Source organism: Balaenoptera physalus, assembly GCF_965194825.1.
Source record: "Balaenoptera physalus genome assembly, chromosome: 12".
NCBI lineage: Eukaryota > Metazoa > Chordata > Mammalia > Artiodactyla > Balaenopteridae > Balaenoptera > Balaenoptera physalus.
In genome coordinates this window covers 82,924,249-83,212,606 of record NC_138897.1, presented here as the reverse complement: position 1 = coordinate 83,212,606, position 288,358 = coordinate 82,924,249, and the positions used below count along the sequence as shown (strand labels likewise).

Genomic DNA, 288,358 nt, shown 5'->3' with positions numbered 1-288,358 from the left:
TGAACACTTGGAAAGTTCATCACCCTGACCCTTCTTGGCTGTCAAATCTTAACACTTGTGGCTGGAAAGTACTTTGGCTTTGGAAAAAACAAAAAAATCTGGTATTGTTTTTGTTTTTGTTTCCAAACATCCTCATCACTGAGCTCCCACTTTGGGACTTTGTGCTGGGTTTTCTCTGATAGCTTATAGATTCGCAAACACATAGCCAGAGTTTTCCTTTTCCCATGGACTCTGTGGAATTCACCTGCAAACTTGGTGATTATTTATGTTCTAACATACTTTCGGTCAAGCCACCCAGGACTTCATATCCACAGGAAAACTGACAAATCCAATCAACTCTCCAAATACCGTTCTGTAAAGTCTTATTCATTTGGATGCCATCAGTTCAGAATTTTTGGATAATTCAGACAGTCTGGATGGAAGTTGCTTTTTGCACAGCTCTACCAAAAAAAAATTTTCTTAAGAAATTGATAATGCAAAGCAGACCGTTGCAGCTGAGAATAAACTGTCTTCAAGTTCTTCAGAGTGGCATTCACTGACAGGCAATCAACGATTAATTACAAATTATTTTTATCAAATAATTAAAATGAATTCCAGGCAACTCACCACACCTTGGGAATAGTATAGGATAGAGGCAAAGAAAATAAAAAGAAAAAAAGAGTTTCAATCCATCATGCATGGGCTCAAATTCCAGCTTTGCCACTCATGTGTTTCCGTTACCGTGCATAAACTACTTCACTTCTCTGAGCCTTAATTCTGACATATGGAAAAGTGTGCAGGAGGGACATAAGAACTGGAAATCACATAGGTAAAGGCAGAGTTTCCAAAACTATGCTCAGAAGGATTGTAAGTTCACAAGATGTTAACACATATTGAATGAAAAAGAGATCCATGGTTGAATAAGTTGGGGATAAACCAGGCTAAACAAAATTAAGTATGTTTGCTTGCTTTTTGCATTTGTTTATTTGTAGACCTTCTCAATGCCTTTAGTACTGCGCTTTATGTTGTGAATTTCCAAAAGGAGGATAGACTAAGCATTTTTTCCCAAATTTCTTTCACCAGGAAACTCTTTCTGTTGAAACACTTTTTGACCTCTTACAGAACTCCCACTGAACATAGCTTGGAAAACAAAGCCCTACAATCTGTGGTCTGAACTTTGTCTCCAGTAGGGGTATTGAGCCCTTATGGAGACATTCATACTCTATCCCCAAATCCTCTTGGGACCAAGGCCAAACCTAGAAGATAGAGTTCATGACCAGGAAACCATATTTTGGCATATGAAGCCATAGTCTTACAGACTCCCCACAAACCATCCTAGAAAAGGTAACTTACAGGATTTTTGTTAGATGTACCTGGAAGCCATTATATCTGGATGCTAGGATCTTCAAGGTCATTGACTCAAGGCCCTAAAGGTTTCAGAAGATTAAGGAAATGGACTGGAGAGAGAAAGCATGGGAGGGAGGCAAGGAATCTAATTCTGGCACTTGATAAGTATGTTAAGTAAAGGAGAGTTTGGGAAATCACTAACGTAATGAAAAAGAGAAACCATATAGAATAAAATTCGAGTCTTGTTATCAGTTTTCCTTCTGGGAACTATGGTAAATGCAGCTGTCCTTATCCTCAAGGGACAAAGAGAAGGACATGCAAGGAACTTGGGATGGTATTAAAAGGCGGGTCCAAAAAAATGTCAAGATTAGCCCTTACCCTCATAAGATTGAAAATGGTATTAGCAAGACGGAGTTCTCACCCTCACAATGATCGTTACAACACAGCTCATAGCTAAGAACTAAATGAAAGCTCCAGACTGTAAGATGTTGTTCATTCACGTCTTCATTTATTTGTGCCTTCAAGACTTCCGTGTGTTTGGCACGTGATAGGTGCTAGGGAGAGAGTGGTGACGAGGCTAAATCAAGTCCCTTCCTTCCGGGAGCTTACATTCTAATAGGGGAGTATGGCAGAGGCAATGATGTTCACCAGCTCTCCGTGTGTGCCTCCGTATTTCCCAGCTGCCCTTGAAATTAGGTTGGGGTCACGTGACTGGGTTCTGTTTGATGGGAACGTGGGCAGAGATGGCCCCACCTTTAAAAACACCCTCCCATGTGACTCTCCAGCCTTTTCTTCCTCCACTGTGATGACCTTAGGGGGTCACGTGCTCTTTTGGAAGAGTAAAAAAGATGGAGAAGGGCTGTCCAAGTACATAGGACTATGACGTGAGAGAGAAAAATAAACTTTTATTGAGTTAGGCACTGAGATTTAGGGGGTCTTCTCTGTAGTACGCATGAACAAGAGTGGCCATGTCTGGCCCATGTGCAAGTGAACAGGGAAAAACAGACCAAAAAGAGAGGAGTTGATATAAAAAGACAGAAAACCAAGGTGAGAAGCCACGTGAACCAAGACAGATGAACAAAGTCATCTTGGATCCTGAGTTGGGGGCTCCTGCTTCTAGGTCCTTGTGAGGTCTACCATGTACCCTTGCCCTTGCTTTCTTCAACATACCCCAATGTCCTCCAATACTTCCATGTTTGGGGTACAATTTACAGTAAACTTTTGCTCCCGATGACTAAAAAGTCCTTGACTAACTCAACACATTATGGCTAGAGCAGTGAATGGGTAGAAGAATGGAACAGTCTTCCCTCTTAAACCAAAACAGAAAAAGCACATATAGGGCACTATATAAGCATGCCATAGCCTGGCCTTCAAGTAGCACACAGTAGGCTCATAAAAGTTTGAGCAAATTGTAACGGGAGGGACAGAGAAGAACACTGAGAAGATGAATATTTTTTAAATAAAAGTCTTTTTTCTAAATGTTGTTCGAAAGGTCATTTTACAATTTAATAAAACAAAAATAATAACATAGTGAAAAACTGCCAAGATCACGGAGTTAGGACTCATTATGTGCTGAAAGAGCTTGAAATAAAAGACAACTCTTAAGTACCGTGCATTATAATTATTTGCTACTTTAAAGAACCACAGTCAGTCCTCCGGCTGACTAATCTCGACTCTCCGTCAAGAACTGGAGATAATGTTGGGAGGACTGTCTCATTCTGGGGCCTGGCTTCCTCTGCCAGGTTCCCCCAGGAGCCTGTCTGTGTGACAAGGAGGACTTCATCACCAATCTCTTCTTTGGCTCTCCCTAACCTTGCCTGGGAGGGAAAGGGGCAAAAAATAAAAGGGAAAAATAGTCTCAGTGAGAGAAATAACTGAAAGATCATGGGGAAAGAAATCCAGCAGATGAGTTTCTTAATGAAAGGGTCTACATGTTTCTTATCATTTCTTTGTTCCCCCTCTAGGGTAGGGACTGAGTCTGGGCGCTTCACCATTGTACTCACAGCCTCCTAGAGCAGTGCTGGGCACAGAATAGAGGATCAATGACCATCTGCTGATTGAATGAACAAATGAATGAGAGTATCCTTTACTTTCTTGTTTCTAGATTGTTGTCAATTCTGAGATCTAAGACTATCTCAATATAAGAAAATATTTCAGGTCATAAACTATGGAATCTCTGACCAAATGTGGAATAGCCAGGGAAGCCTCTCACATGAGTTGGAAGATTTCAGCAACTGTGGTGAAGCCCAGAAAGGGAAAAATATTTCATTACGGTTACGCAGAGATGCTTCTTTGTTCTTCTAATGGTCATTAAAATCAGGACCTGGTGTGCGCTAGGTTCATGCTAAGACCAGAGGTGATTAAGAAACAGTACTTCTTCTTCCATACAGATAGCCAATGAACACATGAAAAGATGCTCAACATCACTAATCATTAGAGAAATGCAAATCAAAACCACAATGAGGTATCACCTCACACCGGTCACAATGGCCATCATCAAAAAATCTAGAAAAATTAAATGCTGGAGAGGGTGTGGAGAAAAGGGAACCCTCTTGCACTGTTGGTGGGAATGTAAACTGATACAGCCACTATGGAGAACAGTATGGAGGTTCCTTAAAAAACTAAAAACAGAACTACCGTATGACCCAGCAATCCCACTACTGAGCATATACCCTGAGAAAACCATAATTCAAGAATAGACATGTACCACAATGTTCATTGCAGCTCTATTTACAATAGCCAGGACATGGAAGCAACCTAAGTGTCCATCGACAGATGAATGGATAAAGATGTGGCACATATAAGCAATGGAATATTACTCAGCCATAAAACGGAACGAAACTGAGTTATTTGTAGTGAGGTGGACGGACCTAGAGCCTGTCATACAGAGTGAAGTAAGTCAGAAAGAGAAAAACAAATACTGTATGCTAACACATATATATGGAATCTAAAAAAACAGTACAGATGAACCTGGTGGCAGAGCAGGAATACAGTTGCAGACGTAGAGAACGGACTTGAGGACACGGGGTTTTGGGGGTGGGGAGGGGGAAGCTGGGACGAAGTGAGAGAGTAGCATTGACATATATACACTACCAAATGTAAAATGGATGGCTAGTGGGAAGCTGCTGATTCACTTTGTTGTACAGCAGAAACTAACACAACACTGTAAAGCAATTATACTCCAATAAAGATGCGAAAAAAAAAAAAAAAAAGAAAAGAAATGTTACTTCTTCTTCAGCAGAAAGGACAGACCTGTAAAATGGTCTACACTCTAGCCCAGCACTATCCAGCAGAAATCTAAGGGAAGCCACATTTGTCATTTTAAATTTTCGAGTAGTCACATTTTTAAAAAGTGAAAAGTAACTTGTGAAATAAATTTAATATTATTAAATGTGTTAACGTATTAAATATACTACTAAAATGTATAGTTTTAACCTAATACAGCCAAAATATGATCATTTCATCATGTGATCAAGATAAAAATTATCAATGAGATATTTTACATTCTTTTTGCATCCTAAGGCTCCAAAAAGAGGTATATTTTATACTAACAGCCCTTCTTATTTGGACACCAAATTTTCATCGAAAATTCCTGATCTATATTTAGGAGTCATAATATTTACAGTTGAAAAGTTCAGATTCACATACTAAAGTTGTTTCAGACATACTTAAAAGCCTTCCAGTAGCTGAATCACGTCAGTTTTAAAATCTGAATTTAAATTAATCAACATTAAATAAAATGAAAAATTCAGTTCTTAAGTTGCATAAGCCACTCTTCAAGTGCTGAAAAGTCCCAGTACCTACTGGCTACCACATTGGACAAGTATAGATCTAGAATAGTTCCATCACTGCAGAAAGTTCTGTGGGACAGCATTACTCTTGGTGGTCTAAGAAACCTACAAACATTGAGGATAACCACGTGTTTTGCCCTTTTTTATATCCCCGAGAGCAATGATTAATTCATAAGATTCCGTAAATGATTGCTGAAAGAATGAATGAATGAATGACCGTGCTGTCACATTACAGAGGCTGGAGGGTTTAAAGAAAACTTGACAGAAGAAGGGACATTTATGATAGGTCTTCATGGTTGAATAGAAGTCCACTAGGCAAACAATAAGGCAAAGACAGAGGAAGAGCCTGGTACATAGGTGCTGGATTACAAAATGATCTACTGTGTTGTTAAGAGCATGGTTTTTCATTTGTTTTGCAAAATCAAGGTGAAATTGAACTTCTTCTGCACTACTTTCCAGCTGGGTGTCTTTGGAAAAATCACCTAACCTCTCTTAGCCTTGGTTTCCTCATCTGTAAAATGGGAGTACTAATTTCATTAGTTTTGAGGACTCATGAGGTTATAGATGCAGGGTGTTCACCACAGTGCCTGGTACATAACAAACAGTCAAAAAACATTAAATGTCAGTCATTATCGTGTCCAGTGTTTAGTGAGAAGTGGATTGTGGCGGCACAGCAGGGTGCCAGATAGCCCCCGACCCTGACATCTCTTCTCCTCCTCTGTCTTAGTGCCCTGATTTTTAACAGTGTAGTTATGTCCCAGTTAAAAGCCCACTTCTCTCAGCCTTCTTAGAACCAAGAGAAGCCATGGGCCCTAGTGTAAGTCAATAAAGTTTAAATGAATGACCTGTGTGTTATTTCTAGGAAGTTTCTTGGTGGGGGGGGGGGTTTCTCTTCCGCCTTCCTCCCCTCCTGTCCCAAAAGCAAGTGATGCACTAAGTTTGGCAGAGCAGGAAATCAGAAGGCACCTGAGTCCCTGATGAGCGAGTAGTTCTAAGTGAGAGAAGCCATAGGTAATGTCTCCAGTCTTCCTTGTCCTCGGAACCAGCTCATCAAGGACCATCTCTTAGGATGAGAACAAAGTTTGGACAACATAGTTTAGGTGATGAGGATGGAATCGTTAATAGCTGAGATGCCGGTGGACCAGGAAGACCGTCTATAAAGAGTGTGTGCACTTTCTCACGCTCTGGGAGGCTGGAGGGATGGTGAGGTGCCATCAGGGCCGATGGTCACCTTACAGCTACATGGCTGGGCCTGGTCATCAGTTTGTGAGGTCAAGAGGACCAAAGGTGACTTGTTGGCCAACAGCAGTGGTGGCTTCACCATCTGGTGTGGGTTTGTCATTTTTCTGCTACGCCTGCAGCTGCGTGTTTATTGTGGTTCTCCTGCTGACTGTCAATTGACATTAGACGCTAAGGAATGTTGTCGTGTCTCTCAAATCTATTGTGTTTCTCGTAAACTGTTGTTTGTTGTGGCCGAAAAATTGAATGATGGGATTTTTTTCAGGCTGTATTTTTCGAGCAGTCGTTTGATGTTTGGAAGAGAACATTTGCTTATGTGTTTTTAAACCATCAAAAATGGGAAGAAAGTCAATAAGTTACTCCTTGCTGTCCTTCAAAGAAACCCAAGCATGGCTTTGGACATCCTTTGTCTTAAATACTCTACCAAAACTTGGTACATTGAGCCAAGTAGACTGGAATTATTCACAGAGAGGAAAGTATCTTATAAGCCCCCAACTAGGTTGTGGTATCCTTCATAAAAGAAATAAAGGCATCATTCCAGAGACTCACTGTGAAGTTTTGTTATTATAGTCCAACAGAGAACTTAAGTGATTCTATATTCCTGGAGTTACTTCATCAGGAATTGGGTTCCTTGACTTGCTGCCTATGTAGGTATGGCTTTCAGATGAAATGAAATAGATCCATCAGGCCCCTTGCACTTGCTGGGTGAAGTGAGCCTTGAGTTATCAATAAATTGGAATTATTATTGTTAACTATAGTTATTACAATGATTTTTCAAAAATTTTTTTTGATGTGGACCATTTTTAAAGTCTTTATTGAATTTGTTACAATATTGCTCCTGTTTTATGTTTTGGTTTTTTTGGCCACGGGGCATGTGGGATCTTAGCTCCCTGAACAGGGATTGAACCCGCACCCCCTGCATTGGAAGGCAAAGTCTTAACCACTGGACCGCCAGGGAAGCCCCTACAATGATTTTTGAATAACCCTGACAGCTATATTTTCTTCATGCTAAGAATAGATAGATTCCATCGGCAACTTCCTATAAGTGCGGTGCTAAGCACTTTATATAAGTCATCTCAAATCTCCCAACAATCTTAGAGGCAGGAGTTGTTATTAACGGCATTTCACAGGAGGAAACTGAGGATCAGAGAAGTTAAGCAATTGTGCAACGTCACACAGCTGAGACCGGTGTCAAAAACAAGCCTGCTAGACTCTGAGAGTCCTGAACTTAATGCGTTAAGCTATGTTGTGATTAATGCTTCATATTTAGCTACTATAAAACCAGGTAATGAGCCTCTTACACCATTAGCCAACTATATTGTTTAATATTACTCCATGGGCAAAGCATTTGGGAAGATATTTTTTCTGCAATGCTTTAAAGCCACGTATTCTTGGACCTTGCTTTTCCCATCCTCAAAATGGGGTGTTGACTTCAACAGTTTGTTCTGAGGATTAACGAGGCAATGGATGAGAAGGATTCAGAGAGATGGGAATAGGAGCCTGAGTCTCCGCTAAAGGGATATGAAATGGTAGGGTTTTTTCATCTGAGCTGGTTCCCTCCATTTGCATTTGAACTCAAAGGGGGAAGGGATACATTTTCAAAATGGAACCCAAGGCTGTTTAACTCAATCCTGTCATATCATTACAGGCCTCCCCAGATGAGGTTAGTGGCTCCCAGTTATTCATAATTAATTCTGTTAACCACGCACATGTCAAAAAAATACAACTGCCAAATTTAGTGAGTGGAGATGTTCCCAGTTCCCACCCACAGTCAAACATCTGTGGAAATTCCAAAGAGGGTCTTCAGGCACAGCTGAAACCTCTCATGTGGGGCTACTCTTGCGGACAGGAATGATGCTGGGCCAGTCCACCCTGGTTTTCCAGAAAGTATCTGGGCTTTCCAAGTCTTGGGCAATATTAGCCAAGGATTGTTTATCTGTTTTGATTGTTGCGCTCTTTCCAAGTTGAAGACATCTGTGAAGTGTTTTCTTGATTGCAAATATGGACCCTGTTTAGTTTGCTTGTGTGTGTTTTGCTCCATGTAGAAAAATCACCAAAGAGAATAAAGGTCATCTAGAGGGAAAAGAAGTTCCCCCAACGGGAAATAAAATGAGAAGAAAAAAAAAAAAAAAAAAAAAAAGCAGGAGTGCTGTTGCATCTACCGTGATGTGCTCTGCACACAAGGGCCATGTGTGCATTATTGGCTGATAGGAGCTGGTAGAACCTTGAGAAAGAACACATACTAAAGTCAGTCAGAGCTGTGCTAAAATCTCAGCTCTGCTCTTGTAAGCTGTGTGACCTTGAGCTAGTGACCTCACCTTTCTGAGCCTCCGTGACCTTTTCTGAAAATTGGGAAGAGGGGTGGTAAATAATAATTACTGGTGATATTTGTTGAACCTTTACTATGTGTCATTAGTCCTCTTAATTCTCACGACACATCTTTGAGCTCTGAGATATCACGCCCATTTCACAGAAGATGAAGACTCGGAACACCTTCCCCATAGTCACAGGATAAATGGTAGAACCAGGAAAGGATCAGTATGCTATCTGGCTCCGGAGAGTAAGCTCCTAACGTGGTTTTAACACAAAGCGTTGATGTGAGAATTTAGTGAGAAGATTCAAGTAAAGTGCCACCTCCTAACAGAATTATTCATCAAGAGTATTGGCAATAAAAGCAAAAATAAACAAGTGGAACTATATCAAACTCAAAAGTTTCTGCACAGAAAAGGAAATCATCAACAGAGTGAAGAAACAAGCTATGGAGAGGGAGAAAATATTTGCAAACTGTATATCTGATAAAAGGTTACTATCCAAAATATACAAGGAACTCCTACAACTCAACAGCAAAGAAACAACCCAATTTAAAAATAAGCAAAGGAACCAAATGGACATTTCTCCCCAAAAAGACATACAAATGGCCAAAAGGTCCCGGAAAAAGTGCTCAACATCACTAATCATCAGGGAAATCAAAACCACAAGGAGATATCACCTCACGCCTGTTAGAATGGCTAATTATAAAAAAACAAGAACAAAAAATAGCAAATGTTATCAAGAATGTGAAAGGGAATCTTGCACACTGCTGGTGGGAATGGAAATTGGTGCGGCCACCATGGAAAACAGGATGGAGGCTCCTCAAATAATTAAAAACAGAACTACCACATGACCCAGCAATTCCACTCTGGATATTTATCCAAAGGAACTGAAATCAGGACCTCTAAGCCATATCTGCATTCCCATGTTCATTACAGCATTATTCACAATAGCAAAGACATGGAAGCAGCCTAAATGTCCATCAGCTGGTGAATGGATAAAGAAAATGTGGTATTTACATACATATGAATATTATTCAGCCTTAAAAAAGAAGGAAATCCCATCATTTGTGACAACATGGATGAGTCTGGAGGACACTATGCAAAGTGAAACAAGCCAAACACAGAAAGACAAATACAATATATCGCTTATATGAGGAATCTCATAGGAACAGACAGTAGAATGGTGGTTGCCAGGCGCTCGAGGGAAACAGACAGGTGTCAGTCTAAGGGTGCAAATTTTCAGTTATGCAAGATGAATAAATCCTAGAGCTCTACAGACAGCACAGCGCCTGTAGTAGCAATGCTGTATTGTGCACTCAAAGATTAGTTAGGAGAGTAGATCTTATGTTATTATTATCTTATGAATAGTCAAGGGAAGGAAGGAAGGAAGAAAGGAAGGAAGGAAGGAAGGAGGAAGGAGAGAGAGAGAAAGAAAGAAAGAAAGAGAGAGAGGGAGGGAGGGAGGAAGGAAGGAACTTTTGTAATGATGGATAGGTTTACGGTATAGATGTAGAGAAGGTTTCATGGGTATATACTTATCTGCAATATCATCAAGTGGTATGTATTATATACGTACAGCTTTTTGTATATCAATCATACCTCAATAAAATTGTTTTTTTTAAAGATTCTAACTATTTACACCCCCCCCAAAAAAAACAAGTACTACCTCCTAGGCATGACATACTCAATTAAAATAGGATATAGAGGATATAGAGGATAGATGGATATAGAGGTAGATTCATTAAAACACACACACACACACAAACACACACACACACACAAAGAAACTTCCACCTCCAGAGCTAAGGGAAAAAAAGAAAGGTGAGCAGAAAGGAACTCTCAGATAATAAGAGCTTCCCACCACAATGAAGCCATTGATATCCAACAATGAAAGGTCCGAGGGGGGAAGAGATTTGATGGAAACGTGATAGATGTGGGAAAAGACTAATAAAGCCTCTATTCTTCCAATGACCCTGGCCACTGAGGCACCAGGATGTGACAGGGGTTGAACATCAGCTCCCAGGGGGCCAACAGGTCACGACTGTCAGGAAATTCCTGTGGGTCAAACTAACAGATACATGGAGAACCTTCCATGTTAGAGACTGTGTCAGTGAACAAATGCACAGCATCAATTAGAGCCTTGGAGCGAGCTTCGGAATCGATCCCTTCTTATTGCAGATTCCCAGAAGGCATGTGCACGTTCAGCCGTGTAGGTGCAACATCATTTACTGAACCATTGCTATGTCCGAATTCCAATTTGGGGGCTGTGGGAAACAGGACTCTGGTCATCACCGCCATGGTACTTAGAACACAAATGGCGACAATTTCGAATCCATGTGGCAGAATTAGAAATCACAATGAAATGAAGGTTGTCAATGAAATCGTCAAGTATACGAAAGACACAACATCATCTACACATAAACACTATAAGAAATGAAAAAGCATGGAACCAAAGTTCTGATTTGTTGGAACCTACAGTTAACCAGAATTCTTTCCTCCTATTTCACTTTTAGGAAAAGACATGGATTAGAACAGCGGTCCCCAACATTTTTGGCACCAGGGACCGGTTTCACGGAAGACAATTTTTCCACAGACTGGGATGGGGGAGTGGGGCTGGAGGGGGGATGGTTCAGGCAGTAACGCGAGCGATGGGGAGCCATGGGTTCTCCCACCACTCACCTCCTGCTGTGTGGCCCGGTTCCTAACAGGCTGCGGACCGGTCCATGGGCCGGGGGTTAGAGACCCTGGATTAGAAAGATAAATGAAGGTGGATTCAGAAATTTAGCCAAAAGAGGAGTCAGAACATATTCAGCTTAATTTCCAATACCTTCTGCATCTTTTTCATCTATATTCACTAGATTGTGAGTACCATGAAGATAGAGGCCACATTTTTCTATTCACTGCTGCATCCTTAATACCTAGCAGAGAGCACAGCACTTAGTAGGGGTGTAGCAAATGTTTATTGAATAAATGCTGACCCCTGCCCCACCCGTGTCCCCTAGATATTTAAGCATCAAAGGAAGATTTCAACTGTGATCATCATTGGCCAAGGCAAGAAAGGAGATGCACCTATTTTAGAAAATTTGTCAAAAATGAGGTGTGGTAGATTCAAGATGGCCATAAATTATTTGCTACTTCTCCTACTGAGAGGTGAAAACTAATTCCTTTCCTTGGAAATCTGTACTGATTCTAGTGAACTTTCTGACCAATAGAATCCGGCACAAAGGATGTTCTCAAATTTCTGAGACTAGGTCATAAGAGGCCTTTTGAGTTACACTTTGGCCCCTTGGAACATTCTTTCTATGAGCCCTTAGCTGCCATGGAAGCAGCTCAAGTCTCTCTGCTGGAGACAGGTCACTCGTAGGCAGTCCATTTAGCAGTCCTAACTGAGCCATCCTTCCAGCCGGACCCTCCAGAGAAATGAATGAAACCTTTCTGCACACCCCCATCCCAGGTGTCAGAACACCTTCTCTATAAAATGCCAGATACTGAAGGCTCTACAGGCCACCCAGTGTCTGCTGTAACTAATCAACTCTGCTGTTACAGCAGGAAGGCCATCATAGACAGTATATAAGAGAATGGGCATGGCTGTGTTCCAATAAAACTTTATTTACAAAAACAGCTGCCGGCCTGGATTTGGCCTGCAGGCAATAGTTTTCGGACCTCTGCTCTCGACCATCCCCAGTGACCTCTGTTAGTGCTGCACGGAACAGAAGAATCGCCCAGCTGAGTCCTGCCCAAATTCCTAACCTGCAAGGTAGTTTAAAAATAAAGCAGATTTTGTTTTAAGCCGCTAAGGTTTGGGCCGTTTGTTATGCAGCCATAGATAACTGGAACAAAAGAATTACAACCAAAAAAAGTGTGTAGGGGGTGGGAGGGAGGCAGGGATAACTCAGTCCATCCCCACAAGCACAACAGTTGCTCTACGTGAGGATGGAGGAGTAGAAAATAAAGGCGTTATCACCCAGGACTGGATTATTCTAGCCAGAAGTAAGGACACTTGAGCTCAGAATGAAAGAAGGTGTTGACGATGAGCGAAGGACGCAGAGAAGGGGAGCAGAGCATTGTGCACGGTTGCAGGACATCCTTACTGCAGGAGCCCAGGGGGCGAGGGAGGGCACGGTTCGGGCTATTTTCTACATAGATGATGCCCCCAGGAGATGTTCATCACAGTAACCCCGGTTAAGAAAGAGCAAGAGGTCGTCCCTTAAATAGGCTTTGGAGTCAGATCAACCTGGGTTCACATCCAGCCCAATCTCTTACCTAGGGCACGAGCCTGAACAAGCTTTTTAAACTCTCTGAAGCTCACTTTCCTCAACAGTCCTTAGCTCCTAGGGTGCTTGTGAGAATAAATGAGGCTCTCTAAGTTAAATCTAGAAAAAGGATAGGTCTTCAATAAACAGAGTTTAATATATATGTATTTGTATAAGTGTGTGTGCATGTGTGCACCCACACATACACATATGTTTATAAAGAAAAAACCTACGGGTGCAATAAGACACCACTCAATGGAGCCGAGGGTAGTTGAAAACAAGGGTTTTCCAGAGCACGAGTTCATAAAAGTCATCAAGCATGCCTGGAGCCCTCACTCAAAAATTGTGAGGCACTTTAACACATTATCTGATGTCAGTGTGGTTAAGAATCACCTTGGGGTCCTTGCTGAAATGCATATCCCTTTCCTTCCCCCCACCTCACACCCCCAAGAGATTCTGGTTCAGCAGATCTGGGCTGGGATCCAGGGATCTGAGTTGTTAACAAGCGCCCCAGGGTTTGCTCATCCAAAAAGTCCTCTGGTCGCACTTTGAGAAACTTCTTTCTGTAAGCCTCATGCCATGAAGAAACAGCTCAGAGAGGTGAAGTGGCTTGCCCAAGGTCATCCATCTGGATAGTGGCAGAGGCAGGTCTTTTAATCCATGTCCCGTACTCCAGGCACTCTACAGCATCTGCCTGCAAACTAGGTATGATGACTGGCACTGTTCTTTACTGTATCCCCAGGTTTCTAGCAAAAAAAGAAGCCTGGCTTTGGGAATCTTCCCACCCAATCATCCTATTGTACAGATGGACAAACTGAGATTCCCACGGTGGCAGGCAGTTACCTCCGTTTGCACAGAGAGCAAAAGCCTGGATTCTCAGCCCGGCACACTTTCCTGCCCCCACTTTCAGACTTTGCACCAAGATGATACACTAAATAAACCTGGCATGGGCTCTGGTCATGGTAAACTGAAGCCAAGAGTGATCAAATCCCACTAGTTCCCATTACACTATAAATCTCGGCATTAACGTCAAACGTGGTGAGGAAGCAGAGTCACCAAAACCATCGTGAAATCAGTCCTTTCTTGGTCTGGCAAAATCGATCTCAACCCATCACTCTATTATTCCATGTTATGGCCCCGAGATGAGTCTAAACAATCCCTTTCTATAATTTAAAAAAGCATACTCCTTGCTAATGTCCCAGGCTCCTTTTAGTGAAGGGGAAGTTGCCAGATGGGATGACAGAAAGCCAGACGTGTGAGATGGCTCAGGCCAGCAATACAATGAGCCATTATAAGTTCCGTTTATTTTATTTGGACAACATTTCTCTCAAAACGGGAATTAAAGACTGGAGTCTGCACCCTCTAAACTTTTCTGGACAATGCATGGTCCATCCTTTTTAACACAAAGGGTTGTTTTGTAATCCAGCTACACACACACACACACACACACACACACAAACACACACATACATACATCCCTCTAGAAGTTTATGTTATGGGTGGAATTTCTTCATCAAGTGTATATGTTTAAGACCAGCTACTGTGTAACTCTGGATAAAATATAGAAAAGCACTTTTAGGCTCAATTTCTTAATCCCAAAAATGAGAAAAAAAAAACCAATATCTACAAGGTTTTCATAAAGAGTCAATAAGTATCAAGATTTTGCAGGATGTCAGGCACATAGTAGATGCTAAATAAATCATAGCTGGTCATGACAGCAGCAGGGACAGGAGGGCATGGTTCTGAGATGCTCGGCATCAGAAACTAGACTATTTGGGTTTGTAATTATAGCTGCCGCACTTATTAGCTCGGGAATTTGGGAGAAATGACTTAGCTTCCAGGTACATCAATCCCCTCAAATATAATATGGGGATGGTAATAATAGCATCTACCTTCTAGGATGGGGAGTTTGAAAGGAATAATCCACATGAAGTGTGTGGTGCAGAAAAAGTGCTCGGTAAATGTTAACATCTGGTGCTGCGTATAGCTAATCTGGAAACGGGGTTTCTCCTTTAGTTCCTCTTTGAACTATAAACCCAAAGTCTATAGGTTCTCCAGCGTATTTTCCATGTGGCTCTGGTTGTTTCACTAAGGGCCCCCAAAGAACCACTGTCTCTCTTTCAATAGAGATCAGAAAACCCAGACATCCGTCCCCAAACCATTCTAGGAGAATGCCAAAGCTGGTAGGACCACGGGCTGAGCTAATTGGGTGATTTCCAGACCCAGCTTTGACTAAGAATCACCTGAGGAACCCTGCTAAAAACATAGGTTCACAGGCCTTGGGATAGAGACTCTGACTCCATAAGGCTGGTGCCTGGGGGTCTGCATTTTAATGTCTTTTGTCCCTGGTGATTTTAGCATGGAGGTTCTAGGAAGGCCTTTTGGAGGTCCTGATCCATCTCAGTTGCAATAGATGGAGAAACTGAGGCTCAGAGAAAGAAAAGGACTTGTCCAAGGCCAACCAGTGGCATAGATGGGACTTTAACCCATGCTTCTGAATCTTCTAGACCCTCCCTGTATTTTTTCTTTGGTTGCCTTTGTCCTTAGAACAAACAGGGGGAATCCCAGCCCCTTTATTCAATCTCTAGGTCACAGAAGACCGTGCAGCTTCCTGCAAGAGACCAGCTGGGCCTCAGCCCATCACCGCTTCCCCATTTTTCCCAGAGGTACCCTCTCCCACACTCCATCTTTCTCCTTGCTCAAGCAGAGTTCAGAAAACAGCTAAAACCAAACTGAGGAATAGAAGCAGGGTGGGCTTTTTGTTTTTGTTTTGTTTTGTTTTTTAATTTGTATTTTATATTGGAGTATAGTTGATTAACAATGTTGTGTTCGTTTCAGGTGTACAGCAAAGTGATTCAGTTACACATATACATGTATATATTCTTTTTCAAATTCTTTTCCCATTTAGGTTATTACAGAGTATTGAGCAGAGTTCCCTATGCTAAGCAGCCCTTAAATCTATTAGCAGACCATTAACAATGGATTGACTGGGAATTTTTTCTTTTTCTTTCTTTTTTTTTTTTTGGAATACCGAAATGGCTTTAATATCTCTGATTTCAGTGACAGATTGAGGATGTACCCTGGTATTTAACTGCATCTACTGATGCAGCAGCTTAGTCAAATGGCTATTAGATCTTCAATGGCTGGACACCACTCAGTGCTATCGATATCTTCCATCTCCAAAAGCCACAAGACAGGGCTCTTTCCCTGCTTTTTGCATGAGGTTACGCAGGATTTAGGAGCAAACGGGATTAATGAATCAAAGCTTTAGGAGACATTTGGATAAGTACACCTGATAGTCTAGATTCTGGGGGCTCAGGAGACAGAGTTTATGTGTATATACTTTATGGGGCAGACTTTGTTATGGCCCTCCTAATGGAGGTTCCAATCACGGCAGGAAATAAGATTGTATACAGAAACCCGGAGATGAGGAGAGTATCTGGTGACAGGCCATTCTCCAAGCCAAGCTGGCACGCTAGCAGATTGGCTGGGAGGGAAGAAGAGCTAAAAGCTCAGAGTGAGAGCATGACCTTTCTCTTGTCTGTTTGTTGACCTCCGCTAACACCTTGGTAATGAAGTGACACTACAGATGCTCAGTGAGTGTTTAGCAAAGTTCAACTCATATCTCAGTCTATTCAGTAGGGAACTTCCAATTCCTAAGGCAGGAGCAGTGGAAAGCTGACAACGCAGAGTCAGGAGACAGACAGACCTGAGTTTGCTTGCTAGTCGCTCGCCATCTGTGTGGCTTTGGGCAAGTTGCTTAACCTCTCTGAGCCTCGATTTCTGCATCTATAAAATGGGTTTAATAAGTGCCTCAGGATGTAGTTAGTGATGTGCTGTATGGAAGCATTCAATAAATTGTTGCTGAAGTTTTTGTAGCTATTATTATTTGGATGGTTCAAGATCCCAACATCTCAGATGCCTAGAAAGAGAGATCCTGGGCTATAGCAAGGGCTATGCCACAAAGACATTATTAATGCTTTAGTTAAGGCTCTTATGTTTGCAAGGGAGAGAAACCCAACTCAAATGGGTTTTAGGAAATAAAAATAATATATTGATTCACATAATTAAGAAGCCTAGGAGTAGAGCTGTCTGCCGTCGGGCATGATTGTATCCAGGTACTCAAATGATGTCATCAAGATTTAGCCTCTCTCTTCACAGCATGTAGGTTCCTTCAAAAACTAAAAATAGGGGCTTCCCTGGTGGCGCAGTGGTTAAGAATCCGCCTGCCAATGCAGGGGACACGGGTTCGAGCCCTGGTCCGGGAAGATCCCACATGCCGCGGAGTAACTAGGCCCGTGGGCCACAACTACTGAGCCTGCGCTCTAGAGCCTACGAGTCACTGCTGAGGCCTGTGCGCCCAGAGCCCGTGCTCCGCAACGGGAGGGGCCACCGCGATGAGAGGCCCGTGCACCGCAGGGAAGGGTAGCCCCCACTCGCCTCAACTAGAGAAAGCCCGCGCGCAGCAACGAAGACCCAACGCAGCCAAAAAGAAAAAAGAAAAAACAAATAAATTAAAAAAAAAAAACACTAAACTAAAAATAGAGTTACCATATGATTCAGTGCCCACTCCTGTGCTTATATCCAGAGATAACTATAATTCGAAAAGATACATGCACCCCAATGTTCATTGCAGCACTATTTACAGCAGCGAAGATGTGGAAACAACCGAAATGTCCACCAACAGATGAATGGATAAAGAAAATGTGGTATATTTATACAATGGAATACTACTCAGACGTAGAAAAGAATGAAATAATGCCATTTGCAGCAACATGGATGGACCTAGAGATTATCATACTAAGTGAAATAAGCCAGACAGAGAAAGACAAATATCATATGATATCACTCATATGTGGAATCTAAAAAAATGATACAAATGAACTTATTTACAAAAACGAAATAGACTCACAGACAGAAAACAAACTTATGGTTACCAAAGGGGAAAGGGCAGGGAAGGATAAATTAGGAGTTTGGAATTAACAGATGCACACTGCTATATATAAAACAGATAACCAATAAGGACCTACTGTATAGCACACGGAACTATACTCAGTATCTTGTAATAACCTATAAGGGAAAAGAATCTGAAAAAGAATATATATATATATATATATATGTATCTATATATTTACAATGTTGTGTTAGTTTCAGGTACAGCAAAGTGACTCAATTACATATAACTTATACAACACTGTAAATCAACTATACTTCAATTTAAAAAAAAAAAGGTGCTCTCGATAAAAATTTAAAATAAACTTCTTTCATTGATTACTCCAAAAAAAAAAGAAAAGAAAAAAAAGAAAAAGAACCCAACTGAAGCTTCAGCGACAGTCCCTATAGCCAGCTTCCTACCTGAACCACCTTAGCCCTCCGTCTGAGGGCGCTCTCTGGCTCAGAGTATGCTCAGCCCAGGAGGGACATAACAGGAAGGGCCAGGGAAGTGGGTGCCCCAGGAGCGTTCCTGATCCAGCGATGGGAGGAGCTGGGGGATAAATGCCCAGCTTCCTCACCCACAATGGAGAAAGCCTGAGATATCCACAATGTCTCTCAGAGGCCTAGAGACATGGACCCTCACTTGCCCTGTAGGGACCCTTCATTGGCTTTCTCCCCAACCCTGACTCACTTCCCCACCCCCTCCCAGTGTTTCCTGGGATCACATCCCAAATAAATTACTTCCAACCCAAATCCTTGTCTCAGGCTCTGGCATTTTGGAGAACCCAAACTAGGTCACTACCAAATCTAGTCATCGAGAAACATGATTTGGGCCATTGTGTCCCCCCACGTAAAGCCCATCATTGCCCTCGGAAGAGGCAGGTCCCTCATTAGGGAGCACAGGGTTTTCCAAGCTCTGGCCCCTTTGACTGCTTTGGCTTTATCTCCTGCTCTCATATATCATTCCATAGGCTTCTTGGAGTACCTTGAAGATGCCATAATAGGTCCTGCCTCTAAGACTTTAAACGTGCGGTACCACCTGTCAAGAGCCCTCTTCCTGACCCCATCACTACCATCAACCCCATCTTGATCTAGTGAACTCTTATCATTGACGATGAATTCAAGGATTTCCTTGTCTTAAAACCTCTTCTGAACACCATCCCTCACACTCAGCCTTGCAAGCAGGGTTAAGTATTTACCCTTCCACTTTCCCCTCACATACCTTGATTAGACTACCCACTGCCACTCCAGTATATTAAATGTTTCCACGTACGTCTTTCCCATTCGACAAAGAGCCTCCCGTGAGTAATGATAATGCCTTATTTTATCTTCAAATCGTAGTACAGGGACGAGCACGTTACAAGCAATTACACAATGTTTGTTGAATGAATGAAGAAGAAAATACTCTGAGCAGCCCAGGAAATCTTAACCTCCATTCGCACCCCTCTGCCCAAACTTGCTTCCTAAGAAAGAAAAAGATTTTATTTTTTAAAGGGGCTCCGAATTTGATAGAATGTTGATGTGTTAAATGTGTATTTACAAACTTCGACCCATTGGCTGGGAACAGAATAATGACTATACACATGATTCGTAAACTACTAAGTACCAGGGATACACGGAGTTGTTTGTATCACAGATGATGTCGACAACTGAGAAACAACAAAAGTAAGATGCTGAGTGCCTTGACCAAGGTCATTCGAAAAAGTAAACAAGAAAGGCAGGATTAGAATGAAGTTTCTGACTTTTGTCTCCATATTATCTACATATCAATAAACATCTTCTTCGGGCAAAAAAGCCCTGAAATCATGGCCACAGCAGTGGGAATAGTAGACCATTCAATCCTTTCCTAGAGTGGAAACAGAAGAATTAGAATTAAGTAAACCCTAAGAACAGCTACCATTTGAGTGCCTGGACTAGGTCCTTCATATACATTACCTGTAAGCTTTGTGATATAATTTTTTTTATTTGTTTTAATTGAAGTATAGTTGCTGTACAATATTATGTAAGTTACAGGTGCACGATATAGTGATTCACAATGTTTAAAGGTTATACTCCATTTATAGTTATTATAAAATATTGGCTATATTCCCCATGTTGTACAGTATATCCTGACAATAATTTTTGATGACTATTTCAGTTCCAATTTACAGATGAGGAAATGAAAACTCATAGGGGTTAGTTAAGTCACTCATCTGGAAAGAGGTGGAGCTCAGATTCAAATCCAGAAATGGCTATTCCCAGAGCCTACCATCTCCTACCTTCAACACCTCTCAGAAAATAAGAAAAGCTGACATTATTAAGCAACTACTGTGTACCACGCACTTACTCTAAATCTCATTATAACCCTGCAAGTTTGCTTCCATTATAATTTCCCCAATTTTGCGACAAGGAAACTGTGTTTCCTACAAGTTAAGTCACTCTCCCAAAGTCAAAGGTAGAATGAGGTCTTGGTCCTTTTGAACATCAGAGGTCATTTCTTTCCATGCCTTCTCATGGTTCTTGGTTCTGATCGTCCATCAAAAGACACAAAGAGCTTTTTAATTATTATTTATTTATTTATTTATTTTTGGTTGTGTTGGGTCTTCGTTTCTGTGCAAGGGCTTTCTCCAGTTGCGGCAAGCGGGGGCCACTCTTCAACGCGGTGCGCGGGCCTCTCACTATCGCGGCCTCTCTTGCTGCGGAGCACAGGCTCCAGACGCGCAGGCTCAGTAGTTGTGGCTCACGGGCCTAGTTGCTCCGCGGCATGTGGGATCTTCCCAGACCAGGGCTCGAACCCGTGTCCCCTGCATTGGCAGGCAGATTCTCAACCACTGTGCCACCAGGGAAGCCCCAAGTCTGATGTAGTAATTGCCACCACAAAGAAACAAATGTGGAAACATATCAGGTGGATGAAGGCGAAGGAAAAAGGGCTGTTTTGTCCAAGCTAAAGCATAACAGAGAAATCCAAGTGGATTTCTGCCAATGTGCATGCACCATCTTAGTGCTGACAAGGTTGCACTCGAGGAAGCAGAAAACTAAGACCTCCACTCCGTAAAGGCAGCAGAGGGGAAGTGTCATAAGAGTAAAAATAAAGTATGAGCCTACTTTTAGACTGGGATTTCAAAACCAGCTCTCTTGAACTGGTTAAGTAAGTGATAACACAGCTACACAAATGGCTAGTTGGCTGCTGTGAAATGCGATGAATTTGTTCTAAATTCATAGACATGGAAAAGACATCCCGGACATGGTGAAAAAAAATCGGATTGTGAAAGCGTTTGATCCTGTTTGCATGTATAGTATGAACTATGCTTTTTTTTTTTTTTTTTAAATTTATTTATTTATTTATTTATGGCTGTGTTGGGTCTTCGTTTCTGTGCGAGGGCTTTCTCTAGTTGTGGCAAGCGGGGGCCGCTCTTCATCGCGGTGCGCGGGCCTCTCACTATCGCGGCCTCTCTTGTTGCGGAGCACACGCTCCAGACGCGCAGGCTCAGTAATTGTGGCTCACGGGCCCAGTTGCTCCGCGGCATGTGGGATCTTCCCAGACCAGGGCTCGAACCCGTGTCCCCTGCATTGGCAGGCAGATTCTCAACCACTGCGCCACCAGGGAAGCCCTGAACTATGCTTTTTAAAGCATAGTACTATATACTATAGTATAGTACCGTGTAGTGTATATATATATATATATATATATATATATATATATATATATATATATATATATATAAAATGTATAATGCATGCTATATATAATGTATGTGTATATGTATGCACACATACATGTATATGTGGTATATATGTACACTGTGACTATACTATGTATGTTCATAGCAGCATATAGAATAGTATTCATTATGTGTATATAGAAAGTATGAACATATAATATTATTACGAATATAGTATGATTTTGCTTGTGTATGTAGTTTGAATATACAGAAATACATAGATGGATGTTCACCAGAATATTACTAGTGATGGAGTATGGGGGATTTTTGTTTTCCTTCCTTCCGCAAATACTTCTTGAGTTCCTACTTTGTACCAGACACCATCTTTCTTCCTCATACCTATGTTTAATTGCTTGAAAATTCTAAAAACATGTATTAGTTTGTATCTAAATTAATCTGAAAATAAAATGATCCCTTGTCAGTATTCCCTGATAATCACCGATGGGGACATGGGTGACATTTAGAGGAGACTCAGGAGAAGAGGACAGACGGAAGACGTGAAGGCAGAGAGAGGAAAGCCTAAGATAGAATCCCCTGACCCCTCCCCGCCTCTGCACACTAGCTTGTTTTGGTTTGCTTTGGGTTTGGTTTTGTTTTTTTCGTCGGGGGTCACCATCTGTAGATGTGTTCTGCACAAAAATAAAGCCATCCATCTCCCTTACCGTGGTGTCATGTAAGCTCAGGAAAAACCACAGCACTCAAGGGGGATGGGGGAGGGGGGGGAGAGTCACTTATCTGCCTCAGCCGGGTTCAGAGCTCCCCCGAAGGCATCCTTCCCTAGACTCGGGGGGTGGGTTTTGTTTATCCCCCTGGCACACAATGAAATGTCGGAACACATGCTCACGGTGAGGTGGGGCCCGATGAAGGTTAAAAATGGAATGGCGGCTTTGATCCCCAGCCAACACCAATGACGCTTGGGGTTAGGGCCAGAGTGAAACATCATGTTCCCTTGCTGTCTCCGTAGAAGGTGCAAACAGTGCCCTCCTGACTCCCAAAGCAGGCCGAGCCCCAGAATGAAAAATGGAGGGAAGGCTGCAGACAAGGAGAGTTAGGAGAAGCAGGCCTCCTCTGGGTTGGGGCGGGGGGGGACTTTCTCCACTTCCAAGGGGAAGCCTCAGTCAGGCCCTTCATTATCTGACGGCGCCAGGATCTGAAATGGAACCTTCGCTGGAGGGCCCACCAGAGAGAGGACAGATGTTAGCAGGCCGAGGAAGCTCAGTCCCCCTTCTGACCAATCTGTGGCCGCCGTTTCGTCATCACTTCCCTAGACTCTCCCTGTGGTGACCGGAACTTCTATTTATCTGCACCCCCTTCACTCAACCAGCAAATGTGTGTTGAGAGTCTGGTCTGTTCCAAAACTGGGCTGGGTGCTGGGGATCCAACAATGAGGAACACCTAGGGTCTGTCTTTCCAGATCTTGAGGTTTGGTGGGAAAGAGGGGCATGATAGTTAAAGGGCGAGGTGGGTGAGTAGAGCGTGCTGGAGAACACAATGAGGGTGGTAATCCAGGCTCGGAGGGGGAGGGCAGGAGAGGAAGCCTGGAGAAAGATAGAGGTACCTAGACTGAGAATAAAAGTAGGAACATACCAGGACTTCCCTGGCGGTCCAGTGGTTAAGACTCCACACTTCCACTGTAGGGGGTGCAGGTTCGATCCCTGGTCAGGGAACTAAGATCCCGCATGCCACACGGCGATAAAATAAAATTAAAAAATAAAGTAAAAAGAAGGAGCATACCATGTAAAAGAAGTGAAGGAAGAGTGTATCAGGTGGAGGGAGCAGCAAGTACGTAAGCTCTAAAGAAAGTAGAGATTGGAGGAAATGAACAGGCAAAACATTGGTGTGAGGCGAGAGAAAAATGCAGACTGTTTGCAACAGAAACACTGGCTGCCCCCGTTCTTGGTTACTTTTACTATTAAACGGACCAACTGGTTCTCAGGGGGTTGGGTGAAAAAATCATTGTTTAAATCAGAGTCATCACTTCTACTGAGCAAATACTATGAGCCAAAAACTCATAAACGTTGGACCTCACTGCATCCTCACACACACACACAAAATATTTTACCAGTTGAATAATCTGAAGGTCAAAGAGGTTACTTAAACCCATCAAGACCATATAGCAAGTAAGTATATATGGCAGAGGGGACAGGATTTGAACCTAGACCTTTGAATACCACTTATAGCGCTCATTCCATTTTAGTAGAGATGGATTTCCTTATTGAGGTCCACTTTGGTGATTGAATCACGCCCTCGGTCAGAGACGAAGGCTTCCTCATTCATCCATCCACTCATCCGTGCAATCAGTCAAGTATTTGCACATTCATTGGTGCCTGCTGTGGCAGTTTCTCATCTCTCCTCCTCTACATTGCCTTGCATATCTCTCAAACTGGCTCCTGGAATATTCTCACACTCCAGATTATCAGAGACTACCTTAGTCTTCCAAAACAAGATGGTACCTCGGAGCTGAAACCGTTTAAGGGTTTTCTCTGCAGCTCTGTTCAGGGTCATATTTCAAAGTTCACCCAGTTGCTTTAGCTGGTGTTATACATCAAAGACCATTTTGGAAGTCCCTATGAGCTAGGACTTAGAAAATCTGAATATCATGAGATGGTTTAAGGTCTAAGACATCAACTTGAAATTTTAGGAGCAGAAATGAACTTTGAGATTATCTAGTTCACCTTCTGGTTTCACAAATTACAGAATTAAGGTATAAAAAGAAGAGACACTTTCCTAAAAGCATATGGATATTTGATGCAAAAGTTTGCTCAAATGATACTGGGGATACACTTTGCCATAATCAACTAATTCTTGGTTTAAAAAAATGTTCCCTATTTATGGGTATTCAAACTCTTAAGTGTTTTAGAGAATGAAGAGCTAAGGTAAGTCTTTTTATTTTTCCTTTTTGATAACAATGATGATAAAAGTCTCCATCCTTCCTCCTCCTAAGTCTTTAAAAATGTGGGAAGATTGAATCGTTTCTAATAGCTCTTAAACCGTACAAGACAGAGTAGTTAATAGGCTACATTACAGCTATCATTTAGTAATGAAGATCTGAGATACAGAGAAAAAAAGAGGACACATGCCTCCCTCCATCACTGAATACTCACGTATAAAATAGAAGGTTCCATATGACCCAGCAATCCCACTAGTGGACATATACCCAGAGAAAACCATAATTCAAAAAGACATATGCACCCCATTGTTCACTGCAGCACTCTTTACAATAGCCAGGTCATGGAAGCAATCTAAATGCCCATCGACAGACGAATGGATAAAGAAGATGTGGTACATATATACAATGGAATATTACTCAGCCATAAAAAGGAACGAAATTGGGTCATTTGTAGAGACATGGATGGACCTAGAGACTGTCATACAGAGTGACGTAAGTGAGAAAGAGAAAAACAAATATCGTATATTAACGCATATATGTGGAATCTAGAAAAATGGTACCAATGAACCAGTTTGCAAGGCAGAAATAGAGACACAGATGTAGAGAACAAACATATGGACACCAAGGGGGGAAAGTGGGGGGGGGTGGTGGTGGTGGGATGAATTGGGAGACTGGGATTGACATGTGTACACTGATGTGTATGAAATGGATGACTAATAAGAACCTGCTGTATAAAAAAACAAATAAAATACGTATATGCAAAAAAATAAATAAATAAAATAGAAGGTTAGATCTAGACTCAACTGTCATGTCAGGATGGAAAGCAAACTTCAAAGAAGATTTGTTATCAAAGATTTGATATCACCTCTGGGTGTCAAGATATGATGGATGGTCCAGAGCTAACGGGGTTTATCATTCCCGTCACAGTCATGGAATCTTCTGGGTTAGAGAATTAAGCTTTCAGATGACACCATTTAAGCTTGGGTCTAGCAGAATGGAGAAAGAGGACATGGTGTGGAGGTCACTTCATACAAGGCATTTTCCCTGATCCCCAAAGTTAAGATTCCCTCTTATAAGCTCCCTTCTTACTATACACCCTTCTTCATTGGACACTATTTATTAAATACTGTCTGGGTGGCTTATCAACTCCCTAAGAAACAATATCTGTCTGGTTTGTGCTTGTACATCTATGACACTGCCTAATATGTAGTAGGTAATCAATAAATACTTGTAGTATACAATAACAAATACTTATTAGAATTACGCATAATTGAAGGGCATCACCAAGGAGGATTCTAGAATTTTCTCCTCCACAATTTTAATATTGGTCTTTTGTTAAGCATTAGTTTTTTTAAAAAAAACTTTATCACATTCTTCATAATTAACATTGTTTGCTTGGTTTACATAAAACTAGCTCTCATTTATCTAAGGGTACACAGAAGATAGGCAGATAAACAATAAAGCTGGCCATGGTTTCCTCAGTCCCAAATTTCTGGTCCAGGTGAAAAGGGAAAAGATGTCTCCTCATACATTCTGCTACCTCTTTCTATGAAAGCTGCTGGGCAGAGTCAGAAATCGCCCTACTGTGCGAAGCCCATTTTCTCAGGAGCAACAGGCAGAAAGATGAAATCATGCAAGCCACTGGAAATAGGTATCTTATATCCCCAAATCGCAGAGTGTGGCGTTCACAAAAGAAATCTGGAAAAGAGCCTCAAAAAATAGCCCGCAACCTGCTAGACAAGAGGCAGGATCTGAACAAACAAGGTCAGTGACTCCTAAAGAGCTGTCATTCAAAGAGAGACGAACACAACTTTCTTTGTCTCCCAGTGACAGGTGACACCACCCCACAGGCGCCTCCCCAGCAAGGAACAAATAACGTCATATTCATTCTTCTGCAGCTAAGCCACCATCAGCCTTTTTAAAACAATACAACTTTAACACCCAAGGAATTTGGCTTTAGGGGAAAATCTTATATCGCTTCTATTGTAGTATCTGGGTGGCATGGAAGCATGCCAAGGGCTACATGTGAGAAAAAGAAAAGAAGTGAAAAAAAATTGGGGTGATTATCCAAGAAAAATACTCCCAGCCAAATTGGGAGACAGGAAATTATTGGTCTTGGGATGTTCCTTGGCTGGGTACATATTGAGCTTTATCTCTTTATCTCAGAGCTGGGTGCTCTATTGGTCTGTAAAAGAAGGCAAGGAAAGCAAAGCAAGCCACCCTGGGGGGCTAGTGCATTCCCTTTACCAGGATGCTCATGGAGCCACAGCCTGCAACTCCATCCTGGAAATTTCCTGTGCCGCCATCTTTACTGGATTGGCTTGAGCCATCTCTTTTGCTTGTTATTTTTCTTCATGTTCCCTCCTGGGAAGATTGAACCCTTGGGTTGGCACTGGCAGCAATGGCATCCACTCTCTGACACTTTCTCTACGTTAGGCAAGAAACTTTGTCACTTCTTAAAGTCCCAGTGTTCATGTCTGTAACATGGAGGTGATAAATCCCAACATCACTGGATTATTTCAAAGATGCAATGAAATAAATTAAGTAAAAGGTCTGATACAAGGAAGCAAATATTAATTTCCTTCTTTTTTCCTCTGTTCCTTCCCTAAATCCAAATTCTCCTTATTTAACTGACAGGAACAACTTGGTGAAAATTATTTTCATAGGCCAAGTCTGAAAGATGAATAAAAGAAGAATTTCTCTCCTTGCAGTGAGAGAAGATCATAGGTCTAGGCAGCTCCAGCATCAACCAGCTAGAAGGTTCACACCCTTTGCTGGGGCTCAGTTCTGTGATCTGTACAATGGGAGACCTGCATCCTGTTTTTCCTCTCCTTACTTCCCAGGGTTCCTCTCCAGAACTCTGGACCTTCACTGAAAATAGTCTGAAAATCCTGAAACAATCAAATCCCCAAATCCCTTCCAATTCTGCAGTGTTATGATTTTATGTAAAATGATTAATAATGATAATAACAATACTGAATATGGAAAATCTGAGGCAAAAAGAAACAGTCATAGCACATAATCCAAAACCAAAGATAAATGACACCTTGGGTATTCATTTTTGTATTATCTGTGCTAAAATGCCTCTCAGGGGACATGGGTGATTAGGAGTTTCATGATGTGGTTTTGGTCAGCCTTCAGTAATTTGTACTTTTGCATCCACAAACTCAACCATGGAAATATCCCAGAGCCCAGTCATTTGACCTCACGTCAGACTTACGGTCAGGAATTAATGGCTGGAGCGCTAAGAGACAGTCTCTATTACAAAATGCCATTATATTTTCTATATAAAATATTGTTTATCAGAACACAGTTGCTGGTGCCCTCCAGAGTTTGCTCATCAATAACTAACAATGCATTGGCGGGGGCGGGGGTCACACTTGAATTAGTCTCCTCCTGATTTCATTATACACCAGTTCATTTTCCAAATTCAACTAGTTGCTTCGGCATCTGGCTTGAGAAAGTAAAACAGCTCTGTGGACCCTTGTATAAATAAACAAATTTGCATTGGGCCAGACTTTGGGAAGCCAGTGGCACCCAAAAGGATGAACCAAGTCAGGGAAGCAGAGAACATATTTCTGGCTTGAGCCTTCAGGATTGGGAGCATGCTACCTTCTTCTCTGGTTTGGCCAAAACCGAGGAGAAGCAGTGTTACACTAGAGTTGTTATGAAACGCTCGGTTAGTTACAAGTGAAATTATGCCTGCAGACAAGGCAAGAAAACTCTGACTCAAAAGCAAAATGGTGGTGCTCAAAGTAATCAATCAGAAGAACTGCAAGACATATGCTGAATGTAGCACCTCAAAGTGAAAACAGATGGACTAATGTGTATTGATCTCCAATGGCTTGTTGACACCCTTCTGAAACCGAGGCAATAAAGGGCATTGAGGGAGTACTTTAAGTGGAGAGAGGTAGACCATGGGGGATTAGAAAATCTGGGGCAAGGGCTCCTTGGTGAACTCTGAGCTTCAATTTAGAATGTCACCCTGAAGTCTTTTTTAGCCAACAGCTGGAAGGAAGGAAGGGAAGATGCCTGGGGGAGGAGGGGTGGGTGTCTCCATCACCACCTTACCAATTTCTCTACTCTCACATGTTGATTTTTATTCTTTCATTATCTCAGCTTCCCTAGTTCCTCAGCCTCTGGATAGCTCAACAGCAGTAATGCAATAACCCAGTTCCCAGAGGCTATTTGGGCAGGACCTCAGCCCTCCTCCCAAGAAAATGCACTTTACCTTTTCTTATAGGGTCTCTATTTTGTGTCTCGAATGTGATTAGGGACCACACAATTCAGGAGCCACAACCTCCCTCCAGGCATTCCCTATGCACCTTGATCATATCCAAGGGGCACTGCCACCTCCCTCTTCCCTGATGTTCTGGAGTCCTTGAAATGCCATTATTAAGAGAAGGGCTAGAGAAATATGCACTCGTTTTTTACCTATAAAAACGACTAATTCACACGGTTCAAGCTAATGGATATGAAGATATTCTCAAGCAAACGTTTTGGTTTTGTTTTAAAGTCCATGTTGGAGACCCAGGGAGAACTCTGGTCTTTACTCCTAGAGTTTGTGACTTATGAATTTGGTGTCATCTGGGGAAGTGACAATCCCTGAGGTGTCCAGTCTGCCTCTGGCCCAGATGTGAGATGAAGCTGGGGAGAAAGAAAAGTTCCAGAATTTCATAGGTTGAGGGAGGCGGCTGTAGCTTCTGTACATGTTTCTTTCTTTTTATTGCTTTCCTTTCTATTTCCAACTCATTTGGGTTTGGGTTCCAGATTTGTTTTTCTCTTTGTAAACTAGATTTTGAAATTATTATCTGACCTATATGTTTGCTTCTCTTAAACGAAATGTAAATTGGCTTATTTTTAATTTCAGGTACTTCAGTTTTCATTCTACTTTTCATCTCTGTTTGGACATGTTTTTTGCTGCCAAGGACAGAGAAGCCTTGATGTTTAGAATCTTCTTCTTTAAATAAATGTGCATTTTAGTATTAAAAATAAATAAGTAAACAAATAAATAAATACCACTCACCTTATGCCTATGTAAGAATAGACCATCCACTTCAAAAAAAGAGAGAGAGAGAGAAGGGCTAGAGAGAAGTGAGAAGGAACATTCCTTGGGCGCTTTTTTTTTTTTAATGTTACATCAACAAACTGTGCCTTTGGTCTAGGCTGGCTGACGTATAGATGGCATGGGATACTAAGCCATCCAGGAGAGAGGGAGTGTTGTTGGATTAGCACTTCCCAACTAGTAGAAAAGGCACCTACAACAGAAGGAACTATAGGTAGTGAATGGAGTTAGCCTTATGGAAATATTTAGGAGAATTAATCTCAAATAGTATAACTATCATGGCCAAAGTCAGGCTGGAAAGAGACTTTGATCATGCTTTCTGTTTCCATTCCTTCTTCCTATTCTTTTTCCTTACCCTTTCCTTGACAGGTGATACAGGAAGACAGTTTCTTTGGTCTTTCGTCCACGGCTGTTTCAAAGTATGGTCAAGGGGTTACTGATGGAACCAACAGGTATTGCCATATGGGTTAGGGGGTCTTGAAAGAAGGTAGATGATCTGGGGGAGCAAGGGTAGGTACATCTGAGAGTTAAATTGCTGACAAAAACAGATCAGGCTATATGTATGGGTTGGGCAGAGGATGGAGAGGAAATCTTGGAACTTTGCACAATGATAATACCCCCTAACTGAACTCAAACCATCCAGTCACCTCCCCCCATTCCAGACCCCCAGAGCTTATTTTATCATTTGCTAAATGTACAGAATCACCACTCAGTATTCAGGGACAAAGGTCTCTCTGGGCTTTCCTCCCTCCTCATCCCTCACTCAAGGAATTTTGCAGATAAATCACCATGTTAATCCCCTAGCCAGAGAGTTATGGGCTGTAGGAAAGCAGGAGGGGAATGCTGAAATGGGACTTGGGGACAGAAGGAAACTCTGGACGAGAAATGAAGGATGAACTCACAGAAGAGCAGCCCACCGTCAGGATGGATCTTCCAGAGACAGAAGAGGGGTGAGCTTGGAGAGGTGGGGACAGGGATGGTCTTTTCAAAACAATGAAAGGTGAACAGGCAAAGAGACAGGTTTCAGGGAAGTGGGAAAGGGAAAGAAGGAGTTAAACGCTAAAGGAGAAAAACAGAAAGGGAAAAGAAAGCTCTGTTCCAACTATGGGTGATGGTGAGAGGCAGCCTTATGAGGTCCGATCGGGCCCCTTCAGACTTACAAAGTGTTTGCTCCCAGGATAAAAGGCCGAATGGCAATCACTCTAGAGGCCTTCACCAGGCCTGGTCATCTCCCTCCACGCTGCCCTCTTATTGACAACGAGGCTTGTAGACACAGCGCCCCTGATGGGGAGGTGGTGAGGGCAGTGGTGGATCCACCACCTGTGGTCCATGGCTGTGGGCGCTTCTCCACTGATTTGCTAGCTTGGGGCTCGGAGGAAGAGGCGCCACAGAGGAAAGGCAGGAATTCTTTACTTTCCATCTTTACTGGAATTCTCTTCCATTGTTGGTGTGTGTGTGCGCGTGTGTGTTTGTGTCTAGGTAACATGATGTAGTGCAGAAACATCATGTGTCTACCTGGCACTAATTCAACTGCTGAGTGAGAGGATGAGAAAGATAGGGGAAGGTAGAGAGACAAGAAGAGACAGAGAGACAGAGACAGAGAGGGATAAAGTAAATAATATAAATGGAACTCTGCACACCGTTCTATTCAATGAACTGCTTATGCCCCAGGGAGGGCTAAAGATGTTAAGATGTGCCTCCGTTGTTCCCATAACTAGTCTGGTTCCCCATGTGTCTCTCATAATGTGGTAATTTAATAGATTTTTCAAAGATAATTTCAGATAAATTAGGAGTTTGGGATTAACATATGCACACTACTGTGTATAAAATAGATAACCAACAAGGACCTACTGTATAGCACAGGGAACTGCACTCAATATCTTGTAATAACCTATAAGCAAAAAGAATCTGAAACAGAATATATATACATATATACATATGTATTGACATATATGTATATATGTATAACTATATATATGTATAACTGAATCACTTTGCTGTACACCTGAAACTAACACAACACTGTAAATCAACTAGACTTCAATTTTTTAAAAAAGATAATTTCATCTTTAAGAGATTTTCTCACTGACTTTAGACCAGCCCCACCATCTGTATGTTGGGTGTATGTAGCTGTGTATTGTGTTTGAATGGGCTTATATGTGTCATGAACACCTGCATACACGTGTGGATATTGTGTGCACTTGTTAGTGTATGTGTGTGAATAGACTCTGTCTGTAGGTAAGTGTGCGTTCCGTATGTGTTGTTGCATTATGTACCATGTACACAGATATTCTGTTTAGTGACTGGGTATATCTGTGCTGAGGGCAGCGTGGATGGATTTAACATCGATAACGGGCAGTTCAGAGGAAAGAAATTCCTGTGAAGCTCTCAAATGTATTTTGTCCCTTCTGAATACTCAAGTGAGTCCTCATGGTTGAATTTATTCTTTACTGCTGCCTAGAACTGCCCATCATGAATGCAGGTGTGTATGTGTATGCACCCGTATGTGCATCTGTGAATATGTGTCTGTGAATAGGTGTGACTTTCTTAATTGTATTAGAAACTGACACCGAATGCTGTGATGTGCCTCCCAGATCCCCCTTCATAAATGTCACCATTGCTTGGGAGTGCTGCTGAAAGATGGTCCTCAAGAGTCAGCCCTTTTTGGGAATTTCCAAGATGGAAGAGGGTCAAGATGGATGGAGTCCACACTCAGTAACTGATCAACATCAGGCTGTAAGAGACCAGACTCCTCACCCCAACTTGGAACATCTAGGAAGGACCATCAAGCTCCAAATGCCCCATGAGGCTGGCTGAGGCCCTCCCTGGGATCGCATTGAAGCTCAGTTTCTTCCTCCACCTAATCCTGGTTTCGTTCCCTCCCTTCTACAGTTAATCGGCCCCAAGAGGTCTCCCTAATAAACTTCCTGTGTGCTAATCTCCATCTCAGAGTCAGCTTCTGAAAATGCTAACCCGCCACGACATGGCAGGAATCAAAGTCTGGAATCACTCACTGAGTCACAGTGTGGAACAGATGTGAGGGGTCCTCCACTCTAACCTCCCCCCCCCTCATTCACACTGGTTCATCATCGTGGTTCTAAGCTCAGACTCCAAAGTCACACACTGGCTTTCACATCTGAACTCTCAACAGCCATGTGACAGTGGACAAGCTCCAACTTTTCTGAATCTCATTTTCTATAAACTAAGGTAATAATAGTGCCTACAGTCTGGGGTTATTATGAGAATTAAATGAGATAAGGCAGGCAAAGCCTTCAATCAAGGGTCCAGCACCCACTAAACACCCAATAAATATTAGCATCTTTCACTACCTTGTTCTGGGCTTATATACGATTGCTGGTGGGAAAATGTGTGTAAGCTAGAGTTTCTCGGGAGGTTTAACTATATCTGATAAATTAATCACACAATGAATGCCATACTGATGCTCCTCTTTGTCAGACTTGAAATTCCCCAAAACGAGGATTTGGGCACCAAAATCCTGGAAGCTGAACAGCAAAGGATGTCCGTGCTTGCCAACACTGTCTATTCCTGCTACTTCTCCAGCTACAAGTTTTAAAAGCTCCTGGCTAACCAGACTCCTGTTTAGTATAGTAGAGGCAGGGAGAGAGTGGACAAAGAGATTCAGCCTTCAAATAACATCAAGATGCATCAGGAAGTGTGGAGAGGAAACAGCCAGGGGAGGAGTAAATCATTATATTGCAGAAGAAGGTAGGAAACAAGGTCCCTCTGTGGCAGCCAGCCTCTGAGATGGGCCCCCAAGACCCTTGGCTTTTGGCATTCACATACTTGTGTGCTCCCTGCCTATGTTGAATAGGGCTGACTTTCATAACCAACAGGATACTGTGGAAACATCAGAGTGTGACTTCCAAGACTAGAAAAGGCAATGCAACTTCCTCCTCTCTCTCTCTCTCTCTCTCAGATCATTCATTTGGAGGGAAACCAGCTGCCATGTTATGAAGACACTCAAGCAGCCCGTGGAGAGGTCCACTTGGCAAGAACTGAACAGCCATGTGAGTGCACCATCTTGGAAGTGGATCCCCCGACCCCAGTCAAGCCTTCAGATGAAACCGTAGCCCCAGCCACCATCTTGACAACACCCTCAAGAGAGACCTTGAGCCAGACCCACCCAGCTAAGCAGCCCAAAGTCCTGACTGACAGAAACTGTCAGATGATAAATGTTTGCCCTTTTAAGCCTCTAAGTTTGGGGGTAATAGACAACTGCTATACCATCACTTCTTTTTAGAGAAGATACAATTTATCCAAATTCCCTTATTAGCTTAAACTATATGAAATTGCCAATGTTCGACCATTTTAACCCACAAAAAATGGCAGGTACGTGTGGTACAACCTCTACAATGACCTAGGGAGGGACTCAAGGGTCTGGATAAATGCAGGCCTGTTTCTGGAGCTATGGACACTTTGTTCCCATAAAGGCCCCAGAGAGGCTGTGTTTCTGGAAGCCAGCGCCCTGGGAGAGTAAAATCCTTCCAGCTCACCTGCCTGCACACACTCCCGTCTTTCCAGCTAGGCCTGTGGGCAAGCGGGGGGACTTCAGAGCTCCTCCCAATAACTCTCTGTCTCTTTCTTGGTCTCAAACTGCTGCTTTTTACAAGCCCCCAAGTTCAACAAAGCTCCAAGTCCTAGAAAGAAGTGGAAAGGCATCTTGCAACACAATTAGAGAGATTGGTTCATGGGCCCTGGACACAGCACTCCATCCAGCAAAGCCTCAAAGAGTCCCCGGTGAACCATTTGCTGGCTTTAATCTCTCAGGGGCTGCTTCAGCAGGTGGCCACTAGCAGGTAGTCAATAGGGCCCTTCTGGCCGAGGACTGGCGGTTCTTTGGAAAGGTCAAATCCAGAGGCCGGAGGGCATGGCTCAAGAGGTCATGGGGTCAGGACCCGTCACTGTGACAGATGAATCTAAGCATGTCTCTCTCTCTCTCTCTCTGGAAGCAGGGCCAAGCCTCTTGAGACAGGGGAGGTGGGGGTGGTGTTGGAGCCTCACAAAGAAAGCCGAGTCTGGTGTCTGGCCGGCACCTCTCAACTGGTCTTCATTAGGCGGCCCGACAACCCTCTCTTCTGCCGCCCTCTGTCCCTCACTGATGGGGCGCTGTCACCAGACCTCTCAACTGTTCCTCATTAGGTGAAACAGTGCGCTTTTGTCCTGCATGAAGCCTTCTTTGTTCCGCCAGCCCAGCCAAGCTAGAAAGCCAGAAACTGATACAAAACAATGCCACTCTATCCTGAGGGGACCCCCTCCCTCCTCCCTCTTCCTCCCCCTGGCCGGACAAGGAAGGGCGACTTTCCACACACACACACACACACACCCACACCCACCCCCCCGCTGCCGGTCACATCTCTGGATGTCTAGCTGAGAACGTGTTTGCTGGAGCAGAAGAAACATGTCGAGAATAGACCAGTGGTTCCCAAACGTGGCAGCACACTGGAATCATCTAGAGATCTTCCAAAAACGACTGGTCCCCATCCCCGCCATTCTGATTTGACTGGTCTGAGCAGCGACATCACGATTTGTAAAACCTCTGCACGTAACTCAAATGTGCAGAAAAGTCTGGGAACTACTGGTGAGGTGGAGAACTTGTTCTCAACTATCCATGCCCACCTGCCACCTTTTGCACACTTTAAAATCAGGAGTGGTACATAACATATGTCACATCTTGCAGGGCGTGGCGACATCCATCAACACGTCTGCCTGCTGGAAACAAGCAGGAAGGCCATACCTGTATATGCCTGGTGAAGGAAGACCAGCTCTACTGGAGAAAGTGACATAGACACAGCCAATTCAACTGCGGTGGAGTGTTTTAATCCTGGCTTTCAGCGTCTTAAATCATGCACAGAGATCAGAGCCCTTAAGGCTCTACCTCTCTTTCTCCTCCCTGATCCTTCCCACTGTGCCCTCAAGCAAAAACTCCACATCCTCAAAGATACGCTGGTGCCAAGGAGACTTGATTGGCTAGATTCAGGTTGTCTTGCCAGCTCACACCCCCAAAGCAATGCTGAAGGGTCTATTTATCCAAAAGCGGTTTTGTAAGCCTGATGTGTCTCAGTACCCACTACTTGTCTTATAGGCTGAGTAGGAAGACGGAGTATAATTTCAAGACAAAAAGAAAGGCTCTCATTTCCCACCACAGCTGATGGCAGATTATCAATATTTCCCCGCCCAAGATCTACTAAAGTCTCACCTCTTCTCGGTTCAGCCCTGAAATGACAACCTTATGGATTTATACCAACTCCGCTTCTAAAAGTGGATGTTAGGTAGTGGAGCCAGATTTCACAAATAAAAATACAGGATTCCCAGTAAAATCTGAATTTCAGATGCACAACGAGTAATTTTTTTTTAGTGTAAGGTGTCCCATGCAATACTTGGGGGCACACTTATACTAAAAATTCTTATTTATCTGAAATTCCAATTTCACTGAGTGTCCTGTATTTTATCTGGCAACTCTAAAGAAAGGAAAAGGTTAAGAGCTGTTGGCACGTTAGTGTGAATTAATTCAGCTGGTTTGCTGCCTGCTTAGCTGACAATAGTTTCTGAAGGAATGGGATCCCCCAGGAGGGATAAGAAGGTAACATTTTTGACTTTGGAATGCTGCTCTGAGAAGGATCCTAAAGCCACAGCAACAAATGGGAGAAAGAATGTCATGATTGATTAGCAATGTCTGCCATGGGTTTGGGATGAGAATAAAAGCATGCAAGCCACATATTTATAGCCATAGGTCAGATTCGTAATGATGTGTAATTAATGGGATCATTGGGGTGTTGAACTCGGGGTCATTTTTTTTCTAATGAGGCAGGAGAAGCAGGGATTATCAATGAACGTGTAAAAGAAATGGAAGTTTGGCTGATTATTTTTTTTTAAAAAGGGACCGGTGACTACATAGAGAATATGCTTTCTCCTTCTCGATCTTCTGTTTCTTGCTCTTCCTTTAAATCAGCTCTCCCGATGCCAGGCACCCAGTAGGTGCTTGACACATGAGGAAAAACCCAACACCTCACAATTTCTCCCACCAGGCAGATCGTGAGTAACTTAAGTTCATGTGATGGCAAAACCGATCAGCCTATAGGAGAACTTTTCTGAGGCCTTCACGTCACTGAGTTTTCCTGCTCGCCCCGATATCTGAAGTCAACGTCCTCACCCATGCACTGCCATTCTCTGAGAACCGTGGCTCCTTCCGGGCTGCAGATATTGACCAGGGAGGAAGCCAAGAGCCAACCTTGAATGGGAATGCCCACCTTTGTGCACATTCCAGATGGCAGAAGGAACCCATTCATCAAACTTTGAAAACTGCCCCCGCTCCCCAGGAAGAAGGACCATGAAGTGCTTGTAAATAGATGTCTTTAGGTTTAAACAAATTGCATCATTATTTTTATTTTTTGAGGGGTGTCCATGTGAAGGGAACTAGAGGCGGGCTTTGGTATTTGTCCTGCACACAATACATGCCTGGGTCTCCTGCTGTTTCCGTATCTTCTGCCCAAGCCAACTGGCCAGCCCCATTGCCTCCCAACAGGAGAGGGGTGCCAATTCCTAGCATTCTATTTTCATATTGTTTGATGATAAAAATCGCTCCAGCAGGACTAATGGCAGTGAACAAAAACAGGAAGCAGCCCCCTGATTAGATAGGGACAGGGTAGCCTATGGAGTAAAAAACAAAATGACTAAAATGATAAATGAGTGTAGACCATGGACACTGCCATCTCCTTCCTGAACAGGCCAAGAAAAAGTAGGAAGAAGAAATCGGGGAAGAAGTCATGACCTGGGCTCTAAGTGGGGGCGAAGGAGCCTTGCCCTGCAGCATCACTCAGTGGGTACCTTCTCTGAGTTGCCTCTCGGGTTAAGGCCACTGGGACAATCATCTGGTTTTTAGGTACTTCCTTTGAAAATCTCGCGTAGGTGATTTAGCATTTTGCTTTGAAGTGTGGCGGTCCTTTGAAATCTATGGTCTTGGGCCTTAGCCGAAACCGAGTCAGCACCTATTTTGTCACATTATTACTCTAGGACAAGGGTGCTCAAGTGGGGGAGACAATTTTGCTCTCCAGGGGATATTTGACAATGTCTAGAGACATTTTTGGTTGTCACAACCTCTTTATTTTATTAAAAACGTGGGTCACACTAACCCCGTGTCTTACTCTAATTGTCCGGAGTAAGAAAGAGGTTGTAGACGAATCCCTGCCCACGGCCCCCAGTAAGCAAGCTGCAAGTCCTGTGCTCCCAGCCCCAGGCTGGTCCAGGGGAGGAAACCTGACCCACAGGAGACCATCCATATGCTGGCCAGTCACCCGTGTGTCATATACGGCTCTGTCCACCAAGGCACGATTCAGCCATAAATCCTTCTCTAAGAATTTAGAATCAGTAAACTAACCTGCCAGTTGACGGGGGTCACCGGGAGTAGAGAGGTCATGATGGGGAGGGATGAGGCCACAGGCCCAGCCACCCAGAGTGGCAGATCAGGTGCAAGAAGGAGAATGGGTTATCTATTTTAAATATAGCAGTGTGTATTTGAAATAGATAACCAACAAGGGCCTACTGTATAGCGAGGGAACTCTGCTCAGTATTCTGTAATAACCTAAATGGGAAAAGAATGTGAAAAAGAATAGAAAAATTTAATTAATGTTAATTTAATTTTTAATTAATTAATTACTTATTTAAAAGGAGAATGGGGAAGATTCCAGAAGGGAGCAAAGATGAGAGAGGCCACAGTCCTCCCCGCCCCTGGAGGGAGAAACGGTGGCTTTTGCTTCCCAGTTCTCTCAAAGTACCCTTCTCCTTCTTGTGTTGGGGGCCTGAAAATATTTATCCTATTATTAATAATAATAGTAATAATAATAATATTCCCTATTATTGAGAACAATCTTACAATAAAAATCCTTTTAACTTGAACTTGTTTGAGTGAGCATATATTCCTCAAACCCTAAAGAGCCCTGATTAAAGTAGCTGCCCATGTAAGCACCACCCCAGAAGAAAATCATTCACTCTTCAGAGAAGGGGATTGTGGGAATAAGTAGCTGAGAGATCCATATTTGGCATCCTCAAGGCTGTAAACTCTTGAACTAACCTGAAGAGCATTTCCACAAAGGAAAAAAAAAAAAAAAGATCTACCCCATTTGATAGGCTCTGAGAGGCCTGGTAGAATGAGTTCCCATGTTATGATGATGTCTTTAGGCTGTGACACATTTATGTTCTCCCTTCTCCAAACGGGGCTCAATTCTATGAGATGGCTAAGCTTTGGATGCGAGGAATATTGATTCATTTCATGCCCCAAAAGAAATGCTATGGGACTCGCTAACTTAGCATGGCCCAGCTAGGGACCAAGTGATTATTTTGGCCATCTGTAAATGGCATAATGTAAATTCCTGAATAGCTGCTACACAAAAGTCAAAAGTTACACGATGGTAGTAGAAGAAGGTATAATGGAATCTTATCTGCCTACCATTCCATGCCTAGCTGTCTTCTAGAAACATTCCCTCTTTCCTTGAGAAACCCATTCTACTACGAGGTTTTGATCAGCTGAAAATCACAAATTATCCCAGCCTCCTGTCCACTGATGTAGGTATGCCACACAAACGGGGTATTAGAGAGTCTCATCCCAATGGCCCGAATGAGTGGCATAAAAAGGAAGAGGGGTTAACACAAACGAACCAATCATATTCCTTGCCTGGAATTTTTACAAAGACACTAGAGAAAAAGCCACTTTTTTACTCTGGAGTGACTAAGTTGGGATAATATCAGCTTGAAATTGCCTCTGACCATACCTCTCCTTCCCCACTCCCTCACCAAAGAAGGAAACTCATTTGCTGTAGAAGAAAATGATACCAATATAGAAAGAGAAATAGAGCTAAAAAAGGAAAGAAAGAAAAAGAGAAAGCAACTCTTAGAGAGTTTATAGTCCTAAAACCAGGTCCATCTCTGAACTTCACGGTTAGATGAGCCAACAAATTAATTTTGGTTCTTTTTTTGCTTCTTTAATTGGGTTTCTGCCACTTGCTACCCAAAACGGTCATGTATAATAGAGAATGAGTCTAAGAAGACTTGAATGAAAGAATCTAGGGATGAATTGTCAACTACATTCTTACAATATTGTACTATTGTAAGATAATATTACAATGAAGGTCTCCGAAAGAGACCAATCCCCCCTCATCAGCCCTGCTACACCCCTCCACCATCAAACAGGAAGGAGTGTGAGATAAGACTTCTAATGGGACTTGTTAAAGGGGGAAGGGAGGTCATGAAAATAAATGGACCCTGGGTCAAAATAATTAGTAAAATATTGAGTTGAAGAAAATGATTCTAGTTTCTTTATTATGATAGGACTTCTCAGAGGACTTCTCAGAGCCTTCTGTGTGTTAATTATACAATTGGACCCTTCAAAAGAAAAATATAATAAAATATAATATTCAGGGTCCTAGAGAAAGGAAGGAAGGGAGGGAGGGAGGGAGGGGGGAACAAAGAAGGAAGGAAGGGAGGGAGGGAAGGAGGAAGGAAGGAAGGAAGGAGGAAGGGAGGGAAGGGGGAACAAAGAAGGAAGGAAGGAAGGAAGGAAAGGAGGGAGGAAAAAAAGGCTTTGGACACTGATCAAGAGTTTGTGGGGGGAAGGGATAAATTAGGAGTTTGCGATGAACAGATACACACTACTATATATAAAATAGGTAACCAACAAGGACCTACTGTACAGCACAGGGAACTATATTCAATACCTTGTAATAACCTATAATGGAAAAGAATCTGAAAAAGAATAGATATATATGTATGTATAACTGAACCACTCTGCTGTACACCTTAAACTAACACAACATTGTATATTAACTATACTTCAATTTTAAAAAAGAGTTTATTTCTAGGCCATTTCAGGTTACCTTTCACATCCTGTCTCAATTCCAGAACGCCAAATACATAATTTACAACAAACTATGTTGTACCCTCCACTGACATTAGTGAGAAGGAAGAGACAGGCTAAAGGGGAGGGAGCCCATGAACTATTAGGGTGGAAGGAGATATTCTTCTCCTTTTTTTTCCCGTTACTTCCAGCGCAACGATTTAGCAATCCCTCTGTGTCTGCCACGTGCCAAGCACTGAATGACATGCCAGTGATACAGAAATAAACAAGACATGATCCTGATGTCCAGGAAACTCTAGGCAGAGAGATGGACAAATAGAGATATCTCAATACAGGATGGATACTGTTAGGAGGGGAAGGGAAAGCTTCCTGGAGAAGAAGATGCCCAGGATGCCAGGAAAAGGGAAGAGGGCATTTAGAGTTTATGGGAAAAATAGCCAAGCCCACCCCAAAGCCACTCGCATTTTAGAACTGACGAGTCATGCCATCCTGAGGACCCTCTTCTGAATGTATCTGCTGCTTCCCCTTCTGTTGGCCTTCCAAAAGCCACATGGTTCAATTTTGCTACAGAACAGCGATCAGTGGAAATAATTGACATAGATTAAGCTATGGGCAGGCTGTATAGATCATGGGCCCAGATCTAATTCCTGCCTGGTACACTCAATTACGCAGGAGCTCCTTACTGGGGAAGCAGGTGTAGTTACTGTAAATAAGTTCAACTTTGGGCATGGATGTCATTGGGTAACTGCATTTGCCATGCTTGGGTGATACATAAGGAAACCATCAACAGTATGACTGTTGAGTTAGCAGAGACATGGCGGGCCTTTCCTGACAGCCTGGTGTCTAAGTGAAGTAAGAGTGTACTTACTGAGAAAACCAACTGAGCGGTCACTTTATTCACATTGCTAGCTTTTCAACTGATAGGGAAATATGCATGAATAAATAAGTAATTGTCTCTATCAACAAGACTATAAGACAGGCATCGGCAGGCTTACAATGACTGTGGGAGGCTGAGACCAGGCTAGGTAGGTAGAAGTCTGGGGTCAGGAGTAATATTAGTGCTGTGAGGAAGAAGGTTTACTAGCTGTGTGACCTTAAGCCAGTCACTCAACCTCTCTGAGCTTCACGTTCTATATCTGAGAATGGGGGTTAATCATTCATTTCTATATCACAGAGCCACCGTGGGTCTGACATAAGAGAATAAAGGTGAAATAGTTTCTATTTTGCAAAGTGCAGTACATATCTGAGTTATTGTGGGCAAAACTTGGGAAAGGTGGTGAAGATGGGGAGATTTGGATAGATTTGGTTATAAGACTGTAAGAAGAAAAACATCAAAATTATTCTGACCAATAGTACAAACTTCTAGTTATAATATGAATAAGTTCTAGGGATCTAATGTACAGCATGGTGACTATAGTTAATAATACTGTACTATATACTTGAAAGTTGCTAAGAGTGTAGATCTTAAATGTTCTCAACACAAAACAGTAATGGTAATTATATGACGTAGGTTAAGTCACTTTCCCAAGGTTAGTAGCAAGCTATGATGTGAATCCTGCTTGAGCTGGATCTCAAATTCATACCACCATGTCTCCCAATTACTTCTGATCAATTTGCAGGAATCAAAATGGAATTTAGCGTAAAGAAAATGTGGTATATACATACAATGGAGTATTATTCAGCCTTAAAAAAGAAAAAAGAAGATCCTGCCAAAAGTGACAGCATAGATGAACCTGAAGGACATTATGCTAAGTGAAATAAACTAGTCACGGAAGGATGAATACTGTATGATTCCACTTATATGAGGTATCTAACACAGCCACTCAGAAGTAGAGAGTAGGGGCTTCCCTAGTGGCGCAGTGGTTGAGAATCTGCCTGCCAATGCAAGGGACACGGGTTCGAGCCCTGGTCTGGGAAGATCCCACATGCCACGGAGCAGCTGGGCCCGTGAGCCACAACTACTGAGCCTGCACGTCTGGAGCCTGTGCTCCGCAACGAGAGGCCGCGATAGCGAGAGGCCCGCGCACCGCGATGAAGAGTGGCCCCCGCTCGCCGCAGCTAGAGAAAGCCCTCGCACAGAAACGAAGACCCAACACAGCCAAAAATAAAATAAATAAATAAATAAATTTATTAAAGAAGTAGAGAGTAGAATGGTGGGTGCCATGGGCTATAGGGAAGGAGAAATGGGGAGATGTTTAATGGGTATAAATGTTCAGTTGGGACTTCCCTGGTGGTCCAGCGGTTAACACTCCACGCTACCAATGCAGAGGGCCCGGGTTGGATCCCTGGTCAGGGAACTAGATCCTGCATGCCACAACTGAAAGATCCCGCATGCTGCAACGAAGATCCTGTGTGCTGCAACTAAGACCCAGCACAGCCAAATAAATAAATAAATAAATAAATAAATGTTTTGAAAAATTAAAAAATAAATGTTCCGTTATCCAAGATGAGTAAGTTACAGGGACCTGCTGTACACCATTCTGCTTTCAGTTAACAATACTATATTGTACATGTAAACATTCGTTCAATGTCATGTTCAATGTTCTTACTACAATTTAAAAAGGAGAGAACTTAGTCTCCCAAAGGACTAAATGTTGAACTTCAGTGGCAAAACATTGAACTTTGCGAAACCCTTATCACTTCAACTGTTAAATGGGGACAAAACAGTAGTTACCTTACAGGGTTATCTGAGGATGGAATGACATAACCCACGCAAAGTATTTGGCATCGTGCCTAGAACATAATAAAGGCCCAATTAATGTTTGTTATTATTGTTTTTGTGATCATCGTCAGAAATATCCTTCTTACTCCAGTGCCCAGACAGGCTGCTGAGAACTGGCGTTCCCCCATCACATACTCCCCTGCGTCCCTTACAGCCATCTCTAAAGCTATATGACAGACAGGCAAGTCAAGATCTCCATCCCCACCTTGGAAGGAGGAATAGTCAATAACGCCACAATCTAATAAAACGTGCAAGGGACCCTAGGGGGTTGAAAACTCTTCAAACTGAAAATCATCAAAACAAGTTATTTTATCATCTCTAACAACAGTCCAGCTATAATGTCAACTGTGTTCTGATGCTTAGAATGAACAAAGCTTGAATCAAGTTTTGGAACGTTTTCTGAGACTATCTGTATAGATATATAGGTAGATAGATAATATGACACTTTCCCTTCACATATGACTTTTTGCAGCAGAAGCCTAAAGAGGGCAAATTTTCAGAAACACTGGAGGGCTCCATCAATTTTCCGAAGGGCCTCTCTTAATCCTCTGATACACAAATCACTCTCGTTTGAAGCACCTGTCATGTCAGCTGGACTGATGCTACCACATTCTCATCCACCAAATGCTTTGCTTGTAATTAGAGCTGCTCTCCAGCAAAATTTTCATCCACATTATGAAACCCTGCATCTTTTCCAAGATTTGCTATTCCGCTTTGCAAGCGTTTGCATCACATTTGCATCATGCTGTTGGCTACCTATAGCGTCTGGGAACTTTGAGGGGTGCCCAATAACGATGTTGGTGCACTGGGGGACAATTAGGCTTGTGTAAAGTGGGGGGGGGGAATACGTGTGTAAGTGATGAGCTTATTGGTTATTTTTCATATCATAATTTTTCTTCCCTACACAACTCTGTACAACATGAGCTCAGACAATGAATTCCCAGTTAATGGGATCTTCTAAACTTTGTTTCAGACTCTTGAGTACACAGGATATCATCTGGTGTATGCTACACTTAATCCTCTTGGCTTGAGCTAGACTAAGTTTCTGTCCACAAAAACAAATATTCTTAACTAAATCCTCCAGACGCTTGAGCTCTGACACTTAATTTTTTTATTGCTTCATATGAATTATTTAGTTCAGACTTGCTGGAATTGTGTAAATGTCCAAAAATTGAGTTTGGTAATATTCTCAGTAATAATTCCTAATGGTTGAATAGCACGGAGCACAAAACAAAAGGGTGTTTAATAGGCATAGGGTCTTCATTACATAAGAATTTATTATCCAACTCTAACACAGTAATGAGGTTATATCTGGAAGCAAAAAGCCATTTATGATATAAAGAAGAATTCATAAGTGGATGGCCACTTATAAAATTAATTCCCATTAAAACCTGATTCCCCACATAATTGACACAGTTGGTGACCTGGAGCAAATCATTTCACCTCTCTTGTCCTCAGTTGCCCCACATGTAAATTGCAGACAAAATTAGCCCAAATTGAAGACTTGTATGTTAGCTGAGATGAAACATCATCAAGCTTTTCAATCAGGAAATTAAAGTAAAAAGAAAGGTATCTGAAAGCGAAACCACAGTTGTCTTTCAATATCAGTTTTTCTTTTTTACTATATTGATAGAACAATCGGATTTTAGGTGGGTTGCCCATTTCCAGGCTCCCTTGCAGCTAGGTGGGAATACGTAACAGTGGGATGGTGAAAAATGTGTGCAATTTCCCAGCCATGACCTTAGAGGGAAGGGGCATTTCTTTCCCACCTTCATTATCCTCTTTCCACAGGCTGGACTACACACTTGGTGCTGAAATACCTAGAAGGGTGTTGACAATGAAAACACCTTGAAGATGATAAAGAAAAAAGATAGAAGAAAACTGAGGCCATGAAAACTCCAAGGTTCAGAGCTACCATACCAGCCATCACAGTTTCTTACGTGCAAGATGAGTATGTACCTCATTTAAGCTACAGGTATTTGGAATTGCTCCTCAAGCAGCTGAACTATATCCTACCTAAGATAGTGTCATTTTCCTTTCATCTGCCACACAATTAAGTACACTTTCATTATGCATCTCCCATGTACAAGACATTGGAGGCAGTGTTGAGACGTGGCTCAGAATATGGGTTCTGAAGTCAGGTTAACTTTCTCCAAATCCAGCTCTACCACTTCCTGACAATGTGATAAGTGAAAGTGATTGAACCTATCTAAGCTGTGGATTGCTAATCTATAGGTTGGATATAGTAAGTGTAGCTACCTCATAGGATTGATGTAAGGTTTAATAATATAAGATATAATGAGATAATGCATGGAAAACATTTAACACCATGACACACTGAGCATTCAAAACACGTTAGTTCTTATTACTACAGGGAAAGGGTGTTTTCAGGGCTGGAAGAAGCCCTGATGCTAAGTTCAGTTTGAGGATCTAAAGCTAAGGTGATGTCATGGTGGACTCGTTCACTCATGTTTCTGCTCATCTGCTAAGTGGACTTCCTTCTGAAATGTAAACTTGCTTTCTCCTTGGCAAATTCCCAAATTTTCAGATGAAAAAAAAAAATCTCTTACCCTTTAGATTCAGTTTGATTTGGGAGATGGGTGTTGAGGGTATGGGTAGGGCCAGGCAATAGTCGGCACCCACATCCTTCCAAGAGAGCAAGGACTATGCAGGTCCCATTTACCACCTGTGCCAGCCATGCATTGGCTCCAAATCACAGGAAACTACATTTCCCAAGCTGCTTTGCCTTCTGGTTTCCTGGTAGGCTCAGCCAATGGGAGGCACTGGTGGAAGACTGGAGGGAGGGAGGAAGAAGAAGCCAGGGTATTTCTCATTCCACCCACCCATCCTGTTTGGCAGTAGCTAAATTACCTTGGCTCCACATGTAGGTCCTGGCACCTGGGCTCTGGTAACACAAGCTTCTCTTTTTGTCCCTTTTCCCTAGGGATAGTAGTGACTTCCTGCTACTGGTAATCTCTGAGTTGCCTCATTTTTCCCTGTTTGCCTCTTCGGCTCTTCCATCACCTAGGGATTCAATTCCCTGCATTAAATTCTCTCTGCTTGAAGGACCTTTAATGATGTCTGCTTTCAGTCCAGACCCTGACAAATACAACACGGTAAATCCAGTGCTGAACACGCTGCCTTGTATGTGCAGGGGATTCAATGCACATTTGTTGAATGAATCAATACTTGGAGCAGGAAGATGCTAATATCATCACTGAATTCAGTCCTCTGACCACTCTAAGGAGTTGTTTGGCTGAAAACACCTCTTATGGGGTACTCACCTCTATTCACAAATGGTCTCAGCTGGCTAAATCATTGAATTTACCAAAACATTCATCTTTCAAAACCCCATTGATAGGGCTTCCCTGGTGGCGCAGTGGTTAAGAATCCGCCTGCCAGTGCAGGGGACATGGGTTCAAGCCCTAGTCTGGGAAGATCCCACATGTCACAGAGCAACTAAGCCCACGCGCCACAACTACTGAGCCTGCACTCTAGAGCCAGCGAGCCACAACTACTGAGCCCGCGTGCCACAACTACTGAAGCTCTCATGCCTAGAGCCTGTGCTCCGCAACAAGAGAAGCCACCACAATGAGAAGCCCATGCACCGCAACGAAGAGTAGGCCCTGCTCACCGCAACTAGAGAGAAAGACCGTGCACAGCAACAAAGACCCAACTCAGCCAACAATAAATAAATAATAAATTTATTAAAAACAAAACAAAACAAAACAAAAACCCCATTGATAGTCTCATCTCCAAAGTAGTAAATTCCACACCCTCAGGTCCTGAATTTCCAAAGGCAGTGAAGAATTTCTCCTGGAGACCTTCTCATTATAGGATGATCCAGCTGAGAGCAGAATAGATGAGGGGGATGGAGGAGAAGAGCGTGCAGAAAGAAAGCACAACTTCTCTGAGAAGCTATTTATCTCCAGACAACCGTGACACTACTGGGGATCAGCACAATATTTCAATATTTGTAAATATCTATTTGGCCCCAAGAGTTCTCTCCCATGGTAACAGCTAATAAACCAAGCTGCCTGAGTTTATTCCTTCTGCCAAGGCACATTCCAGAGTCTGATTACATTGCTGTTTTATTCTAGTAAAGAAGAGAGAGGGAGAGAGAAAGAGAGAGAGAGAGCAAGGGATCACAGAGGTGACGGGAAACCCAGGTTGATGAGGGTTTTTCATAGAGAGCCAGAACTACAGATGTACATTAGAATCAGTACCAGCCCTCTCCCTAAAACAGGAACTGGCCTCTTGACCTGGAGTTCCAAATTCTTTCGACACATCTGGCCAAGCAAGTGGCCACTTTACCTAGTCTCCAAACAAAGCCTGTAAGTGGTAAGTAGGTGGAACTCTCTCCAAGAAGGAGAAGAACTCCCAGGCAATGTCAGTGCTGCTGGTCTCTGTGGACCACACTACAAGTGGCAAGGTGATATTTTCATCTCTTGTTTATGTTTGACAGTTAGGAAGCCCAGGACCCAAGCAGTGAAGTGGTTTCCATATGGTCATTGCTAATACAGGTCCAAGTAGGACATGGGTCCAACACATGTTCCACCAAAATATGCCATCTTTCCGAGACAATGCCTTTACTCCAAATGCTGAAATGGGTACCCTGGAGTTTTCCTTGGGGATTATTTGACTTGCCTTATTAATTATTATTTCTTTTTTTTTTTTTTTTTCATTTCTCCCAAGCCAACAAGCCCACATCACTTTTTTGTGATAACACTATAACTAGAATCATGGATTTTAGACTTGGAGGTGACTTTGAAGTTCAACCCCCTCTATAATAATAATAACAATATTTGCTATTTACCAAGCATACTATGTGCTGTATGCACTTTTCTAAGTCTTTTGCCTATTTTATTTCACGTGGTGGCCTTGACCAAAGTGCTCCCCCAGAATGCTGGTCTCACAATATACTCCATAAATTGAAGATTCTGTGGTCCAAAAGAGTTCGCAGAAATGTAACCTACTGGATCCTTCTCAGGGGGAAAAGCTATCACAAGATGCACATGAGCATCTGATAGACTCTGGAAAGTTCTGCAGTTAAGAAAACCATTGCATTTTTTTTTTTAACAATTTGTTTTCCAAACATCTCTGTCCACAGGACTCCTTATTTCCTGAAATCCAATTACCAGCCTGCTCCCATTCTAAATCAGCGGGAAAGCTCCATCTTGTATTGTATGTTCCCTGGCAAATTTAATTAAGATGGAGAAGGCCTCCAGCATCTTAGAATTTTCAGCAATCAGTTCTTAACGAGGAGCTGCTTAACCCTTTCTTAACCCGAAAAACGACGGCTGAGAATCCCTCGCTTGGTTAAGAGATCTAAGATTCTCTAAATGAAGTTTCCGAGTGGATATACGGAAGATCTGCAGACACATCTCTTAATCCTCACCCTTGTCCAAATCAGCCTCAGATGCATTATAATCGATATTTAAACAACTACAAAAGTGAAGGTCGACCCCGAGTGTCCTTCCCATCCTTCCCCGCAGCTCATTCGAGATATTATCTGTGAGGAGTAAACAGGTCCGTCCTGAAGTCTTGGCCACCCCGGTGTGATATCAAACAGCTGCTCACAGGCCGTGGCAGCAGCGCCCATATTTCTCCTGCTGTACTTACTTATAACAAGTTGAGTTTCCTGGGGGGGGGGGGGCTCTCTTTGAAGTTCAAGGGAGCGCTCTGTATGGTGTGCGTGGGAAGGAAAATACATTCATCTCTCATGGAGAGCATCTTTTCCACGAGAACCGAATCTTTCAGAAAGAAGAGGTACCACCTAGCACTTCGAATAATAAAAACAGTAACAATAGTAACCCACATGATATTTATAAAGTGTTTACTGGTGTCAAGCCTGCTGCCAGATACTGTCTGGTTTAAGTGCTTACTAGAAGGTAAGAACTGCAATGGTTCCCTTTTTACAAATGGGAAAACTGAGGCCCGGGGAGGCTAAGTGACATGTCCGAGGTCCCAAGGCAGGTGAATGGTGGACTTGGGTTTTCCTTTGGCCCAGGACTGATTTCTTAGTTCCAAAACTGGGGCGAGAGCAGATTTCTTCGCCGAGTGAGGGGCGAAAAATGGGTTCTCCAAAAGTTCTCGTTACCCTGGAGAACACAGACTTGGTAGTTATGAGTGGAAGGAACATGAGCTCCAATGCCGCTCTCACCTTTCCAAGGGGGGGGCATGTGCCAATGGTGGGGAGGAAGAGTCAGTGTCCTGGCAGCTGCACATCCCCATGGAGTTCAAGTTCACTTCACCTGCTCAGGAGAAGGAAAGCTGGGGACTGCAGGTGTGGCAGTGAAGACACACAACACAAGGACAAGACCTGCCAAATAGGACGGAACCTCCAAAAATAGTGCAGAGAGAGCCAGACACTTTTGCTAGGCATTGTCTATGAAACGACACATCTTTGTTGAGTGCTATGTGCTACCTGAAGGGACCCAAGAGAGAAGAAGTTGGAAGTTGCAACGTCGCTTACCTTGCAAACCTTAGTTATTTTCACAATACCCTACTGGATACACAGGTCAGCCCTATTCAGCAAGGGAGGGACTTACCCAAGCGCATGAACACCAGAAGGCAAGGATCATGGGAGCCATCTTGGAAGATTCCAACAGCTCACATCCACTCTGTGCCACCAACAGTTGTAGGAGTCTGAACAATACAGAATTCCCAGTCTAGTGGAGGTGACAGGCATTACCTATACAATCACACAAAGAAATATGCGATTATGCATGGGACTAGGAGCTTGAACAAATTACATGATTTTCTTAGAGTGTGGACTAGAAAAAAGGCCCAGCCCTGCTGGGCAGGTGTGACCAGGGTTTTAGTTTCTATCACTAATTTTCTATGTGCCTTTGAGCAAGAATTCAACCTCTTTTAGTGCCACTAGCCTCAGTTGGAAAATGGAGACAATGCCAGTGGCTGCAAGGATGTAAAAGTACCCCCAAGTTACAAGATGGCTATTTCTGGAATGCATGGATACAAAATTAAGAAGCTCTGAACATTTCAAGAGAGGATTTGGGGGCAGGCAGGTTCTTTCTTAAGGCTTCCTTTGCTAATATTTGTCATCAGCTTTGTCAAAGGTTTTGTGTATTCATTCAACAAACATTTATTGAGCATCTATTATGTGCTCTGGCCCCTAATACCCTGAGCCAGGCACTGGTAATACATCAGTGAATAAGACAAACAGACATCCCTGCCCTCGTGGAGTTTATGATCTATGGTATGGCCAGCATATGGGGGGAAGGGGAGACTCAGCCAACCTGGCCTAAGTTTTCACTGAGGGTGTCCTGACATCACAGTGGATCCCCTGTATTGCTCAGCATAGTAGCCAAAACCAATCAGACACTCCAGAAATGGAAAAACTCTGAATAAATCACCTTGCCACCATGGCAGCCAGAGGACAGGGGAGTGCATGGGCAGGGGCATCTCAGGGCAGTGGGTTGCTCCCCTGATATTTTAACAACCTGTAAGGCGGCATCACCGCATCCCAACTTAATGTCAGCCCTGGCTGCAGTTAATACTGGTCCCTGCTCTTGTTTCTTCAATTTCTCCCCCACTAAGGCCAAGCTATGAACATCTCTTAGCTCAAAATTCAAAAATGAACCTCCCTGGGGACTTCCCTGGTGGTCCAGTGGTTAAGACTCTGTGCTTCCGCTAAAGGGGGCACGGGTTCGATCCCTGGTTGGGGAACTAAGATCCCACAGGCCGTGTAGCGCAGCAAAAAAAAAAAAAAGAACCTCCCTAAATCTATTCACTAAGAAAGCACTCAGTGATACCTGTTATGAGTTGAATTGTGTCCTCCTAAAAATACATGTTGAAGTCCTAACCCCTGGTACCTGTAAAATAGGGTCTTGGCAGATGTAATCAGGTTAAGATGAGGTCATACTCAAGTGGGATGGGCTCTAATGCAATACGACAGGTGTCCTTGTAAGAAGAGGGAAATCTGAACACAGAGATGCACAGGAAAGAAGGCCACACGAAGATGGAAGCAGAGATTGAGAGATGCAGCTGCAAACCAAGGAGTGACAAGGAGTGCCAGCCAACACCAGAAGCTGGAAGAGGGAAGGAAGGATCGTCCCCTGGAGCCCTGGGAGGGAGCACGGCCCTGCCAATACCTCGATTCCAGACTGCAGCCTCCAATCTGGGAGAGAATACATTTCAGCTGTTTTCAGCTACCCAGTGGGTGGTTCTTTGTCATGGCAGCCCCAGGAAATGAATGCAACACCCAAATTTTGGAAAAGAGCTTCAGACTGATTTCTCACCCAATATTTCCATTTTACTGATGAAAAAACAGAGGAGACCCAGAGAGAGGAGGTCACATACCCAAGGTCACGAAGGAAATGTGTGCCCAAGCCAGGCCTAATCTCCCAGTCCAGAGCTTGGAAGATACTGGGTTTGTCTGGTTTTTTTTTTTTTCCTTCCTTGTCATCACCTGGCCCCAGTTGGTCTCAATGCTGTTATCATTTATTATTTCTGCAAGAAAGAAGGGGCCTGGGAGGCTGAGTGTTTTCTAACCCCACCAGGCGGTCTGTTTTTCCTGGCTTTGCATGAAAACGGCCAGGCCGTTGGCTCTGCAGGGTAACGGGCTGACTCGGGATGTGATGTGTGTTGTAAGTACGATGACAAACTACTCCAGGAAGGGCGCTGGGCACCATCTAGCGAAGTGGACCAGAAAACCACAGCGCATCGAGAACATCTACAAGTGCCATGCTGGGCACCGTCTAGCGAAATGCACCAGAAAACCACAGCATATCGAGAATGTCTACAAGCGCCACGCGGTTTCCTAGTGCAGCTTGCTGCCAGGGTGCTTGTGAGCCCAGTGGGACTTTCAAAGCCTCTGTATCATTCCTCCAAGGGGGAGGGGGAGGAGGTAGAGTTTCTGCTAAAAGGCCTCAAAGATTCCATTTTAGGACACATAATTACAGACTTTCATGCCAGCTCTGATTCAAAGGTGCAAAATTTTCGACATGCCCCAAAAGCATGAAGGAGGATGACCTGGGTGACATAGGGAGATGGAATGAAGACAGAGCTGAGTCCGGCAGGATCTAGGGATTGGAACCAGACTCGATGGGCCTAGAGCTATGAGTCAGCCCCTTGGAGAGAGCCTGCGGGTGGACACATGGGACTCCCCTCCCCTCCAGCCATGATGCGGACCTTAAGGAAATGAGACAGCGTGAACCTTCTGCCCATCCTTGTAGCCTGAGCACTGCTCTGATTCAGGACAACTCAGGGGTCCCCTTGGCAGGCAAAAGGAATGCAGTGCGCGGAGGGTGCCCCTGACTTTGAAGTCAATGGGGGCCAAGTTGCAATCCTAGAACAATTGCTAATTTGTTGTGGGACAAAGTCAATTCACCCCTTTCAACTTCAGATGCTGCATTTGTAAATGGGATAGTGATACCTTCCCAGAAGGGTTATGGCACGTAGCCCAGAAACATTCATTGTGGACCCTGAAATCAGACCACCAGGGGAGGGACTTCCTTGGCGGTCCAGTGGTTAGGCCTCTGTGCTTCCTTCCACTGCCGAGGGCACAGGTTCAATCCCTGGTCGGGGAACTAAGATCCCACATGCCGCGTGGTACAGCCAAAAAAATAAAAAATTAAATTAAATTTAAAAAAAAAAAACAAAGACCACCAAGGGATACAGATGGAGGCTCTCCCTCCTGCCGGCTGGGGAAGCTTTGGCAAGACCCCCAACTCTCTGTGGCTCAGTCTTCTCACCCCTGGCTCGGACCTGCGGTGGATACACCCACACTCTCTCCACACCATTCCCACACAGGCCAACCCAATGGCTTCCAACTGCAAGCACCTGTAATTCTTTGCCTGAGGGATTTCCTTGGCCCCTGGGACCCACTTGGCCTGCACATGGGGCGGGCGACAAGTGCCAGGAGTTAAGACTCCAAGAGGACCCCTCCATCCACCAGGATGGGCTGGAGTTGACACCTAACTACCCCAACCTCCTCCCTCTCGAGTGAGACAACTCTGGGTGCATCTGACGCAATCTTCCTAAAGATCCCCATGGAAACTTCACCCCAGTTGCCCATTGTAAGGATGTTGGTGTTATCCGGCAAGGGCAGTGGCTTGACCAGCTTCTTCCCTTTCCAGGCTTTCTTACTTCCTTAGGAAGCATCCTGAGATCTCCCAAATTAGCCACTTACAGTCAAATACTGTCTCAAGGTCTTCTGTAGGATCCTGATCTTAGCACTACGTCATAGACTTGTTGTGAGGATGAAATACATGAATACGTTGCAGAGTTCTTAGAACAGCATCTGCCACGTGGCCAAGTCGTGATAAAGTTAGTCTGATCATTATGAGGATTGGAATAAGCTGGCTCATGGCACGTGTAAAGCATCTAAGCATAGTAAGGAAGCACTTAAACCATGGCTGTGTCATTGTACAGATGTGGAAACCGAGGCTCAGAGGCCCTAAGGAAATTTCCCAAGCTTGCATTCAGTAATGGGTAGAGTTCAGATGGAACCCCTCATTGGTCCTGCTCCTCAGAACATCTCTCTAGGGGGTACAAAGAGGCAAGACTGTGGCCATTAGGACAAAGGGTTAGGCCCACTCCAAGCCTCCCTTTCCTTGGTCCATGGAGAATCCGGGAGCTTGAACAAAGATGGCTTTGGAGCCGCAAGCCCTGCAGATAAGGGACATGTAGAAACAAAGCCGTGACTCTAAGTCCTGGCCATTGACCCTTCCCCCAGCTATCCATCATCGTGAACGGGAATTTTATGCACCCTCTACGCCAATCACCTCTTCAATTACCTCTCAGGAGGAGGGAGAGGCCCAGTGGCATCTGATGTCACATGTGATTTAGGGTAAGTCACACTTAAGAGGGCATCTGAGGTTAAAGAACAAGGGATTCTGGGCCTGTTTATAAATCAACAGGCTTGAGGTTTTCATTATTCACCTTCTAGAGCATGAAGCAATATGACTCATTGGATCATAAAAAAGATCAAATAGCTTTGTTGCTAATAATTCTTTCCCTGACCCATTCTCTGGCACATTTGGTTTGTAAACAGAGTTTTAATGGCATCCCTTGGACATAATAACATCATTTCTTTATAGCACCTTGGCCGCCTCGCCACTCTTGGCTGTAATCGGGTTTAGGTTTAAACGTCCCTCATTTGTGGGAGCTAATGTTGTCTGGCGTTTTAAGAACTACTTAAGGCCAGGGAGATTGCCCTTTGAAAGGCCTGAAGCAGCCCCTTTCAGAACACAGCACTCTGGTGAGTCCGGCCTGGAAGCCACGGCCTTTATCCCAAGACCAGCCTCAGGACCCCGAACTCGGAGATTCATGATTCCTCCCCTGACGCCACATTTCCAGGGAAATACCTTCCTGTGAGGGTCCTCGGCGACCTCGAAGTTGGTCTCTAGAAGTGCTGGGAATGTCAGATGAGCTCCTGGTGCCCCAGATTGTTTTATGGGTAAGACAGGATTGTTCATTAACTCACCATCACGCTGAGATGGTCTGAGTTTGGAGGCAATAAGGGGGCGGCTTGGTGATCATGGAGTGGAATAAGGAGAGAATGGGACAAAAGAGCTGATGGGGCATTAAAGGGATGGAAAATCCCCCTTAGGACAGCTCTTCCTAAACTTTCGTCATTTCTGTACCACTCTACAATTTAAGCCAGATCTGAGCGCTCCTCTTATTATTATTTACTTGGTGTTTTTTGTTTGTTTAAATTAACTCACTTTATACACTTTTAAATGCTTGCCAGAAATAAGAGGTAACCATAAAAAGAAATACGGGTCCACAATCCCTAATCCCGAACCCCAGCGTCAGATGTGCTTCAGAATTCAGAAATTTCCAGGGAGGTTACGCAGCTTGTCCAAGGGCACACAGTTGTGGATCTAAACCATCTTCCCAACCCCAAAGCCTGGGACCTTTGTCCTCTATCAGAAAAGCATAAACTGAAAGATATATACATCCCATGCCTTCAACCTGGGATGCCACCTATGGAAAGGACGGAGGCTGCAAAAGACGTGGATGTAAAGGAATCCCAGGTCTTTTGGGACACCAGATGCTACACACCTGGTCTCTAGTCCTAAGCCCAAGTCTTGCCAACAGGTGGGACACTCAAAACTAGGATCTGGAGGGATTCCCCTCTTTTATCATTCCAGGAAGAGGAAAAAGAGAGTTTGGTTTCAGGCTGCCGTGTACTGCAGGGCCTGGCTGGCATCTGGGAAAATCAATCCTTCCGGAAGGAAATGAGGCAGGGCAGCCAAGTTTCTAGGATTACATCCCTCTCACCTGGGAGTCTTCTGCCAAATGACCCCAGGGAAGAGTCAGTCCCATGAGAGGCAGGCCCCCTCTCCAAGGAAAACTCACTTCTGGGGTACCATGAGAGAAGCCATTCTCGAGGGAGGCAGAAGCAGGGAGAGGAAACCCAGGGGAACGTGGATAATAACAACCCACCTCTGAGGCACTTTTCATCTGGAGATCTCGAAGCCGTTTACCGCCACCCAATTAATTTTCTCAACACCCACTACAGCACCAGCCCCCAAAGAAGGTGTCATTATTGTTCTTTTATGAGCAAGGCAACTAGGAGGTTAGTTGGCTGGCTCAAAGCCACAAAACAGTTGCAAGGCAGAAGCCACATTTGGGATGATTGCCTTCCTCTGATCACAAGGAACTGGAAAGAAAAGATTCATTCGTTGGAGGGGCCCTGATTACCACTTTGAGTCATTCATTTATTCATCATTCTTTCATCTATCCATCCATCCATTCATTCATCCATCTGTCCATCATTCCTTCCTTTCATCCATTTATTTGTTCATCCAGCCATCCTCCCATTTATTCATCCATTCATCCATCCATCTCCGTTCATCCATTCATTTAGCAAGCATTGACTGACATCCTGCCACGTGCCAGGCACTGTGCAAAGTGCTGAGGACTTAAGCCAGGACCAAGGCAAAGTCCCTGCTACCATCTAGTGATTCTCCAAATAATATTTTTTCCATTACTATAAAATTTTGCAGCTTACAAATATATTCTTTTACAGATGCTGTGAAATAGAATCTGTAAAAGTGTTATTTCACTTGGTGGTGTTTATTTCAATTTCCCAGATGAAGAAACAAAGGCTTAGGCAGGCCAGGCCACTTGGCAGAGTCTGGACCCACTGTTCCTGGAGCCCTTGTACTGATACATTCTGCAGCACCCTTGTTGAGCTGGTCTTCCTAGTTCCTGGGAAAATCCCCATGGGGCCTTGATGAGGTGAAGGGCTTTGCTTATCCAGAAGAAGGGCGTCTTACCAATAACCTCTGAGTTGGTTAATGAAACAGCTAGATTGATGAAGATACTGGAGTGGGCTTCATGGGAGCATAAAAATAGAACTTTAGTTATACCAGAAAAACTGCAAGTCTGATGAAAATGACCAGGGCATCCAGATGTATGAGTTAAACCATCAAAGTAAGGCTGGAGGACAGCCTTACTGTCATCAGCTGATTTGGCAATTAGTTTTGTTTCTAGTTTTGTTTCTGCTCTGATATGGGTCAGTGATGATGGTCCCTTCTTCCACAGGTGCCGACCACCTTTCATAGGTGGACCTATTTTCCTCTGTTGCAGGTTGAGAACATCAAGATGGCAAATGAGACACGAGCTTCCTGGACACTCCAGCCTCGTGTGTCACTTAAAAGCAGGGAGAGCATCCCTTGGTGATATAACCGTCCAGCAAACCATGCATCCAAAGATGGTCATGTCAGATTTCTCTGCTAGATTGTGAGCTCCTTGGGGATGGAGCCATGTGTGTCTAGTTTAGCAAACTTAGGATCTAATACAGTGCCTTTCATATAAGAGGTGCTCCACCAGTATTTGTTGAATGAATTAATCAATGGAAATAGAGTTATGCAGACAAAGTTCAAATTCTCTGGCTACAGAGGAATGTATCTATATGTCAACGTCTTCATTGATTTAAGAAGTAGAGTATCTAAGAGAATTAGTATGCTTATGCTAAACAATCAACCCATTCCCTTCCCTTAAAAGATATTAACCAGGAATGGACTTGGTGCATAAAAGCGAGGGCATGCAGCCTGGGTAATCTTCAGTGACTCTTGTCAACTCCCTCCACTATGGGGAGAAATATTCTACAGGGACCAGAATGCCCCAGCCAGTCGGTTTGTCCTTCTTCTGGACATTCTGGAAGACACCATTCATTCATTCATTCACTTATCCATCCAACACTGACACATTCTTGTTCTGATACCACTTTTTCTAAGTTCAGTGTAGACAATCTATCTTCTTTCAAGTATTTTTTTAAACCAGGGCTCATTTCCTGCTTTCATTTAGGTACTTAGTGAACACAGAGCTATGGGCTAGAGAGAATCATCCTGAATAATCCTAGGGAAGCTTAAAACATATATCGAAGGAGTCATTAAATTATATTATTTTCTATAGGTTTGAAATGTTTCATGATATAAAAATAAATTTTAAAAATGATCAGCTCCTGGGCTTCCCTGGTGGCGCAGTGGTTAAGAATCTGCCTGCCAATGCAGGGGAGACAGGTTCGAGCCCTGGTCCGGGAAGATCCCACATGCTGCAGAGCAACTAAGCCCACGTGCCACAGCTACTGAAGCCCGGGTGCCTAGAGCCCGTGCTCCGCAATGAAAAGCCACGATGGTGAGAGGCCTGCGCACCGCAGCGAAGAGTAACCCCTGCTCACTGCAACTAGAGAAAGCCCGCGCACAGCAACGAGACCCAACACAGCCAAAAATAAATAAATAAATTTATTTTTTTTAATTTTTTTTTTGGCTGCATTGGGCCTTCGCTGTTGCACGCGGGCTTTCTCTAGTTGCAGCGAGCAGGGGCTACTCTTCATTGCGGTGCATGGGCTTCTCATTGTGGTGGCTTCTCTTGTTGTGGAGCATGGGCTCTAGGTGCACGGGCTTCAGTAGTTGTGGCACGTGGGCTCAGTAGTTGTGGCTCGCGGACTCTAAAGCGCAGGCTCAGTAGTTGTGGCGCACAGGTTTAGTTGCTCCGCAGCATGTGGGATCTCCCCGGATCAGGGCTCAAACCCGTGTCCCCTGCATTGGCAGGTGGATTCTTAACCACTGTGCCACCAGGGAAGCCCAATAAATAAACTTATTTAAAAAAAATAAAATGATCAGCTCCTTACAAACACTACCTAAGTCACATACATGATAAAAGTTCACATCAACAGTGATAAACATGCAGCCTTGATAGGTTGTGATGAGAATGGCAATTCATGTCTTGTGTGGCCTTCATCCCCAAAACCCATAACCCTAGTCCAATCATAAGAAAAACATCAAAGAGACCCATGTTGAAGGACATCCTACAAAATGCCAAGCAGTACTCCTCAGAACTGTCAAGATCATCAAAAACAAGGAAAGTCTGGAAAACTGTCAAAACCAAGAAGAGTCCAAGGAAAGTCTGGAAAACTATCAAAGCCAAGAAGAGTCCAAGGACATGTGATAACTAAATGTTATCACCACTAATGTGGTGTCCTGGATGGGATCCTGGGACAGAAAGTGAACACTAGGGGAAAACTTAGTGAATCTGAATAAAGTATGGACCTTAGTAATAATAATATACCAATACTAGTTCATTAATTGCAACAAAGGTATCATATTCACATAAGATGTTAATTACGGGGGAAACTGGGTGTGGGGTCTATGGAAACCCTCTGTACTATCCGCACAATTTTTCTGCTATTAATCTGAAACGATTCTAAAATTAAATGTTGATTTAAAAAACAATCATCTGCATATATACACTACCTTATATAAAATGGATAACTAATGAGAACCTACTGTATAGCACAGGGAACTCTACTCAGTGCTCTGTGGTGACCTAAATGGGAAGGGAATCTAAAAAAGAGTGGGTATATGTATATGTATAACTGATTCACTTTGCTGTACAGCAGAAACTAACACGACATTGTAAAGCAACTATACTCCAATAAAAATTAATAAAAAATAAAAAACAATCATCTGTGTTGTTGAACAGTGTAGTGGAAAGAGAGGCAGAACCACAAAGGGGGAATTGCTTTTCGGCTCTTTTAGTTACAATCCCATACAGATTGTGTCTTTCTGAGATTGGGTGGGCATGCTTGTGCAAAATCTATCCATCACCCATCCATTCCATTTATAGGTAGCTACTGAATTTTTCCTATTTCACACTTGCTTACTTTCCAGGATCTTGGGATACCTAAGCTGTTGACCGTCATCATCTTTCCAACAGAGGCAAGAGTTTTATTGGGACGAAGCCATTCTGGGGACCCTCAGCCCATGCTGTTAGGGGCGCCTCCTCTTACATCCTTAAGCCCCAGCCAAGGGCTGTGCATCAGTGGAATCCTAGCTCTCAACATGGAAGGACAGACCAGCAACAAGGAATGAGGCCACATGCCCCACATGGGAATCATGACCCATTCCCTCTGCAGTCACTAGTCATACATGATATTGGGCTATCGCCTGCCCTGGTAAATATTTCCTGAGTCAGCGATCACCATGGAGCCTGCCAAGTGAGAAATATGAGGAATCCTAAATTAGGCACGGCATATGCCTCTGTGTTAATAGCCCTTGGCACTTCCCTCGCACCTTTCATCCAGGGAATCTCAAAGAACATGTCCAAACGTTAATTCATCTGGCCCACAACACCCCTGCTATTATTAAGCCCATTTTACAGATGAAGAAAAAAAACACCAAGCCAAGTCAGTTGAGCAATGAGTTGGTGGCTCCATCCCCAACAGAACGGCAGGCTCTGGGAGGAAGGAACCGAAGTCCATGAGGGGGACAGCTGGGCGCTCTGTTACCAATAGTCCTGCTTCTAGTTTCCAGGCAATCTGGAGAGCCTTGTAGAAGACACAAGGGAACAAAGAGGTTTTGGATTCAGATGGATTTGGGTTTGGGGACCGTGACTTGGCTGGTCACGTGTTGTGTGACTATGGGGAAGATGCATAACCTCCGGGTGCCCCGGTTTCCCTAAATGTGAAATGGAGAGTAGAAATTACCTTGCAGAGGACTGGGGGAGGATTCAGAGGATAGCATAGGTACAGCCAACTGGGGACAATCGGGAAATGAGATTCCTGCTGGAATCTGATGCCTGGGAGCCTCGCCTGAGCCTCAAGGGTGCAGTGGAGGGGCAGGGAAACCCGGTGCTCCTGGCACAGGGTCTGTAGTGTGGGGCGCAAGTGGTAACTCTGAGGAACAGAGTTTTGGGAATAGTTCCAGGAGATCAGTTAAGGTTTGATCAAGCCTTCAGCCATCAGCAAAGAGGCGGACTCTGGGAATGATGGTGCCATGAGATTTTAAAGGGCAGCTGTTGGGAAGAGACGGCTCCTGGGGAAGAGGGGCTTTTCATTTTGTACCAGTTCACACACACACACACACACACACACACACACACACACACTCCTAGTGCAAGGACCCATGTGTGCTCCAGTTAGTTCTAAGCAGTCAAAAATAGGAGCAAGAAAAAAAAAAAAAAAAATAGGATCAAGTTGGAAGCTTTTCTTCAAAATGGACAAATGCTCATGCCCTGGGGCTGGTTCCAGATATTTTTCATCCAACGGTCAGTGAGGTGCATGGGGGGCTGGGGCAACCTCCTCTTGACCACTTTACAGAGCGAACTTTCCACTCAGGCACACACCCTGAAAAACAGGCTCCTGTTCTCTCCCATCTCGCTGTGCAGTGAGCGGCCTTCCTCTGGGTGGTCACAAGAGCCGCCTCCCTTACCCCTGTTTCTGCAGAACCGTGTGCGTCATTGGTTCCCGGACTCTGCAGAGTGTGGAGGGAGGGCGGGAGGGGAGAAAGAAAATGCTGTACAAGTTTCAGAAGAGCCCAGGATCACCGGCACCTTCACAGAGTAGACTTCAATAAATGATCATTGAACTATATTGAATTTCTAAAAAGATCCCTCATTCCTATACCTTCAAGAAATGGTCCAGGAAATCCCTCCAGCCAGATCTGCAGAGCCAGCCAAGTCCTGAAGGAACTGAAAGCAGAAAAGCTAAGTCAAAGCCGAAGGGAGCAGCTAAGGGGGAGAAGGCAAACGGTAGGGCCAGCTGGGACCGTGAATGCGGGAGCAGGTGCATGAGAAACAGGAAAGTACAAAGAGGGGAAAGTTTCCTGATCCGTAATACAGGGTTGTTGTGAGAATGAAACAAGACAGTGCCTGCAATGTCTTTAACACAAGGCCCACTCGCTACTAGTTGGTGCTACGTAAATGCTAATAACTGTTCATATCAGAGTGGCAGCTTCGTGTCCTGTTGCCACCCCAGCCCAAGTAAATGCTTAAGGTACATTAAAAGGGGGTTGAGGATGAATAGGCAGAGCACACAGGACTTTTAGGGCAGTGAAATGATACTACAATGATAGATACATGTCATGATGCATTAGTCAAAACCCATAGAATGTACAACACAAGAGTGAGCCCGAATGGAAACTCTGGACTCGGGGTGATAGTGATGTGTCGATGTAGGGTCACTGATTATAACATATGTCCCACTCTGGTGGGGATGTGGATGGTAGGGAGGCTGTGCATGTGTGTGTGTGTGTGTGTGTGTGTGTGTGTGTGATGGGGAAGGCAGGGGAGCAAGGGATCTAGGGGAACTCTTTGTACTTTCCACTTTTTTGCTGTAAACCTAAAACTGCTCTAAAAAAATAAAGCTTATTATTTTTTTTTTAAAAGGAGGGAGGTTGGAATGGAACAGACAGGATCTGAGTAAGTGAGCTACACTCTCATTCATTCATGGAGCATTCATTAACTGAAAGCCTACCTGAGCCAGGTATGGTGTCAGGTGTGGATGTACAGAAGGAAACAAATGTGGGGGCCGGGGGCAGACAGACACTCACACGTGCACAAATAAATAAGCAGAGTAATTTCAGAGAGTGGCAAGTGCTTTGGAGAAAATAATAGGGCAACGGAGGCAGAGAATGGTGACCAGGTGGCGTGGCAGGGTGGCTGGGAAGGGCCTCTGAAGAGGTGGTATTGGAGCAGGAACCTAAGTGATGAGAAAGAGTTGGCTGTGCAAGAGCTAGGAAGACGGCTGGATGCGGTGGGAATAGCAGACGCAAAAGTCCTGAGACCAGGGCTTCCTTGGTGGCGCAGTGGTTAAGAATCCGCCTGCCAACGCAGGGGACACGGGTTCGAGCCCTGGTCTGGGAAGATCCCACATGCCGCGGAGCAACTAAGCCCGTGTGCCACAACTACTGAGCCTGCGCTCTAGAGCCCGCGAGCCACAACTACTGAGCCTGCGAGCCACAACTACTGAAGCCCGCGCGCCTAGAGCCCGTGCTCCGCAACAAGAGAAGCCACTGCAATGAGAAGCCCACGCACCCCAACCAAGAGTAGGCCCCGCTCGCCACAACTAGAGAAAGCCTGCGCACAGCAACAAAGACACAATGCAGCCAAAAATAAAAATAAATAAAATAAATAAATCTATTAAAAAAAAAAAAAAAGTCCTGAGACCAGAACAAGCTTGACATGTCCAAGGGACATGTAGGATGAGGGGAAGGGAGCCCTGAGTAACTCCTGAATCAGATGCCGATAGCAGAGACCTTGTTCCCATGGCAACCTCCGGGCAGGCTGGTTACCCTACTGGGTCTGAGGTGTGAGAGCCAGGTCTGGGAGGGTGGATGATGCAACGCTGTAAGACCTGAAGGCCAGTGAATAACTCCGTTTCCAATCTTGGGCACAATGGCTTCCCACACGGGCAAAGGATCTGAATTAACAGTGTCTGTCGCAGAAGCACAACATGACGCTCGCTCTGTTTTAAAACCTTGGATGACAAAAATGTAAAGCCATATCCCATGAGCTGGGTACCATTTGAGACAGAACACTGTCACAAGGAGGATGCAGCAACTCTCACGTTCCAAGAAAGATAACGATGCTGGCATTTTACATTTGTTTGTTTTTTCACTTGGGAAAGTGAGGAGGAAAGGATGATAAGATGTCTAATTAAGGATGAAAAAAAAATCATTTAAAAGTAAATTCCACAATCAACGCTGCAATCCTAAGTCTGCCTACAGACCAAGACTAACGAGTAACGTGTAGAAATGAAAACATTTTTGTCTTTGGGTGTAAGGATTAGGAGTGACTATTTTTTGTGTGTGTGTAAAATATTTTTTTTAATACTGTCACACCGTCATTCTAATTTAAAGGGAAAAAAAAAAGTTTAAACACACTCTGGCAAATCCAAATCTCTCCCAGAGATGAAGTTGCAGCCATGAGGCCATTTCACAGCTTGCCTTAATTTTGTTTCATTCTTCTATACCCGAAGGAGGTTGTTCATCACTACCTGGATACAGAATTGAATAGGTGTGAAATCCCAGCTGATAGCAATTCATCACTCCCTACTGAACTTCAAAGCTCAGGCTAAACTGCCTATAAAAATAGTTTTCATACCGGGCCTTAATCTCTTTCATACATTTTCCTCTTTTTCTTTTTTTTTAAAGTTTTACCATCCCTGGGGTGAGGTTAAACATAGTGATAGTTAAGCATTGCATGGCCCCCAAAAGCCAGAGTTCTCAACGTGTTATTTTGGGTTCATCATGAGTCCATGACTGAACCTGATCAGAAAATTTTATCAGAGCTATTGCTAACAAGCTTCTAATGAATAAAAATACACGCTCGGGAAAACCACAGAAGGGGCTCACCATAAATGTGTGAACAGGATCTATCAACTACCTACTAAGAGCACATAATTGCACTGTATTAGAATGCATTGCTTCAATTTCCACTGTCTTCAGTCCTTAAAGACGTGCAAGAAAGAATCTAGAAAGAGCCTGGTGTGACAGGGCCCGGATTGCAAAACTTCCTTTTTGTAAATAGCGGTCTTTACTGAGGATAGAAGGGTCCGTTCATTACTGAGTTCTTGATATTATTCGTTTTTATTATGAATGAGAATAAATTACAGAATATGAGCTTCTGAAACTGGCGAGACATTTTTATTAAAAGAGGAAGTCAAGGGACTTCCCTGATGACACAGTGGTTAAGACTCCGTGCTCCCAATGCAGGGGACCCAGGTTCAATCCCTGGCCAGGGAACTAGATCCCATATGCATTCCACAACTGAGAGTTCGCATGCCACAGCTAAGGAGCTGACAACTAAGACCTGACACAACCAAATAAATAAATTAAATTAATAAATATTTTTAAAAATAATAAAAAATAAAAATAAATAAAAAAGGAAGTCAAGATTTCCACATACAAATGTAGAAGCAAGTTGTAAAGAATAATAATAACAATAATAATAATAACAACAACACACAATTATACCCTGCTTATGATGTGCCAGGAGCTACCCTAAGTACTTCTGTATTAATTTCTTCTTATGACAACATTTTGAGGAAGTTACGATCATCTTTTATCAGTTGAGGAAACGGAAGCACAGAGAGGCTAAACAACTTGCCCAAGGCCACACAGCTACCAAATAGAGAAGATGCAATTTCAAACCCATGCAATCTCATCGAGCAATTCTTAGAGAGAATCATTATCCAACTACCTTCATGATCACTGATTTTGCTTCTGCTGATATCACGACTCTTGATACTTTCTATTTGTAGCTTGCCTTACGGTGTGTGAGATGTCTTTGCATATCTGTCTTATCTACCTCACTGAATATGACAGAAATAAACTGAGCGGAAATCATGTCTTCATTTCACCGAGGAGAAGAATAAAACCCAAAGAAGTTAAATGAAGTTGTAGTCATACTTAGAAGCTTATATTCAGCACCCCTCATCCATCTCAACATCACAAGACTTGGGCATGAGATCAATGTTATAATTAAGTTATAAGGAAATAAATCTCCATTTTCCTGGTTGGATGTGTAGAAAAGAAGTAGGGAGGCCCAAAATAAATTACACTGACTTCAAGCTAAGAAAAGGAAGAAGCAGAAAAGGACCCTTTCCCCCAGGGTCATCCATTTCCAGATTGGATCCAAAATGGTGGCCGTTGTGAACACGTAGAGAGAGAGCGTGCTCAGCCTTTAACTGGTCAGTTGCAAAGGGTCAGGTGAAAAGGGCTGAGAAGGGGGGTTTGGAGACAGCCTTTATGGAGTGAGTAATGACCGTGTGGAGTGGGCAACTCCCCCAGGAAGCAGAGAAAGTTGTAACCCTGAGCATATTTGAGGAAGAGGAGACAGGCACTTATAGGAAATAAATGATGTGTTCTCGGGGCGTGAGACAGGCTCATATGAATTGCAGACATTTCTGCTTTCTGCAGATGCTGCTTTTAAACAGTGGGTAGGGGCTAGAACTAAAATGCTTGGAAAAGAGACAGGCTCGGGTTGATGTCCCCTTATTTTTGAGTCAGGGCCCACCCCCTTGAAAGCATCATCATTGGCAGAGATGAGCCCAAAACACTTGGAATAAAACTCTCTTCTCGGGACTTCCCTGGTGGTCCAGTGGCTGAGACTCTGGCTCCCAATGCAGGGGACCAAAGTTCGATCCCTGGTCAGGGAACTAGATCCCGCATGCTGCAACTAAGAGTTCACATGCTGCAACTAAATGATCCCACATGCCGCAACTAAAAAGATCCCGCATGCTGCAACTAAAGATCCTGCATGCTGCAACTAAGATCCAGCGCAGCCAGATAGACAGATAGATAGATAGATAGATAAATAATAAATATTAAAACAAAACCAAAAAACTCCCTTCTCCGTCGGCCCTGCCTTTTTCTCCAGCATCTTTGCCCAGTGATTTCCACAGTAATGCAAATCTGCTGCTATTTTCCCTTATGTATCATTTCTTTCTAGTTTCTTCACCTTTTTACTTGCTGTACCCTCTCCCCACCTCACCTCCACCTCCACCTGGAATGATGTCTTTTTCCCTGTCTCATTACTCAAGGAATGTCTGAGTTGTCACCACCTCTAAAAAAAAAATCCTTCCCCTGTTTCCCTAGGCAAATTAGAATGCTTTCTCCTCCATCCCCTCCCAGCCCAGCATATTATAACATCCCTAATTTAGAGTATTTGTGTCATCATTTTGCATTCATTCATTAGTCTGCCTCCCCCACTAGACTGAAAAATCAGAGGGTAACACCCCAGCACAATGCAGTTAAGAGCACAGACTCTGCGGTCAGACCACCCATGTGATTGAATTGGGCCTCAAGCAAGTTCCTCAATTTCTCTAAGCCTTGATTTCCTCATCTATAAAATGGGGAGAATAATAGTGCTTACTTTACATAATCGCTGTGAAAATCAAATGAGATCATGTATTTTAGCAAAGCATTTAGCACAATGCCTAGCTGTAATTATTATCAATTTATCTTCAGGTCTCATGTCTAGTGCTGCAAAAGCTGTAGAAAATACTTAATACTTAATAAATATCAGAACTTAAATAAATACATAATAATACTTAATCAATATTAAATAAATTTTAATACTTAAAAGTGTTAAGTACAATTATCAGGGGCATTTATTTTAGCAGAAAATCTTTTGATCCCAATTAAAACTTATGGAAAAACAGTATGGAGAATGGTTTTAAGAGTATCAATTCTCTTGACAAAGCCAGAGACCCCGTGAGCCCTTGTAGCCCGTGAAGAGCTTTCATCCCAGCTCTGCTAATACTAGAAAATATCTATTTTTGAGGTTAATCCCTCTGGGAAGTTCTACAACAGCTCCTTCAGAATCACCTCGTCCAGTTTTGTGCAAACAGTCACTAGAGTATCCAAAGAAATGTACTAGAGCAGCAGAAATGGTCAATGAGGTGATAGTCCTGAGAAGAATTGAAAGGGAGCATGAAATCTGAGGAAGAGAAAAGCTTGGTACACACAGTTTAAGACTGTATCGCCCACAATAGTTGGAATTGTAATAAACAAAAATAGGGGAGAGTTTATAATTGGACTTAAGGAAGTATTAAGTATCCCCAGTGATAGCACCGAGCCATCCATATAGTAAATTATACATCTATTGTTGAGGATGTTGATTACAAAGAAGTTAAAGAATATATTCCTTGGCTTTGGGGGATTTGTAATCCCACACAAAAGACAGTACACATACTAAAAGGGCTATGAAAGGTAGGGTATTGCTGGGGAAGAGTAATGGACCTTGGAGAACTGACTTAGCCTCTCTAAGCTGCAGTTTCTCCATTAAAGGCTTCAGTGAAAATCAAATCAAATCATGTAAGGCAACATGCCTACTTAGCACAATACCTTATTTAAAGGAGACATCAAGCACTGGAGGCTACAGGTTCTTTGGGGGGCTATGGCGGACTCCAGGAGGGTTCATGCCAAGGAGTACTTCCCAGAACTTCTGCTGCCAGTGTCCTTTTCCCTGCGGTGAGCCACAGCCGCCCCCCACCTCTGCAGGAGACCCTCCAACACTAGCAGATAAATTTTCCAAATGTCCACTTCCTATTTCCTCGATCAAGGCCAGAGTTGAAGGAAGCTGGCCTTCAATCTCCAACCAGGCTGAGAGCACCATTTGGGCTCAAGAGCAAATTGTATTGGAAAAGCATCAGAGGCACTGAAATGAACTGTCATGAAATGAGGCTTCAAATGAAAGCACAAGGCCGAGTCTGGTCCTAATTGGCAGTGGAGTTACTCAGCCGTGTGGCTGACAGGGTCTTGGTGCTCCAGCCAGGTGTCAGGCCTGAGCCTCTGAGGTGGGAGAGCCGAGTTCAGGACATTGGTCCACCAGAGACCTCCCTGCCCCACATAATATCAAACGGCGAAAGCTCTCCCAGAGATCTCCATCTCAACGCTAAGACCCAGCTCCACTCAACGACCAGCAAGCTCCAGTGCTGGGCACCCCATGCCAAACAACTAGCAAGACAGGAACACAACCCCACCCATTAGCAGAGAGGCGGCCTAAAATCATAATAAGGCCACAGACACCCCAAAACACACCACCAGACGTGGCCCTGCCCACCAGAAAGACAAGATCCAGCCTCATCCACCAGAGCTCAGGCACTAGTTCCCTCCACCAGGAAGCCTACACAATCCACTGAACCAACCTTACCCACTGGGGGCAGACCAAAAACAACAGAAGCTACAAACTTGCAGCCTGCAAAAAGGAGATCCCAAACACAGTAAGTTAAGCAAAATGAGAAGACAGAGAAACACACAGCAGATGAAGGAGCAAGGTAAAAACCCACCAGATCAAACAAATGAAGAGGAAACAGGCAGTCTACCTGAAAAAGAATTCAGAATAATAATAGTAAAGATGATCCAAAATATTGGAAACAGAATGGAGAAAATACAAGAAACGTTTAACAAGGACCTATAAGAACTAAAGAGCAAACAAACTATGATGAACAACACAATAAATGAAATTAAAACTTCTCTAGAAGGAATCAATATCAGAATAACTGAGGCAGAAGAACGGATAAGTGATCTGGAAGATAAAATAGTGGAAATAACTACTGCAGAGCAGAATAAAGAAAAAAGCATGAAAAGACTTGAGGACAATCTCAGAGACCTCTGGGAGAACATTAAACGTACCAACATTTGAATTATAGGGGTCTCAGAAGAAGAAGAGAAAAAAAAAGGGACTGAGAAAATATTTGAAGAGATTATAGTTGAAAACTTCCCTAATATGGGTAAGGAAATAGTCAATCAAGTCCAGGAAGTGCAGAGAGTCCCATATAGGATAAATCCAAGGAGAAACACACCAAGACGCATATTAATCAAACTATCAAAAATTAAATACAGGTCTTCCCTGGTGGTGCAGTGGTTAAGAATCCACCTGCCAATGCAGGGGACACGGGTTCAATCCCTGGTCCGGGAAGATCCCACATGCCGCAGAGCAACTAAGCCCGTGAGCCACAACTACTGAGCCTGCGCTCTAGAGCCCTCTAGCCACAACTACTGAGCCCATGAGCCACAATCACTAAGCCTGTGTGCCACAACTACTGCAGCTCGCGCGCCTAGACCCTGTGCTCCGCAACAAGAGAAGCCACCACGATGAGAAGCCCATGCACCACAACAAAGAGTAGCCCCCACTCGCCGCAACTAGAGAAAGCCCACGCGCAGCAACGAAAACCCAACACAGCCAAAAATAAATAAATAAATTTTTTAAAAAAATTAAATACAAAGAAAAAATATTAAACGCAGCAAGGGAAAAGCAACAATTAACATATAAGGGAATCCCCATAAGGTAGACAGCTGATCTTTCAGCAGAAACTCTGCAAGCCAGAAGGGAGTGGCAGGACATATTTAAAGTGATGAAAAGGAAAAACCTACAACCAAGATTACTCTATCCAACAAGGATCTCATTCAGATTCGACAGAGAAATTAAAATCTTTACAGACAAGTGAAAGCTGAGAGAATTCAGCATCACCAAACCAGCTCTACAACAAATGCTAAAGGAACTTCTCTAGGCAGGAAACACAAGGGAAGGAAAAGACTTACAATAACAAACCCAAAACAATTAAGAAAATGGTAATAGGAACATACATATCGATAACTACCTTAAATGTTAATGTATTAAATGGTCCAACCAAAAGGCACAGACTGGCTGAATGGATACAAAAACAAGACCCGTAGATATGCTGTCTACAAGAGACCCACTTCAGACCTAGGGACACATACAGACTGAAAGTAAGGGGATGGAAGAAAATATTCCATAAAAATGGAAATCAAGAGAAAGCTGGAGTAGCAATTCTCATATCAGACAAAACAGACTTTAACATAAAGACTATTACAAGAGACAGAGAAGGACACTACATAATGATCAAGGGATCAATCCAAGAAGAAGATATAACAATTGTAAATATTTATGCACCCAACATAGGAGCACCTCAATACATAAGGCAAATGCTAACAGGCATAAAAGGGGAAATCGATAGTAACACAATAATAGTAGGGGACTTTAACACCTCACTTTCACCAATGGATAGATCATCCAAAATGAAAATAAATAAGGAAACACAAGCTTTAAATGATACATTAAACAAGCTGGACTTAATTGATATTTATAGGACATTCTATCCAAAAACAGCAGATTACACTTTCTTCTCAAGTGCTCATGGAACATTCTCCAGGATAGATCATATCTTGGGTCACAAATCAAGCCTTGGTAAATTTAAGAAAATTGAAATCATATCAAGTATCTTTTCTGACCACAACGCTATGAGACTAGATATCAATTACAGGGAAAAAAATCTGTAAAAAATACAAACACATGGAGGCTAAACAATACACTACTAAATAACCACGAGATCACTGAAGAAATCAAAGAGGAAACCAAAAAATACCTAGAAACAAATGACAATGAAAACAGGATGACCCAAAACTTATGGGATGCAGCAAAAGCAGTTCTAAGAGGGAAGTTTATAGCAATATACTCCTACATCAAGAAACAAGAAACATCTAAAATAAACAACCTAACCTTACACCTAAAGCAGTTAGAGAAAGAAGAACAAGAAAACCCCAAAGTTAGCAGAAGGAAAGAAATCATAAAGATCAGATCAGAAATAAATGAAAAAGAAATGAAGGAAATGATAGCAAAGATCAATAAAACTAAAAGCTGGTTCTTTGAGAAGATAAACAAAATTGATAAACCATTAGCCAGACTCATCAAGAAAAAAAGGGAGAAGACTCAAATCAATAGAATTAGAAATGAAAAAGGAGAAGTAACAACTGACATGGCAGAAATACAAAGGATCGTGAGAGAGAGATTACTACAAGCAACTATGCCAATAAAATGGACAACCTGGAAGAAATGGACAAATGCTTAGAAAAGCACAACCTTCCGAGACTGAACCAGGAAAAAATAGAAAATATAAACAGACCAATCACAAGCACTGAAATTGAAACTGTGATTAAAAATCTTCCAACAAACAAAAGCCCAGGACCAGATGGCTTCACAAGTAAATTCTATCAAACATTTAGAGAAGAGTTAACACCTATCCTTCTCAAACTCTTCCAAAATATAGCAGAGGGAGGGACACTCCCAAACTCATTCTACGAGGCTACCATCACCCTGATACCCAAACCAGACAAAGATGCCAGAAAAAAAGAAAACTACAAGTCAACATCACTGATGAACATGGATGCAAAAGTCCTCAACAAAATACTAGCAAAAAGAATCTGACAGCACATTAAAAGGATCATACACCATGATCAAGTGGGGTTTATCCCACTTGATAATCTTGCATCCTAGGAATGCAAGGATTCTTCAGTATACACAAATCAATCAATGTGATAAACCATATTAACAAACTGAGGGAGAAAAACCATATGATCATCTCAATAGATGCAGAAAAAGCTTTCAACAAAATTCAACACCTATTTATGATAAAAACCCTCCAGAAAGTAGGCATAGAGGGAACTTACCTCAATATAATAAAGGCCATATATGACAAACTCACAGCCAACATTGTTCTCAATGGTGAGAAACTGAAACCATTTCCACTAAGATCAGGAACAAGACAAGGTTGCCCACTCTCACCACTATTATTCAACATAGTTTTGGAAGTTTTAGCCACAGCAGTCAGAGTAGAAAAAGAAATAAAAGGAATCCAAATCGGAAAAGAAGAAGTAAAGCTGTCGCTGTTTGCAGATGACATGATACTATACATAGAGAATCCTAAAGATGCCACCAGAAAACTACTAGAGCTAATCAATGAATTTGGTAAAGTAGCAGGATACAAAATTAATGCACAGAAATCTCTTGCATTCCTATACACTAATGATGAAAAATCTGAAAGAGAAATTAAAGAAACACTCCCATTTACCATTGCAACAAAATGAATAAAATATGTAGGAATAAACCTACCTAAGGATAAAAAAGACCTGTATGCAGAAAACTATAAGACACTGATGAAAGAAATTAAAGATGATACAAACAGATGGAGAGATATACCATGTTCTTGGATTGGAAGAATTAACCTTATGAAAATGACTATACTACCCAAAGCAATCTACAGATTCAATGCAATCCCTATCAAACTACCAATGGCATTTTTCACAGAACTAGAACAAAAAATTTCATAGTTTGTATGGAAACACAAAAGACCCCGAATAGCCAAAGCAATCTTGAGAAAGAAAAATGGAGCTGGAGGAATCAGGCTCCCTGACTTCAGACTATACTACAAAGCTACAGTCATCAAGACAGTATGGTACTGGCACAAAAACAGAAATATAGATCAATGAAACAGGATAGAAAGCCCAGAGATAAACCCACGCACATATGATCACCTTATCTTTGATAAAGGAGGCAAGAATATACAATGGAGAAAAGACAGTCTCTTCAATAAGTGGTGCTGGGAAAACTGGACAGCTACATGTAAAAGAATGAAATTAGAACACTCCCTAACACCATACAAAAAAATAAACTCAAAATGGATTAAGGACCTAAATGTAAGGCCAAACACTATCAAATGTAAGGACCTAAATGCAAGGCCAAACATTTCCACTATGTTAGAGGAAAACATAGGCAGGACACTCCATGACATAAATCACAGCAAGATCCTTTTTGACCCACCTCCTAGAGAAAGGGAAATAAAAACACAAATAAACAAATGGGACCTAATGAAACTTAAAAGCTTTTGCACAGCAAAGGAAACCATAAACAAGACAAAATGACAACCCTCAGAATGGGAGAAAATATTTGCGAACGAAGCAACTGACAAAGGATTAATCTCCAAAATATACAAGCAGCTCATGCAGCTCAATATCAATAAAACAAACGACCCAATCCAAAAATGGGCAGAAGACCTAAACAGACATTTCTCCAAAGAAAACATACAGATTGCCAACAAACACATGAAAGGATGCTCAACATCACTAATCATTAGAGAAATGCAAATCAAAACTACAATGAGGTATCACCTGACACCAGTCAGAATGGCCATCATCAAAAAAATCTATAAACAATAAATGCTGGAGAGGGTGTGGAGAAAAGGGGACTTTCTTGCACTATTGGTAGGAATGTAAATTGATATAGCCACTATGGAGAACAGTATGGAGGTTCCTCAAAAATTAAAAATAGAACTACCATATGACCCAGCAATCCCACTACTGGGCATATATCCTGAGAAAACCATAATTCAAAAAGAGTCATGTACCACAATGTGCATTGCAGCTCTATTTACAATAGCCAGGACATGGAAGCAACCTAAATGTCCATCGACAGATGAATGGATAAAGAAGATGTGGCACATATATACAATGGAATATTATTCAGCCATAAAAAGAAACAAAAATTGAGTTATTTGTAGTGAGGTGGATGGACCTAGAGACTGTCATACAGAGTGAAGTAAGTCAGAAAGAGAAAAACAAATACCGTATGCTAACACATATATATGGAACCCCTCAAAAAAAAATGGTTCTGAAAACCTAGGGGCAGGACAGGAATAAAGATGCAGGCATACAGAATGGAGTTGAGGACACGGGGAGGGGGGAAGGGTAAGCTGGGATGAAGTGAGAGAGTGGCATGGACATATATACAGCACCAAATGTAAAACAGATAGCTAGTGGGAAGCAGCCGCATAGCACAGGGAGATCAGCTCGGTGCTTTGTGTCCACCTAGAGGGGTGGGATAGGGAGTGTGGGAGGGAGACACAAGAGGGAGGAGATATGGGGATATATGTATATGTATAGCTGATTCACTTTGTTATAAAGCAGAAACTAACACAAAAACAAAAAAACAAAACAAAACAAAAAAAAAACGACATCAAAAAAAAAGAAGCTAGATGCAAAAGACAGTCCATTTATGTCAAGTTCATATGCAGGCAAAATTAATCAATGATGATAGAAATCAGAATAATGGTAGGCCAGGAGGGACGTTAGAGAGATGTTTGGGATGCTGATTAATGTTCTAAGTCTTGATCTAGGCAGTGGTAACATGTGTGCTCACTTTATAAAAATTAATCAATCTGTACAATTAAGATTTACCTTTATTGTGTGTGTTATACTTTAATTAAAAGTTTATTTGGGGGTGGTGGTGCTGTGATGAATTGGGAGATTGGGATTGACATATATACACTAATATGTATAAAATGGATAACTAATAAGAACCTGCTGTATAAAAATAAAATAAAATAAAATTCCAAAAAAAACAAAAAAATAAAATAAATAAAAGTTTATATAAATAAAATAAGAATGAACATATTAGAGAGAGAGGGTTACACTGCATGATTTTTAATGTTCCGTACAGTTCTAACATGCTATGATTTTGTGTGAAAATGCTTTGAAAATAATAAAATCCTCTACAAGTTAAAAAATAAAAATAAATAAAGTAGACACCAAGGGACTTCCCTGGTGGTGCAGTGGTTAAGACTCTGCGCTCCCAATGCAGGGGACCCAGGTTCAATCCCTGGTCAGGGAACTAGATCCTACATGCAGGCTGCAACTAAGAGTTCGCATGCTGCAACTAAGGAGCCTGCGAGCCACAACTGAAAATAAAATGAGCCCGCCTGCGGCAACTAAGACCAGGCACAACCAAATAAATAAATATGTGTTTAAAATAAATTTTAAAAAAAGTAGACATCAAATAAATGTTTCCACTATTGTGAATTGTGGGTATAATTAATAAAGCACCAAAATGATGCTTGCCACCTAGCCAGGAGGGTTAATAATACACCAAAATGGGCTTTGGTAAAATGGTGTGCTCTTTCCATGCTCGGCAAATTCCAGGAAAAGATGGGAAACAGCTATTCTGGATAGCTTAGAGAATGGTAGATGCATTGGAATTCATGGAACTCCTGAAAACTAAACGTCCTTAGACCCCAGGTTACAAATCCCATCCCATGGAAGATAAAGAATGGACCACTGAACCTACCCCGTGCCCCAGACTAGATTAGGCACCCCATTTTATACCATATGGCTTCCCCTTTCCTTGTAGCTCCTACCATTCATGAAATTTTTTATCTCACGTATCACACACTAGACTCCAGCTCCCCGTGAAGGCAAAGGCCACGCTGGTCTCATTCCCCATCGCGTCCCCAACATTTAGCCCGAACTGCCACATAGCACGCTCCCCATAACGTACTCGCTGAATTAATTAAGTGGTCACTGGATGGAGCTTCCAGCTGCGGGTTTCTAGGCTCCCACTCCAACCATCTGACCAGAATTAAGAACATGAGCTTGATCCCAAGCAGAGGTTTCCAGACAGCAAAGCACGTAGGCCTAAAACCCACCAAGCCAGTGCTTTTGCTCCCTGGTGTAGCTCCCCGATCCCACGGATCCCACGTGTTTTGCACATGGAACCCCATTGACGTAACTGGGAATTTCACGGATGGAACAAATGAAGGGGCAAGGCAGCAGTAGATGTCTGCAGCACGAAGCTGTCAAGAAGAGATGTTTTGCGACCGGGGAGGGGGGCCAGAGAGTGTGCCCCAACCGCGAAGGGCAGACCGCATGCTGCCGGGTGGTGGTCACTGACCGGCCTTCTAGAACGCACGGAGGGGTGACAGCTTGCTCTGCCTGCTTGGCCCCAGAGCATCGGAAGCTTGGGTGGGTTCCATAACAGCAGCCTGGCCTCCCTTTCCATCCCACAGCTCCCTCCTCAGCCCTGGCCCCTCCACTTCCGTCCCACCGGTCCCCAGACAAAAACAAAAGACCCATTACTGAGTTATTAGCTTCGTCTCGCATATCCCGTGGAGGGAGACAACTGCCAAGCCCACTTCGACTTAAAATGTTTAACAGATTTGCCCACATCTAATTTCTGTCACTGTGTTTACAGTACAAGGAACCCAGAGCAGAAAGCCATGGAGAAAAGTCCTGGGGTTAGGATGGCGGGGGCGACAGAGGAGGGGGCAAAAAATAAATGCCAAACGCCTTCAAAGGCGACATTCCTCCCTGTGGTTTGCAAACACTTCCTCTCTCCCCAGTCATCCTGTAATCATGCTCCAGCGTTCACCAGAGGACTGTTTACATCCAACACCATTACCGGCAGGGGAGACGGGCGAAATTAAGGCCTCTGGTCTCTGTTCTCTGAGGCCCCATTATCTCTTTCCTCCCTTTACGTCCTTTCATCAGACGCCTCCAATATATGAAGGGGTAAAAGCCTTTAATGGGATTTTGAAGATCTTAAAAGCCAGGCGGTTTGTTTAAAAAGGAAAAAGACCAAGAGGGGAACATAGCCTGGGATCCCTGGGTCCACTTCTTGAAAAAGGGAGCGAACTTTGTTCTCTTTTTTTTCCCCCCGTCTGCCAAATCAAGTGTTGGGTTTGAGGTTTGTCTTGGACGGGCAAGTAGACCACACAGAGCTGCCAGTGGACAGCTGCCTTTCCAGCGAGGCTGAGAATTGCCATCCACAGCACTTCCCGGGCCTGGCACGTCCTCTCCACTTCTCTCTCTCTCTCTCTTTCTCTCTCTTGGAGCTGTGTCAAGGCCCAAATTGGCACCAACATCCCGATCGTGGTTAGCCAAGCCTAATGGTGGCCGAGGGAACAAGATAAAGGGGAGACGACGGTCAAAGTCAGAGGAAATATCGCACGTTGGCAAATTCGAAAGAGTAGATTGGGGTTTCTTCACTTCCCCAAGGCTGGGAAAACCCCTGTCATACATGGCCGCAAACTTTGGTTAGGAGAGAGACTGGGTTTTCCAAAGAAATAGCTCTACTTGGTGTTCTCTTTCCATTTCGCTGGGCCAATTATGCTTCGCTGAATCAGCACTGGACTGCTCGGGGTTTGTTGAGCCATAGTTGTCTTGGGGAGCCATGATGGCGTGAAGAGTGATTTATGAGTTACACTGCATTTGAATGAGACTCTGTGTTGGGCTGGGCTGGGTTGAAGACATTGTTGGTTCGTGTTGTAACATCAGAGCGGAATATCGGCGTGGAATCTTGTGATGCCGTATATTGCTTTGATCCCTGGCGCCACGTTGGCTGTGGTACGGTTTCAGAAGACACACTGGTAGACAACGCTGTGTTTGTTTCAGGGGGTTGTTGAGTTGGACTCTGACGCAGCCGTGGACTGGGGTGTCGTGTTGGGAAGGCCGTGTAGTGAGACCGTCCAGCCCTGGTTTTGTTCACCAACGCCAACTGACCGTTCCAGTACTAAAACCCAACCTCTCCTCCCAAGGTTGCCACGTGGCCCCTCTGCACAGAAGCTAAGGGCTTTCAGGAGACACGAGACAGAACTATGTCTCCTGAAATCCCGATGAAGACCTCAAGGTCATCACAGCCCAATCACCCAAACTGACCATTGGCTGAACAGCACGTCCAAATCCCCAGGACTCTTCTGCAAAGTGCAATAGGGTCTTTCATTACCACACTCCCCGGTTTCCCTCGCTGCAATAGTCTCCCCTCAAACCACATGGAGCTTCCAGCCAAAGCTCAAGTCCTGCCTCTTCCCTCGTGCACTTCAAAAATATTTCTTAAACTCACTAGAACCTTCGTCGGAGGTTGTCCAGCCACAAGAGCTGGAGGCAAAAGGACGTGACGTCTCCCTTGTTTCACGGAACACTGCTCTCTGCACATCAGCCGACGCAGTTTCCTCCCTTGTCCCAAGCGAAGCCTCCTGTTCGGGGGAAATGGACATTTCCTCCCTGGGTTTTATAAAGGAACCAAGTTGTTCCACCTCCAAAGACGACAGCAACCATCACAACAATCGCAGCTCCCATGAATGGCAGCTCACCGTGGGCCACATGCTGAGCTAAGCACTGCACATGCCTCTTCTCATTACATCCTAACAACATCTCTGGGAGGGAAGTATTATTAGCTTTGTTTGACACATTCATTCAACAAATATTTTCAGAACAACTACTACGTTGCAGGCACTGTTCTCGGACCTGGGGATGCAGCAGTGAACAAAACAGTTGAAAATCTCTGCTAGCCTGTAGATTCTGATCTAGTGGATGGGGAAACTGAGTCTCAGAGACGTTAAGATGGTTGCACAAAGCCACACAGCTGTGAATAGCAAAGCTCAGACTCGGCCCCAGGACCGCCTGACTCCAAAGCCACGATTCAAAAGACAAACAAACCAAAAAAACAAACAAAACACACACATACACACAAAGCCATGATTGTACCAACTACATATCCTTCCTTTATAAAAGCCACTAATGTGTCCTGTCAGGGTGCACTGGCTTACTTTGGTTTTCTGTTTTTTTGTTTTTATTTTCAGTATCAGCTACTCTGTCATGGCTGCCTGCTGCTTGGTCATCACCCATCAGATGTAAACACAAATAGCACTGCAGGCTCAAGTACTTTATGGAGGGATGGAAGTTCTGAGGCCAGAAAGAAAGGGCTGATGGAGAGCAAGAGATAGAGGCTTAATCCCTCTAGGTTAGAGCTGGCATCTCTACGATCCAAGGGTCATTGACAGCATGGGAAAAGGAACAAGGGTGAAATCTTGGCTGGTACAGTCCATTCCCAAGCCAGAGAGACCCGTCATAATGGAAAATATAGTATTCTACTTTTTAAACTGGGAAGAGTTTGCCTAGGGCTTCCCTTCCTCCTAGGACTGAAGAAGAGAAGGATGGATTGTCTAGACAGCAAGCCAAGCTTAAGAGACCAAGCTCTAAGTCCCCGTTGCACATTTTCTGGAGCCTAGGCTGGTCATTTTGCCTCTCTGAGACTCAGTTTCTTCACCAGTTAAATGTGAATGTTCTTAACACCTAAGTGACAGAGCTACGATAAAGAGCGTTAAATAAGAATATATAGAGAAAGTGCTTTGCCCATTATAAAGAGCTACGTGAGTATCAGATAATCCACCAGGCTGGCAGGAGCCAACCCTCATATTACGAACTACAAAATTACAAGGCCAGGAACATTGAGAGGAGAGACAAGGTCTTCATAGGGGAGAAGAAGATCAAGTCAAGATTGTAGGAGAAAGAAAATGGGGTTCATGTTGCTATACCTGCTATATTGTAAGCCCTGTGGTTGGCATATATATATGATTTCGTTTGGGGTGACTATATTATCCTCATTTTATGAATAAATAATGTTCAAGGAGGCAAACCAGCATTCCCATTGTCACCAGACCAATAAAATGGAAACACTGGCATTTAAATTTAGAATGGCCACTCGCCAAAACCCAGATTTTTTCCCCCACTTTGTCACCTCATTTGCCCGAAGTATTCCCTAAAAGAAAACCTACTCAACTGGATTTACATTTAAAGGCCTAACCTGTCTTTAGTATCCATGTCCTCAAAATAAACAGACCCCCAAGCCTCAGTCACACCATTTACAGAAGCCCCTACATGGAGTGAGTTGCCTCTGTCTGAGTGGCTTCCCAGAGTCGGGCAATGAATGAAGTGACCCCCACCCCCGCCCCGACCCTCCATCTCCTCCAGTCTCCTGGTCCTTCCTCACACAAAGAGGGTTTCCAGGCGTTCTGCAGGGGATTGTGAATACGAGGTGCCTCTTGCTGTATCCAGGTTCTAGAGTCCAGTCTCTCTAGATAAGGAATGGCGTACTTGACATGACAGAGCTCCCGTGTGTGTTGTTTGAACTCCATCCTCAAATTCTAGTTCTGTTTTCCTCTCCTCCATTGATTGAAAGGGCTCTCATTCAGCACAGCTTGCTTCTCGCAGACTGTCTCCAGATCCACAGATTCCTGGCTTCGGTCTCAAAATCCTACTTCTTCCACTTAGTAGCTGGGTAACCCTGGGCAGGTCATCCGGCTGCCCCCTCCATCTCAACACACGGCCCCACCCGCCACCCAGCTGCCCAAATCTGCAAAGCAATCTTGAAGCACTGTCCCTCTATCTTCAGATCTAAGTCCTATCAACCCAACCTCCCAAACATTCCTCAAATCCATTCACTTCCCTCCATTCTCACTGCACTAGCTTCCACCGTCTCCATCCCTCTCTTGGATTTGGTCTGACTGCTTCCACTCTTGCCTCCTCCATTCTTTCTCCTCACTGCCACCGAGCAAATCTTTTAAATATGCAAATGCATTCATCATGCCTCCACCTCCCTTCCAAAATCCTTCAGTGGCTCCCTATTGCTATAAAGTAATGGGCCAAAGCGGGGAACCATGTCAGCTCTACCGTCTGGGTTCCTACCAGCCTCATGGCCTTGGTCAGATGGCTTACCTTCTCTGTGCTTTGGTTTTGCAATCTGCACCTATGGCTCAGGGTCGTTGGCAAGATTAAATGAGTTAATGGGAGCTCCCTGGCAGTCCAGTGGTTAGGTCTCAGCGTTTGCACTGCCATGACCCAGGTTCAATCTCTGGTCGGAGAATTAAGATCCTGCAAGCTGCATGGTGTGGCAAAAAAAAAAGATTAAATGAGTTAATAAATAAAAGTTACTTGGAAACGTGTCTAGTGAACAGTAAAGACTCAACAAATCCTACCTATTTTATCATCTTCACCGTCATTATTACTATGCTTATTATTTGAATAATAAGCCCTTAGCATAGGATACAGAGGTTGGCAAGATCTATTTCTTGCCTACCTATACAACTTTACCTCTGGTCTCACCCCTGACATTCTACACACCAGCCATTCTTAACTTCTTTGTTTTTTTAATTCAATATAGGGGCAACGATTTATGTATAAAGATGGTCACCATAGTGATGTTTATAATAAAAAAAATTTTAAGGTAAATATCCATCAATTTAAAATGCTTAAGTAAAATCGTAGTATAATCAAGTATTTCAAAAACATTTTAAATTATGACTCTAATGAATATTTAATGACAGGAGAAAATGCTTATGATATGACAGCACGTGAAAAATGACTTAAAATTTTATCTACAGCATTATTGCAACCTGAAGGAAATAAATCAAAATGTTTACCAGTGGTGATTTCTGTACTGTTATACAGTGATTATAGGTGATATTTTTTTTCTTCATACTTTGCCTATTTTCCAAACTTTATAGAGTCAGCATGTATGCCTTTCATATTAGGGAGAGGGAGGGAGAGAGAGAGAGAAACTTGCCTCCTTTCTTTTTTTGTTTCAAATATAAATGTTCTGGTATTAAAAACTCACTCCCCAGCCCACACACGTACAATTGCCACCGTTTCCCACCCTCCCTCCCTGTCCATGAAAACAATATTTCAATTCTGGTCTTAAACGATTGTACTGAAAACTTAAAGAAAACCCAGTTCCCCTCCACAGGCTAACGTAATTTGCTAGGCTCCTGTCTTGGGATAAAAGAAATCTTGAAATTAAAAAAAAACAAACAACAACAACAAAAAACTACAGTCGGCTCCATTTTAGAATGAAATCCAAAACAGATTCAGTCGCAGAGGACAAATACATAATAAATTTTTTAAATGGAGGCAAACAAATCACTTTAATCCCAAGATTTTGGACTGCTGTCCCTATTCATAGAAATTATCACCTGGTCAGCACACTGCATCTCCCAGGAACCCAGAGATCCCTTAATGTGTTTTTTGGCAATAGTGGGGGGATGTGGTGTATGTGTGTATATCTTTTTCTCCCGGGTCCACCAGATGTTCTGAGAAGCTTAGTCTGTGTCCCTGAGATGCAGAGTTGACCAGATGTCTGACATCGTGTTTTTTTTGGTTTTTTGGGTATGTGTGTGTGTAACAGGCAGAGAAAGAGAGAAAAATAAAAGGGCAAAGTTCACTAACAATTTTTTTTTCCTTTTCAAAGCAACTTTGATAACTCTCCATTCCAATAAGTTATGGCTTCCTCCCAACCTGCTTCCTTGGTGGGAACAGTAGGTTCCCATGCCAACTGGAATGGGGAGAGGGGGAGGCCGTGAGAGCCATTTGATGGTTTGTCAAGATATGCACTCCAGCACCTCATTCTTCTAAGAATGTTTTTAAATGAAAAAGCTTTGCTGCTTAGACAAAAAGAGGAACAAATATTCTTGCAGAGAAGCAAAGAACCTCATTCTAAAGGATGCAGGATAACATTACTAATATATCATTATGAACCCTTAATGAATGAAAATATTATTCACATTGTCCTTTGATTTTATGCTTGGTTATGAAGCATTTCAAGAGGAGGGAATGAAAGAGACAAACACTGTGGCTGGCATTGTTACTTTGACGTTACAAATAACTGTATTTATGACGGTATTATACAGTTCATATATTTCCCTCTAATAGTGCCAATAAAAAGATGGTATTTTCCCAGCGTCTGCTCTCTGTTCATGTTTTATGTCTTACCTCCCTCAAGGGTCTGTGTGCTCTTAAGCAAAAGAGCTAATTTTTCACAGTGTTAGAGGGGAAGGGAAGTTGGCTTTCTGTCTTTCTACCACTCAACTGTTGTTTTCCTAGTAGCCCTCACAGGGCAAAATGTTCTTCTTTTCCTTTAAAAAGAAATGCTACACACATGTACACATTATAATAGCGCACATATTTTCAGAGTTCTTCCTACCTACCCAGGACCTGGGTTTTACACATTTCACTTCAACTGACCTTCAGGACAAGCTTCTGACCCAGGTACTCTGACTGTGCCCATTTTAGGGATGAAGAGACTGCAATTCTTGGCAAGTTCCCCGTAGACACTCAGTATGATCCAGGACTCAGATCCCTCAAAGTCAATGCTCCAGACAACACTCTTGTGCTTTTCTGTCCTTTTGTTTTTTCTCACTGTTGAGTTGTTCATTGCTTATGATGGATAAATATTCTTTTTTAAAAAATAAATTTATTTATTATTATTTTTTTTTTTTTGGCTGCATTGGGTCTTCGTTGCTGCACACGGGGCTTTCTCTAGTTGCGGCGACTGGGGGCTACTCTTCATTGAGATGTGCAGGCTTCCCACTGCAGTGGCTTCTCTTATCGCGGAGCACGGGCTCTAGGCATAAAGGCTTCAGTTGTTGTGGCTCGCGGGCTCTAGAGCGCAAGCTCAGTAGTTGGTGGCGCACAGGCTTAGTGGCTCCTCGGCACGTGGGATCTTCCCGGACCAGGGCTCGAACCCGTGTCCCCTGCATTGGCAGGCAGATTCGTAACCACTGCGCCACCAGGGACGTCCCATGATGGATAAATATTCTAACTGATAGCAGAGAACTCAGTCTCACAGAGCACATATTCTTTTTAGATGAGATGAAAAGGCCAGCTAACTTTCATCAATAATACTTCTTGGTGCCTTCTCCCACAGGTCTAGCTGTGTGAGCTTGAATAAATAATTTAACCCACCTGAACATCAGTTTTCTTATAAGAGAGAAATATCATAGCTTAGTATCAACACAGAATATGAGCTTAAGAACTATGATACATTCACTTACATAATATTCACTAAGCCCTTCTTAGATGGCTGACAAGATAGTAGATGCTGAGGGAACAGCAATGAAAAGAATATAGCCCCTGCTCTCTGGATGCATACAGTCTAGTGCGAGAGATAACTATGCAAACAGACCAATACCATTGCTTGTGATTAGTTAGTTCTTTGATGTAGTTACCGAATTGTTGTCTTTAAGTTTCTGACCAGCATCTGAAGCACTAACAAGCAAAATAATTTCAGAGTTATCCAGAAATATTTCATCACAAATACTCCCTTCTAAAACAAACAAAACAAAACAAACACTTGTAGAAATCCATAGGGCTTCTACCAGGCAATTTAACATATAAACTGTGGATATGTGAGTCAAACATAGTTTTAAACTATCATGGCAATGAACAAAGATTATCATCTCAACAAGTGACTACCTCTGGCGATTAATATCTTTTTTTAATAAATACATACCTGCACAAATCAGCAAAACTGAAATGTGAGAGAGCTCACTACACCACGCCAGCCAGTAAGAAAAAAAAAAAAAGTATTTCTAAGTACTCAGCAAGACTGTACTCTTCAAGATATCCTCAGACCCTCTCTATCTTCAAGTCTCCATGATTCTATCAGGTACTTAAAACAGTTTCTCAGCCTGGGCACTATTAACATTCTGGCTAGATAATTCTTCATTCTGGGAGATTCCCTGTGCACTGTAGAATATTTAGAAGCATCCATGACCTATATCCACCAGATCCCAGCAGTAGAGACGATCACCTCCCCCCCGCCACACCGCATGATGACAACTAATAACGTCTCCAGACATTGCCAAATGTCCCCAGGGGAGAGGGTGCCCCAAATCACCCCCCAGTTGACAACCATTGGTCTAAGACTAAAAGCACCTCTATATTTTGGAGGAGTTAAGATCAACTTAGGATCTAGCCTAGTCTGGCCTGGTCCCTTCTAAGATACCTTTTCTTTCTTCAAGTCAGGGGTTAGGAAGGAAGCCATTAAATGTTTCATTCATTCATTCATTCACTTGCCTACTCACTCCCTCGTTCAGCATACATTGGCGGAGTGTAATGGCAATTTGCAGGCATGGCCCGGTACAAAACCACTAAGCACATTAAAGATGTCCAAACAAATACCATCCAGGACATGATCTGAACTATCAAAGCTCACCAGAACACTTGAGGTCTTACCTTGACCCTGGCACTATCTCTTGAGCCAGTGGTTTCCCTCTAGGACTCAATTTCATCACCTGTAAAATGGACTTGATGTGTGTGTCCCAAACATCAATCCTTTGGATGCTACCTTCAAAAGTTCTGCCATCCTCACCATGTGTATAATCATTTGCTTACTATATTTTTTCTTAAATCAATTCTTTTTATTTATTTACTCTCCCAAGGAAATTGCATATCACTATTACGTACATAAATCTAGTATCACATCCATAAATAAAAGGTAACCTTAAAAAAGAAATACAGGGAAAGCAAAACAAAGCTATTATATTCCAGCTACACACTGCTGTCAATGGGAGGTTCTCAGCATGATGCCTATTCTCTCCATATTACAAAGCGGAGGACAGGAGAATGGTGAGGAGATGTTAAAGGCACGCCAGGACCAAACTGGAAATTTCTCTGTGCCAATGAGAATCAAAGGAGGCTTGCAAAGGGAGAAAGCTCTCACTATGTGATTCAGAATCACTTATTTTCATGTTCTTGGACCATTTTGAATCATTCATATCTGTCGGTGGCATGCATGCCACCTTTTGGGAAACACAAGATCAGCTGTGCCAGTCTAGTTCTTAATGCCTTGTTTCACTGGCTTTACTGTGTGGCCTCATGTAAATGACGTAACTACTCTGAAGCTCAGTTTTCTCATCTATAGAATGGAAACACCATCGCTGCCCCTCAAAGCTGTTGTGAGCAGTTAATAACATGTTTAACCTCGCTTTGATTTCCAGCGTTCTTCTTTAGATCTAACATCCTAGAAAAAAGCAATTCCCCCAATAATCTTTGTAGATGGCCTTTTGAGTCATGTTTAGGAGCTGGCATAGCAAAACGAAACAAAATAAAAAGTCTTTAGAGTTGTTCCCCTCCCCCATTCATGTTGAAACTTAACCCCCAATGTGATGGTATTAGGAGGTGGGGCTTTGGGGAGGTGATTAGGTCATGAGGGTGGAGCCCTCATGAATGGGATTAGTGCCCTTATAAAAGAAACCCCACAGAGCTGCCTGACCCTCCCACTACTTGATGACTCAGCGAGAAGATGACCATCTATGAACTAAGGAAGCAGGCCCTCACCAGACACCAAATCTGCCAGCACCTTGATCTCGGAATTCCCAGCCTCCAGAACTATGAGAAACAAATTTCTGTTGTTTAGGCGTCACCTAGTCTATGATATTCTGTGATAGCAACCTGAATGAACTAAGACAAAAATTCACCACCTTTGGGCTAGATGTTCTTAGCCAATCCCTTAGGTTCTCTGAGCCTCAGTTTCCTTGACTATAAAATGGAAATCAGAAAGGCTTTCCTGCCTGCCTGCCCCTTGATAAAAATCACATGGAATAATGACAGTTCTTTGTAAATGGCCAGGTGAGTGATACACATATCGGTATTGATTTCCGAGCTCCTGGAGTTAAGTGCATCTTTTCATGTGTTCTTAGTTGCACCCAGGCAGGTAGGGAAGAAACGCCTCGGGGCTGCCCCTGCTAAGGTGAGCAGCTACAAAAGAAGTATGTTGCAAGGAGGTGCAAATGTTTGGGGTAAAAAGTCCTGCAAGTAAACCAGAGGGGCCAAGATTAGTGCAGGGTGCGGGGGTGGAGAGGAGAGAAGAAATGGAAGAAAGTGTCAGGAGTGAGAAAGGGGTGACTTCGCAAATTTGCCCTCTGGCATCAGGATCCTTGGCGAGCTCAGCACTTTTGAGGTTCAAGTTTGTTTATTCTTGGCAAAACGCAACCGCCTGTTTCTAAGAGAAAAGTCTTTAAAAGGTTTATAAAATCTACTCAAAAGGCTTTCTGGACATCAAATAGCTCATAAAAAGGAACATTTTGATGAGTTAAGTGTAAATGAATCAGAAACATACGGATTCCATTTTGCCTAATCTGCCCGTGGATTTAGGAATGAAGGGGAAAACTGCTCCAAGCCAAATTCTTCAGGGGCTTTTAGACCCCCGAAACCTTTGAAAGCCATTGGCAACGTTAAGCACATCCCGTACAGAACTCTGCTTTGTCCTCCTGAATTTTGGTCTCCAAGAAAGGCCCCCGCTGGAAGATTAATTCTGAGGGAGAAAGGGAAGGAAAGGAGTAAACACAGCCCATTTACTAAGTGCTCGGAACTCTGCACTTCACAGCTACCATGTGCTGATCCCCTCCAGGAAGGGAACATACTTTATGTCACCCGAGAGACAGGAGAGCACAGAGGATGGTGACACCAAGGAGACAGGGTGCTCTTCCCAGCTCCACCAAGGGCCAGCTTTGTCTATCTGGCCAAGTTAAAGTAATGTGCCTAGGCCTCAGTTTCCCCATCTGTAAAATGGAGCTAAAAGGGGCATCTAGGTAGAATTGTGGCAAGGGTTAAATTTTTACTTTTTTTTTTGGCCGCATTGCGCGGCTTGTGGGATCTTAGTTCCCTGACCAGGAATTGAACCCGGGCCACGGCAGTGAAAGCACAATGCCCTAACCACTGGACCACCAGGGAATTCCTAAATTTTAAAATTATAAAACATCTCATCCAGTGCTTAGCACATAAATATTCGGTCAAGACTGGCCATCATTATGATATACAAACCTTGTAGAGTGGGCACTAATGTTATCCCCATTTTAAAGTCCAAGAAACTGAGTCCAAGAATGATTCACTCACCCCAGGCCCCAAACCCATTACAGTAGTAGACTCACGATTTAAACTTAGAGCCTTATGATTCCAAAACCAGAGGTCTTGTCACTCCACTCCACGACTTTCCCAAAAGAATCAAAAGTCTAGCAGAACCGGGATTTCCCTGTTGGCCCAGTGGTTAAGACTCCGCGCTTCCACTACAGGGGGTACGGGTTCGATCCTTGGTCGGGGAGCTAAGATCCTGCATGCCGCTGGTGCGGCCAAAAAAATAAAACACAAAACAAAACAAAACAAAGAGTCTAGTAGAACCAATCAAACTCCAGAGACCTGGAATTAATTTTCCAATAAGGTCTGTGCTGGGACCCTCACTCCAGCCTCATGCCGGTATCTAGAGGTGAGCTAAGATGGGCCTTCCTCCCAGACTTCTAAGGACTTTCCGGTGCCAAGACGCTAGCCCTACACCCTCCATCAGAGGTGTTGAGAGATATCCCTGGCTCCAAAGTTTTGTTTTCTTGGTGTGACGGGTTAATGGAATTACAGGGAAGAAGCGGAAGATGAAAGGAGAGAGAGAAATTTGGAATCACGCTACATTTTCCATTCACTGTCTCTCAGACTGATGCTGTGTAATACGGCTGTAAAAATACATGAAGCAAAATCTAAAGTAGAAAAAAAAAAAGTCTATGTAAATGGGCCAGGTGGATAATACTCGGCGTGTTGTACATGTTTCTGCACATGGTTTTATCAAAGGGGATAATTACAGCACACCGAAAATAGGATATATTGTTTCCATATGAGAGATAAAGAGGGAGTGTTATAAGTGATTAAAGGGACTTAAGGGTATAGAATGTTCTTGTAATGAGAAGAACTGCTCACGTCCTAGAATTAGAGTGTTTCTTAGCATGAATTGCAGAAGTCTTTCTAGTATTCTATAAAGGGAAGGCTTCTAAATTCTTTGTAAGTTTGGCCAAACTCAAAAAAGTTTTGTCCAGGGATTATCTAGGCAGATCTTTGCATCTGGCTGCTTCACCAATGGGACCCACAGCAAAACAGCTGATGAGGTCAAGAAAGCCCAGAGCCTGATGACAAAAAGACGAACAACACAAAAATTGGGCAAGGACTTGAATAGACATTTTTCCAGAGAAGATATACAAATGGCCAATAAGCACATGAAAAGATGCTCAACATTATTAGCCATTAGGGAAATGCAAACCAAAACCATAATAAGATACCACTTCACACCCACTAGGATGGTTGTAATTAAGAAAACAAAAAATAACAAGAGTTGGCGAAGATGTGGAGAAATTGGAATACTTGCACATTCCTGGTGGGAATGTAAAGTGGAGCGGTTACTCTGGAAAGCAGTGTGGCAGTTCCTCAAAAAGAGTCACCATATGACCCAACAATTCCACTCCTGGGTATATACCCAAAGGAACTGAAAACAGGTATTCAAACAAATACTTGCACACCAGTGTTCATCAAAGCAAAATTCACAGTAGCCAAAAGGTGGAAATAACTCAAGTGTCCATCAACAGATAAGTGGGTAAACAGAAAGCAGTCTATCCATACACTGGACTCTTACCCAGCTATAAAAAGGAATGAAGTACTGACACATGCTACAACATGGGAGAACCTCAAAAACATTATACTAAGTGAAAGAAGCCGGACACAAAAGGTTACATATTGTATGACTCCATTTATATGAAATGTCCAGAATAGGCAAATCCATAGAGACAACAAACAAATTAGTTTTGTTTTTTAATTACCAAGGTAACACCTCTGATGGAGGGTGTAGGGCTAGTGTCTTGGCACCAGAAAGTCCTTAGAAGTCTGGGAGGAAGGCCTATCTTAGCTCACCTCCAGACACTGGCATGAGGTAAATTAATTACCAAGGGCTGGAAGTGGGAGGAAGGGAGGGGGTCAGGGAGGAAAAACTGCTTAATGGGAATGGGATTTCTCTTTGGGGTGACAAAAATGTTTTGGAACTAGATAGGGGTGGTGTCTGCACAACATTGTGAATATGTACACTTTAAAATGGTTAACTTTAGGGGACTTCCTTGGCGGTCCAGTGGTTAAGACCCGGGCTTCCACGGCAGGGCGCGTGGGTTCCATCCCTGGTAGGGGAACTAAGATCCCACATGCCACGTGGTGCAGCCAAAAAATTAAAAAATAAAATAAAATGGTTAAGTCAAATCAATATGCTCTACACCTTAGACTTACATAGTGCTGTATGTCAATTATATCTCAGTAAAACTAGGAAAAAATTTTAATGGTTAATTTTTTTATAGTAAACAATTTTTATTACTCTTTAATTTCTTTATACATGTAGCTCTAGATGTATCATGTTTGAAGTGTGATATCAAGTTTTTTTTTTGGTTTTTTTTTTTTTGGCTGCGTGGGGTCTTCTTTGCTGCGCACGGGCTTTCTCTAGTTGCGGCGAGCGGGGGCTACTCTTCGTCGCTGCGAGGGCTTCTTATCGTGGTGGCTTCTCTTGTTGCAGAGCGCCGGCTCTAGGTGCGCGGGCTTCAGTAGTTGTGGCACACGGGCTTAGTTGCTCCGTGGCATGTGGGATCTTCCCGGACCAGGGCTCCAACCCATGTCCCCTGCACTGACAAGCGGATTCTTAACCACTGCACCACCAGGGAAGTCCCTTAATGGTTAATTTTATGTTATGTGAATTTCACCCCAATATAAATGAGTAAACAAATAAAAATAAAGGCTGGAGCCCAAGTTCCTTCCCTCCACCTGCCAAGACCTTGCATTAAAAGATCTTGGCCTCCAGCTCAATGCCAGTAACTCTAGTCTCCCTAGAGTTGGCCTCCCTCGAACTATAATTCCTCTCTTGGAACTAAGCTGGATGGGCCCCGATGGTAAGTAACCAAACTGGCTTGCTTCTCAGAAGGGTTTTAATATGATACGGCTGGCCAAGACATGGATTTTTGCAAACTTTTTTCCTGAAATCTTTTCCTTTGTTATCCTCTAGAAAAATAATTCTAGCAGATATAGAGGGAGCTGGCCATTCAGAGCTTTGTCAGTCTCTGTTGCTGAGCAGCCTGTCTTGATTGACAAGGAAATTAGCATCCATTAAGAATCGTGTGTCCTTATAACTTGGAGGTGACCTGACTCGATGTTATTATAGTAATAGATATAGATTCAAATCTTTCTTTGCCCCTTACTCACTCTGAGCATCTGGGTAAGACATTACCTCAGTTTCCTCATCTGTAAAATGGGCATAACTATACCTCAGGATGTTGTCATGCAGTTAACATAGCATTCATATTGGAGTTGCTCAAATAATAATATTCCTTTCCCTTTCCACTATCCTAGCCTGGTCTGAGAGGTTTAAAATGGAGATAATGAAGGAATTTCCTGGAGGTCTAGTGGTTAGGATTCCACACTTTCACTGCTGAGGGCCTGGGTTCGACCCCTGGTCAGGGAACCGAGATCCCAAAAGCCACACAGCGCGGCCAAAAAAATTAATTAATTAAACAAAATAAAATAAAATGGGGATAATGATGCCCAAAAGGGAATAAAACAGATGTGAAAGGGCACTGAAGGTGTGGCATTAGCTTACTGATGGTGTACCATCCCAGTAGATCTGGAAATGGATAGGATCTCCCCGTCACTACACACATGAGAAAACTGCAGCACAGAGAGGTTGAGAAACTTGACAGATATCACACAGCAAATCACCCACAGAGCAAGAATTACAACTCGGGTGTCTGAAGCTGCTAAGCTGCTCACTAGGCAGTGGTGTATGATCCATGGATGAGGATTCAGGTGCCTCCCTCCAACTGGGTATCTACCAACTCCTGCATGACCTTGGGCACTGCATGCTCAGTGGTATAGGCCCACACTGGGTCACTTGCAAGGTCAGAAAGACTATGCTGGCAGAATAGAGAAAATCTTGCAGCTGAAAGTCACCAGTTTCCTACATGTCTCTGGTAAGCAAGAAAAGGAGAATTCTTTAAAAATAATTCTTTCTTGAATATATATTTCCCAGAATTTGTTCATTCAACAAATATTTATTGATTTCTTATTATGGGCCAAGTTCTGTTCCAGAAGCCAAGAACACAAGGTCCCTGTGCACAGAAAGCTTACATTCAAGTGGAAAAGACAGAAACTAACAAGTTAGAGAAAAACCAAGAGAATTTCAGATTTATAAGCACTATGAAGTCACTAACATGGAGAAATGCAATAAAATGTGCAGGGCATGCTAATTTTAATTAAGTGAGCAGGGATGTTCTCTCTGAGGAAGGGATATTTGAGTTGAGACTGGAATAAATTGAAGGAGCTGGCAATGATCTGAGGAAAGAGTATTCCAGAGTGAACAGCACGTGCAAAGAGCCTGAGAGGTAGGAACAAATCTGACATGTTTAAGAAACGGAGATGCTCTGTGGCGAGGGTGAGGCAGGCTGGGGGTGAGGGCGACAAAGACGGGAGATGAAAGCAGCGAGGGGGAGGTCTGACGCCAAACCGTGCAGAGCCTCACTGAACTAGAATTACATAAGAAACAATCTCACCATAAGCAACTTAACAATGCCGATAACATACAAGATTTAAAGAGATCATGGCCACCCGTTATCGCAACGTCTAGAGAAAATTGACCAGTGATATTCTGGTGCATGTCTTTTCAAACATTTTATTTCATATCCTATCATATAAATATATAAATATATAGGGGACTTCCCTGGAGGTCCAGTGGTTAAGACTCCGTGCTTCCACTGCAGGGGGCAAGGGTTCGATCCCTGGTTGGGGAACTAAGATCCCACATGCCACTCGGCACGGCCAAAAAAAAATTTTTATTTTTATATATATATATATTTACAAGAGTAGGATCATATAATACATCCATGAAACTAGCTTTCCAATTTATTTTTATTGTGTGTTTATTACTTAATACATCATAAACATCTTTCCATGCCAGTTCACTTAGATATCACACCGAGTTCACTTGGACGCAGTGTCTGGGACATAGTAGGCACTCAACAAATATTTGTAGAAGGAAAGAATGAAAGAAAGAAGGAAGGAAAGAAGGAGGAAGGGAACGAGAGAAAGGGGAGGAAATAATTTTTAACAGCTGCTTCCTCTTCCAGCGCATGATTATAGGTTAATTTCATAACCCATCTCCTACTGTTGACGTTTAGGATGTTTCCACGTTTTCACTGCCATCGACAATGCTGCTGTGACATCGTCACCTCTGTCCTCACACCTCAGGATAACCTCCCAGAAGTGGAATTTCTGGGACAAACGGTGTATGTGTTTTTAAAGAATGTGCCCTCCAGAAAGATTTGTCCGTGTGCCCTTCCATTGGCAGTGTCTGAGGATGTGGGGTTTCCCTCACTGTATAAAATGTCGCTTACGAAAGAAAAAAACAAAGCAGAGGCATCCAGGATGAGTTTACTGAGTGCCGCTGGATCTCTGAAAGGTCATCTTGTTTCACTCCGCCATGTAGGCATCTTTTCCCACCTAGAAGATGGGGAATTTGCTCTTCTGATTCCCCCTCCTCCCTGGGACATTTCCAACGTGAACCATCTCAGACTTTGAGAAATGAGGCCAGTTGACTGGGGAAACTCTTTTCCATTTCTGGGTTTGGTGTTACTAAAAGACCTGCCCCAGATCAGATGCTTCCTTCCCTCTGCAAAATTAAGAGGTGCAAAAAGATTCCCAGTGCTGACTGCCAGGCCCTTTCATAAGTCACTGGTTTTAATATTGGCTTGGCAGCTTCAATAATGATTTCTTCTTTTAAAGCATGGGACTTGGAGGCAAACTGAAGAATGTGGCCATGAACTTAGCCATGAACCTCATGAACTTAGCTTAGCTATGAACCCATCTATGAACCTGGCCATGAACCTGGCCATGAACCCAGCTGTGAACCTGGCCATGAACCTCATCTGAGCTATGATTGTTCACAACACTTCACACATCCCTACCATCTTTTAACCAAGACCCCTTTCCATGGCCATTACTTTGGTCTCTCCATCCTCCTGCAAGGAAAACTTCAAAGTTCCCAAATTGTAGAGGAAAGAAAACTGAAGGCGAGGCTTGCCCCATCTACAAATACTCTGGGGTTTGATATGACTAATCAAGATGGAGTCTTGATTATCTTTCCAAGAAAGATTTCCTTTAAAATCTTTCCATATAGGAGAAATACTATCTTTTCCAGTTTAGAGATGAGGAAACAGAGGCCCAGAATGGAATGATGTCTCTGACCCTGGTCACACCACGGTCAGCGGCAGACTCTGAACCAGAGTCCATACCTCTGGTTGTCTGGTCCGTGTCCTATGAAAGCATCTGCTCTCCTGTGTGCTTCAAATGCTCTCTTCAACACGACCCTTCCTCTTTATTCCTTTTTTTCTTTTTTTTTTTTTTCTTTTTTTCGGTCGCGCTGTACAGCTTGTGGGATCTTAGCTCCCCGACCAGGGATCAAACCCAGGCCCCCGGCAGTGAAAGTGCAGAGTCCTAACCACTGGACCACCAGGGAAGTCCCGACCCTTCCTCTTTAGCATCAAGGAGTTGGGAAAGCAGAGAGCCAACACATGAATTTGCTGTGGACGAGCTGGAAAAGCTAGACCTAGATGGAGAAAATGGAAGCAAAACCCAAGAACTGTCTAGAAGTAGCACTAGTCTAGACGTAGCACTCTTCCTTTGCTTTTTGAATTTTTTTTCAAGGTCGCTTCCCCACATCTGCCACAGACCCAGCAGGAAGGTGTGATGGGTGGGGTGTGGTCCATCCCAGCTCAGGGAGGCTTCTCCACGCTCCCCATCCCCTGCCCTGCTCTGAGATGCCAGCTGCATCGTGAGTCTAGCGGACCTGGGAGATCTGGCACGGGAAGGAAGCAAAGCTCTGTTTGGGGAAAGAAAACCCTGTTTTCTCTGGGGAAAGGATGGGGACTTCTAAATCGTAAGCCTTATCTACAGGCTGGAGGGGTGTGGGGTTGGAAGGGACACAGTGCCATGGCGAAATGCTTCCAACGAGGACCCGTAGACATGCCTAAACACTCAGAATAAATAAATAAGAGCAAACTTCTCCCTCCTGCATTAGGGGGAAAAAAAGGAAAGAAAAGTAAGGGAGGGTTTATAAAGGCAGCCCTTCAGACCCTACAGCCCACTAGTCTCAGCTATTTTCCTGCCGTGGGTTGCCCTTGTCCCCCACTCATTGGCTCCTCTGCCCTTGTATTTACCTGCTGTTTATTATCTATACCTGAAAGGCCAGGAGCGGACCAGAACTTGGCCTTTGTTATCCGATGCACATGAAACAGACTGTTAGTGCTGGAGAGGCTGGGCTGCCTTTTCACCCAGCTCTTCCTTCCCAGCCCCCCATTCCTTGCCTCACCCTCTGTGCAGCCAGCCAGCCAACAGGAAACTGCACACTCCAAGAATCAAGCAAAACCCACTTGTGGTCCACATAACAGAGAACCAACCTCATCCGGCTGAGCCCCTCTTTACCTTGACCCAAGGAAGGGGTGAGTGTTCAGTGAAATTGTCAGAAAATGCCTGAGGAGTCTTTGGAAGTATTCACTATCTTCCTTAAGAGATCTGTTGTATCCTGTGTCTCCAGATTCAGGGACCTTGATGGCTACAGGAAGTATGATCTGGCCAGGTGCCGTGACTTCGATGTTAGTCTCGCTTTACAGATGAAGAAACTGAGGTTTAGGGAAATGAAGTAACTTACCCAAATTTCACAGCAAACAAGTAGCAGAGCCAGAATTGCAAACCAGGTACTTCTGGGCTAGAGCCTGTGTTCTAGAGCCACGTGACCCAATATGGTAGCCATCAGCCATGTGTGGTTACTGAACTTGCCCAGGCACACGGTTCCTAAGTGGTGAGAGCAGGATTGGAACCCAGGAAGTCTAGCTCCTGGCCACCCCCTCTTAACCTTTGTGCTACCTGCCTCCAGTGAGCCCTACCAGAGTTACTGCTGAAGCTCTTCTAAACTCTCGTGCTCTTAGACAAGATGCAGTGGAAAGAGTCGGGTTCTAGCCCCAGCCCCACCTCTTCCCTGCCAGACAAGGCACTGCCCCTCCTGGACCACAGACTCTCCACCCATTAAATGAGAATATCGATAACATCAGGGTTTTACAACCAGCTCTGCAACATCCTAGAATCCAGAGAGGGAGAGGGAGGCTTCCGACCCCTACTTCATCCAGGGCCTCTCCTGGTGGGTCTGTTTTAGAAACTGTGCTACTGATCTTGTTTGCCGGGGAAAAAACAATGTTTGAAAACCACTAAGTCTTCGAGTTTCTAGTGCCTGCACAGTGAATGGAGAAGAGAGGGAGAAGGTGGGTGTTTGGAGATGGAGCCAAAAGAGAGGAGGCTCCAATCTGTTTCTGGGTCGTCCATCCAAGTGAAACACCAAGTGAGGCCATGGGAAGATGGGAGCCTGGCTCAACTGGGGTAGCGGTGGGGAAGATGATGGCATCAGGACAGAGGGGCCAGAAGGTCCTGCGGGCAGAGCCAACAGAGCAGAAACCAGAACTGTGTAGTGTGCTGTGAGTCAACTCACTGCATCCTCAGCCCTCAACTAGCCAGCCCTTCTTCCGTGCCTGCCATCCCATTTTACAGATGATAAAACTGAGCCCCAGAGAAGACACATGACCTCCCAAGGTCACTCCTTCTTCCACAGATGCACTCAACATATATTCACAGGGCACCATCCAGGTTCTCAGTGGTCACAGCAGACCTGGGTCCCTTCTGTACTTAGAAGCTCTAGGGAACATTCACAGATGAAGAAAAGTCAGAACAGGATCGCACACAAACCAGGGTGTGATTTAACGTTTACATGTAACAAATTAACATATTGAACACCATCCCAGGAGCAACAAAGCAATGTCATTGTGCTATTTACGAAGTAATTAAAAGATTTATAAAAAAATAAAAGGATTTTGGGAATTCCCCGGTGGTCCATTGGTTGGGACTCAGCACTTTCACTGCCGAGAGCCCGTGTTCGATTCCTAGTTGGGGAACTAAAATTCCACTAGCCGTGCAGCGTGGCCAAAAAAATAAAATAAAAATAAAAGGATGTCCGTGTATCGACAAGTTTACAGTCGTGTGACAAATGTCACCTCCTTTCAATGCTGTTGGGACATTTCTGTGTGCGAATATACAACCATTTGGGGATAAACTCAAACATCTAAATTCACAACCTTTTATGAACGTGAGGCTGAGATGAAATCACCCCTCGGGCATCTACTTTAAACCAAGCCTCACTGGACAAAGAGAAAGCGGGGAACAGGATGGGCTTCTGGGCTCCCTGAGCACCTAGTCTACTGGGGAGACTCATGGGTACCACGAGGCAGGGACAATCCAGGATGCTGTGATGGGGGAATTCTATGCTGGACAAGCAACGGCAAACCAGAGGAAGAGACAACTCCCAGCCCAGAAAGCCATCCCCCAAAAGCGCAGCGGACTTGGGGAAGCTGATTCCGCACCCCTGATGGGCTGCAGGCTCCCAGACCCTGTGACCTCATGCTCCCACCATCCGAAGCCACGGCAAGTTGCAGGACACGGGGGACAGATGTTTGGGGCGGCCAATCCGGACAGTTTTGCAGCCCCATGACTCAGCGACCATCTTGCCAAGACACAGGCTTCCTCCCTAAGAGACCCCCGTGTACCCCCGACACACCCCACGTCCACAGAGTCAGAACATATTAGAGCAAAGTTTTGCTCCCCGGAGCCTCTCGTCTCGGCAAAGCCAACTAATTCAGATTTAACCTCCCTCTTAATAGGCCGAGTTGCTGAGCCTTCTAATTAATGCCACATGTTTCCCTCAGCTGTCATCCTGAATAAATGTTTACAAAGCTATTAACGTACTGTATTTGTAAACCGGGACGGCTCGGCTTTGGGGAGTCATGTGGTATGCATTTTCTCCTCAAAGATGGAAAAGGCTTAGCAATAATAAATACATTGTTTTGCAGGGATGGGAGCAAGGCGTTGCCTGAAAAAAAAAAATTTATTGCGAGCTTCCTGAGACAGCGTGGCTGTGTGTACGTGAGGAATCGAAGCTTTGGCCGAGTTCAGAAGAGCTACAAGGGGCCGGATTTGGCCCAGGTGGGGGCCTGGAGGGGAAGAACTCCAGGGGCAGAAAAAAAAAAAACACTGGTTTGAGATCCGGAGACCTGGACTCTGGTTCCAGCCGCTTTGCTCACCAGCTTTGTGACATCGGGCCAGTCACCCTTCCTCTCGGGAACTCAGTTTGTCCATCTGGAAAATGGGAGGTTGGGCTCTCCAAGAATTTTGCATCTTGGATCCAGGATTCTAGTCTTGATTTCTCCTCTGCTCTGACCTCCAGAGGACACCTGGAAGGGTCTTGTGGAAGCTCTTCAAAGGGACACCATGGCCCTAAAGTCCTAATATCTTCACATAAGACCCTAGACTCGGCATCATCTTCCCCACTTACTTCTCCAGCCCCGTTTCCCACCCCACCTGCTTCATACTCTAGCAGCCACGCTAAACGCACTGTCACTCTCCTGAAAGGATCCCGCTGAGTCTCACTTGTAAGCCTTTCCCTGTGCTGGGTTCTCCACCAGGAGCTCCCTCTTCACCTCAATTCCCTTTTGACTTGGGCTATTTCTACACATTGCCCACATCTCCACTTACCTCCCACTTTCCCTTGGCAGCATTTCTGGAACTCTCAGGTCCCTCACAAATGTACCAACAGGACCCAGAAGGTCTCCTGCCTCAGGGGAGTGTTATCTATGGGTCCACCCATAAAGCATAAGAGTAAGCTCCAAAAGAGCAGGGATGTTGCCCATTTTATTTGACGCTGTGTCCCCAGTGCCTTACAAACAAAGAGGACATTTTTTTTTTTTCCTTTGGCCAAGCCATGAGCCTTGCAGGATCTTAGTTGCCTGATCAGGGATCAAACCTGTGCCCCCTGCAGTGGAAGCATGGAGTCCTAACCACTGGACCGCCAGGGAAGTCCCACGGAGAGGACTTTCAGTGTTGCTGATGAATATGAAGTGAAAGGTGATGGGGGCAAGTTTCCAGCACAAAGGATAATGGAGGGATCTTTTAGACATTTCCAGCTCCAGGAATTTTGGCCCAGGTACATACCATCTTACAGTACTCTTTCCATTTCTCACCGGATTCATAGTAATGGGCTCAGAGAGGTTAAGTAACTTGCCCAATGTTATACAGCTAGTCTGGGACAGAAGCTGGGATTTGAACCCAAGACCTTCAGTCTCTAAAAGCCCAGACTTTTACCTACTGTGATATTCAATCCCCCTAGCAGTGCCACCACCCCTGCCCACTCCTGGCACCCATACAAATCCACCCACCCACCCACCTGAGTCTGGCCTGATACCCTACACTTACTGATATAAATGGCTTTAGCACTGTATTCCAGTTCTTTTCCATATATTTGTCATGACGGTTACTTAGGATGTGCTCATCGGGACTCTGGGTATAAGTGACAGAAAGTCAACTCCAACTGACATTAATCAAAGAGGGGAAGTGGAAGGATAGTAATTCTCCTATTGAACCACAGAAAGGACAGGCAGGAAACTGGCTTTAGGCACGCCCAGAATCAAGGACTCAGACCTGGCAATCCTCTGTCTCCACTTTCTTTCAAAGCCAGCTCCCACAAGAAAGCTGGAATTGTAGCTGCACTTGAATAAACAACAACAAATTCTTCCCTATCAGGTCCACTGTAAAAATGCTAGGGAAGCAATTTGATTGGCCGAGCCTGAGTCACATGCTCCTTCTTGGACCAATCACTGTGGCCAAGGTAGAATACAATGATGCTCAGTCCAGAGCCCCATGCTTGTTTGGAGTTGGGGAGAAGCCATTTCCAAAAGGCTGGGGTACAGCCCTTCATTCTCTTGGGGTTCTTCATTTGATGAAGAGAGGCAACTAAATCAACACACAACTAAAGCTCCGTGCACAACAGCTACCCCAGAGCAAAGCAAAAAGAGGCTTTGTTTCCAAGTGAACTTTGTAGAGCACTGTCCATGGGAAGGGTAGGAAGAAAAGTGAGGGGGTCTACGGAGAAATGAAAGACCCAACTGCTTTTGGGTTTGCTCACCTTTGCATCTAGGACGCCTAAGATAGTGTCTGGCACATAGTAGGTGCTCAATAAATATAAGCTGTAGGAATAAGTTCGTGAATGAGAGCAATATGTGTTGGCTGAGAATATGAAAATGTCCCTGCTTCATCACAGGGTTCAAGAGTCGGACCGGCACGGATTCAAATCTCATTTCCAGCACCTCCAAGTTGTTCAACTGGGGGACGTCACGTCATCCATCAGAACCTCAGTTTCAGCCTCCGTAAATGGGAAACAACATGCCTACCTCCCACTGTTGAGAATGGAATTAAATAACCTCTCTAAAACACCTGGGATGGTGTTGGGACACCATAACTGTCCCATCTGTGGCAGTTATAAAAATTATAAAAATGTCCCACTTATAATTATAATTATATAAATGTCCCATTTATAAAAATGTCCCACTCCCTCCCCATTGGGCAGTAGAGTTTGACTCTTCGTTCAACAGCAGTTTTACATATCTACTTGTTTCAGTTCAACACTTGGAGCACAAGAAAAAAAAAAATGAAGACAAAGGTTTTTCTAAGAGCTAGTGTCCGTTACAACAAAACGTGATTTTCCTACAGGCTCTCCATGGTGAATTGAAAACGGCTTGAACTGGTTTCATTCCAAGCAGCAGACACAATTGCTGCCGACCTCAAGGCTTTTCGGAGGGAGAGCTGGCCCTGCAAGGGGTAGTCTGGTGCTCTGGGCTTGGCTGACTCTATTTTAAAAGGAGTGTGAAATACCAACCCGATTGAAATAGCAACACTTCTGAAATTGTTGCCGAGGTCCTATAACACAAAACCCAAAGAACGTATGGGGTCCCCCGACATTTGCTCTTTGCACTACATACGCCCAGTATTTTGATCCCTGAAGCCAAGAGCACGAGTTTTTCACAGATATTGGCAACCACCTGAAGGTAACACAGCAGGAGCCAAGCCAGAAAGGATGCTGAAAATATTTTGAGGGTTCTATAAGTCCACGTTACAATTTTTTGCTTTTTCTTTATTTTTTTGGATCCATCCTGTCTCCCCTGCCTCCCCTACCCCCTTCTGTTCCTCTAGTTCTCTGTATCCCTCCCTCTTCCATGACGATGGAAGGAAAATATTTATCCCCACACGTGAGTATTAACCACACAGAGCTCATCACCAAACAAACAGAGAAACGATTACTCTCGATCCCACTTTAGAGAACATTCCTCTCTTATATTCCTCCTGGTCCCTCTTAGAAAACCGTCTCTGGAACATGTCTTCTGGCTCGCCTGGGTTCAGGATTCCTGGGCTACAGGCTCAGCAAGGCCCCGTGTTCTCTTGGCTACATGAAGACCCCAGACTTCACATCCAGCCTTTTGAGTCCTGGACGCCCCTTGAATGTTGGTGGGGAGAAGATCACCAATGTCCTTCGCTCCAGGAACCTGAGCTGAGCTGGCTGATTGGTCCCACTTAAAATAGTGTATCCCAAAGTCTGGACAGAGGCCAGCTTCATGGGCAGGTGACTACCCCGCACTCAGAAGGGCCCTGAGCTTGGTTTAATGCTCTGCTGTCACTGTCTTGAATAATAATTAATAATTATTAATAATAAATAATGATTAATAATTAATAATTTAATAATTAACAATAATATTATTAATAATAATAATTTTTGAAGGAGAGGTGCCGCGTTTTCCTCTTGCACTGAGACCACAAATTATGTAGCCAGTCCTACCTGAGACACATACCACTCGCTGTACAAGAGACAATTTTAGGTGCTACACAGTCAAACCTTTTCTTAATTTAAGTAGTTATGTACACAATTCTATATGTGTTAGAACAAACGTGGAACTAGGTCAACACACCCCTACTTTTGTGGCTATTATTACTTACGAGGGGGTTAAATTTATCTATGGAAAAAAGTGAGTCTATTTAAAGAAAAATAGGAGGTGAGTTAACCACACTTGCTACTCAATTGTGGCAAAAGAATCAAAGGGAGGGAAGCAAGTGAATAAATCAAATTTTAAAACTGCCAACTTAAAGAACCCCCAAAGCTTTCTCCCCAGTACCACCAAAGCTCTGATCCAAAAATATTACTTTTACCAACTAGCCACAGTGCCTGGAGTTCTTGCGCTGCTGCTTTTCAGAAGGTAGTCTAATTCACTGTGTGCCTTTGCTCAAGTCCCTTCATCGCCTGAGCCTCAGTTTGTCCATCCATAAAATGGGCCTGCTCTTTCCTACTAGGAATATTGGATTCTCCTGAGTTAAACCAATGACTTGAAAATGTTAGTTAGTTCTCACACTGGCTACATCTGAACCACCAGAAGAGGTCATTAAAAAACGCTTGTCCCCAAACTACAGTCCTGGAGATTCTGATTAAGTAGGTCAAGTGTAGAGTTGGGGGACAATTTTAACCAACCTCCTCAGTGATTTTGATCAGCGGCCAGTTTTGAGAAACACTAAGTTGAACGATTGAAAATCGTGCATTAATCATTCAACAAACACTTGCCAAATATCCCCTCCGGGTCTTGCACAGTTCAGGATAACAGAGAACTATAAGATCTCAGCCCTCCGGGATCCTACAATTTCAGATTGCAGAAAGAGTTTGAACTTGAGATAACATCAACTTCCTGTGTGCCAGTTCCTATTAAAGAGTTGTATGTATATTAACTGTGGCACATGGGATTTCCCGAAAAATACCGCAGCGTATTGCCAGTCCCATATGCCTTTCCAGAACTTTGCCATTCCCCCATCAACCAGTTGGAGTTTTTCTGCTCCCCTTGACACTGGGCAGAATTTCTTTACTTCCCTGATGAGCAGAAAACAGCAGCAGTGACCCTCTGTGGCAGCCAAGTAAGGTCATAAAAGGCGATAAGTATTTCTTCCACATGGCCTTCTCTCTCTTGTGATGTTCATCCTTGGAACCTAGCCACCATCTTGCAAGGAAGCCAAGTAGCTACACAGAGATGCCATGTGTAGGTGTTCTGGCTGTCTGGCCCAAGAGAGGCCTCACCAATCACCAGACACAAGAAGAGGCTACCATCCAGATGATTAGAGCACCCAGCCTTCCAGCTGGGCGACTGTCCAGATGTGACCAAGTGGAACACAGAGGTTGTCCCCATTGAGCCCTACCCAAGTTGCAGATTTATGAGAAGATGGATATAACTCCCTCTTTTAACCCATTAAGATTCAGGGTGGTTTGTTACGCAGCAGTAGATAACCATAACATGAGCCCATGGAGGCTCCACAACCCTACAAGAAATGTATAAAGGGAAACCCCTTTTGACAGATGAGAAAACTCAGGCTTAACGAGGCAAAGCCACTTGTCCCACTACATACAGACAACAAGCAACACAGCCAGAATTTGAACCAAAGACTATCCATCCTCAGAATCCACATTCTTTGTTGATGTGACCACCAGCAGATCAATCTAGAGGGTGTAAAGTGTTTTGAGTTGGGAAAAAATGGGGTAGGGGGGTGGATGGTGGAAGAGACAGGCCAAGAAATAAGCTTAGAGAAAGAGCAGGGCAAGCCAGAAAAAATAAGCAGACTTGCCATTGGAATTAAAATCACTCAAGTTCAACCCCTACCTGGGTCAGCTAGCGATGCTCCCTGCTGTGCAAATGCCAGAGGGGAATCCATTGCTCGGCACTCGACACCCAGGTCAGAAGCCTGGGAGGGCTCTTGTCATCTTCCCACCTTTTCCTTCAACAGGGATGGGGGTCTTGTCTTTGAAATCCTGCTTCCTCCTGCCTTCCCCACTCCCAGGCTTTCTCCCTCAAACACACAGCGCCTGATTCACAAGGATGAGATGCTGAGAAAGCAGATACTAGAGCAAAACATCTTTCTTCTGGTTACCCTTCATTTCTCTCTCCCTCTTGCTTGAAAGATGGGGCCCTTCAACAGGTTAGAGACAGGAAAATGAGAGTCTTTCATATTCTGGGCAATACTTCTTTCTGGTTTTCACCTTTCCTAGTGTCCCCTGCATCACTAGGGAGATGTTTTGTGAAGATACTCATGATTTATTAAATGCCAGGCACTGAGTTAAGTGCTTGACATCTATGATTATATCTGCTCCACTTCCAAATGGGCCATGGTAGAGATTAAATGACCGATGACATGTAAAATAGTCCCATGCCAGACACTGAGAAGCTAACTTCATTGACCACCTGTGGCTCTGCCAATAATAATAATAATTCATTATGATGATTACTTATTACAACCACCCTATAAGATAATGCCTCCTCCTTTTAGGTCCTATGACTTCCCTATTTCGTGATGACAAAACTGAGGCAGGGACAGCATTGGTCCAAGGTCACACAACTTACAAACGGCAGAGCCAGGACTCACACCCAGGACTCTACAACTCTGAAATCCATGCTTGTAAGCAAGATGGCTCCTTGCCCATTCATTCCCAGGTGCCCCTCGGTGCCCCCACCCCTATCTTGCCATCCCTCTCATCTCCTCGCTTCCACGCCGACGTTCTTTGCCCTGCAACATGCAAGAGCCCGAGCACGGTTCCTAGCCCTTTGCACTTCTTCATCCAACAGACTCGTAATACTATTACTGCTGATGGCTTTTCATTCCCAATGCCAAACCTGATTTGGAGTTCACAAGGCTGAGGGTTTCAATCCAGGCCCTGTGGACAGGCTCTGGGAGCCCTAAGTGACTGGAGCTTACAGACAATCTAATTGTTATTGACATTTGTGTCTGATTATTCATCAAGGAAGAGCCGTCTTATAGGCCGAGTCATTCTATTCCCCAGCCCCCTTTCAGCCTCCCCACTCACGACCAAACACGGATGCACCATCAGGGGCGGGCCAATCAATCGTAATATCACTCTACATCTATCAGAGCCACTTTTGTGGGCTTGGGTGCAGGGGCAGATGCGAAAGAAGGAAATGGGAAGATGAAGAAGTGGATGAAAATTATTGTGCACTGAATCTGAAATGGAAGCATTTACGCAAACAGAAAAGAGTAGACTGCATTACCAAAGATATCCATCTATCTATCTATTTATAGATAAATATATCTACTTTTATCTACCTACTTACAGAGAGATGATAGATAGATAGATAGATAGATAGAAAGAATTGTATCTATATCCGTACTTATATACCCCACCACTTGGGAGGGTAATTATTAAGAAGCATGTCACTTGTCAATTCATTCTGCTTGGTTGAAGCCCAGTGTCCCAAGAAAATGTCCAATTTTATCTTGAACGACATTTGTGTCAGGTTAATCAACCTGGATCATAATCAATCCAATAGGTTGATGAGTTCCCTTGCCCTGTCCCCCCAAAAAGCAGCTCATTCACGTCATAAATCTTTCCCTCGTTTTATTTAATTCTATTTTTCTAAAATGTCCCATTGGCCACATCTCCCTTTGTAGGGTTATCTTGAGAAAGTTGAAACCATCAGCACTTGCCAAGTGCTGGCTGCATCTGACCTCAAGTGTTTTCACAATTCCTCTTGACTTCCAAAATGTGTGAAGACCTCACGATGTCCGTCAAAGGTCATTTTGCGAGGAGCGGTCAGAGTTTTGCACGGAGCCATCCATACTTTCTTGGACTCTAAACAATGGCACAGTCCTTTGGAAGGGCTGGCACATTGGCTGGTCACCACGATGACCCTGACCTACTCAGTAACAGGACTGGGCTAACTCACAGACACCAGGGCTCTTCTTTGCTCAAAAAGAAAAGAAAATTGGCACATGAAAACAACAATGCATTCTACAGACTACCAGGATGACAAAAATTTAAAAGACTGATGATCCCAAGTGTTGGTGAGGCTGTGTGATGACTGGAGCCCTCATACCTTCTTTTTTTTTCTTTCTTCTAAATTTATTTATTTATTATTTATTTATTTCTGGCTGCTTTGGGTCTTCGTCGCCATCCGTGGGCTTCTCATTGCAGCCGCTTCTCTTGTTGCAGAGCACAGGCTCTACGCGCGCAGGCTTCAGTCGTTGTGGCACGCGGGCTCAGTAGTTGTGGCACGCGGGCTCAGTAGTTGTGGCGCACGGGCTTAGCTGCTCCGCGGCGTGTGGGATCTTCCCGGACCAGGGCTCGAACCCGTGTCCCCTGCACTGGCAGGTGGATTCTCAACCACTGCGCCACCAGGGGAGTCCCCCTCATACCTTCTTGATGGGTGTTATGGGCTGAGTTGTGTCCCCTCAAATTCATACATTCAAGTTCTAACTTTCAGCAGCTCAGAACGTGAGTGTATCTGGAGACAGGTTCTTTGAAGAGGTGACTGAGGTGAAATGCGGTCATTAGGATGGGTGTTCGTCCAACATGACTGGTGTCCTTATAAGAAGAGATCGGGACACCAACGCGCACGGACGGAAGATCACGTAAGGTCACAGGGAGAAGACAGCCACCTACAAGCCTCAGCAGAAACCAACGCTGCCAACACCTTGATCTTGGACCTCTAGCCTCCAGAATTGTGAAACAATAAATTTCTGTTCTTTAAGCCACCCAGTCTGTGGTACTTTACTACGGCAGCCCTGACGAACTAATACAATGAGGATGCAAAATGGTATAGCCACTTTAAAAAACAGTTTGCCTCTTATTATAAATTTAACCGCATACTAATAACATAACCCAGAAATGCCATTCCTATGTATTTACCCAAGAGAAATTAAAACATGTTTACACCTAAAAACATGACCTAAAAATGAATATTTATAACAGGATTATTTACAATAGCCCAAACTATTGAAACAGCCCAGATGTCCATCAACCGATGAATGACTAAACAAATTGTGGTATATCCATACAATGGAATACTACATAGCAATAAAAAGGAACAAATCACTGACACATTCCAAAACGTGGATGAATCTCAAAAGCATTCATTCTATTAAGTACAAGAAGCCAGACACCAAAAATTATGTAAATAATTGTCATTTATATGACTTGCTGGAAAAATCAAATCTAAACAGACAGAAAACAGATCAGTGGTTACCAGGGGCTGGAGGTGGGAGAAGGGAATTGATTACAAAAGGAAACAGGGGAACATTTTGGGGACAATGGAAATGTTCTATTTCTTGATTCCAGTGATGGATTCATGTCAAATTCATCAAAATGTATTCAAAAGGGTACATTTTATTGCACATTAATTATATTTCAATAAACTGAACTTTAAAAAAAATAATGAGCTATCCCTCTTTGCCTAAGGGGTAAAATTTTTTTTAATTAATAACATCCATTATTGGTGAAGATACAGGAAAGCAATTACTTCCATGCACCCCTGTTGGGTGTTTAAATTAGGAATGTCTTGCTGGAAAGCAAACTGGCAGTTCTCTATCAAAATGTGAAATATACATTTCTTTGACCCAGCATTTTCACCCTTAGGAATCTATCCTGCAAAACTACTTGTATATTTACAGATACGTCCATAGCGGTGTTGTTTATCATGGCCCCAAATAAGAAGCAACCCACAGAGAAAAAATCCATCAGAGAAACAGGAGCTTAAAGATATACACCCACCAGGTTGACGTCATTATCTTAAGGGAGGTATAGGGGTGGGGTTAAAGAAGTGGCGTATTTTACTCAATATTTTTCTGTTCATTTTCATTTTTATACAAAGAATGAATTCATATATTGTGTAATTTTTTTTAACCCTGGGATCAGAACTCCCATTTTAATAAATAATACAATGAAAATGCATCTCACTCAATCATCCTCTTAAAGTTTCCCCTTCCCTGCTCTCTCCCTTCTTTGACATACACACTGATTGTTCAAGAAAATTAATTAGTTGAGATGGGTACCGACCATTCCTTTATTCTAGCAGATTTGAGGCAACAAAATTCTTCAAAGAAAAAAAAATGCTAGGGGCTAGATGCTACTAGTGTACATGCTACCAAAATAATGACAACAATTAAAAGTGAAAGAAATTGGCTGATTTCACTTAGGTGCATATCCGATGATCAACAGTTTCATATGCTTAGTGAAGGTTTTCTCTGAGTTAGCCCAATGACAGGAACAAAATTGGGAAGAGAAAAGGACGAAGAAATCGTGAACCATTTACACCGTGGAGGAGGGATTAGAAATGCTTAGGGAAAGAGCAGATGGGTTGATGTTGGATCCAGGTTTCTCTGACCTTAGAGGGTAAATATAAAACGAATCAACTTCAGTTACAGTGAAAAAACACCGAGTTCCTTTGGAACAAGGCTCTGATCGGGGACTTTGACTTTGCAAATAGCCGGTGTGCTTGCAACACTTAGCCTCCGAGGCCGCCCTAGGAGCGTGTGCACTTGGGCTGACTAGGGGCTGGCTTTCCTCTGTGTCCCACTCCTAGAATCGAGCAATTACATATTCCCTTTGTTGTTGAACTCATCAACCTTGGTGAAACCAAAGATTTGCTTGAGCTACCCGAGTAATGGGAAAGGAGGATGGAAAGCAGGTATGTCCTTGAGTTACAAGCTTTCCCTGCGGCCATTTCTCCTCCCCAGAGGAGAGAATTATATCTCGCCTTAAGGGTCCCTTGAATTTTTCCAGGTGAAGGTTCTAGGAATGATGGTCTCATTGAATTGCTTCTTAGGAAGTTTTAAGCTGGAAGTGGAAAAATCAAAGGATGAGGGAAAAACTTAGTAACTATGAAAGTCCCAACAATGGACATCTTAGTATGTATGGCATCTTAGTATCTTAGTATGGCATCTTAGTATCTTGGCCAAACCCTGTGATTATTTTCTCACTTAATTTGGCGGAAAGAGATTCCATTAAATTAGGGGCCAGCAAAATTTTCCTGTAAAGGCTCAGAGAGTAAATATTTTAGGCTTTGTGGGCCCTGTGGTCTCTGTCACAACTACTCAACTCTGCCCTTGCAGTGCAAAAGCAGCCGTGGACAATACGTAAATGAATGGGTGTGACTGTATTCCAATAAAACTTTATTAATGACACTGAAATTTGAATTTCATATAAATTTCATGTGTCGCAAAATATTAATCTCCTTTTGCTTTTTTAAAAAACTTTCAACCGTTGAAAAAGGTAAAAAGCATTCTTAGTTCTCGAGCCTTACAAAACCGGGTGGTGGGGGACTTCCCTGGTGACGCAGTGGTTAAGAATCTGCCTGCCAGTGCAGGGGCCATGGATTCGATCCCTGGTCCAGGAAGATCCCACGTGCCACTGAGCAAGTAAGTCCGTGCGCCACAACTACTGAGCCCACGCACCGCAACTACTGAGCCCAAGTGCTGCAACTACTGAAGCCCGCACACCTAGAGCCCGTGCTCCGCAACGAGAAGCCACCACAATAAGAAGCCCACGCACCACAACGAAGAGCAGCCTCCGCTCGCCACAACTAGAGAAAGCCCGCGTGCAGCAACAAAGACCCAACGCAGCCAAAAAAAAAAAAAAAACAGGTGGTGAGTTGAAGTTGCCTCATGCGACCTGGTTTGCCAACCTCTGCCTAAATTATCATGTCATTTATGGTTTTTGGTTACAAATATATTTCTATTTTGAAATCTCCCTTTTACTACATACAGTGTCTTAGCAGACAGATGGATAGATAGGTAGAAAACTGATAACTGCTAAATGATATGTCAACAATTAGAATTTTTTTAAGCAAAAGAAATGGTTGTTGCCCATTTAGGATATTAGAATATAAGCCCCTTGAGGGCCGTGCTTGGCACGAGGCCTGGCACGTAGTAGAAGCTAATCATTTCTCTCAGATAAATGAACAAAAGCGGTCAAAGGAAAGGGAAATTTCGTTCCCATCCTAGAAACATCATCGACACTCATTTGTCTGAACTCTAAGCGTTCCAGAAGAACGGTAGAGGGCAGGTGTCAAAACTGAAGACTTAAATTAGATTAAGGAAATGAAAATAAATCACTGGCAGTTTCTTGGACAGAGGTGCATTGCAGCATCAGAGCTCAGACGCAGCGTCAGATCAAGATGAAAGTCTGGAAAAATTATCACAAAAGGAAGGATATGTTTAGATTGGTCTTACCAAAAGGAGAGGTCCAATTTGGGGGAGACAAAGAGAGAGAAATCAAGGACAATAAGATGTCAAATTATATTAGCTAGGTGTTTATGCCCGACTATGGCAGCTTAAACATTTAAGATATCACTTTTTCTCTCATCAAATAATCCCTGAAGTGGGCAATCAGGGAAATATGGCAATTCCATCAAATTTTCAGGGAGGCAGAGGCAGGTTTCTTCTATCTTCGTCCTCCATCTCCAAGTTACCTCATAGTTTTAAGGAGCTGCTGGAACTCTAGCCATTACATAAACATTCCAGATTGCGGGTGCAGAAATGAAGAGGAGAGGACAAAAGGGTACACTCATCAGCTGAGTTAACTTTCTTAGTCTTCCCGAGCCATCACAAACATTTCCACTTGCCTATCAAGGGTCCAAAGTTAGGCATATGAACATATTTAGCTGCAAGGGAAGCACTGAAACACAGCTTTTGATTGGTGCATTGCTATTTACATAAAATTGGTGGTCTATTTCTAAGGAAATAGAAGAGAAAGGATATTGTAAAAGCAACCAGGCATGGGAGTTCCCTGGTGGTCCAGTGGATAAGACTCGGTGCTTTCAGTGCTGTGGCCCGTTCAATCCCTGGTCAGGGAACTAAGATCCAGCAAGCTGCAGAGCATGGCCAAGAAAAAAAAAAAAGCAACTAGCCATATCTTCCTTAGCAATTACAATAGTTTATGAATTCATTGATCCATAAACATTATGATTACCAGGCTTGGCTTGCCAGACAAGGTTATAGCAGAGAACAATGGAAGTCTCTGTTCTTGTGGAGCTTAAAGAGAGAAGAGAGACATTAAACAGAATCATGGATAATGAAGGTTTCTAAAATACAGGTTGCTATTGGAGCATATGAACTGGGTCATCTAATCCAGGGGTTGACAAACTTTGTCTTCAAAGGCTCAGAGTGGGACTTCCCTGGCGGTCCAGTGGTTAGGACTCCCTGCTTCCACTGCAGGGGGCCCGGGTTTGATCCCTGGGTGGGAGCTAAGATCCTGCCTGCCACACAGCATGGGCAAAAAAGAAAAAAGGAAAAAAGAAAATTCAAAGCGCCAGAGAGTAAATTTTTTCAGCTTTGAGTGCCCTATGGTCTCTGTCTCAACTACTGAACTCTGCCGTTATAGCATGAAAACAGCCATAGGAAACATGTAAATGGATGGACATAGTTGTGTTCCAATAAAACTTTATTTACAAAAGCAGATAGGGGGCCGAAATTGCCCCACGGGTCATAGTTTGGTGACCCCTGATCTAAGCTAATGTGAGCTGTCAGTTAAGATCCTGCTGAAGGGATGCTTTATTAAGAGGAGACATAAAAGATGATCAGAAGTTCATGATGAAGAAGGGAACAGGGTTGACATAGAGTGTTCCAGGTGAAGAGTCCATCATTTCAAAGATGGAGCTACAAGAGAGAGCAAAGCATAGTCATGGTATTTAAAGGAATCCAAATAGGATGGAGGAAAACAAGCAAGAAAGAGCGTTATAAAAGATGAGTTGGTAGGAGGTTGAAATCAGGGATTCCACAGGGGGTCTGTACTTTATTACAAGGGCAATATAGAGTGACTGGGGGCTTTCAGTAAGAAGTGACAGGATTAGACCTGCATATTTTAAGTCAATTCTGGCTGTTGGACAGAGTGACGAGATCAGAGGGGCCAAGGATAGAGGTGAGACATCCACCAGAGTAGATAAAACGAGAAATAAAATCCAAGAACATCAAGGGTTGGTGAACTGTTTTTACTCACAACACTTCTGGCACCAAATGTGTGCGTTTTTTCCACACACCAACCAATTCTCCAAATCTCCAGACACCAGCCTGGTGTCCTACAGTTCATTTCAATTCTGACACTAACCACCCAGAGTTAGTGTCATATTCCACAGGTTTAAGAGCTCAGTCCCCAAGACGGCCTTCACTTCAGTCACGAGTATTGGGGTCCCCAAGGTACCCACACGTCTGTCCGACTTGGCTGGAAATCAGGAGCTCCTACAACCTCCCTCCCGCAGGTTTAACAGTTTGTTAGCATGGCTCAGAGAACTCAGGGAAACAGTTTACTTATGTTTACTTGTTTGTTATAAAGACACAACTCAGGAGCAGCCAAATGGCAGCGTTGCATGGACAGGGTTTGGGGTGGCAGTGGGGGTTCAAGAAGCTTCCATGCCCTCTCTGGGGGCGCCACCCTCCCAGCACTCCACGTGCTCACCAACCCAGAAGTTCTCCAAACCCTGTTCACTGGGGACTTGACGGAGATGTGCTACAAAAGCATGCGATCATTGGCCGCTGGTGACTAGCTCAACCTCCAGCCCCTCTTCCCTCCCCAGAGGTTGAGGGGGTGGAGAGCTGAAAGTTCCAATCCTCTTACTATGCCTTGGTCTTTCTGTCGACCAGCCCCCATTCTGAAGCTTCCTAGTTATCTCATTGGATACAAGCTAGACCATCACCACTCCAGAGATTCCAAGGGTTTTAGGAGTTGCGTGCTAGGAATCGGGGACAAAGACCAAATATTTATTTATTATATCACAGTTAGCAAATAAATGGACAACCTATGATAGCTCTTAAACTTATGGTGGGAGGAAAAATTGGTACAACCATTTCGGGAAATTGTTTGGGAGTTTCTATTAAAGCTGATACTCTTCTACCTTGAGAGGCTAACATTTCTACTCCTAAGTAGATGCCCAAGAGAAATGCTAAAATACATATACGGGAACATCCACAGTCACCCTTTGAAATAGCCAAAAATTGGAAATAATCCAAATGCCCAGCCATAGTAGGATGGGTAAATAAACTGTGTTATCCTTATACAATGTTGTAAAATGCAACGTTAAGAATGACCAGCCCACAACTACGTGCATTAACATAGATGGTGTCCACAAACACAAGACGCGCTGAAAGAAAGAAAACAGACACAAAAGGGTATAGTCAGTTCTGCCCTGATGTGACATTTGTGTACCTAAAAATCACTACCCTATGCAAAGTCGCTCAATAGAAACCACAGGGCTTATGGGGAAATGGGGTTAGGGGGACAACACGAAAAACTTAACTGGTGACACATGAATAATAATAGGAAACTAACAAAAATGGTAGCCCAGTTTTACAAACTTTAAGTGTGTTTTTTTAATGCATAAATACTACGATTAATATGGCACTTTGGAAAAGTCCTGAACTTTGCTTGCTTGCGGAAGCGGCATCAGAGGATTTGTAGCTCGTGGCTTCTTGTGGAGTGATGGAAAGGGGGTGTCTGAAACAGGAAAGTCCTAACACCAGGAGTGGATGAGTGTGACTCATGACAGACGCAGTGAAACGGGGAAGGAGCAATGCTTGGGGTGTGTGCATTTTGTGTGTTCCTCCGCCAGGGGCGGTTTTCCACATTTATTTAGAGTTTTTCAAAACAAAATCACAACAGTCAGTCCAAAATTTGCCTTATGCATACGCTGCTCTCTAATATGGTCAACATGCTGGAACGAAGGTGCGCGTCCAGAGCAAGCGTTACAGCAGAACTGACTCTACCTACTGAATGATTCCACTTTGTATAAACTTCAAAACCAGGTAAAGCCCTATCTATGTGTAAGTCAGGAGAGTGGTTACCCTTGGATGGAGTAAGGTGATGACCCCGAGAAGGGCAATGACGGGGCTCCTGGGGAGCTGGGAATGATCTGTTTCCGGGTGCTGGTTTCATTTTATGAAAACATTATGGGTTCTGATCTTTACCATACTTGTCTTTGCTATGTATATATCAAACTACAATAAGACACAATGAATGAATGAATGAATGAATGAATAAAAAAAGAGAATCTAAACAAAGCAACAAGAAAAGAAGACTAGTTAGGAAATTGTCCTTGTCTTCTGGATAAGAGACAATGGTGCAGACATAGAAAACAAACCTATGGTTACCAAAAGGGAAAGGGGCGGGAGGATAAACTGGGAATTTGGGTTTAACAGATACAAACTACTATGTATAAAATAGATAAACAGGGACCTACCTATGGCACAGGGAACTATATTCAGTATCTTGTAATAATCTATAATGGAAGAGAATCTGAAAAGGGATATATATACATATAAATGTGTGTGTGTGTAACTGAATCACTTTGCTGTACACCTAAAACATTGTACATCAACTATACTTCAATAAAAATAAAATAAAAGCCCTTTAACAGCCCCTACCACCACCACCAAAAAAAGACCATGGTGGCCTGGACCAGGGTGTAAGCAGAGTAGATTAGAGAGCTGCCTGGAATGCAGAGTACCATGATGTGACTGACGGAGGAAAACCAAGAGATCAAGAGTCCAGGGTAACGCCCAAGTTTCTCTCTGGGATAAGGGATCAGACCAATGTCAAAATGGGAAGTTCCCATTTCAGACAAACCTCTTCATGCTTCATACCCGTCCAATTTCCCTGCAACTTTGGACAGAACTGACCAACGTGAGAACAAGTTCACTACATCGCTACCAAACACCCAGATACTTCTCTCATTAGGTCCATGGGAATCTGCCTCCTTTTCTGAAACAGAATAGTGATGAACTCATGTTATTTTATGGACGTAACTTCATGATTTCACTGAGCAAGGACCACAGTGAGAGAACCAGGGTTTAATGGGATCTTGGCATATTTTGCTAGAACAGAGAGAATGTTCATAAATGTGCCAAACTTCCAGGCAAAATGGCATCCGTTTGTATTTCTTTCTACACCTTTAAAAAGCCATCGTCCTTCCTTACCCACCCCCATATGGTAAATAGTCTAGATGGTAAAGTTTTAAAGTTGGAGACTTATAAAGGCGGACAGGAAATCAAAACCACCTCTGTTTCATGGTTTGTGATGACTTACTCTTCCATGGTTTTGAGTTTAGAAAGAGTTGGGTTTTTTTAAATTAATTTTTAATAGCATCTGCTGTTATTGTTTTTTCTATATAGAAAAACCCTGCAAAGATCCAAGCTCACCCTCTCACTTAATCATCTTCTTTATGGGAGGAATAAATGACTTTAGAGTTGAGGTGCCGAGGGCATCCAAACTCTTTCTCAGCTGGTGCACTTTGAGTGTAACTTAAATTGCAAACCCCCTCGGGGCCCAGGACTTATCTTCTTTATCTCTTGTAAAGAGCTGAACAGACTGTGAGTATTCAACAAGTAATAAATAACGCTATATTCTACATCAATAGTGAGTGCAGTCTAGTTGGAAAAAGCCGATTCTGATAAAAATCAAGGCCCAAGATATACATGTGCGTATGGCTGATCCGCTTTGTTGTACAGCAGAAACACAGCATTGTAAAGCAATTATACTCCAATGAAGATGTTTAAAAAAAAAAATCAAGGCCCAAGCATCACCCAAGCCTTGGATTTCATCCAAATGTGACCTCGTGGGAAGACTTTTTTGTTTTTTTATACATGTATCCACTTATTTATTTATTTATTTAATTTTTTTTTTTGCCTGTGTTGGGTCTTTGTTTCTGTGCGAGGGCTTTCTCCAGTTGCGGCGAGCGGGGGCCACTCTTCATCGCGGTGCGCGGGCCTCTCACCATCGTGGCCTCTCTTGTTGCGGAGCACAGGCTCCAGACGCGCAGGCTCAGTAATTGCGGCTCACGGGCCTAGTTGCTCCGCGGCATGTGGGATCTTCCCAGACCAGGGCTCGAACCCGTGTCCCCTGCATTGGCAGGCAGATTCTCAACCACTGTGCCACCAGGGAAGCCCAGACTTTTTGAAAATTAAGAGGAGGGATGTGTGTGCTGCCTTGAATTTCCTGTCCATATTGATGCCCCTTAGAGTAGGAAGATAAGGGTTTTCAGAAGAATCTTTTTTCTTTCTACATATTGCTGATGATTCCCTAGGTTTGACAGCTAACTGGTCTTCAATTAATAGCTATTGAATAAATAATAATAATAGCTAATATGTATGAAGTGCTTACCCTGTATCAAGCACTATGAAAAGGCTTTACAGGGAGTAAGTATCTCATTCAACCAGCATGTCAACACTATGGGGTAGGTTCTATTACTGGCCCCATTTTACAGATGGGAAAACAGAGATTCAGAGAGGTTTAGTCACTTGCTCAAGGTCACTTAGCTAGTGAATGGTACAGCAGGATTTTAACTCCAGCTCAGAACCACTCCATTTTACTGTCTCTGCAAATCAAATGCCTCATCGATTGAATATGCTGACTTTTGTGCCTGAGTTAAGACCAAAAATGAGATTACTGAAATTCAAGGGTTAAAAAAAAATCTTGCCAAATGATTCTTGAGTGGTTAAGCCTCAGAAGAAGTGGTAGATACTCACATATCTCAGTTGCTTTGCCTTGAATATAACCAACTCCTTAATGTCCCAGAAACTTGGAATTTGGCATTAAAAAGAACTTCAAAGATTATTTAGTTCAATGTCTTACCCAACAGAAGACACCCTTCCATGGAACAGTGCAGCCTCTGCTTGCCTGCCTCCAGGGACAGGAGGCTCACTATCTCAAGTACCTTCAAGCACTGCCTAAGGGGTAGGTTGCCCTTTCCTCACCTTTCAGACCTAAGCAAGAAATTGGTGCCTAATTCCTGGTGCTTCACAAGAAATACAAATCTGTCTGCCTAAGTGAACACTCTGGTTTGTTCCCTGGAGAGACAGACAAAATGATATCAGAGTTTATTGAAGCTTCCTGCCAGCCTAAGTCTCCACATGCTACTCCCAGCTCCATAATCCTCAAATCTACAAAAATACAACAGGATGGCATGTGCCGAGACTTCCCTGGTGGTCCAGTGGTTAAGACTCCGTGCTTCCACTGCAGGGGGCATGGGTTTGATCCCTGGTCGGGGCCACGCGGCACAGCCAAAAGAAAAAAAAAAAAGATGGTGTGTGCCATGATGTATTCTGGGAGGCAAAGAGAAAAATCTCCGATGTTCTAAGGAAATACCCAGGCAGCCTCCATACCCCTTCCTCTTGGTCTTCTTTCACTGGCACTTGAGTATCTTTCTGTCACTCTGAACACTCAGGAGTTCTAATAGGACCTCTCCCAAGGACAGAGTCCTTATTTTCAGCCAACCCTACCTCACCTACCTACCTCTCCTACCCATAGCCAGCCCCCTCCACATCTCCTTAGTACCTGTGTGCCTACCACAGAGAAACTGTAGTGGTGACAAGCATTGTCCTTGAAGCCAGAGGGATCTGTGTTTGTATCCCATGTTTATGGCTTACTAGCTGTGTGACCTTGGACAAACATCTTAGCCATTCGGGGCCTCCGTTTCTTCATTCACAAAATGACCTTATTCCTCAGAGGGACACAGCTCATGTAAAGCAATGAGTGGATCTATCCTGAGGATCTAACGTACAGCATGGTGACTACAGTTAACAATACTGTATTATATACTTGAAAGTTGTTTAAGAAAGTAGATCTTAAGTGTTATCACCATACACTGAAAAAAAAGGTAATTATGTGAGGGGATGGAGGTGCTAACTAACCTTAGTGTGGTAATCATTTCACAATATAGCCGTGCATCAAATCATCACATCATACACCTTAAACTAACATGGGTTACATGTCAATAATATCTCAGTAAAGCTGGAAAACAATAATAAAATTAAAATTAAATAAAATAATAAAATAAAATAAATTGACACACAACACATAAATTGACACAAATAATCAGACAGACATAAAAAGACAGACATCCAGACAGTCACACAGACATTTGTACAGACACACACACACACACACACACACACACTCACTCACTCACAAAGACACACACGAAGTAATAGCAATCTATCACAACTACGGCTCTGTTCCCTCGCCTGCGGCCAACCTCCGTCCTCGCACCTCCCACCTCCTGCACCCCTGCGCCTTCCCCTTACCCGCCACCCCCCAGCCCCTAAATTCAGAAAGCTGGGCCAGCAAGGACGTTTGATTGGCCAAGCCCCCTTCAGTGGTTTTATTTTTCCGAGTGCGGTTTTGAAGCAACATGGGAAGTAATGAGAGGAAATAATTTTGTTCATTGTTGAACAAGCAGAGGACACTGTGGCAATGTGTATAACAGATGTGTGTGCAGGGAGAGGGTTTCTATACACGATTGTGTGCTCCCAACTCTCTCCAAAGATGGGGAATTCAAATCGGCATTTTTTATTTTTATTTTTTTAAGGGAAGGAAGCAGGAGGAGAGCTTGAACCCACTCCAGAGGTGTATTAAGTTGGACAGCCTGGTTTCTCCTAAGAAGAATCACGGGATGCCTGCTAATGTTAATTCCTCGATTTATATAATGTCAGGGAGTCAGGTTTTATCTCTCCTTGCCCCCAAAAATAACATTAAACAAAAAAAAACCGAACAGAATGAAAATCACTTCATGGAGTCATCCAGATGAAACCAGGAGTCTGGCTACCTTGGGCTCATGAATGTGGTATCAGAACTGTACAGGCTTCCGGTAAAATCCAGCCCATGTGTCCCTTTAATGAGAAAGCCCACCCTGCCCTCACTGCCCGCTAAATGTCGTCCCCTTCCTATGCATCTTTCCAGTTCTTATGTTTTAGGTCAAGCATGCTTTAATCTTATCTCTGGTCTTTCAGCTCAGACCTCGCTAAAGAGGTTTCTGCCAGGAGCCAAGGTCATGCTCTTTCTCCCTGGAAAAGCCAACGGCCTCCTCTGGTCCACAGGCATAAGCTTAACCAAAGATCACAACTGGCTACATGTGAGCTGGATCCAGACCCCAGACCTGTTTTATTTGGCTCACGGAGTGTTGGCTCAGACGATATATTTTCAAAATTTTGAATCATCTGCCAACATTGAAAAATCAGAAGCTTTCACATAAAAATTGCAGTTTTTCAGCTTTTCTTGAAAACTTGAAAGTTCTGGCAACACTCAGCCTATATTCCTACAAGGTTATCTTGGCTAGAGCTGAGTGGCGGGTGGTCCCTTGAGACAGGACGTTGCATTTTGCCACAGTCCACACCACTCCCTAGTGTCTCCTCACATTGTAGCTCAAAGTCTGTTGCTCTTTACAACCGACCTCTCAGTGTTGTTTTACTTATAGAAGAATTAACGGGACAGGAAGATAGGTCTTACACCCACTTCTCTTTCAAAAGTAGAAAAACAAAGGATCATGATGGGGTAATAACAAAACAAAAACTTAACACTTACTTGGAATATTCTAAGCTCATTATATGAATTAATTCATTTAATCCTCACAGCAACTCTCTAAGGGTTGGTCAGTGGATGTTATCTTGTTATTGTTTTTTGGGTTTTGGTTTGGTTTTTTTTTTGGCCGCACCACATGACTTCTGGGATCTTAGTTCCCCCACCAGGGATCGAACCCAGGCCATCGGACTGCCAAGGAATTCCCTGTTATCTTGCTATTGTTGACATTGTTGTTGTTATTACCATTTTAAGGAATGGGAGAAATTACGGTAAACAAAGAAGACCATGTTTTACAGGGAACGGGGTATCTATTTCTTTGTGGAAATGAAACTATCCTATATACCATCTTATGTACCATCTTAAAGATCTTCCATTTGTCCCTCTAGAGCCACTCACCACCCTTCCCCACCCTACTCTCTCTGCCCCTGGAGATGTATCCTTACGGATCTATATGGGTCCCTTCTTTGGCTTCAAGTTGGACTTGGCCAACAAGCAAAATGGAGAGGAAATATGGGTGTGAGTGAACCTGGGGTATATATTCCCCAGCTCCCTCCCTGCGGGGTCAAAGAGTCATAGCAGGTGGGCTGAGTCCCTCAACCCAAGGTCAGGGCCTCGCCACAGAATCGCCCTCCTCAGTAACTTCTCTTTCAACCTAAGGGAGGTAAGTGCTCCCACGTGTTACTAGTCTCAGGGTACTTCAGTATTCCTCTTGGTTTTCTTCTACCTCCTTAGTTCCCTTCATCCCTCACAAACATCTGTAAACAGTCCCTTGAGGAACCTTCCATCACATGGCCCGGTGGGAGGGTATCATCTGTTTCCTGCCAGGATCCCATCTAATGCATCTTTTTTTTTTGCCCAGCCCTAGAAGATATTTGAGTTTGCTACCCCTGCACTAGACTTACATTTTATACAGCACACAAGAGGAGTGCAGTAAGCTTATCTGTGGCTCTCAGAAAACTAATTCTTTTTTTCCACCACCATCTTTGATGCAAAAAAAGAGAAATATCTTTTTTGCTCTTGGGTTGAGAGCATGCCCTTGGGTTTTTGCTCATGCCCTTGGGTTGACAGACCATATGGGGTAAAGAAAAGAGCACTGGAATAGGGTTTAGGAGGCCTGGATTCTAGGCAGAATGCCCCCTTTCAGAAACATAGTCGCTCTGCAGAAGAGCCAGCTGGGACCTCACCAGATGCAATCGTGCAAAACAGCGTGGCCACAGACAGGATCTTTCCAAGCCCTGCCCAGGGAGGAAGGCAGCCTGCCCAGATTTTTCTCTTTCTATTCTGTTTCCCTGTTCGATACCCATCCCCACCTCCCCTTAAGCCTTGGATCAATCCCCCTTACCGCCCCCCACCCTAAAATTTCCAGTTGTGCATCTATGGCATAAATGTTTGTTTTTCGACAAAACTTCATTTAAACTTCAACTCTCTATGTGGGAAAGGAATGCCTCTTTTAACAGAAAATCAATGTTGTTAATAAACAAAGTACATGTTATTTAGCATCGTTGGACCCTGCAAGTCCCACCAGGTCACTTGGCACTTCTATAGAAATATGTTTCTGGATAATCCCAGAGCCCCTGGCCAGGCCTCACCCAGCAGTCTCTGAAAGTTAAAATAATCACATCGTCAAGCAGTGGATGAGATCAGAATTGTGCAAAAGGGCCCTTGGAAACAAAATCCTTCCTCGGCCAGAAGCAGAGAGAGTGAGAACATGATTTCTCTTTCTTTAGCGTATGTTTGCTAAAGACCTTCTCAAGGCCAAGCGGGGACCTGGGTCCTGGAGGTGCAGAGGGCAAGTGAGAGACAGTCCCCTGGTTCCCTGGGGGCCCACGTTCCAGATGGTGCCCACACACCCAAGGCCCTGTTTTGATGGAATTTTCAAAGTTCAAGGGGATCACAGACGCAGGGACCTACCACAGTGATTTATACCCCAGCCTTGGTGTCGGGGTTAAGTAGACACAGGAGAATGGGTGCTAGAAGCCATGGGAACAGCACGTACAGATGCACAGAGATGCGAACACCAGGTGTGCCTGGGCCACAACAAGAAGTTCCATGCTGCTGATGGGCAGGTGTTCTAGAGACCATTCATCCCCCCACATTAGAACATAAGCTCTCCATGAACTTATGTTTACCAGGGGGGAAGCGTTGTGGGGAGGGATAGATTGGGAGTTTGGGATTGACATGTACACACTGCTGTATTTAAAATAGATAACCAACAAGGACCTACTGTAAAAAATAAATAGATAAATAAAGGAATAATTTTTTAAAAGAAAGGAAAAAAAAGAACATAAGCTCTCTGAGGGTAAGGATTCTTGTTTTGTTCATGACTATAATGCCTGACACATAGTAGCTGCTCAAAAAATATGTGTTATATGAATGTATCCACATATCTACTGAGAACCTTCTAGATAATATACTCTACTGGGGAATTAACACTGGACAGAACACAGGTCCAGCTCTCCAGGTGCTCACAGGCTGAGGGAGGGGAATAAAGGTAAGGAAATGGACAATTGCGATACAATGTGATAAATACTAAGATACGGGAGCTGCTAGGGTGGACTTTTTGGTGAAGTAAGAACCCTGGAGAAAGTAACATCTCAGCAGAGTTAACCAGGGATGAGGGGACAGGACTGGACACTCAAGGCAGTGGGAACAACACATGCAAAGGCTTGGGGGTGAGAAAAAGCAGGAAAGGATGGGATCAGTGGAGACAGACAGCCGTTGGGGTGCATGTGTCACAGAGAAAGGTCATCCAGCCAGAACACAGAAGGTAGATTGATAGATCACTAGATAGATAGATACATACATACATAGATAGAGAGATACATAGATACATAGATAGATACATAGATACATAGATAAAGACTGACAATAAAATTCAATCACTACTGAGAGGTCAGCTCCAATAACCAAATCTCCAATAACCAAGTCAACCAGGTCCCTAGGTGTCTTGCTTAATAAGGACACGTGGCCTTTATTAATCACTTACTATGTGCCAGCCACTGGGCTTTGAAGCTATTTACTTTTCCGGTCTAAGAAGTGGGTCCCACTTTTATCCCCGTTGTACAGGTGAGCCAACTGAGGTTGTACGGTGCAAAGTGACTCCCATGCAGGGTTCATAGGACCCACTCACAAAGATAACAGAGATGGGAACCCAGGCCCACGAGAGCAATGGAGGCATCTTGTAGCCCGAGAGGGCAGGCAAAAAAAGGAACGGAGGACAGCAGGGAGGAAAGTGAGTCACTTTATCCACACGCGTGTCTTCCTAGCTCATCAAATGCAAATGAAGCCTGGGATGGAACAAGCACCGGTAATTAAAGTGGAATGAAGGTGGGGATGGTGGAACAATGGGGCACATTCTCCACCACCAGAGGCAGGGTGGTTGCCATGGAGACAGACCAAGTTGATGGGACCAGAGATCAAAGGCCTCCCCACGATCTTCTCCTCTGTTGGACTTGAAGGATCAACTGTTGAAGCTCCTGGAGGGCCAGAGAACACAGCTAGCTGTCCCAGCTAGAGGACAGTTTCTTAGCATCTGCTTCTGAAGCTGGGACATAGCATATGGTTGAAAGGGGAGTATTTGTGTCCTTCAATGATTATGTGTGTTTGTTTGGGTTTTTTCTTTTCTTTTTTTTTTTTTTGGCTGCGCAACATGTCTTGGGCTTGCGGGATCTTAGTTCACCGACCATGGATTGAACCAGTCCCCTCGGCAGGATGATTATTATTTTATTAACTTTAATTTTCTTTATACCAAGCTTGTTGTCAAAAACTCCAACAATGGATACAAAACAGATATGCATTAAAAGGAAAATTCTCTTCCTCTTATTTGAAGTCTCTGATAATTAACTCTTTCTAAAAAGACACACAAGAAATTGAGAGCTTTTCTTGCTCCTTGGGTGACCTGGGTATCTCTGGACAAAGAGAAGGAAGCTGTCTTCACTGTATATCCTTTTATACGTTCTGATTTATTTTTTAATTTAAAACTATAAATTAAATTTTAAAAATAAGTATAATTTTTAAGCTAAAATTATACACATAAAATTTAACCATCTCTTAAATAGGCGGTTATGTTTCTTACAGAATTTTTTTCTCTTTGCATATAGAAACTTAGATACGTAACGTATACAATTGTTCCACAATGAAAATCTGTCTCATTCTTTTTAAAGGTTTTGTGGAATTCCTTAAGACCATGATCTATGTAATCTATTCCCTTTCTATAAAAGAGAGGGGATTGAAACATTGCTGTTCCCCTTTCATGCTTCCACCTGGATCACTCCAGACTGAAAGGGAGCAGAGTAGCTACCTGGGGACTTCAACATGAGGCCAAGTCAAAGCTCTAATGTTTGGATGGCTGAGTCAGGTGACCTATGACCTGGCACACAGACACAAGAGGTTTTTTTTTTGGCCATGCTGCGCAGCATGTAGAATCTTAATTCCCTGACCAGGGATCGAACCGACGCCCTCTGCACTGGAAGCTCAGAATCTTAACCACTGGACCACCAGGGAAGTCCCCAAGAGCTCTTTAATCAGATCCCCTGGGCTCAAATCCAGGCTCAGTCCTTTAACGGGATCTCAGGCTAAATCTCAATGTTCTTATCTCTTAAGAGGGCATCATAGTATCTCCCTCATAGAATATTCCTGAGGAGTAAATGAAAAATCCGTGCACGGCACCCAGGCTGTTGCCTGGCAGAGAACACCCAAGCGCCCCGAAAATGACCCTATTAGTGTCCTTAGTCTTATCATACTATTACATCCTCTAGGATGACTATTGGCTAAGCCCCCTCTCCTCCAGCCATTCACTCAACACATGTTAATTGAGTGCCTAGTACGTGTCCAGCTGGGGTCCACCCAGCTCAAGGAGAAAGGCACACATCAAAGGGAAAACTTCAGCCAGCTCTGGCTCCACAGCCCAGAATTTCAGTTTACACCTCTGATATGGCGATGCCCTAAATCAGCAGGGCCCTTCCAAAGAGACAAGAAAAATAAATAAATAAACTTACCTAGAGTTCAAAGTCACTAATGTGGCTCCAGAATATTAGGACACAGTATTTGTTTCCAGGGCTCTGAACAGGGACGTTTCAAGAGAAATTTTCAGGGAGCACTTCCAGAATGCGTTTGGTTCACACTCACTTCTAAACCAATGAACCCCCATAGGGAAATCAGTGTGGGTCCAGGTTTAAGTTAAATTATAATAATAGTAGTAGTAATAATATTAGCTCTTATTTATTAGGGGTTTGCTATGTACCAGACTCTGTGCTAAGAGCTTTCCATGCATCATCTCATTTCACCTTCAAAATAAGCCAAGAGGCAATTCCCTGGTGGTCCAGTGGTTAGGACTCAGCGTTCTCACTGCTGGCGCCCAGGTTCAATTCCTGGTCGGGGAACTAAGATCCCACAAGCTCCACGGCGTGGCCAAAAAAAAAAAAAAAAAAAAATAAGCCAAGAGATATGAAGTGTTAAGATCTACAGGATACAGATGGACCACTGGAGGCTCAGAGAGGTCAAGGGGCTTGCCCGAGGTCACACAGCTAGTAAATGGCCAGACCAGGATTGTGACTCTAAAGAGCATGCTCCAGAGCTCTCTGCCACCTGCAAGTCAAAGAGCAAAGACTCCTCAAACTTGGGGAGGATTTGGACTTTTCTCTTCTCTTCTCTAAACCCCTGCAAAGGCCACCACAAAGAGCATTTGCAGCCACGGTAGAAGACCAGAAAGCTAACCGAAAGCTCAGTGGTTAACTCCCCTTTGGGTGTGCTCTGGAGCTGTGCGCACAGGCTACGGAAGAGGGGCTACAGAAACCTGAATCATTTAGCACAAGGCCTGGAAGACAATGCCTGACATTGTAGGCTGAGGCAGCTGAACCTGAGAACCCTGGGGACCTGGCCGCATCTCTCTAATCGGATCTGAAAACCACATTCCTATGGTTCCCCCAGGTTGCAGCGAATTCCTCTGGCCTATTAAGCAGGTACGACCCGTCTTTTCGATATAAAAACAATAGGCTGTGTGCTGGGCTGGGCTGAGACCTAACAGAAAATAAAAAGTCAGCAGCACAAAGCCTATCACCTCAAACACACATCTGGAAAGCATTTTCTATTGATATAAAAATGGATGTGTGGATAACGCATATGTGTATTTATGAATCTGGTGTATTAATCACAAAGGTCACAGTGAGAAAGGGCCATTCTGACTCCAAAGCCAGCCCCCATGCTGAGCTTTCGGATGACTTTGGGGTTGACTTATCCCAACCGAGGCCAAAGCTTCATATACACACCTTCTTCTCTACTAATCAGGTCTCCAAAACCCAACCAGGCTAAACACGGACGCTTTTTCTCTGGTGTCTTGGAGTGGATACATTCAAAAACGGAACATGCTTATGAGGTCTGCTGATTCTGGCCCCTTCTAATGAGAGCTCTTACTTGACTGAAAGCCAGGTTTCTTAGAAAACTGCATTTTGCAAGAAAGCTGGTTGATTTTATGTATATATATGTGTGTGTGTGTGTGTGTGTGTGTGTGTGTGTATTTATATATATATATATATATATATATATATTTCATTTATTCATTCAAGAAATACATTTTGAGCACCTACTGTGTGCCAGTAATGGTTCCAGGTGCTGGGGATACAGTCACAAACAAGACACATTAAGTCCTGTAGTCTTGGAGGTTCCAATATAGTGAAGGAGACATAAAATGAACCAGTAAATGAATAAATATAGACTATAATTGTGATGGACAGACTCTAAGTTACCCCTTCCATGATTCCTGCCTCCCAGTATTCACAGTTTTGTGTAATTCCCTCCCCTTTAGTATGAATGGGACTTGTGACTTGTTTCCAACCAATAAAATATGGCAGTAGTGGTGGAATGTTATTTCTATGGTCTTACGGTCTTGCTAGCTGACTCGCTCTGAAGACCCTCCTGGATGGCGTGATGAAGTAAGCAGCTGTGTCAGTCAACTGCAGGCAGCCCCTAGGAGCTGAGTGGCCTCCAGCTGACACTGACCAAGAAGCCAGGGCTCTCATTCCTATGACTACAAGGAAATTAATGATTCCAATAACCTTAGTGAGCTTGGAAGTGGATCCTTACCCAGTCAAGCCCCCAGATGAGAAAGCAGCCCAACTAACACTTTGATAGCAGCCCTTTGAGACCCTAAGCAGAAGACTCAGACTCCTGACATAAAGAAACTGTGAGATAATAAATGTGTGCTGCTTTAAGCCACTGTTAGTGGTGATTTGTTTTACACAACCATAAAAAATTAATGGAATAATTATAGATAGGAATAAGTGCTATGAAAAAAATAAAAAAGGTAAAGGAATAGAGTGAGGGTGGAGGGTTCTTTTGTGGAATTGTCCAGAGGTGGACTCTCTGATTAGGTGACATTTGAGCACAGACCATCAAGAAGCTGTGTGGAAAATCTGAGGGAACAGTGTTAGGAGGAAAAAGAAGGGCAAACACATGGTTTCATGAAGGAAGAGAGGAGTCCGTATATTTGAGAAACAGCAAGGAGGCAAAAGTGGCTGCAGCCAGTGGTCAAGGAAAGGGTGATGGGAGCCAATGAGTCAGTGGTCAGATTATCCAGTGCTTTGTGGTTCACGCAGTAAGGACTCTGGATTTTATGCTAAGAATACTGGGAGGCGATTAGAAGGATATAATAAGATTCATGCTTTTAAAGAGACTTCTCTGGCCGCTATGCTGAGAAAAACTGAAAAGGAGGAAAGATGGAATCGTGAAGACCAGATAGGAGGCTGTGGTCATTGTCTTTGTAAAACGCTGGTGGCTTGGACTAGAGTAGGAGTGAAACGAAGAGAAGCCGTCAGATTTGGGTTCACGTCTCTGAGGTTCCCTCCTTTCTACAATATGCCTCTTAACTTCTAACCACTTTGGAAGCCCCAAAGTCCAACCTCTGAATCCTCAGCCCAGTAAGACGGCGAGTTTCTGCTCACCTTCTATTCCTCTGCACCACGAATTAACCAAAGTCTTCAGAGAAAAGGCTGGGATCAATTTAAAGATCTCCTTCCCCTCTCCCTAGCATCGTATTCCCACAAGGTCTATATGTGCTGGTGCATTCCGATTCTTATAAACAGTTGTTGCATGTATTTATGTCCAGCTTTTCTCAATGTTTTTGGAGGAGGGTTATTTTCATACAAGCTCCACTGGAACTGACTTTTTCACTGAAGTCTTCTCCCATGCCTGGTTCAAATCAATCCCTTTACCGTAGTGGTTATGAACCCAGACTCTGGAGCCAGGCTGCCTGGATTCAAATCCCACTTCCGATACCTTCCAGCTCTGAGCCTGAGATTTATCACTTAACCTCTCTCTGCCTCAGTTTCTTCATCTTCAAAATTGGAAGAGGACCTCCCTGGTGGCACAGTGGTTAAGAATCTGTCTGCCAATTCAGGGGACATGGGTTCGAGCCCTGGTCCGGGAAGATCCCACATGCCGCAGAGCAACTAAGCCTGTGGGCCACAACTACTGAGCCTACGCTCTAGAGCCCGCGAGTCACAACTACTGAGCCCGAGTGTCACAACTACTGAAGCCCACGCACCTAGAGCCCGTGCTCCGCAACAAGAGAAGCCACCGCAATGGGAAGCCTGCGCACCGCAACGAAGAGTGGCCCCCGCTCGCCACAACTAGAGAAAGCCCGTGTGCAGCAGTGAAGACCCAACGCAGCCATAAATAAATAAATAAATAAATTTTTAAAAAATAAAATAAAATTGGAAGAAAAATAGTTCCTATCTCATGGAATTGTGAGGGGTAAATAGAACAATACACTTACAGCATGTAGAGCATTGTCTAATACATAGTAAGTATTTATATAGGTCTTTATTATTATTTATACAATAGATGGGAAAGAAAGACCCACCTTGATACACGGCAAGTTAATAGCAGAACCTAAAACTCAGGTCTCCCAACTTTCAGCCCAAACATATAGAAAAATGTTGCCATGGAGATAATACCTGTAAGAATGTGAATTCCCTGGAACACCCATCAATATTATTACTATAGAATAGTTAACCGTTTTTTTGTTTGTTTTTTGGCCGTGCCACATGGCATGTGGGATCTTAGTTCCCCGACCAGGGATCAAACCTGCGCCCCCTGAAGTGGAAGTGCGGAGTCTTAACCACCGGACCGCCAGGGAAGTCCCCTAGAGTAAGTAGTTCACCTCTTTGATAACCTTTCTCCCAGAGGGTAGAGTGTTGATGGTATGGAAAATCAGATGGGTAAATTTTGCTGGAGAAGAGAGAAGGGAAAAGTCTGGAGCATAGGAGTTACGACTACAGAGGGACTGTAATTAACCAGGCACAGCAAAAGCCAGTTCTTCATCTATTTCCCATTTTGTCATGCTCTGCACTGGGAGAGTTCATGTCCCCTGGCTTTGTCAAGTTTACACTTAAGCCTCGACTTAGACCTGGAACACTGGAAGAAAAATGGGTGCAGGTGGGTTCCCATTTCTGTGCCACCTCCCAAGCACCCAGCTCCCAAAGTCCCCTGAAAATGGGAGAGAGCCATCCTCTAAGACTCTCTGTACTACTTCCCATTGATTCCACTCCTCTGCCCACCAACAGGGAAACAGGAGGCCTCCCGGCCAGAAACTCAGAGGATGCCAACGCCATTCTGGCACCACTCCCGGCTTGCTCCGTGGTCCTGGGAAAATGACGGAACTCCCCAGCACACTCATTTCCCTATTGCCAGAAGAGAGACAATAAAATCCGCTTCCCAGAGAGCCAAGGGAATTAATTACTTGAGCATTTATTAAGTGCTTTGAAGATGCAATGTGTGAAGTGTTCACTTTTTCCCTTCCTTGCCCTCAGGTTTTCCTAAGCAGAACAAGAAGTCACTAAGAGGCAAGTCCACAGCTTCCATGGAAAGTTCAGGACACTTCCTAAGGGCACAAGTAGCGTATTAACTCTCACTTGAGCTTCAGCCTGTGCAGCACGAGGGATGAAATAAGTTTGCAGAGACTCTCGCAGCTTGGCTGAATTCCCCTCCAGTAGCATGTTGGAAACTTTCACAGAGCTGCTTCCATATCTTCATCATTTATTCAACAATTTTTGTAATTTTGTATTTTATATTGGAGTAGAGTTGCTTTAAAATGTTGTGTTAGTTTCAGGTATACAGCAAAGTGATTTAGTTATACATATTCATATATCTATTCTTTTTCAGATTCTTTTCCCACATAGGTTATTACAGAGTATTGGGTAGAGTTCCCTGTGCTATACAGTAGGTCCTTGTTGATTATCTATTATATATATATATTCAACAAATATTTATCAAACACCTTCTGTGTGGTAGGGATTCTTTGGGGCACAGGGAATAGAGCAATAAACAAAACATCAAAAATCCTTTCATTTTAGAATTTATATTCCACTGGGAGATTGTGGGGTGGGAGTGGGGGCCACACAATAAATAAGAAGAACAAGTAATATATAGTCTGTGAGATGGTGAAAAGTGTTAAAAGGGAAAGTAAGGGACAGTAGTAGTTGCCATTTGATGCAAGGTGGACAGGGAAGATGACATTTGAGTAAAAACCTGGAAGGAGGGGGGAGGAAGGGGGGCCATGTAAGGGTAGGGTGCTTCAGGAAGACGGAACATCATGCATAAAGGTGCTGAGGCGGGAGCTTATCTAGAGCGGAGCGTGGACAGCAGTGTGGCTAGAGTAGAGGAAACTAGGAGAAGAGCAGGGGGAGACAGACAGATGGGCAATGGGGGAGGGGAGTTGTGCCAGTCATGGGAAGCCTGATAGGTCATTAATACTTTGGCTTTTATCTGAGTGTAGTATAAACCTACTGGTGGTAGATGGATGGATGGATGGATGGATGGATGGATGGATGGATGGATGGATGGACAGATGGATGGACGGATGTTTGGATGGATGTTTGGATGGATGGATGGATGGATGGATGGATGGATGGATGGATGGATGGATGGGTGTTTGGATGGATGGATGGATGGATGGATGGATGGATGGATGGATGGATGTTTGGATGGATGTTTGGATGGATGGATGGATGGATGGATGGATGGATGGATGGATGGATGGGTGTTTGGATGGATGGATGATTGGATAGATGGATGGATGGATGGATGGATGGATGGATGTTTGGATGGATGTTTGGATGGATGGATGGATGGATGGATGGATGGATGGATGGATGATGGATGGGTGTTTGGATGGATGGATGGATGGATAGATGGATGGATGGATGGATGGATGGATGGGTGTTTAGATGGATGGATGGATGGATGGATGGATGGATGGATGGGTGTTTGGATGGATGGATGGATGGATGGATGGATGGGTGTTTAGATGGATGAATGGATGGATGGATGGGTGTTTGGATGGATGGATGGATGGATGGATGGATGGATGGATGGGTGTTTGGATGGATGTTTGGATGGATAGATGCATGCATGCATGTTTAGATGGATGGATGGATGTTAGATATATTGGATGGATCGGATGGATTGGATGGATGGATGGATGGATGTTTGGATGGATGGATGGTTGGATGGATATGCTTGCCAGTTTCTTGACTGCAAACAACTGACCCTAATTGAGGCAGAAAATCAATGTTTGGGATACAGGGCAACTAAGAATCTACAAGAAAAATTTGAGAGGAAAAGTGACATTGTTGTGCTCAGTGTCTTCTGTTCGACCTTCCAGATCCACTCTCTACCTTTCTCCATTCTGCTCTATGCCCAGGAGGCTGACCTGTATGGGCCAACTCTATGTTTTCTCTGGCTCTGGCATGAGATCAGAGGGAGGGAGGAGTGTGTGGACAAGATATTTATCCTCTGGTCCCTTCCCTGCCAAGTCATCACAGGTTGACTGTGTCCCTCACCCAAGGCCACAGCTGCTGCCAGGAGGCCTCTCCCCACACTGTCTCTGGATTCTGAAAACTGCTTCCCTCCCCTCACCCCTTCATGCCTGAGGGTAGTAGTATGTCCAGAACCATTCCTTTTCCTAATCACAGCCTACACTTTTGTTCATTGTTCCTTTGTGACACTCTCTCCAAATTCCATCATTTGAATAGGACATCTGTTTGTTGCTATTTCCTGCTCCCGTTGATTTATTCACCTTTGCATATGCCTAGTGCCTAGCTCAGTATCTGTTATGTTAGAGGAATGGATGGGTAACTGATGGATGGATGGGTGGATGGATGGATGGATGGATGGAGAGATGGATGCAAGGATGCATGAATACATGGGTCTGACGAGGGGTCAGGATTTTTGGTTCCACACAACTAATTCCAATTGAGGCAGAAAATAAATATCCAGGAGAGTGGATCACCCACAGAATCTGCAAGAATAATGGGCAAGAAACCAGGGAGGCTAGGAGGCTGAAATTCCAATGCTTTAGCACAGCGAGAACCCCACTCTCATCATCTCACCACCACCGCCCACTGGCCCTGGGATAAATGCTAAATACTTTCAATGTCACTCCAAGATTTCTGTCCTGGGCAGAATATCTAATTGGCCCAGCACTAATCTCTTGACACATTCTAGTTTCTAGGGAATGGGGGAAAGGAAATCTGCTCCCCTTGGCTTGTGTAATGGGAAGCAGTCCCTGCTCCCACCTATTTTGGAATTTCTCCCAAAAAATAAAGATATTTAGATATTAAGTAGCAAAAAAAACCAATATACAACGTAGTGAATAACTATTCCTGAACTTGGCTTACCAAAGATACACTTAGTAAGTGGTTTTGTGAACAAATAGCCCTACAAAGAAGACACAACAGGATTATAAGGCTCTCTGACCCTCAGCAAGCTTTCGTACTGGTGGAGAAGAAAGAGTAAAGACAGAAGAAAGAGGCGTTAGAGATTTAAAGAAACTTGGGAAGGCAGAATTTCCAAAAATGGACATCTTTGAACCTAGCGCCTCGTGATACTCTATGAGGGGGAAAAATGCTCCATGATCAATACTGCATTCTTGACACCCCCTTAGAGATTCATATTAGGCATCAGCATATGAAAGGCTCCAAAAAGTCTTGTAGAATTTTAAAAATCTGTTGGATTTTCTTTCATTCCAAACTGATTCACCATGGAATCATTTTTCATATAACAGCCTGGGGGCCTTAGGGGTTTGTGAAAGGAAAGCTCTTATCAGATGGTGGGAGAGTACGGGAATAATATGGATGGGGTGCCAGGGTGGAGCTCTATTGGAGAAAACTTCATTTTGGAACATGATCTGTCACTGTCACAGAGGGACGGGGGAGGCAGAACCATATCCTGAGAAGATGTGGGTTGATAAGGACACTCATATTCGAGATGTGAAGAGGGAGACCAGGAGATTCTGGAATAGAGCTATGCGAGGTAACCTCCCCTTCCTTCTTAGATGATCATTGCAGTTGGTGGTGAGTTTGGGGGCCTTGGGGAAAGACTGAGATCCCCAAGGCCAGTCCATTCCCTGTGGAAAACGCAGGCGAAAGACTCAACCAACAGGAGTTCAGTGCAACTGCTCCTGGAATCTCAGCTTGTTCAAACTGAAAGAACATTCTAGGGAAATCCAGAGCATCTCAAAACCAGAGTCCTGTAGGATTTCAGGATACTGTCATCACTGATTCTATCTACCCCATCACTGGAGAAACAGTGACTTAAAATTAAACATGGTTCCTTGACTATAGCATCTCTCAGAGCGTCTAATACACAAACGATCTTCGTCAATCTCCAGCAAGGGAACAGAGGATGCACTATTTCCCCCAATATATGAGACCAACAACCTCCGCCCTTTTTTAATGAAGTCTCTACCAGAATAAGCATTCCATAGAATATACTTTAGAAAACCAATGATGACTAAATTCCCTTATTTTACAGATGGAGAAACTGAGACCCAGAGAGGAAACATAAACCTGCCTAAAGTCAAACATCAAGCAGAGATAAGGCCAGAATTCAGGAATCCCATCTCTTTCCACCATGCTGCATGGTAAAGAGGCCTTTGTTCAATGGCCTCGGAGCTCGGCTCCAAGAAATGAAAGGTAAAGAAAGTATTTTTATTTTTCATTAAATGCTTACGGATTAAGTGCCTAAAAAGTGCACAAAAACATATATTTTTGAAAGACAATGGAATCTGGAAAAGTTGCCAACCACTGTTTAAAATCCAGCACAGAAGGGAGAGAAGAAATGGTGTGAGCAAGTGTGGGTCTCCACTTGGGTAGAATGATGAAAGTTTTATGAAGGTTGGAGACAACCAGCTAGTTGTTTTTTTTTTTTTAATTAATTTGATTGTTTATTTATTTTAATTTTTTTTGGCTGTGTTGGGTCTTCATTGCTGTGCACGGTCTTTCTCTAGTTGCGGCGAGAGGGGGCTAGTCTTCATTGCGGTGCGTGGGCTTCTCATTGTGGTGGCTTCTCTTGTTGCAGAGCACGGGCTCTAGGCACGGAGCCTTCAGTAGTTGTGGCTCGCGGGCTCTAGAGTGCAGGCTCGGTAGTTGTGGCGCACGGGCTCAGCTGCTCTGCAGCATGTGGGATCTTCCCGGACCAGGGCTCGAACCCATGTCCCCGGCATTGGCAGGTGGATTCTTAACCACTGCGCCACCAGGGAAGTCCCAACCAGCTAGTTTTTTTAATAGGTCCATCTTTACCCCCTGCCCACCGACTCCATTCCCAAGGCCACTGCCTTTAGCACAGAGCCTCAGCATCTTTCCCCTGGGCCACTGCCATGGGCCCCAAGCCATCAACACCATCCCCGACCAAGGGGTCTCGCTAAAGGTCAAATCTGATGTTGTCATTCCATGTGACCTCCAAAACAAATGCCAAGTTCCTCACTGAAGAACACGAGCCTCACAGAGATTTCAAGCCACATCTTCCATCACTCATCCCGTCCTGCCCGAAGCTAGGACCTTCTCACCATCTCCTAAATTCCACCCACTTTCAGAGCTCCTTCCACACCTTTAGATCTGCTTTACGATCTGCCCAGAAGGCGTGCCTCTGTCTTCAACTGGAGAACTCCTCATCCTTCACAGCCCATCTCCAATGCTTTCTCCTCCTTGAAGCCTCTCCACTGTCAGTGGGTTGGTCCAGACCAAGGTCTATATTACATTTATTTGTTCATGAATCCGGGGACTCATTAAAGACCTGTTGTGTGCTGGTCACTGTTCCAGGTGTGGAGGCTACTGAGGTGAACAAGAGAAATGAGGTCCCTGATCTCAGGGGATTTTAAATGTACTGGAGGGACAAAGATCAATCAACAGGTAAGCAATTAAATAAACTATTGCAATCTTTAAAAAACAAAAAACAAAAACCCTCAGCACTCATGTCATATGTAGCTGATGTATGTACCAAAAAAAGCACAACTGGCTGCCTGTCTAGGCCACTCCTCCCAGGAAGGCACCTACGAGACAGACTAGCTGGCTGGGCATCAGAAGGAGCTGATTTGGGGGCTAGACTCTGTGGCAGAGCCTGGGGAAAAGTCCCTTGCCCCTCTGGTGCCACAGTTCCTTCCCTGGGGCAGAAAATACCAAGGTTAACAACGTGGTCCCTAAAGCACAGGCTGGGGCAGAGTTGGGACCAGAGATCATGATTATTAAGCTCTGCCTGATGCTGGGATGAAAGGTAGCCTATAAAAAATTGGTACTATTAGGGCAGAGGTGGGTCAGCTCCTGGCTTTCGCCAGTGGCTGGAGAAGGCCTGGGGACTCTTCTACATGAAAGTGTCGCTGCAGAAGCAAGCTGTGATTAATCAGTACTGTCATTAGTCCTCCGATTACCAGCTTGCTGGGCCTTCACCAGGAGGATGGCTCTTAAAAGCACCCTCCACTGCACCCTGAAGAAAATCTCATGGTCATAACCCCAAACGGCCCCAACTCCTGCCCACCATCCCGATTCCTCTGGACTAGCAAGAGTTGTATACCTACTATGTGCCAAGAACTTCTCCCATTTGGTATGTAATATACGGGGGTATTTTTCCTTCCAGTTTTCTTGAGATATAATTGACATAGCACTGTATAAGTAAGTTTAAGGTGTACAGCACAATGTTTTGACTTACATACACCATGAAATGATGATCACAATGTTTGGTGAAGAGCCATCACCTCATATGGATACAAAATTAAAGAAACAGAAAAACGTTTTTTCCTTGTGATGAGAACTCTTAGGATTTTCTCTCTTAACAATGTTCATATGTCATACACAGCAGTGTTAATTATATTTATCATGTTGTACATGTAATATACTGTTATAGTAACCACCCTGAAGGTTCAGTGCTATTGCCCCGTTCTTGACCTGTATGTCAAGAATCTGAAGCCCAGGGGCTTCCCTGGTGGTGCAGTGGTTACGAATCCGCCTGCCAATGCAGGGGACCCGGGTTCGAGCCCTGGTCTGGGAAGGTCCCACATGCCGTGGAGCAACTAAGCCCATATGCCACAACTACTGAGCCTGCGCTCTAGAGCCCACGAGGCACAACTACCGAGCCCGCACGCCACAACTACCAAAGCCCACGTGCCTAGAGCCCGTGCTCTGCAACACGAGAAGCCACCGCAATGAGAAGCCCACGCACCGCAACGAAGACCCAACACAGCCAAAAATAAATTAATTAATTAAATTTAAAAAAAAAAGAAAAAGAAACTGAAGCCCAGCTGGCGGGTGACTAAGCCAGAATTCCGATGTCAAGTCTGAAGTTCCTACTACCATGTTCCACACCTTCTGGGCCTTTCCTCACACACCATCCTGACCAGTGAAGATTCCTGAGCGGCAGCCGAGGTCAAGAAAGACCAGAAAAACCACCACTCAGGAATCTTGTCCTCCTATGCCCTTCCCTCTTGCTCTCTCTAATGGGTTCACCTCCTTTGCTTCTCCAAGGACCTTCCGATTCCTATTGTCTGCAGAGACATCACACATCTTTCTCAAAAACACAGTGTAATAGAATTTTACCAACCCTCAGAGAAAAAGCATTTTAGAAGATGCAAGGGCTGAAAAGAAGGTGTCTTGGTATAGGTTCAGGAGATATTGGCGATTTTCTTCCAGCTTTGATTGTTCTCAACTACAAACGCATCTATCACTTGTCCCAAGACTGCCACGTCTACTGGGAACATTCTACATTAAGAGTCGTGCTGCCTGGAGTTGTTACGAAGACCTCCCACTTCCTGAGAACTATAACTCAGTTTTCCCATCCGCAGAATGGGAACAGCTAACTTCCTTAAGATTAAGAGCACGGGAAAATGCTTCTTTCTCTCTTTTTTTTTAAAATTTATTTATTGTATTTATTTTATTTTTGCCTGCGTTGGGTCTTCGTTGCTGCGTGTGGGCTTTCTCTAGTTGCAGCAAGCGGGGGCTACTCTTTGTTGCAGTTCGCGAGCTTCTCATTGCGGCGGCTTCTCCTTGTTTCGGAGCATGGGCTCTAAGCGCATGGGCTTCAGTAGCTGTGGCACGCGGGCTTCAGTAGTTGTGGCTCGCGAGCTCTAGAGCGCAAGCTCAGCAGTTGTGGCGCACGGGCTTAGTTGCTCTGCGGCATGTGGGATCTTCCCGGACCAGGGCTCGAACCAGTGTTCCCTGCATCGGCAGGCAGATTCTCAACCACTGCGCCACCAGGGAAGCCGCTCTCTCTTTTAATTTTTTAATTGCCCCAAGCTAGAGGGATTCAGGCATGGCTTATCAATTCACTCATTCGTTCGATAAATATTTGATTTGGAGCACCCACCATGTGCTCAGTGCTGCTTTAGGTCCTAGAGATGAAGTCGAGAGTAAGACATGTCTACGTATCTGTGTCCAGAGGATCCCTAGCTTCCTCCAGATTCTACAAGATTTCTGTGAACCAAAAAGCTGCAATAAACCCCTTCTGACCCACAGGCGCTATGGGTTCCTGGGTCACCCTCCTCCTGCCTCTATTTCCCCATCTATGAAATGGGATTAATGATAACCCCCAAGGATAGCATCAGATTAATAAATTGAAGAGACCAAGGAGCTTTGAGCTTCCGGAAAGAGGAGGAGCCAGGTGCTGTGGGGTCTGAGGCGTGTCTGCTGCCTGCAAGAATGTGGCTTTCCCTCTGGCTCCCGGGAACCCAAGACATCTGACAGGACACTCCGGTCCCCTGGGGAGAAGCCTGAACAGGCCTTGGAAAGGGGCGAGGTCCCAGAGTTATAGACCAAAGGGGGAGAGTGGGTGATGCACACGCATTTACCCCCGGGTCACTGGTTCCAACGCAGGCTGGCAGATCTCAACCGAAAGTTACTGCCATCTGCTCCGTGACCTCAATCCATTTGCTACCGTGCACATTGCAACTGGCAGCCCCAGCGGGCAGGCTGGCACTGACCGAGGCTGAAAATGGGTCACTCCCAAGAGTCCCAAGGGCTGGCCTAGGCCCTGGATTGGGGCACGGGGTGGGCAGGGAGGGGCCTGGAACTTTCCATCTAAAATAATAGCCGGAAGAGTAGCATGGACAAAGGTCTCATCCTCTAGGAACCTTTCTAGACTCTACCTTCCCTCAGCTCTGGATTGCAGCAAGCCACACCATGTCACCCCCTGTTCACAGGAACCGGCTGTCAGATAAATCACAGCAAAGCATACGGGGCATCTGGTCAGTTTCACAGGACAATAAAAGCTGTTTGTTAAGAACCTACAGCGTGCCAAGCAAGGAGCTGGATTCATTACCTGCATCACCTCATGAGATCATCAGCCCAAATCTGGGAGCTATGTACTCTTGCTTTCGATTTAACAGATGAGAAAACAGAGGCTCAGAGAAGCAAAGAACTTGCCCAGAGTCATTCAGCCAAAGGTGGTGGGCCAGGATTTGAACTCAAGAAGTTATTGTTTAATAGGTAGAGTTTCAGGGTGGGGTGATAAAAAAAGTTCTGGAGATGGATGGTTACACAACCATGTGAATGTACTCATTGCCACTGAACTGTACACTTAAAAGTAATTTAAATGGTAAATTTTGCTATGTGCATTTGACTACAATATCATTAATTACATGACCATCCTTAGGGGAAGAACTAAATGGGATGTATTCATTCCATGGAACTCTATCCAGCAGCAAAAACATGACAAGTCTGTATTACTAATATGGAAAATCTCTTACATATTGTTAAGCAAAAAAAAAAAAAAAAAAAACAGTTGCATACTTATAATAGGAATCAATTTATGCAAACACACACACTCAAAAAGCACCATTTATTTTCTGTGTGTGTATGTAGTCAATTGTGCTTGTTTTGAAAACATAAATTTGTTCCATTGTGACTGGTATATCTGGGAACAATTTGAGCATAACCAAATTTTGTGTTTGCTCATGCACGATTTCATCCACAAGAAACACTGGGTCAATGCAGAAAATTGCACCCAGCTGAACTGACCACTCAGGAACACACAAAACAGACACCCTGCAACCTCTTCCAGCTTCCTCCGTGCGCTGTGCGTACTGTGAGCCACAGCCATTCATGCCTGGGTTACAATTTTCTGATTTCAGACAAACTCTTTCTACCCATTCACAAGAATTCACAAGCTGCAGCCCTTCTGGCACCACTTCCACAAGAAAAGTTCAGGACTTTGCCGAAGTCAAGTTCCATGGTTATTATAGCATTTAGGTATTAATATTTCTTAACCATTTAACATGTGTCAAATTGTGCTATAGTTTTTATTAGTTTCCTGTTTTTTTATGTGTTACTGATAAAGTTTTTGACTGTTGTCCCCTTAGCCTTATTTTTCTCACAAGCCCTGTGGTTTTTATTGTACGATTTTGCACAGTGCAATGATTTTAGGAATGTATACGTCACGCTCTAGCAGAATTGACTGTGCATACGTTTTTTTTCTAAACATATATAGATATGTATGCACACATATATGCATGTGTGTGTGTGTGCATAAATAAAGTCAAAACTGATAAATCGATAACAGTGAAGTTATCATTGGGGTGGGGAGGCTGGAGGAAGTAGCTAGAAGGACTTTAGTCATATGTATAGGTTTAATTTTTTACAAGTAGTGTTATTAATTTTATTAACTGTGCAGCTTAACTTTTAAGAAAAAGGGTTCACTATTTCCAGACCCATGTTCATAGCAACACTATTCATAATAGCCAAGAGGTGGAAGCAACCCAAACGTCCATGGATAGACAAACAAATGTCCATGGATGAATAAACAAAATGTGGTCCATCCATACAATGGAATATGACTCAGCCTTAAAAAGAAGGAAATCCTGTCGCAGGTCATAACATGGATGAACCTGGAGGACATTATGCTGAGTGAAATAAGCCAGACACAAAAAGACAAATACTGTGTGATTCCATTTATATGAGGTTCCTAGTGTAGTCACATTCATAGAGACAGAAAGTAGAAGGGTGTTTGCCAAAGGTTGGGGGGAGGGAGAAATGGAGAGTTGGTGTTTAATGAGAACAGAGTTTCCGTTTTGCAAGATGAAAACAGTTTTGGAGATCCGTGACACAACAAGATGAATGTACTTTACTGAAAATGGTTAAGATGGTAAATCTTAACACACTTAAAAATGGTTAAGGAGATATGGGGATATATATTTATGTATAGCTGATTCACTTTGTCATAAAGCAGAAACTAACACACCATTGTAAAGCAATTATACTCCAATAAAGATGTTAAAAAAAAATGGTTAAGATCGTAAATTTTATGATACAGTTTTTTTACCACCATTACATTTTTTTTTAATTTTTAAAGACCCATAATAACAGGTATAACTGAATCACTTTGCTGTACACCTGTAACTAACACATCATTGTGAATCAACTATACTCCAATATAAAGTAAAAATTTTAAAAATAAAAGATCCATAATAACAAACCAATATACCACATGAAAAGGTACATTAATAAAGCAACACACACTCAGGCTACAGCTCATTTCCTGAAGCTTCCAGAACAATGCATGAGCCCTGCGTAAAACTAGCTGGTTAACTCTGGTTCATCAGCTTCTCGGGCTGGTTGGTTGACTGACTGGCAGAGGCATCACGCCCCACCCAGAGGCTTAATATGAGAGGGGAGGCAGGAGGGAGCCATAAATAACACGTTAACCACCAACTCTTCACAGGGCCAGGCATCCAGCAAAGCACTACGTGGCTTTGTCCCTCCAAATCTGCTGTGAAACCGGATCCTGCCTGTCCTGCACCAAGAAGGCGCCCAGAAAATCTACGACCGGGCACACCAGCAGAAGGAGAAGCATCGGGCCCCAGGGCTGCGGGTCAGCCAAGGCCTCCAGACTCCATCCCACGGGCCACCCGCAGATGCCCCCACTGGCCCTGCCAGCTGCTCCCAGAGAGAGGCCCCGGGGATGAAAGAGCACGCCTGCGTGCGTGTGTGCTGCATAGCGGGAGGACGATCTTGGCAGGCCTGTGTGGGAAACTTGCAGAACACCTGCCTCTAGGATGGGGGGCAGACCCTCTGCGGGGGCCCGCTGCTTTCCCGGGGCCCTGAGTGATCCTCAGACGTGCCCTGGGCCACCGCCACCGCCTTCAGCGGCAATCAGAGTAATGGCCCGCATCTGCCCACACTGATGAGCTGGTGGGTCAAGGAGACAAGATTTCCAAGCATCTCTGCTTCCAGCCATCTCTGAGCCGCCGGGGGAAGGAAAGGGCACTCCAGCCAGCTCCGTCCCTGCCAAGGGCACTGGGAAGTATTGTCTCCTCACTCAGAAGCGCCCTTCCCACCTCTTGGCCCTCCTGATTCTCAGGCAACCTTCAAGATTCAGCTAGTGCCTCCTCTTCCAGGAAGCCTCCCTGACCCCAGCTCTCCCACCTCTGCATGCCGCCCCCCCCCGGAGGATAGAAACTCTTTCAACTGGATCCCCCATGCCCAGCCCACTGCCTGGCACAGAGAAGGCTGGTTAAAGGAAGCTAAACAAGATGGGAAGGAAGATGAGGTCTTCTCAGAGCTGGGAGTCAAGAGTAGAAAGATCTTAAAGCCGGAAGAGATCTTGGAGGGACTGGGGGTATGGGGGGGGTGGTCATCATTTTCTATGCTGCTTACCCTTTCTTGAGAATCTGATCAAAAGCCATCTCCTTAAAGGCACATGCTCAAACACATACACAAAATGTTCAGGGGCTATTCTCACAAAGTTAAACAGAGTTACCATATGATCCAGCAATTCCACTCCTAAGTATATACCCAAGAGAAATGAAGACAAATGTCCACACAAAAACTTGTGCATGAATGTATGTAGCTGCATTATTCATAATAGCCAAAAGGTGGAAACAACCCAAACGTCCATCAAGTGATGAATGGATGAACAAACTGCACTATATCCATACAATGGAATATTATTCAGCCATAAAAAGAAGTAAAGTCCTGACATGTACTATATCATGAATGAAGCTCGAAAACATGGTGCTAAGTGAAAGGAACCAACCACAGAAGGCCACATATTGTATGATTCCATTTATATGAAATGACCAGAATCAGCAAATCCATAGAGACAGAAAGCAGATTGGTGTTTGCCAGGGGCTGGGGGGAGGGGGGAAAGGGATGACTCCTTGAAAATATTCACTATGAAAATATTCGGAACAAGAGAGAGATGATGGTTACACAACCCTGTGAATGGACTAAATGCCACCGAATAGTTTGCTTTAAAATGGTTAATTTTACGTTATGTGACTCTTACCTCAATTAAAAAAAAAATTCCAGGGATTCCAAGTTCATCCCGTGCCGCCCCCCCCCCTTTCTTGCTAGACCCCCAGATGAAGAACCCAAAGTAACATCATTCTTTTTCTTTCATAGTTGGGGATATTAAAGCCCAGAGAGGAAACAGAAGTTGCTTCGGCTCTTAGATCTTGAGCCAGGAGCCCTGGACTCCCCATCCGGTGCTCTTTTTACATCTTTCCAGGATGCTTCTCGGCCTTACGTGGTCTCAGACAGCTGTGTCCCTTGCAGATGTTTTCTTTCTCTGAACCTCAGTTTCTCCATATATAAAACTGGAGATTTGGGCAAAACATGATACCTATTATCATACGATTTATGGTAGTATCTGGATGAGCAGTAATTCATTTTTATGCTAATCGTTGTCATTTTAACATGCACTAGGAAAAAAAAATACAAGGAGCAAATCCAACCGTAAGTGATACAGACTAAAGGATGTGTGTATCAATATTTTCCTTTTTTTCAACTTTTCACTAATGCCTGTTTTCCTAAAAAAAAAAAAAAAAAAAATGCTTGCATTCGCCACACAAAAGCCAGAGGGCTTGAATTTGTCTGTATCCTTTCTTGGTGAGGAAACTTAGGCTTGCTGGCCTTAAAATAGATGTTTGTTTGTTTTTTTCAAGTGAGTCAGTTTAGAGGAAAATATTAAGAAAATAATCCTACAGGTGGTGTAATCATGGAAAAAAGGGGCTAAGAAAGAACGTGACTAATTGGAGTTCAAGACTGGCTGAATGGCAGCTGTGACATTCGGCGACCCCATGACGAGCTCTGGGCTTCCCCTGCTCCTGGCATGGCTATTTAGGGTTCCAGCCTGAAACACATCAGTCGGGATTGGCAAGGAGACAGGTGGGGCCTTGAGAGGCCCTCTCTCTGGGGCAAACATGCGAGGCTTTGTCTCCAAACAGTCCCAGACTCCATACAATGGTTGATCAGCAACCGTGGGACCCATCCCTGACCTGACGGCCGCCCTGCTTGCCTCCCAGGATACCTGGACCATGAAGCCACCCTCCAATGCCAAGCAGTGGGCCGGATGCCCTGCTAAGAGGGGACTCTTAGGGAAGGGCGTAGGTGTATCGTTTCTGGGGGAAGTGTCTACACTGAAAGCCTGCCCCCAAAAAGTCTTTCATTAAAGCCCGGGGACATACCTCTCTGATGGTGGAATTCTGAGGCCACGTGACGGGGGAGACAATTTTGAGCCGTGGAGGCCTTGCCAACATCTTCCAAGCACACCCCCGAGGCAGCTGCCAGCTTGTCCCACATTTGGACAAGCACGCAGTCCCTTTCCTGGACAAATTCATCTCGGGGGTAGACAAGTCTAGCCCGGCTGAGTTGGCCGACCGCTCCCGAGTCCTCCAAAAGTTACCCTGCCACCCACCCTCTCCCCTCCACAAGTTCAACAAAGCACTTGATGAAGCTGGAAGAACACAGACCTTGGGGCCAGCCAGACCCGAGTTGAAGTTCGGGCTCACTCACCAGCCGTGGGGCTGTGTGGCTCTGGCTGAGCCCCTTCACCTCTCTGAGCCTCGGGACCCCTCACCTCCAGCCTGGGGTGAATCATTCCAACCTCACAAGGTTACGCTCAGCACATAGTAAGTGCTTGATAAGCAGTAGGTATTAGGTTAAGGAAAATATGTATTCTTTTTTAGACAGAGACCATCAAACTCTATGGCCTGGGAACTAAAAATAGACACAGACCAACAAAATATAATCTGTGTGTGTGTGTGTGTGTGTGTGTGCGCACGTGTGTGCATGTTTGGGGGGCTGAGAGATGGGGGGAAAATGGATGGATTAAGAGAAGAGACCATTTCTCCAAATACTTTTTTTTGTACTTTGGGTTAGTGAACCAGGCCACAGTATTACTTACTCCAAAGATTAAATTCAAAGCTATGCATCACGTGGCCTAATAGCCAGGTCACCTCTCCCCCAAACACATCCCTCCCAGCCCTGACCACAAACAAGGGAATCTCTTTGTCCCTCCTCTGAATTCAGTGTGCAAAAGAGCCCAAGTAAGAAGCAAAAAGGAGGGCAACTTTCGAACAGGCTGTTAGATTTAGCCAAGCAACTGGTCTCCCCATCGCTAATTAAGTTAATCCGGTGGGTTTGTCTTTTCTTTTTCTTGCCTGATTTCCTCCCGTGGAATCAGCAGGGACATCAGAGAGGAATGTGCCTGGTAACCCACCAAGCAGGCCCTACTCTTCAGCTGACAAAATGCATTAACGCCAGAGAGAAGGAAGTCGTTCTCCCCTCCACACACACACACAACACAAGTCATAAAAAACCTATTTTGTTTTCAGCTGACCCTCCAGTGTGTGTGCCAGGGTAAACAGATCTACTTTCTGCGGCTTTACCCCGGCCCCCCTTCTCCTTCTTCACCATCTCCACCGCCAACCCCCGTCCCATGTTTGGGCTGCTCTGATCTGTCATAACATTGTGTCTGTTTATCCGAAATATTTCCACTCAAAACGCTTGTTTCTTCAACCGACTGACATGTTGATACAGCTCCTGACAGCTGAGTGACTCTGAGTGAAATAAAATGTAAAGTAAACACATTTGCATACAGTTTATAGACAGCCTGGGTCTGAGGAAGTAAGGAGATTGAAATCGGAATTTCTTATCTTCCATCACCCCGGCCTTCAGGGGTCCCTCCCTTTTCTTTTTTCTAGCTCTCTGCTCCTGGAATGCTGCAGGAGTTCAAGCACAGCCCGCCATTGGGGTTGGAAAAACTTCCTTTATAGTTTCTGCCCAATCTTCTCCCTTCCTCGGCTGAGGCATTCGAAAGCCCGAGTAATTTTTTTTGGAAATGTCTTCTCTGATGTGTTTCAAGATCTGAGAGTTAGAGCCCAAGTGAATCCAAACAAATGGGCTCTGTGCGTTTTGGGTGGAAACCATCCCTTCTTTGAAACCGTTTCTCTAAAATGAGGGAGTTGTACTAACCTTGATCTTCTATGTACACCTTCTCAGATAGTCAGGAATACTGCTCTCAATTGTTGAGATGGCCTGTAACACACTGAGCTTCACTTTTTTTTTTTTTTTTTTTGGCTGCACTGGGTCTTCGTTGCTGCGCGTGGGGTTTCTCTAGTTGCAGCGAGCAGGGGCTACTCTTTGCTGCGGAGCACGGGCTTCTCATTGTGGTGGCTTCTCTTGTTTCGGAGCACGGGCTCTAGGCGCACGGGCTTCAGCGGTTGTGGCTCGCAGGCTCAGTAGTTGCAGCACACAGGCTCTAGGGCCCACAGGCTTCAGTAGTTGTGGCTCACGGGCTCTAGGCGCACAGGCTCAGTAGCTGTGGCACACGGGCTTAGTTGCCCTGCGGCATGTGGGATCTGCCCGGACCAGATTTCGAACCCGTGTCCCCTGCATTGGCAGGCGGATTCTTAACTACTGTGCCACCAGGGGAGTCCCGGAAGCACGGAGTCTTAACCACTGGACCACCAGGGATGTCCCTGAGCTTCACTTCTTATTTCCCCAATGTCCTAGGAAATGCGGCTCCATCTAATTCCTCGTTCCTTTCTATTTTCTTAAAGGCATCAGAAAGCAGCACTCAGAAAATCCAGGGACAGTCACTGCCTCCATCAGATGCCTGCGGTAGACACCGTTAACTGAGTAGAGCACTTTTTCTCACTCAGCCTCACACAGCCTCAGAATCCTACTCAACACAGCCCTCCCAGTACCTACTTCAAACTGACCCGATTTCTCTCTCAAGGTGCCACCTGTTTCCAACCTCTCATCTAACATAGTGGTTCTCCAAGTGGGGCCCCTGGAACAACAGTAACATGGGCTACCGCTGAACAGGGAACTTGTTAGAAATGCAAATTCTCAGGTCCCACCCTAGACCTACTGAGTCAGAAACCTGGGGTCGGGGTGGGGGGCCGGGGGTTGGCCAGTGGAGCCAGTTTGCACTGCATCACAAGAGCCACAATGGAATATTTACACCACAGAAGCTGGCTGCAATCAGGGCTTCTCCTCCACCCCATGCCCACCCCAGAGGGACTGCTGTTAAACATTTACCAGCCCACCACTGGGGTGGGGGGGGGCACCCAGAAGTCTGTATGTGAAGTCGTTCTCCAAGTTTTTCTGAAGCATGCAAATGTTTTAAGAAACACGGCTCCAAGTCAAAATCAGCGATCTTCAATTAGAATTATCTGGAGGGCTTTTTAAAACATATTCATATTAGGGCCCCATCTCAGACCAATGAGGTCAGAATCTCTGGGGCAGGACCTGAGCATTGGTATTTTTTTAAAGCTCCTTGGGGATTTCTAACGGGCAGTAAGGTTTGAGATCCACCAGTCCAAACCGTGCTTCTCGAACTTTCACACGTGCCCCCAGCTCCCGGGGATCCTGTTAAAAGGCAGATTCTGATTCTCTGGGCGGCTAGTGCTCTTGAGCTGAGGACCACACTTTGAGGAGCCCCCTTGACGCTGCCCCTTCTCCAAACGCAGTCATCCTCTCCGATGCCCGTCTACAGATCCACCTTGACCCTTCGCCCTCATCAGAAGGGCCCAGGACAACAAACTGGTCCTGACTCACCCGCCCACCACGTGGGTGCCTCTCAAAATGGGTATTTACACAGCCTGTGAAGAATATGAGTATCAAGCCCGCATTTGCCTAGAGAAACCCAAAGGCTGTAAAAGGGCTGAGAGACAGATTCAGGCAAATCTGTTTGCATACAGTTGACAGGCCTTCACCGGGACGCAAACTGCCCTCCGGGTGAGCAGAGCCACAGTTATAACTCACCTGGAGGCCGGCAGAGGTTGGCATGGGGCAGGTGGCCACCCGGAAGGCAGAGCCTAGCCAACTGATGCCTCTCCCTGCTTCCCTTCCAAAGCTCTCCGCTCACAGGTGGGTTGCAGAGAATTTTTCCCACACTCTTGCCCATCCTCTGGGGCCCAGTGCTGTGCAGCTCTCACCATCATCCATCTCCCGAATTTTTCACCTTCCTAAACTGAAACTCTGTCCCCATTAAACACTAACTCCCCATTCCCCCTCCCCACCCCACCGCCACCTCCCGGCCCCTGGCATCTACCAGTATACTTTCTGACTCTTTGAATTCGGCTATTCTAGGTACCTCGTAAAAGTGGAATCAAACAGTATTTATCTGCACCTGGTGTATTATATATTGGAATGCATTTTTAAGGTTAATTTAATATATGTCCTGCAAACAGACCGTACCTTCTTTTCCCCCCTCAAGCTGTGCTATACAGTAGGCCCTCACCAGCCATCTACTTCATACACAGTAGTGTACATACGTCAATCCCAATCTCCCAATCCATCCCACCCCTGTCTCTTGGTGTCCATACGTTTGTTGGCTCTTTCTAACAGATCAGAAAGCAGAGATGCCGAGAGGGAAAGTGGCTTGCCCAAAGCTACATCACAAGGGGCAGAGCCGGGATATGAATCCAGGTCAGTTGGATTCGAGAGCCAGTGTTCTTATTACAGCCCTGGAGGGCTCGGTGCAAGCATTCTCTCTTGTAAGAGTTCTTCCACAGTTACCCACTCGCAAACAGATGGGCCCTCCTGTGTGTTCCCATGGCCCCATGTATGTTACCTCTATCACAGCGCTGCTGCATTCTCTTACTTTGCACCTCAGGGCCTTTGCACCTGCCGTTCTTTCCACCTGGAATGGAATGCTCTTCCCCAGTGAGTCTTAGGGTTTCAACTCATTCAAGTCTGTATTAGTTTCCTATGGTTGCTGTAAAAAATTACCACAAACTTAGTGGCTTAAAACCACACACATGTATTACCTTTCTGCTCTGGAGGTCAGAGGTCTAACATGAGTTGGCCAGGCTGTGTTTCTTCTAGAGGATGTTAGAGTGGATTTGTTTCCTTGCCTCTTCTGGCTTCTAGAGGCCACCCCACATTCCTTGGCTCATGGCTCTGCATCACTTGGACCTCTGCTTCCACTGTCACATCTCCTCTGATTCTGACCCTCCTGCTCTCTTCTTATGAGGGTCTTATGATTACCTTGGGCCCTCTCGGATAATCCAGGATAATCCCCCCCTCTTAAAATCCTTAACTTAATCACATTTGCAAAGTTCCTTTTGCCACGTAAGGTGACATAGTCACAGGTTCCAGGGATTAGGATGTGCACGTTTTTGAAGAGCCATCATTCTGCCTACCAGAAGGTTCCTACATGTGATCCAAACCAGCATCCTCCTTCACTCTCCCATGTCCTTCACTCCTTTTATCCCCCAGAGCACATGCCACCATCAGATAACATCCTGTAGCTCTTTGTTTGCTGTTAATCTCCCTCCCAAGAAGAGAATTCAGAAGGCATGGACCTTATTTGTTCACTGATGACTCCCCAGTACTCAGAACTATGCAAACATACAATAGGTGCTCAATAAGGGGCTTGCCAACAAGTAATGGTTGATGTCACCAAGCACAGTCCAACCCGTTTTCCTCATTGGACTGGGGAGTCCACAAGGGCAGAGGTCCTGACTGATGGCTCTGTCTTGATGGGGATCAACGCTCAAATGTTAAATAGAAAAACCTACCCTTTCAGCACCACCCTCCTGCACCCGCCTGCCCCAGGAGAAATAGAAGGAACCCAGGCCTCCGTGTGCCACCTCTCCAGTGCACACAAATCCACACACTAAAATCCACACAGCTGAGGTGTGTCCCAACACCCCAGGGGGCTCCTGAGAGGGAAACTATAAACAGTCCGAGGAAAATGGGGTGTTGGTGACATCACTCCACCCCGAGTGAGCCCACCCAGACCAGGCTGCTCTGTCCAAGCCCCAGTTCTTTCCCAGGCTTGTCAAATGGCCCAGTGATTTAGCAAGAAAGCTGTTCTCATCAAGTTCATCCGCGTGCCTCCCACGTGTCCATGTCCAAGCACATAAGGGGAAATGAAACTCTTCCAAGGACAGTGACATGATTTTTTTTCTGCCCTCCAATTCCTACCAACCTAATTCTACCATCCCCCACCCCAGAGTTGTTGCTTGAAAATGCTACAGGAAAAAGTGAGGGTGAGAAGGAAGAAATTAAATCTGACTATTTTGTTTCTCTGCTCAAAACTCTTCGGTGGGTCCCATTTTCATGGCTTTGCCTCTTACTAGCTGAGTGTTCTCAGAAAAGTTGTTTAACCTCTCTGTGTTGCAGTTTCTTTAACTAGAATATCAGGATAATAACAGTAACCAACCTCATGGATCGTGAGGACAGAGAGACTTGATACACGTAAAGCACTCAGCATGGTGCCTGGCACAGAGTAAGCGCTCAAAATCTGTGGGCAATAATTTGATGGTTCCTCCAAAACTTAAACACAGAATTATATAACCCAGCAATTCCACTCTTAGGTAAGTACCCAAGAATAATGAAAAGATATGTCCACGCATTTATATCACGGTTCATACAGCATTAGTCACAATAGCCAAAAGGTGGGAACAACTCAAATGTCCATGAATGGATGAATGGATAAACAAAATGCAGTATATATCCAAACGATGGAATATTATTCACCCATAAAAAGGAATGAAATACTGATACATGCTCCAACATGGATGAACCTCAAAAACACGATGCTAAGTGAAAGAAGCCAGGCACAAAAGGTCACATATTATATGATTCTACTTATATGAAATGGCCAGAACTGGCAAATCCATAGCGACAGAAAGCAGATAAGTGGTCGCCTAGGGCTGGAGGGAGGGGGGCCTGGGGAGTGATTACTTATGGGTATGAGGTGTTCTGGGATAATGAAAAACTAGAGAGAGGTGGTGGGTAAATGCCACTGAACGGTATACTTTCAAGTGGTTGATTGTGTGTTATGTGAATTTCGCATCAATTTCAAAAAAAGTTAGCTCACATACATAGTGTTCAAGAACTGTCTCCATCTTTGGCCTAAGTTCTGGCCTTTGCCAACCTCACCAGTCGCACCTACCACAAATTCTCCTCTTATTCTTCATGCTTCAGCCACTGTAAATGACATATGTAAGTGATCATCACATAGCTGCCATCGCTGAGATGTTCTAAATGCCAGGCTATGTGCTAAGTGGGTTCTACTATTACTCTCCATCACTGCGTCTCCGAGATGTTGTGCAACTCACCAGAGGTCATATAACTAGCAAGTAGGGAAGGCTGGATTAGAACCCAGGATTGCCAGATTCCAGGGTCCACATTTGTAACTACTGTGCTATATTACTTCCTCCAACTCACTGTGTTCTTTCATGATTGTCCCTTTGTTCAGTGTGTTCCTTTGACCCAAGGTCTCTCAATCTCAGCACTGTTGACATTTTGGGTCAGTTAAGTCTGTGCTGTGGGAGCTGTCTTGCTTATTTATTTATTTATTTATTTATTTATTTACTTTTGGCTGCATTGGGTCTTCGTTGCTGCGTGTGGGCTTTCTCTAGTTGTGGCGAGCGGGGGTTACTCTTCGTTGCGGGGCGCGGGTTTCTCATTGCAGTGGCTTCTCTTGTCGCGGAGCACAGGCTCTAGGCGCGCAGGCTTCAGTAGTTGTGGCACGAGGGCTCAGTAGTTGTGGCTCGTGGGCTCTAGAGCGTAGGCTCAGTAGTTGTGGCGCACGGGCTTAGCTGCTCCGCGGTATGTGGGATCTTCCCGGACCTGGGATCGAACCCGTGTCCCCTGCACTGGCAGGCAGATTCTTAACCACTGTGCCACCAGGGAAGTCTGTCCTGCTTATTATAGGATGTTTAACAGCATCCCTGGCCTCTACCCATTAGATGTCAATAGCATCCCCAGTTGTGACAACCAAAAATGTCTCTGGGCATTACCAAATGTTATTTAGGAAGGCAAAATCTCCCCTGGTTGAGAACCACTGCCTTGACTGAAAATGATCTCACTGATCACCTACTTTGGCAGACACAGTCATGCTCCCCAAATATTCCATCTGCTCCCCTACATTTCCCAGTTCCTTGCAGTTGATTGAGGCCATGGGCCAAGTTCTAGCTAACGACCTGAGGGTAGAAGCCATGTGTTTCAGCTCCAGGCTGAGGCAATGAAGAGCCCATGCAAGATTCCCCAGTCTCTCTCTTCTTCTGTCACTGTGACCAAGGAGGCCAAGTGGCCCATCCATATGGCAAGTTGACAGAATGGCAGCACTTCCATCAGGCTGAGTCCCTGAGTGACTGTATGGAACAGAGACTTCACCAGCCTGTGCTAGACACGCAGGGCCCGCAAGGAGCTAACCTATGTTGTGTCAAGCTGCTGAGATTTTGAGGTCTGGTTTGTTATCCATCAGAACCCAGTCTGTCCTGAGGAATACACATGCCTTAGAAAACTCTTCTTCATCCTTCAAAACCTAACGCAGAAGTTGTCTCCTCAGCAAAATGTTTTTTTTAGTCCTCCAGAAAAAGTGACTCTCCCCTCCTTCTATATTCTATATCTATAGACACTTCGATTGCTACTTTCATCACAAGTATGTACATCTTTTAGGAGTCCCAACCCATCCATACCCCCATCACTTACAACTTGTAGAAGAGATGTGTCTATGTTAGTTACTTAGTTAGCTAGCCAGTTAGTTAGTTAGTTAGTATCATGTAACCCCACTTCTTCAGCCCACCACTATTCAGAATGGGAATAAACCTTTGACCCCAGCTGGGTCAATCCATTCTTTCTCCCAGAAACCAGAAACAAAGAGACTCTGGTCAATCTGTGTCAGATGCTGGAACTGACAGCAGTCTTGTATAGTTAGGGCTGAAGTGGCCATTGCCATCCATTTGGTGCTGAACTGAGAAAACTATTCTTCAAAGAAAGAGAAAGAATAAAACAGATTACAGAGAGAAACACAGATGAGATGTCATATGGTCGTCAGGAGACAGAGAAAGTAACATCTAATCCTGATCTTTAGCTCCCCATTCTGGTCCCTTCCGATGATATTCTCATCTTGCTACAAACTCATCAGTTTGTAGGGGGGTTTGTTTCTTATAAATAAGAAACTTTGATTAAGACATGAATGATTATTTCTGGAGTAGGCTGTGATAGCTCTCCTTTATGTCTTCCCAGGAATATTTTCCATCCCATTTCTTCTGGCCCCTTGACAATATATTGCACACATTCTCCTCTAGGCCTGGTCTATCATAAAACTAACTCCACACTGTTATAGTGACTGGCAAGGAAGGGCACATGACCAAAATGGGGCCAATCAGAGCCCTTCCCTGGGATTCATACACTGATGCTGGGAAGAAGATTCTTCCTCCTCCCATGGGGATCAAGGAGCTGTTTGAAGATGCTGAAGGCCATCTCTCCCACCACATGGGTGATATCTATGGTGGAGCCTGAGACAATAATCCAGGCAGAGGCAAATGGAAGTGAGAGAGGAAGAGGGTGAGAGAGAAAAAGAAAAGGGGGAAATGAATCTTGATTTCAATCCTAGGCCCTGATTCCTACCTTTCTTTTTTCCATTACATAAGGTACCCTACTCTCCTTTCAAGGGATGTAAACAGTTTAATCCCTTTTCAGGACTTAAGCTAGTGGGATCTGTGTTTCTATCGACTGCTTGCAACTGAAATAATGTGATTTTGTACATCTTTGTCTTCCCAGTAGACTTTAAGTGCCTTGAACAAAAGGACAAAGTCCCATTCATCACTATATCCCAAGGGTCTAGCACAGAGGAGTCGCCAATTTATGTCACTGAATGAGATTTCTAGAGTCATGGTGTAGCTCAACATTCAATATATCAGGTCACCTAATAGATGTCATGAAAGCATCTTTGACATCATAATGGAAGCTGCAAAAGTCAGTGTTTCAGAGAGGGTCCCCTTGAATCAAACAGATGTTGGTTTGAATCCACCTTCTAGGCCTTGGATAAGTTATGTTGCCTCAAAGAGCCTCAGTTTCCTCATCTGTAAAATGGAGATATTAACAGCATCTACCTCATAAGACTGTTGTAAAGATAAAATTATATGATAAACGCAAAGTACTTTGGACAGTGCCTTACACAGTGTGCTCAATGCATATTAGTTTTATTACTATTATTATTATTATAATTACTGTATGATTATTTCTTAAGTCATTTAAAAAATATTCTGGTTCTTTCGCAAGATCTTAACCTGAGCCTCAGGGAGACTTTGGGCCACCAATATTGCACTAAACTTGGAGAGCATGTGCATATGGAGTTATTGAAGGAGGAGAGGATCTCACAGAGCTATTGTCCAATTCTCAAACGGCATCCAAGATCTGCAAGAACTTCAAGGCTGCTAGTGACTCTCAAAACATACATCTGTATCTGATCTAGCAATTCCACCTCTGGTTACGTGCCCAAAAGGACTGAAAGTAGGGACTCAAACAGGTAGTCGTACACAGATGTTCACAGAAGCTTTACTCACAATAGCTAAAAGGCGAAAACAACCCAAATGTTCATGGACAGACGAGTGGATAAACAAAATGTGGTTTTTGTATACAACAGAACACATACAATGGCATATTCATACCAAGGAAGGAAATTCTGACACCTGCTCAACATGGACGAACCTTGAAGACATTATGCTAAGTGAAATTAGCTGGTCACAAAAGGACAAATATTGTATAGTTCCACTCCTAGGAGGAACCTAGAGCTGTCAAATTCATAGAAACAAAGTAGAAGAATGATGGTTGTCAGGGGCTGGGGGAAGGGGGGATGGGGAATTAGTGTTTAATGGGTACAGATGATGACAAAGTTCCGGAGATGGATGGTGGTGATGGTCGCATAACAATGTGAATGTACTGGGAATTCCCTGGCGGTCCAGTGGTTAGGACTCCGTGCTTCCACTGCAGGGGGCCCGGGTTCCATCCTTGGTTGGGGAACTAAGATCCCACAAGCTGCACGGTGCAGCCAAAAAAAAAAAAAAAAAAAATTGTGAATGTACTAAATGCCACTAAAATGTACACTTACAAATAATTAAAATGGGAGGTTTATGTTATGTATATTTCACCACAATTTTTAAAAATTGTGAATGTACTAAATGCCACTAAAATGTACACTTACAAATAATTAAAATGGTAAATTTATGTTACGTATATTTCACCACAATTTTTTAAAGTGGAAAAAAAGAACACATACGTCCATGGTCCTCTGACCTTCTGATACCAAATGCCTTCATGCCAGCCCCACGCCTACAGATCACCAAATGGACAGAGTGGAGAAAAAGAGGCAAAGAAGGTTCCCTCCTCAGTTGGCCCAAAAGATCCATGTCTTCCAAGAGCACTCTGGGTTCAGCCAAGCCCCAAACACGTTTTGCCTGCAGCACTTCATTCCGGCTGTAATGAAATTACGTGTGTGTGCTTACAGGGAAAGGGAGCGGTATGGTTTTAATTTATTTATGCTCAGCGTCTCAGAACGCAGTAGGGTAGCTGCTGTTTGATGCTGGAGGCATTCTGCAAGGCCTTTGCCTAAGCCTTCGTTCTTTTCGGTAACAAGAAACCAAGGTTAGCTCAGACTAAATTGTCTTGAAAGTCTGAGCGGAGAAGGGGCTCCAAACGTGGAGCTTGCCAAGGAAACACATTCCCTCATCCAAAGTAGGCATGAAATAAGGATCTGGTTCCTGGGACCCAGGGGTTTCCCACAGAATTCAGAAACTCAGACTTATCCCAAAATCTCAGGAGCATTGTGGTACAGAGTCATTTGGGAAGAGAGACTAGAGAGGAAAAAAAAAAAAAAAAAAAAACCTTTATCAAGAACCTACTGTGATGCCAGGGACTTGACAGATGTTCTTTCCATCAAACGCCATTTTTCTGATAGAGAAACTAGGCTCCGAGAAGTAAATCGAATGGATTAAAATGTTAAGTGGAGCTTGAACTTGGATAGGGCTGATGCCAGCATCTATGTGTTTCAGTTTAACCACCTGTTACCGTTACTATGGCTGTGTAACAAATCACCCCAAACCTGTGATGTCAAACAACCACCATTTTATTATGTTCACAGACTCTATGAGTCCAAAATTTAGAAAAAGTAGAGCAGGTATTATGAGTCAAACTGCGTCCCCCACAAAAAAATATGTTGAGGTCTTAACCCCCAGTATCTCAGAATGTGACCTGATTTGGAAATAGGGTCTTTACAGAGGTGATCAGGTTAACGTAAGGTCCTTAGGGACACCGAATCCAAGATGACTGCTGTCCTTATAAAAACAGGATATTTGGTGCACTGTTGGTGGGATTGTAAATTGGTGCAACCATTGTGGAAAACAGTATGGAGGGTCCTCAAAGGTTAAAAATCGAACTACCATATGACCCAGCAATTTTACTTCTGCATATTTACACAAAGAAAACAAAAACACTAATTTGAAAAGATATATGCACCCCAGTGTTCATTCCAGCATTATTTACAATAGCCAAGATATGGAAGCAACCTAAGTGTCCACTGATGGATGAATGGTTAAAGAAGATGTGGTGCATATATATATCCATATATACAGTGGAATATTACTCAGCCATAAGAAAAATTCAGTCTTGCCATTTGCAGCAACATGGATAAATCTAAAGGGTATTACGCTAAGTGAAATAAGTCAGAGAAAGAAAAATACTGTATGATCTCACTTATGTGTGGAGTCTAAAATACAAAACAGATAAACAAACAAAACAGACTCATAGATACAGAGAACAAATGGGTGGTTGGCAGAGGGGAGGGCATGGAGGAGGGTGCAAAATAGGTGCAGAGGATGAAGAGGTACAAACCTCCAGTTATAAAATAAGCCATGGGATGTAATATACAGCATAAGGAATATGGTCAGTAGTACTGTAGTAACTTTGTATGGGGACAGATTACTAGACTTATCACGGTGATCGTTTCATAATGTATGCAAAGGTCAAATGACTTCCTGTACACCTGAAACTAACATAATATTATACATCAACTATATCTCAATGTTTCTGGGTTTTTTTTGGGCCGCGGGGCCCGCAGGATCTTAGTTCCCCGACCGGGGATCAAATCCGCGTCCCCTGCAGTGGAAGCACGGAGTCTTAACTGCTGGACGGCCAGGGAAGTCCCTAAATTTTTAAAGAAGGGAAATTTGGAAACCGAGACACACGCACAGAAGAAAGACAACGTGAAGAGACACAGCAAGAAGGCCACGTGAAAATGGACGATTGGAATGCTGCTGCCAGAAGCCAAGGAATGCCAAAGATGCCCAACAAACGACCAGAAGCTGGAAGAGGTGAGGAAGGATTCTTCCCCTGCAGGCCTCAGAGGGACCATGGCCCTGCCAACACCTTGATCTTGGACTTCTGGCCTCCAGAACTGTGAGATGATAAAGTTCTGTTGTTTTAAGCCCCCGAGTTTGTGGTGCTTTGTCACGGTAGCCCTAGGAATCTAACACGCTAACGAGAGCAGAGGTCAACACAAAGCTGAGTGTTGGGGTACCAGCTCGTCATGTCCCCTGCATCCAGCCCCAGTCTCCTGTAATCTGCTTTACATATGGGATTTCTGCATGTGATTGTATCTTAAAATTATTCCATAGTTATAAAAGCACTTTCATTTTACGAGATGGGAGATGGAAACTGAGGTCCAGAGACAAGTAGGACTTGCTCGAGGTCACCCAGTGGCTCAAGCAGCGTCTTAAGACAGGAAGGCAAGTGTTCCGGCTGCCGTTCCTGTTTTCTCTGCTGTCACCACTCATTTGGGGTAAAGGCCCAGGCAGCTTGGGGACAGTCTGTGTTCAGGGTGTCATTTCGCGTGGCTCCACTTCAGAAGCTTATTTTCCCCTCTTTTCATCGTTGCTCTGAGACTAAAAGATGGTGCCCTGATTGCATCAAGCACCCAGGCTTCAAGGCCAGCAGGGCACGAGGGCTGGGCCGCCCCTCCTAACCGTGACCTTACGAGCTGCCCTCTTGGCAAAGGTGAGCGGCGGGTGGGAGCTGGCAGAGCAGGCCTGGGGCACAGGGTTAGGCCCTGATAACCCGAGATCAAAGCAGCCTGTCAGCAGTGTCAGCTGAGAGGCCGCCAAGACAAGCGACGCGGGCAGCTTTATCTCCCCGCTGGCCCGAGAGCCGGGGCGGGGAAAGCACCACGGTTCCCGGAAACTATTTCTGGACGGCCAGGAGGGAGCTGATGGGGCCCTTGCTCATGGCACGCTGGCTCCGGGTCTCCTGCAATCTCACGCACCCCGCCTGGTTTCCTCTGTCTCGCGTTTGGGTTCTTTCCTGCTCTTTCATCCACAATTTTCCATTTTCATCTCTCCATGTGCTCACACACAACAAAGATGGTTTTCTCAGCCCTGCAATTCCCGCTTTCCATTTCTCTCTTTCACACACAGAAGATGGCCGCTGCCCTCACCTCCCTGCCAACACACACACAGCTGCCTCTCTCCCTCCTGGCCCTTTCCATCCTCACATTCGCAGACAACCAGCTTTCTTCCACCTTCCTTTACACACGTGTGCATTCTCGCACGCACACATACACACACACACACTCACACCTGCCTGGGTTCCAATCTCCAAACCCTCTTAAACCAGAATCCAAAGACAGCTGCCAATTAAAACAATAAAAACTTCTAGCCTTCCTCTCAGTTATTATGAACTCTGGGACCATTTCCACCAGCCGATGCCTGGACTTTTTTTTTTTCCTCCCTTCAAGGTGTTGACCCTTTAATTTGCAGCTGGAAGAAACCCAGCCACTGTTCCCGCTCCAGCTGTGGCCTCTGTCAGCTGGGCAGCCCACAGCTGGCCAGTTTCAAACACATCCACTGGAGCCCAGTTACCTGGGCACTTTTAAAAAGGAAGAAGGGGGGGAGGGGAGGGAATCTACATTCCCAATACATTATCTGAGAGAGTCCAGAAACTTCCACACACCAAAAGTTTGAATTTTCCTCTCTACCCTTAAACTCACACCTGATCTCTTGACCGGGTGTCCAGCCTGGACAAAAGGAAGAGAGAGGGAGAGGGACGTTGATGTACTTTCTACTTTCTGCCATCAGCACCTGCAAGGCTTCAGAATTTCCTCAGACTAGCTGGGCTGGGACTTCCCTGGCGGTCCAGTGGTTAGGACTCTGTACTTCCACTGCAGAGGATACGGGTTCCATCCCGGTCGGGGAACTAAGAGCTCACATGCCGTGAGGTGCAGCCAAAAAAAAAGAAGAAAAGAGAAAAGAATAGCTGGGCTGGTGGATGGGAGGCGGGATGGGTTCAGGGAGTCACGCCCTTGCCCAGAGGCAAAGGGAAGGAAAGGAGCATTTATGGAGCCCCTGCTGTGTGCTGGGTACCTTTCCCATCTGTTCTGGGAAATGTCCAAGAGGCTGTGGGTCCTGCACTCAGCACAGTGCCTGGCGCATAATAAACACTCAATACTTTGCAAATATGTTGCTCTTTTTCTTAGCACCTTCACAACACTCTTCCATGGATATCCCCATTTTGTCAATGAGGAAAATGAAGCTCAGAGGGGTTTGGTGACAACCACCTAACCACAGCCCATACATGCCAGAGCCCGGCTCTCCCCCCGCACCACCTTTCTGCCAGCCACGTAGCAACATGGTTGATCGGGGGAAGTTGTATTGCATCCTTTTGCTTCTCTCACAGAATCATGCAAGATTCTAGTTTTGGAAATGTGCTTTTCCTAGCTTCTTGCGGGTCTGGTTAAATCTGAGTATGACATCTGAAAGGGCTCCTATAGACCCCCTACAACCCAATCACTGATGCTGAGATTAAAAGCAAACTGAAACAAGGGGAAGAATAGAGGGGCTGTGTAGTTTTCACCTACCCTTATCAGGGTAACAGCTTCTCAACGTTGCTTTGGGAAAACAAATGTTCTTTTACTGGGTATAATCATAGTGGAGCTGTCAATCACGAGCTCACCACCAAAGGGAGGGCCTAGGACCCAAGCTCAGCCAATCAGAGGCTCCCTCCCAGGAATTCGCATCCAAGCTGGGGCTGAAGCTTCGCAGCTCATTCATCTCTTCGCCTGAGTCCTTGAAGCCCTGTTACCCAGTTCCCTTAGCGCCTGTTTTTTTCGGTGGCTTTGTTCCTCTATTCTACAAGCTCCCTCCTATCCTTCCAGTAAATTCCTCCTTGGCATACGTTAATGAAAGTCACTTTTGTTGCTTGCAGTCAGAGAATTCTAAGTGATACAGGAAGGCATGCAACCAAAATCACCCAGCAAGGCAGTGGCAGTGAGGAGACTGGAACCCATTTCTGAATCCCAGTTCATCACCTCCTCTCGGGCCTGGAAAGACATAAGCGGCTTAATTCTTTCTTTCACCCTCTATATCGCTTAACAGCTCTGAGCCTCAATTTCCATAACGGAAAAAAAAATGGGAATATTAGGTCAAATACTATGAAATTGCAAGTTTTACAGTTCCAAAAAAAGGGCAAATATGGGACTTGCCTGGCGGTCCAGTGGTTAAGACTCCGTGCTTCCACTGCAGGGGACACAGGTTCAATCCCTGGTCGGGGAACTAAGATCCCACATGCCGCGCGGTGCGGCCAAAAGATTAAATAATAAAAAATATAAAAGGGCAAAGAGATTGGCAATATCATATGAAATGTGTCCAGATCCCAATTCCAGTTCATCAGGAGGGAGGTTTTTCCACATCAACAAGGAATTCTCTGGACACCTAGCTGGTGTTCAGTTTCAATTCTGACACTACCTGGAGATAGGGGCAGATTCCACAGGTTAAGGGCTCAGTCCCACGAGACTGTCCCTCCTGCCCCACCCCACCCCATCAGACACCAGTCAAAAGCCCAAGTTGTTACTTCTGCTTCTGACCTACCAGTCACAAATTGGGGGTTCCAAAGACCCCCTCCAACTCAGGATCCCCGTTGGAAGTCCAGATTGTTACCTATACTTCTGACCAACTAGCTATAAATCAGAGGTTCCCATCACCCCCTCCTTGGGTTCAATTAATCTGCTAGAGCAGCTTACAGAACTCAGGAAACCCATTTACTCACTAGATTACCAGTTCATTATAAAAGCATGTAACTCAAGAATAACCAGATGGGAGAGATGCATGGAGCAAGGCACGTGGGAAGGGGCACAAGGCTTCTATGCCCTCTCTGAGGGCACCATTCTCCCCAAATATCCATGGGTTCGCCGACCTAGAAGCTCTCGGAACCTTCTCCTTTTGTGGTTTTTATGGAGGCTTCATTGCACAACCATGATTGATTACATCATTGACCATTGGCAATTGGTATCACTCTCTAGCCCCTCCCCACCTCCCCGGAGGTTGGGAGTGGGGCTGAAAGTTCCAACCCTCTAATCCCTTGATTGGATATCCGGGCAATCAGCCCCCATCCTTAGGTGCTTCCAAAAGTCACCTCATTCACATAACAAAAGACACATTTATCAGCTCTCATCACTCAGGAAATTCCAAGGGTTTTAGGAGCTCTGTGCCAGAAACAGGAACGAAGACCAGATACATATTTCTTATCATAAATCACAGTATCACAATCACCAACGCCCCACCTGGCCTCACCGGGCCCTCGTCTCACTGGTGGTGTGTAGCCCTCCTCTCCAAGATCTCAGAATGGGAACGTAATGACTTCTGTGACTCAAAAGTCCAGGAGTGGATTCTAGTCTCAGGCAGAGATGGATCCAAACATTCAAACTAAGCCTTTGTGACTTTCCCCTCCCATCTCTCAGCTTCAAGTCTCATTTAGTTGACTTTCTTCCAAACAGGCTCTCACCTCATGATAGCAAAGAAGACCCTCAGAAACTCCAAGCTAACATCCTACTAATGTAGCAACCCCAGCCAAGAAGGTGTTCCAATTTCTTCACCATCCTATTAAGAGTCCCAGGAATGAATCCCATTGTCCTTCCTGGTTTAGGTCGGTCACATGGTCACCCGTGAGCCAATCACTCTGGCCAGGAGTCAGAATGCTCAGATTGGTCAGGCCTCGGTCACGCGCCCACCCCTGGACCTTGGGGATGTGGGTCAGCTTCACCTAATTGTCTGGACACAGAACAGAGGAGGAGCAGTTTCCAAAGGAAAAATCAGGGTGATTTACACAAAAGGAAAAGCAGGAAAAACTGTCGATGCCCACCCTATATATCCTGCTGGTTCACGGTGGCATAGCTGTACATAGTTCAATGCACAGATCCGGGTCACACATACCTGCATCTGAAAGCTGCCTCCATCACTTTCCAGAACTTGGGCAAAGGTAATCTCACTGAGCATCAGTTTCCTCATCTGTAAAGTGGACAGAAAACAAGTTTCAGCTCACAGATTTCTAAAGATTAGAAAAAATGCAAAAATAATAGGAAGTCTGTCACAAAAACAGTAATAATAATAATACAGTAAATATTGTTACTTTGGAAAAAATCTCAGTTCTCAATGCCCATAAATATCCTAGTTCCTGGCTTCTGGATGGGATTCTCTTGTCTTTCTCTGTCCTCTTTCCTCCTCAGTTATTTGATGCTTTGGCTTTTTTTTTTTTCCTTGCAAAGATTAAATACACACACACCTACCCCCCCCACACACACACACACATACACACTCACAAACACGAGTCGAACCCAAATAACACACTCATACAAAATAGAGGAGGAAGTGAAGATCTGTGGGATTCATTTATATTCAACTGTGAGCAGCCCGAGACTCGTGTGGTGGAAAATATGCAAAAGGCTTAGAGGAGGAAAGAAGATATTAAAATTGTAATTTTCCCAATCATATTGAGACATTTCGTTCAGCCCTAATGACAGGATGCGTAGCACATCTGTCAAACGCTGTGCTACATCTCCGAGCAGAAACTAAATAAACTGAGTTTCTGCTCAGACACAGCATAGGCTGAGATTGCTGTCGGTTTCGTTCCACTTTTTTTTTTTTTTGCCTTTTTTTCTCTCCAAGCCATTTTGTTTTTGTTACCGTCTTTGTGAGATTTGCTCCTGTTTCCTCGCTTGTTCTTCTTCCTTCCACGCGAGTTGGAAAGGACCTAAGTCTGCATGGACCAGGAAAGTCCAGCGCACAGCTTCCAGAAGCTCCACATAGGTCGCAGGATACAGTATAAGGTCTAATGATCAGGCCCTGAGGGTCCCACCTGGACGCTGACTTCCGCAAAGACCCCATATCTACTCCTTTTTCTAGTGGCCGATGCAGGAGGCCAAGATCAGTTAGGCAGAGAAAGGCTGTGATTTGGTGTCCCACGTGGTCTGTGGTTGAACTGATGTTAGCCAGTGGTGGGCAAAAAACTGAGGAAATCTACGGTCAATGGGTGAGAGAAAGGCACAATTTCAAGGATAAATCTGGGCACTTCCTTGGGTCTGAAGAATCTAATTTAGTTGTGAGCTGGTTCCTAGAATTTCCACTGACATCAGTGGAGCCCCACTAATGGAAGATCAGCAGCATCGGGGGGTTCTTGGCTGGATATCTTTTTTGTTGTTGTTTTGTTTATTTTTTTTTTTTTGAAGCTTAATCAATTGTAGAGCTATCTGGTGGGATCTATAACCCCATGAGCCATATTTTATATATGGGTTTTGTTTTCTGTTTTTTGGCCATGCGGGATCTTAGTTCCCTGACCAGGGATCGAACCTGCTCCCACTGCGTTGGGAGCATGGAGTCTTAACCACTGGACCACCAGGGAAGTCCCACTGGCTGGATATCTTGATGGCACTCCACCATGCTGGTGCTCAGGTCATCTCACCCACATACCTTAAGGTGTGGCACTCCTTTCTGCCTTCCAGGGTGACACTAGGGCACCAGCCTCAGAGGGACAAGGGACGGCAAAGTCCAGAAATGTAATCAACATACTGAGATCGCACATCCTTGAGTGGATGGGGCATTCAAGAGCTGAAAACCTGAAATTGAGTCAGAGGAACTTGGATCAATTAGATGCAAGGAAGAGATAGCCGAGGAACTCTTGAAAATATTTTCCAAGCCAGTGGCAAGAGAACGAGCTTGGAGAGGGAGACGTGGGCCAGATCTGGAAGGATTCGAGCATCACCCTAGGCACACATGGGAGCCATGGAAGGGCGGAGAGCAGGACCGTGATGATGAGAGTTGCATTTCAGAAGATCACGCAGGCTGCGGGGTAAAGAATGGATGGAGGGAGTTGCATTTCACAAGATCACGCAGGCTGCGGGGGTAAAGAATGGATGGAGGGAGGGAAGAGTGGAAACAGTCGACAGAAGGCTCCTGTGGAAATCTAGAAAAGAGAGGGAGATGGCCAGATTGAAGACATTGGGAAGAGAATGGAGACAAGTCAACAGCTCCAAGAACTATTCAAGAAATAGGATTAGAAAGAAAGACAGTTTTAGGCACAAGAGACAAGGGGTGAACACCTAAAAACTTCCACCCTAAGAAGAGTTAGTCTAAGCTATTCCCCTACCTTTAGTTTATCTAACACAAGTTAGAAATCTTTTTTTTTTTTTCCCTTTAAATTGTGCTAACGGACCTATGGTATCCCTACATGTCTCCTGTCACCGTGCTTGTGCAGAATGCTTGATCTAGCAGGCTCTGAAATCAGACTGCCAGGGTACGGTTGTATTATTTAGAGTCTTCATTAGAAGCATGTAGAGATTGGATGCATTTCATAGTTCTCTTTGATGATCTACTTTGTAGGTGAGAAGAATTAAAGGGATGAGATTTTGAAGGCTCCAGAACATTTAGCAAGCCAATGTCCTTATCCAAATTCAAAAGGATGTGATCTTAATGCAGTCCTTGGCAGTGGAGTCAGGAAAGCAAAGCTGTGATGGAGAGACACTGTTCTATGTAAAGAAGAGAAAAAATACTTTCAGGAACTCAAAGCTTAGAGCTAATATTGAAGAAACACTGAATGGTCCCCAGTCCTCTAGCGAAAAGCACACGTATCTGCCAGCCTGTCATCAAATACCAGCTAATCAACAATCCAAGTTGCTAAGACTGTCCATCCAGTGGATCTTATCCAAACAGGCTGTCCTCAGGCTGAGCAGGGCAGAACTAAAGGAGTAACCAGGGTGGGTAAACTCACCACCCTAGAGTAAATTAAGAGCTCACTACTCAATCCAGATCACAGATGGAATTGTTCGACATGGACATTGACCATCCTTCCTGAGTAAGATAACTGATCATCCCAGCGTGTCTGGGACTTTCAGGGCTAAAATAGGGAAAGCCCCAGGCAAAGTCGGACCCCTGAGCCCCACTTGGAGCTCACGTCACCACTTTGAATGGTATCCTTTTCAATGGTGAGTTCAGAAAACATATCGACCAACGTGGGGTCCATTTTACTAGGAAAGAAAATCAGTTTGCTCCCTTGCATCTACTCCATCCATCTTTTCCAGTGGAAAGGAAATTGGTACAGCTACAGTGGTGAGTGCACGCTCTGAAGTCAGATGCAATGGGCTTAAATACTTGCTTTCCTCTATAAAGTGGGAACATGCCTAACTCATGCCTCTGATGTTAGAAAATGTATGGCAACGCAGTGCTGAACGCGGTGCCTGGCTTGTAGTAAGTGTTCAAAGCCACGAGCTGTTTTTTATTATTAGAACTTTCCATCGAACCCCACCCACCCCAACCCCAATCCTCTTGATGGAACGCTACTTAGAGCTTCTAATCTCTCTCTTGGCATTTCCCATTTGACCTAGGCTTTGAGGAGCTTCTGTAATTCATCCTCCCTTCCCCGGGGCTTAACTGATAAGAGTCCAGGTACCGGGTTCCTCTTTGCAAATTTGTAACTGAGAAGATTTAGAAAACCTTTGACTAAAGTGACTAACATGACTGAATATGAAAGGAAAGCAGAACAATCGTGTCTTTCCTTACGAAGGAATGGCTTATCTCTAGGGGGAAGGGAGTTTTCTAAGCCCCGAAGATGTTTGTTAACGGACATAATGTGTATAAAAAGCTTAACGCGGAGATCCAAACAATGCCACAGTCAAATTATTATCTCTTACCTGAACAATGGCTGTGGCCTCCTAACTGAACTACTGCTTCTGCCTTTTGGCCCAAGAGTCTGTTCTCCACCCTGCAGCCAGAGGGATCTTTTTATTTATTATTTTTTGGGGGGTTGCGGGGGTGCCGTGCCTCATGGCTTGCAGGATCTCTGATTCCCCGACCAGGGACTGAACCTGGGCCACGGCAGGGCAGTGAAAGCGCCAAATCCTGAGCACTGGACTTAGGGAACTCCCCAGAGGGATCTTTTGAAAATGTAAGGCAGCTGCCCTGGTGTCCGTCATCAACAGGAGAAAGGATAAACTGGTATATCCATACAAAGAAATACTACCTCACAATAAACAAAAAAAAAGTACTGGTCCAAATTAGAGCATGGGTGAACTTCAAATACATTATGCTGAGGGAAAGAAGCCTTACACAAGACTACATACTGCATGATTCCATTTCTATAAAGTTCTGGAATAGGCAAAACTCACATATAGTGAGAAAAATAAGAACAGTGGTTGCCTGGGGGCAGGGCAGGAGGGAGAGGTACAGTGATAATACTTTCTAGCTTGATAGGGGTTAGGGCTGCACAGGTATGCCAAAAATTGTCGAAATTCAAAGAATGACAGGCTTAAGACTTGTGCATTTCACTGTATGTAAATTTTCTCTTTAAAAACAAATATTGAACTCTGCTTAGTGATATGCATGCCTAAATGTTTGGGGATGAGGTCACAGGATGTCTGCAAGTTATTTTTGAAATGCAACAAAACTAAAAGATGAATTGATAGATGGATAGAGGGGTGAATACAGGAGTAGACGTGTGATGAAGCAAACAGAGGAAAATGTGAAGTGTAGAATCCACTCGGTGGGTATATGGGTACTCTTTAAATAATTTTTCAACTTCTCTATATGCTTGAAATTTTTCATAATAAAAAATGGGGGAAATTCCCTGGTGGTCCAGTGGTTAGAACTCCGAGCTTTCGCTGCCGAGGGCCCGGGTTCGATCCCTGGTAGGGGAGCTAAGATCCCACAAACTGCAGCAGTGCGGCCAAAAAAAATTTTTTAATAAAAAATAAATTTTAAAAACGGGGTTGGGTGGGGAAGGGGAGTAGAAAGGGAGATATGTCACTCCTTTTTAAAATAGCTTCCCTGTTTTAGTCAGATGCAAAGCCAGAGCACTTGCCCTAGCAGGGTCTACAGGATCTGGGCTCCTTCTGACTCCTAACTCTCTGGCCTCATTTCCTGCCACCATCTAAACAATCTTCAATGATGACTGAAGCCTCTCGACCACTTTACTTCCAGCAATGGCAGCCTCCTTGCGCATCCTCCAACATACCAACCTTGTTCTGGTGTCAGAGCCTTTGCTCTTCTGTTCCTTCTGCCTGGAACACGGTTCCCCCACTTCACAAGCTCGATTCCCTGACTTCTACAGTCTCTGCCCCCGTGTCACCTCCTGACTACTCTATATGAAACGGCACTTCCTCCCATCACTCTCCATCCCTTTACTTATTTTAGGTTTTTATCACCTGCTGGTACAATATTCATCTGTTTATTACCTATCCCCGCTCCCCCCTCCCAGCAATATAGCCACTTTGCTTTGTTCCTTGTGGTATGTTGGCACCTAGAATGGCACCTGGAAGACGTTCCTTCAATCCTCACTTAATAAACACGTGAATGGGGGCTTCCCTGGTGGCGCAGTGGTTGGGAGTCTGCCTGCCAATGCAGGGGACACGGGTTCGAGCCCTGGTCTGGGAGGATCCCACATGCCGCGGAGCGGCTGGGCCCGTGGGCCACGGCTGCTGGGCCTGCGCGTCTGGAGCTTGTGCTCCGCAACGGGAGAGGCCGCGGCGATGAGAGGCCTGCGCACCGCGATGAAGAGTGGCCCCCGCTTGCCGCAACTGGAGAAAGCCCTCACACAGAAACGAAGACCCCACACAACCAAAAATAAATAAATAATTTAAAAAAAAATAAAATAAAATAAACACGTGAATGAATGCATGTGCTGCTGACACTACGAACAGTCATCCTAACTGAGTACCTGGTAAGCGCTGGCCCGGAGCTTTCGCTCCACTGACTCCCCTGCTGTCAGATAGCCTATGGCTATTTTGACAACTGAGAAAAATCGGAGTTTGAAAGATTGATTTACCCAAAGACAAGGGTCAGGGCTGGAAAAGTCCAACCTAGTTCTTCAGTTCCAAAGCCCAGAATCTTTCCACCTTGCCACAGGGCAGGGAGGGTCTAGAAGAGGGAGTCACATGGGAGAGAAGGTGTGAGCAGATCGCCAGGACTACCCTAACTGCAGACAGAAAGACCCAGGTGCTGGGCTTCCCTGGTGGTGCAGTGATTAAGAATCCGCCTGCCAGTGCAGGGGACACAGGTTTGACCCCTGGTCCGGGAAGATCCCACATACTGTGGAGCAACTAAGCCCGTGCGCCACAACTACTGAGCCTGCACTCTAGAGCCCGCCAGCCACAACTACTGAGCCCGCGTGCCACAACTACTGAAGCCCGCACGCCTAGAGCTCGTGCTCCGCAACAAGCGAAGCCACCACAACAAGTAGCCCCCGCTTGCCGCAACTAGAGAAAGCCTTCGTGCAGCAACAAAGACCCAACACAGCCAAAAATAAATAAATGAATAAATTAATTAAAAAAAAAAAGACCCAGGTGCCCACACATCCAAGGACATCAGACTCTCCATCGTCAAACTTCCAATGACACCTCGTGCCTCCGGCCCCCAGTCTACCAGAATCAAATGGGCTGACCAGCATTACTACTGGGCTTCCAACTTGAGCGGCTCTGGTACATCATGGTGTGCGTTGTTTGGGGTTTTTGGTTTGTTTTTTGGTTGTTTTTTTTTTTTGGCTGTGCCACGTGGCTTCCAGGATCTTAGTTCCCGCACCAGGGATTGAACCCAGGCCCCAGCAGTGAAAGAGCAGAGTCCTAACCACTGGACGGCCAGGAAAGTCCCTGGTCTGTGTTAATAAACTGCCTTTCAGTTGCAAAGATGACCTTAACCCCCACGTCAAACATCTTTCTTCTGTTTCCTCTTATACACAGGCTATATCTATTGACCTTAACACAGCATTTTTTTTTTTAATAAGTGTTGAAAAATGTTAGTTTTCTCCATGGTTAACTAGTCCATATCAGATGATCAAGTTCAACATATGGGGAAAAAAATGTCAAGAACATTTGCAATTATTCATAAATAATCAGTCAGTGAATGGGCATTCAAGAAGGGAGGGGCACATCAGTTGTTGCTACATGTGTGTATTGAGCACCTACTATGTGCCAGGCATTGTATCAGACACTAGGGGATGAGGAAGTGGGGAATGGAGTGTGTGCCCTGCAGAGCTCAGTCACTTCCTGTGTGACCTTGGCCAAGTTACTCAAGCACTCTGAAACTCGGTTGCCTCATCTGAAAAGTGGAGATAATTACGTCTCCTTAAAAATGCTTTTATTGTGAGGAACACAGGAGACAATGTACATTACAGGGTCTAACACAGTGGCCAGAAGACAATAGCCCAGGAAAAACATGGTAGTTCCGTGCCCACGTCTCCCTCCCTTGCTCCCTCCCACTTCAAGGAGACCTTGAGACATACATGGGGAATTCTGAGGTCTGGGCAGACCAGGTTAAGTGCTCCAAGTGAGGAAGTGACCCACAGACTATTTAATTCCTTAATTCTATGTCTAGGAATACTCACAAAGGAGGTATTTTTGTCCCCATGTTACAGATGGGAAAACTAAAGTTCAGAGAGGATAAGTAACTTGGCCAAGATAATACGGTTTTTAAGCTTTAGAAGCCTCCAGTTCTTGTCTTGTTCATCTCATGGCAGAGAGAGATGGATTCCAACCAGCTGCAGAAATCCAGAACGGCTGCTTGGAGGAGGCAGCCATTTCAAGAGTCTATCTTCACAGCATAAAGATCTGTTTTCCTCTAATACCAAACTCAGCATTCCTGAGGAGTCCACATCCTGGATTCCATAACCCAGAGCTTTGCCACTTTCTTTCCAGCTTTGGCTTTAGCCCAAGTGGACATCAGCACAAATTTCCTCCTCTGAACACAAGTAAAACATTCAGATTCACAGAGACCTCCACCCGACACCACCCATCTCCTTCCCTTGTTATCCCCATATCTAAAGAGATTTGAGAAAGATGCTGCTCAAAATCTCTTTTCGAACTCCCTCCCACTGGTTGGTTATGTCAGACCTACTTTTTTGTCTCTTGGTGACAGGGTTTGTTAAAAAGGAGAGGGGAAATCCAGCAGATACTAAGACATCCTCCTCAGACTGGAGGACTGACCACCCTACCATTAAAAACATGCATGTTCTGGTTATTTACAATTACCTGTTTGTTTGGGAAGGAGTTTTTCTCTTTCTTCCATGTCCCCTAGCTGTGTATACAGTGAAGAGGACGGTGCTGAGCCTGTAAGATTTTTTTTTTCCCTCCCTGTGTTTATCCACCAAAGAAAGTATTTTAAGTACTTTGTTTCCATTATGCTATTCTGAGCCCATTACTTGGTGGGGTGATTAAAGATGGCTTTTGGCAAGAGAAGAGAAAGCAAAGTGTTTGTTACTTAAATGACTGCTAGCCTTTCCCAGGCAGTCTTCAAAGGGGAAAACATAAACACATGGCATTCAAAATACATATTGGCTTGGTACTGGGAGCCCTGGAGGACATCTGGCCCTTCACCTTTGCCTGGAATCTGAGGAGCTGGGACTGGAGGCATGAAAAGGGCTCTTTCTAGGGCATCTTGAGGGCAACTGACCTCTCTGGGTTCTTCTATCTTCCTCCTCACCTGTGTGGTCCTTGATTCTTTCCCTTGGCTGGGGTCTTCTTGGGTTACATCCCAACCCTTCCAATTGTGTTTGGATCCAACCATGGACAAGACATATAGGCTCTCTACGTACAGTTCACGGGGCTTAAAGTCTTCTGGCATGGTCTACAGGCCTTAATCAAAAGAATCCCACAAGCATGTTTCCAAGAGGTGATGAATTTCACAACGGAGAAGGACAAGGCGTGTAATGGGCCTGGGAGTAGGAATCAGAATTTCTCTTGGGGTCAGGGAGGACTTCCTTGCATGTGCAAATCTGAAAGATAAGCCCAAACTGGGTAGGCAGGGATCTCCTAAGCAAAGGCTGGGAGGAGAGAACAGGACTTTTTTTCAAAAAAGGGAAAGAAGGCGGGGTAGCTGGAATCCAGAGGACAAGGGCAAGGTGATGTAAACAGGTCAGAGAGGTCTTGGGTGCCCCTCCCCCCAGTATAACCACATAGCAGGTGCTAAATACAAGGTAGTGAAAATAGGAGTGGGAGGAGGAAGTGTCAGCTAGAATAGAAGGGGCCAATCCTTGCTTTCTTAACAGCCGGGTGGCCTTTGGGCAAGATATTTCACTGCCGTAAGCCTCAATTTCCTCATCTGTCAAATGGGTATCATTCGCCCTACCTCAAAGGGCGTGTGGTACATAGTTGGAACTTAACTTCAATGCTGCACTTTCCTTGTTTCACTGAGCATCTTGTGAGACTTGCATGAAGCCAAAAAACCCCATCTCTGATCGATGGCTCATTTGGAGCCTGTCAGTCCCACTGGCCAGGGGACCTCACTGCAAGCTTGTTGTAATCACTTACCCTCCATCCCTACAGTCAGAAGGCGCCCTTTTGAAGTCAACATCTGACCTCTCCCCGGGATCTTGGGGACATTAGTATCTCCCTGGCCTATCTCCCAAACTACTGGGACAAGCCGATGAGATAAAGGGTGGGCGAGGTCTTTAGAGGATTCCTGTTCCCCTCCCTGGGCTGGGAAGGAAATCTGCATTGGTCTAGATAGGGTTACAAGTTGCACAAAAGCGTTTTCCCTGAACTCACACCCTTAAGTCAAGGGCCTCTAGAATTCAAAATGGCACCTGCAAGTTCGGGCATGTCCAGAGCGCTGAAAACATCTGGGAATCTCTCTCTTCTGGAGCCAAGCGGGCAGCTTCAGAACTCCAACTGCTCAGGCAAAGTGAAAGCACAGGCTGGGGCAGCCCCCGTGCTTCCTCTGCTCTGACGTCTCGGGTGCCAGCTCCATGCTGGGTGCTTTTCTCCACCCCTCTTCATTTCCTGGTCTCCACCATTCTGTGGGACAGGGATAAGCCTTCCCACTTTTGACAGATTTGATCAAGTGAGAAATTCAGCTACTTGCCCAGAGTCTCAGTTATGAAATGGAAACGGGAACTCCTGATCCTGAACAAACACACAGGTCTGTAGTCTTCAATGCTGTCTTGATAGCTATTTAGCTGCCCCCCCTCCATCCAAAAATTAGATTACCTGGGACCCAAGGAGGCCCTGGAAGAATGCTCAGGTGGATGGAAGCCTCCAGGTGGGGGGGTCTTTGCTTTGAATGTTGAAATTGGATTTCTAGAGACTCCCAGGCTACCAACAGATCACTGACATCTTACATCCTTTTAGTCCTCTTCCAATCCCGTCTCCTCTGCTAACCTCACTCGAGTTCTAGAAGGTACAACCACAATCATCATAATCGTAATTGGCCCCATTTATTAAGTACTCTCTAAGTGTTAGATACTGACCCAAGCAACATGTATTTCCTCACGGTATGAATTTCAGCACCTGATAAACTGCTGTACCATCATCCCCATTTCACAGATGAGCAAAGTAAGGCTCAGAGGGGGGAAAGTCTTCACCCAAGGTCACAGCTGGTAAGTGGCAGAGTCAAATCTGAAATTCCATCTGGCTGATCCCAAGCTCTCAACCACCTCAACACTGCCTGCTTTTCTGCCTTCACACTCTGACAACGGTCAAAAAGACAACACCAAAATCTAGTGAAATTCTGCCCAATGAACCCTGAGGCCCGACCCAGGTTTGCCCGTCCCTCTCCACCTCCACCTCCAGGCATCAGGGTCCCCACCTGCGGAATAAAGGTCTTGCTCAAATCCTGACAACAGCAATTCAACGCAGAAGCAGCATCCCCCATATCCTCAACCCCATCCCAGCCCTGAATCCTCCTTAGGACCCTTCTCTCTTCATACGGAAAATGGGTGAGGGCTTCAACAACTCACCCTGTTTCTCTTGCTGACTTCCAAGGAGGAAGGAAGATGTCTGAAGTCAAAGCTGGGCTCCTTTGGGCCCCACGGCAACACACCCTGGGCTTTCCCTCAGGCTATTCCCATTCTGGGAGCTTCACCTGGCCTTTTTCATGCTTGAAATTCTCCTTCATTGACTACAGTCTAGATCCTGAGGTTGGAATCTGAGCCTTGCCCTCCAGGATTTAGCCCCATCTTGACTGTGAGCTTTGAGAAGGGGTAGACCTAAGCCTTTAGGGCCAGACAGTGCTGGATTCACGTCTCAGTACTGCCAGGAACCAGCTGCATTGTCCTCGTCCCTGTGAAAGACACTTAGGGGGTTCAACACTGATAAAGGTCCTACTGTGTGTTAGGAACTTTGTTACAGGGCACAGTGTTGAATAGAGAAACAAGATCCCTGCCATCTCAGAGCTTTCTTTCTAGTTGGAAAAGTGGGGAGAGGGGAGCAAGTACATAGGAGATTTTCAGAGGTAAATAAAAGAAGGCAGAAGGATAGGAAATGGCAGGGGGATATTTAATGCACAGCAAATGTCTTCCTAAGGAGAGGACATTTGATCAGGATGACTACCATATGAAGGGCCAGGGAAAGAGCATGCAGGCAGAGGGAACAGCAAAGGAGCTTGCTGTGCTTCGAGGCCAAAATAAAGGTCAATGTGGCAGAAAGGGAGTGAACTTGAAGGAGAGGAATGCAAGACAGGATTGGAGGATGTCAAGAGCCAGATGACAGAAGGCTTTGTAGATCACAAAACAGAGTTTGGATTTTATTTTACAGCCATGGAGAGCCATTGGAGGGTTTTAAGAACATTTTTCACTCTTTTAAGAAAGAAACTGTCTTAAGGATGTGTCAGACTCTTCCAAAGTGGCTGTACCATTTTGCGTTCCCACTGGGCATTCCAGTTGCTCCACATCTTTGTCAATACTTGGCATGGGTGGTCTTTTTAACTTTAGCCATTGTGTTGGGTGTGTAGCGATATATTGTTACTGTTTTCATTTTTATTTTCCTGATGACTAATGGTGTTGAGTACTTTTTTATGTGCTTTTTGATTGTTCATATATCTCCTTCTTTTGCCCCTTTTAAAATTGGGTCATTTGTCTTCTTATTAGTGAGTCATAGGACTTCTTTTAATATTCTGGATACATGTCCTTTGTCAGATAAATGATTTACCGATATTTTTTCCCAGACTATGATTTGCCTTTTCATTTTCTCAACAGGGTGTTTCAAAGAGCAGAAGTTTTAAATCTTGATAAAGTCCAATTTATCATTTTTTTTTATTTTACGGTTTATGCTTTCTGTGTCCTAAGAAATCTGTGCCTATTCCAAGGTCACAAAGATTTCCTAGTGTGTTCTCTTCTTCTAGAAGTTATATAATTTTAGCTCTTTGGTTTTGTTTTATCTTATATTGTTTACCTTAGGTTAGAAAGTTAAATATACACTTACCATACATCTCAGCAATTCAACTCTTAGATATCTACCCAAAACAAAGAGAATCTTATGTCCACAAAAAGACTTACACTTGATGTTCATATCAGCATTATTCATAATAGTCAAAAACTGGAAATAACCCAAATATCCATCCACAGGTGAACAGATACACAGCAGTACACCCATGTGATGGAATGCTACTCATCAATAATAAGGAACCAACCCTTTGATCCATACAACAACAAAAATGGACCTCAAAAACATGATCCCAAGCAAAAGAAACCAGACAAAAAAGAGTCCACACTGGATGATTCCATTAATATAAAACCTTAGAAATGATCAAGTTCTTCTACAGTGACAGAAAGCAGATCAATGGTCACCTGGGGCCAGAAAGTATGGGTGGAGGTGGGCAGGTGACTGGGGAGGGACTGGAGGGAACTTTGGAGGTGAAGAAGAATGTTCTATATCTTCATTGGACTGGTGGTTACACGGATGCGTACATTTATCAAAATTCATTGAACTGTACACTTGAGAGAGATGCGTTTTATTTTGCCTCAATAAAATGGAATTTTGATAAATAAGAGCAAAACAGATGGAGAATATGTCCAGGGCGGGGACCAGGGAGGAGATTTAGGCCACTGAGTCATCCAGGTGAGAGAGATGAAAGTGGCTTTGTCCAGGGTGGAAGAAGCAGGTGGTAGTATTTGCTGGTGTGGGTATTATTGTTATTATCTTGTTGTTGTTGTTGCTTTTTTGCCTTGTCTTACCATGAGCCAAGGACAGGCTCTCATCTGTAGATGAACAGACCATTTCCCCTTCTCCACTGCCTGCCCTCTTCTCTGCCGAGTCATCTCTCAAGGTTATCATGTGGAACAAAGATCTGACTTCCATCTGGACATTGCACAGCTGATGCACACACTCAGGAAAACATGTCACTGGTCAAGGTAACTGAGAGCACCTGTGATGTCACCCCTAGGCTCCCAGGCCCCTCCCCATTCTAAAAATGGCCTCCAGTCTTGCCCACACCCCAAATCTATCTCTATAAACAGAAAGACTTGTTTTTTTTCTTTTTGCTAATGAAATTCCCTTGCATAAAATTCCTCAGTCACTCCCCGTTACCCTGAGAATAAATTCGAAATTCCCCACATGATCTGAGCCCAGCCAAACTCCATCTTCATATCTCCCTGCTACCTTCCCCAGGATAATACCTACTCAACCTTCAGAACTCAGCTTAGATGCCACTTCCTCCGGGAAGTCTTCTTGTCCTGCCCCTCATGTGTGAGTCAGGTCTTCCTACTCAGTACCCTGAGAACATTCTTCCTAACTGTCATCATAGCACTTAGCACAGTGCATTTTTATTGCCTGTTAACTTGTCTGTTGCCTCCAGATGGAAGGGGATATGCACAGGGGCTGGCACACTTGTGGTTCATATTTGTTAAATGTTATGGACCATACAACCTTCAGTGCACAAAGGAAAGCCAGGATTAGAAGCCACTACTAGCTGACTCCAGGGACTTGTTCTGTCTACTGTCCCACACAGATGTCAGTGGAGGCACAAGAGTCTATCTGGACTAGCAGGCCCCAGAAAGCCAAGGCCCAAGTATGCAGGAGCCTGGAATGGCAAATGTGCCTCCACTGTCCTCTCCCATATCCATTGCAGACATTACTAATGGATCACAACACTCCTTCTCACTGATCCCAGGCTCAGCACAGGGCCACAGCCAGTCTCCACCAATCGATCCAACCCAGCACCTGACATGTAGTCTAAATACATGTAATCTGCTGTCCTACATCCCCTTTTAGCAGGCAAGGAGAATGAGGCTAGAGAGAGAACTGGTTTCCCAATACACATGTAAGTTCATGTGAAAACAGGGACAGGATCTCTCCTCTCCCAGTTCAGTACTGTTCTCCTACCCCTCCTGGCCTCTGGAGACCAGCTCCTCACTCCGTGCGGTCAGCCTACCCTCAGGATGTCTGGGGAAAGAAGTATATTTGTGAAATTAGACCAGGTGACTCATGGAAGGCTCTGAAGACAAGAATAACTTAGGATGGCCCAGGGGACTATCTTTCCTTTTTTTTTAAAGTTGTTCAGAGGCAACTCCAGCCTTTTTCTCTTTCCTGTGAGTCTAGCAAACTACCTGCATGTCACATGTTCCTCACCATCGTGGAAGTCCAATACCTGGGTACGTGGGCTGCAAACCCTTTAGGGATGAGCAGAATTTCCAAACCGAAAAATGGAAGACTTCCCAAGACACATGCTGAAACACAATGCACCACTTTCTCCTTTTTCAAAAAGGAATTTTTTTATTTTGTGATAATTTTAGATTGGCAGACAAGTTGCAAAGATGGTACAAGGATCCCCCTTTAATCTTTTTTTTTTTTTTTTTTTCTGGCTGCACCATGAGGCATGCAGGATCTTAATTCCCTGACCAGGGATCGAACCCGTGCCCCCTGCAGTGGAACCACTGCAGAGTCTTAACCACTGCACCGCCAGGGAAGTCCCATCCCTGTTTACTCTTCACCCAGTTTCCCCTAACGTTACCATCTTGCCTTACCATGGGATGTTCCCCAAAATGAAGAAACCGACATTGGGACAGTATAATGAACTAAACTCCTGATTTTATTCAGATTTCACCCATTTTTCTGTTCCAGGATCCAGTCCAGGAGACCCTGTTGCTTTGAGAACTTTCCCTTTTTGATAAATCCCTTCCCTGGCTTTCTCCCTTTCTCCTGGCAGCTAATTCCCCCTGGCACTCAGAAACGGTTGTTTGCTTATTGCTTTACTCTGCTCTGATTCATTTTATGGATTATGGTTTGGGCGAAAGCTTCACCTGCCTATTTCTAATATTGTAAACGACCCTTCTTCAGCACATTCATTTTTCCTCTTTCTGTTTTAAAGTCTAGCTCACGTCATCAAAATGGCCACTGGCACTTCCTGGAAAACTTGGCAGAGCATTTTACTGTATTTCTAAAAAAAAAAAAAAAAAAAAAAAAAAGTTCTGCTCTTTTTTTCCAGCCCCCCACCCCAAACCTCGTTTGTTCTTTTATGACTAAGGATATTTATCTCTTTTCTGCTTTAGAAGTTTATGGGCTGCTTTTCCTTTGAATTCCAGGCCAAGGTCAGTAGCCTTTTGATTGTGATGTCACAGTGTGTTGCCTTGGTTACCACTGTGACATCACCAGACAAACCTGGAGGCCCGATGCAGGGGCGGGGAGAGGGTCTTTGAAACAAACTGTCTCTTTCATCTGCCCTTTGTGAAGAAACTGCCGCTGCTTTTGGAAAAAAGTTTTGATAAATTGTGAAAAGTTAAAGGGAAGAGGTTAATACGAAGATTTACTACCTCCCCCCAAAATGCCGCAGACCCCTAAAAGTCAGGCCACAATCAAAGGCTGCAGACTTCTGAAGAGGAAAAAGCTAAAGGAACAAATGCATTCCTAGAAACCAGAACCCAGTATTTGTAAAAAGACCATCAGTTAGCCACAAGAAGAAACACACACACACATACACACACACACATGCACACATGCACGTACACAGATACAAATTGACTATCAACCAAATTGCCTCGAGATGGAATGTATTTCACGAGGTGTCTCTCGGTCTTTAATCTAATCTAATCTGTCTCTCCCTCGGCATAAAAGCGAAAGCAAAGAAAGGAATTACAAGCCAGGAATGCTTGGTTTAAAAGGCTTTTTAATAAAAGGAGAAAAGAAAAAGAACAAAAGCGGAGTGAACACTCAGCAGACAGTTTTCATGCCATTAAAACAGCATCTTGAAAAATGTTCATCTTTTTTTTTTCCCCCTTAGGGTCAGGGGAATGGAAGAAAAAAATGTGTTTTTATTGTGAACATGTGTCAAGGGGACTCTGTCGCATAAACTCGGTACCCACAATAAGTATATTTGTGTCGTAATTAATGTGAGATCAGAGGCGCATGTTTTGCCAAAAGGCCATTGTCAGCATGGGGTGTATTATGTGGGTCAATAATCTAGTTTTCCGAATGCGGTGTACATCCCTATTCATTATAATTAAGCACTCTGTCATCTAACGACAAAGCAAGCAAGAGTGACTCCCAGATGGGATTATACCTAAAACACAGTTTCCAAATGTTTCTTCTTGGCAAATCTTTTAAGGAAACTCTCTGCAGAAGGAATGTCAAGACATCTGTAATTAGATCTTGGAGAAAAGGGTGGAAGACTGGGGGCCAGTTTTTATTTTGTCTCTCCAAGAAACCCCATGTAATTCTCTGTCCTGGCTGTCAAGGGCCTTATCCATCGAAGGTCCTCGAGTCATCTGTCTTGGCCTTCGCTGTCTCCTAGGGTCTCCAGGAACGCTCTTGCAATGTCAAGTACCCCCTCGGAAAGTTGACTGCAGCAGCTCTGAAGGCAGAAATGGCGGCGTCCAAACAGTCTCGGGCCAGGGCCGGGCTTCGAACCTGGTGGGATGCTGTTTCTGAGGGTTTCTACTTTGGTTGTTACGGGTCTGGAGGTCTGATGAAGAAACCAGGATGGGGTGTGTTTTGTGGACCCCAGGGCTGCGTTTTGGAAGACATTTGTACAACAAGGATGACCCATTCGTTTAAGCTTTTCGCTGGGGCCACAAGGAGGTGCGTGCATTGTGGAGCCGGGGTGCGTACCCCCATCCCGGTCTGATGTTGGACGTGGGTCTGCGTCTGTCTCTGGTTTTATATGTTGCGTATGAACATGCTTCCGCACGCCTGTGGGTCTCAGGCATGTGCTGTAAGCATGGGACGCCTCTCTGTGCATGCGATGGGAGTTTGGGGGGGGCATCTCTGAGCTTGTCGCAGTGTATCTTTCAGCGGCTCCTATGTGTCGCCCCATGCGTGGAGCCTCTATAACCTCCAAATATCCTGCATTCATCATACTCTCTTTTCTAACCAACAGGCTATCTGCAGACCTCTCAGCTCTTTATCACCCAAATACGATCTTAGGGTGTTGGAAAAGCGAAACACATCATAAATCTCAAGACTGGCTAGAACCTGGAGACTTTTAAAAAGAAAGAAAGAGGAAAGCGGGAGGGAGGCGGGAGGGAGGCGGGAGGGAGGCGGGAGTGGGGGGGGGGGGTGGCGAAGGGGGCATTTTGATGAAGCACTTCTCCCTGAATCCAACTTAGAAGCAATTTTCTCTTGGCACTAAGTGGGATCAATCCTAGTGTTTGGGGTTTCTCCTCTCCCCCAAGCCCCTCCCCTTCTCCATGCTAACAGTCAGGAACAGATGTGCCCCACTTTATAAATGCTGACCAGCTGGGGAGGCTGGAGCCAGCGTCCACAGGGCTTTTCCCAAATGCTGATGCCCGGGGAGGCCTCTAGGAGGAAGACTGGGGGTCTCTCAGACACATCTTGTGCCCTGCTTGTTTCCAGAAACTTCCTTGGGGTTCCCTGAAAGGGGAGTGTTCAAGAAAATAGGGAATGCCTATAGCCTTTGTTTGTGGCATCCCCGTGGCTGTGCTGCTGTTCGTTAAGACCTGAAATGCCAGAAGGATAATAATCTGAGGTCCTCTGGACTGAGACGGGGCCGGTGTGGGTGACAAGGATTCAAGAAAGAGGTTCAAGGCCAAGGCTTCCCTTGAAATGGGTGAAAAGAGGGGAGCTTGATCGTTGCCTATGTAGATGATTTTTTTCCCCTCCAGGAGATTAAAAGGCCCATTTGTTTTTAGAAGTCTCAACCCGGCCTATTGGTTCATTTCACATATCAGTTTGCAGCGTGCTCCCCTCCGTAGGGCTGCTTGGAAAACACAAAGGCAGGAAATTCAATTCAACACAGGCCTGGTGACATCTCTGTTTGGGGTGTGTGTGTGTGTGTGTGTGTGTGTGTGTGTGTGTGTTTGTACAGAGGCTGACAACGTGTTCTCCTCAATCAGATCATTGCCTTGTAGAGTTATTGTTTCTGCAGCTTTAGAAACAGCTGGAGGGATTCTATAAGAATCGTTTAAATAAAGCTGCTCATAAACCGTCCACTGCGGGGTTTGGGAAGGAGATGAAACCTGTCCCATTTGGATTTTTTTCCTAAGACAGTCTTCTCCCATTCTCCAAATGTGTTCACTTAATATGTTACCCCCTCAACACACACACTTTTTGATTCAGGTGTAAAATACATAGAGAAAAGCACATATATCATAAGTGTACCCAGCACGTAGATTTAAAAACGAAACAGACATCCCCAGAAGTCCCCGTGGTGCCCCTTTCCAATCTCTGTCTGACCCCCACTCTCAAAAGAGCCACCACTGGGACTTCCCTGGTGGTCCAGTGGTAAAGAATGTGCCTTACAAGGCAGAGGACACGGGTTCGATCCCTGGTCGAGGAACTAAGATCCCACGTGCCGCGGAGCGGCTAAGCCCACGCACCACAGCTACTGAGCCCACGTGCTCTGGAGCCCACGCGCCACAACTAGAAAGAGAAAACCCACACGCCACAACTAGAGAGAAGCCCACACACCACAACGAAGATCCTGCGTGCCACAACTAAGACTCGACGCAGCCCAAAAGAGAAATTAAATAAATAAATAATAAATCTTTTTTTAAAAAAAAAAAAAGGGCAACCACTGTCCTGTTTAGCTCTGCCTGGTTTTGTACTTTGTATAAGCGGAATCCCACAGTATCACACTTCAGGATCTGGCTTCTATAGCTCAAAATGAAGTGTGTTAAGATGCACCCCTGTTGTTCTGTGTATTTGTAGATCAGTGGTTTTCAACCGGGCAACTGCATGCCTGCAGGGGGCTTTGGGCTGTGTCTGAAGACATTTTCGGTTGTCAGCACTGGGGTGCAGCTAGTGGGTCCGAGTCACGGATGTCGCTCAGAGCCCTGTGATGCACAGGACAGCCTCCCAAAACAGAGGATCATCTGGCCCAGAAATGCCAACAGGGGTGAGGCTAAAAGCCCCAGTCTAGAGCAATCGCTCTCGTGGCCGGGCTTGGATTCCTCGGAAACACCATTTTTAAAGCTTCCTGGATCCTCACCCCAGCACAGTGGATTTAGCCTAAACTAAACTCCAAGTTCAAAGCTTTGACTCAGAGGCGGGTTTACTGACCTCTAGTTCTATGGCCAAGGTCGGGGCAGGGAGGGTAGTGAGGGATTGGGGTGGAGACAGGGAAACACAGAAGGCTTGTCCCCAAGGATGTCTGAATCTTGCCCGGCGAAGAATTCAACCTTAGAAGGTCTTAACAAGCCACCCGTGCTTCTTTGGCAAAAGCAGGGGAAGGAAATGACAGAAAAGTTCTGACGAACAGAGCCACGCCGCTGCACACAGACATAAACAGACAACCGCACAAGTCCAAACATATACCCCCCACGGCTCTGAACACACACACACGCACGCACGCACGCACAGACACAACTCCCCAGCAGGCCCGCGCTCAGAGAAAAAAAGACTGAGGTTGTTTTTAAAGGGACCCCTCTCCGAGTCCAGCTGCTTAAAGAAATAGTTGGGGAGTAAGGGGCAGGGGGATAAAATGGAAGACTGGGATTGACACATACACACTACTATATACAAAATAGATAACTAATAAGGACCTACTGTATAGCACAGGAAACTCCACTCAGTACACTGCAATGGCCTGTATGGGAAAAGAATCTAAAAAAGAGTGGATATATGTATACGTATAACTGATTCACTTTGCTGTACACCTGAAACTAACACTACATTGTAAATCAACTATACTCCAATAAAAAAAATTTTTTTTAATAAATTTATTTATTTATTTATTTTTGGCTGCGTTGGGTCCTCATTGCTGCACGCAGGCTTTCTTTCAGTTGCGGCGAGCGGGGGCTACTCTTCGTTGTGGTGCGTGGGCTTCTCACTGCGGTGGCTTCTCTTGTTGTGGAGCACCGGCTCTAGGCGCTTGGGCTTCAGTAGTTGTGGCACGCGGGCTCAGTAGTTGTGGCTCGCAGGCTCTACAGCACAGGCTCAGTAGTTGTGGCACGCGGGCTCAGTAGTTGTGGCTCGCGGGCTCTAGAGGGCCGGCTCAGTAGTTGTGGCGCACGGGCTTAGTTGCTCCGCACGGGCTTAGTTGCTCCGCGGCATGTGGGATCTTCCCGGACCAGGGCTCAAACCCGTGGTCCCTGCCTCAGCAGGCGGATTCTTAACCACTGCATCACCAGGGAAGCCCCAAAATTTTTTTTAAAAAAAGAAAAGAAATAGTTAAGATGACTGCATTCAAGGAAACCAAGCCAAGGCAGGGACCTCGTCTATCTATCGCTTGAGCCTTAGCTAGGTTTCTCAGCCTCAGCGCTACTGCTGTTTTGAACTGGATAATTCCTTGTTGCAGAAGCTGTCTTGAGCATTTCAAGATGGTCCGTGGCATCTCTGGCCTCTACACTAGAGGCACCCCATGTTGTGGCCACTGAAGGTGTGTCTAGGTATTGCCCAATGTCCTGTGGGGACACTGGCCCCAGCTGAGAACCCCTGATGTATCCCAGTGCTGGCCCCACAGAAGCAGCCCCCAGATGAAATGTTTGTTGACTGAATGAGTGAACCATTCCCATTCTTTCCTGAAAATCAGTGAACGCCCGTGGAAACTCAGCTGACCTCTCCTCTTCGGCAATCACGTATACCTAGAGATAAAAACACAGGCAAGGGCTTCCCCAGTGGTGCAGTGATTTAAGAATCCGCCTGCCGATGCGGGGGACACAGGTTCGAGCCCTGGAGGGGGAAGATCCCACATGCCGCGGAGCAACTGGGCCCGTGCGCCACGGCTGCTGAGCCTGCGCTCTGGAGCCCGCAAGCCACAGCTACTGTGCCCGCGCACCACGACTGCTGAGGCTGCATGCCGCAACTACTGGGGCCCGTGTGCCTGGAGCCCGTGCTCCGGAACGAGAGGGGCCACGGCGGTGACGGGCCCGCGCGCCGCGGTGAGGAGTGGCCCCCGCCCGCTCACCGCAACCGGAGGAGGCCCACGTGCAGCAAAAAAGACCCAACGCAGCCAAAAATAAATAAATAAAATAAATTTAAAAAAAAAAAAAAAACACAAGCAAACAGGGAATTCCCTTGCGGTCCAGGGGTTAGGACTCCACCCTTCTACTACCGGGGGCCTGGGTTCGATCCCTGGTTGGGGAACTAAGATCCCGCAAGCCACGTGGAGCAGCCAAAAAAAAAAAAAATTTTTTTTCTTTAATTAAAAAAAAAAAAAAATAGACAAACAGAGATGGCCCTGGGCTCCCTTCTAGGCCAGGGATCCTGGTCTCCGAGGTTCAGGCCTGGGCAGGATAGCAAGGGGTTCTACCGGGGTAGGGGACTTCACTGCCATCATGACAGCCCTTGAAGAAGTGGCCCCCAGAGAGACGCCTAAGCCACATGTGCTCTGCCGTTTGACTGAGGGACATTAATGCACTTTTCCGGACCCTGATTGGGTTTTAATTGTGTTTGGAATATTGCACTCCTCCACACACCAGCTGAATTCGCCGTTGCATTCAGAATTGTTTTCACTCTTCCCTTCTCTTTTCTCTGGCTTGTCTGCGGAGTTGCAGTTGGTGGGGGTAGGGAGGGGTGATCTGGACCAGAAAGTGCATCTGCGGAATTTTCCACACGCAAAGGTGAGCCCATCTGAGGCTTCGTTTGCGCTCTGAACTTTCCAAGGACACGTAGGTCTGCAGGCTGGGAAGTGGGACTTCAGGCAGACTTAAGTGTAGGTATCTACTGTTTGCATGTAAAACACAGTACTTAAAGATTATACATTCATTCAGTGAACATTCTCCAAATGCCAGGCACTGAAGATGCAGAGATAAAAGATGTTTCTGATCTTCAAGTAGCAAGAGATAGAGTAACAGTTCATTTGTCATTTATTAAGTGCCAGGCACTATTTTCTTCTACTTTGTAAACATTCACTCAAAGCATCCTCAAAATAACCCTCTGTAGGTAGGTCCCATTATTACTCCCAACTTACAAGCACCCACAACAAAGAACTGTCAGGCCCCAATGTCAATAGCCCCGGGCTAGAGGGTTGGAGTTCTAACCCCTGTGCTTCCGCCCCGGGGCTGTGTTTAGGGTGTCCTAGGAACACACTTAGCCAACCAGAGGAGCCCCGACCAGCGCTCTGGAATGGACCCATGACAGGCATCTCAAAGTGAGGACACAGCCATTGTCATGGATAAGGGTGTAACCACACTGGCTTACGTCCAAATCTTCACCGTGCCCTTTTAAGTTAGGTGACCTTGGGTGAGTGACTTAGCCTCAGTATCCTCATCTGTTACATGGGTATATTAATCCTTTCCTCACAGAGGTGTTGTGATGATTCTAACCGGAATAAAGAACCCCACGCTGTGCTGAAAACATCACAAGCACTCGGTCCAGGTAAGCCATTATCCAGCAGGATGGAGAAGGATATATCCCAGGCAGGCAGAAGAGACCTAAGAGCTGCTTCAAGTCAGGGAGATGCATATAAAGGTCCTCGGCAAACATCAAGTGCTATGAGCATATCAGCTGTTATCTTCAAAACCTGGATTGACCCCTGAGTCCACTGAGGTTTATGAGAGATTCTGCTAAAAGGCTGGACCGGTTGACCTCTCAAAACCAGGATGACCCCACTCTGAGAGGAATCACCCAATTTTGCCAATAATATTTACCCAGTTGACTTCACTGTGACGGCTTGTGTGTTTAGTCCAATAGCCTACAGCCTTCCAGCAAGGAGTCAGTTTCTCCCTCAGTAAATAGCGTAGGTCGCACTTAACCAGCTGTTAATGATCTCTGAGCCAGAAGTGATCTTATTTCTTCTTCTTAATATAATAAATGCATAATTTCATATGCACTCATAAGCATTTTCTCTACTCCATAACCCTGGGCTCAATCCTGGCCCCGCATCATGCTTTGTGTGTTATCTTGGACGGATCATCAATTGGGTTTCATTGTATCTACCTCTGGCACTTTTAAAATCCATCCCCAAATTCTTTGACACTCATCTCATCCAAATACATGTCTATGTCCCTTCCCCTTGAATCTGGGTCGTCTGTGACTGTTTCAACCAATAGACCATGGCAGAAATGGTGCTGAACACTTTTAAGATGGGTCACAAAAGGCGATACAGCTTCTGACTTGTCTGCTGGAACACTTGGTCTTGGAGTCCTGAGCCACTGTGTTAAGGCTACCCTGAGGCGGCCACGTTGGGAGGAATCCCAGGCCACATGCAGAGGCCTGTGTAGGTGCTCTGAGTGGCAATCGGAATCTTCAAGTCATCCCAGCCTCAATCCTTCAGAGGAAGTAAAGGAGCCTTCAGATAATTCTGGTCCCCAGCCATTAAGTTGCCACATCATCGAGACTTCCCAACTGAGCCCTCTGTATAGACCTCATGGAGCAGAGACAAGCTATTCCCACTGAATCTTGGCTTAATTCCTGACAACAGGATTTGTGAGTGGTTTTAAGCTGCTAAATGTGAGGGTGATTTGTTACACAGCAAGAATAACCGGAACACTATATCAAATGATCGTTGCAAGGGTTAAGTTAGCTAGTATATGTCAAATGCCCTCCCTCGGGGCCATGGCACAGAATAGGCTCTCAAAGAATGTTAACTCTTCTTCTTTTTATACTTTTGTCTTTATGACCTCACATCCACCACCACCACCCCCGCCCCACCCCTTGCCCCCAGTTTTATTTGACAAATAAACCTGGGAGAATAGGTTCCTCTAGCTATTTCCATCCTGTCTAGATCATGGACTCACTCTGGTAAACAAAATCATGAAATGATCATAACAGATCCAGATCTGGCTTTAAGCTGCAGATTCACAGCAAACCTGATCATAGACTCTCCACACGTTAGATTTCACCTATCTCAGGATCTTTGGGGTTGCAGAGTGAAAAAAAATCCTCCCAAGAGAAACTGGAGTGTGGTCCAACTCAAAGGTATCCCATGATACCAAGTCACAAAGCAGAGTTCTCAGAGATGCAGCATCTTGATGCCACAGGGTGTCTCCTCTTGGGAAAAGTATCCCAAATCAAGAGTCAGCCACAGGCCACTGAAGAAACGCCCCCTGGAAGAATCCCACTCAGGGCGTTCTTTGCCAGCTCTGCTTCTATCAGATATGTGGAATCACTAGGGTTAAAAAGATGCCCCACTGTCCTCCCTCTATTTGGGTTTAATGAGCATGAATGATGCCAAGCTCTGTGCTGGAGGCTGGGAATTCAGAGAAGGAATTCCTGGCCCCAGCACTGAATCCATTTTCACATGAGCAAGTCCTTCGAATAACCCAGCACTTTACAGACTAGAGAGCATCTTGCTAACATAGGCAAAGTTAAGTGAAAAGCCAAGTCCGGCATGGGGGAGTCTAAGTGTGTCTCCCAAACCAAGAGGCCAGACAAAAAGGAGAAGAGTTGGGAGTGGGGATTGGAGATGTAAGGGTTAGGTGAGATACAGAAAGTCAGAGTAAATAGGGTCGGGAATGGGTAAGTAGAGGCAATGCCCCAGAACAGGCCTAGCTATGGGTGAAAATGTTTTGGCTGCCTTAACCACTAGTTAACTAATCCAACATCCATTCCCAACAGCCTTCTCCCTTCCTACCTCCTATAATGGGGTCTAAAAAAGAAAAGATTCACTTTCCTGGCCTCTTGGTAGCTAAAGCAGTCCATGTGGCACAGTTTGGGCCAATAAAATGTAAGCAGAGGTCTGTTGGGAGGATTTGGGGGAGAGTTTCAATTTCTCATCAAGGAGAAATGCTCAAGAGGAAAGCCTTCTGGCGCCACCCCTTCCTCCTTCCTGTCTTAATGCAGACGTGATGCCTGGAGCTGAGGCAGCCATATTTGAAAATGAGGAAGACAGGCGCAAGAAAAAAAGGCCAAATGCTAAGGACAGTGGATAAAAGACAAAGCCGGATCCTGATGACCTCTTAAGGCAGCTGGATCAATGTCAGCGGCAGCCCACCTCTGGACTACTCATCATGTGCGAAAGAAAAACAAAAAAAACCAAAAACTCTCCCCTTGTTTAAATCACTGTTAGTCGGGCTTTCTGCTGCTAAAGGTCTTCTTAGGGGATTCAAATTTCTGTCTTGCTATAGTTATTGTTATTGTATAGCAAAGGCGTGGTGCACCTTTGTTTGATGGGCTGTGGGCGGGACACACATCCCACCTGATAAAGTGTTTGCAACACATCAGCTAATCCCCGAGAAGAGGTCTTTGTGAACAATTGGAAATGATCTAACTGCCCAGCTGCAGGGGATGTATTAGCTAAACCTTGGTGCATCCTTATAATGGAACACAACTCCACCCCTAAGAAATAATGGTGTAGAGACAAATTTATTGGCAGGGAGAAGCCCATTCTATGTTAAGTTTTTTTTTTTGTGGCTGCGTTGGGTCTTCGATGCCGTGCGTGGGCTTTTCTCTAGTTGCGGTGCGTGGGGGCTACTCTTCGTTGCGGTGCACGGGCTTCTCATTGCGGTGTCTTCTCTTGTTGCAGAGCACGGGCTCTAGGCACGTGGGCTTCAGTAGTTGTGGCTCCCAGGCTCTAGAGCGCAGGCTCAGTAGTTGTGGCGCACAGGCTTAGTTGCTCTGCGGCATGTGGGATCTTTCCGGACCAGGGCTCAAACCCTTGTCCCCTGCACTGGCAGGCGGATTCTTAACCACTGTGCCACCAGGGAAGTCCTATGTTAAGATTTTTTAAAGCAGGGTATCAAACAATATGAGAAAAGGTATCTACCAAAGAATACACACTGTGTGTTTCCACGTATGTCATATATGGTGATAGAGGTCAGTTTAGGTGTTGCCCTGGGAGAGTATGGAACAGAAAGAAGTAACAGAGAACACTGTAGGGTGTTAGAAATATCTTATAATATCTTGACCTGGTGTTGGATGCATGGGTGCATAGAGATGTAAAAATTCAGTTATTATCAATGCAATTGGTGTTTATTCTTTGAATGCATACATTAAAAAAAAACTCCAGTAGGTTAATTAGGCTGTCAGTTGTATGAAGTAAATTTTGGTCAAGGAATAGCCAAGGTAGTAATGCAGTAATAAGTTATAAATGTGCTCACTGTGTTCTAGAATGTCACGATTGGAATACAAGAAATATGTGTAAGAAAAAATACAAATATTCAATATTGATGGTTGAATGAAAAAAAAAAAAAAGAAAAGGTATCTAGAAAGATATTCACCTGAAGGTAAATAGTGGTTGCAATCTGAGTTTTTGTTGTTGGTGGTGGTTTTGTTATTTTCCATATTATTTGAATATTTTACAATAGGTACATATAGTTTTTGCTAATAAAAACTGTCATTAGCAGCAAATGCAATAACTTATTTTCATCTAAAACGCATGTACCATACCCAGAAGACTGGAAAGATATATGGTAAAATATGACTACTTAGCCCCATGGGGTGGGATTACAGGTAATTTTTTTTCCTTATCTGCCTTTTCTACTTTTTTGCAATAATGAGTATATATTACTTGTTTAATTTTTCAAGTTCTGTTTTTGAAGAGCTACTCCTCTCATTATGTTTGCCAAAGCCTCAAAACCTCCCCTTGGGAGATATTTTAATCCAATCAAGATCTTCTGGTCCTGGCAACAAACTCCAGGGCTGGTGTACTGTGATTTTAAATAACTAGCAGGATGTAAAATTAGGAGCCGGTTGAGTCCCCAATTTCTGGTCATTGTCAACTTTCCTAAAGAACTCCCTGAATTGCTTAATCCAACCCGTTGTATTGCATTTAAACCCCAAAGCAAAAGACAGAGTGATAAGAGGAAAATCCCACCTCCTGATACCACAGATAAGAAATTCTCCTTCCCTTCTCCTTGAAGATAAATCATGCTGACCCACCCTCCATGGATTCCCCTCTTGAAAGAAGAGTCATAAAAATATGGCAGGCCAAAGCATTTGGAGAAGGATGACGGAATGACAGAATGACAGAAAAATATACGATCAACTTAGCAGAGGTGGCCGTCAGTTTGGGGGCTCTCCAGAGTTCAAGCATGACCGTAAAAGACCTCAGCATCCCAATGACTCCCCCAGGAGACAGAGATCTCCCTCCAAATCCAGCCTGTCACCTAACATCGGTGAGCAGGAGTGCCCCGGGGGAGCAGGAATTGGTTTATCTGTGCCTGCAAGAGCCAAAGATGGAAGGACGAAGGCCAGAGGGGTAGACAGAGGGGCCTTCTCTAACGATTTAGGGCTCCGGATCTTCCCCCAAAAGTCCCTCTGGTGCCCTAGGGGTCCCAGAGAAGTCAGCCCAGAGAAGGCAAACATGGAAAATAAAACTCCCCAGGCTTGGGGTGGGAAAGAATCTGGAGGGTTCAGTTGCCGCAGAACTAACACACGGCCCACAACATGCATGACCTCTGGTTCACATCAGCGCTGCTGATCAAAAGGAAGAAGCTCACTGCACCCTGCCCAGGCCTCCCCATCCGGGGAAGATTCAAAGCCACTGGCTTCGTGGCTGGTGTGGCTTCCATTAACCCAGAGGTTGGTGCTGAGGACTTCTCGAAAAGTTGAGCATCAAACGTAATGAATCATGAGAAACCAAGAGCTCAGGCCAGCCCAGTGACCTTTAAAGCAAGATAATATTACTCAAAAAGAACACAGTTATGGAACCATTAAGACAAACAGGATCGGCGCAAGTGCCCTTCAATTCCCACGGCAGACGACAGTCTGCGGCGACTTGGAGATGGGGCTCCCCTCACCCCTTCCCCTGCTTCCTCCAGCCCCTACCTCGCTGGGCCACGCACACTTCTTTCGTTCCTTCCCAGATAAACAGCAAGGATGGTGCTATGTGGCGGGGTGGGGAGATGCAATCGCTTAAGAGAGCACCTTCCATAATGAGATCCTTGTATGGCCAAGGATTTGCAGCATCAAAGCCAATGTTCATCTTGGTTTCCTGCCTACTGCTATGGATGCAAATAACTATCAATACCCCCTCCCCAGAATCAACCGGGGTTCTGAAATGCACTCGATCATCCAAAAGATGGTGTGTGTGTGTGTGTGTGTGTATACACATGCACACTTACCCCTTTATTCTTTTCATCCTTCAACTTCTGCATTGCCCCAAGTTTTGCATGGAAATAGATACAGGGTATTTTGAGATCTAGACCAAATCCTGACTTCAAGAAATCAGATCAGTTTCAGGCAGTGCCTGGGTTCAGCAAGAGGCCAGTCCACCCAGAAACGTAAACCAATTCCAGCCAGGGCTAGGTGAATGCTCACCAGACAGACGTACTGGCCCCAAGCATGTCTGAGGGGCCATACAAGGCTCAGCTCAAACACCACACACTCACACACGCACATGCACGCACACAGTCATTTTGGGCTTGGCTGTCATAAAACTTAAGACACTTATATGGGGGTGAAAGGTCAGGAGGGGGGGGAAACATTATTTTCTGTTATTAATTACACCTTATCCATTCTACATGTGCTGCACTCGTCTTAGATAAAGTTACAGTTCTATTTTATTAGGAAGCCTCCGGGATCATGTAAAGGGGGATTTGGGATTGAGACAAAGGAAATCGCAGGATGGGATGCAAGGAAGGGTGGCAGGCAGGGGGAGCTCATTTGTCCTCCTGCTCAGAAGCCCAGCCGGTCTCCTCCTAGGCCATTTCCAGGACTGAATCTGCACATTCTTGAAATAGCTCGCTCTGCAACTGCTAAATGAACCTGGTCCCCAAATCAACTCGGTCCCAATCGGACTGCGAGCTTCCTGAAGGAAAGGACAGGAGGTGAGAGGGAAAGAGGAGAGTGAACCCTCTGGCCAGGCTGCTGCTGGGTTCAAAGAGAGATGTGAGGCCAGCCGTGGGGCCGGGGGTAACTTGGAAGTTCAAGTCCACATCCGGGTCACCCCTACCCGCCCCGCAACGGGCAGCTGCCGGAGGGAATTCTTTCCTTGCTGGGAGCTCCCATCAGTGGGAATATGGGGTAGAGATGGGTGCTGGTGGGTTAGGCAGATGGAGGGCCTCGGGGTCCAACAGGAGGGCCCTTTGAGCCCCTTCACCCTTGGTGGATAAGAAGAGAAGTCTCAAGTGTCTACGACAGGAAAGAAGGAACCAAGACGCCCCAGTGGGTGGAGAAGACAAAATGGCAGCATGGAAAAGAGACGGTCTCATTCCTAGGGGACAGCCAGAAAAGACCCAGGAGGACAAAACCTGGATTTAAATCCTGGTCCAACTCTTTCCCCGGGCAAGTTATTTGCTCCCCCTGAACCACAGTTTCCCCAATTCGGAAACTAGGAGAATCACATCAATAATAACACGGATCGCACCACTGTCACTAATAGCAGCAATGACATTAAAAGGGCTGAGACGATCATCAGAAGAGCCCGCCCTTCCTAAGGCACTGTACGATAACATAATGGGAAGCGCCTCAGAGCCATAAATCACAGTGCAGATATAATTTATTGTTATTAATATGATCTGCCCTGTCCTTCCCCAGCCCCCCGGGCTGCCAGGAAAGTCTGTGCTCTGTCATCATGCACTTGAAGACAGGTTGTTTTGTCCCTTCTCTCCTCTTGTTTCTAATCACAATGTTCTAATTCTCCAGCTGAGGTTGAATTCAATTCTCGGCCGGAGCTGGATGCCATATATTACCCCCTGTCCGGGCAGCAATCTGGCTTCTGTCTCCTAGAGCTGCCGTGGGTCCCGTGCTTCTTAGGCACCAGGCGCTGGGCTCAGCTGAGCACCGGTGATGGTCTACAGCCCACGGCAATGCAGTGAAAGGTCCTTCTGTGATCCCCATTTTACACAGGAGAAGACTAAGTCTCAGGAAAGACAGCTGGATTTAATCGCAAGAGTGTCTCACTCCAAACCAGCACATCTTTCTGCCCTCCTGAACACTTCTTCTTTTTTTTCTTGGCTTGCGGGATCGAACCTGGGCCCCGGCAGTAGACGCACGGAGTCCTAACCACTGGACTGCCAAGGAATTCCTTTTTTTCATTTTTTTCTTTCTTTCTTTTTTTTTTTTTTTTCCCCTGTGGCCACGCCACACAGCATTCAGGATCTTCGTTCCCCGACCAGGGATTGAACCTGCGCCCCCTGCAGTGGAAGCGTGGAGTCTTAACCACTGGGCCACCAGGGAAGTCCCCCCTTTTTTCCTTCTTCTTCTTTTTACTTTTTTTCCTCCTGAACACTTAACATAATTCCACCAGGTCTTTGATAACTTGGGAGGGCAGTCCCCACCTGTTACTAGAATGTCTGTCTCACACACAAGGGAACTGAGACTCAAGAATTGGGGTCCCTTGGAAGAGCAGGCCCTGCTATCTTGAGTTCAATGAAGCATTCACCAACCCTCAATTCTGATTTCAAGGAACATGCAAGAGAAAGAGGGAGGGAGGGAGGGAGGGATGAAGGCAGCCTGCGGTTGGAACGTCTCTATCTGCCCAGCAGCATGTTTCCCGGGGGTCCCGCCAGGAATTCAGGCCTGTGGGCCCCACTGGGAGTCCTGCCAATGAATCCAGGGCCCTGGCTGCCTTTGATCCTTCCCACCGTCCATCCCTCCCCTGATGTAATCCTGCCTTGTAGCCCCGATGTCTAATTTGTGGTACCCCAGCAGTGCCTCCCAGGGCACCAGGCTAGCAGGGGACTCTGAAGGCCTGGTGACACTGATAGGGAATTCCACGTTCTGGGAGAGAAACGTGAGTCAGGAGCCCAAGAATAAAGCACCTACTAGCCCAAGATATGGCATTTCAAGTATCGCATCTGCCCGCTCATTTGCTCTGTTTCTACCTCTGCCGTCTTTCTCCTTGTATGACTATGTCTTTGGGTTTCAGTTTCTCTTTGCAGGTACCGCCTGGTATTTCTGACCCTCTCCTGGCCCCCTTCCTCTGTACTTCTGGGTAGGGGTAATTGTCTCTGTCTCTCTCTGCTTTTTTTTTTTCCTCTCTCTTCTTTATCCTTTTCTCTCCTGCGTTTCTTTCTCTGTGTGTGTGTGTGTGTCTCTCTCTCTTGTCTCCTTCTGTCTCTCTTTGGACTGTCCCCACCTCTTGCTGTGTTTCTCCCCATGTGATCTGTCTGTCCCCTTCGCTGTCTCCCAGGACACCAGGACAGCCCAATCATTCCACAAAACGATTTAGCAGAGGCAAAAGCAGCAGCCACAGAAACATGGCTCAGGTTGGCAAGAGTCACCCTAACCCAGAGCCACAGAGTATGGGTGAACCTGTCCATCACCTTCTGTCCATCACTAAGAACGAGTCAGGGGTCACAGAGGATGCAGGTCATTTCAAGTACCCGAACCTGTTGCTGGGAGAGAAAACCCTGCTGATGCGGGGATTCTTGGGAGGTTTACTGCATAGGGGTGAAGAGCCTCCACTCTCCCGAGAACCTTCCAGACACGCTAATCAATTTCCAATTCACTCTTCCAACATCACTAGGGGCTGTCAAGCCCACACTTACAGATCGATCTCCACTTCCAGGTCTCCCACCAGTTATCACAGCCAAAAATGTCCCCTTGGCTAAATCTTGGAGCTCACCTACATTTTGAAACTTTGTGAACCAAATGAATCCACACACACGAGGCACCAGGACCTCCCGGCGACAGCCCCATCCTCACCTCAAACACATACATTTTTAACTATCAAATGTCTACCAAGAACCCAGCATTTGCTGAGTTACTTCACTAACCTTCCTTCTTTTAATCTAGACTTCTCAACAGACCGGTGAATATCATTAATCCTCTTACTAAAAAACTGAGATCTCAGAAAACTGAGATTCAGACAAACACAGTGACTTGTCCAAGGTCACACAGCCAGTAGGATGGGTGCCCGGCCGAGCATCTCTTTTCACACATAGAAAAGACAGCTGGAAACTTGCCTGAGCTTTGATTTTATTTTTTCTGTTCCTCCTCTCACTGACTGATCACATCAGAACTGGATTTTGCTTCCAGGCCAAGCATATTGGGTTATTTAGCTTCCAGAACCCATACCAGTGTAGAAACAGAATTTCTCTTCTCTAGAAAACTGCCCTTTTTTTTTTTTTTGGCTTGGGAAATGCTGTTTTCTCCTCCATTTCAGGGCAGGAGGCATTCCGGATATTTAACTTTTGGAAGGCAAGTTTGGCATCCGGGACTGTTTTCTGCCTTATTAAACTTTTCAGAAACTGTATCTCTTTTAAACAGTCTGTAGGGGCTCTCCGCTACCCTGTCTCCCCCCGCCCCAGCAAAGGACCCTCTCCATCAGCCCACACGTTCCCGCATCCCATCTGTCAGAGGCCAAAGCCAAAACACGTCCCGGGAAAAGCTAGAGAGGAAGGGGCGAGGCAGGGAGAGAGATGTCTAATCATCACACAACCTTTGAAACGTACCTCGAGCAAATCGACTTTGTCTAAAACGCATCCAGCATTTAACATTTAATAGGAGCTGATCAATTTAATGCACCACATGCCTTGGGTAAATGGATCCTTCCCCTTTAAGGGTCTGTTGACGTTCGGTGAAGGAGAAAAACAGTTGTTATGATTCAGAAACTCAGGATGAACCCAATTAATCAATGCTGAGATGATTTGAATCATGTGGCAAATGCTTGGTCACCTCTCTGATATCCTATCCCCGTCCCTGGGAAGATGCAGACATGATTGATGTCACCTGTGACCACCATGTCTCCAGGCAAGACCCCCCCAAACCCGGCAGACAGAGAAACAAATTAGATCCAAAGGCCCGGGATCAGTTTCAGAGGGGACAGGCCTCCAGCTGGGGAGGGAGTGGTCTCTGGGGGGGCCTGGCCTGGCCTGTCTGTCACAGGCAGGCAGAAGATAGAGGCCAGACCATATGGGGGCTGGGAAGGAGGGCGCACTCAGGGATGGGGTGGCCAGGGCCTCTGACAGTCTCAGAGCCGTGAGCATGCCCGTATCTTTGAGGGCTTTAAAAAAATTTTTTTTTTAGTGTAAAAATAATTGCTCAAGCTTCCCCTGCCTCTTAGAATTACTTTCAGGCGTGTCTGTCCTGGGCCTTGACTGGGAGGAAATGGGGTCTGAGAGGGAGGGAGTAGAAGAGAATGTTCATCAGAGTTTTTTTTTTTTTTTTTGATCGCTTTGAAAGTCTCTGCCTGTTACACACACACACACCCTCGCCATCGCCTTTCCCCTGGCAGCCCCTGTGACTGCCCTCATTGACATGAACCTTGGCCAGGTCAGTTCCACTCCCCCAATGTCACCCCCACTTTTTTTTTTTTTTTTTGGCCACGCCGCAGGACATGCACGATCTTAGTTCCCTGACCAGGGATCCAACCCGTGCCCCCTGCAGTGGAAGCGCAGTCTTAACCACTGGACCGCCAGGGAAGTGCCAGCACTCCGCCTTTTTACATCAGCCTCCCTTGCCTTCTTCCTCCCCCAGCAGAGAATGGACCATAGGACAGGGGCCACTTCTGCGTTCCTAGATGCCTTGGTTTCTAAGAATAGACCCTAATATTCTCTAGGGTCTACATCCGTGCACACACACATTGTTTTCACCCCTACTCCAAATAACGTCTGGGGTTTATGAACTATACAGGAGGCCTGCTGTCTCTTTCCTTCTTTTCCTATCTGCTTATTCATTCTTTTTGTTCTTTCCTCCCTTCTTTGTCTTCTATCTCCCCCTCCCTCTTCCACCTCCCTTCTTTCATTCATTCAACAAACATTTCCAGAGCACTGCGGGCACTTCTGGGGGTTTCTGGGAAGAAGGGGAGATGAGGTCCCTACCTTTGGAGTGTGCAGGAAAGATAAGCAGAGGAGAGAGCAGGGATGCCCCCATTTCCTCATTCTTCTCACCTTCTCCCCAGAGTCTGTGCTGCTGCAGAATTGTCAGCGCCTTCAGTCCCGTTTCGCAATTCTGACCTCAGAGACTTTCCCAACACCAGCCTTTGATCAGGAGCGCAGCCACTGAATCCTTGTGGATAATTCACTTTTCCGTCCTGAGGTGCCTCCCCATGATGTCTTCTGGAACCTTCCAACCATCATCCAGCTCTTCTTCCTGCGAAGTCACTGGAAGTACAAGACAGCCAGAACCTCATTTACCTTGTCCAGACTGTAACCCGGGCACCCAGGCCCTAACACAGTGCTCAGCACATAGTAGGTGCTCTAAACATCTGCTGAATAACAGAATGAAAAGCGCTGCACCCACTTTCCACTGGACATCACCCTACTGACTCTACAATGTGCTCATTTTTTTTTTTTTAATAGACACTTTATTTATTTATTTATTTTTAGCTGTGTTGGGTCTTCATTTCGTGCGAGGGCTTTCTCTAGGTGTGGCAAGTGGGGGCCACTCTTCATCGTGGTGCAGGGGCCACTCTTCATCGCGGTGCGCAGGCCTCTCACTATCGCGGCCTCTCTTGTTGCAGAGCACAGGCTCCAGACGCGCAGGCTCAGCAGTTGTGGCTCACGGGCCCAGTTGCTCCACGGCATGTGGGATCTTCCCAGACCAGGGCTCGAACCCGTATCCCCTGCATTAGCAGACAGATTCTCAACCACTGCGCCACCAGGGAAGCCCACAATGTGCTCATTTTACAAAAAAATCACACCTTGCCTCCTTCCCGAAAGGTTTCCGATTGTTCACAATGCAGATTCCTAGGCCCCCAAAGAGGTGGATTCTGTAGCTCAAGGGTGTGGCCCTGGAATGTGCATTTTAACAACCACGCCAGGGGACTCCTATGCGCACACTCCTCAGACCACTCTTTGAGAAGCTCTACGGTGGATAATAGGGAGCCATTGAAGGTATGGGAGCAAGAGCATGACTTGCACGCTTTAAAGAAGGTCCTGGCGGCTGCAGTCTAGAAGATGAAGCAGCAGACCTGGGGGTGGGCGGGAGAGATGAGTTAGGAGATGAAGTTCCAGAACTCTCTTGAGGGCTTAGGGGCACAATCTTCTTAGAAGGGGGTTTAGGGGACTCAGAGCCTGTTTACTTGGGGTATTTTAGGAGAACTCATGGGGATTTCCAGGAGGCTTCCTGGGTTTCACCTCTCTTCCTGGGAGGAAAAGCCATTAAAATCCAGAAACTGGCAGGTCTCAAGTTTAGAATTTGCCAAATTCGTGGAGAAAGAGTAAGTTGGAGAAAGGAAAGATGGGCCCCCTTTCCTTCTTCATTTCCTCCCCGGCCATTTCCGAAAGCCCCTTAGCAGCCCCCTAACCTCCTACTGCAGCAGCACCCCACCCCGCCCCCGCCCCAAGCCGCAGGGTCTGGAGGGACCAGGCTCCTGGCTTCTACCCTCCTGGGGTTCTCAGAGGAGCATCTGGCCGCGGACCCTGGGCTCTGGCCGGCGGCATCTGTTTGCAGTGCTTGAGTCAGTAGTTTTATTTCTGCTCGGCGGTATAACATAAACTATCTTGTTACACGGCAGGCCAACTGGGCGCAGAGCCGGCTGCTCTGCAGTCCTCCAGCGGGACCAAAGCAGAGCTTAACTGAGCTGGTGGGCTTGGGCAAGGCCCCTAAAGCAGTCAGAGGAAACGGCTGCTCTTTGGAAAGTTCTCCCCAGCCTGGGCCTCTGCCGTTTGAATCCCAGGGCAGCTCCTGGCTGACCCCTGGAATCTACACCACCCACGACCCCCACTCACGCAAGCACATGCAAATCTCCCCCATCTTGCCCATTTCCGGAGGCAGCAGAGATAGGTCAGAACTATCTGCTCCAAGGGTGGATGTTAGTTAAAAGCTTGACTTCTGGAGTTAGCCTGCCTGGGCATGAATTCAGGCCATACTATTTGGGGCAAATGCTTTCACCTCCCCGGGCCTCAGTTTCTGCATCTGTACAATGGGATTCACAAGCATTCCTCCCATGTAATAGGGCTGTTTTGAGCCTGCCATCAGGCAGTATCTGCAGCATTGCTGTTTTTTGTTTGTTTGTTTAAATTTATTTATTTATTTATTTTCGCCTGTGTTGGGTCTTCATCGTTGGGTCTTTGTTGCTGCGCACGGGCTTTCTCCAGCTGTGGGGAGCGGGGGCTACTCTTCAGTGCGGTGTACGGGCTTCTCACTGTGGTGGTTTCTCTTGTTGTGGAGCACAGGCTCTAGGTGTGCGGACTTCGGTAGTTGTGGCACGTGGGCTCAGTAGTTGTGGCTCACGGGCTTAGCTGCTCCGCGGCATGTGGGATCTTCCCAGACTAGGGCTCGAACCCGTGTCCCCTGCATTGGCAGGCGGATTCTTAACCACTGCGCCACCAGGGAAGTCCCCGTTTGTTTGTTTTTGGCCTCACGGCATAGGGGATCTTGGAGTTCCCCTACCAGGGGTCGAACCCGTTCCCCCTGTATTGGAAGCTCGGAGTCCTAACCACTGGACCACCAGGGAATTCCTGATCAGGCAGTATCTGTAAAGCGCTTGGCAAACACCCTGGTGCGGTGGGCACTCAATAAACGTTGGCTGTTATTCCAATCATTAGGATGCATGAAGTGAAAAGAGCCGGCCAGAACTGGAAGCAGCCACTGGGTTTGGTCATCACTCTCAGCCCAGCTGGAAGGAAGTGCACACCCTCCCAGGATGCTGAGGCAAATACAAAAGGAAATCCAACCTCTTCCCCCACTCCTCACAGGGTCCCAGCTCCTCACAGGGTGGGGTTCCCAACTTTGGAGGAAGAGACAATCTCCTCCTACGCCTGACTCCCCAAAGAAACAGATGTGGGGGGCAGTTCTGAGAACCTGATGCAGGGACAGGACCCCCAGTCCTCTGATTCCCATATCAGTGGGGAGGCTTTGGGGATGAAGAAAGAAAGAATCTATACTCTGGGATACCCCAAGCTTGCTCCAAGCTCACCTACACTAAGGGGGGTGCTATTAGCCCTGACTACAGAGGTGGAGGGCCTGGACCTCTCTACCACGACACAGACCTTGACCCTGGACATTCTCAAAGACAGAGGGACAGTTCCCATGCCCAGTGCCCGGCAGCCTCCCTGGTACCCCCGCCTATAGGGGAAGACTGGGAGATCCCCTCCACTCTCTTGTTTTTTATCTTTAATGTCCGGTCTAACACTTCGCATGTGAGAGATTCTAAACAAATAATGAATGGGTGAGTTCACACGTGTGTGCCGCAGTAAGTGAAGTGTGTGTGTGTCTGGTGGACTTGGGTAAGGGTATGTGCACACATATGCGATGAAGATGCTTGTATCTGGGAGAGGTTGCACACGTGTGTGCAGGCAAGTGTGTCCCTGCAGCTGGACGGATATTCCCTTGAGGGCCTGGTGAGTGTCCCCGAGGTCCTGCCTGGGGGAAGACAGCCTGGGGGCAGCACACCCTCAGATGCCCACTCCAGAGGTGGCAGGATGACCCTTAAAAATTGAAGATGGGGTTGGCAGGGCATTCAAAACCACTTACAGAAGCCCCTTTATCTGGAACGGAAACTAACCCCATTACTAATTGTAGCCAAAGTCCCTTACACTGGAGCCTCAGGGGTAAATGTCCCCTGACCCAGGACCAGTTGGGCCAGGACAGCCGAGGACCCACAGCAGAGAGAACCTCAGATCCTTGCTGCCGAAGTGAATTTGCACCGATGTGGTTTTCTGTCCACTGTCGGCTACAAATCACACTGACCGGTTCTGCTGTCTTATCCATCTCTGCTCACTTCCTCTCTGTTTCTCTCTCCAGGTCTGCTTCTCCCACTCACAATGCCTTTCTGTCTCTGTATCAATTCCGGGTCTTTATTTTCTCTCTTCCGCCTCTTGATTCAGGCTTCCTTCTCTGTCTCTCTGAGTCTATTTCTCTCTGTCCCTCCCTGAGTCTCTCCTGTGTCTACCTTCTCTCTCCCCGTGTTTCTCTATGTGCCTCAGTATCCTTCTGTCTCATGTTTCTCCCTCCATCCTTCCACCTCCGAGCCGGCCTCCGTCTCTTTTTTCTGTGTGTTTCTCTCCCGATCCCTCTCCGTCCATCTCTGCCCTTCCGCCTGGGTCTCTCTTCTGTGTGGGTTTGTGTCTCCGCATCTCCCTGCGCCCCCGCCCCGCCCCCCGAGCCTCCCCGCCCCGCCGCTGGGCCTGGGGATCGTCACTCAGCGGCCCTGCCTGATCCAGCGCGGGCCCCTTTGTTCGCAGCTCCCTCCTCCTACACTCCCCCCACCCCCGCATCGTCCTCCAGGCCCTGCTTTCCCTTCCTCCTTCCCAGGCCCGACAAGCTGGGCCATCTCTCCAGCCCACAATGTGGAGAAATGCGCAGCCGCGCCGCAAGCGCCAGGGCACAGGGAGGCTGAGGCTGAACGTCAGAGCTGGACCACCCCGACGACACCTCGGCTGGGGCCATTAAGGAAACACCCCACCACTACTCCCTCCACCCCACTATCCCTCCCCCATGCGGCGCAGGGGGGCTGGGAAGGGCCTGGTTCCAGGCCCTCGGAGGCGGGACCCCCATCCCTGACCCCATCCCTGACTCCGAGTGGCCTTGGCCAAGTAGTGCCCCTCTCTGGGTCTGTAAAATAATGCCCAAGGCCCCCTCTGACTCTTACTGGAGGCACAATGGTTTTATCCACCACCGTCTGCCCCATGCCTCCCACCCCCAGTGGGGTGCCTGGTCCCCCGTGTGGTTGGTACATTGACTGAACCTGCATCCCAGAAACCTCCAACCAGCTGGGCCCTCAGGCTGCCCTCCTCTGCTGCCCTGGGCACTGGCTCCCACCTCGCACACTTTGTCCTCCCATTTCCTGGAGCAGAATAGAAAAGCCTGAGATTTCTGTAATTTCTCCACTGCCCCAGGGAGTCCCTAGGAATGGAGACACCTCTATAAATCAGCCCCAGAGCATCCGTCAGCACATGTGTGGAGCTGTTGATCCCAGCGTTAAGGGCTACCCCTCGCTGCAGGAACAATCCACTTCCTGGGACTGTTCTGTGCCCCAGGTGTCTTTGGGCGTCTGTGATCATATCAAGGATGGCCCAGCTCGGTGTCAGATTTAGGGCAGGGAGATGGGAGTTTTCTTCTGTCTGTCACATTGCCTGCTCCCTCAACCTCCTCTCTCTGCCCTCTGTTTTTATCTGTCTTTCTCTGTCTCTGGGCCACTTACGGGCTGAGCACCTTGAGCAAGTGTCTTCACCTCTCTGACTCTCCACGTTACACCGTGAATTGCAACGCAGCTGGCTCACAGTGCTGCTAGAAAAAGTGTAACCCTTAAATAACAGCACTAATAATAATAATAGGAAGAAGAAAAAGGAGGAGGAAGAGGAGGAAAAGGAGGAGGAGGGTGGGCTGAGCAGGGGTATACCATGTCTATGTGAGCCTAAAACCGGTATTCACATAAGTCAATCTGGTTCGATATATATACAGGCAGTAGCACACAGAGCTTCTTGGTCTTAGAGACCCCCCAGGCCAAGCCTAATTACTCTAGCCAAGACCTTCACCCTCCAGCCCCCACTCCTTGGGCTCACTGGCCCCAAGAACAGGAGGCCTCAGAGGAATCAGAGATGGGGTTATAACCCACTTCTCACGTAGAAGCCCATATACTCCATCGTTGGGCTGGAATCAAGAAGCCTTTGGGGTGCCTGCCAAAGAAAGGGCACTTCTTCAGCGATCCAGGGAGCTTCCCACTGCCACCCACCCTCCAGAAGTCTGGGGAGCCTGATTTCAGAGAACCCTGGGATTGGAAACTCATTCTGCTTGGCTCTGAATCTGCTTTTTGGTTGTGGCCTAATGAGCATCTAAGAACATTACGATCACCAGCGACTTAGCAATTAAACCGTCTAACCCCTGTACCACCATGATTTTGCAGTTGGAGTAACTGAGGCCCAGAGAGGTTGAGCAACTTGCACAAAGTCACGCAGTAAGTTGAGGACAAAAGGAAAACCCAGGTCTGTCTCTGGTGCTCTCACGCCCCTCCCTTGCTTCCTCCCTCAGGGCTGTTGTCAGCACCCTGGCCTGGGAGGGAGACGGTAAGCCCCAGACCTTGGGGTTCCACCTCTGTTTGCCCTCCTGACTTGATACGGACTGAAAGTCATGCTCCACGCCCTCACCAGGCCTGTTTCCCCATCTGGAGGGTGACTGGACCGACTGTCCTGAGATCCTCTCATTCTGTTTTGAGGTTTGTATCAGAGAAAGTCAGAACCTGCTTCCACCGAAATGCGCCAGATTTACACAAAGTGAGCCCCCCCCAACAGCCGCCCCCCTCCTGGAGCTCTGAAGCCACGACTTTACTGGCTCTGTGCCTTTTAAAGGGAATAGTTGAAAGTCCCTACCCATAGGGCTAGTCACGTAAGAAAAGAACCATTTATTATGGAGGGCATAGTAAGTACTCAATAAAGGATGTCTACGCTCATTATTTTTACTCTGATTATCAACCGCTAATCTCTGTTTCCCCCACCTTCAATGTCAAGACCTCCCCCTCCACTTCTGCCCTCAGTCTTCTCCATCACCCTCTCCGTCCTTGGACTACAAAGAGGTAGGGTGAGAGATGGAGGGTGGACAGCCCACAGCTTGTAGACTGGTGCCCCCGGCTAGCCACCCAGAGCCAAGGCTATATACCCTAGTGGTGACTGCCTTTGAAGTCACCATCTTATGTAACCCCCTTGTCCCATCCCCATCTTCCTGTTCGTCCCCAGACCTTGGGGAGGAAAATGCAGCCCAGGGTCAGTAAGCCTGGGATTTCTTTCACGTGGCTCAGGAGAGAACTGGGAAAGGCTCTCCCAGAGGCATGACACTGGTGGTTAGGAGTGCCTCCCCTTGAGTTCAAACCCTGCCTCCAGCGCTTCCTCACGGTGTGACTTTCGGCTGCAACAACGTCTCTGTGCCTTGACTTTACTGTCATGTGTTAAGTACCTAATTCATAGAGTCACTGTGAGAAACACTTGTGAGAAATAAATAAGCAAATGGCTTAGAACCATAGCAGGTGGCTTAACAAAGGAAGGGCACTTGTTAGAAGTAGTTAATAATGTTATGTTAAACCCTAAGTATTGACCTTTATTCTTCTGAAGAGGGTTGTTCAAAGTAGGATTTGAATCCCAAAAGGGTGGCTGGGAAACTGACCTCAGCCTCAGTTTTCCTCATCTGTAAAGTGGGGATAACACCTCCTTGGCAGGAAACCAGCTGAAAATTGAACCAGGCGATCAATGGAGAGAAGGTGCAAGTTTACATAACCTTATCCGTAATCCCTGTGCGTCTCCACTATCCTCGTTCCCAAAACTTGGAATATGGATTAGGGAATGTTTACACCCACACACCTCATCGTAATCCTTAAGAAGAGGGACCACGGGGGCAGCTATTCGAATGTTTCCCCTCCCTTCCCCCAATTCGTCCTTCCAAACGGTCTGAAGGCGTCTGCTGAAGGGCTCCAATCCACCGGAACTCTCGGGGTAACTGCCTCCGCCTGCCCTCGCGGGTGTAGACCGAGATTTGCGGGGACTGGGAGAGAGGAAGAATGTTTGTGCAGCCTTCAAACGACTTGGCAGGCTGCAAGAGGGGAAAGGCCGCTCCGGGGAGAGTTCACATTGAAATTACACGGAGGGAAGAACGTGCAGATCAGCTCTGAAGCTCATAAAACAGAGCGAGGTGACTGAGAAGAACAAACACGCCTCCAGAAGGAAAATGTAAAAGTTCGTAAAACGCGCTCTTCAAAGCCTGACCGGGAGGGGGTGGGGGGCGCGAGAGAGGGGGTGGGCCGTGGCCGCCGGGCGAGGTCGCTGCCCTCTGGGCTGTTACGAGCGGGGTCTAGGAGGGGGAAATGGGCCCAACCTCCATCTCCTCCCACCGAGGAGGTCAGCGCTCCTCTGGTTCCCTCCTTCGACGAGCTTGGCCCGCTGGAAACGAGAGGGCGTGGGCAGAGTGGTCCGAGCGCGAACCCACGCAGGGCCTGGGGTCTTGGGGAGGACCACCCCCGCCCCCTCAGCTGGATGTCGAGCACGGGGACATAATAGAAGCTCGGTCCTGAAAGGCAGGCAGGGGCTAGAGCACTCCCTCGCTCATTGGATAGTCACTGGAGCTCGGGGCATTGTTTGGACTTTACTCAAAGAACACTTGGGACACAACATCGTAATCCAACTATACTGAAAAAAGAAAAAAGAACACTTGGAAAGCCTACTGAACCCTCCAGGGTCAAGACAGCCCACCTTCAAACCCCTCCTCCCGCTCTCCATCCTCCCATCCTCGCCCTTTCCTTCCACCCGGGAGAAGGCCAAGGTCGACTCCTAACCCCAGGCGGTGCGCCCCGCCCTGCGCTCTGCGCTCCTGGGCTGGGTCCCCGCCGACGCGTCCCGGCTCCCCCGGTCAGGGTCCCCACGCTCAGCCTCCTGTGCAATTCATTCGCCACTACAGACACCCCGGTTATTCGCCGGTTAATTCCCGGACGCTTTAACGAAAAGCCTGGAAGTTAACCTCACGCCCCGCTCGCACTGCCCGATGGCGCGGCAAGTGGAGGATTCTCGGAAAAGATCAACCGCTGCAGCTCCCGAATCCCGGCAGCCCCTGGCCGGCGGGTGCCGAGCTGACGAGAGAGGAACTTTCTATAACCACTTACTGGAGCACAAAGCCGGAAATTGGTCCTGATGCGGGACCCTGTAGCTTCCTACGTGCTTCTACGGCTTCCAGCCTCGGTGGGACCTCGGTGGAACCTCCAACATGGGGAAATTGAGGCTCGGAGAGGTTAGGGTGCCCCCAAGACAGGCTGCCTGGACGAGACGGAGTCGGGCCGAACCCAGGGTTTACACGTTTTAAATCCCAGTTGGGCGCGTTCTGAGACGCCCGCCTGACCTCCCTGAACTGGGTCAGCCCAGGCGTTCATCCCGCGGAGGGATTTGGCCTTTGACCCGAGGAGGGATTCGGCCTTTGACCCGCCGATGCCCTGCCGGGGAGAGGTCTGGTGTATTTCCCTGGTCTTCATCCTCCCCGGCTTGCGGGGGGCCAGTTTCCCCGCTCCTCTCCTCCCCCTCCTATCCCTCCCACCCCCCACTGAGCTTCCTACAGTTTCTTGGCCAAAGCCTCACCTCTAGCAAGGGAATTCAAATTTGCCTCTTCACTCCAAAGCCTGTGCCTGTATTCCTTCTATCAGTGGTTCTGGAACATTAGTGAGCACCACAGTCCCCTGGAGGGCTTGTTAAAACCAGATTGCCGGGGCTTCCCAGGTGGCGCAGTGGTTGAGAATCCGCCTGCCAATGCAGGGCACACGGGTTCGAGCCCTGGTGTGGGAAGATCCCACATGCCGCGGAGCAACTAGGCCCGTGAGCCACAACTACTGAGCCTGCGCGTCTGGAGCCTGTGCTCCGCAACAAGAGAGGCCGCGACAGTGAGAGGCCCGCGCACCGCGATGAAGAGTGGACCCCGCTCGCCGCAACTAGAGAAAGCCCTCACACAGAAACGAAGACCCAACTCAGCCATAAATAAATAAATAAATAAAATTAAAAACAAACAAACAAACAAACAGATTGCCAGGGCCCACCCCCAGAGCTCCAGAGGTCTGGGGTTAAGGCCGGAGAACGTGCATTTCTGACAGGTTTCTGGGTGCTGCTGGCCCCGGAATACATTTTGAGAACAACTGCTGTATATGCTGCGGTGATGCTGAATTCCTCTGTTCATAACGTCTAAATACTGTGCGTCCTCCCAGACTAAAGCCCCTTAAAGGCAAGGAAGCCAGTCTTCTCTGTATATTCCCAGCACTTGCCACAAGGCTCTGCAGACAACAAGTCCCCATAAATATTTGGGCTTAATCATGATTGCTGAATATGTCGCCATTTACAGAGGTTTAGTGCGTGCCTGCTGCTTTTCTGGGCGCCTTAAGAGTAGCAGTTTATTTAATATGAGCAACGACCCGGGAAGGTAAGACACGATCTCCCGTTTTACTGATGCAAAAACGGAGCCACAGAATCGGGGTGCCAGACACTGAGATGGAGAGAAAGGAGACTCAGGGGAAGTCTTCTTCGTGGAAGCCAGGGTCTCCCAAGAATCAGCAATCTCTGTCTTCCTCTCTGCTAACCCAGGGAAACCGTCTTAAAGGGAGGGTTGGGGAAGGACAGGCTCTCCTGGCAGGTGACGGTAAAAAATAGGCAGCATCACCATCAAGGGAAGACCTGGGCCTCCAGAACCGTCACAGCCTAGAATGTGTGCCCCTCACACCCCTAACACCTGCCTGTGGTGTTTTGGCCAATCCATCCACGTACCTGAGGCTGGGAGAGACCCAGTGCCCAAAACGCCATACTTTCTGCACTGGAGTCCCCCCATCCCACCCTCTGCCAACCTTTCCGAAGGCTCCAGAGTCAGAGCTGCGGGGTCTCAGATTCCGGTGGGTTCCACAGTGTAGGGTCAAGAGAGATACCTGTCCAGCCAGTGGAGGACGGGTGAAGAATCTAGGCCTTCTAGGCACAGCCATAGCCTCACCTGGAAGAAAACTTGTCACCCAGCTGACACAGGGTCAGGGAAGAGCTGAGAACACCCCTATCTTACAGCCTCCAGGTAGTTGTGGCGCCCAAGCTCCTGTGTTCAAACTGTATTTTGTCCCTGAGTTCTACACACAGCTCAGTGTTCCTGGGCCACATCGTAAAAAGATTTACAAGATGATGTTAAACTGGCAGTAAAAACAATTAACTTTAATGGCACCTTGGGTGGATGTCTGGGTGGGACTGAGGGAGGGCCCATGCTTCCTCCTTTCCTGACCGGGAAGCCAGGTGAGAGAGAGGACCTGCTTGCTGTCAGGCAGCCCTTTGGGTTCAAAGGTTCAAGGTTAAATCAAAAAGAAGGGGGCTTCCCTGGTGGCGCAGTGGTTAAGAATCTGCCTGCCAATGCAGGGGACAAGGGTTCGAGCCCTGGTCCGGGACGATCCCACATGCCGAGGAGCAACTAAGCCCGTGCGCCACAACTACTGAGCCTGCACTCTAGAGCCCGCGAGCCACAACTGCTGAGCCCGCACGCCACAACTGCTGACGTCCATGCGCCTAGAGCCCGTGCTCCGCAACAAGAGAAGCCACCGCAATGAGAAGTCCGCGCACCGCCACAAAGACCCAACGCAGCCAAAAATAAATAAATAAATAAAATAAATCAATTTATTAAAAAAAATCAAAAAGAGGACTGGACTAGGGGGCCGGAGGAGAAGAGTTCATGTCCCACTTGACAGTTCCCAGCTGAGTGATCCTGCACACGCCCCTTAACCACTCTGACACTCAGTCTTCTCATCTATTAAATGGGAATCTGTCGAATGGAAATGTGTGAAAAACCTTTTCAAATGGGAACTTGTAAAAAAAATAAATAAATAAATACAAGTCTCCTTCTCAGGGTTGTGAGGATCGCAAATGAGATTTATTTGGAAAGGCATCCCGTATGCCTGACATTTGGATGTATGTATTAAGCCTATATGTGAGTGTGCATGCGTAATGAATGTTAGTTTCTGGAGGATCCAGGCTCCCCGGGGCATAAAATGAAGGGGAAAGACCAGGCTACTGCAGAGGCCAGAGCCCCCTGGTGCAGAATCCCAACTTAACCAGCGTCACTTACATGTAGGTTTCCTGCTAAAATTGACTTGCTTGTCCAGCCAGTGACCTCGGAAGCGACCCCCTGCTCAGGCAGGCTGCAGCCCCAGGCTTTGAAACTGACCTGGATTTCTAGAAAGCTGGCAAGGAAATGAGAGTGGCTAGAGGGCGGGGTGGGGGCGGGGGGGCCTGGGGGGAGGGTTTCTGCCTCCCATGTGCCCTGCTCCAGTCCGGAAAGCTCTAATTCTGCAGGTCTCCCTGGCCTGCAGACAATTAACTGTCCATTTCAGAGAGACCTGTGTGTCTGTGTGTGGCCCTCTCCACCAACGAGGACCAGGGAGACATGCCCCAGCAGAGGGTCGGCCCAGGGAAGGAAATCGCCCATTGGCCTGTTTCTCTGCTTTGGGAAATCAGTGGGGAAATGCAAGAGGGAAGTTAGGCTCATCCTCTATCCTCCTCTCCCAGGGGCCAGCTCTACATGCTGCAGAAGAGGCTGGCCCTGCCTGAGACCTGCATCCCTCCCTAGGGCCTCCTCAGGTCCCATCCATGAGGCCCCTGGCTCTGCCCCTCTCTGGGTCAGCCACCTAAGGTCTCATCACCAGACTCATTTGCTCTGGAACGAAACCACTGTCATCAGTCTCAAGGAAGCCATCTGACATCAGAGTGTGCACCCTGCCTTCTTCACCACTGGGTGCCTAGTTCCATTTATTTTGCACCCCTCTCCCCCAGCAGACGTATTTCCCCCTGCTTATTTCAGGCAGTGTTTAAAAAAACAAAAAAGTTAAAAAGTTGGAATGATGGGGAATTCCTTGGCAGTCCAGTGGTTAGGACTCTGTGCTTTCACTGCCGAGGGCTTGGGTTCAATCCCTGGTTGGGAAACTAAGATCCTGCAAGCCACACGGCACAGCCAAAAAAAAAAAAAAAAAGGTGGAGTGATGATCCAGAGTTAGGTGGTGTGATGGTTAATTTTATGTGTCAACTTAACAGGCTAAGGGATGCCCAGAGAGCTGATAAAACATTTCTTCTGGGTGTGTCTATGAGGGTGTTTCTGGAAGAGCTTAACATTTGAATCGGTAGAAGGGGTAAAGCAGTTGGCCCTTACCAGTGTGAGTGGGCTTCCTCAAATCCACTGAGAGCCTGAATAGAACAAAAAGGTGGAGAAAGGGCAAATTTGCTCTTTGTTTGAGCTGGGACATCTATCTTCTACTGTCCTTGGGCATTGATACTCCTGATTCTCAGACGTTTGGACTTGGACTGAATTACACCACCATCATTCCTGATCTCCATTGAATTGGGTTTGATTTCTTGCTGCCAAAAATAAAACTTATAATGGATACACCTGTTCTGTCTCACAGAGTGATCTTGATTGGGGTATCCTTAGGGTGGCCTCTTCAATAAACATCCTTTGGCAGAGTTGGTGGGAGTGGGGGATGTCTTTCCTCCAGAAATGCCCTAGTTCTATTTCCCCATTGGGTATCCAGGTTTGATTTTAGGCCTGGATTCTATTCCAGCAAACGATGCAGGCTACTCTAAGTCTAGGTCATAAAAGACCATTCAACTCCCATTTGATTCTCTTGTTCTAGGTGTTCAATCTCAAGATAGTCTTACTTGGAACCCAGTCACCATGATGTGGGGAACCCCAAGCTGCAGGAAGATGCCATGAGGAGCTGTTCCGATCGACTGTCCCAGCTCAGTCCAGCCTTTGAGTCATCCAGCACCAGTGCCAGACACATAAGCGAAGCAGCCTCAGGTGTTTCCAGGCCCCTAGATGTTCAAATTACTCCCAGCCATTCAGGTCTTCCAAGCTGAGGCCTCAGGCATCATGCAGCAGAAACAGGCCATCCCTACTGTGCCCTTTGGGTCCAAATTCCTGACCCACAGAATTTGTGAGCATAATAAAGCAGTTGTCTTTAGGCCACTAAATTTGGGGTGGTTGGTTATGGAGCAATAGAAAACCATGCAAATGTACAATGCCCTTCACCAGTCTGAGCCTCAGTTTTCCCATCTGCAAAATGTGGATATGAACACCTTCCAAAGGTGATCCTGGGAGTGAATGTGCTCATACAAATAGCAGATGACCAGGCACATATGCCTATTGGACTTAAGAGGTTAGAACTGTTCAGACAGAGGCTGGGAGCATAGGTGGGGCACCCTGAGATTCTCGACACCCAGATTACCTGCTCCCTTTTACCATACCCAGAAAGAACCAAATCAGTGCTTCAGCTAGCTCTCACATCCAAAAAGAAGCCCACAAAATATACACACCCTGCCACCATCAACTTCCCTTTCCATGCCAATCAAAGAATTAATTTCCAGAAAGCAAGACTGCCAGCAGCAGAAATAAATCACAACTGGGCAGGAGATGAACATTTTCCAAAGAGAAACAATTTAGCAAAAATCTCTCCCCCCTCCCACCCTCTCCAAACCAATAACAATTCGATTATTCAGCCGCCACTATAAATGATGAAGCAGCCACATGGCATCCCTGAGTGAGGAGGAGGAGGAAAGGAGATGACGACCAGCCAGAGGGACATACTAAGAAGCCAAGGGAGGTAACCCTCCCCAGGACTGGGGGAAGGAATAACAGCTGTCATCCTCATGGTCATTGGCATAACACTTTGTTACATGAGGCTCTTACATCCATTATTGCATCTGACCCTCTGAGACAGCTTAAGGGGTTGACTGAGGTGATGTAATCCATCCCCGTTGAACAGATACAGGACATGGCGCTCAGAAAAGCATTCAGCTGTGATAGAAAGAGCACCCAATTTGGAGGGAGAAGAAGTTGATTTGTCCGCTTATTCCACGACTGTTTTCAAAGCCTATTAGGTAGTGGGCACAAGACCAGGTTCTGGGGATACATCAATGAAGACAATAAACCAAAATGCCCATGGAGCTTAGATTTTGATATGAAGAGAACTATAATTAAAAAAAAAATAAATAAACAGGGAATTCCCTGGCTGTCCAGCGGTTAGGACTCAGCGCTTCCACTGCAGTGGGCAGGGGTTTGATCCCCGGTCGGGGAACTAAGATCCTGCATGCCGCAGGGTGCAGCCAAAAATAAATAAATAAATAAAAATCAACACAATAAGTAAGGGCATTAAATGCTCTTAAAAGGCAAGGAGGGCTATGATCAAAGCAAGTAGAAGGGAAGAAGAATGGGGAGGAAGAGGGCTGCAGTTTTGGATGGGGTGGACCGCAAAGGCCTCCGTGAGAAGGGAGCATATGCGCAAAGGCTTGCAAGATAGGAGGGAATGAGTCTCACAACAGTTTGCTGGGGAAGGAAATAGCCAGCTCAAAGGGCAGAGGTGGGAGCATGCCTGCGGGTTCTAGGACCAGCAAGGACATCAGTGTAGCAGAAGCAAGGAGAAAGGGAGGAGTAGACAAGGAGGTCAGAGAGGTAAGAAGGGGCCCACTCAGGCCAATGTAAGGACTTTGGTGTTTACTGTAAATGAGGTGGGAGCCATGGCAGGATTTAGAGCAGAGGAGGGACCTGACCTGACAGAGGCTTTCGGAGGATCCCTCCAGCTATTGTCGAGAACAGCCTATAGCAGGCAGACTAGCTAAGAGGCTGCTGTGGCGACCCGGGTGACGATGATAGTGGCTTAGACCTCAGTGGCAAAGGCAGATGTGAGAAGAAGGGGTTGGGGACTTCCCTGGCAGTCCAGTGGTTGAGACTCCATGCTTCCACTGCAGGGGGCACGGGTTCGATCCCTGGTGGGGGAACTAAGATCCCACATGCCACACAGCCAAAAAAAAGAGAAGGAGGAGGAGGAGAAGGAGAGGAGGAGGAGAAGAAGAAGAAGTAGTTGGACTAAGAATGTATTTTTGAAGATAGGTCAGTAGGACCTCTGCCTGCTTTGTCCCAGCATCTAGAACAGTGTCTAGCACCTGGTAGATGTTCAATAAATAGTTGTGGAATGAATAAATTGGGCTGTTGGAAAAGGTCTCTTAAAGGAGATGAGCTCAAAAGCTGAGGTTTAAAGGATGAGTAAGACACGAATAAAGAAAAGGGACAGGGGATCTAGGAAGAGGGCGGCCCCAGTGATTCTTGCCTCCTGGTATTCACACCATGTAGAGTCTCCTCCCACATCAGATAGGGCCAACCTGAACAGCGAATAGGATATGCAGAAAGGATGGAGTGTGTCTTCCAAGGGTAGGTCATAAAAGACATTGTAGCTTCTGTGTCGCTCCCTCTTGAGTCTCTCACCCAGGAGGAAGCTGGCCTGTTGTCATAAAGACACACAAGCAGCCCATAGAGAGTCCTTGGAGGGAAACCGAGGCCTCCAGCTAACAGCCAGTACCAATTTATCATTTGTGTGAATGAGCCATCTTGCAATTGCACCCTATGGCCCCAGTCAAGCCTTCTGATGACTGCAGCTCCAGCCAACATCATAACTGCAACTTCATGAGATCTTGAGCCAGATCTATCCGGCTAAGCCATGTCCAGATTACTGACCCAGCCTTAAGTTTGGGGTAATTTATTACACAGCAGTAGCTAACTGATACAATGCCCATATCTGAGGGGAAAAAAGAGACCAGGATGGCTTTACCTTTATGTATGTGGGAAAGAGAAGCAGGAGATAAGGACCAAGGACTTAGCAAAGACCAAATTGTGGAAAGCCTTGCTGGGCACATGGAGGGGTTTAAATTGTACTTTAATTGCCCTGGGAAGTTATGGGAGAATTTTTTTGTAGGGGAATAACATGACCTAGATTTACACTCTCAAGATCCCTGTGGCTGGTATTCTGAGAACTGAGAGGAGAGAAGCACAAGGAGAAACCAGGAAACCACAAGGAAGCCAATTCCACCACTTACTAGGTGAGTCACCTTGAGCAAGTTTATCTCTACACCTCAGTCTCCTCATCTGTTAAATGGGTACCATGGTCCCTAGACTTAGTAGCAAAGATTATGAGATGATATATGACAGGTGCTTCCAGGGGTGCCTGCTTGCAATACGTGTTCTGCAAATCTCAATTCATCCCTGCCCCCTGCCCCTCCTGTAAAAACAAATTCCCTCAGGTACCCCCAAACCATAGAATTATTTGTGTTCGAGTCCTAGGAACTGACAGATTACAAAACAATCAACAAGCTCAGCCATCACTGCCACACTGGGTGCCTTCTGAGTGTCCGGCACCGTGCCAACCTCTCTCCCTGCGCTATCTCATCCATCCTCCCTGTCACGCTCTGAGGCCAGTAATTACTATCACGGCATTAACTTCAGAGCCTCTGTGCTCTTAGATTCCCATGATGTCACATCACAAAGCAGGTCTCAGCTGTCACTTCCGGTCCCCTAGCAAAGAGGCCACAGGGACTGTAAGGACTGGAGGAAATCCTGGTCTTGATACAGAATTCTGCCCCTTGAGTGGACACTGGAAAAAGAAGATCCTGCCTCAGTGACCTGTCTGAGCTGGAGCTCATCACCTCCTCACTCTGATGTCCCCAGCTGGACTTATCTGTCCTGCCAAAGGCAGTGAAGAAGAGTGGGGAAAAGCACAGCATCTAGAACAGTCCAAGTGGATCCAAAGCCCAGCTTTGCCACTTGCTAAAACGTGTGACTCGAGGGAAGTTGTGCAATCTCTCAATGCCTCATTCTCCCCATCTGTAAAATGGGGGTAATGGCTGCACCCCCCCCCCCTTTTTAGGGCAGACCTAAGCAAGAAGTTATTTGTATTTGCAAGATGCTTGGGCCTGACAGCCGCTGCTCTGCTGATAAGCTGGCCCAGCCTCCCGTTTGCCTCCCTTCCCCCAGCCCATTGTAGGTAGTCAGTAAAGGGTTTACCCCAGCCCGGCAGGACTTGGGCCTCCATCCCGGTCCTGCCATTTCCTAGGTGGGTGGCCTTGGGCAAGTTCAATCTCTAAGCCTCTGTTTCTTGATCCATCAGAAGGCATGGGAATACCCACCCCCCAAAGCTCTGTGAAAGTTAGAAACCGAATATATCAAGAGCTCATCGCAGTGCACAGCACATGGAAAGTATCCGATGATATATGAATTCCATCATTTTTTATTTTGTGCTTCTCCAACTTGGTGAAAGAGTATCCACTTTAGGGCCTCTCTGTTGTTTTCTCTGATACACATTGTCTGTCTTCCGTGATGGAAGAAAAAGAGGAGGAGTAGGAGATAAAGGAGAGGAAAAAGAACGACCAATCCCTGTGTGCCTAATAGGCGTCTGGCATTGTTCTAAGTGCTATACATGGACATTCTATTCGATTCTCATTATAATCCCCCATTTTACAGATGATAAGACTGAGACCCAGAGAGGTCACAGGACATCCTCAAAGTCACACAGCTGGGAAATAATAAAATCAACAGATTAAGCGAATAAACACTACCTTTAAAATAAGACTCCCATTAAAGGGGGACTGGAGAGTGGCTGGAAGACACACACGCTCCAAATTCCTCTCCAAGTGCGACAGCGACACACTTGAGCCTATCTGGGTGCTGACAGGTGGAGAGAGTGTTTTGTGCAGGGCTTGGTGAGCACGCAGCGGTTCCAGGAAATTCCCAGCGCATCTACTAAAAGGCACCCAAGAGTCCCCTTTCTTTGAGGAAAACAGTCTCAAGGTCACTGGATGTGTTTGTCCCAATCGGAGGGTCAAAGAGGACAGGGGTGGGGTCAAGTCTGTGCTGCTTATTCTCTACCCCCTGCCCCTCCACACACACAGATCCACACTCCATCTTGTCTGCTCTGCCCGGTACCCAGGGAGTGACCCCTGCAGATACATCACCAGCTCCTTGCCCTCTCACTTTCGGTTACGCTCAGCTTCTGGGCAGCACAGGCAGCAGCTAGGAGGGAGAGTGGATTAAGAGGTCCTGTCGGGGTGTCTATTCCCTGCCCCTCCCTGAAAGTGACCCGCTGTGACTGGGGCTTATGCTGGAAAGCCCAGCTCCACGTTCCAGCCCTCGCTGGCTCCATACACCTCCGCCTGGCCCCTGCAACCCTAAGGGGGGTGACGGCTCCCACTGTTGCTGGCCCCAGAGAACTTTAACATCCTTTGTTGGTCTCCTTAACCCTGCTCACCACCACCACCACCCCCTGCCATAAATAGCCCTTGTATTGAACTCCTCCTGGTTGAATTGTCTGGAATGAAATCTGTTTCCTACGAGGACCTTGCCTAATCTAAAGTCAGGGGTGGAACTAATCAGAAGGGAGATCCTGGTTTCTAATTGTCTCTCCAAAACCTATCGCAGGTGAAGGTAAAGTAGAAGAAGTCAAAAGATCTTTCATGGCCTCAGACACCGCCTCTCTCCAGCTCTCTTCAGACAAGCTCAGGCCAGTGTAAAGAACAGACTAAATCTGGTTGCTGTATCCAGAAGGACCTTAGATCAAATCTTGCCTCTGTCACAGCCTGGCTATGAGGCCTTGGACATGCCACTTCACTTCCCTGAGCCTCAATTTGCTCATCTGTACAATGGGAATAATGTCCACCTCATAGGATTGTTGAATGGACGGGATAGCAGATGGAAAGCAAATCACATAGTACCTAGTACCATCATAGGTGCTCAGTAAATTCCTAGTCTCCTTCTCACCTCCTTTCTCTAACTTCCCTCTTCCTTTACCTAAATTCCTCTCCTTGACCCAATCAGTAAGGAGGCAAGGAAAAAAAAAAAACCATCATCACATCAACACCTTAGGATTGCGTCATGGCTCATCAAGAACTTCCAGGGCTGCTGTTTCATTCCTTTAGGCAAGTTGAAACTCTTAAGAGGTGAAAGGACGCAGCTTACGAGTGTCTCCAGCCCACTGGCTCAAGAGCATGCTCGAAGACATCAGCATTTAGATCAAAAAGCCAGAAAAATCAGGATTTCTAGAACCCAGAAAAACCTCAATCACCCACTCTGATCAGTTACTCATTGCTCTGAAATAAACCACCCCCAATGTAAAGGCTTCAAAGGATAACGGCATATTATTTCTGGTGGGTGGGCTGGGGGGGAAGAGTCTGATACCTCCTCCATACCTCTGGAGCTTGGCAGCAACAGCCAAAGGCTGAGACCTGTCTCCTTCACACGTGTTCTCAAAAGTCAGGAGTCCAGCTGTAACTTCTTCCCCTGGCACCTGGACCACAACACGGTGAGAACAGAACTCGTTGAAGGCCCACCCTCAGATGCATGTGGCATCATGTTTACCACATCCTATTGGTCAAAGCAAGTCACAGGATCAGCCCAGGTCCAAGGGGAGTGGGAGGAGCGGCAAAAACAGTGCAAAGGACTGTGGGAGGAATTTTTGCGAACGTCCTTGAAATCCACCAATCCATCTTCTGGTCCTCCAACAAGGCTGGCATCCCAGCTTTGCTATCCCTCACTGATAGCTTCAGTTCACTGAAAAGTCTCATCTCAGATTTATGCACCTCTGAAGGCCGTGAAGAATTCATCACTATGACTCATATGGGCAACGTGGCAGTTCAGCCTACAGTCTAAGCTCAGTCCACCCTCATCATGACACGACAAACTCCGTGCTTCTCCGTAACTCAGGTTAAACTTCCAGGCAAACAGTCTTTTGAGTCAGGAACTATATAGCTCTCTCCATTTGTAGATGAGGAAACTACAGCCCGGAGAGGTTGAGTGACTTCCCTCAGATGACACAGAGAAAAAGAGAAATTGAACCCAGGCCAGCTCCAGGGTCTAATCTCTTTCTCTCCTCCCTTTAAGCACTTGAGAGTCAGGAAATCACAGTTCTAACTCTGCTTCTCCCATGGGGAGGGAGCCTCGCTTTCCCCCATCTGCTGGTGAAGTTGGTCCTCGCCTCCCCACACCTTTCTCCCAGGTGTGCTGTGAGCACTAATGAGTTAACGTGTCTAAGAGCCTACAGAACCTCGCATGAGATATAATTACAGAGAATTACCATCCACGGTCTTCTGGGAAGGATTTTGTCACGGAGTAGGTAAATAAATTATATCCTGTGGTTCACCCTTCCCACGGGCTGATTAACTCTTCCAGAGAACGTTCCCCAGTGGTTGAGGTGATGGAGCCCCTTGCCAGCCCAACCTCCCACAACTTGGGGCTCCCTTCTGTCTCCAAAGACACCCTGGGCGGCTCTCAGCCTAGAAACACATCTCCTCTCCGATCTGATTCTTCTCAGGGTGAATCCAAACCCCTTGTTGGAAGCCCACGTGGGTCCCTCCAGCTCCAGCCCCAGGTGAGCAGGGTTCTAAGAGTTAACTAACCATCCTCTGCAGAATTCCTGGGTAAATACCATCCAGGCTGCCAGATTTATTGCCTTTTAATGTCTCCCGTGTGGTTCCATTAGCCCTTCCTTCTGATACCTCTATCTTTTCCATCTGACTTCTCTCCACCCATACTCCATAACCCCGGGTTATGGATTTTCCCATTAACTCCTGCACTGAGGTCTGGGCATTAAAAAAATCAATGGGCTCCCCCACTTACCCACACCCCTCCCCCCCACACCCCGGCATCCAAATATTTACTTAGATCCTCCTTATCTTTTCCCGAGCATCTCACTGCTTCTCTCATTTTCTCCCACAAGCTGCCAATCTCTCCTCTCCCACTTCTGAGAACTTCTCAGGAGAGCCATGACCGCTCGTTAAATTGACCTCTAACTAGGCTGAGTCATCAGCCCCTGCCCTGAACCCCTTCTTTTTGTTTGTTTCAGTTTAGCCAATGCATGCCCTGAGCTACTGTCCCTAACCTAGCTCGCACCGGTTCCACGGCCGGCCACTGACCTCCGTTATGTAAAACCTTCCGTGATTTGCCTTCGCTGGAGAACACCGCCCTAACTGCTAAGCCCAGAGTTCCACAGGCTGCTGCAGGATTGTCTAATGGCACTAACCTGTCACTTCCTCCCCTTGTGACCTTGGGTAAGTTACTCGACCTCTCTGTGCTTTAGTTTCCTGATCTGTAAAACAGGTGGATGACAGTACCAACTTCCTTGATGGTGGAGGTGGGTGAGGCTAGGATTAGACTTGTGCTATGCGTCCAGTGTTTGACACAGCACAGGGTAAGTCCTCAACTTATCTTAAGGCTCAATAAATATTAATCCTCATTATTTGCCAACCAGCCAGGCACTCACGCCCTCACCCTTCCTGGTTCATACCATCAAACAATTTGCCATCCTCTAAACATTTTCATGCCCCTATCCACCTTTCTGTATGCTATTCCGTCCATCTTGAATATATCTCTTCGCCTTCAATCTGACCTGGAGAATTCAGCTCACCTATACGGTCCAGTTCAAAAGTGTCCTCCAAGCAAAGCATTCCTCAATGACCCCAGAGTTCATCATTCCCTCCTTCAAATCTCCACAGCTTTTCATGTTCTGACACTAGAACCTTCAAGACTCAGCCCAAGGATCACTCACTCTAGAAGTCTTCCCTGGCACTGTGTAGCAGACTCCAAGGGCCTGGCATGTACTTGAATGAATGAATGGTGAACGCAACCAACTCAATCTTATTTTCAGTCACCTTTGTTAATGTGCTGTTATGTACATATTTTTCTTTATTTGTTTCATGTCTTTATTCTTTCCTTCTGTATTGGCCTTTTAGACCATTAAGCTGTTTGTCTTAGACTTAAAATATTTTTAACCTGGAGAAATTGTGTTCAACCCCTTCGTTCATTGATTCATTCAACAAAATGTACTGAGTGTCTACTACATGCCTGGAAAGGCTCTGTGCTAGGAACTGGGGATACAGTGTGAATCAAACAAAAGGGTTCCTGAGCTCACAGAGCCTTAGGGAGGAAGACAGATAACGATTGAATCATCCCATAAAGGTACAACTCTGATAAGTGCCATGAAGGGTATAGAATAGAGGGTTTATACCTAACCTGCAGGGTCAGAAAAGGCTTCTCAAGAGAAGTGAGCTTTGAGCTGAGATCCGAAGGATGAGTAGGAGTTACTCAGGTGATGAGGGGAACACCCAGGGCCTGTGGAAGAGGAAGTGTGGCAAGAAGAAGTGGTGAAAATCAGAGTATCTTGTATCAGTCAGCTACTGCTGTGAAACAAGCAACCACAAAAACCTCAGTGGCATCACCAAGAAGCATTGGTTTCTCATGTGTTTTCAGATTGGATGATCTTGGCTGGACTCAGCTAGGCTTCTCAACTTCAAGCTGCCAGTTTGACAGGGCTTAGCTCCCAAACATAGGTTGTGGTCCAGTTGGCTCCATTCATGTGTGTTCACTCTGGGTGGGAGCCAGGCTGAAGGGGCAACAGCTATTCAGGGAAAGCTCTTCAATCAGTGGTAACTGACACACAAGAGGACAAGTGGAAACATGCAATGCCTCTTAAGCCCTGGGGTCAGAATTACCCGCTGTCATTTCTGCCCACTTCTTTTTTTTATTATTAATTTTTATTGGAGTATAGTTGCTTTACAATGTTGTGTTAGTTTCTATTGTACAGTGAAGTGAATCAGCTCTACATATACATATATCCCCTCTCTTTTGGATTTCCTTCCCATTTAGGTCACCACAGAGCATTGAGTTCCCTGTGCTATACAGTCGGTTCTCATTAGTTATCTCTTTTATACATAGTAGTGTATGTATGTCAATCCCAATCTCCCAGTTCATTGCACCCTCCCCCCATACCTTGGTATCCATATGTTTGTTCTCTACATCTATGTCTCTATTTCTGCTTTGCAAATAAGTTCATCTGTACCATTTTTCTAGATTCCACATATAAGCAATATTATACAATATTCGTTTTTCTTTTTCTGACCTACTTCACTCTGTATGACAGTCTCTAGGTCCATCCATGTCTCTGCAAATGGCACAATTTCATTCCTTTTTATCATTTCTACCTGCTTTTGATTGGTTGAGGTAGGTCACATGACCAAGCCCAAGGACCAAGTTCAGGGAAGTTACCTTAATCTTAGATGAGTGAAACCACCAAGACACAAGGCAAAGAGCATGGATACAGGGGTGTGAAGGTTTGGGGTTCAATAATTCAATCTACCACAAGGCAAGAGCAGAAAATAATGACTGAGAACTTGAGACAAATTGAGGTGGAGAAGACCTCGCGGGTCTATTGAAAATTTTTGGTCTTTCTCTTAAGAACAATGGAAAGCTATTGGAAATATATGTAGCATGACAGTGATTTGGACTCTGAAGTCATCCTCTGGCTGCTGTAAGGAAGCAGATTGGACAAGGACACGAAATGATAAAAATTCCACATGTCTGATAGCTTTCAATCCTGCGTGTGTTTGAATGTGTGTGACTGTGTGTTTATGCCGCTACATTTACACACCCAGTTCTTTCTCGGAGAGGTGATGCCCTAGGATTTATCACTGCACACATCTTAAGAGCAGCTTCTCTGTACATTGACTGGTACAGCAACTCTACTACTCCATCTCTCAAGCTCCCTGAGATTCACACTTTTACGGCAGGGAGAGCAGGAAGATTTCCACATGTTTTACAAGTGTCCATTTATTTCACTCCCGAGAGGTGTCTCCCTTATTGTTGTAATCGCCATCATAACAATACCAGTTTCCAAACATTCTGTATTTTAAGTTTGCAGAGGATTTTATCCACGGGCCCCAGGAGATAGCACAGGAAGCTTCAGCCCCGTTTGATAGATGCTGAGGGTTGGAGAGGTTGTCTGGTCGACTTGTTCACAATATCAAGAATAGATGAATCTGAAGCCAGTTATCTGCACTCAAAACCCATAGCTAGCTTTTCAGCCAGTTCCCCTGTCTGACCTGGTCATCATATTCCGATCAGTAAGTCCAGCCAATGCTGTTTTTCTAAGACTGTTTGACCAGATGGGGCAGCAACTACCCTAAGAGGTAGGTTCAGAAACGGGGCTATACCCAAGTCCCGGGGTTCCTCCAAACACCTACAAACATTCCTGAAAGCCCCTGGCTTCCCTCAGTCAAGAGAAACATCCATCTGAAGGGTAATCAGCCAGAAAAACCTGTTTGCCAGCAAAATTTCACCATTTTCACAAAGACACAGAAAGAGAGGGGCTGTGTGATTTGAACAGCCATCAGCCTGAGTGGCAAGGAATACAGTCTGACTTTCTTGCATCACTACGGAACCACACTTCAGACTCAATGGCTTAAGTCTGCACTCGGCCACCATGGGGAGGAAACATGGTGGGGAGAAAGGATCACACATTGTCGAACACAGAAAACAAGCGTGCACAGCAGGACTGCAAGTTTGCAAGGCTGGGGTGAAACCTCAAGCTGTTTCCCTCTTGTCAGCCTCTTTGAATGGGAGGGCAAGATTTACTGCTAGCACTGGAAGATGGCTTTTTACAGCCATCGCAAATGGATTGGAGACGGCAGAGCAGTAGACTGCCCTGACCACGGAGGGACTGCAGAAGGCTCGTTTAAAGACCTATCCAACATCACGGACACAATAAAGTGGCGCTCCTTGCCAGCGAAGAGCACGGAGGATTCGGCTGGAACCTTTGGGGGCCAAGACCCTTACACACAAAGCCAAATTGCTGAGGGTTTCAAGATGTAAATGTTTTCAGTACACTTGCTCAGCCTGGCAGTTTCTGTCTATTTAGCAAGATCTGTCTGCAGTGTAGGCAAAAGTCTTGAGGTCCAGTTGATGGGCGACTGCATTTATTATTGATAAAGGTGAAGGAAAAATGGCTTGTGTCTGGGTAGCACCTGGCCCAACAGATTTACTGTTTACATAGCAGATATTTGTAATTTACCCCAAGCTGCCACATGCTACTATTTCCCTGTGGATTGCCCATTTTTGTCTAGCTTAGTCTCTCTTTTTTGATAGGCTGGTTCCTAACATGTTGAATGAAATATAAATTATTAAAAGACATTCCATGTATATTAATTTATTTAAAAAGAAATCCTGAAAAAATATATTCTGGCATGAATAATATATTTCACAAAACAAAAGAAAGTGAGGCATCAGTCAAAACTATACATACATATATATATATATATATATATACACACACGTATATTAATATAACTAGGATACATGTTGTTACCATGGTGACTTATGAGGAGAGGAAGTAGGAGAGAGTTATAGGAGAGAGAATTACTTTTCACCCTACCATTTTGTACTTCTTACATTTGATATCCTGTACATATACACACAACCTACTCAAAAGGAAACAATACTTTTATTTATTTTAACGATATGTATGGGGGAACAAAAGGAAAGTGATTATTATTAGAGTTGTTATTAAGTTTTTCTCTAGATTTCAGATTTATCCCATGAACATATTTTTTTTTAATGTGCTTCTTTGCTTCTTCATTAATGGGTAATACATCCATAAATGACACACTTCCAAATAGTTTACAGCTGAAAGTAGGTTCACCTCCAGTTCTGGTTTCCAAGTTCAATTCCCCGTAGGAAACCAGTGTCTCTAGAGAAATATTTATGTGAAAATAATAGTGAGGGTTTTATTTGGAACATGGGTCCGGTGTCAGCTTGGGAAATATGGTGATGAGAATATATATGAAAAGGGGTATACGTGTGTGAGGAGGTGAGGGTGAGATTTGTAAATGCTTAAAGGTAGCTCAGGCCTGAGGATCTGTACACCCGGGGCAGCCCCGCCATCACCACTGACGCACCTTCAGGCTCAGCTCTGAGGGGGACCAAGCCCCATTGCTCTGGAACCCAGGACAAAGGCAAGCTGAGCTGGTCGCCAGCGTATGGAGGGCGGCTGGGCGTGAGAGGGTTTGCCTGGGAGGGAACCCAAGACTGAACAGCCTCCAGTGTCTTCCTTCTGGTTTCTTTTTTTTCCTTCCCCCTCTATAAACAAGTGATTAATGCCTTGCAAAAAGGCACAGACACACCTTCCCCTCCGCAAGGGAGCCCCTGCCAGATTCCCTAGCCTTAATTCTGCTGTGAACACTCATGGGGGGGAGGGGTGAAGAATAAATCCCCTCCTTCAGGAAGCAGACCTGAGGGCAATGTGGTTTGTTTAAAATCTCCCGTTGGCTCTGATGGAGTGAGTACTTTAAAATGAAAAGTGAAAAAAAACAAAAACAAAAACAATTCGCCTTTCCCTGAAGCAGCTTCCGGTTTGTAAACCTCTCTGCATAGGACCCTCCCAAATGGACCCAGCTGTGGCAGAATCTTCCTTTCCTTCTCCCAGCACCGGTGAACAGTTGGGAGGTGGCGGGGTGGGGGGGGGGGGCGGGGTAAGGGGGAGAGAGAGGGGGTCCGATGGATCAACATTTTCAGAGAGTTTCACAGGCTCCTTTTTCATTTGGTTCGCAAGAGGCATCCTGACTGAATTAAGAAATAAATTCCTTACACCTGAAACTAACACAATATTGTAAATCAACTATAATCCCATACAAATTTTTTTAAAAGAAAGAGAAGAAAGAAATTCCTGATGATGTTGTGGACACCCCTGGATTAGAAACGGGCTGACCACCAAGTACAGGAAGAAATTCCCGGCACATTTGTTTGTAAAGGTTATCACTTTTAATTTCCAGTTGAGTGCAGTTCAATTATGTATCATATGTCAAATTCAAGAGAAGAGATATATCATTTAGAAGCGTGAAAATTTAGATAGTGGACGGTGTCTACTCAAACCTTAGTGATGTGTAGTTTAGTTTAGTGATGTGGTGTCCTCTCGAGAAATTTGGGAGTATTTCACATAATAAATGAAGACGAAATGAAAGAAATGAAATATCACTGTTGTGCAAACCCCTAATGAAATAATGGATCCATCCTAAAAACAGTCGCCAGCAGCTACTCATAAACCAAGAAGAAAGACAAGTGATATTGCAAGTCTTTTGATGGAAGTACACACCATCAGGAATTCCCTGGCGGTCCAGTGGTTAAGACTCCACGCTTCCACTGCAGGGGGCACGGGTGCAATCCCTGGTCAGGGAGATCCCACAAGCCGCACAGCGCGGCCAAAAATAAATAAATAAATAAAAAGTAAAAGTTAAAAAAAAAAAAAAAAAGAAGAAGAAGTACATACCGCCATCCATGAAGCCGATTTGCCAAAAGAATCAACTCTGAGGCTCATCAAACATCTCTGTCTAACCACTAGTCTATAGGAAATACAAGGGACAGAGAAACACAATAAATGATACTACAGGGTTGCAAATGGCAACAGCCAGAATGATTCCATTATTTCTATTTATAATTTTTTCAGGGAAAAAAAATGGGAAGTGGATGTAAGAGATACATAATCAAAAACAATGTAGACACATTGCCTGTAACCTAACTGGAACAAACCAACTGTGATAAAATAAGAAGAATGAGACGACTGGGAACTACTGAGTACTAACTGGGTATTTCATAAGATTACCCAGTCATTGCTTTTGGGGTGTGTGTGTGATAACAGTCTTGTAGTTGTTTTTTAAAATTTTTATTCTTATTTTTTGGAGACACACACCGAAGTATTTACAAATGAAATGATATGGTGTCTGCATTTGCATTAAAACAATCCAGTGAGGGTACGTAAATGAAACAAGATGGGCCATGAGTTGATAATTATTGAAGTGGTGGTGGGTATATGGGAATTCCTTCTACCAGTTGCTGTACTCTTTTATGTTGCAAATGTTTCAGTAAAAAAAAGTTTGGAGGGAATTCCCTGGTGGTCCAGTGTTTAGGACTCTGTACTTCCACTGCAGGGGGCGTGGGTTCTATCCCTGGTCAGGGAACTAAGATCCCACAAGCTGAGCAGCATGGCCAAATTAAAAAGAAGAAAAAAAAAGTTTGGAGACCACTAGCCCAGACCATGAAAACCAACAGACATATGACCCTTACTCTGACCAAATGGTGCCAAGGAGCAGGTTGGCTGAGGAGGAGTGAAGAAATCTAATATTTATTGCATACAAATTCTGTGCCAAGCATTAGAATAAATTCTCTCTCCTGAGTGATTTTGTCTTTCCTGTTCATCAATTGTGGGCAACCGATCTGCTTGGCTCCATTTTATAGATGAGGAAACTGAGGCCCAGAGAGCCAAAGTGACTTGCCATATGATGCCAAGACAAGATTAGGCGCTGATGAGCTAGGACGTCTAGGCATTAGGATTTATTTTTCTTTGTGACCTTGGACAATTACTTTTCCTCTCTGGGCCTCAGTTTCCCCAGTCTTAGAAGACTGAGCTCATGACTCATAGGGTAAAGTTTACTCTTTGGTGTTCTTCTGCCACTCCTCCATGACCTTCCTGTTTCTTCCTTTCTTCTGTCTTCCCAGGAATGTGTCAGAGGCAACCTGGTATGGAAGAAAGAGAAATTGAGTCCTGGGTTCAAATTCTAATTCTGCCTTATGCAGACCTTGGTAAGTCACTTAACCTCTCTGAGCCTCACCTTCCCCAACAATAAAATAGGGACGAAAATAAGAACTACCTAGAATGATGGAGACGATGGACAAAGAGTGCCCAGCTCAGAATCCAGGATTGTGTTCAAGTAAATGTGGGTCTCCTGCACCTGTCTTCTCTCTCACACTTCCTTTAAAAATGAAGCCCCCAGGAATTCCTTGGCGGTGCAGTGGTTAGGACTCCGAGCTTCCACTGCAGGGGGCACGGGTTCGATCCCTGTTCGGGGAACTAAGAGCCCGCATGCTGCGTGTGCGGTGTGGCCAAAAATAAATAAATAAAAATAAAATAAAATAATAAAAAATAAAATAAAAATGAAGCCCCCCCCATCTGCCATTCACAACTCCCTTTTCTGATTTATTTTTTTCCATATGACTCATCACCACTAAACATTTATTTTTCCTCTTTATTTTGTTTCTCATTAGTCTCTCCCACATTAGAAGGTCCTTGGGGACAATTATTTTTATGTGCTAGGCTCGCTGCTATATCCTTAGCCCTAGATGCATATGGGCCCTTGGTAAATATTTGCTAAGGAATGAATGAGTTGAGTGAATGGATATTAGAGCCTGTAATGGGACCTTTAGATAAGGTCCACTGCAAGCCAAGAACAGGGCACAGGTCTTGCACAGAGTAGCTGGTCCATAAATACTTTTGTTCTCCTTTTACTGGGACCCCAGAATCTGCTGAGGTTACCTCATTCAACGTCAAGCTACACTCCATTTACCTGAGGGCGTTCTGACAGTTTCCAGCTTTCTTGTTTCTGGTTATCCCTAAATAAGCCTTCAAGTGCCTGTCCCAGTAGCTCAGAGTTCTTTGCACTGTATTTCACCGAGGAGAGTGACAGCTACTGTCCTGGGGCCATTTGCAACTTCCCTGATCACAGAGGTTTGACTAAGTGCTTTGTTTAAAGGCAAAAAATGCATCAGCTCAGTGTCTTAACCCTTACGAAGGGGTTACCCAATGCTAAGGTCGGACTTGTCCACACTCTTTGGGGCAAAAGAGCTGTGCAGGAGTTATTGTGTTGGTGGAGAGGAAGGGGCAGCGATCTTTTGTCTAGGTGGGAAAGCTGAGGTTTTAGAGGGGGCAGAGCTGCCTAGAATATCACCCCGGAGGTGGAGTGTGGGTGTGTTAGGATGGAGGCATTGATGAACACTTTGGGGAGAAAATTCCCTTCTCTGAGCCAAACCATCCCAAGCCGGCCCTCGCTCCCCTCTGGGCCTACTGAGAAATATTCCTTGAGATGTTGTTGATAATTTCTTTCCTTTCTGCCTGAGCTCGTGGGATCTGGAGATTGCGCCGGCTTTCAAAGCTATGGCTCTTTCCCAGGAGAACCTTCCTCAGAGACCAAAAGCCCAATTCATTCCCTCTACACTTCAGGGGTTCTTACCCTGCTCTCCTCCAATGACCTCTTACAGGGGTGTCCCCGAATAGAATCCAGGCATCTGTGAACTTGGATGACTCGCAGTGAAATCAGTATTTTCTTCCATTATGAATATAGGTGACCACCCACGGGAAGACTTGCACTGGCTATGACCTGGTCACCAAAAGAATCACAGGTATTTTCACAATCGCGTTACAGGTGTAACTGAGATCCCCAAATGCTGTTTTGCTCAACCTGACTTCAAAGGTACAATATCAGAGCCATGGCTAGATTGTGTGATTTAATGCGTTCGTAAGGAGCATATATGTTACTATATATATTTATTTAGTAACTATGTTACTATTATATTTTTAATATTGCTTTTATTTAAAATTGTAATCCTATGTCTTGTAAAAAGAGAATTCCAAGGCGGTATCCACAGGCTTCACGAGATTGCCCAAGGGGTCTGTGGCCCAAAAATGTGGTGAAGCCATTCTTGGTGATGGAGAAAACAAAGGGAGGGTTTGAGCCATGATTCTCAGGCTCAGGGAAGAGCAGAACCTAGAAACCCCAAATCAGAGCACAGGATGCTTGATGCTGTGGTAGCATTAAAAAGCTCTAGGAAAGCACGCTGAGCAGTGCTCTCCAAAGCATCAAAAGGGGTACGAGGGTGGGAGCTGAACATAGCTTTATATGGAACTAAATCCCCGAGGAAGAGAACCATTCCTCTTTCAACTCTTTTTCGGACCTTCGGACTAAGTCCAGGCTCAGATGAGCGCCCACCTACCTGTCTCAATCACCCTTCTAACAATCACTGTAGCATCAGCAAAGCGAGAGCAAACCTCGAGCTCAGAGCCTTGTAATGTTGCTTTCTTTCCACAGCTCACCATTTTCCAGGTTCCTTCTACTGCTGGGAAGTGAGACACAAGTTTGATTTATGGTATCCAGATAAAGATTTCATTTTCAACAAGTTAGGTGTTTTGAAAAAGTGAGTAGATGTGGACTTCCCTGGCGGTCCAGGGGTTAAGACTCCGTGCTTCCACCGCAGGGGGCACAGGTTCGATCCCTGATCAAGGAACAAAGATCCCGTATAACACACGGTGCGGCCAAAAAAAAAAAAAAAAAAAAAAAGTGAGTAGATGACTGAAACATATGTTAAGGAAATCACTGTGAAGGTGAAACCAAATTATATAAAAAGATCTCCCTCCCCAGCCACTCCCAATTTTACCAGTAATGGAATGGAGGCCAGATACTTGCCCAGTGCCTGCTAATTCTCAGGCAAAGTGCCTGCTTTCCCCTGTGGCTTCTCTGGCAGCCCGTGGCCTGTAATCTGCTCCCTCTCAACCTCCTAGACCTCTGTGGGGCTGAGGGGAGAAAGTCGGAGACTCAAAGTTCCCAGCATGGGTGTCAAACATGCCTTCTGAGTGCCCTGGCTCCAGGGTCCCCCGTCCTGAAGGACCCAGCTGAGTGGGCCTTTCATCGGCCTCTGAGAGGTGGCAACAAGCGTCGGGGCAGAATGCCTGCTGCCCGCTGCCCCCACTTCTGCAGACCTGGCCAAGCGCTGGGAAGACTGGAAGCAAGATTCCAGAGGCATCTGGATATTATCAGTCACTCAACTGTCTGGCCAGTAGGCTGTGGTGGGGCTGGTGGCAGGGGGCAGAAACTGGCTGGAGGGCAGAGTTAGGAATCCCACACAGATTCCTGGGGCCAGACCCAGCTCCCGGTGGGGAGGGAGGAGGGTGGCTGTGATGGACCGGCCGAAAAGCCTGCACCCTGCCCAGCCCTCATTAGGCGGTAGCACCAAAGGGATCAGAAAGTCAAATGATGACATTTACCTGATAGAGGAAACAGACAAGGTGGGAGGGGGTTGGTGGGCCGTGGGGAGTGAGCAGCCCTTGAGGACAGCAACAGGGAAGGGGGGTGGGAGGGGGTGGGCAGAGCTTGCCCTCTGGTCCACTTGAAGATTCCTGCTTCAAAACTAACCCTGATGGCTTCCAGACAAGTCGGCACCAAGGGTCATTTCTGGAGGCTGTAAGTGTTGCCAATGGCAGCTGTAAGGACAGGTGTAAATCTGTCCATGCATTCCTCCCCATTCCCCCTCCCAGCTTTCTGCACCTGAAGCAGGTCCCCTCTATAACTACAAGCCCACTCAGGAGGCCTAAACACACACCCACACCCACACCCACACACACACACACACACACACACACACACACACACGAGCACGCATGCCCACAGTTAATGCTTGGCCTGCCTTGTGGGGGTACAATTTTTTTTTTTTTTTTTTTTTTTTTTTTAGTGCTCCTTTAAAGCAAACTCTATCGGCTGTTTGTTAAAGCAAAGCAAACACAAGCCTTGCAAGAAGACCAAGAAGAAGCAGCAGGAGGAGGAGGAAGAAAAAGGAAAAGAAATCCTTTTATTTGCTACCATGAAAATGTCCTTTTAAAATACTTTTCTTTTTTTTTAAACATCTTTATTGGAGTATAATTGCTTTACAATGTGTGTTAGTTTCTGCTTTATAACAAAGTGAATCAGTTATACATATACATATGTTCCCATATCTCTTCCCTCTTGCGTCTCCCTCCCTCCCACCCTCCCTATCCCACCCCTCTAGGTGGTCACAAAGCACAGAGCTGATCTCCCTGTGCTATGCGCTGCTTCCCAGTAGCTATCTATTTTACATTTGGTAGTGTATATATGTCCATGACACTCTCTCACTTCGTCCCAGCTTACCCTTCCCCCTCCCCGTGTCCTCAAGTCCATTCTCTAGTAGGTCTGTGTCTTTATTCCCGTCTTGCCACTAGGTTCTTCATGACCTTTTGTTTTTTTCCTTAGATTCCATATATATGTGTTAGCATACTGTATTTGTTTTTCTCTTTCTGACTTACTTCACTCTGTATGACAGACTCTAACTCCATCCACCTCACTACAAATATCTCCATTTCATTTCTTTTTATGGCTGAGTAATATTCCATTGTATATATGTGCCACATCTTCTTTATCCATTCATCCGATGATGGACACAGGTTGCTTCCATGTCCTGGCTATTGTAAATAGAGCTGCAATGAACATTTTGGTACATGACTCTTTTTGAATTATGGTTTTCTCAGGGCATATGCCCAGTAGTGGGATTGCTGGGTCATATGGTAGTTCTATTTTTAGTTTTTTAAGGAACCTCCATACTGTTCTCCATAGTGGCTGTATCAATTTACATTCCCACCAACAGTACAAGAGTGTTCCCTTTTCTCCTCACCCTCTCCAGCATTTATAGTTTCTAGATTTTTTGATGATGGCCATTCTGACCGGTGTGAGACGATATCTCATTGTAGTTTTGATTTGCATTTCTCTAATGATTAATGATGTTGAGCATTCTTTCATGTGTCTGTTGGCAATCTGTATATCTTCTTTGGAGAAATGTCTATTTAGGTCTTCTGCCCATTTTTGGATTGGGTTGTTTGTTTTTTTGTTATTGAGCTGCATGAGCTGCTTGTAAATCTTGGAGATTAATCCTTTGTCAGTTGCTTCATTTGCAAATATTTTCTCCCATTCGGAGGGTTGTCTTTTGGTCTTGTTTATGGTTTCCTTTGCTGTGCAAAAGCTTTTAAGTTTCACAGCAATCAGAGAAGAAAAAGAAAGAAAAGGAATCCAAATCGGAAAAGAAGAAGTAAAGCTGTCACTGTTTGCAGATGACATGATACTATACATAGAGAATCCTGAAGATGCTACCAGAAAACTACTAGAGCTAATCAATGAATTTGGTAAAGTAGCAGGATACAAAATTAATGCACAGAAATCTCTTGCATTCCTATACACTAATGATGAAAAATCTGAAAGTGAAATTAAGAAAACACTCCCGTTTACCACTGCAACAAAAAGAATAAAAATATCTAGGAATAAACCTACCTAAGGAGACAAAAGACCTGTATGCAGAAAATTATAAGACACTGATGAAAGAAATTAAAGATGATACAAATAGATGGAGAGATATACCATGTTCTTGGATTGGAAGAATCAACATTGTGAAAATGACTCTACTACCCAAAGCAATCTACAGATTCAATGCAATCCCTATCAAACTACCACTGGCATTTTTCACAGAACTAGAACAAAAAATTTCACAATTTGTATGGAAACACAATAGACCCCGAATAGCCAAAGCAATCTTGAGAACGAAAAATGGAGCTGGAGGAATCAGGCTCCCTGATTTCAGACTATATTACAAAGCTACAGTAATCAAGACAGTTTGGTACTGGCACAAAAACAGAAATATAGATCAATGGAACAGGATAGAAAGCTCAGAGCTAAACCCACGCACATATGGTCACCTTATCTTTGATAAAGGAGGCAAGCATATACAGTGGAGAAAAGACAGCCTCTTCAATAAGTGGTGCTGGGAAAACTGGACAGGTACATGTAAAAGTATGAAATTAGAACACTCCCTGACACCATACACAAAAATAAACTCAAAATGGATTAAAGACCTAAGTGTAAGGCCAGACACTATCAAACTCTTAGAGGAAAACATAGGCAGAACACTCTATGACATAAATCACAGCAAGATCCTTTTTGACCCAGCTCCTAGAGAAATGGAAATAAAAACACAAATAAACAAATGGGACCTAATGAAACTTAAAAGCTTTTGCACAGTAAAATACCTTTCTTAGCAGACTGGGAGGCCAGTAAGGGAAGCAGGGCCAGAGGGAAGATGAGCCCTGGTTTACTTGAACCAGTTGGAGTGATGCTTCGGGGAGGGGGGAAACGTCACCTTAACCAGGCTCCTCTCTAGTATCTAACCCACCGCCTCATCTCTCACCACTTTCCCCTGGTTAAACAAAGATCTGCTTTCCCAGGAGTAGCTGGGGACGTTCCCCATCCACGCCCCCCCATCCTCCTCCAGAGGGAGCAGCTAAGAAATTGCACGCACAGCCCCTCTCCATCTCGCCCAGTGCACTCTGGGAATCTGGAGGACTCTGGCGGGATGTTTCCTCTTCTTGGCCAACTGGACCCTACCAACCAAACCTTCCTTGTGGGTTTGAGTGGCTATGTGTTGGGGGAGGAGAGAGGCTTCCATGCCAAGCCGATGGCAAAGAGAGAAACGCATTGTCTTTTTCCGCACTGACTCAGAAGCTCTCAGCCACACATTCCCCCACCCCTACCCCAAAGGCCTTGTAGGGGGCCCCTGGAAACCCCTAATGAATGATAACTTATCTCCTAAATTGCTGGTATCTGACGCTTCGTATGGTTTAAAAACCATATTCCCTTAAGGCTGGAGGCTACTTCGGGTACTGGTCAGTTGGAGCAGCTCAATCATGATTTGATGGAGGCATTTATACTGTGCTAGATAATCTTCTAGCAAGTTAAGGAATATGTCGGGAGAGGGGGCCAGGGCTTGTGGCTGGGCTGCCCCAGACCTCACTGGGCTATCGTTTCCCCACCATCTCTCTTCTCTCTCCTTGGGGGCATTCCTTTTCCATGCTCTTTCCTTCTGTCCCACATTTTCCTCTGTCGTTCGTTCTCTGTGCTTCTAGTTGCTTTTCTCTTTGTCGCCTGAGTTTATCTCTCTGCCTCTCCCAGTCTCTCCAGGTGGGTAAGAGTCTCTGTCTATCTCTCGGTGTCTATCTGTCTCCCTCTGTTTTCTCCTTCCTCCCTTCTCCCCAAGTGTCCCCTCTCTCTCTTGCTTTCACTCTCTCCACACTCCCTGTCGTCATCCTTCTCCATCTCTCCGAATTTCCTTTCTCATCACTCCCCTCCCCCACCCGCTCTCAGCCTGGGAAGGAGTGGTCCCAGTGTCCTTGAGGATTGAGGAAGGGGATGGTGGACTGCTGCTGACTACAAATTGGGCAGCTGCGGTCTGAGCCTGAGAGTGTGGGGTCATCAGCCATACACAGCGTCGCTGAGAGCCACGAGGCGTTCAGGACCCCCCCGAGGAGCCTGAAATCCCTTCCAGCCCCGGTCACAGGCAGCCCCCTCCCCATTTACGGAGCTCCTTGCCCTGGGGGCTCTGCCCAAGGACGCTCCAGGCACCCAATCACGTTCCTTCATTTTCCACAGGTGCTATTCCCTCAATAGATCTGACAAACTTTTTTTCTCAGGTCAGGAGATGGAAATGGCCTGGGGCAGATGGGGGTTGGTGGAAAAGGCATTGGAGCCCAAGTCAGGACACCTGGTCTCCAAGCCCTACTGGGACCTGAACTCCAATGCAAGGGGAGGAAGGGAGCACTGTCTCTCTTGGATCACTTGCGGTTTTGAGATCCTGAGATTCAGGAAAGGAGCCCACAGTGGCACTAAGCCTGGATTGGGAGGCTTGAGGAAGGCTCTCACTGTAGGATCAACTTGGGAGGAGGACAAGGAATGGGGCTTCAGGCTGAGCTGGAAACGGAACTGGGTAAGAGAGCAATGCTAATAGAGAGAGGGCTTAATATATGCTAGGTAGTCTTCTAAGAAAAAGAATATGTTCTTCAGGATACCCTAAATATATATAGTATATATTTTTAGTATATATGTGATGTACTAAGTATATATACACTGAGTCTATACTTTTAGTAAATACATATATAATATATACTAAGTATATACTGATTGTATCTATTATATATAGATAGTTATATAGAGAGAGATGTAGATATATAGATTGTCATATGATATATAGAGAGAGGGACAGAGAGATTAGGGTGCCCAAACAGCTAATGCTTAATGAGCACTTACTATGTGCCAGGGGTTAGACTGAGTGCTGTACACACATGATCTCATTTACTCCTTGCCTTGGTCCTCTGTGGCAGGACCTATTATCCCCAGTTTTCAGAGGAGGCATCTGAAGCTCAGAAGAGTTAAGGGACTCTTCCAAAGCTCCAAGGCTCTAACAGGGCCCCTTTTAAAGCTCAGTAGGAGGTGTGCCAACACTTTGCTGGAACACACCTTGTCTGAGGCTGCACATGTACCAGGGCCAGCAGCAATTACAGTGGAGCGGGCAGCCCCACGGGCAACCAGCCCTCCCCACACCTGAGCGCGCACCTGCTGTCTAGGACCTGGATTGTCCTCGCCTCCAGGTAGCCGGGCACACTACGCGGCCAACTGAGCCCGACCAGTCTGTAGGTCGCGCCTGGGGGAGACTGGGGTCGTGGAAGTGGATAACAGCCCTCGGAGAGGGGGAGCGGGAGAGGGCGGGCGGCCGTGGTTCCAGTCTTGACTCCCCTCCACACACGGGAACCGCGGTGCCGCCACCACCCAATCCGTTGGCCATTCCTCCTCTCCCAACTGGTTCGTCTGTCGCTTCTCTGATCTGAAAGGGGCGGAGAAACTGAGGCCCAAAGCAGTTTGCGCCAAACGCTTGCGCCAAGCTCGCCAAGCTCTTGCGTGCGCGCCTGGCAGGGACTTGGCGAGCGGAAACCACAGTCCCTGGCCTCCCGCGAGGGGCAGGAAGCGAATGCCAAGCGCGGCGCGGGCACCTTGGGGCCTTGAGCGAAGCCAAAGTCGGTGAAGCGAGCAAAGGAAGAAAGAAAAAACGCGGTTCCGGACTGCTGTTTGGAACGCAGGCATTCATCGAATCATCCACTGGGGTCTGCTCCTAGGACCCCGTGGATGCGGCTTGGGGAGGGGCTGGGCGGGCGGTCGGCGGAGCAGGGAGGGCATGGAATCGGATCGAGTTTGCTTCTGTAGCTCGGATCCTGGCGGTTGGCGGCAGCTGGATGTCATCCCGGCTCCAAGCCTCGAGATGTGAACAGCTACCTGGACAAGTGGAAAAAAGTGGGAGAGATTCTGGCCTCAACTTCCGAGTCCGGATTCGAGGGGGAGGAGGGGAGAAACAGAAAGACTGGTGGGTGGGAGACCAAAGTGGAGACTGAGCTCGAAAGACCAAGAAAGAGGGAAAGAAGTACAGAGTCCGAGAGCGATTCGGGCCTTAGCTCTAAGCTGGAGGAGGCAAGGCGATTCTGGCGACCCTCTTCCAGTACATAAATATTCGGTGCCAGGCCAGCAGGACCTCTGAGGACCCCCTGAGCTCTTGGCGGGATCAAGGGGCAGGCACTGAATGCCTGGTTCAGGGTGAAACCCTTAGCCGTGCCTCTCCTTTGCTGTGTGACTCTAGGAAAATCACTCCACTTCTCTGAGCCCTCAGGTCCACCCCTCTAGTTCAGAAAAGAGCACTGGCACGTGGCACAAAAAGACCTTGAAATAAGTGAGTTTACGATTGGCGTCTCCCCTCCCATCCCTGCAACAGAGCTGCTTTGGACGAAAACACCGGGATCTTCGCTGCCTGGGTTACCGCAGCGTGACTGGAGGAGGTGCTGGAGGAACAAAGTAAGGCAGGCACACCGCAGGCGCTCAGTAGTTGCTTGTGTGTTGCAGGCGTGCCTCAATTCTAAGTCCTCATCGCATGGGGACACGGGTCACGGGTTACCGAAGCCTTTCAAAGCCGTGCGTTATCTCAGAGGATTCTCCTAACCTCAGCCGGGAGCCCGGATCCTAGGTGACCCAAGGATGGAGAGTCGTGTACCCAAGAACACACAGCAGGCCAAGGGCTCCAAAGTCCGTGCTCATTTCCACCCTGTCTCCCCAAGTCAGCCCTTCTTGGCATCCCCAGCGCCGTTCCCAGACCACCCAGCTCCAGATCTGCTAGGCGGAGGCTGGGGCTTTGGAGGGAGACGTCCCAGACGAAGAGCTTGGAGAGAGACGAAGCTGGGAGAGGGGTGGGAAACCCCGAGCAAAGTTCAGGAGAGGGGGCGACGGCAGAGACCGAAAAGGGAAGAGAGAAGCGGAAGGAGGGAGACAGAAAAAGGGAGAGAGACGCGGAAAGCTAGAGCCTGACGGAGCGCGGGAGCGCGCGAGCCCGCTCCGGGGCGCGGGGTGCTGGGCGCCGGGCGCAGGACAGCCCGAGGCGCCCAAGCCGGGTTCCCCGCCGCGCCCCACCCGGCCCAAAGGGGAGCGCCCCACCGACCAATTTGGCTTGCACAAAACCCGCGCCCCAGGGGTCTTTGCCAGGCCGCTGGGGCTTGATTCATTTCTTGACTAATTAACTGGAAGCTATGTCGCCCCTTCTTTCAGGGCCCAATTAATTCGCCGCGGGCGGTGGGGCGGGGGCCTTGCGGCCGAGGCGCCCGCCTGGAGCCCCTTTGTGAAGGGCTGTCTGGACCATATTGATTCTACATACACACACGTCCCCCTCCTTCCTTCGTACAAAAAAAAAAAAAAGTCTTGAAAGCTCTGGATTTCCCAGTTTAAGAAGGTTTGTCAGACTCGGAAACCGACCTCCCCCCCCCCCCATTGCATTTGCTTCCAGAAGGAAGGGACCAAAGGATCAAAGCAGCTGCAGATCTGCCTGGGAAAGGTTTAAATGGAATGTCTCCTCCCTAAAGGGCAAAGAAATACAGGAAACAGGTCACCCCTCTGTACCTACCGTATGTATGCGCGGTGCACCTACGACCTTGTCGTTAAAAGCCAGACAAGAAGTTAGACCATTCCCAGGTTGAATCTCAGATCCACGAGGGACTAACTAGCTGTAGGCGCTCGGGCAAGTCTGTATGTCTCTGCATGACTCAGTTTCCTCATCTGGGAAATGGGCATCATTGAGAAGGCACCTGCCTCCTCGGATTGTTGTATTTGGTGGGCTGATGTGTGGAAAGCTCTTAGAACATTATCTTCCTCGTGGGTATTTCACAAATCTTCTCTCCAATAAATAGGATTTTTTTTAACAAACCCATTTCGCAGATGAGGAACAAAGGGCTAAGGAGAGCGGACCGGCTGCAAAAAGATGCGGGTGTCTGATTCCAAGGCCAAGAAGCTCCAGAACGAAATTTACCAGAGCTTCGAGAGCGCTTGGCGGGCTGGCCGGGAGTGGAGAGCACTCTCCCGCCCTGGTGTTCCTAGAGGCTCCCTCGTGTGAGGCTTGAGGCTTCTTCCCGTCCACCTACCCCCATCCTCGCTCCAGTTCGGTAACTTAAGCCGGGGAGCGGGAAACCCTACATCCCGAAACCTTTTGGGTGGAACCCAGCGCTCAGCAACGAGGGCGATTTCCGAGCGGTCGTCGAAATCATCGAATCGATTGTATTGACCTCGCCGTGGGTCAGCTTGTCTCCTCCATCGATCAACCCAACGAAGTCTAGGACAAAAATATAGACGGAAGGAAATCACAGCCGTCTTTGTAAAGCTGGTGGGAAGTGGGCTTGCCGCTGTGCGAGGGCGCGTGGGTGACTCAAAGCTGTCCCACCCCCTCGCAGCGAGTCGGGGGAATGAGCTTCTCACCCCACTGCCCTTAATTCGATCATTGATTCATTTTTTAGTTTGTTCTATTTTTAAAACAAAGAAACCAAACAAGAATTAAGTTTATTCAATCAAACAACATTTGATGAACACACCGCACGTGCCAGACTGCGCCGGGCATTGGGGTACTGAGGGGAGGGGTCTGCACAGAAACATAAAACCCTGGTGGGGGAGGGGTTGTAGAATCTTCTTTGCTGTCACTTTTCAGCAATGAGACCTTGTAGGAGACTCCCTAGCTCTCTGTCCCACAATTTCTGGTCTGTTAAGGGCAGTAGTGCTGCTCAGTCCTAGGCTAGGTGTACCTGCTGAAAGGAAAAGAAAACAAAAAAAAACAAAAACGGATCGGAGAGTCTAGACGTTAGATCCCTCATCACAGCCCCAAGGCAAGGTCGGAGCTGGGACTAGCAGATCTGGGGATGGCCTTTGCAACCTCAGTGGGTATAAACTTCTGCTCCGCCTAAGCCGGCCCGGGATGACCACACCCGGCCAGGTCAGTAGCGCCACCAGGATTTCCAGGGCTCCCAGACTCTGCTTCTTCCCGGGAGCGAAAATTCACCCAGCCTTCCCTCTCCCCAGAGCGCAGAAGAGCTGGGGGCCGACTTTAGTTCAGCCTTCCTGCCCTAAGACCTTGAGCTTAAGCCCTCTCCCACACCACCTTTCCTGGGCCTTGACTTTCCTCATCTTTAAAATGGGAATTATCTCTCTTTTTTTTAAACTGCAGTGAACAAAGCTCAGGACCATAAGCATCAAGCTGGCGAGGACCCATTTCCTCACCCACGTGTCTCCGGTGCTCAGCAGAGTACAGGGGCAAATAAGCCTCTCGGTCAGTGTTTTGTGGAATGACCAACTGGATGTTTCTATCCACTACACCAAATTTCTCTTCCCACTACCAACTTTTCACTGTCTCATGTCAGAATCTGTCTGGGGGAGCAGCTAACAAATTTAATGCCATTTAAAAAAAAGTACTCTTTGGAAGTGGTCGCTTGTTTTTCATGTGCATGGAGAACCCCCTTTAGTTCGATGCCTTCTTTCCCTTTCTTCACCGACTTCCATTCCTGTATCGAAAGATTGTTTACTGAGCACCTACCAAGTACCAAACACTGTGATCACAGCTGGAGATGTGATGCGTCCCATCCCTCCAGGAGCTTACAAGGTGGAGAACTAATACTAGACTCTCCTACCCAGGCCATGTAGCCGATTCACTTCTTTGGTTAAGGTTGATTTTTTTTTTTCCCTTCTAGCTCTATAAGAAACTTTTGACAAGATTGCAACGTCTAACGCAGTGCCTGTCACACAGAAAGCACTCAGTAAGTGTGGCATGAATTTATTCTTCCCCGAATTGTAGCCCACAGCTCCTCCTTTGGCTGTGCAACAGCCAGCCTGAGGTCTTAAGTGCCTTCAGAGAGACACTCCCAAATGAGGACTCTGGCAATGTGCAGTGCCCCCAAGTCCCCAAGGGGCCAGAGATCAGAGTTCATCCCAGCCCTGAGATTCCCAATTCCAAATACAATTCCGGCTGGTAAGGCCAGCCACTCAGATTAGACGGAGCATACCTGGGCGGGGGGACCACTAGATTGGCCTTTGCAAAAAGGGACATTGGACGGTGAGGTTCTGCAAACCGTGTACCCTTTTTGCATCTCCATTACCTATCTGGCTGTCCTCCTTTCCAGACCACTCCCCTCCAAATGCGAGCGCGCGTGCGCGCGCGCGCACACACACACACACACACACACACACACACACACACACACACCTTTCAGAGTAAACAGGAGCTAGTGCAGGTGACACCTAAGAAACAAGGCACTAGTTTGCCCTGAGAACCATCTTTCCCCACATCCCCGTTCTTGCCCAGCCTCTCTTGGTCCAGCCTCCAGATCTGGCGGGGCTCTGGGTGACCCTCTCCCGCTCCAGCCTCCAGGAACAGCTCCGGTCTCCTGGTGCATCGAGACTGCCACTGTGATCGCTCAAAACCGAGGTGTCAATCCCGCGCGTCGGCGGAGATTCGCTAAGGCCTTGCGGGGTACAGGAGGACGACTGTCCGCCAGCCTCGTCTCCCCCCAGCGCCATCCAGCGGGCGAGACGGCAAGGGCACCCTGGGCAGAGGTTCCGGGCGAGTCCCTCCCGAAACGAGGTACGGAGGTTTCCAAGCGGGAAGCGGTCCCTTCCTCCAGCCACCCCCCACCTCCAAATTAGGGCACATCTATCTCCTACCCTCCCCAAGTACTCCCCTCATTGCTTAAAGCTGATTCGGGTTCACCCAGCGTTCAATCCCCTCCCACCCCCTTTTATTTATGCCCAACATATGCACTGGACAGGGAAGTTTTTAAAGGAAGGGGGAAAAGGGAAAGAAAGAATAGTGGGGGAAATAGTGTTTGCTCCACTGCTTAGAAACTTTCCTGTGGCGGCTCGGGGGTTTCATCCCAGGCTGGGTTGACGCTTTGTCTCTTTTTGTTGCGGACATGTTAAATCCTGCCTTCCTAATTCTACACCCATGACCTTATACTGGCTGGAGTCAGGCGCCTTGATTCCCTGCCCTTGCATGCAACCTGGGCTGGAAAGCCTCCTCCCCCGTGATCCCCGTGGGTGCCAATCCCCCGGTGATGGGTCTCCAGAGTGGCAACTCAGCCGCGGACAGAGCCCTACACGCAGAGGGTGAAAAACACCCCACTTGATACACCCGGAATGTTATCGCTAATTTTTTGGAAAAGTGCCTGTGTACACACATATTACATATATTATTGAGCGGGTTAGCGCAAGACTAAAAACAGCGAACAACACTTGGGGTGGGGTGGGGGCGTATTCTCCAATTCCCTGCTAATTTGTAACAGACAGACTTTATTGCTCCGAGAGAAAAGGAGTAACTGCGGTGCGGCAAAACAAATTTCACTCTGTCTATATTGATCAAATGGGAGTCAGCCCCGTGAGGTGTGATTACAATGCATTTTTAAATCTGAGATTTAATTTCATATTTGGGGCTACTTGGAAGTCCATATATACACACTTGTACCCACATAGAACATCTTAGAAACACACATGCATATTCTATTATGTTTAAATAACGCAGTGAAGTATAGCCTTGAAGTTGGGCCCATAAACTGCTCAGCTAGCTCTCCAAACATTAGGAAGATCTAAACTGAAGCTCAAAAAGCGTCTGGCTCTACTCTCTGAAAGCCCACCTCTGCTCCAGATTCAGCTGGGGGCAATGTTCTGATACCCCAACTAAAGGGAATTTACTTTTTTTTTTCTTATCCCTCTCTCACCCATCTCTACAACTAAAAAACTTTATACTAATTCAACTCTCCAATATCCCTGTTATATAGAAATCTGTCCCATTCCCTTAAAAAAAAAGAAAAAGAATTCATAACCCACATTCAAAAGGCCTTTCATTGACTCCAACAATTCTCAGTTCTAGACGGAGGAATGAACGCATTAATACAGGGACATAAAAGTGAGTGCAACATCATATATTTACTTGTCTAATAGAAAAATCCTAACTCTGCTGCACCGTCCTCCCCCCAACACCCCAAAAGAATTAGGATCCAGCCATGGATGGGTGGGTGGGGTAGAAGGGGGGATTGAAATGAAGCCGCTTGGAATGGAAAAAAAAAAAGCAAGGCATTATTTACACCTGCAAACTTTGGACGGTTGTATTCGGCCCCAATTGGCTTAATTGTAAATCTTTTCCGCATGGCCCCAACTCCTGGACGGAACGTCTGGGTTTAATAATGCGCCCGGGTACCCCAGCAGCGCCGGGCTGCAAAGACAGAATCCCCCACCCCACGCCCACTCAGCTCAGAGGTCATTATAGCAGCCCCCTTCCCCCCCCCTCCCAACCCAAACCCTGCTTGAGGTACCAGAAGACCAGACTCAGACTTGTGGGGAACTCATATTTTACCGTCTGAAGACAAGAGAAGCTATTTCAAAAGCAAATATACCCTCCAAGTCAGAAGTGGGAGATGGCGCTCTCCCCCCGCCCGCACCCTCACCCCCATCTCCTGAGTGTTTGACTTGCACCGGGGCCGAGTGGGGAAAGAGAGGCGTCTACACTGGAAGCCAGAAATAGGCTCAGACTCCCCAGGCTGGCAGCGTAGGGCTGACCTGTTCATAGAACTTGCTGCTAAGAAAACATGTAAAAACACACCCCCGCGGTGGGAGAGGAGATGGCTTCCTCCACCCCACCCTCTCTCTGCACGCAGAAAACCTCCCGGGGCTCTCAGCCTGGTTCCCTCCGGAGAATTGCAATTGCAATCCCTTGCAGTTGTTTTTCCACCACTTTGAGAGACAGAGGGTGCTACATGACTCTTTTCTGTTTGGTACCCCCCTCCCCAAGGTCTTTACTATCCCCCCCACTCCCCCCCCAGCCCCCGCCCCGTTAGTCCTTTGCCACCGGAGTAGGGCGGGAGTTAGGAATCGAGGCTGCGGAAAGACACATCGGACGTCCGGGGGAGGTGAGGAGCACCTAACTCAATCTCCGTGATCCCAGTTTTAGGGAAAAGACGTGAGTTCCGCGGGCAGGGCCGACCGCGCTCCCACCCGGGAAGCCCGCCTCGCCCCGCCCCGGCAGCCGCAGAGGGAAGGCAGGTAACCCGCGCAGGGAGCCAATGCCCGCGGTCGCGGGTTCCCGGGCCTGGCGGGACCTTGTCGCGACCGAGAGCCGGGGCAGGCCAGCCTGTCCGAGACCCCTTTGCTTCCCTGCGGGCCAGTGAGGACGTTGGGGCGGGGGGGGGGTCCCCGATCCGAGCTCCGGTCCCCTCCACCCCCGGGTGCGGGTGTAATCCGAGGCCGCGAGCGTCTTCTCTGGTTCCGCGCTGGGCCAGGCCTGGAGCCGCACCGAGGCACGTCCAGCTTCCGTATTTGGAACCGGGGGAGGGGGAGGGGGCAGCGGTAGGTGAAGCCGCCCCCCGCTCCCCCGCCCCGGGCGGAAACCTTCGCCAAAAGGACCTTACGAGGAGCACGGGGCTGTCGCCGTCTCCCACTCCTTCTGGGGGCCCGAAGTTTTCCTTTCTCAAGTGAAAGGAGGAAAGGGCATTAGGAGGGAACGAAGGGGGCAGGTTGGTTCCTAGATCCGTAAGGCTGCTCCTCTCTGCCCTCCCGCCCGCCCACCAGAAGGATTTTTAATATTTGGCTTGGAGATGAAATGAACTGAGGCCTGGGCGCCAGCAAAAGCAACTCTCAGGAGAGGCTCTCTCACAATTCCAAACATTTCCTCGTTCTATGTCAGTGTGTGTCTCTGCCTCCCTCTCTCTTCTTCCTCTAAAACATAAATACAAATTTAAAAAGAAAGGAAACTTCTCTAGCCCTCCTGTATATTCCAAGCCCAAGCTGGAGACTTTTTTAAAGGCTTCTGGGATCTTTAAGGCCAAAACTTTCACCCAAGCCTTCAGCTGCGGTTATGGGCCAGAGGACTGTCCCTCTGGCTTGTACCAATCACTCCCTGGATATCCCACAAGACTCGAACAGGATTTATGTATTATTTGGAGACAAGGATGATTGGGTCAGGAGCAAGGCATCTCCGACTTAAAATGAAGTCACATTGTTGAGGCCTCTAATTTCTTTCACTGACACAGAGGAAGAGGCTCCCCAGGTTGCCAGGTAATTAGCACACAGAGGTGCAGCGACCCCTGCGCAGTTATCTGAGTGGCCGTGGTAGAGGCTCAGTGATCACAGAACGCAGAGTGAGTAAAGGAGCTGGTGCCTGATTCCAAATCGTGAGAGGTGTGTTTGGCCGGAGCGTTGGCAGCCATTCCGTGACAGACAGGCTAGGCCTGGAGTCAGGATCCTGCATCCGCAGCCCAAATCCTGGCCTTGGAAGCAGGTTTGTAAGCCCCCTACCTGCCAAGTCAGCCAGAGGAGCAGGTGAAATCACCTTCAAAACACCCCGTGTCTTAGAACCACAAAAGAGTATATTGTCCGTAAGACTGTACAAGGGAGGAGGAATTTGATCAGTTTCCAATATGACAGTAAAGCCTAGAACACTAAATGCCCACACCCCTCCAATCCCCGAAACCCCATGACCACACAGGCAAGGCAAATTCCTCCCCAAAGCCATCGCTCCCCGAGACAGCTATATCTCTTGGGGGCTTCAGTGGGTATGAAAGAATCTCTGTCAGTGTTACCTCCTTTCCTATCTCTTCACCCTACTGGATTTGGGAGACATGAAAACATTAACTTTGGGAACACAGGCAGATTGTCTGGCTGGCAAGGAGCAGTGGTGAGGCTACGAGAAAGAAATGGAAAGAAAAGAGGAAACACACACACACACAACTTCGGTGCTCACTGGTCCCTTTCATTTATCTCCTGCCTTCCCTCTCTGCTCTCACCCTTTTTAATTGAAACCCAGTAGGGGAAACAGTAATGGATATTGTGCTCAAATTGAGAAAACGTGTCTGTGGCAACCGGGGGACAGTTAGTTCAGCAGATTTGGAGGAGCTGATCTTTCTTTGCCCTGTCAACCTCCCTGACAGTAGCGGTCATCTGATTTGCCATGGCCTCTCACTTACAGATCACCCTGTTTCCTCCGCCCCGTCGGCTCTCACAGGGCAAGACCCCACTGCCCCGGTGCCCCTGGCACCTAACAACAACACCAGAAATCATGGATAGAAGCAAAAGCAGGAAGTCACAGAATTAAGGGCTCCCGTACAGTTGACACCCTCAATCTGCAGTTGGGGGGACTGGAGAATATATTTCCCTTCACCCTTTTTAAAGTATTCTGTCCCCGAGATCTCCACCACCCCCCCAGGCCACATTCTTGGGACACATCGCTGAAGGGCCATTTATACCCTTACCTGTCTCGACTGAAAATCTGGAACGAGGACATTGAAGGAAGAAAGATTTTGGGTGGTCAACGGTGCCCGTGCCCGATGCCTGAGGCCAAAGTCAGCTCTGCCTCTGCGTCTTGCTGATTCTGGGTCAGATAAGATGAGAGGAAAAATTCCCGGCCTCTTCCTAGTGAATTCATTTCTGCTGGACTAAGAAATGTCCATTGCATTATCTTGGTTTTTTTTTTTTTAAGTAATTGGGTAAAACACACAAAGAGAGCATTGAAGATGTAGATTGGTTTGAAATTAGGAATCCACAATTAGTCCCTTTTCCTGACAGAGAGAGAGAGGGGGAAAAAACCTTCACAGATGTATAAGAGGCGTGCTCCCCAGACACACACACACACTTCCTTCATCCTTCCCTCCTTGCTTCCCTTCCAGCTTCTCTAAATCACTAGCCGTTTACAAATTTGCCATTTTGCAGAGTGATCAGCTTTGATGAAAGGTGGGTGCTAATAAGAATAATGCAGAGGGTGAAATCTTTTCATTTTGCCTCTGCCAAAAACATATTTACATTAAAGGGAGGTATGATAAGCATGGATTAAGTGTATAACGAATGATGCTCTAGAAACAGCATAAACCAACTGGCGCCAAAGTGAGCCTCTGTACTAAAAATACTGCTTCCCCAAGCTAGACAACTTTGACAATCTTCTCTCTCTCTCTCACACACACACACACACACTTCAGACTCTTGTACTGAATCGCCCTAATCAATAATTTAGAGGGCTGTCAGAGGACAGGGAAATGTGCCTTACAGGAAAGCCCTGTGCTGCTGGGGCGAGACAGAGGCTAGAAGCTGGGGTTTAGAACCCAACATGCTGCCCTTCACCCTGGGCTCCTGCCTTGGAAAGGAGGGGGAGAGAGAAAGAGAGAGAGAGGATGGGAGATCAGAGCATTGGAACAGGGGTGAGAGCCAGCTCTGGGGAAAAGGGTGACTTTGGGGATACCAAAAGGAGAAAGTGATACTTCCAACCTACACAAATGGGCCCAGCGCTCTTCTGTCTCTGAGGACATATTATCTTCCCAGCCAGGGGTGTGAGGGGAAGGTGTTTGCTTGAATCCCAGGAAGAGGTATCTCCAGCCTGTCATGGTTCCTGGAAAAGAGGAGGGAGGGAGAGAGGGGGGAAATACAGAGGCAATCCAGAAATACAGAAAGGCAGGAGAGAATTCAGAGAGGACCAAGAAAGCCAGAGAAAATAGAAAGGGAGAAGAAGAAAGAATAGAAAAGAGTAAATCAAAAACAGAAAGAATAAGAGAAGTAAAGGCTGGGAGGTAGAGACTGAGGAGACATATAGAAGCCAAGCACAGGATAGATGCCAGGGAGGGAAGAGAAAGTAAAAGAAAACACAGGAAAGACCACAGATCTGCAGTCACAGAATCTTGAAAGACATAGAGAGACAGGAGTGCCAAAAGAAAAAAAAAGAAAGGAAGAGAAACAAATGGGTGCCCTGTCTGATCTAACCAAGAGGATTGTGCCTACCCCCGGAGGGAAGAAAGATGGGGAAACTGACCAAAGAGATTGATCCTGAAGCCTCCAGACCTAAGAAGAACTAGGCTCTTAAAGCAAGTTGGGGGTGGGGGCTGGGGGGGCGGGGGTCGGGCGGGGCGCGACGAGGGAAGATGCGAAACTCCAGAAGGAAGATCAAGCCTCCCAGGTCTGTGAAGTCCTTCTTTGGCTTCAGAGCTGCGTGTGGGAGAGTCAGGGTTTGGGGTAGCACCGGAGTGCTAATGTGGGGAGGAAGGTGCTAGCGGCGATTTGCGGGAGGAAACAAGAGCAGTAACCTAGGCACTCCCGAGGGAGCTGCCTCCCTGAGGTCCGCGATAAGAATATCAGGTCCCGGCTTAGGGGAACTGAGCGCAAAGGAGGATGGGAGTCCTGTAGCGGGCACCTAGTCAGTTTCAACGCTTGTCAATATTAAGAAGAAAAAAAAAGCCTGGTATCCCATGAGCGGGGGACACTGGGCCGAAACAGGGAACCATCTCTACCCAGAAAGCCCCTCCCCAGAAAAAGTTTACGTCTTGACCGACTCCTGTAGTAAACTTCTTAATTAAGCCTGAGACCCCCGGAGAAACCCCTGGATGTCCTCATGTCAACAGAGTTCCCCGTTTAGGGACACCTCGGACTGAAAAAAAGCTCCGCGGCAAACGGTGGGTGAAAGTTTAAGAGGGAATAAGCGTGTAATAGTCCCTCGCCAGACCTCACACATGCTGAGGAGAATATTTACAGCAAACTTGCCAAAGTAAACGACCCCGCCTACCCACCATCCTTTCCCCTTCCACCACCCCCCCCTTTGTAAACTTCAGATAAACACCATTCGGTCACAAAAGGGTCGATTTGCCCCCTATATAGTTTGAGGCAGGCGGTGTCATAGGGAAAAGTGGGATCAGCAGAGGCTTCCTGGGGAATTCTTTGGCAAGACTAGCATTCTCTGCCGCATCCTTGGCCTGGTCTGAGGATAGGTGATTTGGGTGCGCGCGCGCGCGCGCGTGCACATACGCCATTTATTCTGAGGCTCCTCCTGCCCCTCCACTTTAAAATCCGCACTCATACGACTTCTTCACTTTAAACTCTGCAGACATCACAGATTTGGAGAGGTGTGTGTTGGGGTTTTTTTTTAATTAAAAAAAATCAGGCCTACAATTATGTGAATACTCTGCAAAAGATGGAGGAATATTGGGGGGACACCAGAAGTTCCACGCGTCCTCTAGGATTCAAAATTTGGCCCCCTTCTCCCGCTCTTTTAAAGCACCGTTTCTCAGGCTCTGCCCAGGGGCAGGCTCCTTCAGTGTTCCCCGTCTGCCTTTTGTGGAACGTGAGGCGGGGAGAAAGACAGAGAAGATCCAGGGGGTCTGCATGGAGAAAAAAAAAAGACCGTGTAGAGCCCTCGGCTAGAGCCTAAAAGCCCGGGCCCAGGGCGCGCTGGCCTGCGAGTTCTCCCGGCCGCCAGGCCTGGCACAAGTCTTCGGAACGCGCTAGCCAATGTTTAACCCGAATGCGGTGGCCACCAGGCCGCTTTTGTTTGTTCGCAAATTAATCACCCAGCGCACGGCCGGCGCCAGAGTGGGTTTATCACCCACCGGGAGGGGGGCGCGGCGGCCCCGCAGAGACAAAGAGGAGTTCGCACCTTCCCGCTTTTGATCCCAAGTTACTGCGGCCTCCCTGCAAAATACGAGCCTCCTGGGGCCGAGTCTGGGAGGTCAGTCATAATTGGCGGAAGTTTGCAGACCATTAGCAAGATGTCGACATTTTCGATTCAGAACCCCGCAAACTTTCCTCTCCCCCCTCCTCCCTTGTGCGCTGGAGTGGGAGTGGGGGTCAGGAGTGGCAACTGGGGTGACCCCAGGGTTAAGTTAGAGCTACGGGCAAAAATAGGCACGTGAGGGAGGGGGCCGTGTGAGGGGCAGAAATCAAGGCTAGGTCCACCTCCGCCTTAGAGGCCAAAGGCAAGTCGAGATATTTACAAGTGAAATCAGCAAGCTCCCCTCCCACGTCCAAACCGAAGGGAGGCCAGAATGCGGAGGACCGAGTAAAATGTCTCTCTCCTGGGCATCTGGACGCTTGGGGCACCGAGTTGGGGGGTGGGTCAGTCATCTCGTGGTTGCAGAATTACTTTCCTTCTAGTCGGAGCGTCGGGGCAGAGATTGGCCGGCGAGTGCAGGCAAAACCAGACCGGGGGTTTGGGGCCGCTCCTGAAAGCGCAGCGGTGAGGCCCCGGGCTCCGGCGGCCAGCAGTGTGGGGGAGGGGCGGGTTTCAGCCTCCAGAGACTCTTGAAACCCTGTGGTGACCTCCGTGGTCGGTGTAAGAAGGGGGAAGGCCTGGCTTCTCGCACCCTTCGGGATCGGGCCACTAGGGACGCGGGAGGGGGGCGTTGTGAGCCGACACCCTGGCCCCCGCCGCCTCTTGCTCCACCACGGCAGAGAGAGGCCGAGAGGACGCCAGAGAAAGACCGAAAGGGAAAGAAAGGGGCGAAGTGGCGAGCCAGACGGAGTTCGCAGAACCACTCTATTCTCTCTGGTGACTTCAGGGAATTCTTAGCGCTGGCGCCAATCGCTCTTAACCATGTGCGTCAAAAATGCGAGGCTGGAAAATCTTGTCGCCTCAAAAGTTCCGCCCCTATCTCGGCGCGGTTGGCCCACAATGGAATTGCATTTTCACCCCCCACTTGCTCCCACTTCGGAGTCTGGGAGCTGGGGGCTTAGGGGGTACACGAGGCAAAATGTAAGAGAGGACGGTACTGGCTATCGACACATAGACACACACACACACATCCCAAGCCTGGGGTTTCTTAACCCCCTAGGCCGCGCAATCAGCCGTTCCTTCGTTCCACTGGAGGAAGCTCCTAACTCACGAAGGGTAAAAGAATATTGTCCCCAAGATTTCCCTCCATCCAAGCAGGGACGGCCCAACTCACTGGCCCCCAGAAATGGGAAATGTGGGTCTGGGGAATCCTCTGACCCGGACAGGGACCTGCGGTAACAGTTACCAATTCGGCGACAGGTCTGATAGCTAAGATCCGGTTACCTCCCTCCCCTTCACCCTTGCTGAGGCCCCCCACCCTACCTGAATTGGAGCCGGTCACCTCGCCTCTGGGATGGGGGCGTTTCACGATTTGTTTTACAAATTCACCCCCCGACTTCTGGCGAGATAAGTCCCCGGGTGGAGAAAGAACTGAGGCACCAAGAGATAAGTGCGATGCCTGGAGAAGATACAGGGCTGGCGCACCTCCCCCTACCAGCTCCTCACCGAGCCGGCCGCCGAAGGGAGGGAGGCGGCTGGACGGGGACAGGCCCAGAACCTAGTCCCTCGCTGCGCTCACTTTGTTCAGATCTCCCCTCTCCCCTCTGCACTCACACACACATTCAGGTGGAAAACCGGGAGCCCGATTCCAAATGGAAGACGAGATCTAAAAGGGCTGGTAAATGTATTTCAAAAAAGCCCGAGTCCGCCTCCCGGAGTCAGTTGAGCGCAGACCCGGGCAGACGCGCAGGCTAAGTGTTTGCGTGTACGTGGTTTTCGCGGGTGGCTGGGTCCCAGTGGGCCGGCGCGTATTCGCGTACAGATGTGCTAGGAGTGTTTGGGTCTCCGCGCATAGTTTCGCGTGGCGCACGGTGGGGCGGGAGCCCCCACCGGCGTGGGCTGAGATCTGCCCGCATCCGTGTGCTCGGGAGCCCTTGAGCCCTGCTGCCGGGGAGACCGGCACCGAGAGACACCCGAGCTCGGGAGCCCTTTAGTGGCAGCCGGGAGGAGCTTGGCTCCACGTGGGGCTGGAGAGCGCGCAAGCCTGGAGACTCGGCGGCGCTCGCCTCTCCGCGGCGGTCGGCTTTTGTTGCGCCCGGCGGCCGAAGGGCAGCTCGCGGGAGCCTGGGCCGTCCGCTCGGCTCGCCCGGGGCCGGGCTAAGAGGGTGAGCGGGAGAGAGAAACGGCCGCGGCGGCCAGAGGCGAGCCGAGCGCGCGAGAGGCGAGCGCCCCTACCCGGCGCCGGGCGCGCTCTCCGCCTTCCTGGCCCGGCTCGCTCGCTCCCGCCTCCCTCCCCCGTGCTCCATGCCCGGCCTCCTCCCTCGATCCCGGGCTGGATGACTGAGGCATTTCAGACATGGGCTGAGCCAGAGCGAGCGAGCTCTGAGGCTGCGGCGATCTCTCGATAAGCCACCTAGAGGCGACTCGGTGCGCGCGCTCCCCAGTGGCTCCCCGCCCTCCCTCTGATCATGTTGACATATTCACAGGACAGGCAGTAGTACCGATGCGGCGCTGCGACGTTACAGTTTCCGACACCTTCTTTTTATAACTCGGCTCTATCCCCCAGCACTCGACCTGTGAAAACCACGCCTATGCAGCAACACAATTGGTCCGAAAGCGTCAAAGAGCCAATCAAGAGGCCTCCGGCTCTCCGCAGCCCACAGCAGAGCCCGACCTTCTAGACCGCCGAGCAGACGCCCGGGGAATTCTAGAGGCGGAGGAGGGTGGCGAGGAGCTCTCTCTGGCTTTCTCTGGCTCCCTCCCTCTCCTCGCGCTCCCTCTCCCACTCTGTCTCTCTCTCTCTCTCTCTCTCTCTCCCTCTCCCTCTCTCTCTCCCTTCTTTTCATTCCCCTCCTCCCCCCTAAATCCTCCCTGCCCTGCGCGTCTGGACGCAAATTTAGGAAGCGAATTCGCTCACGTTTTAGGACAAGGAAGAGGCGCGGGAGAAGAGCACACCAAGATTCGGATTGAAACCCAGACACCAGGCTCGGAGCGGAGGAAGGAGGAGGAGGGCGAACGGAAGCCCGTTTGCAGTTCAAGTTTTGATAGCGCTGGTAGAAGAGGGCTTCAATCAGAGTTGTTTTTTTTTTTTTTTTTTAAAGGAGAGAGACTTTTTCTGCTCCCTCGCTCGCAGTTCAAGCCGGTCTAGCGCAACTGCAGACGCCTCCTGCGAGCCAAAGGGAGAGGCAGAGAGATAGGGGGCGGGGGAAGAAGAAGGAGAAGAAAAGGTAAAAAGTCTCCTAGGAGAACCGTTCGCATTTGCAACAAAGAACTGGGGGCTGGGGAGGGACTGCCGGGACCGAGGGCTGGCGTGTCTATTTCGAGCCAAGCGGCAGGGCTCCGGCACGAGTCCAGACCCTGCTCGTTCCTCTCGCCTCGTAAACCGACTTCCAGGAGCGGCTTTTTGAAAACGCAAGACACAAGGACAGTCATCCGAGCGACTATGTCTCCTGATTTCTCGCCTTGCCCTCTTTAAAAGCGGCATTCCCTTCCCGAAAAGACACTTCCCCCTCCCCTCACTTTGAGGTGCTTTAGTTGTGATCCCCCCCCTTTTTTTTCTTTCGCTTTTTTTTTTTTTTTCCCCTCCAAACTATGCGCTGCTGTTAAAAAACAAAAACAAAACAAAACAGCAGCTGCGGACTTGTCCCCGGCTGGAGCCCAGCGCCCCGCCTGGAGTGGATGAGCCTCTCCATGAGAGATCCGGTCATTCCTGGGACAAGCATGGCCTACCATCCGTTCCTACCTCACCGGGCGCCGGACTTCGCCATGAGCGCGGTGCTGGGTCACCAGCCGCCCTTCTTCCCCGCGCTGACTCTGCCGCCCAACGGCGCGGCGGCGCTCTCGCTGCCCGGCGCCCTGGCCAAGCCGATCATGGATCAATTGGTGGGGGCGGCCGAGACCGGCATCCCTTTCTCGTCCCTGGGGCCGCAGACACATCTGAGGCCTCTGAAGACCATGGAGCCGGAAGAAGAAGTGGAAGATGACCCCAAGGTGCACCTCGAGGCCAAAGAACTTTGGGATCAGTTCCACAAGCGGGGCACGGAGATGGTCATTACCAAGTCGGGAAGGTAAGCAAGCGGCAAGCAGCGGGCCCCCCTCCCCCAAACTACTGAAGGTTTCTTTCCTCCTTTTCTCTCTCTCCTCCCAGAGCGGTCGGTTTGCCAATTACTCCGGCTTAGAGGCAAACACAGTTCCCCCAGAACTGTGTACCAGAACTGTGTACAGAGACCTCCCCGGGCCCTGCCCCTGTGGTAGGAGATTTCAGCTTACCTGGGCGTCTGCAGCCGGCCGTTTTTCCTACCTGGGTCTGCATCCCGGGTTCCCTACAGGATAGGTAGAATTTTTTCAATGCTGCCCAGACGTCTCTGCTGGAAGAAAGAAAAGCACCCCACTGCAGGAAGTTCAGTGTTTCAAACCTTTCTGGAACATCCTTGTGTCTTTGTAGATGTATTTTTTGTCTGGTTCATTTTGCTCTCGGAGAGAAACACTTAGAGCCCTTTTTGTTTGTGTGGTAGCAGGAGGCCTGGAAGGAGCTGCCCTGCCTTCTCTGCCCTCCAGCCTAGCATCTGGGTCTGGAGGGGGCCTGAGCCTGCCCCTGCCAGCGTCAGAGAGAAACCGAAGGGCATTTGGGGTTTGTCCATACTGCTTCGTGTGTCTGTAATCGAGGGAGAGTTCAACAGGCAATTTTGGCTAATTAAGATTATGTTTGCAGACCCAAGGAGCAAGTAGAGAGCCCCATACTGCTGTTTCATGTGTGAATATTATCAACCACATTTTACATAACGTTTAGAGGTCCTTGCCTGACCAAAATGTGCCTGTCCCTTAAAATCACTGATTTTTTTCTTAAATGGCATTGAAATCTACCAAGGCATAAAGTTGAAGGAATAAAAAGAAAATCCCTCTCTTGAGGTCTTTAGTTTTCTGTGTCTTTCCAAGCTAAATGAGGCCAAAGTTTGCCATAAAATCCTCCAACCCAGAAGACATACAGGCAGTTTCACAGCGACCTGCTCTCTGCTCCCTTTTAAGTCAAAAGTACAGAATGCCAATGCCTCTGGAAAGTAAAAAGCAATTTGGTGGTGGCGTCTTGCCGTTTTGGACTGGCCCGAGCAGTGGGGAGAATGGGGTTAGCAGCGCGATAGGCAGACTGGTGATCAGGCCTGGGCGTCCACCCCAATCTACAGAATTCGTTTTGAGAGCTCACCGAAGTACAGTTTCATTTCGCCAGCAGCGGGACTGCTGTTCCACAGCAGGGAGGGGTGCAACTTGACATTTCTTTTCTTGATACGTTTAACATTTTCTCATCAATGGGTGGTGGAAAAATTCTACCTCGACTGACTGAACTTGACTAAAATCCTACCCAAGCTGTTTACAGCTAGACACCCAGAAAAGGCAGAGGAAAAGGCAGAGGCAGGAATTTCCCTCTAAGGAGGGCAATCTCTAAAGTCATACAAGAGACCAAACAAATTACAAAGAAATTATTAGATGATGTAGAGAAATCCAGTGCCACAATTCATTCGTTTTGAATCTTGGGACATTTAAAATAGAGCCATTTGAGCATATTTAATCCTTCTGTTGTGGAAGGAAACAACTTTGCATCCAGTCGCCCTACTCTGAATGGCACAAGCTCATCAAATGTAATAGAAAGTTTTAAATTTGATTTAAATATTTTAGGTAGAAGATCAAACCCGGGAAACTGAGTGATTTTTTTTTCCTTTTTTCTTCTCTCTTCTCTCCCCTCGTAGGCGAATGTTTCCTCCATTTAAAGTAAGGTGTTCAGGGCTGGATAAAAAAGCCAAATATATTTTGTTGATGGACATTATCGCTGCAGATGACTGTCGGTATAAATTTCACAATTCTCGGTGGATGGTGGCGGGAAAGGCTGACCCTGAAATGCCAAAGAGAATGTACATTCACCCCGACAGCCCTGCTACGGGGGAACAGTGGATGTCCAAAGTTGTCACTTTCCACAAACTGAAACTCACCAACAACATTTCGGACAAACACGGATTTGTAAGTTCCATTGCTTCCCTTTGATAAAATTTTCTCTTTCTTCTCTCTAGCAAAGGCAGTGCTTCCACCTTCCATGTAAAATCAAGAGTTTCTCCCTCGCTCTCAGTTGCCAAGCATAGCAAACTTGCTCGATCCGCAAACAGAGATGGAGAGAGAATTCCAGGGTGTTTCTCTTCAGATAATGGAAGGCCTGGCATTCTGAAAGAAGTGAGGCTCATATTCTATGGCAAGTCCAGGTCTTGGTAACTGTTTGACCTGACAGGGTAGTTAAAAAGCAATCGTGAAGACGTAAACTCAGTGTCAAAGGTAGATGTTCGTAAAGGATTTGTTTTACGATATCAAACTTCTATTTTGAAACCAGCCCTATTGTTGCTTAGGGGAGTTTTAAGGTTCGAAGTCTTGACTATGTTGGTGAGAGGGTGTGAATACAGATTTTGAAAGATGTTCTTCCCTTGGACTAAAAAAGAATTGGGCTTAGGTGAAAATCAGGTTTACTAGAAATGAGACTTAGATTTCCCAGTACAAAAATTGCATGTGTGTTGGGAGTATATGTACGGATTCAGGGAGGGAGTTCCTAGAGACTTTCAGGAGACTTAGATTGCTTGTAAAAGTCAAGCAAAGGACCTTTTGCCCCCTGCCCCTACGCCTCCCCAACATTTCAATAAAATAAACAGAGTGATAAGTGAGGAATAAGCAGAAAGATTAGGCCCAGGAAGACGTGAATGGCGCGGAAATATCTTCAGGGGGCAGGAATTGCATTTGAAGCCCTTGATTTGATTAAGGCATAAATATTCCTCTCTAGAGTTCAGCCTTTCAGGGCTTTAAGTGGATTGGGCTCGTCAATTAGTGGGCACTTAAAAGACTGAATCATTTTGTAAATTAAAATGCATGTTTTTCTCTATCTTTTAAGACTTTGGCCTTCCCAAGTGATCAAGCAACGTGGCAGGGGAATTATAGTTTTGGTACTCAGGTAGGCTAGGGTTCAAGGTACGAATCAACCTTAGATGGTGAGGGTGGGGGAGGACCCTTTGGAAATTGAGGAGCAATTTGGATTCTCCAGAAGATTACATGGGGAGCTGAATGTCCCCACAGAGGTACTCCAAGGAGGTGGGCTCGGTACAAGCGTGGTGCCCTTCGGTGGGGTAGACGTCGGCCTGACAGGGGTCCTAGGGTCCTGTTCTTCCCACTAAATCCTCTTGTGATGTGTGTCTCTCCTCTTCCGGCCCCTGCAGACTATACTGAACTCCATGCATAAATACCAGCCCCGCTTCCACATTGTGAGGGCCAATGACATCTTAAAACTTCCTTATAGTACTTTTCGGACGTACTTGTTCCCCGAAACCGAATTCATCGCTGTGACTGCATACCAGAATGATAAGGTAACCAAAGTCGCTTTTCTTTTTAATCATGATATTAACACCCACTTCCCCTCCCCCCTTTAAGCTGCTCTGGGGAGAGGATAAGAAAGTTACAAGAGCATTGGAATGGGAGTCTGATTTTTCTTTTGTGATTTGACCTTCAGTGGAACTTCGCGGGGAAGGGGCACTGGCACACTGCAGAGGCAGAAGGAAAAAAAAAAAAACTTGACCAGCTAGGAATCCAGTGCTGAGTGAAAAAAAATGCCACGCTAACTTTGCCAGTGAGAAGCTCCTATAACCACCCGTCCTTACTGTTGCCCGCCCCACCCGACCCGGGGCTTTCTCCTGTTGGTTTCAAGGTTCATCCTCTTCCCCTTCAGGAAGAAGGGTCAAGAAATCAGGTTCGAAAGGAACCAGCTAAAATTGAAGGCAAAAGCCATTTGGGATCTTGGGAGGAGAGTCCCAGCAGAGACCAGATTTTCTCCCCTAGCCAGAAATACCGAGTAGCTGGTCTGGTTTTTATTACCTTTTACGCTGCTGTGTTTTTTATGGTGTGTGTGTGTGTGTTTGTTTGGAAAAACCTACTCTGATCACAGGGTCATGCTAATTGAGTTGTCTGAGGCTTTTGAGATGAGGTGACCAAAGTCACCACTTCATTTGAAGGGGTTTTTTCCCCCCTGGGCCTGAGGCCGGGGATTAGGAGTACCCCCAAATGGAACAGCTGGCAGCACCTGGTATGTAAAGCTATGGTGGCCCGAAGGTCATGGGCGTTTGCACAGAGAGACACAGAAAGTGACTCTTGGCTGTGGGTTCACCAGTCGCCAGCTTGGCTGTTAGCAGGCAGTTAATGGGGGCAGGGGGTAGGGGGGTGGGGGGCACCTGAGGACCTCTGCCCTTCAACTTCTGAACCCTGGACCTCAGTGCCAGTCCAGCTCACTAGACGATGATGCCCTACATTTTGAATTCACTCTCACTATGGGTGGGTCCTCTGTGGCCCGCTGACGGGGGTGTTCCAGGTGTGGTTCCTTGGTCTGGAGACTAGGACATCAGGACCTCCTCTCCCTGCAAGAACTGCAAACAGGATTTATTCCAAGAACAAGAATCCATCCAAGGGGCCCTTTTCCCACCTCTAGCGAACTCTGTATACATCATCCGCATCCCCGACCCCACCGCAGGGAAGGGATTTGAAAGATTTCATACTATTTTTCCTTAGCGTGTAAAAATGCACGCACCCTCTAGACCCAGAATCCTATGAATCTAAGTTGTTAACGGAATAATGAAATATAGCATTTTTGATCAAAAGTGGCCATGGGCCTTCTCCACCTAATGGCGGTGGCAGGGCATATAAATGAAAACAAATGTTAACAGTGGTCATTCAGTCCTTCTAAATCTATAATTGTCAATATTGTAATTCCTGAAACATACCCCCCGCCCCCGACACCCAGCAAAAAAATCAAGCCCACGCCAGCACAAGGGTAGTGAAACCCCATAAATCATTTTATTAGATTTACAGAAAAGGTTGGAGGATGTGTTGTGTGTATGTTTGTGCGTGTGTTTTGGGGCAGGAAATATACCATAACATATTTTATGATCATTGCACTGTATAAAAAACTAAAGGAAAGCATAATTTTAAGATCTACAGGTTGCCCTTTGACAGCTTTTCCATTTCTAAGCCCAAGCTGTTGGCTGCCCAGGCAAGGATCATTTCAGCCTGGAATCCCTGGTTTGGCCTCCAATGGGAGATGCCAGCCATGGCACAGTTTCCTTTGGTTTTCCTCCTGGCCCCCTCCAAACTTCTTCTGTGTTCCCCTCTCTCTTTCTCTTCAACCTGGCCTATCCAAATGACTTCTCCGGTGGTTGGAAGTCAGATTTCTAGTAGATTAATGAGTTGGGGGAAACACTCCCAGAACATTCTAGAAAAGGAAGCCAATGTCTCTTTCTTGCTTGTGTCTCCTTCTCCAGATAACTCAGTTAAAAATAGACAACAACCCTTTTGCAAAAGGTTTCCGGGACACTGGAAATGGCAGGAGAGAAAAAAGGTGAGCTGAGACAGTTGTTTCTCAGATAATTTAGAAAATCGCTTTTCTAGGTCCCGACACTCAACTGTTAGAAGTGGGATGCAGGCACTTACCTTGAGAAGGTTGGGGAAGGGTGGGGGAAGGGTGGAAAACAGTTTGATGCCCCTCAGCCAAGAGCTTACCGATTTCGGTACACTACTTTCTCTACCTCTTCCATGTTACCTTAAAGGAAGTTAACTAGGCCACCCCATAGAAAGATGTCTCTGCAAGAAAAGTATCGGGGATACAGATTATATACAGATGCCTATGAATTTCTAATTAGTTTAAGTTCATCCTGGGCAGGTCCCAGGAAAGGACTAAGCCATTCACAAAATGCCTTGGAATTTTTGCAGTCTTGTCTGGCAAATACCCTCAGACAGAACTGAAGCCCCTGGAGACATCTATGGCCCCCTCCTTCTGTGGGGACACATACCATTCTGCATTAAGCCCACAGCTGGCTGGTATATAAAAGAAGCTCTCCCTTCCCCCACCCGCGTTCAAAGAATTTCGAAAATCCAGAAAATCAGCCCCAATTTTTAACCTAGCCCCTGGGGGAGGGGGTGGGCATTAAGAAATAATTTCTCACATCAAAATAGATTTTTTTTTAGTCCGATTAATGTGTTGGTGAACCGATTACAGTAAAGTGCACCATGAAATGACCACTTCTTCCCAATCTCAGCAACCCATGCGGAGTTGGTCCGTTCTTTGTGTTCACTGTTTGCATCCTCCTCTTCCCCTCCGCCTGTGAGGCAGGCTGCTCAGCTGTCTCTGGCTGGCTCCCATCTCCCCTCTTGCTCTTTACTTTTTTTTTTTTTTCATATCATGGTTTATTTCATAAGATGACATCATAATTCATGTCTAAGTCACAAGAACAAAGACTCAAACTCCTCCTGCCTTCCCGTTGAACTCTGAGGGCAGGGAAATCCAGGTACAAATGCATGATCATGAGATGGCCCAACCTGATACCTAGTGGCTCAGGGTCACCAGGTATGGTCCTCCTCCTCATGAAGACATTATCTTCCCATCACCTGGACCTGCAGCTCCCAAGGGAGCAATCAGTAACTCCTGGGGAGGTGTGAGAACTGGAACCAGTGAGGCCCAAAGTTGCTCTTTACTTTTAAACCAGATTTCACTGCCCCAGCCAAAACCCCTTCCCTAATGAAACCCTCTGGTCTTGAGTAAATACACCCAAAAGCCTTCTTTCCCCCTCCGTCCCCCTGGGCGTGTGTGCGCCTCTTTGGAGAGGGTGAGGCGGACCGAGAGGGGAAAATCCTGCTCTGATGTGTAACGCTGGGTGTGTGTGGGCTTCTGCCACAGAAAGCAGCTCACTCTGCAGTCCATGAGGGTGTTCGATGACAGACACAAAAAGGAGAATGGTACCTCCGACGAGTCCTCGAGTGAGCAGGCTGCCTTCAGCTGCTTCGCCCAATCCTCCTCTCCGGCCGTCTCCACCGTAGGGACATCCAACCTCAAAGGTAAGTCTGGCCACCTCTGATTTCTCCAGGTCTTGGAAGCCTGAAGAGTTGGGGGCTGGGGGCGGCACCCACCAGGGAACCTGACCCCTCCAAAGCTTCAGATCCTTCTAGAAGTTTGTAAACAGGAGCCAGATCTCACAAAGGGTGATCAGGTGTGTCCCCCTTCCCTAAGTTCACCTGAGAGCTCAGACCCCTTTCCCCCAGACACTGATTTGGTGGGGGAGGAAGGGGTGGTCTCAGTTCCTGTATCCCCTCTGGGTGGGGGCCTGGAGCATCTCTCTCTCTCTCTCTCTTTCTTTTTCCCACACCGCCCCCCCAACCCCATCCCTCCAACCAAGCAGCAGCTGACTTTTTTTTACTCTATCTTCAAACTCTAGGTTAAAATGTGTTAGGCTGGGGGTGGGAGGAGTCAGGGGATTTTCTGCCACCTGGAACAGGGAAGGTGACCAGGAGAAATCCAGCTATAGAGACACCATGGACCTGTGAGAGGAGATGGAGCACTGAGAGTCTGGGCTGGGGAGGGCAGGAGCTGTGCAAATCCCCAGTTGGTTTCCTGTGTTTAAAGAGCAAGAACTATTTATTTGGAAAGACACACATGCTCTCAATAGGAAGAGACCTGTTTTTTAAGTGAAATAAAATGAGAGTTCTGTATGTCGTCAATCCATTCAAGCTTTAAACACAAAATGGGATCCCTTTTTCTTTTTCTGGTAGGACACCCACAGAGGGTGTGGTGAGAGCAAAAGAGAATCCATGATTGTCTTCTGGTAGCGAGTGGGCCACTCATCACCCATCTCTGTCTGCAGAGACCGGGGAAACAGAGACGGCTCAGTGGTGTGTGTGTGCGTGTGTGCGCGCGTTGCGGGAGGAGTGTTCGCGTCTGCCACTACCAATTCAAATGTCAGGGTTCTCTCCAAACAAATCCTTCTGAAAGAATCCACAAATTTGTGGAAGGGACTGATCTCAGTCACTCAGGGAACAAAGAGAGGGTAACTAGAAGGTGTTCCCGCTGTGAGTTTTAGTGTAAGTCAGTTTTAATGTTTAAAAACTGAATTTGCAATCGAATGGGAAAAAGGCCAGTAAAGGCTTTGTCTGACCTAGTAGGAGCTCAGTCCTCACTTGTGTAAAATAGTAAAATTTACCACCCATTTGGGGAAGGATCTATGGAGGGAGGGGTGCCGCTCTACCTACATACTTGAAATTCATTACTAGCTTGTTGCATCCTTCCACTAAAATTTGCCGTATCACACTCCCACTTTGCAGATGAGAAAACTGAGGCGCAGAGAGGTTAAGGGGCTTCCTGGGGTTACACAGCTGGGAAGTGGCCGAGCTGGGATTCAACGTGGGGAACTGGAGTTCTGCTGCCCCGGGTTTCAGAGCTAACGCCCTTCCGCTTGGCTTTTGTTTCCCTCCTATGGTAGATCTGTGTCCCAGCGAGGGTGAGAGCGATGCCGAGGCCGAGAGCAAAGAGGAGCATGGCCCGGAGGCCTGCGACGCGGCCAAAATATCCACCACCACGTCGGAGGATCCGTGCCGGGACAAGGGCAGCCCGGCGGTCAAGGCGCACCTCTTCGTGGCCGAGCCCGGCGGCCGGCCCCGGGACAGCGGGCGGCTGGACAAGGCGTCGCCCGACTCGCGCCACAGCCCGGCCACCATCTCGTCCAGCACCCGCGGCCTGGGAGCCGAGGAGCGCCGGAGCCCGGGCCGCGAGGGCGCGGCCACCTCCAAGGCCGAGGAGGCACGCGCGCTGCCGGGCAAGGAGGCCTTCGCGCCGCTCACCGTGCAGACGGACGCGGCCACCGCGCACCTGGGCCAGGGCCCCCTGCCCGGCCTCGGCTTCGCCCCCGGCCTGGCCGGCCAGCAGTTCTTCAACGGGCACCCGCTCTTCCTGCACCCCGGCCAGTTCGCCATGGGGGGTGCCTTCTCCAGCATGGCCGCTGGCATGGGGCCCCTGCTGGCCACCGTGTCCGGGGCCTCCACCGGCGTCTCGGGCCTGGATTCTACAGCCATGGCCTCGGCCGCCGCGGCGCAGGGACTGTCGGGGGCGTCCGCGGCCACCCTGCCCTTCCACCTCCAGCAGCACGTCCTGGCCTCTCAGGTATTTATCAGCCGCCTCTCCAGACCCTCATTCACTCTCGTTTGCCTGCCCTTTGGTCCCAGACACTCATCCAGTCCCCCTGCCTAGAAGCTTTCAATAATTATTATTATTATTATCATCATTCTTATTACTAGGTGCAAGACTTATTGATTCATCATAACTTCACACTCCCCACCAAAACTTAAAAAATTTTTTTTTCTAAGTTAAGGGCTATTTCTAGCAGAGTAACTAGATGGTAATAACAGGTAATAACTCTATACAGCACTTACTTTGTGCCGGGCGCTCTTCTAAGTACTCCATCTATTCTGACTTCAGTGATCCTATGATCACCTCCACCTTCTAGATGAAAGGACAGAGATCAGAGATGTTGAGTAACTTATCCAAGGACACACAGCTGGTAGGTGGTGGACCTGAGACTCTACCCCAGGCAGTCAGACTCCAGGGCCTCTTCCAGAGGCTGTGATTTTAGCTTCAGAGTTGCAATGTCTCTTAAATGTTTCACAGCCAACCCTCCCCCAAGACTTAGAGGAGGGAGAGACCATGGCCTGGGAATGGAAGTGACTCCCTGGGGAAGAGTTGATTCTTGAACCTCCAATATGAAGCTATTTCCCTGCTCCCCCACCCCTCGCAGGCCAGCCTGTTAGGGGTTAATGGCTTGTGCACACGTGGGAAATGTCAGAGAAGGACAGGCTGGGGCTATGGCAGGCTTGGCGGCCTGTGTATGGCTCAGACAGCTGTGTTGGGGCTCCAGCAGCTGGGGAGAAGTCTCAGGCTGCTGAAAATGCTCTGAACCCCGGCGAAAAGGTTCTATGGGGTTTTCTGCACGCCCTTGCCTTTTGTTTTGTCTGAGCACATTCATCTCTCTTCCCTGAGCCAAGAGGCAGGACTGGCCTCCCCCTCTGGGAGGAGGAGGGGACTGAGAAAAGGGCTTCTGCCCTTCTTCCATCCCTCCCATCTCCTGTGCTAGCCCTTTCTGGAGACCCTCCTGTCATTGGTGGGCAGGTGATAGGCGGGCGAGGGCCTGCCTGGGCAAACAGGTACTAATAGTACCCAAGGCAATGGGTCAGAGAGAACTAGCCCAGGCCAGGGTCCCCGGATTTTTATTCTGCTTCTGCCACTTGCTAGCTGAGTGAATTCCTACACCCCTGGGGCCTACCTCAACTCAGTCTCTCCACCTGTAACACCAGCATATCTGGGGCTAGGTGATTTCTTTGTCTCTGTTCATAGCAAACACCCTTTACTCTTTCCCCCTCCATCCTGCCCACCCCCCTTTTCCTTTTACTTAAGGATCTTCCCCAGATTTTTTTTTTTTAAAACTTCTAGACTGGAGTAGGAGGGCAGAGGGGTGGAGCGACAAGAATGAAAAAAAAAAGGCATGTCCAATATTTTATGTCCTCTGGTTTTCACCCAGCTACTTTTGTGGGGTAGACTGTCTGTAGCCCCATTTAACAGGTGGAACAACTGACTCTGATGGGAGAATTTCCAACCATCCTATTGGCCAGGCACCCTGTGTGAAGTATATTGCAGGCAGCAGCTCATTTCATACCCACAAAGTCCCCCATACGTATGCGAATTATTGAACTTTCCCCTGGTTTTGCCATATAAGAAAGGTGAGGCACAGGGAGTGAATACTTTGGCCTAGATTGACACAGCTCAGATTTGGACCTAGACACAGAAGTTTGAGTGTCCTGCTCCCTACCCCCCAGGGAGAGAGGTTAAGGACTCGCCCAAGGTGGGGATGGGTGGGGGAGGGGTGATGGATGAGGTTGGCTCCTCCCCACTGCGCAGAGCCTGGGCCCTGACTCTTCTGCCCCTGCGTTCTCTCTCTTCCTCGCCCAGGGCCTGGCCATGTCGCCTTTCGGAAGCCTGTTCCCTTACCCCTACACGTACATGGCCGCGGCGGCGGCCGCCTCCTCGGCGGCGGCCTCCAGTTCCGTGCACCGCCACCCGTTCCTGAACCTGAACACCATGCGCCCGCGGCTGCGCTACAGCCCCTACTCCATCCCCGTGCCGGTGCCGGACAGCGGCAGCCTGCTCACCACCGCCCTGCCGTCCATGGCCGCAGCCGCGGGGCCCCTCGACGGCAAGGCCGCCGCCCTGGCCGCCAGCCCGGCCTCGGTGGCCGTGGACTCGGGCTCGGAACTCAACAGCCGCTCCTCCACGCTCTCCTCCAGCTCCGTGTCCTTGTCGCCCAAACTCTGCCCGGAGAAGGAGGCGGCCACCAGCGAACTGCAGAACATCCAGCGGCTGGTCAGCGGCTTGGAAGCCAAGCCCGACAGGTCCCGCAGCGCATCCCCGTAAACCCCTCCCCAGAAAAGTCTCTTCATTCCAGTCCAGTCCAGTCTGCAGTGCACTTTGTTGGATGTCAAATAAACCACGGGCGTGCAGTGAGGTCAGCCCTTCTTTGTGCAGCCCTGTCTGGGAAGGGGTGCCGGACTCCCTGGAGAGAATGTGCTAGAAACAAGCCCTGTCTTCTTGGCGTGGTTTATACATCCGGGATCTGGCTCAGAAACGTCGGCTGCACTGAGCTCTTGGGGGTGGGAGTTAATGCCTTGGCGGCCGGGCCGGAGCACCTCCTTCGAGGCTGGTCTGGAAGCTGTGGGAAGATCGAGGTAGCCAGGCCCCAGAAGGGGAGGGGTTGAAAAGCTCCCCCATTGCAGATTTATATATATATTTTTTCCTTCACCGTGTCAAGTGGAAACACAAATAAAATTGAAAAAAAAATACCGGGGATAAATGGATACATTAATATGATTCTGTTTGTGAAGATTAAAAACTTTCTAGTGACCTGCGTATCAGTTCTAAATAAATTACTGGGTAGCATTGTTTGGGGAGGGAAGTCCCTGCCATCCTTGTTTAGTCTCTATTAAGGAAATCTGTGTCTTTTTAATATTCTTGTGATGTTTTAAGAGCTATAGGTCTCTTTTTGCATGTTCCACAGTAATGTATTTGTGGGTTTTATTTTTGAATGCTTGCTTTTAGAGAGAAAAGGACATTACCCCTTACCCTTTTCCTCGATCCTCGACAACCCCAAGGGGGATGATTTAAAGGGAAGGGGTGGGGAAAACACCAAAAATGAATTTATTTTATCTAAGCTCTGTAGCAGGATTCATGTTGTCCCTCTGGCAGTTCTTTCTCTTTCCTGTATATGCAATAACAAGGTTTTAAAAAAATAATAAAGAAGAAGCGAGACTATTAGACAAAGTATTTATGTAATTATTTGATAACTCTTGTAAATAGGTGGAATATGAATGCTCGAAAAATTAAACTTTAATTTATTGACATTGTACATAGCTCTGTGTAAATAGGATTGCAGCTGTCAGGTTTTGTGGTTTTGTTTTCCTATAGTCAGTTTTATTTCAAGGTCACAGGATCGCTTTTAAAAGTAGAAAACACACTTTCTGCACCGACACCGGCACACTTTTCAAAAGAGTTGTCTGCAAAGAAAAAAAAAATTTTTTTTTAATGTCCAAAAGTGGGGAAAAGTGCTATTGCCTATTTTACCAAAACTTGGGGAGGTGGGGCTGCTTCCCAGCCCCACCTGAAATTCCTAAGAGTGGTTCTGAGATTGCTTGTGGGTGGGGTGGGGAGTGCGGAGGCTGTGGTTTGACTGTATGATTTTTCTTTTGTATTTGTATTTGCTAGTCTCTGATTTCTTCAAAACGAAGTGGAATTGACTACTTACTGTCTTCAGTGTTGATGGTGTTTTGAATTGGTGCCTATAGAGATATATATTCACAGTTCAAAAGTCAGGTGCTGAGAGCTGGTTTAAAGACAAAAATTCATGAAGGTATATTTTGTGTTATAATTGTTGAGTTCTTTGGTTTTCTGTATTTTTGCCCCCTCTCTTTAAAATATCATTGAAATTTCAATAAATTTTTATTGAAATGTCTTTGGGCCTCGTGTTAAGTGCTTTCTTTAGGGAACTTTCCTGAAAGTGGAGAGTGGGCCTCTTTCTCTCCTGGCTTCCTTTAGCCCCTTCTCTTTGCCTTTAAATAATTAAGACCGCCCCCACTGAACCAAAATGAGATGTCACTCAAGTTACAAAACTAAAAACAAAAGTCCCTTACTCGGCGGCGGCGGCGGCGGCGAAGGGAGCGGCTTCAATCTGAAATTACTTTTCCTTTAAATTAGGAAGCAAAACGAGAGACGGAAGGGGGGCTGATTAGAATTGGATAGAATAGCAATTTCAGATACTTAAGTTTTAATGGAAAAAGAATGCTCTCTCCCTAAGTCAGTGTTTCCCGCACGAATCCGAACGTTTTCGTTTTAGGCTCGCTCTCCCTTTGCACGTCGATCTGGGAAATTCAAGTCAATTTCTCCTTGCCCCAGTGTGCAAAAAAGCAAAACAAAAACAAACAAACAAACAAAAACTAGCAGAATCTCCTCGTGGCCAGCCCCGGCTTGGCAAGGCAGCAATCCTCCAAGCTTCAGGAGAAGGGGACGAAATCGAACGCCCCCCTGTAGTCCCCGGTGTCTCAGATTGGACTAGGCTGACCTAAGACACCCCTCGGAGGCCTCAGCCCGAATTGTGCGTGCGAAGCGCGGCCAGCTCTGCGCAAACTTTGCGTCACGAGAGGGAGGAGGGCAGTTTTCCCCGCAAGGGAAAGGTAATTCCAGGGCGCATAGTTGACCCCCTCCGAGGGAAAAGTCACCCAGGAGGCTGACACCCTCCTCCAGTTCTTCCCTCCAACCAGCCTCCAGGCTGTTTGGGGAGTTGCCTTTTGAAGTTCGATTTATCTTTGAAACATTCAATAAAAAATGGTGAGGCCATGACAGTCTTTGGTCTCCTGCCCTCCCCACCCCAGCCTCGCCTCGGAGGTGTGTGTGTGTGTGTGTGTGTGTGTGTGTGTGTGTGTTGGGAGCGGGGAGGGGGGTTTAGGGAGGACGGGAAGGTTCTCCAGGCCTTTGCTTGCCCCGGGGGCCTTGACTTGAGGACGCAGCTGGAGCCTGCCTGGCGGCTGCCGCCCTCCCCCCCCTTCCCTGGAGCCCGCCAGCCCGGCCCCAAGTCCCTGTCACCTTCGGGCCCCTTGAATGGCTGGCAAGGAGGACCCCCCCCCTCCCCTCCCTCATGCTGTACTTGGAAGGGGATCGAGGTCGAGACCTTTTGGAGAGGGGGGCACAGCCCCTTCCATCTCCAACCAGGCACGTGGGGAGCCCTATAGCCTCTCCTGCGCTGTCTCCCGGGGTGGGAGGGAAAACAATCAGGGTCGGAGGTGGGTGGGGGGAGCTTTGCCAGGCTTGGGGATCTTTGGGGCGCTAGCTCCCCGGAGGGCCCGAAGATTTCCAGGGCGTGCGCCCTACGCGCAGCGGCCGCAGCCGACTGGGACTGGTTGTTGGCCCAGCGATTACGCGCGGTGCCTGCGCCCGGGAAGGTGGCAGTCGGCTCGGGGTGCTCGGCAGCGCTCTCCCCGAGCCGGGGTGGGGGGATGGGGGGTGGGGGGCAGAAAACAGCCTCAACCTCAAGGAGGGCAGGAATGCTTTTCTTTCACGGTCCAGATTTGCTCACCTCCTCCCCACTTCACCCCCAAATTCTGGGACGGTGCTCAGACGTGTATCTAGCCTCTCCCAGTGCTTGCCTTTTTTTTTTTTTTTTTTTTTTTTAATCTCCCGTGTATCTTATTTGTATATAGTGATGTTAATGAGTAACTCTGGTGGCGCTGATGGACTGGGGGTGAGCGGCTCGCAATCTCTCTGGATTTCGTTGCCTATTACTCACCTGGCGCCGGTCGCAATCTCGCCGCGAGCTTTATGGTGGCGGCGGCCGCCGCGCAGGCCACTCGGGGCCGGCGCCTTCGCCTTTTTTTTTTTCCGGGCTTCGAGTGCCACCTATCTGTCTGGCTCACGAACGCGCCCCGGTGGCCGCCGCTTGCTCGGCTCCCCAGTGCCTCCCGGGTTCCGGAGCTGAGGCGTTTCACCTTTGCCCCTTCTCATCCTCTCCAACCCCAGCCCGGGCTCCCCTCCTCCTCTGCCCCCCGCGCCACCCCCCACCTCCCACCCCAACGTCGGAAGAAGCCGCCGTCGTCTCTTTCCTGGATATCGCTTTCACTCCTGTTTGGGCCTCAGATGAGAAAAACAGTCCTTCCCGACTTCGGGTTTCCAAAGAGCCTTCGGAAATTCAATGAGGGGATCCTCTCTCATAATTTTCTCCCAAGTACCTTGCCGCTCCGTGTAGAAACCTCTACCAGTTCCCTCGACCCTGTCGGGCAGGGGATAACCTGAGTTCATGCTGGGTAGATGGCGAGAGAAAGGATTCCCCCCTCCCCAGTATACACCACTCAGATTCTACCCTGGATGCAACTCCCCTTTGCCTGATGCGCTCTCTCTTTCTTACTTTACAACTCTGTTTTGGTTTGGTTTGGTTTGGTTTTTTTCGGTTTCTACCCTGGCCGCGTCTACAGGGACGAAGGGCACATGTCTCTCGTGAGCAGCGGTCCGTAAAGGGCCCGGGCCGGGGTCAGCTACCGCAGCCTGCAGGGCCGAGCGACTTCGTGATTTGTAGATTTAAGGTGACAAATGCGGGTGCCGGCCTGAGGCCTCCGGCCCCCGCCCCTTGGGAAGGTCGGCTCCAAGCCTGGCTGCGCCCAGGCGTCTGACACCGGCGGAGGGGGAGGGGGCGGGCTCGTCTTTTGCTGTGCGCGGAGCCGCGAGTGAAGGCGTCCGGGTTCCTGCTGACCTCCCGGCGCTAATTGCAGGGGCCGAAGGGCGCGCTCGGCAGAGGCCGGGGTCACGACCCTGCGCTCCCTCCTCCCGGGTCTCGACAAGCCCGAAGGAGCCGGGGGTGCGCACGCGGGGGTGCGAGTGCGAGTGCGCGTGTGTGTAGAGCCTCCCTCTGGATCTGCGCTGTACTGGAACCCACCCCTCCTTTGTGGGGCGAGTTCCCGGCGCGTAGGCCCGTACAAAAATTCCATCCAAGAAGGAAAACCCTTGTGCTGACCTTTCCCCTAAGCCAGCAGACAGGCAGCCGCCTTTGGGCGCTGCAAGAGGCTTGAAACGCTTCGCGTCCGTGCGCTTTTCTGCCTCGCTGGTTTCCAAATTTGACCTCACGGCAACCAGCCAAGAGAGTGGCTATTCGGGTGTAGATGCGAGGCCGCGATCGCGACCTGGCTCTTATACACATAGCTCTAGAAAGTTCGTACCTATGGGTAGCTCTTTGGGCGTTCTGGGGTCAGGAGCTACAGGTGTTAGAAGCAGATGCGTGTGCGCGCGCGTGTACGTACTTGTGCGTGCTCTACCAGTAGACGTCTCTTTCAATTTGTATTTCGAAGTTCCTGCGCAAGACAGTTCCGGATGTAGATGCCTTTGGTTGTTTTATAATCAAGATGCGTATAATCAACATGTATATGTTGCAGATGTCGGCGTTCAAAGTACACGGAACAGCAATAATAAAATGAGCTGGCATGCCAGCATACCAGAGGCCCGTGCACAAGCTAGGTACTCGGTTCAGGCACCCCACAAAAGAGATCTCCTTTAACACCGCCTCACAATTAACCCTATGGTGTGTGAGGACGACCTTTATGCCTTGTTTTACAAAAGAGGGAACTGAGGCTCAGAACAGTGAAATCACTAACCCAAGAGCACCCGGGACACTGTGTTGCCAGGATTCGAGACCAAGGCGGCCCCAGAATCCAGTGGAACCACTGTTTCTAGTTCAGGTGGAGGTGTACATACCTGCGGTGCATATATCCAAGACGTAGAGAAATCTATGGGCGTGTTCTGGATTTCGGTGTGCGTCTCACGCGCTTTTCATAGGAGAACATTTTACATTTCTTCGGGCGTCTCTCGTGCAGTGAGAAAGCGCAGTTTCTATCTCGGCGTCCCATTCTCCAGCCCTCTCTCCCCCGTGCAGTGCCGTCGAGGAGGAGACCGCACGCTTGGGGCCCTGGTTCCCAGGCGGACGAAGCGAAGGTTGGCTGGTGACAAAACCCCACTTACAAATGCTTGCGGCGGGGCACGGAAGCTGATACAGTGTTCTCGTCCCGATCTGAGTCGCGAAGGACAGGGAGTTACAACCGCGCGGGCGTGCGCCAGGGCAGCAGGGCGACCACGCTAACTCCAGTTTCCCTCTCCCGCCGCGTGGGAGAGCGAGACTCGGGCTTTGAGTATCTCAGGCTTTTCTCCACCGGCCTCCGATCCTCCCCTGCGTCCCTAGCACTTGCTGAGCTCCATCTGCCCAGGCGCGAAAGCCGGGGACTGCAGGTGGGGACCCTGCCGGCGCAAGAATCGTTTGTTCCTTCTTGGTTCGACCCTGCTCAGCTTCCAGGAACTTAAGCAAATTTGGTTCCTCGGCCCCTCTTTCTCTCAACTCTTTGGCCCCAGGTGGAAGCCGAGCGCTCGGCTAGTGGGGAGATAGATCCGCTGGAGGCGGGAGAAGGGGTACGGAGGGCGCAGCCCCACGCAGGAAACGGGGTGCCTGGTTATGAGACAGCGCGGCCCAGGTTCCCCAGCCTGGGCAACTGTAGGCCCCATGCACCCGAGGAGCCGAGGCCCGGGTGTGGCTGCAGGCTGGGCGGGGAGGGCGGTGGGGTACGGGGAGGACACAACATATTGCTCGGGTAGGGACTAGGGACCCGTCTTCCTTGCGCCCAAGACGCAAGGCGCTTTCTGTCCCGCGGCTGGGATGAAGTCAGGCGGCCTGTGCCGGTCCGATCGCGCAGCTTCGGGGCAGTCCCTGGCGGGGGGAGGCGGGGGAGGGACTTAGAAAAGGGACATTGGTACCGTCCGAGCCGTCCGGCTCTCCACACCCCCCCGTCCCCCCATCCCCCCAGTCCAACAATCCGAGTCAGCCAGTCTATTTGAGCTTTTGAAATGCGATCCCCCGCGCCACTTCGGTTTCCCGCTAATGGCCCGGGCTCTGGTTTCGGGTTGGGGGATTGCACCCGGAGGAGAGGGGCTGCTTCCCCGGGGCCCGCGCCAGCCCACCCCCGTCTAGGCGCTCTTCCCGCCGGCGCGGCGGGCCCAGGACGGTACGCCCCCTGCCCCTTCAAGGTCCCCAAAGCGTCAAGGACACCCAGGCACGGAACTGACACTCGTGCACTGACTTCCTTCTTGCCACTTTCGCTCCTTGCCGACCACCCCAGTCCCCAGCGCGGGCGTCTTTGACGTCACTTTTCTTTTCTTTTTGTGCCGGGACCAGGCGCCCCTCACTTTCCCAGGAACTCCAGGGGAGCGCCCGCTGTCACGGCTCGTTACTTTAGTCGCCTCCATGCCCCAATCCTCCCAACCCGAGGTGTGAGCGCCAGTGTTACAGCGTGTCTGCCGGACGGTGTACCTACACTGCAACGCTGCCTTGTCCCAGGCGGCCCTCTCCCGAAGGCCCGCACCCTTTAGCTCTGGCCATTCTTTAGGGTGAGGGCTCTCAACTGGAGGCCAGAGCTCTTGACTTCAGCGGATCCCCAGAAATCATAGACAAAAGTTTGTTACTGTGCATATATGCAGATTTGGAGGAGGGAACCCGACAATTTCCCTCAGTTTCTCAGACATGTCTGAACCCAACCAAATTAAGGTGCACTCACTGCTCTGAGGACAAAAAGAAATGGGGGGAGAGTTTAGGGTGGGTCCTGGAGACTCTTGTCTTGGCCAGGTCGAATTTAGCTTTAGGGACTAGCTCCAACTCTCTCCTTATCCTTCTCACTCACCTTCTCCAAGGACACTGTTTCCTTGCTTATTTTGAAGCTAAGCTTCCAGACCCGGAAGGCCTCAGGCATTGTCTAATTAGATGACTAATTAATGATATTAACTTATCAACCAAATGATTATGAACAGTCATTATCACTCCCAATGAATTCTGTGTTAATTTCCTGTTGCTAAGGTCAACCCCACTCAACTAGCGCAGGTAATCAAAGGAAACCACTTTTCATAAAACAAAATTGCTTTTTACTACACACCCTCCTCCCGCCTCAAGATCTAGGGCAAGGGGAGACACAGAGGAGTCTCCTTTGTGGAGAGACCTTTGGGGTCCAGGTTAGGGGTTCCCCTGCATCTATATCCCCCTACTAGCCATCTCCACGTACATCATGGTGATCTGGCAGTTTTCATCTTTGTTCAGATCTTCTGAAGGTCTTAGTTTTTAAAATTAAAACCACATCTGGTGGTATTGGGGACCTGAATTTTGGAAGATAGATGCGTATGTGTTGGCGGGGGGAATAGTTTGGGGTCTGAGGGTCACCTGAGCCTTTTCTCCAGGGCAAAAAAAAAAGAAAGAACAAGGTGAAGGCTGGGATTTCTTCCAATGCAGAAACTTCCCTTTATCTTTACTGCCCAGCAGAGCCTAGAACAAAGTAGGCACCTACCCAAAGTGTGTGTGAGGCCAGCCTAAACATGCTCAGGAACCCCATTAACTTGGAAGGCTGAGGTTACAGTGGAAACATTTTAAAACGTCGCCTGCATTTTTCTCTGTCATGCTTCCCTCTTTTGTTTTATTTAAGCAAACACACCAACCACACATGAAAATTCACTAGCACTTAAAGAAACGTCCTAAACAGGGCAGAATGTTTGAGGAAAGAGGGACGGGTTCTCTTGTTTCTTCCTCTCTGATAAAGTAAGACCCCAGGGGAAGCCCCTCATCACCCCAAGCCTTGCCTAAATAAACCCCTTTTGGTGGTACTTGGCCACTTAGAGATGGATTTCATCCTGGCATCAGGACAAGATGGATTTCATATGAGGTGATGTAAGCAGAGGCTCCCAACCTCTCTCCACCGCTGCCATCTCAGCCCCCCTAAATCCACAAATTCCCCACCGACCTCAAGTTCACTCCAAACTTTCCCCCAAGGCTTTCCTGCAGACGTATCACAAGAAAAGTGTGGATGGTGAGACCGGTGTTTGGCGACAGCCTGGGCCTTGCCTCAGGGAGCTGAGGACGCAGCGCGCTTCCCCCTCCCCCGCCCCATTTGTCGGTAAACAGGCCATTTCTGCGCTGGTTTTATTTGACATAAAAGCCCCCCTGGTGTTACTTCCCCCGATTTCTTGACACATACTGGTCTCTGAGTTAGAACAGAGACCTAAGGTGAGAAAGCTCAAACAGGAAGGGGAGACTGCAGTCAATCAACACTAACTCTTGGTTTCTCCCGGGAGAAAAAAAAAAACTCAAGCTACCTGTTTTGCAGAGCTCAGGGGAGGGAGGATACAGAAAAAAAAAAGCAGCTCAGTTCCAACCGCTCTCCCTCGCCTTTCCTTGACCATTCCTTTGCCGCCATCTGCTGGTTCTATGGGGAACTGTAGGGGGGGCTTTTTCAAGACTTGGCAAGACAGAGGGTCACTCATTCATTATTCATTTATTTATTCAGCAGATAACTGTACCTGAGACACAGTCTGTGTTCTCATGAGATTTGCAGTCCAGTAAAGCCAGTTTCATGGCCATCCCCTGAAGGTAAGATACAGAGGGAGCAAGGTGTCAGAGGAAAGCCAGGTCCAGCCTGCCACCTGTTTTCATGTGGCCTGTAAGCTAGAAATGGTTTTTACATTTTTAAATGGTTAAAAAAAATCAAAAGAAGAATACTTAGTGCCATGCAAAAAGGACTTGATATTCACATTTTAGTGTTCAGAAATCAAGTTTTATTGGAAATCCAGCCACACCCATTCACTTACATATTCGCCCCGGCTGCCAGAGTGAGTTGTTTTGACAGAGACTGTATGACTTGCAGAATCAGAAATCTTTATTATGTGGTCTACTGCAGAAAAAGTTCGCTGGCCTCACATCTAAAGAAAGGGGTGCCTACTACACCCAATTTTAAAAAATTATTAATTTATTTATTTGGTTACACTGGGTCTTAGTTGCAGCAGGCGGGCTCCTTAGTTGTGGCGTGCATGTGGGATCTAGTTCCTTGGCCAGGGATCGAACCCGGGCCCCCTGCATTGGGAGCGCAGAGTTTTAACCACTGCGTCACCACGGAAGTCCCTACACCCCATTTTTCAAGATGGAAAACTGTGCTACAAATCCCGAGAAAGTCTGGAGGACTTTGGGAGAAGAAAAAAATGTAGACCAAATAAATAAAGCATAGAAATTGTCAAAGCTATTTTTAAAACAAACAAACAATGCAGACCAGGGGCCCCATTGCTTGAAGGCTGGACTCAGAATGGGTTAAATGAAGCTAAGGATAACAATTTCAAAGTTGCTTTGAAATGGAAATGAGCTACAGAGTGGTAAGACCCCCAGCACCTAGTAGGTTCTCAATAAAATAACCATTCACAAAAGATCACCTCCCCAGGGCAGGAGCACCAGATCCTGCAGAAAAGACACTGGTTGCAAGATGTAGAGAGCTTCGGTTTAAAAAGACTCTGACGAAGGTCAAGAATAACAGATTGTGGGAGTCTAAGGAAAGGGAATGGTGTGGGCTTGGGCAGACTCAAGGTGAAATCAGCTTTGTTTTAAATTCTTCACTCAGTGAAGGAAAAGCAGAATGCCTACAGCTGCAAGACAAAGGCTGAGGCTTGCCATGAATGACTTTTTTTGTGATTTGCTTTGCTTTGGGCTGAATGAAGGCGACATAAGTTCATGTTTATTCCTTTCAAAGGCTTGCAGCGATTCCAAACACAAAAGAGGCTACAACCATTTCTCTCTCTCTCATTCTCTCACTCCTTCCTTCTTCCCTCCCTCCCTTCCTTCTTTCCCTCCTTCCTTCCTTCCACCTTATTCCAGATAACAGCCTTCACTCTGAGGGTCAGGGCAGGAAACTGAGGCTTTGAGAACTTCAGTGATTAGCCCAGGTTTCCGCATCCAAGGCGTGACTTCATCACAAAGCATGGGGCTTCTCTTCTGTGTTCTTTCTATGAGGACGCCTTGCCTCCCTCTCAGCTTTGGCCTAAATGAGAGCCTCCTTATTTATCATTTGGAAGCCCCAGGATGTACAGAACCCAAATCCAAGCTGAAATGAAGGCAATTACCCAGATAATTTAGGTAAACGTTGGGGTTGTGTTGTGAGTGTTTTAACATCCAGGTCTGAATTATTGGTGTAATTGTTTCCACTCCTCCCCCTCATTGCTCTGTTCAAGAGGCAATTCTCCCGACAGCCCCTGTTTGTTTTGTCCGGGTTGAACAGGGCCCAGTAGCTAAGGAGAGCCGGCTAGAACAAAACCCCGGGGGGAAGGAGGCCAGCCGGGCAAACTCTAGAGGGCCAAGCCAATTTGTGTTTGAGGTCAATAACCTTTGTGTTTCCATCAAAACCCCATGCATGAGGCACACTCCACCCCTAGCAATTCTACAGTGAAAAACGCTTGCTTCCAACGTATGAAACATCAAAGCAGCAACCGCACGTGCGCATCTCCGTGTGTGCCCGCCCGTTAGAAAAGAAAATTAAGCAAATAAAGGAGAATTTTTTAAAAACTGAAAATAAACCTTCTCTAATTTCTTAGAAGAAGAGAGTGAATTGTGAGGTCGTTTTGTCCCCTCCTCCTCTTCACCCCCCAGCACACACACCCAGGCTTCCAATCTGCTTAGGAGGAAAAAAAGCTTCAGCTCCTGGAAACTTCATTTCCCTCCTCTTAAAACAGGGCCGATAATAATCCTTGCTTTCTGGGGTTGGTGGGAGATAGTATAGATGCAACAGAGAATCCAGGACTGGCATATAGTAAGTCCGATGCCCGCCTGCTCTTATTATCAGGGATGAGGTCTGAGATAGTGTCTGCTAAAGTGGACATAATCCCGTACATTTCCAGAAACAAGGCAACTACTCCCAGGCCTCCCAGCCGGTATCTTTCCTGGTTGGCTAGTACACACAGCGAAACAGGAAGGCTGGTGCCCCACGGACACCCGAACAATGGGAAATCCATGCATTAAAGTTTTATAGGCTGTGGTAGTTTAGTTCAAAAGAAACAGAGTCTGGAGAAAAGCAAGCTGGGTCCAATGACATCAAGTAGAACGAGGAGCTCCGAGTACATAAGCTTCTTGCCTCTGTTCGTATTTATTTATCACTGCTGCTCATGCCGGTCAGGGAAGCAGGAGGTTGGCAGGCTTACCCCTCGGTTAGAGATAAGGAAAGGAAGGCCCAGAAGGTCAAGGTTTTATGTTAGGGCCTGAAGCCATTTCAGGGCCAGAGAATTCAGTGTTCAGTTAAAAGCAAGGCCAACTCAGCAAGCGAAAAGGAGGATAAGAATGTTGAGTGTGGATCAAAACATTTGCAGGGACGATAAAAATCGAACAGGTATATTATCTCCAGTCACTTCGTGTCTATGACAACCTTTCATTTGGAACAGCCGTTCTCGCCCCAAGCACACATCAGATTTGTATCCAGCCTCAGACTTGTTGAGTCAGAGTTTGGGGGACAGGCCCTGGCCTCGGTACTTCTTAAAAGCTCCCTGAGTGACTCCAAAGAACAACTAAACCACTGATAATAGAGCTATTTTTTATTTTTTTTTAATAAATTTATTTATTTATTTATTTTTGGCTGCATTGGGTCTTCGTTGCTGCACGCGGGCTTTCCTTAGTTGCGGTGAGCGGGGGCTACTCTTCGTTGTGGTGCCTGGGCTTCTCATTGCAGTGGCTTCTCTTGTTGCAGAGCACGGGCTCTAGGTGCGCAGACTCAGTAGTTGTGGCACACGGGCTTAGGTGCTCCGCAGCATGTGGGATCTTCCCAGACCAGGGCTCGAACCCGTGTCCCCTGCATTGGCAGGCAGATTCTTAACCACTGCGCCACCAGGGAAGTCCCTGATAATGGAGCTATTGATAATCTCTCCAGGGTACTCAAATCTCATTGAAGTCATGTTTAGCAGTGAAAAAAGGAACACTAATATTTTCTTCTTTTTGATTCAAAAGAGGCTTTGAAAAGAACAAGAAGGAAGGCATTGAACCCCAGGCCTAAAGTTTGGGTTATTAGGTTTCTTCCCCAGGGTCTGGTTTCAGTGGATCCATGACCCCCTGGCATCATAGGCAGAATTGACAGATGATGCGTAGATGGGCATTTTTCGAGGGAGATGGTCCATCGTTTTCATCAAATTTTCAAAGTAAGTAGGTACCCCTGCCCTTCTTCCCAAATGTTTAAAAGTCACTGTTCCAAGATTAAGTCAAACTAAGTATATTCCAGGAAAGAGATTGTCGAGGGATCAAACTCCATCTCATGGCACTAAATCCGCTGCTGTCATGTTCAGACCTGGGCTAAAACTACTCAAGGTCATGGCCTTATTTTCTTTGGTTCTCCTGGCTCCACTGACCCTGGTGACCATGCCTCCTCGATGTCTCTTTCTCCCCTCAGTTCCCATGACCCCACGGCCCTCTGGTTCTTCCCCTGCATCTCTGGCCATCTTCCCATCAGTGCACTTGCAGGTTCCTGCTTTTTCCCCATTTGTATGTGATGCAGCCTCTTGACTGCCACCTCGGTCCTCCTCACCCCTCTGTATGTGCGTCTTCCTTGCTCCCTAACCATCACCATGTTGCCAATTTCAAAATCCGTCCTTCTCCAGGCAGACAACCAATTTTCTGTCTTGCCACTTAGAAAAGAGAAGTGCTCTCCCCTCCTTTCAGGGTCATTGGGAAGACTAAGACTGACATTGTATGACAAGTGAGCCCAGCACCGAAGGTCTTCATTTGCTTGGGCTGCCGTAAGAAAGGACCGACTGGGGGTCTTCAACAAAATAAATGTATTGTCTCACAACATTGGAGGCTGGAGGTCCAAGATCAAGGAGTTGGCAGGGGTAGTTTCTTCTGAGGCCTCTCTCCTTGGCTTGCAGGCGGCCATCCAACCAGATGGATTGTCCAAACCTGCACAGTTACAAAGTGGATTCAAATCCCAGAGCTCTCCTCGGCATGCCTGGGTGTCACCGTAGAACAGAATTCCCTGTTTGTTCCGCACAGAAGATGTGACACGCGATGGAAAGCTTTGGGCAGAAGAAGCCTGTTGCGGAAGCAGATGTGCCTGAGGAACCCAGGGTCTACCAGGTGGTGAGCTCCGGGAAGGAGCTTCAGGTAAGTTCCTTCTTTTCCTCCGGACCTCCATATTCATCACTGTGAAATGGGCACAATGGGCCAGTGGAATTCCCAAGGCCCTCAGCAACATATCACAGTCAGAATCAAGGCCAAATGTCTGGCCCATCTCAGTTCGCTTCTTTTTTTCTAAAAGATTCCTCATGTTTAGCACCAAAGTCCTGCCTCACCCAAAGAGCTACTGTGTTTCATTGGCTGAAGGCCATGAGACCTCAGAGAAAATAGGGAAGGCACACATTTATAGCCAAGGAACCCCATAACCATCATCTGCTCTTTCCTCTCGACTTCAAAACCACCCCCGTTCCATTTCCTTTCGGTGCCCGTCTGTATTCGTTTTTTTACAAGCTCAGAAGGGACTGCAGACACCCCCTCCCTCATCAGGAATGCCAGCTTTGTTGTCCAATGTCAGGATTGGCGCCCGCAGATGGGGGCGTCTTTGGCAAGAGGTTTAATGAGTTTTCCGTCTTCGGGGTGGCGGGTGCTTCCTTGATTCCACGGCCGCTCTCTCCCAGGCTTGGACCGTGGGCTCTGCCGCCAGGCGGTCCCAGAGAACAATCTACTCTTTCTGGGGCTGACATCAGTTCATGGGAGTGGGGAGGAAGTAGCCGAGAGCGGGGGCGGGGGCGGATCCTGCTGACACTGCGGGGAGGCCACAAAAGCTGGCATTACCATGTCAGTCCCTCCAGTAAGGGCCTTGTTTGTGGTCCCTTGTTTGAGGGTCATAGAGAGCCCAGGCTGAGCGGAAATGGGGAAGAATGCAGCTCCATTGTCCACGGCTGGGAGACTCAAGTGGGTCCCTGGTGAGGTGCCCCCTCCCAGGAGGCTCTCTTGAAGACCACTTCAGACAGACCCCTGAGTCTTCAGGGAGTAACGAAAGGCAAGTGGGGAGTGGGTGGGAGCTTGCACACTCCCCCCTGGGGCTCCTGAGGGCTTAGGGCATGAGGTTTTAACTCAGAATCGAGAAGTATCCACACTGTTCACTCTTTTAAAAAAAAATGTCCACTTTGTTTTTGGAAAACCTCCCCCGCTCCCCGATTCCACCCTTGAAATCTCAAAACATGAGGCATTGAGGCATTGAGGAACAGACTCAGAAATAATAAATGGCCAGTATTAGGGACCGAGTTTTTTTTCTGGACAGAAATGGCTTAGTATGTATTCAAGATGGGACCTTTAGATGACCTGGGTCTGTATTCTGGGGGGGGACATGGCAACCACAATATCGACCCCTCCTGCTCCCCTCAAGCCAGCCTAACACCATAAAGGAAGGCAGGGAGCCCCTGGCTGAGGGAGGGAGTTTGCAGCAAACATTCTCAAGGGGGGACAAAGATAGATTCGGGGCGGGGAGGTGAAAATCTTACTCTACGTAGAAAGCAAAGATACACATGCAGTACATACATAGATGTGCAGTGTTTAATATCACAGTATCTGTGATATTAACACATCCTGGGGTGGGGCCATTAGGAAAAAAATGTCTAAAAAGTTTCCTTAAGGGGTGCAATAATAAAAAGTTTGAGAAACACTGGCCTAGAGAATATAGATTCTGTCAGAAGGTCTGCATTTAAAACCCAGCTTTCTAGCTTTCTTGCTGTGTGTCCTTGAGCCAGTTACTTAACCTCTCTGAGCTCAGCATTTTCACACTTAAAGCAGAGACTATGCTACAACCCTATCTACAGACTTGGGGCTTTAACACATTGAAAGTGGCTAGAAGAGCATCTAGCATTTGGTCACTGTTTGTTATTTTTATCATTAGGAAGGCACAGAATCAACTTTATCACGTTTTTGTCTTCCAGGATTTGCAGGTAATTATGCTGGCTAGATCTACTAACTTGAAATCCTCACTTTTCAGGCCTCAGCTAAGGGATGCAATTGTTAAACAACTGATTAATTCGGGTTTTAATGTCAGACATGGTTTGCTCCAGGCACTCAGAGATGAGGAACACAGGGCCTGCCCTCAAGGGCTACAGGCTACCATTCTGACCCATCACATTTCCTTCATGCCTATTAAAAATGCGGTCCTGGAGAGGCCCTCCTGGGAACATGCAGTTCTATCTGTTATCAATCAATTTACTATCATAATCAGCATCCTTAGAAAATGGTGCCATGTTTCCAACCCGGGTTCTAGCAAAGCTCTTGGGCAGCTTTTCATTGTAATGAGGACCTAACAGCACCTTCCTTTTAACTAAGAGCTGATTATGAGCTGAGTGCTTTGGAAATTTTCTCATAGAAACATCACCCCTTTCCATCAGGAGTAAACCCCACTTTGCAGATGAGGAAATAGACTTGGAGAAGGTATGTGACATCCCCAAGGTCACAGAGTGAGTCACAGCAAATGAGATTTGAGCCCAGATTCCCCTGATTCCAAAGCTCTCTGCACAATGCTGTTTTCCACAGAGAGCCTCCAAGTTAAAGAGAAGAACAAAAGTTTTACTGATGGCAGGGAGCTACTATAGACCCAGATGTGGCTCTTGACAACCGCTTCAGACATTACGTTGTGGCCTGTGTTGTACTAAACGCTAATGGTCATTGAAGTATTTGATGATCCCGGAAACGCTTTTATTCCCATTCTTCAGTTGGAGAAACTGAGGCTAGGACAAATTAAAGTCATTTGCCTATGATCACACAGGAGGGGAGTGGGAAGGATGGAGTTTGGAGTCTGTGCTTCTAACCACTTCACTATGTCCCATTCATTCATTCATTCATTCATTTTCCATTCCGTACTGAGGATTTTCTAGACTGATTGCTAGAGCGTCTTCCTATGGCTCCTTCTCCGAAGATTTTCTTTTTTGGTTCCTCTTTGTCCCTCTCCCCCTGGTAAATATGGCTGGAAAGGGAAAATCCTGTTGTGAGATTCACATGAGACACAGGCTGTGAAATGCAGTCCCTTCTCTCCCTCTGACCCGAGTGCTCTGAACTGGAACAAACACGTCACCTGTCTGGGTCTCAGTTTCCTCATCAGTTCAAACAGCGATAATAAGACTGGTCCCAAAGGGTTGTTGTGAAGCCAAAGGAAAGTTTGTGGACAAAACACCAGTGAGGAAATTAACACAGGGGAGGGCCTCCCCTGGGAGTGGAGATGCACTTCTGTTGACACTCCTGGAACCTTGAGCAGGGTCGGCTGAAAGAGTGGAGGGGCTGGCGTGGGGCCTCCAGACTCCTGGGACACCCATGTGACTCTCCTGTTCTGGCCATCACGGTACACGGGGACCACGTTTGGGAGAGTCCCATGAAGCTGAGTCATGCACAGAGAAAATGCCTCGCACTAACGTCAAATTTCATTCATTCACTGACTCATTCATTCACTGACTCATTCATTCATTCACTCATTCCTGCACTCATTCATTCCTGCACTCTCATTCAGTCACTCATTCATTTGCTCTTTTACTCATTAACCCATTCATTCATTCACTCATTCATTCATTGATTCACTCATTCACTCACTCATTCACCAACTTGCTCACTTCCTCAACCACTTAATCATTTAGGCAAATATTCACTCACTCACTCGTTTCTTTACTCATTTATCCACTAACTCAATCATTCACTTGCTCATTTACTCACTCCTTCATTCATTCACTCATACTCTCAATCATTCATATAGTCATCTACTGATTTGTTCCTTCTACAACATTTTATACTTTGCTCCTTACACTTTGCAGATTACCTATGGTTGTTTGGGGCTTGCAGCTGTGAAGAAAATGGTCAAGATCACTGCTCAAATTCTAAAGGGGGCAGGGAGATTAAAAATCAAGTAAAAAATGCACCTGGTACATACAGATTGTGATAAGTGCTCTGAAGACTGAAGAGACTGATGTGAGAGAGGGGCCACTTAGGAAGAGGGGGACCAGAAGACCCTCTAAGAGGTGACATTAGAAGCAAAACCTAAAAACAATAGACAACGAGGGGAAGAGCTGGCATCAAAATCAGCACTTTTTCTGACCCCCTTCCCAATAACCTTGCTGCTTTGTTATTAAAATGTAGATAGAGCTCATTGTTTTTTTAAAAAAAAAAAAAATCTAAAGATAAAAGATTTCTTGGAAGAATGCGCTCCCAAAGTGCTTAGCACAAGCCTGGTGAATTTTATCTTTAGCAAAAATATTATTGTTTTGTAACTGAATTTATTTTTTTAGAATAGGAAGAACATTTTTTCAAGTCCCTACCCACAAGACCCCTCTCCCGCCATCATTTTAATACTTGCAAAATCTGGAAAATATTATGTTTTAGGGCTATATCACCATTCTATCCAAATGAATAGAAATTTCGTTTGTGATTTTTGTTTTCCCTTAAACCTTTGTAACATTCACCTTAGCATTCCCGTCTCCTAGATTTCCCCCAGGAGAAATTCCAAGAGTCGGAAGGGCAGGAGGAGAGATAAGCATATTCTTAAGTTTTATGATACATTTCACCAAACTGACCTTCACATATTCACACTTGCACCAACCCAGAAGGAGAACATCCAAAGAGACCTTTCTCCTCTCCTTGGCAATCCCAGTTGGCCTGCTGGGGAGGACGAAATTAGGGATAAAGATCTCTTGTCTTTGTGAGGACAGCTAGACGCCACTGGGTCCAGGACTCCCAGCCTGGGGAAGGGAGATTCTTGGTAGACATTGAAATGCAGGCACCTCTCTTTGAAAACAAGGGTGGAATGACTTTTTAACAGATTGGGGACCACAGCACCAGGGTCTCAGAAAAACCCCACCCAAGATCCACTAATTTATTCATCTACTGCCTCGTACCTTCCAGAATTTTAAAAGCAGAAAACAAATATTTGCTTATTCATCTTCTTGTCTCCTGAGATCTCAGACCACCTTAAGGTCTAGTGATCGGAGGAATGGACTCAGTGAAATATTTCAAACTTTACTAAGTGGAAGGTCTTTTAGAGGGATGACTTGGCGATGAACTGGAATTCAAGGGATGAGGGCTTTTTTACATAGATGTTTGGAAAAATCTGGAACTAGATCAAATATCCAAATGTAATGAACTCTCTTGTGCTTCTCATCTGGTTTCAACAATTATCAAACTTTTGGCAGGGACCTTGTCAACATTCTGACTTTTGGGGAGCCCTCACCCCATATCTTAAAATGCACCCACATTACATAATAAATATAATTTCGTATAAATACAGTTTTGAGTTATGCTTTGGCAAGTTGACATAAAATTATATTTTGTCAACATTAAGCATTCATTAATTTTAATTTGGCAAGTTCACCCCCTCAACCACTCCCTTGGGCTCGTCTGAAGAAGGGTGGCGTTATGCCCAATGGTTAGACCGGCCCTGCTTTAGATGTGCAAAATGACACCTGGATCAAGAAAAAAGAGCAATTCCACTTGTTAAAAACTACTTATGACAATTCTTATGACAACGGGCCTTTAGATCCAGGGGGTCTGGAGGAAGAATTGTCAAAGTTCAGCCAAAATTTCCCTATCAATGGAAAAAAAAAATTAAGGAGGTGAGATTTCCCCCCCCTACCCCCATTTATTTTTGCTATCCTGTCTTGAGTATTTCCCTATGTGGAAAGTCCTTGCCATTAACATTCAATAATCATAAAACATCATAGTGCTAGTAGGTATTACTTTTCCTATTGTTTTTGCTGTTTTTATTGACGAGTCAATGTTACTCCTGTCACTGATTTCCTTTTTTTTCTTTCAAAAATTAATTTAACTTCTATTAGCTGCAAACAAATAATTGGAAAATGAAATTAAAATTTGACACAGCAACTTCAAAAACTAGAATATCATTTGAAATGAATTTAACAAAAGATATGCAAGACTTCCACACTGAAAGTGCAAAATATGACTGAGAGAAATTAAAGGAGAGTTAAATTAATGAGGAAACATACCATGATTATAAATTGGCAGACTTAATATTGTTAAGATGTAAATTCTGCCTAAAATGACATATAGATTCAGAAAATCCCAATAAAAATTGTCAGGAGGCTTTTGTTTGCTTGTTTGTTTTTCTGTTTGTTTTTAAGATTCTTTTCCCCGTATAGGCCATTACAGAGTACTGAGTAGAGTTCCCTGTGCTATACAGCAAGTTCTTATTAGTTACCTATTTTATGTATAGCAGTGTATATATGTCAGTTCCAATTTTCCAATTTATCCTCCCCACCCCCTTATCCCATGTTTGTTTTCTACATCCCTGATGTCACTGGTTTTCATAAGGAAACACAGGCTCAGAGAGGTAAAATAACTCACCTAAGGTAACACAGCACCTGCTGGAGTCTGAATTCAAGCTCTGGTCTTATCCAGTAGCTGATAAGATCTCTTGTGATCTCTGCTCTCTAAAACCCAGCCCCAGGGTGCAGAATTTTGTCTCCTCTGCTTGCAGATAAATCTGTCATCCATTTCACCTTCTCCAAGTTTTAGTGTTCTTTTTGGTTGAACAAAGATAATAGTAAATATCTGCTTACTCAGTGGTCACAGGCGTACATCAGGAAATATGTGAGAAAGTCCCTTATAATGAGCAAAGTCTCCCTTAGACGTGAGTTATTCCTCTATCTCTACTGCTACTTTCACAAGGAAAGGCCAGAAATAGATAAAAAGGGGATTAACCAGGGAAATGATCCTCTGTGAATGCTAGCAGGTGACATTTTAACCTCTCACTACTGGGTCCCCAGGATTTGGCCCATTGTCCATTTGGTGCATAATAGGTGCTCAATCAATATTTACTGGAAAATAAAAAGGAATAAATTCTTAAATGAAAGCATGGCTTCCTAACCCGTGAACCCCAGAGGCTCAAGGGATGGGTTATGAGACCAGCTATGTGTTCCCATGAAGGAGAGGCCACCTACTTTCTGGGTTCTGGGTGTGTGCATTTCCCTGGGTGGAAAATAACAGGCATTCCTGGGATCTTCAAAGGGTCTGTGATTCACAAAAATGTGGAATCAAACCCTTCCAGCAGTATTTGCCCACAGAATTTGCCTCCCGGTAAAGTTTTCCTCAAAGTACAAAGTGATAAGAACAGGGTTTAAGAGATAAATAAATAAATAAACGAATAAATGTAATCAGATAGGAATATATGTGTGTACATATATCTCTATATATCTATATAGAGATGTAACGAAATAGCTATATATGCAATTATATGTAATTAAATAACTATAGATGTATGTGTATATATGTTTGTTTCTCAAACCTTATTCAAATGCTCTTGCATATTTATAGATAAGTATTATATATAAAATTTTCATTTCTGGCAAAAACAATTATGTAACAGCAACTGAAGACATATTGGACCATGCACAATTCCACCGGAAAATTGGCGTTCACTTCTTCACTTTCTCTTCTCGTCCGTTCAGGAATTTGAACGTTGGCTTAGAGTAGACAGTGCTTTGAAATTTACTTGTTATTTTTATTTTTGGCCACACCGTGGGGCTTGTGGGATCTTAGTTCCCCAACCAGGAATCAAACCGAGGCCCACGGCAGTAGAAGTGCAGAGTCCTAACCACTGGACTGCCAGGGTTTACTTGTTATTTTGATTGTTATTACTCAACATAATGTGTCTCCCATGTTGCTAGATAGATTTCCTATAATCGTTTTAATCATTATGTAATACTCCACTCCCTTATATAATAACTCGCTTAGGGCATAGGTTATTGTGAGAGTTGAGTGAATGTAAAAAATGATCTTGGAACATGGTTCGGCACATACGAACTGCTCAACAATGATAACATTATTTTCATTTCATCCTGACAACAAGTTTATGAGGTAGGCATTATTATTACCCTCCTTTTGAGATGAGAAAACTAAGGCAGAGAGAGGTTAGGTAACTTATCCTGAGTCACACAGCTGGTCAGGAATGAAGTCCAAGAAATCAGTGAGTTAACCATTTCTGAACTCCTGGATCTTCTATCTGCCCCACCTCCTACCTTGGGGCAGGATTACTTACAGTACAGGGACCCAAGCCTTTGATGTGCTCATTCCATTTGTTTGTCTGGAGATCAGAAAGGAATACTTGGATTTATTTATGTAGTTTCTGACTCCAAAAGGCCTCTTGAGATTAAAGAGATGAGTTATTTAATTGTATTGCTGGGTTGGATGATTACCCCCCAATGGTCAAGACTTTCCTGCTCACCCTGCTGGTTTTATGACCTCAGGCAATACATTTCAATTTTCAGTTTAAATCTCAGTTTTTTTCATCTCTAAAACTCTCTTCCCAGAGGGGGGCTTCACTGGCACCAGCACAATGCAATCTACCAGACTTTGGACCCCTGCCCCCTCTCACTCCATCCATCCAGCACCCCAAGTTCAAATTCATATCCCAGAATTCCCATTCCTGCTTCCCTTCTCCTCCCCTCCTTCCTCTGCTGAGTAACCTGTGGTGGCTTCCCAGTATCTCCAGGAGCAAATCTACTTTTCCTCATCTCTAAATTGAAGAGAATAACACTGCCCAAGTCAGAAGTTTTTTTTTATGAGGATTCAATAATAAAATACATTTCTTTAATTTATTTTTTATCTTTTAATTTTATTGACGTATAGTTGATTTACAATGTGTTGATTTCTGCTGTACAGCAAAGTGATTCAGTTATATATATATATATATATATATATATATATATATATATATATATATTCTTTTTCATATTCTTTTCCATGATGGTTTTTCACAGGATATTGAATATAGTTCCCTGTGCTGTCCAGTAGGACCTTGTTTATCCATCCTATATATACTAGTTTGCACCTGCTAATCCCAAACTCCCAATCTATCCCTCCCCCACCTCCCCTTGGCAACCACAAGTCCATTCTCTATGTCTGTGAGTCTGTTTCTTTTATTTATTTATTTATTATTTATTTATTTATTTATTTATTTATTTATTGCCTGCGTTGGGTCTTCGTTGCTGCGTGTGGGCTTTCTCTAGTTGCGGCGAGCAGGGGCTACTCTTTGTTGCGGAGCACAGGCTTCTGATTGTGGTGGCTTCTCTTGTTGTGGAGCACGGGCTCTAGGCGCACAGGCTTCAGTAGTTGTGACATGCAGGCTCAGTAGTTGTGGCTCGTTGGCTCTAGAGCACAGGCTCAGTAGTTGTGGCGCACGGGCTTAGTTGTTCTGCGGCATGTGGGATCTTCCTGGACCAGGGCTCGAACCCGTGTCCCGTGCGTTGGCAGGTGGATTCTTAACCAGTGTGCCACCAGGGAAGCCCCTGTGAGTCTGTTTCTATTTCCAATGTGCTGAACATAGTGACTCCTCAGAATAAATGTATTATTACCATTCCTTATTTTTGTTGTCTTGAGAGAAGTGACGTGACCAACTCGTTAGAGAACTAGCGCTCATTGCATTGGTCTCTGGCAATTTCCAACACACTGCCAACCCACACAATATTTACATCCAATTCCATTCTGGACTGGGATGAACTTTCTCTTTGAGAAGGAAAAAGCCAGTGGCGGTGGAGCTGAACAAGCCATCAAAAATATCAGATTCTAAAGGAGGCCACAGGATGGCTCTCCCGAGAGGCCTGGCTTGAATAAAGAAAGCCCAGCGTGGTTCATGAACGCTTTTCCTTGCCTGAGAAATAGCATCCTGTTTGGGGTTCTGGGACCCCCTTAGCCTCTCAGTGGCTCTGCCCCTCCCGACTGGGAGCCTCCTGGGAAATGTTCCAGGTCCACTTTCTTTGTTTCTCTCGATTTCTCCCCGGACTCACATCTTGTGGGCACTGACATCAGCTATCTGATTGGGGTTGTCTCAGGGTTTTCCACCTGTGTGAATGCAAGGAGAGAGCTCCAGATAGCTAATCTTACCCCTCACCAACCCTTTCAAAGACATCAAGAGAAAATCCAGGAATCACCTAGTCATCCCAAACCTCCAAAGCCGGTTCAGCTGTGCTAGTGAAGACAAGTCTCCACTAGCGCTATTTTGGGTGTTCCCAGCATTCTGGATGATAAGGAGTAGCCTCTGAGAAGCCTCAACCCGTGCCCAGGAGGCAAAGTGGGTAGAAGGTGCTAACAGTGATCACCTCTTACAAGAGCAGGTACCAGGCATCTTCCAGAACTCTCTAGCTTCCATTGTCTCTCTATACTTGTACAACAGCCTGCCAGGACTGACATGCAATAAACCCCTTGGAACAGAGGAAGATACCGAGGTTCAGAGAGGTTAAGTAACACACCCAAGGTCACTTAAGTGGTGGAGCCAGGAAGCACACCCAGAACTTGCTACATGACAGATGGGCTCTAACTTCTGGTCCTAAGTCCTCTGTGTGCCACCCCCTACCCCCAATCGTCCTACATTTAAAATCTGCTGCTGCTGGAAAACATGACTTTCAGGAAAGAGTTGTTCATCTTTTGCTGCTTCTGAAGTAAACAGGTTCCAAGCTCTTTGTGGATCAGCGGGTCTCTTTGGCCTTGGCACGTACTCAAAGATTCTGGAGATCCTGGGGAGGTTTGCAAAATAAGGTCCCTGTTGATTCATATGCATTGATGGTTGGCTTGCATTGGACAAATGCGACTCCAGAACCACCTAGAAGTAGTTTACTGAGGAAATATAGATGCACACTTCTCCTCTCTACCACCATATACATATCCAACATCTGGAACCGTGAGATTTTTTTTTTCTTAAATGGCAAGGCAGTCAATTTTGCAATGGCCGAAACTTGTAAAAATGAACCATGGATTCAGTGCCCGAATCAACTTAGAGATTAATTTGTTTTACTTTTGGTTTGTATTTTCTTTGCAACGTATTTTATTTTTTGTTTTGTTTTGCCATTTAAATATCTTTCCCATCATTGGACACTTTCCAAATTATATTCTTTAACTGCAAAACTAATACATGTCTTATTGTTAAAAAAAAAATTAGGGACCTCCCTGGTGGTCCAGTGGTTGAGACTCCACGCTTCCACTACAGTGGACATGGGTTCGATCCCTCAGGGAACTAGGATCTTGCATGCCACTTGGCTCAGCCAAAAAAAAAAAAAAAGGAAAAGAAAATAATAAATCCACCCCTGCCCCCCCCAACTCACGTCACCTTTAGTCCTCCCATACTCTAGCTCCCTAGGAGCAACAGCTGTGTGTGTGTGTTTAAAGGAATTTTTTAAAAATCTGGTGAATTATCTTAAATATCAAATTTTGCAAATGTTCAAATACCTTGAAGACCTGGAATGTACAGACAGAAGAAAGCCTAGATTCTTCTCTGCGGCATTTGAAGACATTGCTTACACCTCTGCAAACCACCCCCTCATCTCCACTTTTTTTTTTCATTTTTTTTTTTGGACCGCACCGCCCGGCTTGCAGGATCTTAGTTCCCCAACTGAGGATTGAACCCTCGCCCTCAGCAGTGAAAACTCAGAGTCCTAACCACTGGACCGCCAGGGAATTCCTGCTCTTTTTTTTTTTTTTTAAACTACTAACATTTACCAAGCACTTCTTCAAGTAGTTTATCCTTCTCACTAACCTATGAAGTAGGTACCACTGTTCTCTCCCATTATTCAGAGAAGGAAACTGAGGCTGGGAGAGGTGAAGCGATTTTCTCCAGATGCCTTAGCTAGCAAGTGGCTGATCTAGGGAGCACCTCTCCTGTCCTGGCCAGAATTTCTGTCTCTGTGCCATCGGTATTTTGGATCAGATGATTCTTATCGGTTTGGGGTGAGGATGGTCCTGTGCATTGTAGGATGTTCAGCAGCGTCCCCAGCCTCCACCCACTAGATGGCAGTAGTAACACCCTCTCACCTTTATTCTGACAACCAAAAATGTCTCCATACATTGCTAGATGTCTCCATGGGAAGTGAGAACGGCCACTTTAGGCTAACATCTCATTCCTAAGCTGTGATCCAAATGTTTTCGGCCAGCATGTGCCAATAACTGATTGAATCTTTTTTTTTAAATTAATTAAATTATTTTTAATTTTGGCTGCGTTGGGTCTTTGTTGCTACACGCGGGCTTTCTCTAGTTGCGGCGAGAGGGGGCTACTCTTAGTTGCAGTGCGTGGGCACCTCATTGCGGTGGCTTCTCTTGTTGTGGAGCACGGGCTCTAGGTGCACAGGCTTCAGTAGTTGTGGCATGCAGGCTCAGTAGCTGTGGCTTGTGGGCTCGAGAGAACAGGCTGAGTAGTTGTGGCACACAGGCTTTGTTGCTCCGTGGCATGTGGGATCTTCCCGGAGCAGGGCTCAAACCCGTGTCCCCTGCATTGGCAGGTGGATTCTTAACCACTGCACCACCAGGGAAGTCCCTAATTGATCGACTCTTAACCCGGTTTATGAGTGTCTTTCTCACTCGTGTCAAGATCCCCTCCTTTCACCTTCCCAGGAACTCTGGATCCACTGCTGGGTTCTCTCTTCCCTCTACTACGGCAAAGCATGTTAGTTTTATTTTTATCCTTTCCACACTTACTCCATCTCTCTGGGTTTAAGGTCATGTTATGGCTGCATCTAACCCCTCCCCACCTTGGCTAGACCCAGGGAAGGCCTTAAAGGCAAGGGCTTCCTCTATTTACAATAGCCAGGACAAGGAAGCAACCTAAGTGTCCATCGACAGATGAATGGATAAAGAAGATGTGGCACATATATACAATGAACTATTACTCAGCCATAAAAAGAAACGAAATTGAGTTATTTGTAGTGAGGTGGATGGACCTAGAGTCTGTCATACAGAGTGAAGTAAGTCAGAAAGAGAAAAACAAATACCGTATGCTAACGCATATATATGGAATCTAAAAAAAAAAAAAAAAAAAAAAAAGGTTCTGAAGATCCTAAGGGTAGGACAGGAATAAAGACGCAGATGTAGAGAATGGACTTGAGGACACGGGGAGGGGGAAGGGTAAGCTGGGACGATGTGAGAGAGTGGCATGGACATATATACACTACCAAATGTAAAATAGATAGCTAGTGGGAAGCAGCCGCATAGCACAGGGAGATCAGCTCGGTGCTTTGTGACCACCTAGAGGGGTGGGATAGGGAGGGTGGGAGGGAGACACAATAGGGAGGGGATATGGGGATATATGTATATGTATAGCTGATTCACTTTGTTATAAAGCAGAAACTAACACACCAGTGTAAAGCAATTATACTCCAATAAAGATGTTAAAAAAAAAAAAAGGCAAGGGCTTCGAGATTTCCATCTTCCTTGCACATCTTTTATTTTTTTCCCCCAGTGTGGTAACCACTAAGCTCATGTGGCTATTTATTTATTTATTTATTTTTAATTTAATTTTTTTTTTTTTTTGGCTGCTTTGGGTCTCCGTTGCTGCACGTGGGCTTCTCTAGTTGCAGCGAGCAGGGGGTACTCTTCGTTGCAGTGCGGTGACTTCTCTTGTTGCAGAGCACGGGCTCTAGGAGCGCGGACTTCAGTACATGTGGCTAGCAGGCTCTAGAGCGCAGGCTCAGTAGTTGTGGCGCACGGGCTTAGTTGCTCCACGGCATGTGGGATCTTCCCGGACCAGGGCTTGAACCCGTGTCCCCTGCATTGGCAGGCGGATTCTTAACCACTGCGCCACCAGGGAAGTCCCTCCTTACACATCTTTGATCCCAAAGCCAAGTGCAGGGTCTGGCACAGAACAGGTGTAAACATATGCTTGGTACATGGAAAGAAAGGCACAGGGGAGTAACCGGTGACGACATCTGGGCAGGGCAGGGTTAGGGAACGACGGAATTTTCCCTTTCATCTGCATATATTTGTGTATTCTTTGAACTGAAAAGAAAAAAAAAGCATGAGCTACTTTTATAACATAAAAAATACATAAAAATATTCAATAAGGCTGGATACACAGGTTGCTCCCAAATTAATTTTGTTCATTTTTTAAAAATTGAAGTATAGTCAATGTACAATATTGTATACGTTACAGGTGTACAATACAGTGACTCACAATTTTTAAAGGGTATACTCCATTTATAGTTATTATAAAATATTGGCTATATTCCCTGTGTTGTACAATATATCCTTGTAGTTTATGTATTTTATACATAGGAGTTTGTACCTCTTAATCTCCTACCCCCTCTTGCCCCTCCCCCTTCACTCTCCCCGCTGGTAACCACTAGTCTGTTCTCTATATCTGTGAGTCTGCTTCTTTTTTGTTATCTTCACTAGTTTGTTCTATTTTCCAAATTAATTTTTAAAAAATAGCTACACAAAGACATGGGGGAAAATACGGTGAAATGTCACAGGGGTTGTCCCTGGGGAGGGTTCCTTTTGCTTTTCTGCCTCTCAGGGGTTCTCAGGTGATGCATTAGAGGTACCTGTGCAGGCTCTGGAATGACACCAACCCAGCATCATACTTGGGCTCCATTGCTCACTAGCTGCGTGGCCTTGGACAAGCAAGGTCATCTTCTAGTGGAGGACCTCATCATAAGGGTTTGGAATGGCTGACAGAGATAAGGACTGGAAAACAAAGAACTTAAATAAGAGCTCCATAAACGGCAGCAATTGTCATTATCTTTTTCATCAAACATGCTCTTTCTCTTTTTAACATGAAAAGAAGAGCAAAGCCAATAAATGCTCCTTTAAAAAAATCCTGGGGGAAGGTTATCAGAAAGTCCCCACCATCCTTCTCCCCATTCACGGTCCTCCCCTCCACGGGCAACAGCTGGGCCACCTACTGCCTCGGGGAGGTCCTGAAAAAGCCCAGTGGCCAAAGCAGAAGAGCCTGCATAGCCCCAAGCTCAGAGCCAACTCTAATAAACCCAGAGACCTTTTACAAATATACTCGCAACTCATGGGAAAAACAGGGCTGCAGCGAATCTCCCTGTAGTCGAAAGTCTCAAATAAATCCATTTTTTTGTCTTTGAGGTCAATTCCACGATATTTTGTTAACCTAATTATTTGGCTCAGGCTGATAAGAAATCTGTTGTTACCATTTGTCAACCCTGGTGGAGCAACTAGGGCAGCCAAGAAGCAGCTGGGGATGGGACATTCAGAGCAGATGAAATAAAGATCTGAGCTCTCATTGGCCAAGTTCTGCTAGCCTAGCTTAAGCTGCCTAGCAACCCTTCTGACACTGGTACCATGTCACGACTTTTACAGGAAGGACACTGAGGCTGAAGGTGATAATGAGACTTAACCTGGGCCGCCAGCTGGACAATGATACAGCCAGGGTGTGAATCGAATTCAGACAATTTACAGACATTCAGGACGCCTGTAGGATAATCAGACACAGCCTGGCCCAGTGCCGTGTAGAATCTTGCTGCTACTCAAAGTGTAATCCACAGACCAGCAGTAAAGCCTCACCGGGAGTCTGTAAATGTGTAAATTCTCAACCCGCCTCCCCTACTGAAATAGATTGTGTTCAGAACTAGCTTTGTTTGCTGTTTTCCGTGTCCCCTGCCTCCGTGACTATTTCCACGGCTTTCGACCAGGCCTCTGTCATCTCTCATCCGAATCACCCAAACAGCCTTTAATCTGCTCCCTCTTGCTCCTTCTAAACCCTTGCTCCCAATCCATCCATGGCTCCACATGGCCTTTGTGTTAAGCACATCCTGTTCTGGACCCTGACTTCTGTGGCCTCATGTCTCATCTCCCTCCTTCGCTGCAGCCCACACTCCATGGTCCAGCCTTATCAAGGACTTGCCCTCCCTGGTATGCGCCCTGCCCCTGGGGCTTTGCGTGTTCTAGTCTCACTGCCTGGAACATGCTTGCTTCTCTCCGCCCTCAGATTCATGTTACCTGCCCTTCGCTTCTCATTTGGGTGCTGCTTCTTCGAGGAAGTGTTCCAGCCC

The 288,358-nt window shown here is 46.2% G+C and overlaps 1 protein-coding gene and 4 long non-coding RNA genes across 7 annotated transcripts; 2 read left to right on the top strand and 3 right to left on the bottom strand.

Moving 5' to 3' along the window:
• Window positions 1–79,237: 79,237 nt before the first annotated feature.
• On the bottom strand, window positions 79,238–247,643 carry LOC309639538. 2 transcript variants are annotated; one of them, XR_014251717.1, is made up of 4 exons: window positions 247,565–247,643; window positions 193,302–193,583; window positions 159,503–159,577; window positions 79,238–80,138 (listed from the first exon to the last, which is right to left on the bottom strand). It is a non-coding gene; the product is annotated as an uncharacterized lncRNA (long non-coding RNA). The 2 variants fall into 2 exon arrangements; XR_014251718.1 differs by lacking the exon at window positions 247,565–247,643 and adding an exon at window positions 202,007–203,779.
• Window positions 203,926–238,086, top strand: LOC309639542. Its single transcript, XR_014251722.1, has 3 exons — window positions 203,926–214,760; window positions 222,031–223,707; window positions 234,487–238,086. It is a non-coding gene; the product is annotated as an uncharacterized lncRNA (long non-coding RNA).
• On the bottom strand, window positions 220,029–246,808 carry LOC309639535. The gene is made up of 3 exons (XR_014251714.1): window positions 246,740–246,808; window positions 223,539–231,236; window positions 220,029–222,048 (listed from the first exon to the last, which is right to left on the bottom strand). It is a non-coding gene; the product is annotated as an uncharacterized lncRNA (long non-coding RNA).
• LOC309639544 lies at window positions 233,799–245,753 on the bottom strand. Its single transcript, XR_014251724.1, has 3 exons — window positions 245,146–245,753; window positions 240,551–243,433; window positions 233,799–234,070 (listed from the first exon to the last, which is right to left on the bottom strand). It is a non-coding gene; the product is annotated as an uncharacterized lncRNA (long non-coding RNA).
• TBX3 (T-box transcription factor 3) lies at window positions 246,181–260,708 on the top strand. 2 transcript variants are annotated; one of them, XM_082416800.1, is made up of 8 exons: window positions 246,181–247,889; window positions 249,564–249,831; window positions 250,742–250,801; window positions 251,064–251,210; window positions 253,152–253,228; window positions 254,564–254,721; window positions 256,140–256,816; window positions 258,656–260,708. In XM_082416800.1, the coding sequence occupies exons 1-8, from the start codon at window positions 247,501–247,503 to the stop codon at window positions 259,115–259,117; spliced, it is 2,238 nt and encodes a 745-aa protein (XP_082272926.1). In that variant the 5' UTR covers window positions 246,181–247,500; the 3' UTR covers window positions 259,118–260,708. The 2 variants fall into 2 exon arrangements, with proteins under 2 accessions (XP_082272926.1, XP_082272927.1); XM_082416801.1 differs by lacking the exon at window positions 250,742–250,801 and having other exon boundaries at window positions 246,187–247,889.
• The last annotated feature ends 27,650 nt before the right edge of the window (window positions 260,709–288,358 follow it).

Bases quoted from the DNA above. Each gene is read 5' to 3' on its own strand.
- TBX3 (XM_082416800.1), top strand. From the start codon at position 247,501: ATGAGCCTCTCCATGAGAGATCCGGTCATTCCTGGGACAAGCATGGCC. The intron at 249,832-250,741 runs GTAAGTTCCATT...CTATCTTTTAAG, and splicing joins TTTCGGACAAACACGGATTT to ACTTTGGCCTTCCCAAGTGA. The intron at 253,229-254,563 runs GTGAGCTGAGAC...CTTCTGCCACAG, and splicing joins AATGGCAGGAGAGAAAAAAG to AAAGCAGCTCACTCTGCAGT.